Genomic DNA, 242654 nt, shown 5'->3' with positions numbered 1-242654 from the left:
TGGATAAGTATTCACAGTTGTCTTAAAATAAATAAGAATAGATGAATATATGTAATACCTACATTACAAACTTAAGGTGTTGAAAACCTTTTTAACACTGAGGATATATATTCGTCTACTTTTGATCTTAAAAAAGAGTACTAAAGGCTTAAATGAAGCATTCGCAATAAGAACACTATTTCAAGACTTGATATTTAGGTGTATCATAAGCCAAATATCAAGATCTAGACTACATGACACCCATGAAATGATTTAACAAGACTTGATTTTTAGGTCTATCATAAGCCAAAGATCAAGACTAAATGATAACCATGTACTTCTTAAATTATTGAAACACCCTTTACCCAATGCTTAAGCCCAAAACGGATATATCATTAGGTCACATGTTTACCATATAATGTCAACATGCTTACTGTAACATGTCAAAAAGTTTACTGTAACATGTACATTAGCTAAATATAGATAACTGTAACCATGGAAAATCCCACTGGGATTTTTCACTGAAAGGATAATTGAACCTGTTTAGATATCAACCAGACACATATTTATCCACTGGATAACTTTAATCCGCCGGTTAAATCTGAACAGCCAGTTAAATCTGAACCGCCAGTTAATTCTGAACTGCCAGTTTCCTCAACCGCCAGTTAATTCTGAACTGCCGGTTTACTCAACTGCTGGTTAACTCTGAACCGCCGGTTACCATATCTAATAGACTATATAAATAGGGTGCAAACATTAATCCACCATTTTGCCTCTGATGAAGGTCCTTTTTAGACCGAAACCGGTCAGGCTATGAAACATCACCTGGCGCTGTTAATTATGTGTATTGGTATGTATACTATATTTTTATGCTTTTACATTTTTCTCAACGATACACATAGTTAATACGGCTTCTACTAACCAAAGCTCCATTTGGAGTTAATGTGTTTATAGACCACTTATGTCAGTACACCTTTCCTATATTGCCTAAATAAGAATAGAACTTCTGGTCAACTGCATTAACCGCAAAATGTAACCTACAATGTTTTACTTGATGTATAAACTTGTCCTGATGTTGCTGGTGAACAAGTTGATAAAAAACTATTGCATTGCAATAAAAATCAATTGAATAATGTTGTCTTTTGTGACAACATTTTTGGATTCAATCTGCTACATAAAAAAAAACAATGAAATAGTAGGATGCTTACATTTCTACATTCATATCAATAGCAAGATTCATAAAATTGTTATCTCCCCTTAACTATAAGTTCAGTTAAATTCTAAGATCTTCTATATGGGACTAAATAAATGGCTACTCATGGTTAAATCTAAAGAAAAATAGGGTATCCAGATGATTAGCCATTTTCAGAAGTTTTTGTTCAAGATTATTTTTTCTAGATACACATAATATCTTGATTTACTTATAATAAGCTCTCTAAAATATTTTTTTATCAATAGTGAGAAATCAGTTCTGGAAAACACATCCGGAAATAGCAAGCTGTTGAATTGTTTTATTTTTGGTATTTTTAATTGTTTTAATCAAAAGATATCAGAAATGGGAAATATGTGTGCAATCAAAGGACTGGAACAGGAATATTATCCATATTGACTTAAGAAATGTTTTTAGTTCCTCATCAGTTATTTTAACACTGGAGCTAGTGGATAATCATTTCATTGTTGCATGGTTATTATCAATAAGATTTATATAAAGGATATGTTTAGAACAGTTTAAGAACACTGGTATTATGTCAAACACAGTATTGACATGGTTCAGTAAAGCTTCGTTCAGTATTTCATACATGGATGGAAATGTTTCCATGGTAACTGGTACTAATAAAATACTTCCTAGGATGTTCAGTATCATCTGTTTGGTGAGTGGACACTGAAAAGACAGAAAAATTGTAGGCACTGGCTACGGTTACATGGAAATGTAACAATAATAAAAATATTATTGTTACATTGGAGACTAAATGCCGGAATGCATGGTTGGGTAAGGACCTGTTTAATTACGAATGTAACAATAATTTTTGAGGCTACGGTTACATTGCGTTATTGTTACATGAAAAAAGCAATGTACGATGGGACTAGTAATATGTACTAAATAATAAAAGTTGAGGACATTTATTACATACATTTATTAACTGTATTTTTTTATTTACAATGACAATTTCTACAAATCCAGTAAGTTGTTTTTTAAGTCCGACACATTTTTGAAGAACGAAATTACGTCCTCCACGGATACGTGTACATACAGAATTTCTTAGTATTTAAGTTACAGTTAGCAAACTTTGCTTTTGATTATGAATTTGCGTCAAGTTATAAAGCTGTATGAAATGTATGTCTTGATATTGTTTCAGTTTCGTTTAAAACGCATCCCAAGTTTTATTTTTTTCACCATAAACAAAATTGGTCCAAAGTATAATGACAGTAATAAGAGTAGGGGTGCAGTTAAATACTTTAAAAAAGTGAAACCATTTAACTATATTTTTTCGCCTTTGACAGTCACACTCCTAATCTTGAGCAGTATCTTTAAGAACATCAAAACCATTAATACGTAGTAAAACTATTCAAGTTGTACACCATTTGTTGAATAATGATATTTTATTATTTATCAGTATTACCAGAGACATATAATATGTCTCTGGTATTAAATTACAAGTATTGTTTAGTACATATGAAAGAATGAAGCAATACAACTAAAGAAGATTTAAGTTTAATCAATCTAGCGTACGTTGCTGTTTTTCATGTAACAATAACGTAATGTAACCGTAGCCTCAGTAATTATTGTTACATTTGTAATTAATCGGTTCCTCACCCAACTTTGCATTCCGGCAATTAGTCTCCAATGTAACAATAATATTTTTATTATTGTTACATTTCCATGTAACCGTAGCCAGTGCCAAAATTGTAACATCTTCTTATGCACAACATTGCACTTTTTTATTCAAATTTAGAAGGTATCAAAAAAGAAAAAAAATACGGAACAATATGTTGAAGTTACAGTTGACCATCTAATTCAAAGAATTAATGTTTTTGACAAAATCTTTTATTTTAATATTTTACATCAAAAGAACTTCAGAAATATTTTGAAGCATTCACACCAAGAGAAAATGGTGTGAATGCTTCAGAATATTTCTGAAGTTCTTTTGATGTAAAATATTAAAATAAAATATAATATTTTCTTATTTAAATGTTGGATACTTTGAGATAGTCAATGCTATAAACTTCTTATATCTCATGGAACTTATGTATATTTTATTTTTTTTTAATTATTATATAAAGGATATACTAAACAGGTCACCATGTAAACATAAAATAAATTGATAATACTGTATGAAGATTCACTCTAACATTAAATTATATAAGATAGAATGTACTAACCATAATCATAATCTGATGTTGTAAATCACATAAAAGTTTTCCCATAGAGCTTCTTCCTTCCAAGACAGATAACTGTTGTGCAATGCTAGTTAAATATCCTGTCACCTGTAAAACAAACAAAAAGGCATCAATATAGATGTTCCAAAACTTTATTTGGACAACATTATTTTTGGTCTAATTTATTCAGGAAAGGCTTAAAAAGGTCTTTAAACTAAATGCATACAGAGTTTCAAATAAATGTAACTATGAATGTTCCAAAGAAGCTTAAACAGCTACAACCCATATAAAAAAATGGAGATGTAGTTAGGCCACAGCTGCCTCCACTTGTAAATATGCATGAGTTAACTCACACAACCAGATGCAGGTTTCACTTGGTAAAGACTGTTAACTCCCATTGACTTTAATGCTAATCTATGTCTTGAATTACATTTATAACTGAAATTAGAAGCTTACATCAATCATTCACTAAAGTAAAAATGTAGCTTTTTCTTTTTCAACAATAAAAACATAGAGACATGCAGCATTTTTGGGCATTCATGTGGCCTTGTAAACTAACACAGTAGATTCACACTTAAATCCTTTACTGACCCCCATTACTTTTAAACTCTGTAGTAAAAATAATAAGTACATTCTGACAGCATAAATCATAAGCTCAAACACATCAAAAGAATGTTTAAAAATTGTCATATTCCTGTCTTATTACAGGCATTTTCTGATATAGAAAATGATAGATTAAACCTGGTTTTAAACACAGCTAAACCTCTAGCTGGTATGACAGTTGCATTCAATCCTGTTATATTAACAATGCCAAAAATAGGGGTACAGCGGTCAACATAGTGTTATAATATTAATCATTTAAAAAAAAATATATATGTATTAAAGAAGCACATTAGCAAACGTTAAAGAAAGGGACATAACTCATGAACAGTGAAAGTGATGCTACCCACTTTCTTACATGATCTATGTTTAATGGTAATGAGCACCATGTATAGGTTTTATTACGTTTGGTTGAAGCAAACTAAAGTTAGAGAATTACAACAAACTATTCAGCAACTTTAGTTTATTAAAGGGAAAAACTCATGAACGATAACAGCGACACCACCCAATTTCAAACTAAATCTGTGTTTTATGTTAATAACTTTTTTGTAGAAATTTTATAACATTTGGTTGAGGCAAACTAAAGTTAAATTTTTGGAAAGTACATGATGATGTATGGGTCAGAGAAGGATGGACAAGGGTAACACACAACACACTTAGCTACGATGAGGGCATGAAATAACACTGTTATTGTATTCACTTGGCTACTGTTGTCGTTAACATTTTCAACAATTACAAAGCCACAGGGCCAATTTAAACCAAGCTTACATTTAATGATTCCCGAGGTATCTTTTATAAAGCTTTTGTTTTTTTGTTCCTGATAATCAACCAACATGGCTGCAATGTCCTATGAACAGGGCACCAAGAGTGCCTGTTATGTCCTTATTGTGCATATGGAAATTTTTGTTTCTTTAAAAATTTAGAGATTTAGATCAGAAATTAAAACAAGCAGTGATCTGTCAAATTGATGTAACAAACTGAGTTCAGGGGCAGATTTAGGCGTGGCGGGCGTGCGCCCCCTCCCTCCTCCTAAGATTTGCAAAGCATGGGTTGTCTTCAACTTATTTAAGTATCAGAAGAGACTATTCCATCTTTTTTTAACATTCAAAGTATATAAAACAGTCAGTTTAACAGAATCAACATGATTACTAATCAGCTGACCTATGATTCTTTCTTAATAACCTTCATGAAAGATAGAAATACTGTTTCAAGCGAAAGGTTAGTTTATAATTTGTATCTCTGTGTCTATATATATTGATTACTTGCAACCTAAGAATTAATGTACCGTATTACATGCATGGGATCCCCAGAAAATAAACATAATTAACTTCCTAAAAGCATCTTATTCTGATTTTAGTGGTTTGTGGCGAACACAGTATATATAAAGTCTGGCACGACCTCCGAAAATAAACAAAATTAAAAACAGATATTATGAAAGGACAATTAATAATCACGGGGAAAAGCAGAAATTTTTGTTAGCAAAATCTTATAGTAGTATGCTTCCTTCAGAAGAATATTTCAATAATTTTCCCTAAAAAAAATTCCCCTGGCTACACTTGGTAAATAGAGAATTTGCGCCTCCCCTTAATCTAAAATCCTGGATCCGCCCCTGGAGTTTAATGTATTTTGAAAGGTTCTTTCATGATTGTTTGACCAGCCATATTACTAGAGTATGCCTAGGGGCAAATAAAAAGAATATAGTTAATATCAATTTTGACCACCATTTTTTCATCAGGTCCTGATCAGGAACAGCAATTTAAATTTCAAAAGCATTGGTTGAACTGTTCATATTTAAGTAATTGCACTGAAACGACAAGGTTTCTTCCGTGTTTTATTTTATAATTCTATCATGTAGTTTACATTCTTATCACATAATGATGTTTTTTCCAGCATAATTATCCATATAAAATGTGTTATTTTGTAGCCACCTGTAGCTAAGAAAATCATTTTTATTATACATGTATTTTTGAACATATCTCAATATATACTACATTTTGGCAAAGTATGAACACATTTCATCATTTTTAATTGATATTTCTATACCACCCTAAAAGAAAGAAAAACAATAATCAAGACAGATATTTTCAACCAAAATATTCATGTAACAAAAATTTAAAATATATTCCTCTGAACAAAAGATTTAAATCCTTTAAAAGGCCATGCTATTATCAGTACTTTTCCATTATATAGGTCAAGTTTAATCAATGTCATTTAAATATTTCTGACAACCTGAATCAAGTATAAACACGTCATAAATCACTTCCTGGTAAGAGGATATTTTAGGAAACTGCAAAGAAAAATGGTTAAATGGATCTAAATGCTGTACAAACAGATGATTTGAAATTTTTCTAAAAGGTAATTTACAATTTCCTTCAACTTGACAGAGATTATGTCACCTACTTTTTTAATTTTTATTCAACAACAAATTGCACTATCTGCTGTAAACAATAATAACACCTTCTATACCTGTATTTATTTTTATCTATCTTGATTATTTCATTTTTAAAGCGGCATTAGCTATGAGATATAGAAAAAATCTAAAATATGAATTTGTTTTTGTTCAATCATTAATGAAAGTGAAAATGTGAAATAAAAAGAATGTGTTCATAGTACACGGATGCCCCACTTGCACAATCATTTTCCATGTTCAGTGGACCATGAAATTGGGGTCAAAATTTTAATTTGGCATTTAAATTAGAAAGATCATATCATGGGGAACATGTGTACTATGTTTAAACTAAAAATATTTTTTTCCCGATTTTCAACCTCTAAAGAGTGTTTTGGTCAGTTTTACACCCCCAAAACGACCCTCAAACCCAACAGAAGTCAAATTAAAAAAATTTGACCAAATCGTTTAAACTAAAAATATTTTTTTCCCGATTTTCAACCTCTAAAGACTGTTTTGGTCAGTTTTACACCCCCAAAACGACCCTCAAACCCAACAGAAGTCAAATTAAAAAAATTTGACCAAATCGTTTAAACTAAAAATATTTTTTTCCCGATTTTCAACCTCTAAAGAGTGTTTTGGTCAGTTTTACATCCCCAAAACGACCCTCAAACCCAACAGAAGTCAAATTAAAAATATTTGACCAAATAGTTTAAACTAAAAATATTTTTTTTCCCGATTTTCAACCTCTAAAGAGTGTTTTGGTCAGTTTTACACCCCCAAAACGACCCTCAAAACCAACAGAAGTCAAATTAAAAAAATTTGACCAAATCGTTTAAACTAAAAATATTTTTTTCCCGATTTTCAACCTCTAAAGAGTGTTTTGGTCAGTTTTACACCCCCAAAACGACCCTCAAACCCAACAGAAGTCAAATTAAAAAAATTTGACCAAATCGTTTAAACTAAAAAAAAAAATTTCCCGATTTTCAACCTCTAAAGAGTGTATTGGTCAGTTTTACACCCCAAAACGACCCTCAAACCTAACAGAAGTCAAATTAAAAAAATTTGACCAAATCGTTTCACCCATTAACCCCCAATGACGCCTATATGCGTCATGGCGACAACCATTCTTTGATGGCCCGTATGACCCTCCATACCTTTTTTGAACTGCCCCACCTGAACTGTCATGATAGCAGGGACTTTAACCAAGCAGTTCATGGTCCATAAACTCTTCTCAGACGTCTGTTTATGAAAATATGGCACGTTGAAAGCCGTTTAAGAGTTCAATCGGAAAAACGTGAAAAGTAGCCAAAATCAGGTGGGGGTGGGCATCTTTTGATGGCCACTTCTTAACTGGTAGTCATTGTAGGTATAAACTATTATCGCAAATGCATGCATAGGTGGTATAGGAACACAAAGAGGTATAATATGGCCAATAGGAATCTAGTCTGTAAAATCTAGGTCACCGTTTTGTCAAAAATCCGTAAAAACGGACATTTAGGCAGACCTGGCTTGACGATAATAATTCGCCAGCAAGACACTTAAGTCCCATATACTCCCAGTTAGCATGCATAGACTGCCGTAACTATAGGGTAATACTTGAATGACAAAGAAACACAGTCTGGTTAATGTTCACCTCTCAAGGTCATTTTAAAATCGGAAAATAGACGGGAAATGACCATTTTTCAGTGGGGGTGGGTTCAAACCCACGAGAAAATCTTCCACCTGCCACCCCACCCCCCACCCATGCCATCCGCCCCCAAATTGCAATACATAGTTTAATAGATGAGCAGTAGTTACAGCATCAAGAGTCTGCTAATTTGCATATAATTTGCATATGATTGCAAATTTTCGGAAATGCCTGATTTTCCAGAAATCTCTTAGGGGCGAATGAGTTAAAGTTGATTGTACTTCAACTTCATCAAAAACTACCTTGACCCAAAACTTTAACCTGAATCTGGACGAACGGACGATCAAACAGACAGACAAACAGACATACAGACCAGAAAACATAATGCCCCTCTATTATTGTAGGTGGGGCATAAAAATTGGCTTTTAGCAGTAAGTACAGTTCAGTTTTGTGAAAATAAGCAATGAAACATCACTAATAAATTATTCACTTGCAAGTTAATTTCATTAAATCTATAGTTAAAACATATTTATTTAAAGGGGCACTAGCTACGAGATGTATAAAAAATCTAATATCTATTTTTATTTGCTCAATCAACAAAGAAATGCAAATAGTGAAATGATAATTAGCTTTTAGAAGCAAGTATGGTTCAATTTTGTCAAAATAAGCTAAAAAACATTGATTTTGAATTATTCACTTGCAAGTGAATAACTCGACCTCAATGAATCCGTATGCATGTGAACTACAATTTAACCCCTTAGCCTGAAATGAATAACACGTGAATTGTATGTATTAAGTTATTTAAAGGAACAGAATGTCAATATTGAAAGTGAAACAAAGGTAAATCATTTAATTGACTGATTCGATCCACAAAATATATAGGTGAAAACGATGATAAATATTTATTTTTCATCTTTAATATGATATTAAATAGACCTATAAAAATCCAACAGCACCAGTTTGCTTGATCTATTTGTATCTTTATTTATGTTTACATCGATTATATAATTATATGGTCATCGGATGATTTTCGAGGTCAACTCGATAAATAATTAGATGGCGTATTGACTAAATTACACACGAAACGAAGCTTCATCTTTTCATTCCCGTGCCCTGTTAGTTGTTTATTTTATAATTTTAATAGTTTGGATAAATGTTTTACAATGTAATAAATAAAATATGAGAATTTGATGAAAATCGGTGAACATGAATTTGACAGCTAGTGCCCCTTTAAAGTGGATAGGATAAGTTATAACAACTTACATTGATCCCTCTCCACTTAGTGTGTATATCTGTATTCATGTGAACTCCAATTGAACCTCTTCAATTGAGAAGGTTTACCCATCAACTACACATGTTCAGCTAAGAAAAGATAAGTATGTCAACATTGAAAGTGAAACAAGGGTAAGCCATCATTTACGTCACCTATTTTTATTTATGCATATTGTTAATATTGTTTGTAATAAATATTCCATTTGAATAATCTGATGAGTCGTAAGATTCGGTGTTGAGGTGGTACCTAACACTACAGGGAGATAACTGTGTAAAATCTTCGGTGTTAATAAAGACTTTTAATTTGATTGACTGATTCAATCTACAAAAACTAATTCTAATACAGGTAGAAACAATTATTTTCATATTGTTTTAACCTATAATATGAAAGCAACTAGACCTAGAAAAAATCTAATTGCATGAGTTTGCTATTTATATGAATCTTTATTAATGTTAATATTGGGTTATATAACTGTCAACAGTCTTCAGAAGGTCTCCTTGGTGGTTATTTAGAAGGCGTCTTGACTAAAATACACACGAAATATTGATACATAATTTGGAGTTTATGTGCATCACAAATTATTAATTTTTAGAACTTTTTTTTATTTGAATATAAGTTTTACTATGTTATACGATTTGGCTATACTTTTTGGACCTTTTGGATTATAGCTCTTCATCTTTTATATAAGCTTTGGATTTCAAATATTTTGGCCACGAGCATCACTGAAGAGACATGTATTGTCGAAATGCGCATCTGGTGCAAGAAAATTAGTACCGTCAATTTTATTATAAGCTGAAAATGAGAATTTGAGTCAAATCAGTGAGCACGAATTTGACAACTAGTGCCCTTTAAGTTTGATTTATGTCTGTAATGTTTTCCTTTTATTGTAGCATACACCATTTTTTTGTTAATTTTGTCCAAATCTATAATTTCTTCCAATTATAGAAAAGATTTGTGACATCATGTCAAAATCATCAAAATAGAACAATAGTTTATGGTAAACGACAATTTGCTCAAATTAAAACAGATTTAACACATACTTTAATTTTCACACAGAATTGAAACAAAAATCAGATTTTGACCTTTGTTTGTAAAAGCTGAAACTAACAAATTCAAATATGACAGGACAGGGGTAAAAATTTTGGGTTATTGAGATGAAAATATGGTTCATTTAACATGCAGCAATCCTATGACAAATTGGAGTTATTTCCCCTGAAATGTTTGAATCGAAGATTTATTTATTATAACTTCAAACTGAAACATGATAAAACAAAAGCCTTATTTTTTTGTTTCTAATGTGGAATGTTAGGAAGTACTAAAACCTTGAGAAATGTCAATTGGAAGTGACTTTAAGCAAACCATAAGTAGTTTTTTTTTCTCACTTATTTTAAAATATCATAATGGTATAACAATCATAACTATCAAACACTTACTTATTCATGCTTATAAAAAAGAAAATGTGGTATGATTGCCAATGAGACAACTATCCACAAAAGACCAAAATGACACAACATTAACAACTATAGGTCACCATACGGCCTTCAACAATGAGCAAAGCCCATACCGCATAGTCAGCTATAAAAGGCCCTGATTAGTCCATATCTGTATAGTAAACCTATACCATACGGACCTAAGGCTGACTAACTAAATTTTTATATATTGTCAGGTCATGGCGTCCAAACTATCTATACAGTGTCAATCTTGTCAATTAGTCTAACTAAATTACATTTTATTTATATATGTGTAGGTCATGGCAAGCAGTAAGCCTATACCATGTGGACCTTGTCAAGAAGGAAAAGTAAAGACTAAAGCTGACATCTGGTGTTACAATTGTGATGAAGGATTATGTTCAACATGTTCTGATCATCATAAAAGAATAAAATCATCTCGTGATCATAAAACTATTGATATCAAAAGCTATAAACCCTCCATCCAAGCTATCAAAACAGAATGTGACAAACATGGTCAACAACTCAACTTGTACTGTCCTAGTCATTTAATGCCTTGCTGTGATGAATGTATTTCTACCAACCATTCAAAATGTATAGGAATAAAAAGTTTGGCAGGTGTTGTGGAGAAAACTAAGATACAAAAATCCAAAGAATCTGTGGAGAAAGATTTCAACTCCATCTTACATCTCTTGGATAAAGTGGTAAATAATAAATCAACAAACATCAAAACTGGAGAACAACAATGTGAAGGCATAAAGAAATCATTCCACAAAATTAGGGAGAAAATAAATAAACATTTAGATCACCTTGAGAAAAAGTTATGTCAAGAAACAAACGACCTCTGGGATCAGGAAAAATCAACAGCAAGAGATTTCATTTCTGAATGTAAAGAGGAAAAGACAAAACTAAAAAAAATACAAGAACATTTACATAGAATAGAAACACATACTTCAAAACTTCATTCATTTCTAGGCATACACCAGCTTGAACAACAAGTACACCAATATCAACATTATGTGGAAAATCTGGAAAAAGATAACAGGACAAAAGCTTTTGACATCAAAATGAAGCAAAATGATGAAATAGAAACCATACTAAAGAAATTAAGATCATTAGAATCCCTAGGAGATGTAATGGTTGTTAAAACAGAAACAGACTTGAATAGAGAAACCAGTGTGAGGAGGAAAGCACAAGTAGAATCACGAGTACAATCCAACATAAACAACATGACAATGAATATAGAGACAAAGATAGAGATCAACATAAAAAAGGATACTAGTGACATAATTTGTCTGATGGATGGTAGATTTATAGTAGTGGAAGCTGGGGGTGAAGTTAACCTACTTACTTCTGATGGCAAACTACAGAAACAGTTACCTATACCTGGTGAAGCCTGGGGTGTTACACAGATCAATCAGAACACTATAGCCATAACTTATCCTCAGGAGACAGCCATTAAGATCTTTAATATGGAGAATGACACAGTTACCAAAGTTATCACATTAGACAAAGATTGCTGGGGATTATCATTCTACAATAATTCTCTGGCTGTAGGTTTGAGTAGTAATGAAATCCGTATTATAGACTTGGAAGGAAATACACAGAAGTCAATACAAGTTGAGAGTAAATCAGACCTGGAGTACATTGTTTATTGTAATGACAGAGTAATCTATAGTGATGATGATGGTGAAGCAGTATACTGTTATGATGAATCAGGTAAACAGATCTGGCAATATACACAGGATTTATTAGGACCATGGGGACTTTGTACAGATACATATGGTAACATTATTGTAGTAGAATGTGAATCTAATAGAATAATAGTTATATCAAAAGATGGACATGATAGTAAAGTACTGATCAGTAAAGAGGATGAACTGGAGTATCCTTGTTGTATTTGTTTTAAACATAATGAGTCTTCGGGATTTATTTGTAATTTCAATGGCACATACTTGGCAAAATTCAATTTATCTTCTGGATGAAAAATATACAATAAGCATGATAAGGAGTGGATTTTACAGAATTATAACATTGAAGGAAAAAAAAACGAAAATACTGTTATTTGTAGGGATGCAGGCAATGAGAACTGCAGTACTCAAGTACTTGCTCAAAAGGCTGAGTACTAGAGTACAATTTTAGTACTCGAATACTCGTTTGCCTTTTAATCAATCTTCAGTATATCTTCTTACATTTGCCTTCACTTTAATTCCATTTGGAATATCTTTCACAATACTAATGAAAATAATACTAATTCAAAACATAAATATGTTTTAACCTGAGAGTTCTATGTGTTATAAGTTAGTCTTATGTTTATCTATAATTGCAAAACGTGTTTTAGCAGTACCAGCATAGTCCAATCCTGCCGAGAGGACTTTTCATATACAGGACTTGTAACAAAACTTTGAAACAGTTATACACAAGCTGTAAACTTACTTTTGTTTGTTAATCAAGACTTCCTTGTAAACATGATTGGTATGAGATCTACATTGTATGTAACTGATGTTTAATTGAAACTTTATTATGATATAATTTATAATTAAAAATAGAATAAGAAATTTGAAATCCAATATTTTGCTGACATATTATGAGATACAGAATGTAGTTATAGGTCTTTACATTTAAACATATTAAATACTCAACAGGAACAGATTGTCTATCAAGTCAAACTTTATGAACATATTGATGGTGTTATTGGTATGTTTCTGAATTGGTCAATGTTTTTTTTTAACTTTAAAAAATAAAGTTTTGATAAGTCAAGATGACGGATTGGGAAATTCTCAGTATATTTGTTTTAAACATATTAATGAGTTATCAGGTTTTATTTTAGATAACTTTGGCATATACTTGGCTAAATTCAATTTATTGTCATGATAAAATATACACTCAGGAGTCCAATGATATTACCTTACTTTTCATACATTACATGTACTACACATCTACTTTTGCATTAGTACTATTTCTGTACCACAAATCTATAGTACTGGAAATCTACTTTTAATATTCAATACTATTTTGTTACTTTAACATTATTGTAACATTAAGGTACCTTTTACAGTACTTGATTTGTACTTGAAATTTTAGTTCTTCAGATTTTTAGTTACAACGGTATATTTTCAGCATTTTGAAAGTTTGTCTATTTCAAATCTCTTAAAGTTATGATTTTAAACATGAAATATTGTGATCACTGATGGTTTTATTTCTGTACCAATTTCTTTTAGTACAAATCAAGTACTGTAAAATACAGGTACTTAAATATTAGAATAATTTTAGAGAAAAGAAATAACACTAAACGTTAAAAATAAATTTCCAGTTCTACAGATTTTTAGTGAACTTTCCGGTGACAAGGGGAGTTAGTACTAAAATAACATGCCTTTATTAAATACCCCCGCATCAAAACAGCCATTACTATGAAGGCCAATTGGTGGAATTGAGATTAACCTGTAAACCCCACAGGTAAATTATAAAGTTGTTTCTCATATACAACTGTTGAATGTACTATGTTGCAAAATTAAATTAAAACAAATGACCGTCTGGAGTATGGCTGAAACATACTTCAAATGTATGGTATTTGCATAATTTCTTGTGCTTGAAATTTTCAATAATTGGCTGTTTCCGACATAGTCAACAATCTATCATTTAGTAAGAGGACATCATCTATATAATGGAACATATATGCATCCCAGAGGCCAAACAACCAGACCCATCTTTCTCCCTTTATTAAGCATAGGTACTACCAGACAGGTGGAATTCAGGTGTCTATACTTCTATACTGCTGTCAACCATTGGTTTATAACAGAATGAAGGAGAAAACCTTCAACTAATAAAACAAAGCATTACCAGATGCTCCGCAGGGCGCACCTTTATACGACCACAGAGTTCGAACCCTAAACAGTTGGGGCAAGTATGGACACAACATTCAAGCTTGATACAGCTCTGAATTTGGATTGTGACTAAATAGTTGACACAACATAGGTTTCTGACACAGAATGAATGTGGTCTAAGAACTTCAACTTAAAAACTTAAAAATTTTAAAATGGACATTTACCTATTATGGTCCAGTATTCAAAATCTAAATACATGGTTAGATTCAGCATATCAAAGAACCCCAAGAATTCAATTTTTGATTAAATCAAATAAAGTTCAATTTTGAACCCTTTAAGACCTGTGGACCAATTTGATAACCAGGCCCAAATATCAAAAATCTAAATACATGGTTAGATTCAACATACATGTATATCAAAGAACCCCATATATTCAATTTTTGTTGAAATCAAACAAAGTTTAATTTTGGACCCCGATTTTGACCAACTTGAAAACTGGCTCCATAAGCAAAAATTTAAATACATGTTTAGATTCAGCATATCAAAGAACCCCAAGAATTCAATTTTTGATGAAATCAAATAAAGTTCAATTTTGAACCCTTTAGACCTGGGGACCAATTTGATAACCAAGCCCAAATATCAAAAATCTAAGTACATGTTTAGATTCAGCATATCAAAGAACCCCAAGAATTCAATTTTTGTGAAAATCAAACAAAGTTGAATTTTGGACCCCGATTTGGACCAACTTGAAAACTGGGCCCATAATCAAAACTCTTAATACATGTTAAGATTCAGCATATCAAAGAACCCCAAGAATTAAATTTTAGTTAAAATCAAACTAAGTTTAATTTGGACCCTTTGGACCATAATATAGACCAATTTGAGAACGGGACCAAAAATTAAGAATCTACATACACAGTTAGATTCGGCATATCAAAGAATCCCAATTATTCAATTTTTGATGAAATCAAAATAAGTTTAATTTGGGACCCTTTGGGCCCCTTATTCCTAAACTGTAGGGACCAAAACTCCCAAAATCAATCCCAAGCTTCCTTTCGTGGTCATAAACCTTGTGTTTAAATTTCATAGATTTCTATTTACTTATACTTAAGTTATGGTGCGAAAACCAAGAAAAATGCTCATTTGGGCCCCTTTTTGGCCCCTAATTCCTAAACTGTTGGGACCAAAACTCCCAAAATCAATCCCAACCTTCCTTTTGTGTTCATAAACTTTGTGTTTAAATTTCATAGATTTCTATTTACTTATACTTAAGTTATTGTGCGAAAACCAAGAAAAATGCTTATTTGGGCCCCTTTTTGGCCCCTTATTCTAAACTGTAGGGACCAAAACTCCCAAAATCAATCCCAATCCTTGCTTTTGTGGTCATAAACCTTGTGTTGTGAATTTCATAGATTTCTATAAACTTAAACTAAAGTTATAGTGTGAAAAACCAATGTGTCTTCGGGCGACGACAATGCCAACCTTATACCAATATACGACCGCAAAATGTTTGCTGTAGTATAACTAGAGGCTCTCAAGAGCCTGTGTCGCTAACCTTGGTCTATGTGCATATTAAACAATGGACACAGATAAATTCATGACATAATTGTGTTTTGGTGATGGTGATGTGTTTGTAGATCTTACTTTACTGAACATTCTTGCTGCTACAATTATCTCTATCTATAATGAACTTGGCCAAGTAATTACAGTGGAAAATATTTTCTAAAAATTTACAAAAATTTATGAAAAATGCTAAAAATTAACTATAAAGGGCAAGAACTCCTTAAGGGGTCAATTGACAATTTTGGTCATTTGACTTATTTGTAGATCTTACTTTGCTGAACATTATTGATGTTTACAGTTTATCTCTATCTATTATAATATTCAAGATAATAACCAACTAGAGGCTCTAAAGAGCCTGTGTCGCTCACCTTGGTCTATGTGCATATCAAACAAAAGACACAAATGGATTCATGACAAAATTGTATTTTGGTGATGGTGATGTGTTTGAAGTTCTTACTTTACTGAACGATTTTGCTTCTTACAATTATATCTATAATGAACTTTGCCCATTAGTAACAGAGAACTATATTTGGTAAAAATTTACATAAATTTACCAAATTAATGAAAATTGTTAAAAATTGACTATAAAGGGCAATAACTCCTTAAGGGGTCAATTGACCATTTAGGTCATGTTGACTTATTTGTAGATCTTACTTTGCTGAACATTATTGCTGTTTACAGTTTATCGCTATCTATAATAGTATTCAAGATAACCAAAAACGGCAAAATTTCTTTAAAAATTACCAATTGGAGGGCAGCAACCCAACAACCAGTTGTCCAATTTATCTGAAAAATTCAGGGCAGATAAATATTGACTTGATTAACAATTTAACTTCATGTCAGATTTGCTCTAAATGCTTTGGTTTCATAGTTATAAGCCAAAAACTGCATTTTACCCCTATGTTCTATTTTTAGCCGTGGCGGCCATCTTGGTTGAATGGCCAGGTCATCGGACACATTTTTCAAACTAGATACCCCAAAGATGATTGTGGCCTAGTAGTTTCAGTGGAGATTTTGTAAAAGATTACTTAGATTTATGAAAAATGGTTAAAAATTGACTATAAAGGGCAATAACTCCTAAAGGGGTCAACTGACCATTTCGGTCATGTTGACTTATTTGTAAATCTAACTTTGCTGAACATTATTGATGTTTACAGTTTATCTCTATCTATAATAATATTCACGATAATAACCAAAAACAGCAAAATTTCCTCAAAATTACCAATTAAGGGGCAGCAACCCAACAACAGGTTGACTGATTCAACTGAAAATTTCAGGGCAGATAGATCTTGACCTGATAAACATTTTTATCCCTGTCAGATTTCCTCAAAATGCTTTGGTTTTTGAGTTATAAGCCAAAAACTGCATTTTACCCCTATGTTCTATTTTTAGCTGTGGTGTCCATCTTAGTTGGTTGACCAGGTCACGCCACACATTTTTTAAACTAGATACCCCAAAGATAATTGTGGCCAAGTTTGGATTAATTTGGCCCAGTAGTTTCAGAGGAGAAGATTTTTGTAAAACATTACTTTAATTTACGAAAAATGGTTAAAAATTGACTATAAAGGGCAATAACTCCTAAACGGGTCAACTGACCATTTTGGTCATGTTGACTTATTTGTAGATCTTATGTTGCTGAACATTATTGCTGTTTACAGTTTATCTCTATCTATAATAATATTCAAGATAATAACCAAAAACAGCAAAATTTCCTCAAAATTACCAATTCAGGGGCAGCAACCCAACAACCGATTGACCGATTCATCTGAAAATTTCAGGGCAGATAGATCTTGACCTGATAAACATTTTTTACCCCATGTCAGATTTGCTCTAAATGCTTTGGTTTTTGAGTTATAAGCCAAAAACTGCATTTTACCCCTATGTTCTATTTTTAGCCGTGGCGGCCATCTTGGTTGGTTGACCAGGTCACGCCACAGATTTTTTAACCTAGATACCCAAATGATGATTGTGGCCAAGTTTGGTTTGATTTGGCCCAGTAGTTTCAGAGGAGAAGATTTTTGTAAAAGCTAACGCCGGACGACGACGGACGACGGACGCCGGACGCAAAGTGATGAGAAAAGCTCACTTGGCCCTTTGGGCCAGGTGAGCTAAAAACTGCAAAATTTCCTTAAAATTACTAATTCTGGGGCAGCAACCCAACAGCAGGGTGTCTGTTTTGTCTAAAAATATCAGGGCAGATAGATCTTGACCTGATAGACAATTTAACCCTGTCAGATTTTCTCTAAATGCTTTGGTTTTTGAGTTATAAGCCAAAAACTGCATTTTACCCCTATGTTCTATTTTTAGCCGTGGCAGCCATTTTGGTTAGATGGCCGGGTCACGCCACACATTTTTTAAACTAGATACCCCAATGATGATTGTGGCCAAGTTTGGTTTAATTTGGCCCAGTTGTTTCAGAGGAGAAGATTTTTGTAAAAGATTTCTAAGATTTACGAAAAATGGTTAAAAATTGACTATAAAGGGCAATAACTCCTAAGGGGTCAACTGACCATTTTGGTCAAGTTGACTTATTTGTAAATCTAACTTTGCTGAACATTATTGCTGTTTACATTATCTCTATCTATAATAATATTCAAGATAATAACCAAAAACAGCAAAAATTCCCTAAAATTACCAATTCAGGGGCAGCAACCCAACAACAGTTTGTCAGATTCATCAGAAAATTTCAGGACAGATAGATCTTCACCTGATAAACACTTTTAACCCGAGTCAGATTTGCTCTAAATGCTTTGGTTTTTGAGTTATAAGCCAAAAACTGCATTTTACCCCTATATTCTATTTTTAGCCATGGTGGCCATCTTGGTTAGTTGGCCAGGTCACACCAAACATTTTTTAAACTAGATACCCCAATGATGATTGTGGCCAAGTTTGGTTTATTTGGCCCAGTAGTTTCAGAGGAGAAGATTTTTGTAAAAGATTTCTAAGATTTACGAAAAATGGTTAAAAATTGACTATAAAGGTCAATAACTCCTAAGGGGTCAACTGACCATTTTGGTCAAGTTGACTTATTTGTAAATCTAACTTTGCTGAATATTATTGCTGTTTACATTATTTCTATCTATAATAATATTCAAGATAATAACCAACAAGAGTGCACACACTGAAATGTCTCGCCTTCTTTACTAATCATTGATATTATGTTGATACTCCTAAATATAAAGCTTTATTACGACTGTCACATAAAATTAACATGAACCATGAAAATGAGGTCATGGTCAGTTGAACCATATGCCAGGCAGACAGGTACAGCTAACAATGTTTCCATACAACAAATATAGTTGACCTTTTGCTATAATAGTTTAAGAAAATAGACCAAAACACAAAAACTTAACACTGAGCAATGAACCGTGAAAATCAGGTCAAGGTCAAATAAAACCTGCACGACTGACATGTAGATCATAAAATATTTCAATACACCAAATATAGTTGACCTATAGTATTAGATAAAAAGACCAAAACTCAAAAACTTAACTTTGACCACTGAACCATGAAAATGAGGTCAAGGTCAGATGACATCTGCCCGCTAGACATGTACACCTTACAATCATTCCATACAACAAATATAATAAACCCATTGCATAAAGTATGAGAAAAACAGACCAAAACACAAAAACTTAACTATAACCACTGAACCATGAAAATGAGGTCAAGGTCATATGACATCTGCCCGCTAGACATGTACACCTTACAATCATTCCATACAACACATATAGTAAACCTATTGCATAATGTATGAGAAAAACAGACCAAAACACAAAAACTTAACTATAACCACTGAACCATGAAAATGAGGTCAAGGTCAGATGACACCTGCCAGTTGGACATGTACACCTTACAGTCCTTCCATACATCGAATATAATAGACCTATTGCTTATAGTATCTGAGATATGGACTTGACCACCAAAACTTAACCTTGTTCACTGATCCATGAAATGAGGTCGAGGTCAAGTGAAAACTGTCTGACGGGCATGAGGACCTTGCTAGGTACGCACATACTAAATATAGTTATCCTATTACTTACAGTAAGAGAGAATTTAACATTACAAAAAATCTGAACTTTTTTTTCAAGTGGTTACTGAACCATGAAAATGAGGTCAAGGACAATGGACATGTGACTGACGGAAACTTCGTAACATGAGGCATCTATATACAAAATATGAAGCATCCAGGTCTTCCACCTTTTAAAATATATAGCTTTTAAGAAGTGAGCTAACACCGCCGCCGTAGCCGCCGTAGCCGCCGCCGGATCACTATCCCTATGTCGAGCTTTCTGCAACAAAACTTTCAGAGGAGAAGATTTTTGTAAAAGTTAACGACGACGGACGACGACGACGACGGACGACGACGACGATGGACGACGACGACGATGGACGACGGACGCCAAGTGATGGGAAAAGCTCACTTGGCCCTGCGGGCCAGGTGAGTTAAAAATGTATAAAATACTCACATTATGAATAGACTGCATAAAACATGTGCTTTGTTCCTCTGACATACTACAGGATAACAGATGGTACCATATATACATGCATACTGTAACCTGGTCTGCCTCTGTTACTGTTATATCTATGTTCTGTAATGAATAAATCATAGTATTATTGGATAACAAGTCACAGGACATATATACAAACTGTTACCTGATGTGCCTCCGTAATATATATGTACTTCTTATAACAAAAATAAAAGTTGGGCATGTAAAATAATTGAAAATTTGGATATATGAATATTTTTACAAATGCAAAATATGGCTATGAAATCTAAAGTATGAAATAATTTAAATGTGTGTTTTTAAATAATTACAAATTTTGATTCCTAAATCTTATAAATTAAATGATTAAAACCAATCATACTGTAGACATATTTTATTAAACATTTATAATACTCAATGTTTATATGGTAAATAATTATTGTACCAAAATGTGGTTTATATAAATAGCAAATCATGATGATATACAAATCATTGATTTAATAAAAGAACAATTTGTGTAATTTCACCTGTTGGAATACACATGGACAGGATTATCCCCATAAAATTAAGGTATTCCACACCCCAGAGTACACGCAACTGTCAAATATAAATTACTGATTTACCTGTAATCAGCCATACAACTTATCAGTTGACTGACCATGCCAGTACAATTTAAAAAGTTTGTTGATAGATGAAAATGAAAATCATCATTTTGATGATGAAAAATTGAAGTAAAATGAATTTTCTTCCTCAAAATTATGAAGTTAATTATTTTAACATAAAAAAAATTGAATAATTCCCAAAGATTAAAAATAAATTATTATCTACTCCAGGAATAATAAGTCTGTTCACATTTCAGGCGAAATTTATACTGTTGAGATAGTGTCAAGACATATTTAAGACTGTTAAGAATGTGTCGAGACATATTCAGACATTATTTAAAATGTCAAGAATATGTCAAGACATATTCAGACATTATTAAGAATGTCAAGAATATGTCAAGACATATCGAGACAAATTTAAGACAGTCAGGAATTGGTCGAGACTAATCCAGACTCTTATCAGATGATACAGGAAGTGTCGAGAAATTTTAAGACAATGTTCATACTGTCAAGACACTTGTCAAGAAAAATCAAGAACCTTATTAGACAAATTCATACTATGTCAAGAATTTTTAAAAAATATTCAGGCAAATTAAGAATGTCGAGTAAAAATTCATGCTAATTCAGACAAAAACTGGTCTTTTCAGACTTTTTGACTTTTGTAGTGTATCAATGTTCTGTAATTAAACGGACATGTCAGCAAGGGCCTCTCTGGTACATTTTATGTGAGGCAAATGGACAGATGCATACAAAGCAAATATTTACAGGTTGTTTATTTTCATAAATTTTGACACCAGCAATTAGTTGAAGGGTTTATGTGTTTTCTGATCCATGCACTATGATGGGTACTTCAGTGGTCACTTCCTTGTTGAACTAAAGGTAATTTTTTTACATTTTTTTTTTTTTATATGTCAATAACTTTTTTTTTTTTAAATTTAAAAAGTCGGCTATATATAATAAGAAAAGCTGATCTTTAGATTTGATTGATTGATTCTTGGCTGTTTTGTTAAAATCCTTTATAAGACATTTCTTTAAAAAAATATTTTTGCCTTTTACCATCAAAATCTATATTCACAGTTTTGAATTTGGATATCCTTGATAAATATATAAATTTTTCATAATGATTTGGAAACATGTATTATTGGCTGCTTAATGTCTAGTTGCAAATATTTCATGCATGTTTAGGACGATCTTAAGAGAGACAGATGCTATCACTTCATCTCAATTCTTTACTTCTTAAGTTTCAAAAAAAATTGTTCAAAAAAGGGAGCCTGTTGTTCCATGGTTGTCGTTTGTTAATGTGGTTCATAGGTGTTTCTTGGGTTTTTTTTTGTATAGATTAGAACATTGGTTTTCCTGTTTGAAATGTTAAACACTGCTCATTTTTCGGCCCTTTATAACTTGCTGTTTGGTGTGAGCAAAGGCTCTGTGTTAAAGGCCATACTTTGACCTTTAATTGTTTTTTATACGTCGTTACTTGGATAGATAGTTGTCTAGTAGACAACTTTCGAGTTCGTTGCAATCTGTCAATACTTTGGTTTTAGTGAACATCATTTGTGCATTTAGGTGCATTGTCACTTCTGTACCTGTGATGAGTGATTGGTGGAAAAAATGATAATGCTATATTGCACGAATTATTCGGCAAATGAAATTCTTATAATTGATATTCAGCACTGCTATAATCAGATCATTGTGATTAGGGACCTACAGAACAGATATTATTTCTAGTTAATCCTGCACTATGACGATCACTAAGACTTGATGGATGTTAATATAGCAGGGATACAGGCGATCACCTCTATCTGGTTAATGACCTCATAAAGGCGCTCATAATTCAAGAGTTTTTCTGGTGACGGACAAACTCGAAGGTGGTTTATTGGCACTTATACCACATCTTCTTGTTTATATTTACACTCATTTAGTTAGCATGATAATATTTCTTACCAGTGACTGCTCTAAATTACAGAGCAGTTCCTTAAAATTTTGTATGTCACATGAAACAATAACTGACGATACCAGGGACAATAACTCTTCACAAAGGTCATGTGTACTAATATCAAGGTCATTCTTTACTTTGTTGTGTAGATATTGCTGCAGTAAGATAAATGCTCTGTCCAACATTGTTGTCTTTACTTCAAGGGATAATACAACAGTATCTTTAAGTTTGCATGATTCCTTTAAAAATCTGACTGCAGTATTCAATTTAGGGCTGGTCTGAAAATATATTTACAATAAATAATTTAAATAACCATTTGTTACAACATTGTAGCAGTATAAACTGCTAAAAAAAATATTTGACTATAAACAAAATACACATACCATTTCTTAGCATAAAAATGGTGTGTTAAATTATATTTACTTCAGCCATAGGAAAATTACTAGATGCTATAAAGAGCCTGTGTGGCTGACTATGTGCACATTCCAACAGACAAAATAGAATTCATGACAAAAATCTCTGTGTTGCTGATCATTTATTCTTTAAAGTTCTCTCTATCTTGTTTTGGTTATTGCTCAAAACACAAAAGTAGGCGCAAGTAAAATCCTAATTTAAGAACAACCACTCTTATGAAGAGTGACCCTCACAGTCTACTAACTTTATCGGCAAAATTTGACTTGTTAGTTGATCTTGCCTTGCTGGTATTTTTGTGATTTAAAGTGTCTATTTATCTATCATAATTTCTATCAAATAGGGCAAAACACAAAAATAAAAATGGTAAAAATTATAAAAGGACAGGTGACCTAAAAAGATGAAATTTCTTTAGAAATATATAGACCAAATTTTATTTGTTTATTGACATATAATTACACTAGATGTATGTTTCATTATAATACTTTATTCTGATTGGCTAACTGCATATCACATGTTATTCCGTAAGCAATTGCATTGCTCAATAAAACTTTTCATTCATAACAAGTGGTCCCACAATAAAGTGCACAGGTGTATTAAATAAAACAATAATAAAATTCGTGTTTTCATGATCATTGCTAAAAAATGTAATTATAAGTATTGAATGCTTCTTTTTGTAACTTCATAGGGTTGTAAAAGCGTTGACCGTGCGCACATTTTTAGTATGAAGCACTTCCGCGCTTCATACAAAATGTACTTCGGCCAACACTTTTACACCCCAATGAAGTTACAAAAAGAAGCATTCAATTCTTAAATAAGGGACTTGAGCACTATTTTCTCATAAATGTAAACATGAATTCTAACTACCTGGTTGCAGCGTAACTGGTCTATGGACCACTGTACTAAAAATTCTGAATTTTTCTGCAGCTTTTTGTCTTGCTTTTCACTCTGCTGAGCAAGAGCTGAAAACATGTGGGTAACAGGTGGAATAACTGGATCCTTGTCTGATCTTTTCCTTACTGCACACAACAAATCAAAGACTGGTTCTGATAAAGCCATCACATATTTCTTACTCAGGGATAAAATATCCCCTCTGACATAGGGTCGTTGTATTACCTTAAAAAAATCAGAAAAAATAGTTAAAAAAATACAGAAAATAACTAAATGAAACATTTAGAGGTTACTGTGTTTTGTTGGAGAAAATTGAGACTCAGGAAATATTTGTGGTAAAATTTCAAAAGACTATGAACATTTCTAAATTAGTATTTTTTACCATACAATAGCCAATTTTTTATGAAGTTCTGAAAATTTTCAAACAGGATTTTTACAGTTTTAAGTTAGTTCTTATGTGCTAAGTATTCCTACACCCTTTACAATCTGACATAATTCTCTGAACCCTTAGTAAGTCGGATTAGACAGGTTGTACTGTATCAGTAAAGGCTCAGGTAACTGTAATATAGGTTTTATAAACAATAACTTGGAAAACCATACAAACTATAACAAGATTGTTATTTGAATGTGAATGTGAAGTTTAAAAGGAAGAAAAATAAGCAATAAGAATTACAGATATATATAAGTACATATTAACTCACTTACCAGCTACAGGATAATTTTAAGTAACCTGCCTATTTGAAAATTGACATCAGTCATTGTTCATTCAAACCTCTGATGAAGAAGATAAACATTTCTTCAACATCATTACAACTTGATATTTGTGTGTACCTTAATGTCAAGTTATCTTACATTCCCATAAACTGACCGTCTATACTAACCCTATTGAACTGCTGAACCAATAAACTGACCGTCAATACTTACCCTATTGAACTGCTGAACCAATAAACTGACCGTCAATACCTATTGAACTGCTGAACCAATAAACTGACCGTCAATACTTACCCTATTGAACTGCTGAACCAATAAACTGACCGTCAATACTTACCCTATTGAACTGCTGAACCAATAAACTGACCGTCAATACTTACCGTATTGAACTGCTGAACCAATAAACTGACCGTCAATACTTACCGTATTGAACTGCTGAACCAATAAACTGACCGTCAATACTTACCCTATTGAACCGCTGAACCAATAAACTGACCGTCAATACTTACCGTATTGAACCGCTGAACCAATAAACTGACCGTCAACACTTACCCTATTGAACCGCTGAACCAATAAACTGACCGTCAATACTTACCCTATTGAACCGCTGAACCAATAAACTGACCGTCAATACTTACCCTATTGAACTGCTGAACCAATAAACTGACCGTCAATACTTACCGTATTGAACCGCTGAACCAATAAACTGACCGTCAACACTTACCCTATTGAACCGCTGAACCAATAAACTGACCGTCAACACTTACCCTATTGAACTGCTGAACCAATAAACTGACCGTCAACACTTACCGTATTGAACTGCTGAACCAATAAACTGACCGTCAATACTTACCCTATTGAACCGCTGAACCAATAAACTGACCGTCAATACTTACCGTATTGAACTGCTGAACCAATAAACTGACCTTCAATACTAACCCTATTGAACTGCTGAACCAATAAACTGACCATCAATACTTACCCTATTGAACTGCTGAACCAATAAACTGACCGTCAATACTTACCCTATTGAACTGCTGAACCAATAAACTTACCGTCAATACTTACCCTATTGAACTGCTGAACCAATAAACTGACCGTCAATACTTACCATATTGAACTGCTGAACCAATAAACTGACCAGCTGTAATCTGGCTTCTTGTGACCTTTCCACTGATGGACTCTTCTTCAGTTCTTTTTCTAAGTTTGCAATATCACTTCTCATCTACAACATGGTTTAGTTATTTATATTTAGTTATGTAGCACTATAGTTTTTGACTTGCAGTGTCTATTTAAGGAATGACTGTAATATTTTTTCTGTCTATGAAGAAATAACATAAAAAATGTGGTGCACACTGAATAACGTGCGTAGCGGTTTATTTGACAGTGTGCATTTTTTATGTTATTTCGAATAGACAGAAAAAATATTACAGATATTTCTTATGATTTAATTCTAAATTCCACTTTAAACGGTAGAAAACCTTGAAAAAACGTTGATGACGTCATGGTCACATGACTAAATTATGTCTATGGTCTGATAACAAAATAATGTCAGCCAATCAGAAGACGTGTTACATCCAAAATTAAATTATTTAAGGAATGACTGTAATATTTTTTCTGTCTATGAAGAAATAACATAAAAAATTTGATGCACACTGAATAACGTAGCGGGTTATTTAAGGAATGACTGTAATATTTTTTCTGTCTATGAAGAAATAACATAAAAAATGTGGTGCACACTGAATAACGTGCGTAGCGGTTTATTTGACAGTGTGCACCACATTTTTTATGTTATTTCGAATAGACAGAAAAAATATTACAGTTATTTCTTATAATTTAATTCTAAATTCCATTTCAAACCGTAGAAAACCTTGAAAAAACGTTGATGACGTCACGGTCACATGACTAAATTATGTCTATGGTCTGATAACAAAATAATGTCAACCAATCAGAAGACACGTTACATCCAAAATTAAATTATTTATATTTAGTTACGTAACACTATAGTTTTGGACTTACAGCATCTATTTCAAAATAAACTAATTCATTTATTTCTTTTAATCTCATAATTTTTAGATTGATTGATTGCTAAATGTTTTGTGTACAGTGTCTAATATGGTTTTTGGTGGGGTTCCTGTTGCTCAGTCTTAAGTTTTCTATGTTGTGTTTTGTATAAAGTTGTTTGTCTTTAGTTGGGTTTTTTTTTTGCCATGACATTGCAGATTTGTCATCAACTTATGAGATTGATTTTCCCTTGGGTACCTAAAGACTCTCTTCTACATGCATACTCTTGATATTAATGTGATGATTTTTTTTTAGTGGGTGGCTTTCTCAATTAACTTCACATTTTTTTATAAAAAAAAAACTTATGGCTCAAAAAAATATCTTTTAATGTAATATAAACTATTTCAAGTTAGAAAATAATTGACCTTCTTCTAAAGGTTGATATTGCTAATGAACCCCATTGTTATCAAATAGTTTTAAAACATAATTGGCTGATAAAAGAAATTCCCCTTATTCAAATTTCTGAATCATGCCTCCATTTTGATATTTTTTTCAAATTTATTATTTCTCCCAATCTAATATTTTCCTTTTAATTCTTATCCCTAAATTATTTCCTCAATCCACCCTTTTTCCTTAATCTACCCTTTATTCACAGAATCATCCCTAAATTATTTCCTCAATCTAACCTTTATTCACAGAATCATACCTAAATTATTTTCTAAATCTATCCTTTATTCACAGAATCATCCCTAAATTATTTCCTCAATCTAACCTTTATTCACAGAATCATACCTAAATTATTTCCTCAATCTACTCTTTATTCACAGAATCATCCCTAAATTATTTCCTCAATCTACCCTTTATTCACAGAATCATACCTACATTATTTCCTCAATCTAACCTTTATTCACAGAATCATCCCTAAATTATTTCCTCAATCTAACCTTTATTCACAGAATCATACCTAAATTATTTCCTCAATCTACTCTTTATTCACAGAATCATCCCTAAATTATTCCCTCAATCTACTCTTTATTCACAGAATCATACCTACATTATTTCCTCAATCTAACCTTTATTCACAGAATCATCCCTAAATTATTTCCTCAATCTACCCTTTATTCACAGAATCATACCTAAATTATTTCCTAAATCTACCCTTTATTCACAGAATCATACCTAAATTATTTCCACAATCTACACTTTATTCACAGAAGCCACAACAAACCTGTATAACAAAGTCCTCAAGTCTCTCTAATAGAATCCCTTCTTTACAAACGGACTTGAAAAATGTTGTTATGAAGAATTCAATATTCTCTGCTAGACTTTGACAGTTCTGTAAAAAAATCAGTATTTCTCAATAAAGTCCTTTACAATAATCATTAATTTTTTTTAATTCAAATATTTTTGTCATAAACATGTACAACAAAGTGATAAAATATCTATTACAAATATGAAATAAAGACAGTAATAAATGATGATGTTGATGAACCTGTTTTCCCTTCGAATGATTCTTTGTTACATATTTGTTTGCTTTTATAGTGATTAAGATTATAACACAATGTTGACTGATGTACCCCTATTTTGACATTTTTACCTATTACGTCTGTTTATTTTGTTAACGCCTTGTTGTCAATATAATGGAATTCTATGTGACTGTCATACAAGTGAGAGGTTTAGCTAGCTATAAAACCCATTTTACAACCTATCCATTCGTTTGATGTGTTTGAGCTTTTGATTTTGCCTTTTGATTAAAGACCTTTCTGTTTTGAATTTTCCTCAAAAGTTCAGTATTTTTGTGAGTTTACATTTTTCTTATTAATTTTAATTACAAACAGCAAATGAACTACTTGTAATGTTCAATTTACCTGATGAACATATAAACCAAGTACCGCACTGAGTAAGATGTTTAATTCTACTATCTTTAATATACTGGATGAAGATTCTACAAGGCATGTAAGTAGTGGTAAGCACTTCTTTTTCAGTTCATTGTTTCCATGGTAACATACAACCATCAATCCGACAAACAACCTGGCTTGATCTAGTGGTTCTAGGAAAGGGAGGGGTAAAGAAGACAATATCTGAAACATAAATTTATTAATAAATAGAAAGTGGTATGAACTTAAAAATACCAAATCAAGTTTATTTTCACTATATCTATGAATTTATTATCAATATGTAAAAAATAAACTACTGTTATTATTCACACATTACTGTTAAAACAAGTTAAACACAAAATTTACTTTTTAAAGTGAATTCCAACTTACTGGACATGCAGATTTTCAAATCTTTCATTACCATATATGAACAATTTTGAAAAATATGCTGAAGTTTTCTCCACAATTAGAAAACAATTATATTTTTTATAAAAAATGTCTGAGTTCGGTATAATATGTGGGGCAGGAATTTAATAATATAAAGTCTCCTAGTTATACATACATGAAGATGTCCTGAAAATGTCTCTATGAAATCCAAGTTAAGGACGGTACCAGTCAATGTTTTCTTGACCACAACATTCAAATCTATCTTCTCTATAAAACTGGAATGAATAATATATACATCACAGGAATCACAAAAAATATCTCTTGTACAATATACTCCGGTTTTGTTCATTTAGTTGACAATAAAAAGTGTGTTTTCCTGTAGTATTAAAATATAAAATGGTTACTGCATAATCAATCTAAATATTTACTAACTTTGTAAGGGTATAAAATGAGGTGGTGTTATAGTATTTTTATGAGCACACAAATCATTGCCTATTTATATCACATGTAGACAAACTCAAACATTCATTGGATGCATTTTATTAATACACAAAACAAACAACCGTAGATTATTTCTGATAAAGGGCATGCTTCTTGTGGGCCACAATAACAGGTAAACTTTTTGTTCTTCTTTGTAAATAAGATATTAAAACCATGTGCTTGCATTATTATTAATATTTGCATTACGTATGGCATAATATTTGTATCAATGTTTTGAAAGCAACTGGAATACATTGGTTTAATTGAATTGTTCTTTCTAAAGAATCTCAAGAAACTGGGTACTCAATGCTGTCACAATTACAGTAAAAAACTTAACAACATAATCATAAAGAGTCTATTTCAATATTGTCAATATATACCAAATATACAATAACCTCCCTGTCAACATACCTATTGTTTTTCTGAAGCCATGCCTTGTCTCCAAGTACTGAGAAGAGCTCTTTTAATGATTCAGCTGAAGATGTCTTCTTTTTACTACAAAATATTATATGACTTGTTTTTTTTTCAAGGATTGTTACTACTGCAGTAACAAATAATTTTATAACATTTAACCCATTTTGAAAAACCAAATGTTGAACTGAAGTCACAGGAATTTTGAGAGTTTATATGGGTCTAAAATTTATAAAAAATAAAGAGGAACAAAAGTTATAATATTCTTCAGTTCATAGCATGTAAAAAAGGGAGATGTGGAGTGTATGTCAATGAGACAGAAACCAAACAACAAAGTTATCATAAAGACATCTATGTTTTCTTTTGCTAAACTTACGTTCATGTTTTGTTTGTAGTAGAAACTTTCCCAGAAGTCAATTTTCTTTTCATGTTCTTGAAGAGCAGCGTATCACAATCTGGTACATTGTAATACACCTTATCGCTATTTGTCTACCATTACTGGATATCATACAGGTTCCCGTAACATTTTGACGTCGTAATACAAAATATCTGACGCCACAATGGAAAAGCTATTGTTGTATGATGTCAATAGTTCAAGCAGAACAGATTCTTGAGTCAGCCGGGAATAGCGATAAGGTGTATTTCAGTGACACATTAGGTTTATATTTGAATATAAAATGATATACATTAAAGCAAACATTAGCTCTTTACTAGCTATCTTAATATTTTTCATCAAAGTGTTTTTTGATACATGTAATAACCAATTAAATTTTTTTTATAAATGTAATAAAGAGTAACATAATAATGTAGCTTCTAAAAGTCTACAATAAACCCTACAAACTATGAATCAAATCAGCTGATAAACAAACACTTTAAGCTTGATATAATGGTCCATCTTGCTCCAGACATCAGAAATCAAAGCTGTTATAAGACCTCTGTGCTCCTTTATAGCATTGCATCCAAGAAAATGTTTTGTTATGCTGATGAATGTTAGGTGTCTGAAAAATTATATAATATATATATGTACAATTATAGAACAGAAATAAATCAAACTGTGTGAATTAAAAAAGAGAAAAATAAACAAAGAGTTTCCTGAAATAATTTAGTTTCTTTTTATTTATCTCTTGTAATCCATGGGATAAACCTTAACATAATTAATCAGATAATTGTCAATTACCTCTGAATTTTCCTACAATAATATTACAGAAATTACTTATTTCAACAAATAACAAGAGTGCACACGCTGAAATGTCTCGCCTTCTATACTAATCATTGATATTATGTTGATAGTCCTAAGTATAAAGCTAAGCTTTATTACAACTGTCACATAAACTTAACATTAACCAAGATAACTAAACAAAGACCAATGAACCTTGAAAAAGAGGTCCAGGTCAGATGAACCATGCCAGGCAGACAGGTACAGCTAACAATGCTTCTATACAACATATATAGCTGACACATTACTTATAGTTTAAGAAAAATAGACCAAAACACAAAAACTTAACACTGTGCAATGAACCGTGAAAATGAGGTCACGGTTAAATAAAACCTGCTCGACTGACATAAAGATCATAAAATATTTCCATACACCAAATATAGTTGACCTATGGCATATAGCATTAGATAAAAAGACCAAAACTCAAAAACTTAACTTTGACCACTGAACCATGAAAATGAGGTCAAGGTCACATGACATCTGCCCGCTGGACATGTACACTTAACAATCATTCCATACAACAAATATAGTAGACCTATTGCATATGGTATGAGAAAAACAGACCAAAACACAAAAATTTAACTATAACCCCTGAACCATGAAAATGAAGTCAAGGTCAGATGACACCTGCCAGTTGGACATGTACACCTTACAGTCCTTCCATACACTGAATATACTAGCCCTATTGCTTATAGTATCTGAGATATGGACTTGACCACCAAAACTTAACCTTGTTCACTGATCCATGAAATGAGGTCGAGGTCAAGTGAAAACTGTCTGACAGACACGAGGACCTTGCAAGGTACGCACATATCAAATATAGTTATCCTATTACTTATAATAAGAGAGAATTCAACATTACAAAAAATTTGAACTTTTTTTTCAAGTGGTCACTGAACCATGAAAATGAGGTCAAGGACATTGGACATGTGACTGACGGAAACTTCGTAACATGAAGCATCTATATACAAAGTATGAAGCATCCAGGTCTTCCACCTTCTAAAATATAAAGCTTTTAAGAAGTGAGCTAACGCCGCCGCCGTAGCCGCCAGATCACTATTCCTATGTCGAGCTTTCTGCAACAAAAGTTGCAGGCTCGACAAAAACTGAGACTTTTTGACCAGTTTTCTTGCCAGTGAACAACTTGAGTGTATCTTTCATATTCAAAAAGCTATTTAAAGTAGATTTGGTGCTTTTTTCTAAGCATCCCAGCTGCTGAGCATGTTGCAAAAATTCTGCTTTGGTTTAAAATTATTTTATTAAGTTTCTTCAATATACAACAGATATATCTAGAACTTAAATTAAATGTTGTTTTAAAGTTCATTTGTAATGAAGGGCTGATAATTTTATCAAATTATATAGGACAATTTGCGAAACTTAAATTTAATGTGTTAAATGCATTCAATTAGAAAAGACAATTTGAGAAACTTTAATTTAATGTTGTTTAATGCATTCAAAAAAAAGGGCAGATAATTAAATTGAATTTGATAGGACAATTTGTATATTTCTATTTATCAAGATAATAAGACCTGTGACCCCTGTTTTTATTTGATATTTTTGATATATCATAAATATTGTGAAAAGCATTTCTATCATTTGATTTTAACCGATACTCCCTTTAATGTTCTCTCAACAATATCAAACAGAGAGAGATGGTCATGGACAGACAGACAGACAGACAGACAGACAGACAGACAGACAGACAGACAGACAGACAGACAGACAGACAGACAGACAGACAGACAGACAGACAGACAGACAGACAGACAGACAGACAGACAGACAGACAGACAGACAGACAGACAGACAGACAGACAGACAGACAGACAGACAGACAGACAGACAGACAGACAGACAGACAGACAGACAGACAGACAGACAGACAGACAGACAGACAGACAGACAGACAGACAGACAGACAGACAGACAGACAGACAGACAGACAGACAGACAGACAGACAGACAGACAGACAGACAGACAGACAGACAGACAGACAGACAGACAGACAGACAGACAGACAGACAGACAGACAGACAGACAGACAGACAGACAGACAGACAGACAGACAGACAGACAGACAGACAGACAGACAGACAGACAGACAGACAGACAGACAGACAGACAGACAGACAGACAGACAGACAGACAGACAGACAGACAGACAGACAGACAGACAGACAAGGTGATCGCAATATAAGCCCCACTCTAGGAATGAAGATAAAATAATACTATGTAACAACATTCTGTCACAAGACAAACAACTTACTCATCTGAGTCAATCTTGTCACACACAGTGTCAATGATAAAACTATCTACTAAGACAATGTACTTACTCATCCGAGTCAATCTTGTCACACACAGTGTCAATGATAAAACTATTTACTAAGACAAAGGACTTACTCATCTGAGTCAATCTTGTCACACACAGTGTCGATGATAAAACTATCTACTAAGACAAAGGACTTACTCATCTGAGTCAATCTTGTCACACACAGTGTCGATGATAAAACTATTTACTAAGACAAAGGACTTACTCATCCGAGTCAATCTTGTCACACACAGTGTCGATGATAAAACTATCTACTAAGACAATGTACTTACTCATTCGAGTCAATCTTGTCACACACAGTGTCGATAATAAAACTATCTACTAAGACAATGTACTTACTCATCCGAGTCAATCTTGTCACACACAGTGTCCATGATAAAACTATCTACTAAGACAATGTACTTACTCATTCGAGTCAATCTTGTCACACACAGTGTCGATAATAAAACTATCTACTAAGACAATGTACTTACTCATCCGAGTCAATCTTGTCACACACAGTGTCGATGATAAAACTATCTACTAAGACAATGTACTTACTCATCTGAGTCAATCTTGTCACACACAGTGTCGATGATAAAACTATCTACTAAGACAAAGGACTTACTCATCTGAGTCAATCTTGTCACACACAGTGTCGATGATAAAACTATCTACTAAGACAATGTACTTACTCATCCGAGTCAATCTTGTCACACACAGTGTCGATGATAAAACTATCTACTAAGACAAAGGACTTACTCATCCGAGTCAATCTTGTCACACACAGTGTCGATGATAAAACTATCTACTAAGACAAAGGACTTACTCATCCGAGTCAATCTTGTCACACACAGTGTCGATGATAAAACTATCTACTAAGACAATGTACTTACTCATCCGAGTCAATCTTGTCACACACAGTGTCGATGATAAAACTATCTACTAAGACAAAGGACTTACTCATCCGAGTCAATCTTGTCACACACAGTGTCGATGATAAAACTATCTACTAAGACAAAGGACTTACTCATCCGAGTCAATCTTGTCACACACAGTGTCGAAGATAAAACTATCTACTAAGACAAAGGACTTACTCATCCGAGTCAATCTTGTCACACACAGTGTCGAAGATAAAACTATCTACTAAGACAAAGGACTTACTCATCCGAGTCAATCTTGTCACACACAGTGTCGAAGATAAAACTATCTACTAAGACAAAGGACTTACTCATCCGAGTCAATCTTGCCACACACAGTGTCGAAGATAAAACTATCTACTAAGACAAACGACTTACTCATCTGAGTCAATCTTGTCACACACAGTGTCGATGATAAAACTAGCACAGGTCTCCAGCTGCATGTTAGATAGATCAGTAGCATAGAGGGCAAAATTATCTGTAAAAACTTTCCACTTGGCAACTGTGTAATTTCTATCATTGATATCTGCTACCTAGAATTAATAATGTATTTCATTTCAGAATCGATAACTAAATGTCACATTCATTCACTGGCATAATAATTTATTATTTTATAAGTTGTGGTAGTACTCCCTCCCTTCAGGTAAGTGGGTTTGTGGATTCTTTTTCCAATCAGGTCAAACAAGAGACTTGAAAATTAGTACTTGATACTTTGCCCCAAGCACACAATATTTAGGAGTAAGAGCAGTAATTGGACAACTCTGAATCAGAATAAACTTGTCCCTGACCTGTCCCATATCATTCTCAGGTCTGTTACCTAGTGAACCTGGATGTAAAAAATCTTTTTCAGCGTGTAGGTCTAGTCAAAACCAGGTTCATTTACATATCACATTCAAATGCTCTTCTCCTGACAATGCATGTAATTTACAAGAAGATATTATACTCACCCTTATTATCAACAATTTAAGTTTTTAAGATTATTTATACCTGTTGATTCCATGAACACTGACTATTATCAGGCACTGATACATTCCACATTTCTACAACAGGACTCCTCTTTCTATTGGTAATCCACAGGGCTTTTAGAGTCTGTACTTGGAATAAATCCTAAAAATACATTAGAAAGGTTGTATATAATCAAGCATTCTAATAACTGTTATAGCATTATGGCTGGTACAAAAAAACTTCAGGGCTTTCATTGTATAGTTTTACATGTGATGAATTGATATCAAAAAAGACTTGAAGCCTAAAATTTGTACTCTTTATAATGGCTCACTAATTTCACCATCACCCCTTTTTCCCTCTTTGTGCATAAATGTGTTAACTCTATTTTACAGTTTATTGTGAATCATTCAACATAAAAACCTTTGCAATTAGTGCATTGAATTAGAATAGGCAAAACATTTCATTTAACACCACGACTTTTTAAAAATAGATTTTTTTTTACAACAATGATGTTGAACATATGTTACACAGTAAAGCATACCCAGGGAAAATGTGTCAGAAATGTGTCAAATTCAGACAGACTCACCAACAGATGCTTTTGTATGACAAGTATCTAATGACAATATCAATGCTTTAAAATGTACATGTTTATTAAATGAAATAATATTAAATTCTTTTGAAAAAAAGTCTTACCCATAAATACTGAAGTTGATTAGATGATGACGCCATCTTCCACAATTTGTCTGCCATGTCAGGGGTAAGGAAGTGGTAAACAGCTGATATTGTACACGGAAAATCTAATGATTCCTCACTACTAATATGTGTGTGTAGTGTGTACTGACACATCAACAGGTGTGTATCTCCCCAGGTGCTCATTAACAACATCACAGGACAAAGATAATCTTTGACCTACAATATATCAAGTCATCATCAGAAAAAAATAAAATTTTTAAAAGAAATTGTTTCCAATAAAATTTATCATTTACAAGAAATGTTGGAAGATATACATTCTAGGTACTGCGAGTCTATATATAGAAAGGATTAATTGATAATTAAGTAAAATTGATTGTATTAGCTTGTAACTAAAGACTATGCAAGTTTTACTCGCTAAACACATTTGAAGATGAAGCTCATTTTTTTTACATGCCTTCTAAAATAAGTACATCCATTATATACACTAAAAGACCTTTAAATTGTGTATCCCAAATCAACTTGTATACATATTTTCTTTTTACTGATAATTGTATACTACATTAAGTTTAGTAATATAATACATAAGTATTTTTTCAGAACAAGACTTAAAACAAAGAAAGCTAAAACAACTATACCTTAGATTTTGAAGTAAGGCATACATGAACTGCCTTTTCTAACTGTTTTTCCATGGTAACCATTAAGTCCTTAACCTTCCTTTTGTTGATATCAGTTACAGTGTAATCTACTAGCTTGGTATTAGACATGTACAAGGTCATGAGGTGAACAAAAGTTTCAAACTGCTCTGTCAACTGAAAGTCTGAAAGTTTATATTTTAATATGTTAACATTTATAATTATTATGATACTAAAATATTTAAGTGGAAAACATAAATCTCAAGAAATAAGATGAAACATATGAAGGTTAATTCAATAAAATAACTGTTCTTTAAAACCAGTAAACATATTTGCTAAATATATCAAATAAGTCCTCCTTTTATTATTTGTGAGAAATTTCTTACATTATCAAATAATTCTGAAAAGAATTCCCCATATAATTAAAGTCTATGCACACAAATAAAAGCTGTTCACTACCTTTGCATGTTATTTTGTTTGTTATTTTTTGTCTTGATATTAATCCTGTATCTAAATGTAAAAGGCAAACAAAAATAAACAGAAATTTTAGAAAGGTTCCATATCAAATAACATCTGTTATCTGAGGATATCTTAATTATATTTAGTTTTCAAAGAGAAGTAAGAAATTAAACATACTTGAATCTTTTGATAAATGAGACAAGAAGTGATCTTCTAAGTTTTGTACTAATATTTGCCATATCTCCACTGCTGTTCCTTGTGGTAACATTTCCACTTCCAAACCTAACCTGGATAAAATACAAATTCAGATAATTCTGGAACATAATGATGGGAAACATCTCTAGATGTCATGTAAAATACCAATGCTGGTAATGTTCAACTTTTCTTACATTCAAACTTTTATTGTAAATGATATTAGAAACTATGACACTGCTACAAAATCTTTATTCATGGATCACACTTTAAAGTCCATGTTGGACCTAACTGGACAAGTGGTCTTAGTAGTCAACATCTTCACTTTTACTGAATAATTGATGAATCACACTTTAAAGTCCATGTTGGACCACACTGGACAAGTACTAGTGGTCTAAGTAGTTAACTATATAATCAAAAGCCTGTCACAACTGAGTGGTAATCTCAAATTTAAAGGAAGCAGGTAAGCTCAACCCCTTATTTGACTAAGATTGTCAGTTTTCCTGAGGTCAGTGTTTCTCTCCTGTCACTCTGGCTTCCTCCTAAAGTAAAAAACTAACCACCCAAAAATGGCACAATAGTGTTGAAAGTGGTGTTAAACACTAATAAATCAAATCAAATTTAAATGTATATGTCTTACCTATGACAGAATCCTTTAGTAAGTAAACCTCGTGTATTTACACTTCCTGAGGTTATAACGTTCACTAATTTAGTAATAAATTTCTCCATCTGTCTCAGTTTGGCATACAACTGAACCAATTCTACCATTAACTCATCGAGTCTCTCAATATCCTGTTAATAATAAAGATATAAATATTTCATCCATGATATATGATCAAAATAGACTTCAGTCCAAGTTCAAAAGGCCTTCAGTTTTAAGGAAAGAATCTGTTGTTAATTATATCTAATAGACTTGGATTTCTGTTCATTATATCTATTAAAAGCATTCTGGATTTCCAATGACCTTTTTTCATCAACCTTGTGAATTTTTGTTTTCCCTGAGGTAAAAAGTTAAGAACTAGACAATAACTCCTACCTCAGCAATTATAGTAACTTTTATCATTACATACAGACAAATGAAGGCTTCATCTTACCTTCATACAGTTTTAATTTTGTCTATCATTCTTTTCTGAACTGGACCTTTTAACTCCCTTATGTACAGGGATGGCATCCTTATCACTATATATACTAAAGTTTTAAACAGTGTTCTCCCCAGGATTTTTGGATAGCGCTGTGGTAAGCGCGTGATTTTCGACAATTCTCAGTAACTTTGTCGCGGCGCGCGGTTGGTTTGTAATTGATTTGTTATGTGTTTTTCTTATATAATGCTATTGATGTTTTCTCTTGTAATGATGTCCTCATTATGCTCATGGAAGTTACCCCTTTGTTTGCTAATGTTATTGTCTGGATATAGACATGATAGAAGAAAAGTCTTTTTGTCTCCATTGTAAATACATATAATCCTCATATTATCTGTCTATAAAACCCAAGGAGAAGTCTTTTCCATGGTGGGTCTATACCAGACTGCCTAGATGTGAAGATTTCTTATCACTAACAGGTGATGTTGCAGAACAAGTAGGACCAACAATAAAGTCATTGTCAGCTTCTGTGAGAAAGTTTTCAATGACAAGATTGGTATTTTCAAGGATTTGTATAGTAAGACTTACTATACAAATCCTTGGTATTTTTTACATTTACTTTTATTAACATTTCTAGCAAAGTACAACATTTCAATAAAAATGAGTATAGTATTTCAAAGGAAGAAATGAAATTGCCCTTTTAATAATATTCAAATCTTATCAAAGACTTGCTTAAAAAAAAAGGCTAAAATATTCCAATTATGAATATGAAAGAAATCCTTTAAAAATATTTTAAAGAGATTTTTTTATTTCAAAGGTGAATTACCAATCAAATACATTATGTATGCCAATTGAAACAACTACCACCTTTAAAGGTTTTGTTTGATAATTTTATAAACATTTGAATACATGCCACCAGATAAGTTTGTCAAGATTTGACAATACTTCTTTTAGGTCTTTCCCTCCCAAATTATCTCCCTTACTGGCTGACATAACTTCCTGTTTACACCTGTGTCTTTTTTTAGCATTAAATAACTATTCCTTATCCAAGCCATCCTCTGTTTACATTAAATTTAAAGCAATATTTAATTAAGATATATTGATGATTGGTTGACAAATATCGATATTTTATATATATTTACACAAAATTTTCGTTTTGTTTTATTCCCTTATCCATTTGAAAAAGAGCCATGTATGGTCAAGTAATCGTAAAATACGGGCTTATAATGAATCCCTTGATAACAGGGATGCTTCTTTCAAGCAATACAGGTTCGACAGTTCGGTTGTAAACGCAAAAAAAGTAATGATATAATCGTAGATGGTTCAAAAAATGGTCGAGACAACGTTGTCAGAGAAGGGGGTAAAACTTCCCTTATATAATTTAGAAATGAACTTTTCAGCACCCGAGACATGTATTATATGTCTCTGTTAGCACTGTCCATTCCTTTCATACGTTTCGGCATCTTTATAAAGCGAAAAAATGTAGCAGTGTTCTGTTAACCTTACGACGTTTAACTTGGCTTCACCCAAGCTGGACATCGAGAAAATGAATTTCTCAAGTCTAGTATCAGCTTGGGGTTTGTTTTTCTAATCATATCCTCTCAATTGTTTTCAAAGGGTAAAATTCATTACTGTAGAATTGCTGATTAAACACGTATTAGTTCGATAGGGTGATAATTAATACTTCAATTCAAAGACTAGCTCATTGAAGCCAATTTGATCGTTCTTAAAATCAGTGTTTGTTCAAAGTTCGTTAAACAAGTTTGTGAATGTCGTTGGGAAATGCGGTCAATTTATTTCTTCTCATTTCATTCATATATGCCTCTATATATTCATTAAATAGATGTCAATGTTGAAATCTTTGTTTATTTTGATCTCTCAAAGACGCCATTTTGTAAAATTTATTAGACTGGTCCCGCGGAGTTACTTTAATACAACGGAAATAATTCTTTCAAAAATCGTTAACCAGTCAATCACGTGATCCGAAAAGAAAAATAAGCGGGAAATTTTAAAAAATACGAAAAAAAATATAGCGACGCGGTTGAACGGGATAGCGACGCGGTCAGTGCAATAGGACAGCGGGAAATTGAAATAGCGCTGAAAATCGCGGCGCTAAAACGGCCTGGGGAGAACACTGTTAAACTGGGACTATTTTTCATACTGAACTAAAACTAATTCAGATCGAAAGTTCTTTTAAAGGAAATTATCCTTTCCATCCTCAGTAGATCTACAAGATACTGTAAATTCAAGGTTTTTTTTTAGGTTTTTGTCAATGTCAATTATAATGTGACTCCCTACACTTCACAATAACAAGAACTCTCATCTATACATCTGATAAATAAATTATTTTGAAACTTTTCATAAAATTGCAATAATTAAACTTGAATTTTTGTACATTCTTAAAACTGTAAGAAATAATAGCACCCTCAATTACTGCATTTACAATATACCAAGGGTATCAACATACTCGCCAAAATTATTTTGGTAAATTTCATACTATACCTGAATATCCCCATAATAATTATTTAATAGTATTTTTTCCAGTTGAGCTTCAACTATAAGGTGATTAAGTTTCATAAGACTGATCAGACATGTGAAATATCCTTTTGACCTGAAAGTAAAGACATACACGTAATTAACATACTGCTAACATACATTGATACAGATGAGATTTGGTCTTAGTAATAAAAACATAGTTGAAATAATCATAAATAATTTTTGTTTTTTAATCAAGTCTTTTTAAATTGCTCATATTTTTCATGTATTGGCCTTTTATAGCTGACTATACAGTATGTAATTTTCTCATTGTCGAAGGCAGCAAGGTTGCCTAAATTGCTTACATCCACTTTATTTGAACTTTGGTGGATAGTTGAAATGAGTTGTATCATTGGAAATCATACAATAAGCATTACAAAATAATAGATTAAAATAAATGTTATTTATCCAAAATACCATTTACCTGTCACATGTAAGCAGAATCTGTATTAACTGTCTGTATACTGGGTCATGTGATCTATCATACAAATCTAAATCATGTGATGCTTTTAATAAGCTCCCAATGACCTCAAATACATCATGTTGACCTCTATATTCCATGCTGTTTTGCTCTATGCTTTTTGATGCTTGTAAGTCTACATCCAATAATTTACATATATAGACAAAGACATCTTTTGCTGTGCTACCATCTGTAATTCTAAATTAAAAAAAACAACATATTATATAAATTGTTTTATAACAACATTTTATATCAAGAGGATGTTTAAGGAATGGTATGCTTAATAGTAACTTACTGCTTAAATATCAGCTATCGTTTTTTTATTAATAACAAATTTCATCTTTAAAATCAAACATTTCATTTTAATACAACAACAGAAGAAAATTTATCGAAAGTATAATTTGTATAAATACTCGTAACAAAATGTACATAACTGTAACATAAATTACTATGCGAGAGAGTAACACAAAAATAATAACATATAAAAATATAATCTGAATCTGTGGGTAGTACTTACTTGTTACTATGTATAAAGCCTGTGTAATACACTGGGATATAACTAAGTACAGCCGTTCTAAGTCTCTCTAGAGGAACACCAGTCTGTGAAGTCTGTTAAACAATGTAGAATAATGTTTATGGTTTATTCTTTTCTCAACTGATAGAAAAAATATTCAATAGTTTTACTGCTTTCTCATAATAGATTTAAATGAATACTTTCATTTTTTAATGAAGCACTAAAATCAAACTCTGATGCCCTATGCCTATCTGCCCAACGTGCATCCCCAAATCATTTTTTTTTCTTCTTTAGAAATCGACTTAATAAAAGTGTAATATATTATGTATGGTATACTGCTAATTTCTATTTTCAGTGAATAAGCATTACTTTTAATTCATTATTTATAAATAAATAGAGCAAATGTCAATAAGGCAGAAACCTAACATGCCTAATGACAAACAACAACCAAAACTCTAATGACTCACCTTGTTACTTAGTCCACTAGATAAAGCAGTAAAGAAATTCTCTATATATTTAGGAGGCTGTGTAGTGTCTGCACTGTCAGACTTTATACTAATGACTCACCTTGTTACTTAGTCCACTAGATAAAGCAGTGAAGAAATTCTCTATATATTTAGGAGGCTGTGTAGTGTCTGAACTGTCAGACTTTATACTTTGTAAGAATACAGAATAACTACTGACATGGTCCCTGGAAAAACATTGTTATTGGTAATAGCAAGGATGCTGCCAGTGTAATAGTGATGAATATATTCATAAATGGTAATATAAAAAATACATTATAGTAAATATATACAGAGTTGTTGTAGATATCAAATGTTATTATTCCACTGCATGTTGATGGTGATAGCAGAATCAACATTTAATTGGTTTAATCTCTACCATGTGACATAGAACAAAACTTCATATTACCTTCTTAACGTCAGGGTTGCCTTATGCAACATTACCTGTGGTAAATGTTTTAAAACTTTTTTATCCTTTTTTTAAAGAAAGTACAATAATTAAGTTTTTTTAAAATTATTTCTAATTTGTAAAACAGAAATAAATGAATAATGATCAAACCTTCATATGAAATTAATGTAAAAGAGGGACGAAAGATACCAAAGGGACAGTCAAACTCATAAATCTAAAACAAACTGACAACGCCATGGCTAAAAATGAAAAAGACAAACAGAAAAACAATAGTACACATGACACAACATAGAAAACTAAAGAATAAACAACACGAAATGTAAAATATCTCAAGCTCAAGTAGGATTTCAGTCCTCTTAAAACCATCCATTATTCCATTCAATGGTGGTTGATTTTGCTATGAATATTTGTGGCTATTTTATGACCCTTCTCTAGTTAATTTATTTAAAATGATAGCATTCTTTTTAACTCTATTATTTCAAATTTTGGTTTCAATTAAAAGATTCTAAGATTAGTTACAGATCAGCATTAATCCTCTGAGAAACATGTTACCCTCTAAATATTCTTCCAAAAATTCATAACCTCCCTAATCTGAATTCTGATCACCAGGGTTGTAAAATTTTCTGATAGGAATGTGCAAATTTCCAAATTTCAAACGGCTGTGTAATTTTTTGATATTATTGAAGTGCTGAAAAATTGGTTTTCAGTTTCATAAAGGGCATACATAAACTTTTAAAAAACGGTGAAATTAGGTGGCATACTTGTTAAAAATAGCAGTTTTGATAACTTTCAATGCTTCATCCCCAATGTCCTCATGAGAAGATTTTCTTGTCTGATTCCACAACAGTAAGGTCTGGATTAATAATTTATCAGTTGTATTCTGAAAAACCTACAAAGAAAAATAGTTTTAAACATGCTTAGCAATGCTTTCAACAAATCTTAGATTGCAAACTAACACTGCACTTCATCTTTAATGAAAATGTAGACTTAATAATAAAATTACTTATAAACCTTAATTCATTAAATACTAAAATACACCCAATGAAATGTCTGACATACTCTTTATGACTGAATTTGTATTTAAAGTCTTCATACAAATATTTTACTACATGTACAACAAGTATCACATAAATTTAAAATTTTAATGATCAATATACAAATGAGGTTGGCATGTACACTTTACAATCATACCCTACACCAAATATAGTTGACCTATAGCTTAAAGTATCAGATAAACTGAAAAAAAACCATGAAAAACACTGACCAATGAACTATGAAAATAGGGTCAAGGTCGGGTGAAACCTGTCAGACAGGCATGTACAAATAAAAGTCATTCCATTATTAATATAGTGCCTCTATGGCTAAAAGTATCTGAGAAATTGACCAAACTTGAAAAACTCAACATTGTCCAATGAACAATGAAAAAAAGGTCAAGGTCAAATGAATAAAATTGAGAATGGAAATGGGGAATGTATCAAAGAGACAACAACCCGACCAAATAAAAAACAACAGCAGAGGGTCACCAACAGGTCTTCAATGTAGCAAGAAATTACCGCACCCGGAGGCGTCCTTCAGCTGGCCCCTAAACAAATATATACTAGTCCAGTGATAATGAACGCCATACTAATTTCCAAATTGTACACAAGAAACTAAAATTAAAATAATACAAGACTAACGAAGGCCAGAGGCTCCTGACTTGGGACAGGCGCAAAAATGCGGCGGGGTTAAATATGTTTGTGAGATCTCAACCCTCCCCCTATACCTCTAACCAATGTAGAAAAGTAAACGCATAACAATACGCACATTAAAATTCAGTTCAAGAGAAGTCCGAGTCTGATGTCAGAAGATGTAACCAAAGAAAATAAACAAAATGACAATAATATATAAATAACAACAGACTACTAGCAGTTAACTGACATGCCAGCTCCAGACTTCAATTAAACGGACTAAAAGATTATGATTTCATCATATGAACATCAGGCACAATCCTTCCCGTTAGGGGTTTAGTATCATACCATCATAACATATATGAGAAGAACATAACCCGTGTCATGCCAACAACTGTTTTTAGAGTCAAATGAAACCTAAAATGGGTAGACAATCATGTACACATAGAAAACATTCCAAATATATTGTTTACAATGCCATTACTGGATAAAAATCATGGTCTAAAATTATGCAGTAGGTGAGATAATAAAACAACATCATACTCACCAATTTCTGATTAGGATGTGACCTTTCAACTTGCAGATATTTTGGTAGAACAATCTTCAGCAGTTTCCATTGAGATTCATCAATATCATCAAGACTATCAGATCTCACTGCAAGTTTTAATATATTGCACAGTAAAGTACTCTGAAACAAAAAAACATGTACAATTTAATGAAACACTTTTTATCTAGATACTAAATCAATACATATGATTTTAAGATGTTATATTATTGTTTAATTACTAAATCAACTGTTGAATGAATATAAGTTGACTTAGTGTTATGAGGGAAGTCTTTTTCTTAACTCATGTTATCACAAGAGACAAATAATTGTACATGTAATGTTTTCTTATGATCTTTTCTTTGTATTACTATATATGCCATGTGAATGGTTAATGTCAGAAAATCAACAGACGCCAACTGAAGACAATGGCTAACCTGGTGGTGATATAAAAATGGTAAGGTCAATGGGTTGCTTTCAGAAACTTTTGACCTTTGCATCCCATAAAGTTTATCGTGTTTATAATTCAATGAAATCACTTTACTAACCAGCTGTTCATATTTGTTGTAAACATGAGATAAAGATGGTGACTGAAGAAGGTTTAGACAACACTCTACAACATAATGATGGTAGTCACACGGCTGGTGGATGTTGTCATTTATAACCTGTAAATATAAATCACAGAATAATCAGTTAACCTGTTAATGGCACTTACATTGATTTTGATTGTGATAAATTAAAATAAAAATAAATATAAATTGCTTTTTATGTTCTTTTAGGATTACTTGTGATCCTAGATCCTATTTTAACTATTCACTTATACTTTGGCATTGCACAAAGTCAAGGGATACTTACATTTACAACATCCTTGCAGTAAATCTGTTGGATGTGTACTACTTGATACTTTAGTCTTGGAAAACATGATACATTGTTTAACATGTTTAAGTTCTGATTGGCTTTGAACTAGTTTTCAGTAACTGCCAGTACTCGTATATTTTGGTGATTTGTGTTTATTGTTTGTATGTTAGTTGGTTTATTGTGACTCGCAATGATTTATTGAGATTAGCCATTTGTAATTGATTTTTACAGTATGTTCTTATGTTGTGTTCAAACACCATTGTCCCAGGTTAGGAGAAGGTTGGGCACTCCAAAATATTTTAACAACATCACTTTTTTTTTTAATATGCCTGTATGCAAGTCAGGAACCGGTAATCATGCTTGTTCTTTTTTAATAAATTGCATTGTATAAATTTTTTTCTCATTTCAATTGTTTCTCCATTTTATATTGGGGCCTTTAATAGCTTACTACATGTCATTTTCATGTATATTACATGGAATTTTCTAATTGCTGATGGCTGCACAATGACCTTTAATTGTCTTTGCCATTTGAATTCTTGCGAATATTTGTCTCATTGGCAATCATACCACATATCCTTATTTTAAGATAAATAACACTCAACAACATAATAGTGGTAGTCACACTGTTAGTGTAAATGAAATAACACTGGAAAACATAGTGTTTATAAAATAACAAGAAGGCAACATATTAGTGGTAGTCACACTGCTAGTGTAAATGAAATAACACTGGAAAACATAGTGTTTATAAAATAACAAGAAGGCAACATAGTAGTGGTAGTCACACTGCTAGTGTAAGTATAATAACAGGACGACTTACCTGACAAATTGATGGTTTGATGATAATAATTTTTGAAGATTTTCCAGATTGAGTTGACTGAAATAATTGACACAAAGTTCTCCAAATGTTACATGCATCTTCCTCTGATACTTTGAACCTGTAATTGTATTAATTTATTTATAGATTTCACGTTGAACCTGTAATTACTATTAATATATTTATAGATTTTACGTTGAACCTGTAATTACTATTAATATATTTATAGATTTCACGTTAAACCTGTAATTTTATCAATTTATTTATAGATTTCACTTTGAACCTGTAATTGTATTAATTTATTTATAGATTTCACTTTGAACCTGTAATTGTATTAATTTATTTATAGATTTCACTTTGAACCTGTAATTGTATTAATTTATTTATAGATTTCACTTTGAACCTGTAATTGTATTAATTTATTTATAGATTTCAATGTTAAGATGTAAATGCATCAGAAATTTTTACAGAAAAAAACAATTCTCAAATATGGCTGCATTCTAGTTCTTTTTTATGATAACAAAAGTCATGTGGTTATATCACACGTCTGTACAGTGCTGGGATAATTCTTCAGCATAAAACATCAACTATTACCTTATGGTAGGATTTCACAATGTCAAGCTAAATTGTGATGTTTAATTTGATTCCTAAGTGGAAACCTATTTAATCATTAGATGTACATACTAGACAGATGCTTAGAAACAAGTGTTAGGTACATGTAAACATGAGTGATGAATCTGAAAACCCATCACACAGTATAACTGGGACAATATCCCTAATGCGCCTTGAAATGAGGAACTCAAAAGTCACGTGTAAACAAAAAATCTCTGTGTAGTGATATTTGACACATTTCTATGATAAACAAATGACTAAGCTGAACCATTTGTGTTAATTTAGAAAGTAAGGGAACACAGAATAAATGTGTAAAAACTATGAAGCCATTAAATGTGTTCAAAGTATTAAATTTTTAAAGAACTTATTGTGTCAAAAATGGGATTTTTTACCATGAGGAGCCACATCGCAAAAGGATACTCGGGGTTTGCTAATTTACGGGAAAATGAATCACACTTTGTACCCCGAAAATTTAACCACATATGTAAAAATGTCTCAGCTTCGAAACAAGCCATCATACATATACAAGTTTATGAAATGGGCTGAGCAACAGAAGAAAACGTTACCATTACCGCCTATGTAGAAACAATTGCGCATATTGCCCCAAATGACTTATACATGTATAAACCCTGAAACCAAATTTCAGATATCCTTGTATTAAAGTTCCTGAGAAAAATGTGTTCAAAAATATTCAACTTGGTTATCATATGTAAAATGAAACAAGTGTTAGGTAATTATAAACAGGAAGTTGTTGAGTGATAAATCTGAAAAATCACCATACAGTATATCTGACTTATATAAACTCTGAAACAAAATTACAGAAATCCTTGTATTATAGTTCCTGAGATAATTATGACCAAAAATATTCATGGGATGGATGGACAGTATACCCCCCCCCCCCCCCCCCATTTTTAAGCACGGGTTTAATTATCTTTCATTGTGTTCACAAAACTTTAGGAAATGAATTATTTAACCATATCAACCTTGATGCTAAAATTACCTTTTCTTATTGAAAATCAAACCAGTTAGGAAGTCTATGAGAACTTGCTCTTTATTCTGTAGAAATATCCTGTGTGATTTCCACACTAGTTTTGTCAATTTCAGCTTATCCCCTATTGACCTTGTCCTGTCCTTTAAATGTCTGTAAATTCCTTTAAATAGAAAATACATGTATATCTTTATTTTAAGAAAACAAATGGATGATATTCATAACAATTAGAAATAAAATATCATGGTTAAACATGTGGAAAAATAAACAATTCTTTCCTTTACTATGAATGCATTATTTTTACTACTGTATTATAATTCTCAATCAAAATGAATCGAATCATTTTCTTCCAGTACTAATACATGTAGAGTCAGAAGGTAAAAAAAAATCTGGGCTTGGTATCAATAACAACGATAATAAAATTAAAAAACTTCAAGTCACATTTCTTTGGGAGAGAGAGAAAATGTTTAACAAGACAAAAAAAATTATTAATCTTGTAAAACTCATGACAAGACAAAGCCATGACATCAGAATTCAATCAAAGCATCAACTAAGTTTTTATCTAGTTGGACACTTTTCTCATCTTATTATTTATTTAGCATTACCCACTTGTCTCTTGAATGATATTTCAAGACAACCATCAAAATTTGGAATAAATGATTTTTGCCCACTCTGTGTTTGCAATTTGAACTTTGAAAGGTGATACACATACCTGCCATCTTTTCAAAATGCCCTTATGCAAGATGACTCTTATAATCCTAAAAAAAAATCCTTCGAGGGGGCCTTCAAATATATTCATATTTTGTTTTTTGGCTTCTTCATACTTTAACAAGCCTATAGCTATTGTAAAATTAATTATTTTGTTTATAATTGTGAACAAAATTGCTTTTGTAAAATTTCCATTTGGTAGTCTCCATGGGTGAAATTCCCCTCAAATAGGGACAATTGACAAACCTTAATTTATAAAATAATTAAACACAAAGAATTGAAAATAACGTAGAACACGTCACAGAAAAAAATAATTCAAAAAGTCACGTTGGCACCTTCAAACATGTGCATGTCCCTAGTCAGGTGCCTGTAGCTCAGTGGTTTACATTAGTTCATGTCTGTCATATTTGTTTTTCATAATTGGTTTAGTTGCAAATATTAAAGACTGTTAGTTTTCTCAAATGAATAATTCGTTTCATGTTAAACATGTTGGAGTCATGTTTAGCGGACTGTAAGGTGTTTTTTTCTCACTGTTGAATGCTGTATGGTTGGCTATAACTGCTTACATCAACTTAATTTGAACTTTGGTGGCTAGTTGTCTAATTGGCAATCATACCACATCTCCTTATTTTCATATGGATGGTACTTTTGTAAAGAAAATATTTTTCATCTTCTTATTTTAGTTTTTTTTTTACAATTCTATTTGTAGAAACGACGGGATAAAGTAAATTTTTCAATCGTAACATCGACAACACATATATGACATCACATAAATATAAACTTGTCAATAGTGTTTAACTTTAAAAAAAAAATAATACACGTGCACCTGTTGTGATTGTTGCCATTTTCAAAGTTTCGGGAGTTATCCTATTCGTTCGGAACACCAGTTGAAAATTCTAAAAGGGAGAAGTAAAGAAGGAAAGGACTTTATAAATCCGGAATATAAAGTTTAAAAAGTATGTTATTCGAAACTGATTCCTTTTAATGTGAACTTCGATTCTTTGATAATGATTGAATATGTTCATGTAGACAAAATCAATTGCCACTTGATGGCACTTTCACTTTCCGGTAAAATTTTATTGAAATACAGGAGGGCACTTACTGTATAATTGCAGTTTTTCTTCAATCTGTTATGAAAAAGTAAAATCACAAAACTACTGAACTACGAGAAAAGTCATAACGGAAAGTCCCTAATCAAATGACAAAATCAAAAGCTCAAACATATAAAACGAATGGATGACAACTGTCATATTCCTGACTTGGTACAGGCATTTTCTAATGTAGATACAGTTTTGATCCCGAATTTACATTTTGATATTAAATTTCATATAGACTATTTTTTACCTGATTTAATCAAATATGTAATAAAAAATATACCTTTACGTACTATTTTTTGAGTTAAATGAGGTCGAAATTTTGTATATTTGCTCAAAATTCTGATTTTTGGCCGTATTTTCCCTTTCGAAAGAACGACATAATATTTTTGTTCAAGTTAAAAGATAAACACAAATTGTTTTTTGTTAAACAATTTGTAATTTCTGTGTTTTATAAGTATCCTAAAAATTTATACATTTTTATTCAGAAATAACTCATATTTATCAAATGTTCATGAATGTAGAAAAAAACATCAATTTCAGTGGCGGATCCAGAGGGGGGGGGGTTCCGGGGGTTGGAACCCCCCCCCTTTTTTTTTTGGCCGATCAATGCATTTGAATGGGAGCATATAGTTGGAACCCCCCCCCCTTTTTAAAATGGCTGGATCCGCGCCTGAATTTTTGCTGAATATTTATCAAATTAAAAAAAAAAATGCACTATTTACATGAAAATTGGCACACTTAATCTTCTCGCGTAATCAAACCAAATGGCATTTTAATAAAGAGGTGTCCATGAACTCGTTTTCAAGTTAAATAAGTTTGAATGATAAAAATCAGTCGAAAACTGAATGTTTTCTCGATAAGTCGTAGTTTGACGTCGCGAAAATAACAATTTACGTTAGCAACGTCATTACCTTCTCTGTAACTGTATCGTATGTCCTTAAACCTGGTTTTATAGCTAATTAAACCTCCCACTTTGGCAGTCGCAAAAAAATATAAAGATATAATGGGTTTTCGCACTGCAAAATGATGTACCAGTAAAAGAAGATTTCCCGAAATTTTCTTAAATGAATAGCCTAATTTTCCATGGAACATTTTTATTTATATATTTGCCTTCCATAGGATCGACATGGAATTCCAAATTTCTTTCTGAACCATATCCAACATTTTCCATATATTTTTTTTCCTAACCACATATATACTTTCTATTAGGGGGGTATGGATTATTTCTGGAATATCTCAATATGTTCTACTACTGAAAATGGGTTTAAAATAATCCTGCTGAACAAAGACCTTCTAACAAGCCGTATGAATAAAAAGTGTTTTCTTTTCAAAGTTTATACTGTTTTAGCTGTACCATACTCGTATCGGTTGGCCGATCCCACTAACATGTTAAACCTCGCCACATTCGGTTTATAGTTGCCTGTCCCAAGTCAGGTGCCTGGAATTCAGTGGTTGTCGTTTGTTGCTGTGTTACATATTTATTTGCGTTTTTTATTTAGTATATAAATTAGGCAGTTATAGTTTTCTCGTTTGAATTGTTTTACATTTGTCATTGCATGTGGTCGCTATCTTTTATAGTTATGTTTATATCGGGGTTATATTACTATTGGCATTCTTCAGGGTCATCTCAATGAATACTTAATGACATATAGACTGTGACAAAAATAGACACAACATGCCGATGCATATTATCGAGCCATCCATTGCTAATTGTTTGTTTTATATACATTTTGTAAGTCGAATATATGTGTCAGTATACTGACTACTAGTATACTATAAATCAAATATGAAAAGTTTGAGTCAAATCTGTGAATAAGAATTTGACAGCTAATGCCCCTTGAATAACCATGCTGCATGTACATACATTAGAGTATTCTTTATTTTTTTTGTAATGGCGCTTTATAAATTTTCATTATCATATTATTATGAATAAACCACGAAAGTTGGTCACATTTCCGACAAGAGTAAATTATTGTTTATGCTTGAACTAAACGATTAATATGTTCAATTGATACAGTAATCAGTTATTTTATAAGAAATGGAGATTTTTTTTTCTGGTCACTCCAGCTTCCTCAAAAAAAAACCCAACCACTACGACATTACCAAAACTGCTAAAAGTGGCGTTAACATCAACTAACAAATTAATCAATCCTATCATGTATACTTTTTAGTTGCGATCCTTTTCTCAATTTAATCTTGAGCAACACTGGTAAAGTTCGTTCAATTAAATTTATATATATTTTAATTGTCTTCCGGAAACTTGTAATAACATTGATGTTAAAAAATATATTTATATCAAAATATAAACATGACAGCGTATGGTCGAGGTTCCTTTGGCGGAGTAGGATTTACCCCCAACCAAACTGTTATCAAGGAAGGTAAGGTATACAATAATATCAACATGACAGCGTACGGTCGAGGTTCCTTTAGTGGAGTAGGATTTACCCCCGACCAGACTGTTATTAAGGAAGGTAAGGTATACAATAATATCAACATGACAGCGTACGGTCGAGGTTCCTTTAGTGGAGTAGGATTTACCCCCGACCAATCTGTTATCAAGGAAGGTAAGGTATACAATAATATCAACATGACAGCGTACGGTCGAGGTTCCTTTAGTGGAGTAGGATTTACCCCCGACCAGACTGTTATTAAGGAAGGTAAGGTATAAAATATATCAACATGACAGCGTATGGTCGAGGTTCCTTTTGTGGAGTAGGATTTACCCCCGACCAAACTGTTATTAAGGATGGTAAGGTATAAAAAAATGAAAGATTGTCCTTTTTAATGTTCTGTTTGTGAAAATAAATTTGTCTTAACATTTTATAACACCTGAAGTATTCCTCTCATGAGTTCTTTGTTTACCGTAATATTATAATGCAGAGAGCTAGTATGTCTGTGCACCCATGGATATGAACATGTTTTTTTAGAGAGAATGCTACGCTCCATCGTATGTTATAAACAAGAATGTGTCCATAGTACACGGATGCCCCATCCGCACTATCATTATCATGTTCAGTGGACCGTGAAAATGGGGTAAAATCTCTAATTTGGCCTAAAAATTAGAAAGATCATATCATACGGAACATGTGTATTAAGTTTCAATGTGATGGGACTTCAACTTCATCTAAACTACCTCGACATAAAAATTTAACCTGAAAAGCGGGACAGACGGACAGACGAACAGACGAACGAACGAACAAATGGACGGACGCACAGACCAGAAAACATAATGCCCATAAATGGGGCATAAAAATCTTTCGCAGATTCGAAAAAAAAACGCTATAGAAGGTTAACATTGCCCTTACCACTAGTCACTCCTTATTTCCCGTTGTATTTAAAGTTTATGTATGCCCATTATTAATTTTAAAAACAAAAAGAAATCTTCTTACAAACAAACAAAATGACTTCTACACAGGCATGAAAAGCACTCGAGCATCAAACCATCTCACATCAGCGTGACTATCGCGGTTTAGAGTCCTACACATGAATCGCTTTAACATTCGAAACAAGTGTTATAAAATGTTATTGCTCTCTGGTCAGAATTCATTTCTTTATAAAAAAAAAGAATATGAATAAGACTGTTGTTAATTTTAAAAATCAAAAGGAGTATTACTAAAGAAAAAAAATATAAATGACAAAAGATAGACAGAAAACAATACTATCACGTAGCATTGAAAAAAAATGTTAATATTTATTACAATACTATTTTTGACATCAAACTATATAGAAATATGTAAGCTTAAAGCTTTCGTCCTTAATTTTTCGAAAATAATGCAATTTAGAATGATTAAGTAAAGGAAGATGACATATGCATGTGTGAGTTTATTACTGTCACTTTAGAGAACACTTTAAATTCATTTAAATCCTTTTCTCTTTCTTTTTTTACAAGTTTAACTGTACTTGAGATAATGGTTTGAAGCCTTCTATCACCGAAAAGAAAGTATCTAAATCTAAAGTTGTCTTTGACGAAAGAAGTTTTGGTACAAAACATCGGCAAAATTTTGCATTGTCTGAAGTTGCAAATTTATACCTAGCCTGCACTACAAGCGTTATCAAATTGATACATTGTCATTAACTTAATACTGATTTATTGGCCCCTAACCATACAATTGCCTTATTAAAAAAAAACCGTATTAACACTGAAAACTTTACATGATGGATTTTTATATTCTATACAACCTTTCAAACGTTTTGGTTAAATTTGATGGTATGTATTTCCGCTCTACACATCTGTTATTTCCACTCTACACATCTGTTATTTCCACTCTACACATCTGTTATCGTATGTATTTCCACTCTACACATCTGTTATCGTATGTATTTCCACCCTACACATCTGTTATTTCCCCTCTACACATCTGTTATGGTCCGTATTTCCACTCTACACATCTGTTATGGTCCGTATTTCCACTCTACACATCTGTTATCCACTCTACACATCTGTTATTTCCACTCTACACATCTGTTATGGTACGTATTTCCACTCTACACATCTGTTATGGTACGTATTTCCACTCTACACATCTGTTATTTCCACCCTACACATCTGTTATCAAGCTTTTCTTGTAGAGATTATTAAAAAAAAAACACTTGGAAAAAGTCAAAAGATACCAAGGAGTTAAAATGCCTCATTTTCTGTTATTTCATAGGTACCGATGAAGAATCTGAGTTTGACACATTATCAAAAACGATTGCACATAGTATACAGAAAATTACACACAATGGTAAGTACAGGTAACATTGTTAATAAGATTATTATATAAATAGGAATAGAGACAGAGTTCAAGTTATTCGAAATAAATCATAAAAACAAGGTAAAGAGTGGTAACCAAAAACAAAAAAAACACTTTTTTGTATGGAAAACTTGTACATGCGGATAACAATAAAAACGAGAACCTAAGGGTAATGCAATGCATCTAATTTCAAAATAACAAAACATAACTCTAATTATTCCATATTGGTATTATTTTAGTAGGTTTCTCTATATGAATTAGATTTTGAATAAAAAAGCATATTCACCTGAGAAAGTGTTATTCACTGCGCTAAACGTCACGCGCTTTTACATGCTACATTATGGTAAAATGTTTCATGTAAAATTTGTTTTGGTATTATGTTTGTCATCAAATACATTGTATCTCCTCGGAATATGGAATAAAACAATTACTGTCTTTTGTTTCGGTAAATATGTGGTTTAATTGACTTTTGAAAAAACTGATATTCACTTCGGCCGTCGGCCTCAGTGAATATCATTTTTTCAAAAGTCAATAAAACCGCATATTTACCTCATCAAAAGACAGTAATTGTATATTATTCCATATTGGTATTATTTTAGTAGGTTTTTCTATATCGATATATGAATTGGATTTTGAATAAAAAAGCATATTCACCTGAGAAAGTGTTATTCACCGCGCTAAACGTCACGCGCTTTTACATGCAACGTTATGGTAAAATGTTTCAGGTAAAAAAAAAATTGGTATATGTTTGTCATTTGATACATTTTCTTCTCTCGGACTATGGAATAAAACAATTACTGTCTTTTGTTTCGGTAAATATGGGGTTTTATTGACTTTTGAAAAACTAATATTCACTTCGGCCGTCGGCCTCAGTGAATATCATTTTTTCAAAAGTCAATAAAACCCCATATTTACCTCATCAAAAGACAGTAATTGTATAATATTGCAACTTAAAACAAATCAAAAGGACATCACTATCATTTGGAAAAGCCATGTGTTTAAACGGGTTTCATGAGTCTTAAACTATTCACCTAATTGTACGACAAGTTCCTGAACTCATTAGATAAAACTAATTCATACAAACTTCAAAACAAGAATAATAGCTCGACTCTGCTCGTAAACTTCAACACACAGCGAAAAAGAACAAACATCAAATAAGAATAAAGATATTTATTATTCCTGTTAATGATGGACATTACAACATATGACTGCATGTAGGATAATAGCAAAACATAAAGCATATAGTCTTTGAAGTAAGACACTCAGAAAATATAATCCACAAAAAGTATTCTTCCTTGATGAGTTGAACGAATGAGATAATTCTGTACATACTACCTAGCAAGAGTATCATAATTCTAGTAAAATTGTATAAGGCTTTTATATACATATAATAAATATTCAAGTTGTAAATATATTTAGTATCTCAGATCCAGAAGTTAATCAGTCGTATTGGAACCAAGAAGGATTCACAGGAGACCAGAGATAAGGTGTAAGTATTTATAAAAAGTAAAATCACAAAAATACTGAACTCCGAGGAAAATTCAAAAACGGGAAGTCCATAATCAAATGGCAAAATCAAATGATAAAACACATCAAACGAATGGACAACAACTGTCATATTCCTGACTTGGTAGAGGCATTCTGAAATGTAGAAAATGGTGTATTGAACCTGGTTTTATAGTTAAATCTCATGTTATTTCAAGTTTGTTTTATATCAATACAGACAGGAAAAGGAAGTATATAAAACATGTTATAAACATCCAGAATGGTTTATGCAGGAAATAAATGTTATTGAAAGGAAGGGGACCAGTGGGTTTAATTAATTATCGACAAGAACATAATGAAGTTAAAAGAGAATTACAGCGAGAACTAAATAACAACTAATAGTTTAAGATATTTAATAATTAAAGAACAATAACGGGTTTTTCAATTTAAAAAAATATATAAAAATAAAAATATAAATAGGCAACTCAGTTGAGAATACAACTTGTAATAAAAGAAAACAACAAATGTACAGCCTATGTAGGATATGTCACTTCCTACAACAATATGAATACAGCGATATTTTACATACTATATTTACCTTTAAGAAAAGGAAAGTGGCCCGGGGTTTTATCTGTACTTTTCCTGTTTATAAATCACATTGACATTTATACACTCATTTATACGTCTCTATTTTTTTGTATTTTTTTTTACGTTTATAAATGTGACTTACGCTTTTAGGCATCAGTTAACTCACTATACCAATCAGCTGGCAAAAGAAACTACTGCAAATCTGAAAACATTTTCTCGGTTAAAGGTACCCCCATCAGACGAGGTAAATATAAAGACAAGTTTTTAACAAACATATTACCCCTTTAAACAGTATTGTGCAGATCTACCATAAAACAGATGATAACAGTTACACATCAGTACGGGAAACGACAGTTTTACGGTAGAATATAATATTCTGACAGTTCCACTCTTACTAGAACATTAATGAACAGTTTATACCCTAGAACAATTTACGATGGTTGATCTGTCCAAAGTTTGGTTCATCAAGATGAAAAACATCTTTTTAATTTGCGGAATAATGAGAATCGTAGATACAATTTTCTTGTTTTGGGTTATCATAATATCATCTTCAGTGTATTTTCTGGTAGATTCAGTATGGTTCTTCACAAAACAAGAATTATGATAACCCAAAACAAGAAAATTGTATCGGGAATAGAAGTGAAAACTTAAGAAAAATCAAAGGTCTAAATGATGCTGCAAAATTGTAGAGATTGATATCTAAGCTATAGCAGTTGATTTTTTGAATTTTTAAAAATCCTTTTGTGAAGAACCATACTGAATCTACCAGAAAATACACTGAAGATGATATTATCAACATTCTAAACCTTTTTTTATCAATAATATATTTGTTGAGTTCGGAGGGTTGATATTTCAACAGACAGTCGGTATTTCAATGAACAGAATTCTGTCAAAACCTTCTAAAAGACAAAAAGAAAAAGCACCTTGCAATTGTTTTTTAATTTCTGTTAGATATATTAATAATGTCCTTTCACTGAATTACCCATATTTCAGTCAGTACTTCTAGCTCATATATCTCAGTGAACTTGGAAATTAAGGATACTACTGAAGCTAGAAAAACTGCTTCATACCTTGTTATATTCCTCAACATTGAGACAGAGGGAATTAACACTAAAATATTTGACAGAGGTGATGATTTCAACTTCCTAATTACCAATTTCCCATTTCCCGGCAGTAACATACTCTATCGTATGGTGTTCTCAATTGATACGTTATGATCATGCATGTTCACACTATACGGACAACATATACATGATTGTGCACCATACGCAGAAACTGCCCCAACAGAGTTATGCGAAGAAAATATTGAAAATGACCCTCCGTAAATTTAATGGACACTATCACGAATTGGTTGATCTACAATATGTACCAGAATTGAAATTTTGTGTTTGCGCTAGACGAGCGTTTCGTCTATAAAAAAAACCTCATCAGTGACACTTGAATAAAAATAAAGTTTAAAATGGCTAAATAAAGTACGAAGTTGAAGAGCATTGAACTTAGTAATACTAACAAAATTTGTATCACTTCTTAGATTAAGGTTAAACATATACATCGTCTGGTCTTCTAAGTGACAAACGTGACATATTACCGAACATGACTGTATTAGCAATTGTGAATTCGTATTGCTATCCGAAGTGTCTCAGAATTTATGCATTCAACATTCATGTATTTAGTTGTGATGTTTCTTTGTAAGTCCGTTTAGATATCGTGTTGTCTGTTTGGTCTTGCATGATCTTGCCTTATATTACAGTTATTTTTTATTATCTATATGTATGTGAAAGTTAAGATAAATAATCAGCAATTTCATTTATATCATTTTAAGTTTAAAGCAACTAAATGCCTATGACTTTTTTGTTTATACACAGTTTTGATTTGGAAGAAACAACAACATATGTAGAAAATACAAATAATAACACCATTTACAACTCAATCTTAATTTAATAATCTTGTGCGTGTCAACAAAATTATTCTAGAAACTTACATGTGATAATATAAACGTCAGAAAAACTACGTCACTATTTGTGGCGTTAATACATTTATGTGACGCGCATTTGTGACCTCAACATTGTCAATAACACTTCCCTACGAAATGTGTTATCGAAAGGTCCGAAATATCGTGAGCCTAAACCCATCAAATGGAAATACAACTTCCAAATTTTGATGGATTCAGTCGAGGATTATGCCTGGAAATGGGTTAAGCACGAGAAGAAACACTCTTTCTGAATGGATGAAGGCAGTGAGATCGTTGATACAAACCAGAATTAAGAAACTGAATGGGTCTATCAATGCACATGCTACGTCAATCTTTAAAGACCCAAATGTTGCAAAACACTTATTCTACCTTTATGACAAATATATTGTTGTCCCCGCAGATAAAGCCGTAAACAACGTTTTTGTGTGTAAAACTCATTACATTAACTGCTTGATAAACGAATTAGGTATTGACAATTCACTTGGAAACTCAACATATACCCTAACGACACTTACAAAAGAGGAAATCCTGGACAATCATAGGTCTGTTCTATGTTCTTTTGGAATTTCAACCAAAGATGAAGAACTGGATCTTTCATCACTGTATTGGATACCTAAACTACATAAGTGTCCTTACAAACAACGGTATATAGATAGGTTTTCCAAGTGCTCCACGAAACCTCTTTCTAAATTATCAACATCTATTTTATCAGCAATCAAAGCAGGGTTTCAAAGTTATTGTGAAACTGCCTATTCTAGAGGTGGCGTGAATCAGATGTGGATACTTAAAAATTCCAAAGATCTTTTAGAGTACATACAATCTAACTCTCTTTCATCTTGCAATAGTATTAAAACATTCGACTTTTCTACACTTTACACACGTATTCTACAGTCGAAACTAAAAGACAAATTGAAAGAGTTGCTTTGTTTCATAAAAGAAAAGAATGGCCAACGTAGATACAAGTATCTTGTCTTAGGGAGGGATAAATCCTACTTTGTAAAGGATCACTCTGATTAAAACAAAAAATAGCTGAATCTGACATTATGAAGATGCTTGATTTCTTGATTGACAACATATTTGTTACGTTTGGGGGACGTGTTTTTAAACAGACTTTCGGCGTTCCAATGGGAACCAATTGTGCCCCTCTTCTTGCTGACTTGTTTTTTTTTTTTGTTATTATTATTATGAGGCTGACTTCATACAGGAACTTCTTAGGAAGAAAGATAAGAAGTTAATAATATCCTTTAACTCTCCTTTCCGCTATATATATATATATATATGATATTATCTCACTAAAAAAATCGAAATTTAGTGACTATGTTGAATGAATCTATCAAATCGAACGAGAGATAAAGGATACAACAGATACAGTTAAGGCGGCCTCATATCTTGACTTACATTTATAAATTCACAATGAGGGTCGGTTAAAAACTAAACTTAACGACAAAAGAGATGATTTCAGCTTTCCAATTGAGAACTTTCCATTTCTAAGAAGCAACATTCAAGCAGGACCTGCATACAGGGTATATGTCTCCAAATTGATACGATATTCCCGTGCTTGTATTTCCTATCATGATTTTCTTGATAGAAGGTTGCTGCTCACAAGGAAGCTTTTAAACCAAGAGTTCCAAATGGTGAAGTTGAAATCATCCCTTCGTAAATTTTACGGACGCCATCACGAGTTGGTTGACCATTATGGAATAACCGTTTCACAGATGATATCGGATATGTTCCTTACCTCGTTATTACAATCCCCTTCCTTTTCATGAATATGACTTACCGAATTAGACTATTTACCGGATTTGTTATAACATGAGCAACACGGCGGGTGCCACATGTGGGGCAAGATCTGCTTACCCTTCCGGTGCACCCGAGATCACCCCAGGTTTTGGTGGGGTTCGTGTTGCTTATTTTTTAGTTTTCTAAGTTGTGTCATGTGTACTTTTGTTTGTCTGTTTTTACTTTTTATTTTTAGCCATGGATTTGTCAGTTTATTATTGATTTATGAGTTTGACTGTCACTCTGGTATCTTTCGTCCCTCTTTTATACTTTGTTTGTTGTGTCTTGGTGTGCTGTCGTAAATTCATGGGATGTGTCCATTGTTATTCTGGGGTTAACATGTTTAATCTACGTTTATATTATTTAATATTGTAATTCACGTAGTGTTGTCATTTTAGTGATATTTTAAACATTGCCATATAATCGGAAGGTCTAGCTAGCCACACATCCTGATTCAACCCATCGTTTTGTCTTAAAATGTCCTGTACCAAAACAAAAATATGGCTATTGTTTTAGAATATCCGTTTCTATGTATGATTGAGTTTATTTTTGTTACAGTTCAGTGTTCCTGTTGTTATTTTGTTTCCCTCTTTTAGTTGATGTGTTTCTCTCGGATTTATTTTCGCTCAAATGACTATGACAATTGCACAGCGGTATTGTACTGTTGCTTTTATTTATAATAGTTTTTTGACATAATTTTCAGGAATGTTTTTAAGAGAGTTTAGAACTAATATCGAATGAAAGGTAGTTACATTCATATGGAAAGCCTTCGTCTCTGTCACATTCTTAATAAAACTTGAAATAATACAAAAATTGTTGAAAAAGTTCACAGTTCAAAAATTAAAAACAAAACAATGATATTTACATGAATATATAACACGCGCGCATTTGCATTCATAACACAACAGGACAATAGATTTTTTTAAATACGATGAGCTCTGTTATTGTGCTGCTGTAACTCTTTCATTTTTGAGTCTAACACAGATTGCGTTGCAAATACGAATTAACCATCCCTTTTTGCAGTTAAAACTGAAGATTCAGAGTGATAGGTACGCAGAAAAATTCAGTAATGCAGTTAAAAGTTTCCAAGCTTCACAGAGAACTGCTGCACGAAAGGAACGAGCGAGTATAGCAAGAGCAAGAGCACATTCGCCATCATTTAAGGTCTTAATACAGGTCAGTAATCGTTTACTCGTTTGAATTATTTTTCGTTGCCGATTATTTATTACCGTATCATAAATGAAATACTGTGCATCTGATTTATCTCTTTATTGGAAATAGAAATTTAACGATTACTTTGTTTTACATCGACCGGGGATCTAAATATTTCAAATTGAGAAAAAAATACACAACCGGTGCATATACAAAAATAACTACAACATGTTCAACTTATGATAAATACATGGGCATGTTGTGAGGTTATATTAGTAAATAAACTCATCATAGATACCAGGACTAAATTTTATATATACGCCAGACGCGCGTTTCGTCTACAAAAGACTCATCAGTGACGCTCGAATCCAAAAAAGTTTTAAAAAAGCCAAATGAAGTACGAAGATGAAGAGCATTGAGATCCAAAATTCCTAAAAGTGTTGCCAAATACAAGGGTACTCATTGTTCCTATTGTGTTCAGTGTTTAATAATTAAAGTTAATAATTAAAGTACAGTCCAATAAACCTTAATTCGCAGCTTTCTACGGTAGTTGCACGTTATTGTTAAATACTCTATTTCTTGTTTTGAATTTTCTGATCACATTTTTCTTTTGTTCCAGTCTCCTTTTGAAGAAGTACCTAAAGATAAAGTTCCTTCTATTAAACGTCAAAGGTAAGTCATTTCACTATTTGTTTGCTCATGTTAAAGGTAGTATGTCGCTGTTAACAAAACTGTTTTCATGTAACTAAGTAAACTATTTTTCAAAAATGCGCTGCTGTAAAGATGTTGTTGAATATATGTAGCAGAAAGTTACAAATATGCTTAACATTTTCTACTCAGGTTATCGAAGATGGAAAAAAATGTTGATTTGGAAACTATTCTGGAAAGAGAGAATGCAATAAAAGAATTAGAGGTTAGTTCTTATCTTATGAATGAGATATATCCTTACTATTTGATATTATAAATAACACATAAAACAATATTCTCATAAAATAGTTATAGTGATACATGCCCTTTAGTTCGACTTGAAGGTGGAACCTGTGATTCCTATGCATTTCGCTAAAGCAATTTCAGTTTAGGTTTCAGAAAAAGTTGACCTAATACGGAGTTGAGAATTCTTATGCGACCTTTATGGTCTTATATGTCCCCAAGTATTGAGTTATTCATGCATTTCCGGCTTTCAATTCTTTGGTTTGAACAGTCCTGAAGAAAGTCAAACAGTCAAACTTTCGATGAGAACTTTTAGAGTTCATGGCGTTGTCAGTTTATTTCCTATATATGAGTTTGAATGTCCCTCTAGTATCTTTCGCCCCTCTTTTAGATAAAGTTAAAAGTTGAACCACAAAAAAAACATATTTCTTAGAAAAGTTAATATCATTGAAGTTCCTAATTTTCCAAAAACAAATGAATGATTCTAACGTTACAACTCAGTATTTTACAAGTACATTTATCACTTTACTAATTCCAGCATGACATCACAGAAATAAATGAGATCTTCAAGGAGCTTGGTGCGCTGGTACATGAACAAGGGGAAGTTATAAGTAAGTTTTAGATTTATATTCAATTATACATATCTGATGTGAAACTATTGTTTATCAACTGTTCAGTCAATTACACAATTGTTTTCTGTAATGCTGTTTATTAACGGTTCAGTTAAATCTTTTTTAAATATTTCTTAAGAAAGGTTTTTTAAGATGTTATTTTTATATTTAAATTATCTCCCCGACAGATACAATCGATGACAATGTAGACACAGCAGTAATACATATACAAGAAGCAAAACAAGACCTAGCACGAGCTGTGTCCATTCAGGTAATTTTATGCGGGTGTGCTATGAATTCATTCAGTGATACAAATACTTAGTAATAGGTTTTATAATCAATTCCTATTTAATTCACTTCGGTACAATAAACCTAATTGAAATGACCATCTATTTAAAAATAAAATACTAAAAAGATTTAAAACAAATGTAAGATTTATTTCCTCCAGCACATCATACCATGCTTTGAGTTTAAGTTATTTTGTATTTTAAAAATGCTCTGTATATGATTGACAAAGTTTAAGTTCAAATTCTTTGTTATAAACTCTCAGACACATATAGTTTTACAAGAGGACAACACAACGAGATATCATTTAAATTTTACGGACGCCATCACGAGTTGGTTGACCGTTATGGAATAACCGTTTCACAAATGATATCGGATATGTTCCTTACGTCGTAACTACAATCCCCTTCCCTTTCATGAATGTGACCTACCGAATTAGACTATTTACCGGATTTGTAATCACATAAGCAACACGACGGGTGCCACATGTGGAGCAGGATCTGCTTACCCTTCCGGAGCACATGAGATCACCCCTAGTTTTTGGTGGGGTTCGTGTTGTTTATTCTTTAGTTTTCTATGTTGTGTCATGTGTACTATTATTTTTCTGTTTGTCTTTTTCATTTTTAGCCATGGCGTTGTCAGTTTGTTTTAGATTTATGAGTTTGACTGTTCCTTTGGTATCTTTCGTCCCTCTTTTAGCAAGATTGTCTTATCACTATTATTAACTACACTCAGCAGTTAACATAGGCATTATAGTCCCTTTGCAACTGCCGTCACATTAGAATATAATGGTATATCCTTATTTCCCAATACAAAAATGATTTCAAACTCGTTTAACCAAAGTTGACTATTAATCTCAAATTTTCAAAATGAGCACAAGTATCACTAAAGAAAGTTTCGTATAAATGTAAGGATACCGGATTTAGCTGAATTACTTAATAAACAATAGTACATATACCAAACATCTTTCATTCGTTGTATACATTTTCCACCTCATTTTCTTTGATTTCCCACAATTTCAGGTTCATACTAATAGATTTTGAGTAACGCCACACACAAAACAAACCTACAAGCTCGTTTAGTCTAGTTAGTTTTCTTTCGAACTAAGACTGATTTCGTTTTTTTTTTTTTTTCAGGAATGTTTATAATGTATGTCACGTTCTTAGTTGTTTTCCTTCCTAAGAATTTTTTTTGCTCATTTAATAAATTCTTTTATCTATTTCAGAAAAAAGTGAGAAGTAAAAAATGTGTATGTCTGGTTGTTCTGATTGTTGGAGTAGTGATTATAATTGCAATACTATTACCGGTCCTTCTATCTATAAACAATTGATAAGGTAGGCTTGCAACATCTTCCACTTACTATCAAATATTGAGAAACAGATTTTTATTACCATATTAATAGACCAATGATTTAAAAAGACAGGATGCATTATTCATATCGTTTATAATTAATTTTTCAATCTCACAATGCATTACACCAGGGTTTCCTCCCCTTTGGACCGTAAAACTCAGACTTTATCACTTATGACAACAATAGGTTAAAAGGAAGTAAATATAGATCGCTGGCGCCACCTAGATTTTACATCCAAGATAATAGGTAGAAGTAAATTTATTTTCTGCTGCCTTGGTAATTAGAAATTAAAATTGAAGTAGTGAGAAATGAGTGTTGGCCATTGGTGTAGAAATAGCGAGAAATTTAGAGAAAACTCTCTAAGACTAGCAAGATTTTCTGTGCCAAATTAAGCAAGGGGTGTTCTTCATTCATACTATTTCGAAAATTCCGGAACCGTTGAGTACCCTTAAAAAATGCCATTTTTCTATCAAAAAAGCTGCGGCACCATATGTGTTTGACCATTGCAATTACACCCAAAGGTGTTGATAATTCAGAATTCGAAATTTTTTTTAATGGATCTTTGATAGTGAAAAGGCAGGACCAAATAAGGCTACCATTGTCGCCTATGTAAATAATTACTTCCTTGTAACCAATATGTACACGTCAAGCCTAACATTAAAATGATAGGTTAATCAAAGATGCTTATTTAAAAGAGGGCCTCCAAATTCAAATAACACAAATCAAAAGGAAAGAGACAAACAGAAGACAGAGATGTATACGGTTGGTGGTTTTCTCAGGAAACACATCAATGCCCTGTCTCATATTTAATTGCCCTGTCTCATATTTAATACAAACTACATAATAGGACACATTGAGATTATAACATAAATTGTCTCCAAAATTTCTTTGTATTAACTTTTTGGTTATAAAACGGCGAGTTATGGGGGCTGGAGATTATGTAAACATACTTTATTTTTGTTTGATACAATGGTAATGTATTATTCGAAATATTACGGATTTTCTTATCCCAGGCATAGATTACCATAGCCGTATTGGGCACAATTGGAGTTTTTGGTTTTCGTTTTTTTTTAAACTCTAATTGATTCTTTATTGCACATATTGCTGTTTAACAATTAAACTTGGTGTACAGCATTTCATCAAGTTTCCCTGTTAAATGACCACTGAATACCTGAGTTTTTGGTTCTCAATGCTCTGCAACTTTATACTTGTTTGACTTTCAAGCTATTTTGATTTGAGCGTCACTGATGAGTCTTCTGTAGACGAAACGCGCGTCTGAAGTATTAATTCATGACGAAGCGCGCGCCTGACGTATTAATTTATGACGAAACGCGCGTCTGACTTATTAATTTATGACGAAACGCGCGTCTGACGTATTAATTTGTAAGTCTGGTACCTTTGATAACTATTGAACTGCCTAAACTATTTGTAACGATTAAATACTGGATTTTTTTTTGTAGAGGGAAATTAAAGAAATTACAGAGTCATGTGGTATAGCAACACTTCTCCATTGGTCACAATAAGATGGAATTTCTGAAGAAAACTCTATGACTACGTCCTAATAAATACCAATACAGAAACAACTGAATAGACATTATGATTAACTAAACATTTAACTTCATAAAACGTGTCTCTCTTTTATACCAATTATATATAGCTGTTTGAAACAATGATGAAGCTTCTCTTTTGTTTCACATATAATAAATTACAGCATGTATAGCATTTTATGGGTGTTTGTTTAGAATATTGTACAACCATCAAAATATTCAAATTTATCATCTAACTGAAGAACATCTGTGTATGTTAATCTTCTGCTATAAAATTATGGTATCTCATCAAATTGAAAAACGGAATAAACGGTACAAAATGTTTGTTCCAAACATATATACAAATAACTAAATGTAAATAAATAAATAAACAACAACATGAATCTAACACACCTAAATAAAGCAACATAACAAATTTAAAAGTCCAAGTGACGGTCAATAATAACTTCAAAGTTTGGTAACATGCTCTATATGGTAATATCCAGAATTGTCTGACTCCATAGAGCATAACTGTAAGCATGTTATCTGCTGTGTTCCAAAAAGCTGGGTCCTGTTATTGCTGTATGTACTGGGGTGTATTTCTCTGATCTCAATCGTTTCTACAAAGACAAAACATGTAGCCTAAATAAAACAAAAATGTAGCATTTTCGCTCCCAGATAGTTGTATAGTCAATCTGAAGTCCGATTTTGATTGCTGATTAAGTTTATTGAGATGAATTTTTTGAAAAGAGATTTTATGAAGCAGTTGGTGGACAATAAGTTTTAAAAGAACATACAACATATTTATGACTGTTCTGAGTTCCTTTTTAGTAAATGTTGTAGAAACTAAAGAGTCTTATGTGAATTGATTTGTCAGCACTTTATCAAGCAGTTCTACTCACAAAAATGTTTCGCCTGATGATTTTTCCGTGGAGGCAACAGCATATTTGTGATTGAGGATGGGTAAATGCTAAGCATACGGTAAATGTAGAACCATAAAATCGATTTTATCAGTACTTGTTTTCAACAAAACTACAACATTAACCAAGTCGGTCGAAAAACAAATAACTTATGAACTGATATCGTATAACTAATTTCATGGTTATTGTAGTAAATGCACATCTTTTATGTGGGTATCTTATAATTATTTACTTACTATTTTGAAATTAAAGTATAGAACTGTTAGATGCTCCTAACATTATATGGATATATTTTTTACACTAAATGTAAATCCAAGGTTAAAAGTAGACTACTTTTTTTATTGCCTTCTATTTCCCCATGATAGATGGTTTCATTTTGTAAAAAGGAACCCTTAGCCTGATCCTGGACGACTAAGGTAATTATACACAGGAAATGTTTAGGAATAAAACGTTTATATGTCTTTAAAAGAAAACCAAAAAAACATGACTCTGATAACAACTTAGCGTAATTTTTAACTGAAATTTAAACATTCAATGTAAGATTTCTATTAATGTTTGTGTAAAACAACACTTGATGTATTAAGTATTTGTAAAGGGATTTGGTCTCTTTAAGCAATAACTTCAAAATGAGTTTTCCAATAATATGAATTGTATTGGAACCTTTATAGGTCAGGATTGGTTATCATTTTTTTGTTGATTCATTTTTTTCAAAAAGTTCTTTTAAAACGTTACTTTCAGAAAATCAACAGACGCCTATAGGCCTGGTGAGCTAAAAATGGTAAGGTCAATGGGCTGCTCTCAGATACTTTTAACCTTTGCATCCAATAATGTTTATACTTCAACGAAATCACTTTACTAACCAGCTGTTCATATTTGTTGTAAACATGAGATAAAGATGGTGACTGAAGAAGGTTTAGACAACACTCAACGACATAATGATGGTAGTCACACGGCTGGTGGATGTTGTTATTTATAACCTGTAAAATATAAAACACAGAATAAATTGACAACCTGCCTTGACAGAAATTGTATCCTAATATTTATAACAAAAGAGACAATTTTTGTTCCCTATTATTAATTTTCCCGTTTTGAACTGTTACCCTTTTAATGGCACTTACATTGATTTTTGATTTGTTGAAACTGTTTACTTATATTTTGGCATTGCACAAAGTCATGAGTTACTCAGAGAGTTTTCAACATCCTTACAGTAAATCTGTTGGATGTGTACTGATTGATACTTTAGTCTGGGAAAACATGATTTATTGATTAAGTTTTAATTGGCTTTGAACTAGTTTTCAGTAACTGCCAGAACTCGTATATATTGGTGATTTGTGTTTATTGTTTGTATGTTTGTTAGTTTATTTGTGTGTCGCAATGATTTATTGAGATTAGCCATTTGTAATTGATTTTTACAGTATGTTCTTATGTTGTGTTCAAAAACCATTGTCCCAGGTTAGGGGGAAGGTTGGGCACTTCCAAACATGTTAAGACCGTCACATTTTTTTACATATGCCTGACCTCAAGTCAGGAACATGTTTTTTTTTTTTTTTATTAAATTGCATTGTATGATTTTTTTTCTCATTTCTATATTGGGGCCTTTTATAGCTTACTACATATTATATGGGTTTTTCTAATTGTTGAAGGCTGTACAATGACCTTTAATTGTTTTTGTCTTTGCCATTTCAGATTTGAACTCTAGCATTAGTTGTCTCATTGGCAATCATACCACATCTCCATATTTTAAGATAAATAACATTCTACAACATAATAGTGTTAGTCACACTGCTAGTGTTATTGAAATAACACTGGACAACATAGTGTTAATAAAATAAAAGGAAGGCAACATAATAGTGGTAGTCACACTGCTAGTGTAATTATAATAACAGGACGACTTACCTGACAAATTGATGGTTTGATGATAATAATTTTTGACGATTTTCCAGATTGAGTTGACTGAAATAATTGACACAAAGTTCTCCAAATGTTACATGCATCTTCCTCTGATACTTTGAACCTGTAATTGTATTAATCTATTTATAGATTTCAATGTTAAGATGAAAATGTATCAGAATGTTTAACAGATAAATAGAGTTCTCAAATATACATTTTAGTTCTTTTTTTATGATTTAACAAAAGTCATGACTTTGTGGTTACATCACACGTCTGTTCAGTGTTCAGTGCGTGAGTCATCAACCTATGATTAATATTACCCTATGGTAGGTTTTTAAAATGTCAAGCTACAAAAGTAATGTTGAATTTATTTTAATTTAAGGGGAAATCTATTTAAATCATTAGATGTATAAAGTACTAAACAGATGCTTAGAAATATCTCATGTGATACGACTAATTAACCTAGTATTTTGTACCGTCAAACCTTAATGTTTATAAATGTACCTTTTCTTATTGAAAATCAAACCAGTTAGGAAGTCTATGAGAACTTGCTCTTTATTCTGAAGAAATATCCTGTGTGATTTCCACCCCAGTTTAGTCAATTTTAGCTTATCCCCTATTGACTTTGTTCTGTCCTTTAAATGTCTGTACATTCCTTTAAATAGAAAATATATCTATATTTTAAGAAAATAAATGGATGATATTCATAATTAATTAGGAATAAAATATCAAGGTTAAACATGTGGAAAAATATATAATTCTTTCCTTTACTATGAATGCATTATTTTTACAATTATAATTTTCAATCAAAATGAATCAAATCATTGTCTTCCAGTACAAATACATGTAATGTCAGAAGGTTAAAAAAATATTGGCTTGGTATCAGTAACAACAATATGAAACTTCAAGTCACATTTCTTTGAGAGGGAGAGAAAATGTTTTACAAGTAAAAAAAAAATATATATATTTATGTTGTAAAAATCATGAAAAGACACAGCCATGACATCAGAATTAAATTAAAGCATCATTGGTGCTGTGATCCAACCAAGTTTTTATCTAGTTGGACATTTTTCTCATCTCATTTTGAATATTTATTTAGCATTACCCACTTGTCTCGTGTATGATATTTCAAGACAACCATCAAAATGCCCATGGGGGTTTTATGTGCAAGATGACTCTTATAGTCCTAAAAATAAAACTTCAAGGGGGCCTTCATATATATTAATATGTTGTTTTCTGGCTTTTTCATACTTTTACAAGCCTATAGCTATTGTAAAATTAATTATTTTGTTTAAAATTGTGGACAAAATTGCTTTTGCAAAATTTCCATTTGGGAGCCTCCTTGGGTGAAATTCCTCTCAAATAGTGACGATTGGCAAACCTTAATTTATAAAATAATTGAACACAAGATTTGAAAATGACGTAGAACACATCACAGCAAAAAAACAGTAAAAGCTTTCCAAAAAGTCATGTTGGCAACATCAAACATACATGTTTAACCTGCCACATTCTCAATGTGCATGTCCCTTGTCGCGTGACTGTAGCTCAGTGGTTTTCATTTGTTCATGTCATATTTGTTTTTCATAAATGATTTAATTGCAAATATTAGACTGTTAGTTTTCTCAAATGAATAATTTGTTTCATGTTTTACATGTTGGAGTCATGTTTAGCCAACTGTAAGGTGTTTTTATTCTCATTGTTAAATGGTGTATGATAGGCTATAACTGCTAACATCAACTTAATTTGAACTTTGGTGCAAGTTGTCTAATTAGCAAGCATACCACATCTCCTTGTTTTCATATGGGTGGTACTTTGTAAAGAAAATACTTTTCGTCTTTTTTAGTTTTTTTACAATTCTAATTGTAGAAACGACTAGATACAGTAGATCTTTCAATCGTTCATCAACAACACATATGCCATCACATAAATATAGACTTGTTTATAATGTTTAACTTAAAATAAAATAATTAGTGTTGTCAAATCATACACTTTTTCCTAACCGGTTACTTGGATAATCGTTCGACCGATTAACCGGTTACCCGGTAATTTAAGTTGGTGCTTGAAAGCCTTATCAATAGTACCCTACACATAGATAAGATGTGGTATGAGTGTCAATATGACAACCTTTCATCCAAGTCATAAATCTACGCTTATAAAATTGAAGTTTGTCCTTTGACATTATAAGGCTTGTCTGTGATGATTCCTGGCGAAGTTAACCTTTTTAATTTTCGAATACACCGTATCAACTATAGCTTCAGATTGAAAAATTAAAAAAAAATATTGATCTCGTAGAATTGAATATGTCTGAAACCGATTATTCTTTCTTTTTCTCTTGTTGTCTCCGAAAATAGTGTGGAGTGTTTCAACTTGAAATGATTAATTATTAAAAAGAAGATGTGGTATGATTGCCAATGAGATAAGACAAGAAACCAAAATGACACAGAAATGAACAACTATAGGTCACCGTACAACATGTTTCTTTACTTTGTTTGCTTGTTTCTTTAAGAAAGTTACTCGTACTATCACGTATACATTGAGTACATTCACACTGGTTTACATTTCACAATTTTTGAGTTAGTATTTTGTTTAAGTTGAGCTCTAATTGAGTTTTTGTTTTTAGGATTAACAATAGCAATCAATATACTGAACATTTGATCTGTCAAATTAATTACCAAGACGACATTTTTTAAATAAAACATAACTATTTGTTGATTTCAATACAAATTTATATCAAATCTATCAAAATTGAAAAAAAAGTCCGGTTAACCGGTTAGCGTTTTTGGTATTCGGTATTCGGTTGTTCGACCGGTTAACCTTTGACAACACTAAAAATAATACACGTGCACCTGTTGTGATTGTTGCCATTTTCAAAGTTTCGGGAGTTATCCTATGCGTTCGGAACACCGGTTGAAAAACAAAAAAGGGAAAAACAAAAAAGGAAAGGACTTAATATATCCGGAATAGAGAGTTAAACTGATTTATTTTATGCATGACCATACTCATAATCAAAGAATTGATTCTTTGATTATGAGTATGGTCATGCAGACCAAATCAATTGCCACGTACACGTTCAGGCAAAATGTTATTGAAATTTCGGAGGGTACTTACTGCGCACCTGTATAATTGTAGTTTTTCTTCCTTCTGTTACGAAAAAAGTAAAATCACAAAACTACTGCACTCCGAGGAAAAGTTATAACGGAAAGTCCCTAATCAAATAGCAAAATCAAAAGCTCAAACATATTAAACGAATGGATAACAACTGTCATAATCCTGACTTAGTACAAGCATTTTTTTTTGTAGAAAATCGTGGGTTAAACCTGGTTTATGGCCAATTAAACCTCTTCCTTTTATGGCAGTCGCGAAAAAGATAAAGATATAATGGGCTTTCGCACTGCAACATGATGCACCGGTATACATACAAGCTCAAATCTTAGATTTACTGAATGCGACTATATATATATTTTCCATGATTTTTTAAACTTTTATATTTGCCTTCAATTAATTGGATGGCTCCGGATTTCCCGAAATTTTCTTAAATCAACAACATAATTTTCCATGATATATTTTTATTAATCTATTTGCCTTCCATAGGACCGACATGGAATTCCAGGTTTTTTTCTGAACCATATCCAAAATTTTCCAAAGATTTTTTCCCAACCCCATGTACCTTAGGGGGTATAGATTATTTCTGGAGTAGCCCCATTCTGTTCTACTACTCAAAATGGATTTACAATTATCCTGCTGAAGAAAGACCTTCCAACAAGCCGTATGAATATATAAGTGGTTTTTATTTCAAAGTTTATACTGTTTCAGCTGTACCATACTCGGTTGGCCGACCCCACAAACATGTTTAACCCCGTCACATTCGTTTTGTAGTTGCCTGTCCCAAGTCAGGAGCCTGGAATCCAGTGGTTGTTGTCTGTGTTACATATTTGTTTGTGTTTCTTTATTTAGTATATAAATTAGGTCGTTAGTTTTCTCGTTAGAATGTTTTACCATTTGTCAGTTCGGGACCTTTTATAGCTGAATATGCGGTATGATCTTGGATAATTGTTGAAGGCCGAACGGTTCCCTATAGTTGTTTATTTCTGTGTCATTTTGTTTCTTCAGTTGTGAAGAGTTTTCTCAATGACGATCATACCACATCTTCTGTTCTTTCATATTTTTAACCTGCAGTATGAAATCAAACAGACTTAGAATAATCAATTTGCATGTGGTCGTTATCTTTTATAACTATGTTTAAATCGGGGTTATATTACCATTTGCATTCTTCGGGGTCATCTAAATGATTACTTAATGACATCTAGACTGTGACAAAAAAAGACAAAACATGCCGATACATATTATCGAGCCATCCATTGTTAATTGTTTTTTTATATATACTTTTTGTAATTCGAATACATTTTGTTTTGTTACGGCGCTTTATAAATTTTCACTATTTCATTATTATGATAAGAAGAATAAACCACTGAAGTTGGTCACATTTCTGAAAAGAAAAAAAATAAATATCAACTAGATTCATTTGTATGCTTGAACTGAACGATTAATATGTTGATACAGTAATCAGTTATTTTGTTTGAAGTGGGGATTTTTTTCCGGTAACTCCAGCTTCCTTTACCAATAAACACCAACCACTAAGACAAAACCAATAGTACTAAAAGTGGCGTTTTCTCAATTTAATATCGGTACAGAGCATAACACTGGTATAAAGTTTGTTCAATTAAATATATGTATTTAAATTGTCTTCCGGAAACTTGTTATAACATTTTGTTAACATATAAAAAATATAAACATGACAGCGTATGGTCGAGGTTCCTTTGGTGCAGTAGGATTTACCCCCAACCAATCTGTTATTAAGAAAGGTAAGATATCAAAAAAATGAACATGACAGCGTATGGTCGAGGTTCCTTTGGTGAAGTCGGATTTACCCCCAGCCCATCTGTTAATAAGAAAGGTAAGGTATACAAATATATCAACATGACAGCGTATGGTCGAGGCTCCTTTGGTGGAGTAGGATTTACCCCCCGACCAAACTGGTATTAAGGAAGGTAAGGTATAAAAATATCAACACGACAGCGTATGGTCGAGGTGCCTTTGGTGGAGTAGGATTTACCCCCGAGCAAACTGTTATTAGTAAGGAAGGTAAGGCATAAAAATAGTAGATCTTTTTTTGTAAATTCATTTCTACTATTTGTGATAAAATAATAAAAAAAAATGACATTAATTATCATATGCAAACATTCTGTAATATTACTGTAAATGTATGAATCAATATTGAATCTGTAATGAATGTGAGATGCAATCGTTTGGAGGTATAGTAATTGATTTATTATTATTTCAGAAAACTTGAAACTATTATATCTATCTGTTGAACATTTGAAACAAACACTCTAAATTCATTTGATTTTATTTTTCTATTTTTACCAATACTTTAGATAATACTTTTCAACAAACAAAAAAGAAAGTATTACTAAAGCCTTTCCTTTTTCGCAAATGTGACAATAGTACTTTACACTTCATGAAGGAATTTGGCATGATATATAGCCCTTTCAAAGGTTTTGGAATAATTTTATGGTATGTATTTCGCCTTCTAAGCATCTGTCATCAAACTTTTCTTGTGACAGTGTGTAAGATGTTTTTGTTGAGAAGGAGTTTAAATGCGCTTATATATTAACCAGTTTATATGATATGATTCATTCACCAAAGCAATGCTGTTAGATTATTGCCCGTCCATATTTCAGAATAGTTGTTTAAACATATCTGTCGAATTATTTCAACCAGTGCATTATTTTGAAAAAAACCTTTGATCGTTATTTGTACAAACATGTTGCCTCCTTTCTTTGTAGTATTTATCAATGCCGTTATCGTACACAGTAATGCATAATATTTTGCGCGCGCAAATAAAGGATAAAGATTATCAGTAATATGTACGAGGTTGTGTTCATCTTTTTAACTCTATACCATAATTGTCTACTACTTTTCTGTTATTTCATAGTTACCGAAGGAGAATCTGATTTTGACACATTATCAAAAACGATTGCACATAGTATACAGAACATTACACACAATGGTAAGTAAAGGCAACATATACTAGATATTAATTAGGTTTATTGGAATAAAAAAAACATCAAAACAAGTCAATGAGTAGTAAGTAATTTTAAAAAACACAATATATGCAGTACACGATATGGAAAACTAGTAGACTTAGATTTCAATAGAAAATCAGAACCATAAGGTATTGCATTACAATTCAACAATAGTCAGGTACATGAAATCAATTGTACAACAGGTTACTGAAACTCAGTACCTGAAATTAAGTCATACAACCTTTAAGATCAAAGAGAATATCATGGATTTGTTCCTAAAGCTTAAATACACAGTCAAAAAGAACCAAACTTAAATAAGAATAAGGATAAGGATATGCATTGTTGAAATAAACGGCCCTTAATGGACATGTATAATAAATGATTCAGTGTAGGATAATAGCCAAACATATAGTATTTGAAGTAAGACACTTAATCCCCCAAAAGTATTCTCCCTTTCTGAGTTGAATGAATACGATGATTAAACTACATTTGTTTTGTACATACAACATAGCATGGTTATCATAATTCATGAAAACAATACAAGGCTTTTAACTATATATAGTTAGATATGGTATGAGTGCCAATCAGACAACTCTCTTTATCTTACCTCCTATACATTTCTAGGAATATGATTGGTTAAAAGCGTCCTCGTCGAAACCGTGTATATTTAATATTAGGTTAGTTTGGAGGCGGGGCTTATTTCATACACGGTTAGTAGTGGAGTTACGTCCCTTTATATTTCATATAAGGTAATAAGGAGGCGGGGCTTATTTCAAACACGGTTAGTATTGGTGTTACGTCCCTTTAGAAAAACAAAACAGTACTGAGAAAAAATCTTAAAGGTTTCAACAGACGAAGAAAGTGATGATAAAGTGAAATAAATTTATAAAACACATTTAAATCTAACAAGTTGTCATTGTTGGCATATGTTTTTGTAGGATCGAAGGAAGTAGTTTCTTAATCATGTTAATGCTAACTGTATTGAAGACTTTCTCATTTTGATAGGTCACTAGTCTAAATTTTACACGTGAAGATAGTCGGTAAGATAAATTCGTTACATAGTGTGCTAGTGACGTAATACGGTATATATGGAGTCAGTAAAGTCCATATATACCGTATTAGGTCATATGATAACTAATAATCCAAGTTATAATTTATAAAAGTAAACCATTATAAGTCAAAAAACGGTCTTCAACACGGAGCCTTGGTTCACACTGACAAACAAGCTACAAAGGGCCATCGAAATTACTAGTGTAAAATCATTCAAATACATTCAGTTTATTCATTTAATGAATTGTATAAATACAAGTAATATATATTCAAGTTGTTTATATCTAGTATCTCAGATCCAGAAGTTAATCACTCGTATTGGAACCAAGAAGGATTCACAGGAGACCAGAGATAAAGTGTAAGTATTTATAAAAAGTAAAATAACAAAAAAAACGAACTCCGAGGAAAATTCAAAACGGAAAATCAAATGGCAAATTCAAATGATAAAAAACATCAAACGAATGAAAAACAACTGTCATATTTCTGACTTGGTACAAGCATTCTCATATGTTGAAAATGGTATATTGAACCTGGTTTTATGGTTTTATAGTTAAATTGCATGTTATTTCCAGTTTATTTTATATCAATGCATACAGGAAAAGGAAGTATATGAAAACATGTTATAAACATCCAGAACGGTTTATGCAGGAAATAAAAGTTAAAGAGAACCAGTGGGCGTAATTCATTGACAAGAACATAACGCGGTTGAAAAAGAATAACTGTTACAACGAAATAAAAAATGAAATAATAGTATATAGATAACACATAGCTGAAAGGGTGATAGAGCAGATTGTTACCCCGAGTAAACATTGTCAACCGCGGCGAACCCAAGGTTGATAATGCTTTTCGAGGGGTACCAATATCACCCTCTCAACTATGTGTTATTTAATTTATTATACTGAATGTCCTATCATTATTGCCTTTTACAGATTAATTTCATTATAGCCATGTGATAAGAGTAAATTAACACCTTCGTATAATCCAATCAAAATATGGCATTTTAATGTGAAGTATAATAATATAAGATATTTAATAATTAAAGAACAATAACGATAAATAGGCAACTCAGTTGAGAATGCAACTTGAAATTAAAGAAAAGTACAAATTTATAAATTAGATAAGATATGTCAATTCCTACAAAAATATGAATAAAGCGATAGTTTACATACTATATACGTTTAAGAAAAGGAAAGTGACCCGGGTTTTATGTGTACATTTCCTGTTTATAAATCACATTGACATTTACACATGCATTATTCCGCCTCTCATTTTTTTTGTGTGTATTTTTCTTAAGTTTATAAATGTGACTTACGCTTTTAGGCATCGGTTAACTCACTATACCAATCAGTTGGCAAAAGAAACTACTGCAAATCTGAAAAGATTTTCTCGGTTAAAGGTACCCCCTTCAGACGAGGTAAATATAAAGACAAGTTTTTAACAAACATATTACCCCTTTAAACAGTATTGTGCAGTTCTACCCTTAAACAGATTATAACAGTTACACATCAGTACGGGAAGGACATTTTAGGATAGAACATGATATTCTGAAAGTTCCACTCTAGAACATTAGTGAACAGTTTATTCCCTAGAACAATTTACGATGGTTCACCTGTCCAAGGATCAAATAGTGTAGATCATCAAGATGTTCGAATAAACATATTTCTATACTGCTAAATATTCTTCATTCTACAGTAAAATGTAATCTTCAAAAATATTTTGTGTTGAGATATATTCAACCAGTGTTATCAATCAGATGTGGATTCTTCAAAAGTCTACTGCTAAATCTTTAACCTTAATCTCTGCAGCGTCATTACGTGTAAGACCTTTCAATTTTTTACGCTTAACACTACTATTCCTGGTGTTTAATTGAAAGATCGACTTCACCATATAATTAAACAGAACTTATTCTATGAAAATGGGAACCGTAGATACAATTTTCTTTTTTTGAGTTATAATATTTTGTGAAGAACCAAACTGATTCTATCAGAAAGTATACCGAAGTTAATTTTATCAAAATGCTGAACTTTTTTATGGACAATATATTTTTTGGGGTTTGTAGGATTGATATTTCAACAGATAATCGGTATTTCAATGGGTATTAATTGTGCACCGCTATTTGCCGATTTGTTTTTGTAAAATGAAGCAGAATTCTTTCAGAACCTTCTAAAAGACAAAAGGAAAAAGCGCCTTGCAAAATTCTTACTTTTTTCTCATATATATTTATATTGTCCTCACACTCAATGACCCATATTTTAGTCAGTACTTGCATTTAATATATCCCAGTGAACTTGAGATTAAGGATATTACTGAATATAGTTATCAAAGGTACCAGGATTATAATTTAGTACGCCAGACGCGCGTTTCGTCTACATAAGACTGCTTTATACATTGATGTTTTCCTCATTATTGACATAGATGGACGTCTTCATATCTATGACAAACGGGATGATTTCCTAACAGTAACATACATTCTGACCCGTCGTATGGTGTTTACATATGATTGATACGTTATGCTCGTGCATGTTCACACTATAAGGATTTCATATACAGGAGTTTGCTCTTTACGCGGAGCTGCCCCAACAGCGTTATGATTACACATGACACCCCGTACTTTTTTTGGACACTATCACGAATTGGTTGATCTATACGATGTGTCTATGTTAATACTAATAGGTATCAAAGGTACCAGGATTATAATTTAATAATTATCAACGACATTTGTTCTGGTAAGTTCCGAACGTGAAATACTCCCGCGCATGTCTCTCTGGCGAGTGTGAATTATTCCCATTGATATACGATGTGTCTCAACATTCATGTATTTAATTATTTTTTTTCAACATGATTAAATATTTTTTTCAAATATTGGCTTGTTACAATATCCTTCAGGAGTCCAAGCTCCTCCTGATGTTCCCTGTTACAATCCACTAATCACTCAGGGTAGTGAATAGTTGTAAAATACATATTACATTTGTATAGCAAATATATATTAAATGATATCACTTAGTATGACTATTCATATGTTTTCTAATAGTTGCTAAAAAATTACTTTTAATTTTCAAACATACTCTTCTATTAAACTCATTGAGAAAAATTGAGAAAACATTGACATTTTTCGTCTTTTGATCAGATATGTAATAGGCTTTGTAAATTGAAAAACCAACAATTGTTAGAAAATAGTTAAAGTCAAAATATTCTTCGTTAGAAGTTTTATATCCAAATACCAAGTGTCTTAGTTTTATCTTAACCGTTATTTTACTGTTCTTTAAAACTTCATCTATTTTATTCCAAAAAAGTTTTAAATATGGACACAATATAAAGAAGTGATCATAATCCTCTTCTTGTGAACAAAAATTACAAGAACTATTGGTTACAATTTTCCACCTGCGTAAAAGTTTCTTTGTAGGTAGAATATGTTGTAGTAATTTCCATCTAAAAATTTTAAGTTTATTTTCTTTTAAATATCTGAATAAAAAATTATTTAAATTGTTTTGATATAACACATCATCTATATTAAATATACGTAGCCATTTTTGGGGTCCAATAGCTGGTTCAAATTTTTTATTTATCAGAGACTTGTATAAAAGTTTATATGATAGTGATTTTAATTTTATAGGTAAACCTTCTAATATAAATTGGTTTCTTTTTATATTAACAATACTTTTTACAGAGTTTTCTTATCTTAAAATTGCTGCCCAATCTTTTGGTATTGATCTCTTTACTAAATTAATTTCAGCTATCCAGTTTGATTTATTTTTAAGTTTATTTAAAATGATGTCTTGAGAAATACAGCCTTTTTCATCTATGATATCATTTATATAAATGAGATCGCTTTTAATCCCATTTTTTAAAAATATAGCTTTATTTTCAAATTTAATAAATTTATTGTTCCATAATATTTGCTTTCTTATATCTGCAAATGTATCTGGTTTTTTTGTTAGACCTCCACCAGTTAATTTCCAACATTTTATGATATTTTTATAAAAATCTGGGATGTGTTCAATGCTTTCGTCTGGCTTATCCCCACTGTTTGTCTGAAACACTAACCAATTTGACCCAAAATTATAAAAGTAGTGCTGAGGTATAATTTTCCAACCTCCTTCACAATCGTTTACTAATCTTTTTACCCAAATAGCCTTTAAAGCAGTGAAATAACTCCTTATATCTATCATATCCAATCCCCCCTTTTCATATGGACCAATAATTGAATTTCTTTTTACTTTATCTGGTTTATTATCCCAAACAAATTTAAAACAACTTTTTTCTATTTCTTTTAAATATTTCTCTGGAACTATGCAGGCAGATCCCACAAAAGTAAAAATGGGCACAATTAGTGTTTTGATTATCAAAATTTTCCCCAAAATAGTAAGATTTCTTTTTTGCCAAGAACAAAATAATTTATTCACCTTTTCAATTTTATTTTCCTAATTTAATTTTTCACATTCCTCCCTACAATGCCCAAAGTATATGCCAATTTACCATGTATTTAATTATGATTTTTCTTTTCTAAGTCCGTTCAGACACTGATACAGTTTGTGGTTTAAATTCTTTATTTTCGATAGATATGCTAAGGCTTTTCTACCTCAGGAATAGATTACCTTAATTAGCTGTATTTGGCAAACCCTTTAGGAATATTTGGTTCCCAATGCTGTCCAACTTTGCGTAAATATGAAATTTCAATCCTGGTATCTATGATGAGTTTATTTTCAACCACTGGTTCCATGTCACTGCTGGTGGAGTTTTAATTCCCCAACTGTATCACCAGCCCAAAAGTCCGCTCTTCTGTGTTGACTTGAGTTATCATTGATATGGTCATCATTATGCGAAATCGCGTCTGGCGTAAATATAAAGTGCAAACCTGGTATCTATGATGAGTTTATTTTCACATATGTCAGTTTAGTCGAGTAACTCATGGTTCGTCTACAGTGTTTTTGTATTAATAGTTCTCAGGTGTATTTACTGTTTGATCTTACATGATCTCGCCTTATATTACACTTATTCTGTTTTTATTTTCTAAATGTATGTGAATGTTATGATAAAAAGACCAGCTAATTCATTTATATCATTTTAAGTTTAAAGCAAATATAGACGTTTTTGTTTATACGCAGTTTTGATTTAGAATAAACCAACATGGTTAGAAAATAAAAATGATATTACACCATTACAAACATAATTCCATTTTAATATTCTTGTACATGTCAATAAATCAATTCCTTTTTATTTATTAGTTTACCTGTGATAATTTTAACTTCACAAAAACTGCGTCACTTTTTGTAGCGTTGAAACATTCATGTGACTCACAGTTCATACTTCGTTTTTTGTGCTGTCATAATTTCATGGGAGGTGTCCATTGTTATTCTGTGGTTTACATGTTGTAATGTTCTATAACATTACTTATTTATGTATAACTATGTCCTGAGTAATCTTCAAGTTATTACTTATTGTTTATCTTATTATTTATACTGTATTCCTGTAACGTAGTGTTGTCATTTTTGTTATATTTTAACATTCCTTTATAAGCGGGAGGCTTGGCTAGCCATTAATCCAGGTTCATACCATCATTTTGTCTTAAAATGTCCTGTACTAAGTCAAGAATAGGGCAGTTGTTATCATAAAGTCCGCTTCTGTCCATGTTTGCGTTTGTTTTTGTTGCAGTTTAGTGTTTCTGTTGATCCGATTTTTCCTTTTAATAGTTGCTGTGTTTCCCTCCGGTTTTAGTTTGTAACTCGGATTCGCTTAATCGACTTATGACAGTTGAAGAGTGGTATACTACTGTTGCTTTTATTGAGAAAACTATGAAGAGAGATTAGAACTGATATCAAGTGAAAGGCAGTTAAATGCATTTGTCTCTGTTTTTTATTTGTTTCATTCTTCATAACAATAAAAAAAAAAGGTTTAGATGGTTACAGTTCAAAAGATCAATAACATAGCAAACATATCAACATGAATATATAACGCGAGCGCATATGCATTCATAACACAACAGGACCATAGATTGTTTGTTTAAATACGATGTGCTCTGTTGGCATGCTGCTATAAGTCTTTCATTTAAAGTACCGGTATATCATATATTTTTTTTTTTACAAATTAACCTTCTTTTTTTCAGCTAAAACTTAAAATTCAGAGTGATAGGTATGCAGAAAAATTCAGTAATGCAGTTAAAAGTTTCCAAGCTTCACAGAGAACTGCTGCACGAAAGGAAAGAGCCAGTATAGCAAGAGCAAGAGCACATTCATCATCATTTAAGGTCTTAATACAGGTCAGTAATCGTTTACTCGTTTAAATTGTTTTACATTGTGGCAGGTTGATTTTTTCATAACTTACTATATCGTATGAACTTTGATCATTGTTTGAAGCAATACGGTGACTTCTAGCTACATACAATAACGTCATTTTGGTCTCTGATGGACGGTTGCCTCATTGGCAATGATAATACAAATATGTAGCGTACTGTATGCTTTTTTTCTTATATCAGGCAAGTTCATAATTAGGAAAACCTTTACTTAGAATTGTGTGATTAACATCCGATAATGTCAGGTATTAACAAACAGGAATTTTTCTAAATCCTTTGTTGTAGTGCTGTTTTAAATCGTTGTCAATAATCTATCAATCGTTGTCGATAATCTATCAACTCCTTATAAATTAAATACAGTGCATCATCTCTTTACCGGAACTAGACATTTCACAAAAAAAAATTATTGTTTGACGACGGCTTTATGTGAGAATGTGAATAATTTGAATTCAGAAAAAAAGTTTCTTATCTCTTTAATTCCAGTCTCCCTTTGAAGATGTACCTAAAGATAAAGTCCCGTCTATTAAACGACAGAAGTAAGTCGTTTAATCGTGTTTTTTTAACTCGTGTTAACAGTAAACAAAATGATCATGCAAATAAAAGAGTGACGAGATACCAGAGGGACAATCAACCTCATAAATAAAAAAAAATGACAACGCCATGGCTGAAAATGAAAAACGACAAACACACAAACAATAGTATAAATGACACAACATAGAAAACTAAAGAATAAGCAACACGAACCCCACCAAAAACTAGTAAGTATACCATATTTTTAAATGAGCGCTATAGTGAAGATTTTGTTGAAATCAAACAGAAATGGTCACGTTGTATTTAAAAACAATGCATATACTAGTATATCATATGTAGATCATTTTTCGAAGCAGAAAGTTACAGATATGCTTTTGATTTTCCACTCAGGCTATCAAAGATGGAAAAAAATGTTGATTTGGAAACTATTCTGGAAAGAGAGAATGCAATAAAAGAATTAGAGGTTAGTTTAACTTGATATGAGATAAATCCTTACTATTTGATATCATTACTAACTATTACCTTACGCACGATATTGCGTCCCAATTGGTAACGTCAATATTTAACGTTTTACGTCGGTAATCGAGTATACTTTGTTCGTTTTGTTTGTAATCATTTTTGATCGATATGGATACTTCAAAGTCTTGAATATGTATAAAATGTTTCCTACTGGTAGTTACGCACGCAAAAATAAACAATACAAAATAGGTATTTGGTTGAGAATATAATGCCTATAGTATATTATATAATGCGTTGGTCACCCGTTTTAATTTAAGAAGAGAGGGAAGGGAGGAAGTAATTCATGCTGCTTAAATAACATAGTTTTTGTTATTTGTGCTTGTATCTTTTATCTTTTTTTAAATGTTGTTGGGTTCATTTTTGGGGGGGGGGAGTGATGATAAGTGAAAGGATTTTAATGAAAAAGACTTCTATTGTTTACAACGGAGTAATTAAATCAAGAAAGAGAATGATTGCGTGAAAAAAATAATTATATTCATCTGATATGTTTACAAGCTTTGTATAATATCGACGTGTAACTCCTCAGGTACAACAACAATTTTACTGTCTCCTTCAATTTCAGCTTAAATGAACCGTATTGCAGATGAATAGCAAATCGCAGTTCTACGCTTCACAAGTTTGAAAATAAGCGGTTGATCTTTTATCCTCTCGTTATATAGTCCTTTCACAACTTTAGAATCTGGGTTAAATGAACAACCCCAGTCATCTGAAATAAAAAAAAAATTATAATGTGTGTTATTTTTGACACTTTTAAGAGATACTACTCATAATCGACATCGTCGGCCAAAACCGCAATTATCATGTCCTTTTCAACAATGGCTTCAATTGTATTATCATTTGTTTTGCATTGGACTTCATTTATTTCGGAATTGGAGTTATCATTTTGGATCATTTTCACTCTTTTCGAATCTCCTATCAATTGCGTTTTATCACACTCGTTGATGGCTCCTTTTAAACAATTATCACAGCAATAGCACGATAAATGTCGGACAAGAAGATCTGTCTAATGATTTGTTGCTATGATTTGGTGTATCTTGCGATTTTGATCCACGAGTTTAAAGTTTATATTTTGGGAACGAGGAATCTCAGCAGTGTATTTAAATAGGCGTTTTTTTTTTTATATTCCACTCTGTGAAATCTGGAGATTTTTCTGTGCAAAATCATAAAGGTCACGCGCCGTCTGAATTTTTGTTTTACCCCGGTGCACGGCGTAGTCCGCTTGATTCTTTAGAAAACCACCGGCAGCATCGTGTGGACCTTTGCCATGCGAGGTTTCAAAATAGTTTCTTATCAAAACATCGTATCCTAGATCGGACCTATGTGTACACACATCGCCCATACAGTTTCGGCTCTTGTACTGGGCACTGCAACCGTCGGTAAATTCATGCATTATTTTAATTTCAGCAGAAATGGATTTCAAATATTTTGAAATGAGGGTTTGAACATATCTAGTATAGTGACGGTCATGATCTGAGTTTGGATTAATGACAAAAAATTGTTTACTTACAATTACTGGTGAATCTAGTGTACTGTCGATTCCGTCTACCTCAAAAATAGCATGTCTGTTTAAAATTGTTACGTGGATGCATACCTCTGCTCTCTGAAAGTAAGCTGACTGGATTTCAGTACGTTCGGAACAGCGGTAGTTCTCAGAGTAATCGTGTATGCAAATTGCGTGATTATTTGGGAGGTTTTGGACAATGTTTCTATATTGTTCACTTTGCCAGTTAGCTCTATTTTGATGAGCCGGAAAATTTTCAAGTAGCGATTTAAAATGGTTAAACATTTCGCCAGGTTTTGTTTTTTTACTAACTAACATAAGTTTTGTTCTTGTTTTTCTGCCTTTTATGTTTATTTCAGTGTATTCAAATTTTCCCACTTAATGTCAGGAGCATTTTTAGAAGTATCTATTTCATTGTCGTAGACAGTTTTTCGACTCCACATTCCTTGCAAGACCGATTTAAACACTTTGCGTCCGGTGCAGTCTTATTGCATAAAGTATCAGCACATATGTCATTTAAATGTTCAAAAACTGGTTAATTATCTTGGGTCAAGTCTATAATTACTTGCATTCAAATTTTTCCAAAATTCCATACATTTCTTGAAAAGAATTTGTACCTCTATATGCTGCCAACAACAACATGTATTGCGATGTTTTTCTTTGACTGGCATCACGAAAAACGGCTTAAAACTTTCAAACAAACGTTAAACTCTAAAAATACTTCAGTTTGGGTTTTTTCGAGCAGGTGAATTTGATGTGAAACATATTCACGTGGCCCTATCCGTGAGCGTTTCACGTCTGTTTTGTTGGGACTAGTGCGCGAAACCATAGGAGATATCCAGAAATCATAAGCCTTTTTCTTTGTTATATCGGGAGTAATGTCAGATCTAGTGTTTTCTCTTTGTGATTTCGTAACAAGATTTTTCTGATCTTAAAACAGAAGTGCGAATTCTTTTACCGCCAGAAAGTCGACGCGGATGCAATCCCAACTTACGCGCTGCTTTGCTTTTTCTCCTTTTGAATGTTTTTCCCCGCTGACCGAAGCCGGTATTACATGCATAGCATTGCGTGCATCATAATTTCTTTTCTATTTTGTTTCATGTATAAATCCCTTCATGTTTTCTAAGACCTTTTCAGAGAGAGATGTCGTTTTAAAGATTGTTTTACTGTTGGTGACACACACATATAGTGTTTGAGTATAGCTTGCTTTTTACTTGGAGATGCTGGTAGAGCATCCTTAAGCCTTTTAAGTGCCCTGCATTTGGCCATCTTATCTTTAAATATTGCATTTGGAATATCTTCATTTTGATTATTTTGTTGTCTTACATTTTGTGTTTTGTCTCGTGACCGACGTTTGTATTGATTCTGTTTTTCTTTCTGTTCTTTCATTTTCTGTCTTTGATTTCTTTCATATAAGCGCTTTTGGAAACCTCACTTTTCGGACTTCTGATTCGGCTTTTGTTATATTTTTCTTTATATTTATTGTTACTTTTATTTTTCTGCTCTTTTCTTTTTAGTTTCTTCATCTCTTTGCAATATTTAATTCTCTATGTCTCGGACATGAAATTCTTCTTTTCTGCAATTAATATTTTACCTATTTATTGACAAATTACCATATGTTTTTTTTTCATTTTAGCTAATTATTCATTTTCTATTTGATTATAACTACTATTATATATTGCAGTTCTTATTGTGGTTTCTATGATTCTATCTATTTTCGAAATTTGTAATTTGGTTATTTTGTTTTGTCCTCTGATCCAAAAACATGAAATCGAACCGTACTTGTTATTTAAAAACAATGAAATATCATTGATATATCATATGATAATACGAACTGCTTTCAATTTCGATGGACTAGGAGGGTGATTGGCCTAATGAGTTCATATAAAGTGATAAAAAGCCTGGCGATTTTAAGATACGCTCGTGGCGAGATTTGTTCGACTCCGATCCTTATCGACAGTTATTGCAAATATTTTTAACTTAAGGTCGCCTGATGTCCGGCTTCTCCTACCTATGATGACAGGTCAATAAAATACAACAAATGTCGCTTATACATGTAGTGGTGTTTAACACCAAAACAAAGAACCAACTTTCAGAAATAATTTGAAAACACATATATGTATAGCGTCGCGAATCGAAAACGTTCAAAACGTAAGAAAATTGTTCAGTGGACAAACTTGTAAGACATTTGATTTGTTAAAAAACGAAGTCATTTCGACTTAACAGCTTATCAAAAAGTATGTTATCGTATTGTGGGGTGAAAGCACAATTACGCAAAAGCACTATTTTGTATGCTACAAATTGAATAATTAATATAATGACGTTGAAACAGACAGTGATTTGGTAAAAAGCGGCGAAATTCGACATTGGACAATCTTGCAAGACATTTTCCCGAAGCCAATGCGTTTTTATTTGTGGCGCGAGTGCTGTTAAATTCCGGATTTGAAATGGTCTATCCAAGCACTTTTGTAGGAATAATTTATGAAAACAAAATTTTATATCATTTGATATTTTAAAAAGCGATAACTTTTGATAAAAGAGGGACGAAAGATACCAAAGGGACAGTCAAACTCATAAATCTAAAACAAACTGACAACGCCATGGCTAAAAATAAAAAAGACAAACAGAAAAACAATAGTACACACGACACAACATAGAAAACTAAAGAATAAACAACACGAACCCCACCAAAAACTAGGGGTGATCTCAGGTGCTCCGGAAGGGTAAGCAGATCCTGCTCCACATGTGGCACCCGTCGTGTTGCTTAAGTGATTACAAATCCGGTAAATAGTCTAATTCGGTAGGTCATATTCATGAAAGGGAAGGGGATTGTAGTCACGACGTAAGGAACATATCCGATATCATTTGTGAAACGGTTATTCCATAACGGTCAACCAACTCGTGATGGCGTCCGTAAAATTTACGAAGGGATGATTTCAAGTTCACCATTTGGAACTCTTGGTTTAATAGTTTCCTTGTGAGCAGCAAACCTCTATCAAGAAAATCATGATAGGAAATGCAAGCACGGGAATATCGTATCAATTGGGAGATATATACCCCGTATGCAGGTGCTGCTGGAATGTTGCTACTTAGAAATGGAAAGTTCACAATTGGAAAGCTGAAATCATCTCTTTTGTCGTAAAGTTTTGTTTTCAACCGACCCTCATTGTCAATTTCTAGATGTAAGTCAAGATATGAAGCCGACTTAACTGTATCTGTAGTATCCTTTATCTCTAGTTCGATTGGATAGATGCGTTCCACATAGTCACCAAATTTTGAATTGTTTAGTGAAAGAACATCATCTATATAGCGGAAAGTAGAGTTAAAGGATATTGCTAATTTCTTATCTTTCTTCCTAAGAAGTTCCTGCATGAAGTCAGCCTCATAATAATAAAGAAACAAGTCGGCGAGTAGAGGGGCACAGTTTGTTCCCATTGGAATGCCGACAGTCTGTTGAAAAACACGTCCTCCGAACGTAACAAATATGTTGTCAATCAAGAAATCAAGCATCTTGATAATATCAGTTTCAGAGAATTTTTTGTTCGAATCAGAGTGATTCTTTACAAAGTAGGATTTATCCCTCCCTAAGACAAGATACTTGTATCTACGTTGGCCATTCTTTTTTATGAAGCAAAGTAATATCAACTCTTTCAATTTGTCTTTTAGTTTGGAATGTGGAATACTTGTGTACAGGGTAGAAAAGTCAAATGTTTTAATACTGTTACAAGATGAAAGAGAGTTACATTGTATGTACTCTAAAAGATCTTTTGAATTTTTAAGTATCCACATCTGATTCACGCCACCTCTAGAATAGGCAGTTTCACAATAACTTTGAAGCCCGTCTTTGATTGCTGATAAAATAGATGTTAATAATTTAGAAAGAGGTTTCGTGGAGCACTTGGAAGACCCAGCAATATACCGTTGTTTGTAAGGACACTTATGTAGTTTAGGTATCCAATACAGTGATGGAAGATCCAGTTCTTCATCTTTGGTTGAAATTCCAAAGGAACATAGAACAGACCTATGATTATCCAGGATTTCCTCTTTGGTAAGTGTCGTGAGGGTATATGTTGAGTTTCGAAGTGAATTGTCAATACCTAATTCGTTTATCAAGCAGTTGATGTAGTGACTTTTACACACAAAAACGATGTTATTTGGGGCTTTATCTGCGGGGACAACAACATATTTGTCAACTAAGATAACTTACCATTTTCCGAAACCTGACCATGGCGAGGATTATTCATTAAAAAAAACCAGCTTTGACCGTTCCATCAACACAAAAAACGGCATGACGTCATAAATTATATATGACGTTTATCATTCTTGCGAATTTTCGCGGATTTTAAACTCTTTCTTAGACCACAAAAATTCCCGCGAATAATTTGTTACGTCTGACACGCATATTTTTGACGTTTTTGCAATATTTGTATCGTTATTTGAAACTATTATGAAAAGTTAAAGAATATTTTTTTTTAATTTTTGGAAACAGTTATACCTGCCTAATCTATGGATATGAATTTCATAAAGCTGAACTATTTAGATTCATAGAAGAGCATTTTATCAAATTGCTCTCTCGAATTTCACGGCATTGACGCAATAACGTGCTTAACGTCTATAAAACAATGTTCTCATTAAACAGCCATAGTGATACATGCCCTTTAATTTGACTTGAAGGGGGAACATGTGATTTCTATGCTGTTCGTTAAAGCAATATCAGTCTAGGTTTAAGAAAAAAATTGACCTGATACGGATTTATATATCCCCAAGTATGGAGTATCCCGGCTTTCAAATGTTTTGGTTTGAGCGTTCCTAAAGATGGTCAATCTAGAAAAGAGCTTCAGACACACTTTCAAAATGCTGCCACCTACTCGAGTCAGGGATATGACAGTTGTTATTATTCGTTTGATGTGTTTGAGCTTTTGATTTTTGCCATTTGATTAGGGACTTTCCGTCTTGAATTTTTATAGGGGTTCAGGATTTTTTTGTGAATTTTATTTTTTTGATGAGAACTCTTAAATGAAATTAAAAGATGAACCACAAAAAAAAACAAATATTATTGAGATAGTTAAGATAATTGAAGTTCCTAATTTTCTGGAAAACACATGAATGATTCTAAAGCCTCGGTCACACCTTACCGGAAAGCTCGAACGGACGCCTAACGGATAACTTTTTTCAATTCGTTCATGTCCGTTAGACGTCCGTTCTTATCCGTTAGACGTCCGTCCATATCCGTTGAATGTCCGTTAAGCCACGTTTCATCCGTCGGCGTCCGTTCAGTCCGGTGGAAAATTTTGAGCATGTTCAAAACTTTGAACGGACGTCCAACGGATAAAATGTCCGTTGAACGTCCGTTTCGTTTCCGTTTTGTACGGTACTCGTCCGTTTCGTTTCCGTTTTGTATCCGTTACGTGTCCGTTATACATCCGTTGGAAGTCTGGAAGATAAATTCACCAACGGACTTCTACCGGACGTTTAACGGATAAAACGGATGTTGAACGGATGAGAAACGGACTTCTACCGGACGTATAACGGATAAAACGGATGATGAACGGATCTGAAACGGATAAATGCAAATTGAAAATTTCGCGTCATTGGTATGTCAGATTTCTTAAGGTTCATGAATTCTTGTTATTCATAATCGATCTTAGAGTATAGGCACGTCTTCACAATCAAGCAGTTCTTATTCAGGCCAGACACTGCCCTTTGGCGGAATTTTGAAGAATAAACCAAAACCAGTTACACAGAAACATTTTGAATATATATGCGATTTACATGTATTATTATTGTCGCCTTTGATTTTTCCGTATATCTTGTTCATCCGTTTTATCCGGTACGCTTCCGTTAGGTGTCCGTTTTATGCGGTATTCGTCCGTTGGATGCACGTTCGACATCCGTTCTGTCCGGTACGTGTCCGTTTCTCGTACGTTGCATATCCGGTGTGTGTCCGTTATGCATCCGTTACACGTCCGTTTTATTCGGTCAGTACATCAACGGACTCCCAACGGATAACAATTTTGTCAATGGACAACTTTTATTTTCATCCGCTATGCGTCCGTTCGTACTATCCGGTAAGGTGTGACCGAGGCTTTACATTTCTTCTCAGTATTGTACAAATACATTTATCACCTTACTAATTCCAGCATGACATCACAGAAATAAAGGAGATCTTCAAGGAGCTTGGTGCGATGGTACATGAACAAGGGGAAGTTATAAGTAAGTTTTAGATTTGCATTCAATAATACACATCTGATGGAAAACTATTGTTTATCAACTGTTCAGTCAATTACTTAATTGTTTTCTGTAATGCTGTTTATCAACGGTTCAGTGTTGTGTCACACAAAGAACCGTAACCAAACGTTTGTATTTTAAAGCATTTTAAGATAAATCTTTTTTTTAGATGTTATTTTTTATATTTAAATAATCCTTACGGTGACCTATATTTGTTAATGTCTGTGTCATTTTGGTCTTTTGTGGATAGTTGTCTCATTGGCAATCATACCACATCTTCTTTTTTATATTAACTACAGATACGATAGATGACAATGTATTCACAGCAGTTATACCTATACAAGAGGCAAACCAAGACCTAGCACGAGCTGTGTCCATTCAGGTAATGTCTTGTACCAAGTCAGGAATATGGCCATTGTTATATTATAGTTCATTTCTGTGTGTTTTAACGTTGTGTTTCCATTGTGTCGTTTGTCTTCTCTTAATTTTTAGTGTGAATTCACATTACTATAAGACGTGTCACGGTACTTAATTATCCCAAATTCATGTATTTGGTTTTGATGTTATATTTGTTATTCTCATAGGATTTTGTCTAATGCTTAGTCCGTTTCTGTGTGTGTTACATTTTAATGTTGTGTCGATGTTCTCCTCTTATATTTAATGCGTTTCCCTCAGTTTTAGTTTGTTACCCCGATTTTGTTTTTTGTCCATGGATTTATGAGTTTTGAACAGCGGTATACTACTGTTGCCTTTATTTATACGGGTGTGCTATGAATTAATTCAGTGATACAAATACTTAGCAATAGGTTTTATAATCAATTCCTATTTAATTCACTTCGGTACAATAAACCTAATTGAAATAACCATATATTTAAAAATAAAATACTAAAAAGATTTAAATCAAATGTAAGATTTATTTCCTCCAGCACATCATAACATGCTTTGAGTTTAAGTTATTTTGTATTTTAAATATGCTCTGAATATGATTGACAAAGTGTAAGTTCAAATCCTTTGTTAAACTCTTAGATATCATTCAGCAAGATTGTCTTATCACTATTAACTACACTCAGCCGTGAACATAGGCATTATAGTCCCTTTGCAACTGTCGTCACATTAGAATATAATGCAATATCCTTATTTCCCAATAAAAATATGATTTCAAACCCTTTCAAGCAAAGTTGACTATTAATCTCAAATTTTCAAAATGAGCACACGAATCAATAAAGAAAGTTTCGTATAAATGTAAGGATACCGGATTTGGCTGAATTACTTAATAAACAATGGTACACATACCAAACATCTTTCATTCGTTGTATACATTTTCAAACCAATTTATTACTTGATTTCCCACAATTCCAGGTTCATACTAATAGATTTTGAGTAACGCCACACATAAAACAAACCTACAATCTCGTTTAGTCTAGTTAGTTTTCTTTCGAAATAATTCTGTTTTCGTTTGATTGTTTAGGAATGTTTATACTGTATGTCACGTTCTTAGTCGTTTTCCTTCCTAAGAATTATTTTTTGCTCATTTAATAAATTCTTTTATCTATTTCAGAAAAAAGTGAGAAGTAAGAAATGCCTATGTCTGGTTGTTCTGATTGTTGGAGTAGTGATTATTATTGCAATACTATTACCGGTACTTCAATCTAGAAACAATTGATAAGGTAGGCTTGCGACACTATTACCAGTACTTATTTCTTTAAACAATTGATAAGGTAGGCTTGCGACACTATTGCCGGTACTTCTTTCTAGACACAATTGATAAGGTAGGCTTGCGACACTATTACCGGTACTTCTATCTATAAACAATTGATAAGGTAGGCTTTCGACACTATTACCAGTACTTCTATCTATAAACAATTGATATGGTAAGCTTGTAACACTATTACCGGTACTTCTTTCTATAAACAATTGATAAGGTAGGCTTGCGACACTATTACCGGTACTTCTTTCTATAAACAATTGATAAGGTAGGCTTGTAACACTATTACCGGTACTTCTTTCTATAAACAATTGATAAGGTAGGCTTGCGACACTATTACCGGTACTTCTTTCTATAAACAATTGATAAGGTAGGATTGAAACACTATTACCGGTACTTCTATCTATAAACAATTGATAAGGTAGGCTTGCGACACTATTACCGGTACTTCTATCTATAAACAATTGATAAGGTAGGCTTGCGACACTATTGCCAGTACTTCTATCTATAAACAATTGATAAGGTAGGCTTGCGACACTATTACCGGTACTTCTATCTATAAACAATTGATAAGGTAGGCTTGCGACACTATTACCGGTACTTCTATCTATAAACAATTGATAAGTTAGGCTTGCGACACTATTACCAGTACTTCTATCTATAAACAAATGATAAGGTAGGCTTGCGACACTATTACCAGTACTTCTATCTATAAACAATTGATAAGTTAGGCTTGCGACACTATTACCAGTACTTCTATCTATAAACAAATGATAAGGTAGGCTTGCGACACTATTACCAGTACTTCTATCTATAAACAATTGATAAGGTAGGCTTGCGACACTATTACCGGTACTTCTATCTATAAACAATTGATAAGGTAGGCTTGCATTACTATTACCAGTACTTATATCTATAAACAATTGATAAGGTAGGCTTGCGACACTATTACCAGTACTTCTATCTATAAACAATTGATGAGGTAGGCTTGCGACACTATTACCGGTACTTCTATCTATAAACAATTGATAAGGTAGGCTTGCGACACTATTACCAGTACTTCTATCTATAAACAATTGATAAGGTAGGCTTGCAACACTATTGCCGGTACTTCTATCTATAAACAATTGATAAGGTAGGCTTGCGACACTATTACCGGTACTTCTATTTATAAACAATTGATAAGGTAGGCTTGCGACACTATTACCAGTACTTCTATATATAAACAATTGATAAGGTAGGCTTGCGACATTATTACCGGTACTTATATCTATAAACAATTGATAAGGTAGGCTTGTAAAACCTTCTTCAATACTTTTACCAATACTTCTTTCTATAAACAATTGATAAGGTAGGCTTGCGACACTATTACCGGTATTTCTATCTATAAACAATTGATAAGGTAGGTTTGCAATACTATTACCAGTATTTCTTTCTATAAACAATTGATAAGGTAGGCTTGCGACACTATTACCGGTCCTTCTTTCTATAAACATTTGATAAGGTAGGCTTGCGACACTATTATCAGTACTTTTATCTATAAACAATTGATAAGGTAGGCTTGCGACACTATTATCGGTACTTCTATCTATAAACAATTGATAAGGTAGGCTTGCGACACTATTGCCAGTACTTCTATCTATAAACAATTGATAAGGTAGGCTTGCGACACTATTACCGGTACTTCTATCTATAAACAATTGATAAGTTAGCCTTGCGACACTATTACCAGTACTTCTATCTATAAACAATTGATAAGGTAGGCTTGCGACACTATAGCCAATACTTCTATCTATAAACAATTGATAAGGTAGGCTTGCGACACTATTACCAGTACTTCTATCTATAAACAATTGATAAGGTAGGCTTGCGACATTATTACCGGTACTTCTATCTATAAACAATTGATAAGGTAGGCTTGTAACACCTTCTTCAATACTAATACCAATACTTCTTTCTATAAACAATTGATAAGGTAGGCTTGCAATACTATTACCAGTACTTCTATCTATAAAAAATTGATAAGGTAGGCTTGTGACACTATTACCGGTACTTCTATCTATAAACAATTGATAAGGTAGGCTTGTAACACCTTCTTCAATACTTATACCAATACTTCTTTCTATAAACAATTGATAAGGTAGGCTTGCAATACTATTACCAGTACTTCTATCTATAAACAATTGATAAGGTAGGCTTGTAACACCTTCTACGATACTATTACCAGTACTTCTTTCTATAAACAATTGATAAAGTAGGCTTGCAATACTATTACCAGTACTTCTATTTATAAACAATTGATAAGGTAGGCTTGCGACACCTTCTACAATACTATTACCGGTACTTCTATCTATAAACAATTGATAAGGTAGGCTTGTGACACTATTACCGGTACCTCTATCTATAAACAATTGATAAGGTAGGCTTGTGATACTATTACCGGTACATCTTTCTATAAACAATTGATAAGGTAGGCTTGCGACACTATTACCGGTATTTCTATCTATAAACAATTGATAAGGTAGGCTTGCAATACTATTACCAGTATTTCTTTCTATAAACAATTGATAAGGTAGGCTTGCGACACTATTACCGGTCCTTCTTTCTATAAACATTTGATAAGGTAGGCTTGCGACACTATTACCAGTACTTCTTTCTATAAACAATTGATAAGGTAGGCTTGCAACACCTTCCACTTACGTACTTCTTTCTATAAACAATTGATAAGGTAGGCTTGCGACACCTTCCACTTACTATAAAATATTGAGAAAACATGTTTTTATTACCAGTAGTAAATCAAGGATTTAAATAGGCAGGATGCTTTATTCATATCGTTTATAATTGATTTTTTCAATCCCACAATGCATTACACCAGGGTTTCCTCCCCTTTGGAATACACGTCAAACTCACACTTTATCACTTATGACAACAATATGTACACGTCGAGGCTTACATTAAAATGATAGGTTAATCAAAGATGCTTATTTAAAAGATGGACTCCAACTTCAAATAACACAAATCAAAAGAAGAGAGACAAACAGAAGACAGAGACGTATACGAATGGTGGTTTTCTCAGAAAACACATCAATGCCCTGCTTCATATTGAATACAAACTACATAATAAGACACATTGAGATTATAACATACACTGTCTCCAAAATTTCTTTGTATTAACTTTTTGGTTATAAAACGGCGAGTTATGGTGTCTGGAGATTATGTAAACAAACTTGGTGACCTTCTTCTCTGGTCGGATTGTTGTCTCTTTGGCCCCATTTCCATTCTCAATTTTATTCATTTTTGTTTGATACAATGGTAATGTATAATTCGAAATATTAATGATTTTCTTATCCCAGGCATAGATTACCTTAGCCGTATTGGGCACAACTTGAATTTGTGGTTCTCAATGCTCTTCAACTTTATACTTGTTTGACTTTCAGACTATTTTGATTTGAGCGTTACTGATGAGTCTTCTGTAGTAAAAACGCACGTCTGACGTATTAATTTATAAGTCTGGTACCTTTGATAACTACTGAACTGACCAAACTATTTGTAACGATTAAATACTGTATTTTTTTTGTAGAGGTAAATTACAGAGTCATGTGGTACTTCTCCATTGGTCACAATAAGCTGGACTTTCTGAAGAAAACCCTGGCAGACTATGTCCTTTATATACACCAGTACAGACAGAACTGAATAGACATTATGATTAACTAAGCATTCAACTTCATAAAACGTGTCTCTCTTTCATACCAATGATATATACAGCTGTTTGAAATAATGATGAAGCTTCTTTTTTGTTTCAAATATAAAAAAGTACATTATATATGGCATTTTTATGACTGTTTGTTTTAGAATATTGTAACAACATCAAAATATCAAATTTATCATCTAACTTAAGAACATCTGTGTAAGTTAAATAGAGATGATGGTCTCTCATTAATAGTTGAAAACGGAATTAACGGTACGGAATATTTGTTCCAAACATATATACAAATGATTAAATGCAAGTAATTAAATAAACAACAACATGAAACTAACACAATTATATAAAGCAACATAACAAATTTAAAAGTCCAAGTGACGGCCAATAATAACTTCAAAGTTTGGTAACATGCTCTATATGGTAATATCCAGAATTGTCTGACTCCATAGAGCATAACTGTAAGCTTGTTATCGGCTGTGTTCCAAACAGCTGGTTCCTGTAATTGCTGTATGAACTGCGGTCTATTTCTCTGATATCAATTTCATCTACAAAGACAAAACATGTATACAACAATATAATATATAATTTTTGTAAAGCCACGTTTTGTAACTTAGTTATCCAATAAAGGGAAGGAAGATCTTGTTCTTCATCTAAGGTTACATTTCCAACTGGACGTATACCAGACCTATTATTTTCACGATTTCCTCTTTTGTAAGCGTTCTTGAAGTTATGTCAAGTTTCCAAGTGAATTGTCAGTACTTATTTCCGTTATCAAGCAGTTTATGTAACGCTCACAGAGACGATGTGTTGTTCAAGACTTTGTCTGCGGACCCATATTTATAATAAAGGTAGGGCGAGTTATTGGCAACATTAGGTTCCTTGAGAACAGATGCAGCATAAGTGTTCATAGACTAGTTGATATTTTTTTTAATTCTAATTTGTATCAACGACTTAACATTTTTTGCCCATGCGGAAAGAGTATCCATGTCCTTTTATACGTGTATATACTTTGCTTTATATACTAATGTGCTGATTTCATTAGTATTTCAGTTTTTATTTTGCAATTTATAGACTAAGCTTAATTATATTGGGGTCCTTTGGTTAACATATTTCACATGGAAGTGTTGTTATCAATGCTGAGGTCACCTGAAAAAACGAGCCTAACATCTGGATTATATATGAATGGAAACTAGCAATTATACAGTTTGAGACTGGAAGATGTAACTATTTAGATCCTGAAACATTCTTCTCGAAGTTGTTGAACCAAGTGATTTAAAATTGAGAGGTTTTTCCGAATTTTATAAATTATTGTTTTGACGTTACATCTAAGTCTGTGACTGGCTATATCTGTAATGATTAGCTGTATGATTGTATTTTTTTGATTGATGAAACTGTTTCAACACATAAGTTGTATAGAGATATTTATTTATTACAGTGCTACTTCAGACACTTGTCAAAAACAAGAGGATAAAAGAAACCAGATTATTTAATTTCACTTTCAGATATATTGATGATGTTCTTTTTATAAACAATCCGAACTTTTCTGATTGAGTTTCATTAATATATCCCCCTAGAACTAGAGATTAAAGAAACAACAGACACGGCTTCCTCCGCCTCATTTTTAGACTTATATCTCGAATTTATTTGACTTACACAGTCATCTCAGTACCAGAATCTTATGACAAACGAGACGATTTTAATTTTGAAATTATAAATTCCCACCACCTTAGTAGCAATATACCAACTTCACCTGCATATGGGATATATATTTCCCAACTTATTCGATATTCAGGAGCTTGCAGCTCTTACTTCGACTTTGTAAAACGTCATCAGTGTCTGAGTAGAAAGTTGATGAACCAGGGATATGTCCAAGAACGTCTCGTCCTTTTTCTAAAAAAGTTCATTGGAAGGTACCAAGACCTTGATAAATATTCCGTATCAACTTCATAAATAATACACGATGGTCTTGATGTATAGATTCTACGTACTGATGTTGTTCATCCTCTTAACAACTTGTTTTATAATTCTTTCATTTGTCTTTGTTCTATTATTAATATTACTTTTACTGTTGAATGGTTTTACTCTGTACTTTAAAAGATCCCGTCAGTATGATATTGTTCTATTTTATTTCATTATGATATATTTCTATTATGAATTACAAAATATGTTGAACCACAAACGTCAAAATCATTCAATCGCGTAGTGAAATTAACTATTTGTGGATTCAAATATAAATTCTATATATATAACTTTTGGACTATTTTCAATCTCGGTCTATTTCTGAAATTTATTCTTACATACTTTTGATTTTTTAACCCTATATGCTAACATTGCCTATGTAAATTTTAAAATTGTTTGTATGCACATTGAACGACAAATCTAATTGACGTAAAAATTTTCTGACGTCAGACACACAAATCAATGAATGTGTTTGTAGATAGATGTTTTTGTGTTCTGTTAAATTGTTCCTTTTAAAATTGTTATACGATGAAGACTGATGTACCCATATTTTGACTATTTCATTGATTGTGTCTGTTTAGTTAATGCATCAATGTAAATATAACGGAATTTGATGAGACTGTCATCAAAGTGAGAGGGTTAGCGTTATAAAACCAGGTTTATCCATTTTCTACACTTGAAAATGCCTGTACCAAGTCAGAAATATGACAGTTCTTGTCCATTCGTTTTTGATGCGTTTTGTTATTTGATTTTGCCATGTGATTATGGACTTTCCGAATTGATTTTCCTTTGATTTCAGTATTTTTGTGATTTTACTTTTTTCTATTCGAAAATGTTAGTGTTGAAGTTCAGTCTTTGTGTTATTCCGTTGTTTTCCTCTTATAGATGATGTGTTTCTCTCCGTATTAGTTTGCTACCGGATGTGTTATTGATTAATTGGGCTATGACTATTGAACAGCACTACAATACTATTGCATTTATCTAGCTAATACATCTTCATGCGAATGTGATAAATACCAAACAGCTTCTGTATAAATGGTGGACGGTGTCTGATAAAAAAAAATGTGGCTGTGACTAAACCATGCCTTAAATATTCATTCTATTTACTGTTCCCAGATGTCTAATCCAATTGTCTTCCTTTTGTCAACAGAGAGGTTAGTGTTGCAGGATTAGTAGTGCTAATCCTAAGATTAAATTTTTCAAGAGTCGATTCGATGACCAGTCTGATAAAAATGTCATAGACAATGTTATTTTGTGTTCATGACTGATCTGTGTCTGTATTTGCCTTTGTTGAGCCTAACCTTTGTTTCACTGACATATAGGTTATTCCATAATCCGTAAACCAAATTTGTTTATTTATAATTCAAATCACTGTTACAGATCTTACTCATATTTGGAATATTTCAACATCTGATTCGTAACGCTCCAAGACCAAATAATTTCACAGAAATCGGAAGTCTGAATTTGAATGCTGATTAAATTGATTGAAATAATTTATTTGGAACGAGATTTCCTGAAACATTTGTGGACCAAGCAATAAATTTTAAAAGAACATACAACATATTTACAATTGTTCAGTGTTTCTCCTTTAGTTAATGTTATAGAAATTAGACTTAAGTGTATTGTCAGAACTTAATTCTTTTGGCAAACCGTTTTAAACAAAACAACTGTTTTGCATGAGGACTTGTCCGCGAGGACAAAAACACCTTTGTCATTCAGGTAGGGCAAGTGCCTAGCATCATCAATGTAGAGTGACTTATATAGTCCAAAAAATGGATTTTTGTTTATATTGAATTGTATTCAACAACCTTACAACCTTTACCAAGTCGCTCGGAAAAATAACATTTCAACTGATATCGTATAACTAATTTCTCATTTAATATCCGCATAACTGTTGGCATCAACTCGAAAGTATGTAGACATGTTTATTCTGCTTCTTCTATACATAATATAAAAGCTTGCCACCGCCTGGAACAAAATCCTTTTAAAAATGATTTGGATAGATTTAGGAGGATGTAACAAACCAATCGGTCTCGAACATATTTGTTTTGCTTCTAAGTTATGAATATCTGGTTTGGTGTATCTAAAATTTTATAACCAATACCATCTGGTGTATGATTAACGTTTACATGATATTTACCTTGCTGATATTGTTGTTTATATCTCCAAACAACCCATATGTAGTGCAATAAATATGCCGCTGATCCCAAACAGAGCTCATTCACTGATGATGGTTCTAAAAACGTCTACAATTATAAAATAACAAAAATATTCAAACAAAAACAAATTTCGTTATTGGTAAAAATTTTCATAATTTTCAGGTTTTAATGCTGTTCAACTTCCCATTTGATTTATTTAGCCATCCAACTGTTTTGGTTTGGCCCCAACTAACAAGTATTTTGTAGACGAAATACGCGTCTGGCGTTCCACAAGATAATACGTGTGATTCCTTTGATTAGTTTTAGCCACAAAACAGCTAATGATATATACTAGAATTTAAGAAAATGAAAAAGCAAAACTTTTCTGTATCTTTTGTTGATTCATTCCTCTTCTATAAATTTAGAACTCTTCAACCAATGGTTCTGGTAGTAAAGAAATATAAGTCCGTTTGAAGGATATCATAACACATTGATTGATCGTAATAGAACATCTGTTTCACAGATAATCTCTTGTACATTTCAAAATGTCGTAGCTATAATCTGTCCGTTTTCCCTCTTTGTACCATCACCGCATTTACCCATCACTGATTTTCACATGTTAAAAGGTAATGTATACACGATGTGTACCAATAGTGAGCAAGAATCTGCTGAGGAACACTCAAAACCACCCAGGTTTCGAGGGGTTTTGTGTTGCTAAATCTTTTAAGTTTTCTATGCATTTTTAGTGAGCTATTTTGTCTTCTTGTCGTCTTTAGTTTATAATTAACCATAGCATTGTTAGTTATCCGGTTTTACTAAGGATTTCTAATGTCCCTTATTTTTTTAAAGATATTATCTCAATTATTCTTCCTTGCGGAACTCATGTGCAGCAAATAGTGGTTATTGAATATGAAAATAACCTTTTTTCAAGGAGTAGATAGAATTAGGCAGTATTTGTTTTCCTCTCAAATCGAAAATACAAATATCTTAAATTTACAAACCCAAGGCCAAGACATCGTTTTGGTAGAAACCAATATCAATATTTTGTGTTTTGCATATATTTACCTCATAGCTTTTTAATGCGTTACCTGGATTTATTGTAAGCAGTAAAGCAACATAAACATCTAAAGCCAAGGACGTATACACACAACAATACTTTGAGAACTTAATGACTATAACCCGTCAAATTATTTATGTATGTGCCTGTCCCAAGTCAGGAGCCTGTAATTCAGTGGTTGTCGTTTGTTTATGTGTTACATATTTGGTTTTCGTTCATTTTTTTACATAAATAAGGCCGTTAGTTTTCTCCTTTGAATTGTTTTACATTGTCTTATCGGGGCCTTTTAAACCTGACTATGCGGTATGGGCTTTGTTCATTGTTGAAAGCCGTACGGTGACCTATAGTTGTTAATGTCTGTGTCATTTTGGTCTTTTGTGGATAGTTGTCCCATTTGCAATCATACCACTTCTTCTTTTTTATATATAAGAACATTCAAAAATATAGTATACTTTGCTATAAAAGTGGTATTATATGGTCATGTTTGTATAAATTAACTATTTACAAAAGTATGAATTATTCGAAATACTAAGGATTTTCTGATCACAGACATAAATTACCGTAACCGTATTTGGCACACCTTTTTTGAATTTGAGTTCTCAATGCTCTTCAACTTTAAACTTTAACCGCTTTCAACTTTTTTGATGTGAGCGTCAGTGATCAGTCTTTTGTAAGAGAAACGCGCGTCTGGCATATCAAATTATAAGCCTGGTACCTTTGATAACATTTAAAGGTTACAGACCTGCGATTTGTACAATAATCTTTTTACACGTGTGGTAATAAATCATCTTAACTATACGTTTTAATATATTACATTTATCCTTGGCCACCATTCATTTCGTTTTGCTTTTTTTGGTTGCTGACAATCTGCAAAATGAGCCTTTAATTTTTCACCGGTCGCAAATCTCCGACCACAGGATAAACACTGTAGTCCAATGAAAAGCCTCTGTATATTAGGATCATTACGTCTGTAACAAAAAAAAGATGAATACATAATAGACCAATATAAGTGCTATTATATAGTACATAACACAAGGATAACCTACAACTGTAATTGTGTAGCTTAAATAGCATATTGAGCTTTTTACATACTATTTTACAGTTAATGAGTTGGAATATCTAAGTGTATCTTCCGTCTAATTTTACTACTCATGATATCAAATGACATTGACAACGAAAATAGTTTTATAAATTTAAAAGATTAGAATGTTTTCAGTTTATTTTCGATCTATGAGTTTGACTGTACCTCTGGTATCTTTTGCCACTCCCTTTCCACACACACATACACTAAAAAACCATACACACACATATAAATGTAACATTGTCTACTGATGGAAGAGAGGGACGAAAGATACCAAAGGGACATCAAACTCATAAATCTAAAACAAACTGACAACGCCATGGCTAAAAATGAAAAAGACAAACAGAAAAACAATAGTACACATGACACAACATAGAAAACTAAAGAATAAACAACACGAACCCCACCAAAAACTAGGGGTGATCTCAGGTGCTCCGGAAGGGTAAGCAGATCCTGCTCCACATGTGGCACCCGTCGTGTTGCTTATGTGATTACAAATCCGGTAAATAGTCTAATTCGGTAGGTCACATTCATGAAAGGGAAGGGGATTGTAGTTACGACGTAAGGAACATATCCGATATCATTTGTGAAACGGTTATTCCATAACGGTCAACCAACTCGTGATGGCGTCCGTAAAATTTACGAAGGGATGATTTCAACTTCACCATTTTGAACTCTTGGTTTAATAGCTTCCTTGTGAGCAGTAACCCTCTATCAAGAAAATCATGATAGGAAATGCAAGCACGGGAATATCGTATCAATTGGGAGATATATACCCCGTATGCAGGTGCTGCTGGAATGTTGCTACTTAGAAATGGAACGTTCACAATTGGAAAGCTGAAATCATCTCTTTTGTCGTAAAGTTTTGTTTTCAACCGACCCTCATTGTCAATTTCTAGATGTAAGTCAAGATATGAAGCCGACTTAACTGTATCTGTAGTATCCTTTATCTACTGTTTCAGTCGCAATTTTTTCTGTTTTAAAAGACTTACGATAAATGATAATAAAACTGATTTTTCCTTAAAATACTTACCGATTCAAATTACCGGGGCTAAAATCTGGAACCATGTCATAAATGATACACGAGGAAGTACCCTAAGGCAAAAAATAAAAAGGTTTAAATATCATCTCATGTACATCTTGTCATCTGTCTTTGACTTTTGGGTTTTGACTTCCGAATCTTTGATACGTTACTTTTTATTTATAAAACCTGCATCGTTTGTTTAGCTACAAAAATATAGCACACAGGCTGAACTGCGGTATACCACTGTTGCCTTTATATATCTTTTACCCCAACATCTACTATATGATATTATCACTTACTAGCACCCATATCGCCCCTTAAATATAGATCGTATTCTCAATTTACGATGATATCCTACCAAGTAAAGCATCCCTGCTTATGCTCCCACAGTGCTGATTCCGCGAGTCTGATATGTAACATTTCAGTTCTTCGGACGACTGCGTTGCCATTAAGAGTGGCATATAAACTCTTCAGTTTAAACCATTCAATTGAACCTGTACCATTGAGTGGTAATGGAACGTAAAACTTTACCAGAACCAAAGTACTAAGTGACCTTAACTATTTAATTAAAATAGAAGAATGTAAAACGTGTCCACCACAACCGTAAAAATTAACTTTGTCTATTTTATAAATGTGGAATTAAAGCAACCAAACCGTACTAAATTAACACAAGCAGTCAATGAAAGTGTACTGCGAAATGAGATCGGACGAGTCGACAACGTGTCTCCTGCTTTGCATTCATCACAGCAATATATAACCATATTCAATAAAAATGTCACAACCTCAAAAAGGAAATATTTGGCAAGCTAACACACAACTATACTTAACTATTAACTATCGTTAATTATCCATTTTTAGATGGTGACGTTCCTATGATGTTTATATATCTCAACTTGTACGATTCGCTCGTGTATGTAACAACGTATTAGATTTTAGCGAGAGAAATTTATGTATTAATTTACTGAAAAATTATTACACCAGGGTTTTCGATATCACAAACTAGTCAAACCATTTACTAAATTTTATCTTCGGTATAAGGAAATAATTCGTAAATATAACTCAACATGCAGACATCTTATTATTTTCTTTGGTAACATCTTCTGACATCAGACTCGGGTTTCTCTTGAATTGAATTTTAAATGTACGTATTGTTATGCGTTTACTTTTCTACATTGGCTAGAGGTATAGGGGGAAGGTTGACATCTCATAAACATGTTTAACCCCGCCGCATTTTTGCGCCTGTCCCAAGTCAGGAGCCTTTGACCTTGAAGGCATAAAACTTTGCTCAGTGCTCGGAGCACAAAAAACGTGCTCGAAACATGAAATCCAGCAATTTGATTGGTTGATTTTCGAGTTTGAGTACAAAAATCATGCTCGAAAGTTTTATGACCGTGAGGCCTGGTCTTTGTTAGTATTGTATGATTTCAATTTTAGTTTCTTGTGTACAATTTGGAAATCAGTATGGCGTTCATTATCACTAAACTAGTATATATTTGTTTAGGGGCCAGCTGAAGGACGCCTCCGGGTGCGGGAATTTCTCGTTACATTGAAGACCTGTTGGTGACCTTCTGCTATTGTTTTTTTCTATGGTCGGGTTGTTGTCTCTTTGATACATTCCCCATTTCCATTCTCAATTTTATCTTATACGTTCAGATATTTCACATCCAATATTTTATGGTAATATTCTTTACAAAGCACAACAATGTCAGTATTCACCTCAAAAGCTTACAAAACATTTAAACAGACTTATTAAGAAGGGATATAGTTACGATACTGTTGTCAGGTCACTAAAGATTGCATATTTTGGCTTTAATATTGATTACCTTATAGGGTCTTTGCATCGGAACTAAACACATTTATTTAAAAAAAACAGTTGTTGGCATGACACGGGTTATGTTCCTCTCATATATTTTATGATAGTACGATACTAAACCCCTAACGGGAAGGATTGTGCCTGATTTTCATATGATGAAGACATAATCTTTCAATCAGCTTAATTGAGGTCTGGAGCTAGCATGTCAGTTAACTTCTAGTAGTTTATTGTTATTTATGTATTATTGTCATTTTATTTATTTTCTTTTGTTACATCTTCTGACATCGGACTCGGACTTCTCTTGAACTGATCTTTAATGTGTGTATTGTTATGCGTTTACTTTTCTACATTGGCTAAAGGTATAGGGGGGGTTGAGATCTCATAAACACGTTTAACCCCGCCGCAATTTTGCGCCTGTCCCAAGTCAGGAGCCTCTGGCCTTTGTTAGTCTTGTATGATTTTTAATTTTAGTTTCTTGTGTATAATTCGGAGTTAAGTATGACGTCCATTATCACTGTGCTAGTATACATATTTTTTAAGAGGCCAGCTGAAGGACGCCTACGGGTGCGGGAGTTTCTCGCTACATTGAAGACCCATTGGTGGCTTCGACTGTTGTCTGCTCTATGGTCGGGTTGTTTTCGCTTTGACACATTTCCCATTTCCTTTCTCAATTTTTTTTTTCTTTTTTTTCTAAAGTTATAAGATCGCGAAAATGTGCTCTAATGAGTTGAGAAATCGACATATCGTATCTGTCAAACAATAAGGGTAGGTGCCCGTTACAGTCATGTGGTGTCGATTTCAATAGTTTTTCCTCATTACTGTGTGGGGAAATCTGTTAATGAAGATTTTATAACCCGTTTTGGGTGTGACTTTTTACCCCAATATACCCCAACATACCCCAATATACCTCAAAAAACAGTTTTAACCTAATATCATTGAATAATTATATCTTTTCATGCATTTCCATGTTATTTTAACACCAATACTACATTATTTTATAAATATATTTAATTTTAAATCACTTTTTCCTCGTAACTTGTCCAATTCATGTCAGCCGCTTACGATCGCAAAATGACTTTTGACCCCAATATACCCAAATATACTCCAATAAAACGTTTTAATGCAATATTCATGTTGTGGAATGATATTTTACCCATATTTATTTTAAAAAAACAACCCTATGCACATTTGTGTGTATTTACAATTGTCGAAAATTGAAGAAGTTCCGTATTTAAACAATAATTTAACAAGTGTTCCGGTTATTTTATCTGACAGCAAAGGTCGATGTTTACAAAATCAACTTAATTTCCGAAATTCAATTAAATGCTGTTATAAATCAGGAGCTACTACAAAAGAACAGTTTAATTTTTTGAAGCAAAATTTAGCAGAACTTATAAATCAGTATACTAACTTTATATTGTTTGTGTGGTTAGGGACGAACGATTTAACTGAGAGAACGGGATGGCAGTATTTCTTTGAAAAGTAGTAGGAATGACAGTGTAAATCATATTTATTCGATCTACAAAGAAATTTACTTTTTCGTTCGTAATTTCGAAAATGTCAAACTTATTTATATAGAAGTTCCGGTATATTCTATTTATTGGTGGAACGTTTTCCATAATCATTGAAATCCAGAACAATTTCGTGAAGATGATCTGTGTCTACATACTCAAATAGAGCAGTAAATATTTATATTCGTGACATCAACCGTATTTTACATGTACATTCCCCAAGTTTGTCACAAACACAAACAGTAAATATCATCATGTGAAATGTAATAAAAGGCTATATATTCAGCCAAATTCTGAAATATTTGTTCGGGCAAATGTGCCGAAACATTTATCTGTTGGTCTTCAAGGTATTTATCTACAAACAATGTGTTTTCTTTAGGAAAAGGACTGCTTCTTGCAAAAGCGTTAGTCACTGTGTCAATTGATAAAACTATTCCTTTGAAGATAATGAACCCTACAAATACAACAATTTCAGTCTCTAAAGGGTCAACCTTGGCGAACTTTCAGATATTGAATGCTGACTTTAGTGTTATAACTGAATACATTAAATGTCCCCCTGTAGTTCAAAATGTACGGATTGGATCCACTCATCCGATTATTTCAACGAGTAAAAACAATGAATTTAGGGATGAAACTAAAACAGTGTTTTTGTCGAATTTTAGTATTCCTGAACCATTAAATCCGGAACAAACAACGCAATTAACTGACTGTTTATATGAAAACAAAGACATTTTCGTCACAAAAGAAAATCCTGATCTAGGGTTCTCAACTTATAGTGTGAACATGCACGAGAGAAACGTATAAATTGAGTCAAACGCCTTCCGAGGAAGCAGAGAGTTACGTTACTGCTAAGCATTAGAAGTTGGAATCGTCATATATTCACATCCGAAGACGTGTATCTGTCTCGATATCTAGGAAACGATCAAGATAAGATAATCTTCTATTTTCGATAGTATTCTTAGTACTTAATTTATTAGAAATTAGTTCTATCAAAACTTTTGATTTTTCAAACCTGTATACCACCATTCCCCATGTGAAATTGAAAAATCGCCTAAAAGAAATAATCCACAATGCCTTTCAACATAAAAATGGTAGCATACGCTATAAATGTATTACTTTAGGATTTCATAAGGAATATTTCGTTAATAGTGACAAACAAAAAGGTAAAACGTGCTACACAAAAGAACAAGTGGTCAGTATGCTGGAGTTTCTTATCGACAACATATTTGTTGAGTTTGGAGGTAGACTTTTTCAACAAACTGTCGGCATTCCTATGGGAACGAACTGCGCGCCTCTCCTTGCTGACCTCTTCTTGTTTTCATATGAATCGGAGTTCCTTCAGACACTTGTCAAAAACAAGAAGATCAAAGAAGCCAGGTTATTTAATTTCACTTTCAGATATATTGATGATGTTCTTTCCATTAACAATCCAAACTTTTCTGATTGGGTTCCATTAATATATCCACCAGAACTAGAAATTAAAGAGACAACAGACACGGCTTCATCCGCCTCATTTTTAGACTTATACCTCGAAGTTGACATACACAGTCATCTAAGTACCAGAATCTATGACAAACGAGACGATTTTGATTTTGAAGTTATCAATTTCCTCCACCTTAGTAGCAACATACCAACTTCACCTGCATATGGAATATACATTTCCCAACTTATTCGGTATTCAAGAGCTTGCAGCTCCTACTCAGACTTTGTAAAACGTCACCAGTGTCTGAGCAGAAAGTTGATGAACCAGGGGTATGTCAAAGAACGTCTCGTCCTTTTTCTAAAAAAGTTCATCGGAAGGTACCCAGAACTTGTTGATAAATATTCCGTATCAACTTCACAAATAATACACGATGGTCTTGAAGTATAGATTTTGCGTACTGACGTTGTTTATCATCTTAATTACGTGTTATATTATTCTTTTATTTGTCTTTATTAATATTACTTTTACTGTTGTCTGTTTTTAGAGATATCCTTTTGACGTAACTCTGTGCTTATGTATCCCATCATACTTTGAACGACAAAATTATTTTATGATGTGACTCTGTACCTATGTATCTTGTCATACTTTGAATGACAAAATTATTTTATGATGTGACTCTGTACCTATGTATCTTGTCATACTTTGAATGACAAAATTATTTTATTCATTAATATTACTTTTACTGTTTACCAACTTTTTTTGTGATATACATTTTACGTGACTCTGTACTTATGTATCACGTCATACTTTGAACCACACTATTATTTTATTTATTATTATTACTTTAACTGCTAAGTCAGTGTTTGTTATATCTATTTTGCGTGACTGTATTTATGCATCCCGTCATACTTTGAACGACAAAATTAGTTCATGTCTACCTGTGCGAATTTCAAACGCGCAATTTTACACCAGTACCCATACCCTCCTTCCTTGACGGGTGCATTTTACATAGACAAATATAATCGTATAATATAATCAAAATGAGGATGTTAATTTGATGTATGCCTTTTTGTGCTTCTTCGTTACATTTGTTGTTTTTATAGTGATTAAGATGATAACACAATGTTGACTGCTGTACCCCTATTTTTGACATTTTTACCTATTATGTCTGTTTGTTTTGTTCACGCATCGGTGACTATATAATGGAATTTGATGCGACTGTCATACAAGTGAGAGGTTTAGCTAGCTATAAAACCAGGTTCAATCCACCATTTTCTACATTTGAAAATGCCTGTACCAAGTCAGGAATATGACAGTTCTTGTCCATTCGTTTTTGATGCGTTTTGTTATTTGATTTTGCCATGTGATTATGGACTTTCCGAATTGATTTTCCTCTGAGTTCAGTATTTTTGTGATTTTACTTTTTGAAGCTCACATGGATATATGAGATGTCAGCACTCCTTTAAAACTGGTTACTGAGTGACAGGACATTCGATTTGATTTTCTAATACTAAAAACCTTCTGAATAAAAGATAATTTAAGCAAAATCCATGCTTTTAATTTTTATTAAATGTCAACAAATATATTATTTTTCACTACCTAACCAACTGAATAAATAGCCACTGTGATTTATCAATATTCCTATTTACGGTTTGCAAACTTAATTAATAAATTAATGAATATGGCTGGGATTAAAAATCAAGTATCTTTAATGACCTCTATCTTAAGGTTAAAATAAACAAAAATGCCTATGAAAGACTACGCTTGGAAACAAATTACCTCTTTAGAATCATCATTGGCATCATGTATGTCTCGAGACTGTGCATATGAATTGGATTCTCGACTCATTCCGGATTCACTTTCTCCTCGACGCATCTCCTGTTTATCAGCATTAATGAACATTTGAATATCCGATTTTCTAGACTCGCTGTGCATATTTGATGAATTGGGAAGTTGATATTGACCATAAGAACAGGATGCTTGTAATGATGTATCGAATCCTTGAACAATGTTAGATTTACTCTGCTCCCGGAATGTTTCAGATGTAATTGATACTTGATGTATATCAGCTGTATTTGATTTTGGAGATATCTCCAACATACTTGAGCCTCGACACAATTCAAATCTTATAGATTCTTCCTCATCCATGTCATCCTCGTCTTGAAAAAAAGCAAAAATAAAATATCACAAACTGAGCCATCAAAATAAAGATATCATGTAGTATACACGACTGCTGTTTCAAGTAAAAATAAATTTCATTGTATTAACTACAAGATTTGGATTATGCGTGAATAGTAAGGGGTTGGTAACATCAAAACGATCAGAGTTCATGTAAAAGACTTCATCTTAAACAAAATCCCACAAGGTGTCGTACATCAAGTATAGGTAATACAGTTTATGCATGCAGTTCCGAGTTTTGTGTTGTTTTTATCGAGTAGTGTAAGGTTTTGTAATAAAAGGTTAAACATATAAAATATTAACACAACAAAAAGTTTGTACATAAAGTACCTTCAATAAGTTCAAGCCAGTCTTCCAGTTGAGTTATCTTGGCAATGGTAAGATGGGGATTAAACCGTCCTTCGTTTTTAAATGGAGCGCCATTAGCTTTACAGCAATCTTCAAACATCACTAATATATAAATTTGATAAAGTGTAAAAATAACAAAGACTAACAATTTAAAGCAAAAGAATGTAAATATTAAATTGCATACACATTTTTGATCGAATAACCTATTGTGCAGGTAAGGAATATTCTGGGATTTATACAATCATATGATGAAATGCTATAATATATACTAGCAAATTATTTGTGCCATTGACATTTCGTACTATGCAAACACGTTTTTTTTTCTATAAAAAGATAATTTTTAGTTGCTTTATACATTATCATCTTAGAATGTCTGCAGTTCTGACAAGAAAGCATGCTTAAAAATAGAAGATTTGGATATGAAATACTTACCACCTAATCTTTGTAAACGAAAATAATTCTTATCTCGTTGAAGTTTTGCAAATACTACTCTGTTACTGAAGTTACCAATGCCTCTAAAAGTTAAATTGAAAATATCCATGTTTTCTTTCTTAAACTGTTCAACACAGTCATCCAAGGTTTTCTTCATTCTACAATTAATCACATAAATAAAAAAGCAGTTCAGATTTTAAGTAAAATTAAAACTGATGCCGGTGTAGGGCAAAACTTCGAAAAACGGCAGACATACAATTACTCTACAAAACCTTACATTGAAGACTTGAGACCGAGCATCATGAACGCCACCAAAGTCGGAGGTGATCTCTTTGGGCTCCAAAATTTAAACAGACCCTACTCTACATGTTTTATCCGTCTTGGTGCTTGTGTAAGCACACATTCTTCCATAATGTCACTTTTGAAAAAAAACGGATGGGATTGTGGGTACGACCATTTGGACAACAGTAGTATCGACTAAGTGCTTCAGTCAATCGAAATAAGTTTTACAGCTCTTCTATAAAAGCATGCAATGCAAACCTTTGATCAACCTGCTTGCTATGTATGTTTGGATGTTTGTAAATAACATGTAGAATAGTCCCAACTGAAAAAAACTACCTACATGTACAAGAGTCCCAGGTTTCAGTCTGTTTCAGTCTGTTTACTATATACTGGAATTTGATTGGACTATAAACATTAACTTCATATGTTCAATCAAACCCCAATATATATAAAACAGTCTGAAACTCCGCCTACCTATTGTTTGGCTTTTGCAAACATCCAAGCAAATATAACAAGCAAGTTTTGTTTTGCATGTTTTTATAGAAGAGCTGTAATATAAATTTTGTCCGTCCGAAGCATTTTTCTCGGTTTATCTAAGAGTGCATTTCTTTTAAACCAAAATTTGGTAAACGTTGTGTTGCGTTTGTTATCGTATGATGTTCAATGCTAAACGCTACAAAAGTAGAAACAATACATCGTTAAATCAGTGTTTACTGACCTTGTTTGAACTTATTAAATGTAGTTCCATCAATCAACATACGTAACAAATACATATGGCCCGAGAACACAGTTAATTCGCAGTGCATTTCTTTTCAAACTATCTCAAACAGAATTTACAGTGTAGTGTACTACTATCGGGACAAACAATATCAAAACTATAGAAAAGTCTACCAGCTCTAACTCAAAATATTGACAATTCTGTGTTAAGGGGGGTCTAAAATTCAGTTTGACAGTTTCAGACATACTATTTTTTTACCTTTTTTAACTAAACAAATCAGCATTCAATTTTTTTAAACATGTTATTTCATCCCCTTCCTTAATATTTCATGCACGAAGTACGAAGTATCAAGAAATAAATAGGGAAAGTGTATGAAAAAAAATTGCAAGATATACACTGTTTACACTATGGACTATATTCGTAAAGGACGATAACTATGTCCTCTGACCATGGACCCCTTCCAAAAATCTCGCATCCATTGCCTTGATTTAGCAAGGTATTCTTTCATACTTTTGTTACGTTTATATGCTGTGATAGGCACTTGTGTAAAAGTTTCACTGCATTGTTTGTCTTTTTGCAGATTGTTCCAATGTTTGTTTTAAACGAGAAAAAAAACCACGTACAGATAATTGATTCAAAGTTGAAGTTAGAAACACATGTAGCGTTTGTACTAACAAACAACAAACGACTAACTGTAGATGCATCTTTAGCGAGTGCAAAGTTTGCCAAAGTTTATGTAAACTTTGCAAACGTATGTTAGAAACGAATGATCAAAACATATGCGCGCTTAGCCGTTTGGAATGTTTGTGTAAGAAAGAAATGCACTCTTAATCTGGAACGCTCAAACCAAAACATTTAAAACCAGAGTCGTTTTCAATTCGTTAGGAGCTAAGTGAAATAAACTTAATAGAAAACAAAATCCAGCTGAGGTCAACCTTGTCTGAAGGAGTTGTCACGGGAGTTATTAGAAATTTCTGAGTTTATCAGTACCGAAGCGCTGTAGTAATTTTTCAATATATCAGTACCGAAGCGCTGAGCTCATGACCCCGTCCGGGATTATCAGTCTACAATAAATAGTATCAAACCAGCTCTAGTAAATAGAAATAATACTCCTTAAAAAAGTGCGTTTCTGGATTTACCTTTATTAGAAACGATCAAATCAAAATAAAAGGATAGTACTTCATATAAACAAGTAAATGCATGAAGATAAATGTCTCGTATTCACTTAAACTAGAATATCATTTTTACAATTAAATATTCCTGTGTTTCGCTTTCACAGAGTTAATGCTTTTCACATTCTTTAAATCATTTCACAAAAAAAATTTGATTTCGATATATGTTTAGGCATGCAATACTTTTCACAACCTATTCATATAAGCCAATATATATTAACACCCACCTGTTTAAATCGTCTTCTGTTTCCAAACATGCAACTCGTAGTGTAATGTGAGCACAGGAAAGTTGGACATGAGCCAGTTCCAAAATTTCATTTCTCTTCTTCATTTCTCTTTGAACTTCAGCAATCTTTGTTATAATCTAATAATTTTTAATATCTAAATTTTATTTAATCAAAAATATCGAAGCTGCATTTTGATAAAAAAAAAAAAACATAACATTGTCAAAGATAATCATTGTGTTTGATAAATTAAGCAAAAAAAGTTATTTTATTAATAGGGTCATTTCATTCACTTCCGGATTAAAAAATAAACTGTCTACCATTAACTCGAATACATATATACCGTATACATTTTAGAATCACCTTCCAATATGTATGTTTGTCATTTTGCTAAGTTTCTCCTTTTACCTTATCTAACACCGGACTCAAACTCCCTTTAAACTGAGTTTTAATGTGCGTATTGTTGTGTGATGTTTTTTTTATTCCACATTGGCTAAAAGATTAGGGGAGGATTTAGATCTCACAAAACATAATATTTCCGACGCATTTTTGCGCTTGTCAAAGTCAAAAATCTTTAGTCTGTGCTAGTCCTGTTTGCTTTTTTAAATTTTGGTTTATTATTCTATGTTTCGGAGTTAAAGTGTGGCGTCCTTTCTCGATAAACTAGTATATATTTGTTTAAGGAGCCAGTTGGAGTCCGGGATTTTCTCGCTGTGTTGAAGACCCATTCGTGGCATTTGGCTGTTTTCGGCTCTTTAATATATTACACAGTGGGAATATACAAATATCAACAAATAAATGAGATAAAAAGTATTAAATATATATACACACTAAAAAGAATATAAACTAATAACTACAAAAGAATTATATTTTATCTTCAAATTGATCAAAATCCTGGAATTAATGAGTGAAGAACAAAAACCCCACCTTATAACCATGCAACTACATTAAACAAGTCTATACAACCTACCTCTGGATTAGTTATTTGTAGTGAAATAAAATGGGTAGGCCTTTTCCTTCTGCTCCTGTCAACTTGTCTTGTATCTTTCTGTGCTAATTTCTCATTAACTGAAAGCATAACAGAAATAATAAAATTGAGAATGGAAATGGGGAATGTGCCAAAGAGACAACAACCCGACCATAGAAAAAAACAACAGCAGAAGGTCACCAACAGGTCTTCAATGTAGCGAGAAATTCCCGCACCCGGAGGCGTCCTTCAACTGCCCCCTAAACAAATATATACTAGTTCAGTGATAATGAACGCCATACTGATTTCCAAATTGTACACAAGAAACTAAAATTAAAATAATACAAGACTAACAAAGGCCAGAGGCTCCTGACTTGGGACAGGCGCAAAAATGCGGCGGGGTTAAACATGTTTGTGAGATCTCAATCCTCCCCCTATACCTCTAGCCAATGTAGAAAAGTAAATAAGCATTAGAAACTAAGCATTATTAAGCACCATTGCTGTCATGACAGCTTTGCACATTGACGTACTATCGATACCACAATTTCGACAATTCACGTTATTCTGTTTTTCTCTATTATACATCTTCACCCTTAATACATTTAAATACATGATTTTTTATTAGATGATATTTATCAGCTCTGAAATAGCTTTCAGTAACTTATAAGAACTATCAGATATGTGCCTTGTTCTTTTTTTTTTTTTTTTTTAAGTGGTTTGTGTCGATATTGTATAGTGTGTTCTTATGATGTGCTGTTACACCACTGTGTGTAGAAGGGGAATGCCCACAAACATCTGGAATCCAGCAAAATTCTGTACATTCCTATACCAAAGTAGGAGCCTGTAGTTGTCGTTTGTTATTGCATTTCGTGTTTGTTTTTCGTATTGTTTTTTTTTCTTATAAATGGCCGTTAATCTGATCTTTCGAACCGCTTTTCATTTAAAAATTTCGGAGTCTTTTACAACACGTTTTTTGTGGATTGTGTTTAGCCACTTTCTGATGGCCATACGGCGTATACAGTTGCTATCTTTTTTTTATCATTTGAAGTCTAAGGGAAAGTTGTCTCAATGCTATTCATACACTGTCTACTTATTTGTAAACATTATTACTGCAACAAGCCTAACTCCTGAATACAAATACAATCGCAAAGTGATATTTAGTGTAATTTTGATATTGGGCTCGTTAAGGGAAGTAAGACAGATATAAATGTATTCCTTACTTTTCAATAACAATAATTGTAGCAATTTCAACTTTTAATGAATATTAATTATGATAAAAATGTGTGTAATGATAAGAAAGAGTATACTACTTTTAAAGATTGTAACACATGTACTAAGATGTTAAACAGTTCTATTACAACTGAGGAGGTGGTTATTGCAGCAAAATTTTTGAAGAATAATAAAGCAAGTGGTTCAGATTGTATTACAAATGAAATGTTACAAATATCTTGTTATATGAATATTGATGTTTATGTAAAATTGTTTAATCTTATTCTTAATACTGGTATCTACCCAACTTTATGGAGAAAAATTTTTATTAAGCCCATTTTAATGTGTTTTAATGATCCATCTCATTATCGAGGTATAGCCCTTTCAAGTTGTTTGGGAATTTTTTTTCTAAAAGTTTTATATAACAGATTAGAAAAGTATCTTGAAGGAAATGAACTTATTTGTCGTGAGCAAATTGGATTCAGAAAGGGAAGTCGAACAAGTGATCATGTTTTAAAACTAAAAACTATAATTGATAAAGCATTTAAATCATCAAAACAGATATATGCCTGTTTCATTGATTTCAGGAAGGCATTTGATACTATTAATAGAGATGCCCTCTTTTACAAATTGTCTTATTACAACATAGATGGTCCCTTGTTTAGTATAATGAAAGATATGTATAAAGAGGTTTTGTACTCGGTAAAGATCTCGGAAGGTATCACTGATTTTTTTAATTCCTCAGTTGGGGTAAAACAAGGGTGTATTTTAAGCCCTACATTATTTTCTTTATATATTAATGATTTACCATCTATTTTTGACTCAACATGTGAACCACCCAAGTTAAATGATAATGATATATCATGTCTGTTATACGCTGATGATTTAGTCCTTATTTCTGAATCGGCTAATGGCTTACAAAAATGCCTTGACAAGCTTAGTTTATATTGCACTAGTTGGGATTTAACAGTAAATATTGACAAAACCAAAGTTATGATTTTTAACAAATCAGGTAAAAAACTTACAAAAGACAAGTTTGTTTTTAGTGATAATATTTTGGAACACTGTACAGAATATAAATATTTGGGTATACTGTTTAAACCATCTGGTAGTTTTACAGAAGCAGTGAGACTTCTTTGTAAAAAAAGCCTCAAAAGCTATATTTTGTATTAGAAAACTGTTATTTTCTGAAGATATCAATGTATTACCTCACTTAAAGCTTTTTGATGCTTGTGTTAAACCTATACTTCTTTATTGTAGCGAAGTTTGGTCTCTGTATATGATAAAAGATATTACAAATCTAGAGTCAAAATATTGGTCATTGGCTACCATCAAAGTCCAAATTAAATTTGCAAAAACTTTAATTGGAGTAAATAAATCAGCTGTCAATTTAGCAGTACCAGATGAACTTGGTATGTATCCAGTTTTTATAGAAGCTTTAAAACTGTCAATTGGCTTCTGGTTGCATGTGATAAAATCTGATAACAATTGTTTACTAAAAGATGTATATTTGTTCCAACCTGCAATTAACCAATGGAGTTGCTAAAAAGATTGAACAGTTACTTGCTACATTAAATTTTTCACATGTTTGGAAAAATCATGATACTATTTCAAAAAGGCGTTAATTATATGCAATTCATACCAAACTTAATGATAGGTATCTTAATTATTGGAAAGAACATATATTTTGTGATAATAAATCAGTACATGGTAATAAGCTGAGAACATATAGACAGCTTAAAGAAAATTATAAATTGGAAACCTATTTATTGTTAAATATAGACAGAAAAGTAATAGGGCATTTTGCTAAAATTCGTCTTAGTAATAGTGTTCTTAGAATTGAACAAGGGCGTCACACTAAAACCCCTGTAGAAGAAAGAATTTGTCCTTTGTGTCTCTTAGAAGTAGAAGATGAATTTCATTTCACTTTAAAATGTACAAAACTAAATATAATTAGAGACCAACTGTTTTCCAAAATTAGTGAAATAGTTCCCTCTTTTTTTCAGTATGACTAATAAAGCAAGATTTTAATTTTTGTATACGTGTGTTGAGACTGATATAATTAGAATTATTGTTAAATTTAAGCGACATGTACATTTCTAGAAATGCTTTATTAAGCACTAAATAACTTTGTGGTACCACCTCCTCATATAATGTTTATAAATTTGGTCTGATATATATATGTTTGTATGTTTGTGTATAACAAATTTGTATTGTCTTGGTATCAATCCTGTAATTTTTTATTTTAAACCAATAAAAATTACTTACTTACTTACTTACTTACTTACTTACTTTTAAAGTTTAAGACAAACGTCTGAAAAAATATCAATTTTGTTAAATTGGCGGGTAAACTGGCATTTCCCAAGTATTAAAGAGGAGCGAAAGATACCAGAGGGTCAGTCACGCTCATAGATTAAAAAAACCTGACAACGCCATGGCTTAACAATAAAAAGATATACAGACAAATAAAAGTAAACAGGACACAACATAAAAGACTAAAGAATAAGCAACACGAAAAATCTGGGGTTGAACTTAAGTGTTCCGGAAAGGGTAAGCAGATCCTCCACCACAAGTGGCACCCGTCGAGTTGCCCATTTGTGAAACCTTCCATACAAAAGTTAATATATTTCTGACATTGAATATATGCCCATGTATGAAAATTACATGACGTACGTTTCTTAAGAATCCGTACCTTTGAATATCTAAAAACATGTAATTTATTAGGTTGTAAGAGCGTTGATTGTGCGCACACATAAAGTATGTCGCGCTTTCGAGCATTAAACAAAATGATTTCCAACATGTGCTTCAGGTCAACGCTATACATATGATCGCCAATAAATTAACAAAAAGAAGCATAACTATGACTATTACAGAATATTGACTTTTTCATTAAGTAATTCAAATTGAAATATATGCCACAAAATATTCAAGTTTTAAAAGCATAGTTGTGTCACCCTAAACATGCATGACTTATTTTGCCACTAAACGTTTAACAACTAAAAATCAACCAAATTTTACATTTGTGCTGGTGTGTAATTCAAAACTATTTCAAAAAAATGTAATAACACATGCAATGGCATAATAAGCGTGTAAATTATTAACGTAGTGACATGTTTATTTTTATACTTATGCATTTGTCGTGTTATTTGTTTACAGGATATACAAAACATGTGATATCGTACATCTACACACTCTTTAAAAAAAGATTAAAATATCCAGAGTACATAAATAAATCAGTGCGAGAATGAAACTGCTATCACTTATTATTGGGTAAAACGGAACAGTATTGTATGTATAGGGCTTTCACGGTTAACAAAATTAACGAATATGTCCTATTAGAATCGAAATAATTCATGGCAACCGTAGATTTTGTTTTCAACGCTCAGTGTAAAATAATCGAATATAAATGCCCAACCCATGGTTAAATGAAAACAAATTTATCTACGGCTGCCATGAATTATTTCTCAATTTTTCGAAGTCGGGGAGAGAATGAATTTTATTTCGGAGATCAGGGGCGTCGAGAGACTCCCCTACCTCACATAAATTAAAAATCGTATAGCCGGGTAGTAATTATTTATGATTTTAAAATTCTTTAGAATATTCTTTTTGTGATTGACTTCTTACCTTCTTTTGGTTGGTTTGGTATCTGACGAAATCTCTCTTTTTGCTGTAATTCTCGTTTTCTAATCAGGTCTTCTACAGCTGATACAGTTTTCTGGAAGTTTGACATTTTACGTTACTGCTGTGTATTAAATGCAAATCACAGTTATTATATGTAAAAACTATGCAAGTAACATAAGTTAACGAACTCAATGATGGTGTAGTCATTAAGGGTCAAAATTTGGCACACACACTATTTTGACGTCACTCTCTTGTCTCTTGAGGGTTTCAATGAAGAAAGTACATTTAGGTTACAAGGAAGTAATTATTTACATAGGCGACAATGGTAGCCTTATTTGGTCCTGCCTTTTCACTATCAAAGATCCATTAAAAAAAAATTCGAATTCTGAATTATCAACACCTTTGGGTGTAATTGCAATGGTCAAACACATATGGTGCCGCAGCTTTTTTGATAGAAAAATGGCATTTTTTAAGGGTACTCAACGGTTCCGGAATTTTCAAAATAGTATGAATGAAGAACACCCCTTGCTTAATTTGGCACAGAAAATGTTGCTTGTCTTAGAGAGTTTTCTCTAAATTTCTCGCTATTTCTACACCAATGGCCAACACCCATTTCTCACCATTTCAATTTTAATTTTTAATTACCAAGGCAGCAGAAAATAAATTTACTTCTACCTATTATCTTGTATGTAAAATCTAGATGGCGCCAGTCATCTTTATTTACTTCCTTTTAACCTATAGCACCAAATGTGTTATCAACTTGGAAACTTGAAAAATAATCAACATAAAGTGTTTGTGGTAACATGTCTGTTTCTCAATAACCATCACAGGTTTAGTAAATTTTATTGAATTTTTGGAATAATTGTTCACGTCAAAATGCTAGATTTCTGTTGGTAATAGGAGGGTGATCATTTTCTTCATCACATGTCAAATACTCTATTACCCTTCACACCAATAGATGTTATTCAACCACTAACCAATCAATGCCCTTCACTGAAATGATTGATCATTTGTGTGTTTTATTTATTTATCTTTAATATGGATGGTTGTCATATACAAGACGTCATTGTTAATTACCTTCAAGTTAAATTCAAATGTAATAGAAGACAGAATAATAAGTAAAAAAAAACATCGCTTAAAGTAGATCATTACCTCTTGAAAAGACGTCGAGAACTTTAACTTTGCCTGGTTTGACAATGTTTCTAACACCCTCTCTCAGACTGCTATGTTCTATTTATATAGTAAGTAAGTAAGTAATGACTTTATTTAAAGGGGGTGACTCAATTAGCTTTCGCCAATCTACCTTGAGGCCCAACAAAGAACAAACAGTACAAATATTACAAAGCTTACAGTTTCTAACATATTATGTAAATGCACTACTCATGCTAACTATAGATTGTCTGTAGCACAAGAGAAAAATGAATTCATATATATATAGCGGGACGGCTGCAGTGCAGGCGATTTGGTGTCACGATATCACAGTAGCATGGGTTCGAATCCCGGCGAGGGAAGAACCAAAAATTTGCGAAAGCAAATTTACAGATCTAACATTGTTGGGTTGATGTTTAGACAAGTTGTATATACATTATGTACACAGCCATGTATCACCATCATTGATGGCAATCCGATGGATACATCTGTTGTAGAGTTGTCACTGACTCAGACGTACTTATAAATATAATTATTTTCTGTGACTGTATATTACATTAATTTGTAGGTTCCTTTACTATAGATAATTTAGCTGATCTGTAACAATAACATCTTCATGCCTTATATATCATGTACTGTAGTACGCCGCTAGATTAGAACTGACGAGGAAAGGTAACACACGGCCAGCGAAAGCTCTATTATTGTAGAGCCCAGGTGGTCGTGTGGTGCAGCGGGACGGCTGCAGTGCAGGCGATTTGGTGTCACGATATCACAGTAGCATGGGTTCGAATCCCGGCGAGGGAAGAACCAAAAATTTGCGAAAGCAAATTTACAGATCTAACATTGTTGGGTTGATGTTTAGACGAGTTGTATATATATATATAAATTAACAACTTTGACACCAAATGGGATAAATGAAAAGATGTAGTTCGACACCATGCAGTGCTTCACATCTGGGTTATATTACTTATTATTACAGTCTCCGTTTCTATTTCTTTACCTTACTCATCTCTAAAATAAATCTGTTGAATATAACAATTTAAATTGCTTAATTTTTTGAGGGCTGTATAAGTACCAAGCCACGTCCAACTATTTTACTTTAGTCAAAATTTGTTATTATATTTTAACGGCCGTTTGTTTTAAACATCGCAGACTCTAATGTAACTACACTACAGTTGTCAAATCTGAAATATTTAGAAATTTAGACCGTTCAGTGCTGTTTATTTGGAATTCTTATTGACGCAATCTTTCTTGTAACATCATAATATCGACACCGTTAAAGCTTTAAAATTGTGCTAGTTCACATCGCACATTATTATTTTTATTTAAAGCATATATTTGAACTCTCTGATGTAATTAGTCATATAACCTATGTCATATTCAACAAATTTTTAGAATGGTGCAAGCGTCTTAACTGATGTTCGGTTTGCCTTTTTTATTGTATAAATTTCAAGATTTAGTAAAAGTTTAATCTAAGAAGACTTAAATATGATTCATTTAACATCAGAATCTGACTGACGAAGGATATCTGTTATCCGAAATATTTATAAATAATTACATTTATAGTTCCTTTTTATATCATTGGTGTTGTTATGTACACTTTTTAGGCGTTTATATAATTTATTTTATTGTGTACATGTATCGTTATATATATAACTCGTCTAAACATCAACCCAACAATGTTAGATCTGTAAATTTGCTTTCGCAAATTTTTGGTTCTTCCCTCGCCGGAATTCGAACCCATGCTACTGTGATATCGTGACACCAAATCGCCTGCACTGCAGCCGTCCCGCTACACCACACGACCACCTGGGCTCTCAAAAGAAGAGCTTTCGCTGGCCGTGTGTTACCTTTCCTCGTCAGTTTTAATCTAGCGGCGTACTACAGTACATGATATATAAGGCATGAAGATGTTATTGTTACAGATCAGCTAAATTATCTATAGTAAAGGATCCTACAAATTAATGTAATATACAGTCACAGAAAATAATTATATTTATAAGTACGTCTGAGTCAGTGACAACTCTACAACAGATGTATCCATCGGATCGCCATCAATGATGGTGATACATGGCTGTGTACACATATATATATACATAAAATACAAATTATTAGAATATTTGAGTAAGTTGTTATAAATCATTTATAGTCAAGAAATCAACACATTTTTGTTTTAAAGTGTCCAGGTTTTCACATTTTATTTCATTTGGTTGTTTATTCCAAAGTTAAGATGAGCTATATGCAAAAGATTTCTTCATTGAATTTTTGTTCGGTCGTACAACAGCTAAATTTTTATTTGCAGATGACCTTAGATTTCTACTATATAGGTTAACAGTTGGACAACAGAGTTCCTTTAAGTAATCAGGTGCTTTATCGTTTAGAATTTTATAAACAAGAATTAGTTTATGATATGAAATTCTAGATTTGAAATTCAACCATTTTAGCTCTTAAAATGAATTTATACTAGGTGTTAGTATTGGTGCATCAAGTATAATCATTGCAGCTCTTATCTTCATTTTAAGAATTTTTTTACTTGCAGATTTTGATCAGGAAATATGAAGATGTCGAAGAGATGGTGAGTCATATTTGTGAAAAGGGAAGGTGGTTGTAGTTGACAACATAACATGACAGGACTACAATACAACTAAATGGGAGAACATGTAGGACAGAGAAACACACGAATAATAGCTAACAAAAGGTACCAGGTTTAAAATATAATAGGCCAGACGCGCGTTTCGTCCATTAAAAACTAGTTAAACTACACAGGGACGCTCAGATGAAAAAAATTCGAAAGCCCGTAAAATGTACGATCGGGATGATTTCAACTTCACCATTTGGAACTCTTGGTTTAATAGCTTCCTTGTGAGCAGCAACCCTCTATCCCGGACGTCAACTTTAAGGATTATTTGTTTAAATAAAAGAGGGACGAAAGATACCAGAGGGACAGTCAAACTCATGGATTGAAAATAAACTGACAACGCCATGGCTAAAAATAAAAAGACAAACAAACAAATGAATAATTGATTCCAATACAGGATGTTTTTACTGTAAATTAAGGAAAATCTTATTTTATAAACCCTATTCTGCAAGCAATACGGTATGTAATCTCGACAGGAACAATCAATAATTCAATCATTGCTATGTCAAAAGACTCTGGTCTATTGTTGGTATACGTTTTGTGCTTTCCTTTGGGACAGCTGTCACCTTTATTAGTAGAAAATTAGATTCATTTGTGACGTAAATTCCAACTTACTTGTTGGTAAATATATTGGGCCTTTCATTTTCAGTGCAGCTGCCATTATAGCATCAGCGTAACTGTTCTTGACTCTCTCAGCTGCAAGACAGCTTACTCATAAACTCTTTAGTGCGACAGGGCCGGAGTTTCAACTCGTTACCTCCCTAATTCTAGTCGATAACACTTTCATGCAATCATCGCTGCTATGAAACAGCATAATGGCATTTTACAAATACACTAAAAAACGTAGAAAATGTCGATCTATTTTCTTTCTTTATTTTATTATGATTAAGACAATAACAATCAAAACCAAGGAGTAAACAAAGACTCTCAAAACCAAAGGACATTAACATCAACAGTTATAAATAGTAATAAAGAAACAACACGAACTACAGAATTGTCTGTATGAAATATTCGGCATTGTTCTTTAAGCGAGCAATAATTAATTTAGGTTTATAATGTTCAATCTTGCTGAAGACTTTTTCGTTCATATCATACTTATTGATAGTCGACCTTAAATATTTTAATTATTATATTTGAATGACATTTTATTTTTCAGATTGAAAAAGTATGCATGTTATTTAGAGGCTATAACATATTTATAACTTTAGTCAATAATCATAAGAAAAAGGATATTAATGCAGCTTTCTTAATTAAAAAGAGAAGAATAAAATGCTCCCAAAGCTCAGTATTAAAGGCAACAGAAGTATACCGCTGTTCGAAAGTCGTAAATCGATGGAGAGAAAACAAATCCGCGTTACAAACTAAAACCGAAGGAAACAAAAAATTCTATAACTCGTGATAAGTGAGTACTTCACATAACAATAAAAACCTTCATCCTACAATCAGCAAACTATTATACAAGTCAACTAACATGTGTGACGGGTATAACTTGTAGGGTAATAACAATATACATACATTGGTGGATAATATAAAAAAAAATTAAAAATTAAATATTAATGCTTTGAAATGCTTAAATTTATTGAGGGTCTTGGCCAATCTAGTTTTTCTCAATAACAATACCAAATATTAATTATTATATAATTGAAGAATAATTTGAACGTGTTTGTAGAATCAGATCTTTCACGATCCTTTTCACGATCTTCAAAAAACGGAATGTGATCTTTCACGATCCGAAAAATCAATTTTATGTAAATATTTCTTTTTTTACCGAGTTTCAGATTATGTTCATACAAAATAACTATGAGAACCATTTGATTCATTCAAATAGAATGCCCTTATTGGGATAAAAATAGTTTATTCGACTTTGTGAACAAATCATGTTTGTTTACATTTTTTATGTCATCGAAATATTGTTGTTTTGTAAAAACTGTGTACTTTTAAAACTGGATTTTCTCACATTCTGATCATAATGTTAAACTATTTTGACAGACAGTTTTATTTTGTTGTAAAATTGTCTGTGTAATTAATTAAATTAGATCGTTTACTGACTTTTCACGTCTTCTCGATCAAATATATTTCACGATCCGTCACCAGAGCTATCACGATCGTCTCGCAATACTTGACCACCGTTATATATTCTTTCACGATCATTTCACTCGTTAAACCGAATGACACCCGTGTAGAGGTAAAGGGGAAGGTTAAAAACATGTTAAACATTTTCACGTCTGTCCCAAGTCAGGAGCCTCTGGTCTTTGTTAGTCTTGCATGTTTTTTAATTCTATGTTTTTGTGTATATTTCGGAGTTTAGTATGACGTCCATTTTCACTAAACTAGTGTCTCTTAATAGAAACTGGACGATATACCAAAATACCACAAAATGAAAGAAAATGTAAAATATGTAATATCTTAGACGATGAATTTCATTTTTTCTTTAACTGTAAAATAAATGAAAATAAAAGAGAAATCTTTCTAAAATATTATATACAAAAATATGTGAATTTTAATACACTTAATTTTACTGATAAACTCGTGATTATACTAAATCCACCAACACCAAATGATGTAAAAGCAGTTGTTTCTTTTATTAAAGAGTCATTAGAACTGAGGAAAGGAGAACAATAACTGTTTTTATCATATATCTATTATAATATTGTCGAGTTTTCATTATGTTTGATCATGTTTGTTTTGTATTTGCCATAACCTAAATTGGTTTTGGTCTGTTTTGCAAATAAAGAATCATTATTATAGTATACATTTTGTTTAAGAGCCATCTGAAGCAAGCCTCCGTGTGCGGGAGTTTCTCGTTGCATTAAAGACCCATTGGTGGCGTTCGGCTGCTGTCTGGTCTTTGATCGGTTTGTTGGCTCTTTGACACATTCCCCTTTTCAATTCTCAATTTTTAAAACTGCTATGATTGATTGATCGTTACTAACTTAAAGTCAAGTGACTAATATTTCATTCATATTCAGATCGAGAAAATCTTTCCACGGGGTTACATAATAAATCAAGGACTAATTGCAATGAAACTGATACGATTTCTACTATTGACGAGGAATTATTTTAAGACAAACGAGCTTCAAATGATTTTTTTTTCTCATTTGAATTATTATACATTGTGTACTCTAATTTTTAATTTTATCTAGATAAAACAAGAAAAATATGTAATGCAGTGTGATGCCAATGAGACAACTCTCCACCAGTGACCAAATGACACAGAAATTACCAAGTATATGTCACCGTACGGCCTTCAACAATAAGCAAAGCCAACACCGCACAGTCGGCTATAAAAAGCCCAGAAATCACAAATGTAAACCAATTCAAACAAAAAAAAAAACGGCATAATTTATGTACATTTTTTTTTTAATGAGAAACATATTGAACACTACAACAACCGACAACCACTGACTCACTGGTTCTGACTTGGGACAGGTACAGAATACATACAGAATAAAGTGCACGTTTTTGGCGAATTTAAACTTGTCGAGTCTGTGTTATTTTTTTTCATCTATTCCGACAACTGCTTTGTATCAAACATTTGAAAAAAATGTATATTGTAATATGTTAAATGTATGGATGTTCTGGTCAAATTGGCTGCTCCATGCAAGCTCAAAATAGAGACCATGACTTGTCTTTTTTTTTATTTGTCAAGTCATAAACTAACGAAGAATTCAACATATCACTAATCATAAACACTCATCAAAGATACCAGGTTTGTTTAAAAATGTAGTCACTCAACCATAAAATCAAAGGCAAACTAGCCTTTTGACACTCATTTTAGAAAGTTCAAACCTTTATGTATTTGCTTAAAGGAGAGGTGTTAATATCATAACATCTTCACATTAGACTGTATTCAGCAACAAAAAAACAAAAACAAAACCGCACACACACACACAAACACGATTACACGCATGCTGCAGGTCTATATTTCGCAACTCAGAATTAACAAACTGAAATTTCAAAATAAAACAAAAAACATTAAACTAATTGTAAAACAGTTGTTTTGCATTAACTGAATCGTGTTTCAGAAAATTGCATTTGTATTTTTACTTTCGGTATCATATTGACGTCAGTAAAACGGGTATTTATAAACCTTTATAAGTGTATTTCTTATATCTTCCTACTTTAACAGTAAAACCGCCACGGGTAATGGTGTTTAAGGGGACGTTAATAAACTTACTGTTATATAGAAGACACGATACGGTTACAACTGATCGACATTTTAAAGTAAACGTATTTTTTTCTCGCGATGAAGCCTTAAAGATGTATTACCGTTTGGATTTAACCAAAGACAACTTTAATAATGGATCTACAATTCATGGAACGTCCAGTGCTTCTGTCGGGAAGTTGTCTATTTTTTGTTACTTTCGGTATTAAAAGGTAATTCCATTTAGAAATACAAAACATATTTATAGACGTCAATAAAACGTGTATTCAAAATCCCCAGAAGACAATTTATAGAAACAGCTAATATGCGAATCCCTATATAGGATATAATACCACTTAACGAAAAGTTTAACTATAAAGGAAACGTTTCTCAATATGAAACCTTCGAATATCTTTTACAGCCAGGACTCGATCAAAGACAAGTTTGATAATGGATATACAATTTATGGAACATTAAGTGCTTGTAAGAAACATTCGTTTGTTATTCAGAAAATACCTACAATTCGCGTTGTTCAGATAGGTGGAAAGTTTCACACGCTCGACAACCGCAGACTTTGGGTTTTCAAGAAGCTAGAAGAAAGTGGCACTATCACAGATATACATGTGCAAACCGTCAGTCGTTCTATGCTAGAAGACAGGAAATTTACCACAACAAATGGAGGGACTGATGTAACTGTCAGAAGTACTAATGATGACTATGATTTGTTCTAGAACTTTTGTGTGCAGAACGTATTTTTACAATTTTGTTTTTAATTTTCAGAGTGGTTTGAAAGTGTAATTATATATTCAACCTCCTGTAACGTTTTCGTTACACAAAGAACCAAGAAATTTTCAGACTTAATATCAAATCGATTAATTTTCTTTTAAAAACAATTATGGATTGTCTGCATACTTCAAGTTAACTTACACTCAACACGAAAATAGTATGAAGAAATCAGAAAAACGTACTTGTAGAGGATTATTGTTCACAGGGTAATGTGGAGCTTTCATGTTACTTTGAAAACATATAAGCAAATATTCATTAGATTCCAAAAACAGAGAAGTTTGAAATCACAATCAGCTTTAACTTGCATTAATAGACTACTTTGTGTAACCAAAGACAATTATGACCACAAACAAGTGTTCCATATACAAGATTCTTTCAATCGCTGCTATTATTGGAATTATATACCTGAATTTTAATGTTGAATAATCTATAACATAATATATAATCAAACTGTGAAAAATTTAATCGTAGTTGCTATTTTCAGGATTTTTTTTAAATTTTAAATTTTACTTTTGGTATCAATAAATTATTAAAAATATATATGTTTACTAGTTTTACTTTCAGTTTCAGAAAAAGTTTAATACTATTCAACAATGATTTGACAAACGTTTGTAATTGGTATTGCAAATATAATGATAACTATTGTCTTTCATTTACTTTTACTAGCTTTTGTTATTGTTTTATTTATTTTAGCCTTTATCTTATGTTTTAAAAAATACAGAAAAAAAGAATAATAAAGTTTTCATTATGAAAGTTGACTTTTAAATGTGTATAAAAAGAAGATGTGGTATGATTGCCAATGAGACAACTGTCCACAAGAGATCAAAATGACGCAGACATCTGTAATATTAGATTTCGAACCAAGCAAACAGATTGCGCTATACTGAGACTGTTTAGATAACTTATTTCTTGTTCTCAGCAGAAACATGCTTAATTTCTATCCTTTCATATTCTCTTTATATATTTAAGTTGATAAGTTTCGCGTTTGGATGCTTATTACATACATATATCAATATCGCCAAAATTATAACAGCCATCAATAATTTTTTAGTATGTGTCTCAACTTACTACCAAAATGTTGTCCCGGACTTCCATCTTTATTACATCCCAGCTCCTTTGTTCTAACAGGGGTGATCTGAGCCGGAGCACCCCAACCAGATCACCCCAGTTTTAGTTTCTTTGTTTTGCATGCTTTCCTTTGTTCTGTAACATTTTGACGGGAAAGTCAAATCCACTATAAAACTTATAATTATTTATATCTATCTATATTAACTATTAAAGTCTATCTATCAAAATTCACGCAGAAAAAAATCCAGTGTGTATACTGGGGTTCGAACTCAAGACCTTCAGCATATCAAGCCACGACACATAACACTACACCAGGACAACTGGATACGAACTACAGTAATTTAACATACTTAAAGGAAGCAAGATCTTTTTATAAGTGAGGCGAGTTGGCAGACCTTTATTCAGTGGGGTTTAAACCTTTTTCGTTAATAAGTGAGTTGTCAGACTGATTGTTCAATTTGATTTTACACTTTTCCAAAAGTAGGGCAAGTCGGCGATTTTTTTATAAAGTGGCGATACAGTGTGGGCCGATTTGTAAGTGGGGCGAGTTGACATTGTTTGATATCTACTCATCGTGTTTGGGGGTCATAAAGGGTATACATCATATAGTAATATATAAAGTATATTATAATGGTTGTGTAGCGTTCTAAACTAGATTTTATGAATTGTAAATGGTTTTTCGTCTAATCTAAAACAGCTTGGATGTAAAATAGTTATCCCACTCGGACTTTTGTTTGAACAGCGGTATACTACTGTTGCCTTTATTTGGTGTAACTATTAATGAAACCAGAATAGTCATCTGATCTGTAAATTTGTACATTTTTAAAGTAAAATGAGATTTTATGTCAATAAATACCATCATAAATTCTGAGTACATCCATCTGCGAAAGTCTGACAGGCGGAAAACCCCAAATAAAAATATAATCCAATGAGAAGAGGGATGACCAAGCAGTGCCTTTATATCATCCATTTAATTTCCTAACGTAAGCAAGAAGCCATGGGAAAAAACCAGGGGATGAAGGGGAGGTTGGGAGGGTCCTTTAATTTATGATGGTAAGTATTTATTTAATAAAATCTCATTTTACTTTAAAAATGTACAATTTTATGTCAATAAATACGTTACCATCATAAATTCTGAGTAAAATATAGAATCTAACCCAAAGCTGAATCCCCTGAACTAGAAGATGCAGGAGGAAAAACAACTCTTTGTGCGGAAACTAAAGGTCCTAAGGAGTACAAACTCTGAGCTTGAGTAGCTAAAGACTGCAGATAGTGAGAAATGAAAGAATTTTCAGTTCTCCAGAAACCTGCAGATAAGACTTCCTCTAACGAAGCATTATTACACAGGGCCCAGGAGGTATAAATAGCTCTAACATCACGGGTTTTAACATGCATACTATTCAGAAGTTCTTCATTAGAAAAACTGTAAGCTAATTGAATAGTTTTACAGATCCAAGTTGAAATGGTTTTAGCAGACAAATCTTGTTTTTTTTTTTTTTTTGTTAATAGGATTAAATAACCTGGAATTTGAGGAGGTGCGGAGACTGCGAGTTCTCTGAAGATATAAAAGTAAGACTCGGATAGGACAGAGTACTTTAGAACTTGAATCATCAGGAAGGGCTGGAATCACTATCGGTTCTGATCCTCTACCCGGAATTTGATTTTTGGCTAAAAATGCTTGATCCGTTAATAGGGTAACAGATGACTTATCCCTATTAAAACGAAGGCAGTATTCAGCAGTGGAAAAAGCATGAATTTCACTTCTTCTTTTACCAGAGGCCAAGGCAAGAAGGAAACAACACTTATACGATAAAACCTGATTTCAATCTTTTCAGCAGGTTCAAAAGGATGGGTTTTTAAAGCTGATAAAACAACACTCAAATTCCAAGACGGGATTAAAACTCTCTGTCTAGGGCGTTCAAGAGTGAAATTCTTAACTAAAAGAGAAATGAATTCATTTTTACCAAAATCTGGACCTCCAGACAGTTGAATCGTCCTAGAAATAGCTGATCTACAGCCTTTAATAGTAGAGGGAGATAATCCTTTCTCTCCAAAAAGGTGGATCAGAAAGTCTGCTAGTTGTTGTACAGAAATTTGGAAAGGATCAATTTCCTTCTCACTACACCAACTACTGAAGATAGTCCACTTGGCATCATAGACGATGTTAGTGGAATCTCTAACTGCTCTGGAGAGATGTCTGGCTGCGCATTCAGAAAAACCTCTCTCCTTGAAGCTATCCCTGAGAGAAGCCACGCGAACAGATGTAGCTTCTCTGGATTGGGATGAAGTATCTTGCCCTTGAACTGGGACAGAAGATTGTGTCGTACTGGTAGAACCAGTGGACAAGCACAAGACAGATGAAGAAGATCTGGAAACCAGGCTTGTTTGGGCCAAGCTGGAGCAATAAGAATGATCAATCCTTGCTCTGCTGAGATCATTCCGAAGAACTTGTGACAGAAATCTGAATGGTGGGAAGGCGTAAGCGAACATCCCGTCTCAAGGAACACTCATGCAGTCTACTGCGTAAGCTTTCGGATCTGGTACAGGAGACATGAACACTTGAACTTTGTAATTGAGGCTTGTTGCAAACAGATCTACATGAGGAGACCCCCACTGAAGTGTTATTGCCTGAAATACTGATTGGAGAAGTTCCCACTCTGTATTGACTGGGGTAAGTGTTCTGGACAGAGCATCTGCTAACACATTGAGTTTCCCTGGGACATGACGAATTACAATCTGTAGATGAAGGTGATTGCAAAGAAGGAGGATTTCTCTTGCTAAAAGATACAGCTCGTAACAATGAGTTCCCCCTTGGTTTCGCAAATAAGCCATCACAGTGATGTTGTCCGTTGCTAGAACCATAGATTTGTTCTGCAGTAGGGGCTGAAAATGAGACAGTGCAAGAAAAACTGCCTTCTTTTCTAGTATGTTGATTTGTTCCTTCAAAAGATCTGGAGTCCACACTTCTGACACTGAAAGACCTTCCAGATAAGCTCCCTAACCGAGGTTGGAGGCATCTGTAAACAGAGTCTGATTTGGAACTGGAGAGGACAGAAGTTGGCCTCTCAAAACGTTTGCTTGAGAAGTCCACCAAACCAAATGAGGAAACAATTCCTAATGAATGATTGGATCTGAAAATTCCCAATCCTGTGTAGCTGGGAGCCAATGTTGATGTAGATAAAATTGAAGAGGTCGAATGTGAAGGCGACCAAGTGGAACAACATCCGCTAGTGAATTCAAGAGACCTAGCAGTTGTGAAAACTGGCGAGCAATAACTGTTTTTTGAGATAGAAACAGATGAATTTTTTAACAAAGATTCTGAAACTTTTCATGAGGAGGTCGAACTATGCACTGATGAGTAAGGTAATGTTCGCCTAGGAAAATAAAGTCCTGAGACGGAATGAGGTCCGACTTTTTCCAAGAAATGTGAAACCCCAGAGAGAGCAGTAATCTGATGACTACATCGGTATTTTTTCGGGAGAAAGTTCCTTGATCAGTGAGTCGTCCAGGTCAGAATAAATCTGAATAGCCTGTGAATGAAGGTGAGCAATTGCTACCTGCATGAGTTTGGTAAAGGCTAGTGGTACAGTTGACAGACCAAAAGGGAGAGCCCTGAATTGTTAAACCCTTTTGTTCCAAACAAACCGAAGGAATTTGCGGTATGAATGGCAAACTGGAACATGAAAATAAGCGTCCGTCAGATCCAGGGATTTTGTCCACATACCTGGAAGAATATAAGCTCTTATTGAACGATTGGTCTCCATTTTGAAATTGGAAATAATCATGTAAGAATTGAGGATAGACAAATCGATGACCGTTCTCATTCCTCCGGTCTTCTTCGATAAGAGGAAGAGACGAGAATAGAAACCTGGATCTATTGAAGATACAGGGACTTCCTCCACTGCCCTCTTTGTCAAAAGAGTCTCTACTTCTGTTGACAGAAGAAGAAACTTCTGTGGATCTTGAGTATTGGACAGTGGGATAGAAACAGGAGAAAGATGTGGTTGTTCTTTGAATTGAAGAGCCAATCCCCCTCGAATTACTGACAGAACCCAACAATCTGAGGTAATACTTATCCATTTTTTTTAAAAATGAGTTAACCTCCCCCCTACTGGCAATTGAGAAAGAGGATTTTTGTAGTACATCTCTGGATTGGGTTCTGACAGTAACGTACGAGGGGGCAACTTCCTAGGAAGAGGGATTGGCCCTCTTGCCACCTCTCTTAAAACTGTTAGGTTTAGACCTAGAGATTGAAGATTTCTTAGGTTTATTACCTCCATTGTTAGTGATTTTCCTCCTCTTCTCTTGAGAATTATAAGATGAGCCTCCAGCGGAAGAATAACTACCTCGTTTAGAATTATTTTCAGAAAGAGATACATTTACCTTCACTGGGGCTGGAGTTTGATTGAGATGCTTCTGTACCTCATCAAGTGGTAACCCGAAAATCTTCTCATTCAATGGAGATTTGATTAAAGCATCCATAAGATTATCTGACACCTTTGCCTTATCCAAAATTTCAGATCTTTTGGATAAGGTGCAGTTGGCGATGGAACCCATAATCAACAATTGGGAGGCATCCAAAGCCTTGTCTACCTGTAATAGAAAAGGTTTGACCTCTGGTGGAAGAGAAGAGTCTTTAAGAACTGGAGCAACTGCTGATAAAAAGTGTTCAGTAGTGCCTTAAACATGAGATGCGTTTCTAAGAAGGTTCTCCGTTTTGGACCAAACAGACTGAGTAAGACGCAGTCCATCGGCGGGTTTAGAACCAATAGTAGATTAAAAAACCTTGTCACATTTGGGTACCAGTTTACCCAAGAGTCAAAAATGGTAGAGTCAAAAATGTCATAGTCTTTAGAGTGGAGTTGCTCAGTAAATGAGGCAAGCCCAAAACCACTAACTTTAGAAAATTGGGACTCATTAGCCGCAATCCCATCATTGATGATCTGCAGAGAGTTAGACATATGGTTAGATTGTGGAAAACTAGTATGAGATTTAGTATCGTCTACGGACAGACAACATGAAGCCTCTAAAGTAGAGGTTAGTTTCTTGGGTCTGGGCGGAGACTGAAATGGCACCTTGTTGACATCTCTCATGATTGTATAAACAGAATCTCTGAGATCCTTCAAAGTGGAAGGAGCATCTTCAGCCTCTGGTTCTTTACTGGAATAGGTAGAAGTCGGACCAATTACAGATGAAGAGATAGACACAGGAACAGAAGGTTGCGAAACATTCTGAGAGACCTGAACTGAATTATCATCTTCATCAGAAGTAAAACCTTCTTCTTGACTGCCTGGGGCAACTGAAAAGCGTTCTTCCTCATCACTGTCCTCCAGGTCACTTCCAATATCATGATCTGGACGGAGTGAAATCACTGGAGAATTTGACTTATTGGCAATGTTCCCTAGCGTACCCAGGCGGTTGGAGAAAGAAGTCAATTCAGAAGAAATAGACTGACGAAAATCGTCCAAAATACTCTTGAACCCATCTAAGGAGGGGCCAGAGTCAGCTACCTGATTAAACGGATGCCTAACAGAAGAGGTAGGCAGAGCAGCAGGTACAGATACACTACTACAACTACTAGACACTGCTAAAGGAGGAGCAGGAACTGACAGATTAGGTGTAGTACTCTGAGGAACAATAACTGGTGTTGGTCCACAATAACCTGAAACCTGGAAAGGGCTGACTAGGAACCTGACTAGGAAAAACCTGATTAGGAAAACCTTGACCAGGAAACCCTTGACCATGAAACCCCTGACCAGGAAAGCCTGAATATGGATAACCCTGAGACCAAGGAGGTCTAGACCACGACATGGCATTACTAGCCGAAGCGGGTAAAATGAAGCCACAATAGGACGCTGGTGCTCTAGACCCAGGTAAGTTTAAACCCATAGAGGTACCAGGGTAAGATGAAATGGTCCCTGTGGTGTCAACTGGCCTAGAAAAAGTGTGCGTAACAGTGGTAATGGTAGGGACACCTCCATGATAACCGACAAAACCTGCATTCAGGGTCTGTTGACCGGTCTTAGAAGTCATCGAAGTAAAAACGTCGATTAGTTGACTACTATTAGGAGGGGTACACTGCCCTACCGTTGTTGCGGTCACAGGAGAGGGTAACGAACCGTCTAAAAAAACTTCACTACCTGTTATGGCCTCGTAAGGACTGGGAGCATTAAACTCCGTAATTAAAGAAGTATGAAGTTAAACACCAATAAACAACAATATTATAACAAAAAAAATGTCAAATAACCAATGGTATGGGGATACCTACAAAATTCACTATTGAAAAAACAAAAAACTTAGTCTTCTCTGTAAGTTGTAACACGTGTGTCTCGATTCGCAGGCGGAAATAAAATGGATAATATAAAGGCATGGTTATACGGGCACTACTTGGTCATCCCTCTTCTCATTGGATAATATTTTTATTTGGGGTTTTCCGCCTGTCAGACTTGCGGAGATTGACGTACTCAGAATTTATGATGGTAACGTATTTATTGACATAAAATTACAGAGTGTGTCTTATTTTGACTTAGTGTGTACTCACATTGGGAGATATATACATAACACAACGGATATGCTCTAACTGTTGTAAATACAATCCCGCCCGCCGTCCCCTGATTGTGACCTATTTAATTAGTCTTATTATCGGATTTGATAAACATAAGCAACACGAAGGGTGACAAATGTGGAAAATGATATGTTTACCCTTCCGGAGCACCTGCCATCACTCTACTATTTGTTTGTGGGGTTCGTGTTTTTTAAGTTTTTATTTTTTGTTTTTAAATATTTGGCAATTGAATTAGAATTTACTGTAATGAACTCAACAAGAGATTGTATAACAAGAATACTTAAAGGTAAATTCAAGAGAGGAACGCCCATAAAAACTGAAAAAATCAAACTATATTTACCAACGAATCGTGTGAAAACAATGTGGTAGACATTGGAATATTTAAACTGTACAGTTATTTCTTAATTCACAAGTACAAGAAAATACCTTAAATTGTACAATTTTCATGCCACATTCAGTGCAACATTTGTAATTATTATACTTTATTTTGGGAAACAAATATATATTCTTGAATAAAATACATTGGTAGACACATTATTTATATATAAAACATACCATTTACTAACTAATTATATCACATAATATGAAAATAACAATTAAGTTATGCAAAGAACAACAACAAGTATAAAGTATGACAAACATCTTATTGTTACAGTGGTAAATGCAGTAAAACAATCACAATTACAATTTCATAAATCATCTTACAACAATATATTTGGATTCGTTCCACATTAGGTGTATTGTGGTATCACGACGTTTTCTATGTAATCATTGTACGTTTTAATGGAATAAAATCGTAGCTTTTTCAGACATCAAAAAGAAAACTTTTATATATACAAATAATTAAATAACCATTGCAACAGTATATGATGTCCGAACTGATTTTAAAAAAAAAGCATTCATAAATTTCACGTATATCAGTGAAAATAATAAAGGCATCTGTATTAGAGACACCCTGTATGCTAACATTGCCTATGTGGAATTCTAAAATTGTTTGTATATACATTGAACGACAAATATATGTGACGTATAAAATATTCTGACGTCAGACACGCGAATCAATGAATTTGTTTGTAGATAGATGTTTTTGTGTTCTGTTAAATTGTTCCTTTTAAAATTGTTACACGATGATGACTGCTGTACCCATATTTTGACTATTTTATTTATTATGTCTGTTTAGTTCACGCATCATTGTAAATATAACGGAATTTGATGAGACTGTCATCAAAGTTAGAGGGTTAGCGCTATAAAACCAGGTTAATCCACCATTTTCTACATTTGAAAATGCCTGTACCAAGTCAGGAATATGTCAGTTCTTGTCTATTCGTTTTTGATGTCTTTTCTTATTTGATTTTGCCATGTGATTATGGACTTTCCGATTAGATTTTCCTCTAAGTTCAGTATTTTTGTGATTTTACTTTTTATTGTACATTTATTTCAATAAGAAGCTATGGTAAGACTCATTAGTCATTTGTAAACGCATGTTTATTACTGCAAGTTATTATTTTTTCTTGTCGAAGTGTTGCCGTCTAATTTACGGTTTTAGCTTATAATCAGGATTTGTTTTCACTTAATCTATTTATGACTATTAAACAGCGGTACACTACTGTTGCCTCGAAAAATAAGAAAAATGGGTTTTGAAAATCTAGTAATTTTAACTTTTGAATTCAAAGGGCCAAAATGAGAGCCTCGTCATGCCTGCTTTTTAAAAATGAAAACACTATTAGATTGCATACATCAACTTCATTAGAACTCTATGTCTCTTCGCAATCTCCTTATTTTTATGGAAGCACTTAAAATCATTTTAATCATTCATTAAAATGTACATAATAATTAAAGACAATTGTATATTATACTTTCAGGAGTAGAGAGTTCAGAAGACGTTCTCCAAAAGTAATAGTCTCCAACGACATTCCTATGTTGATGATGAACATTCTTTATTTTATTTTTCTCAATACAGGTGAGATAGTATCAGATGAAAATAAGCTAATGAAACGAACTGGTATATCAAGACGATTAACGACTATATATGATAGAACAAGTCTCTTTTTCTGCCGAATGAGGAGGATTGGAAGACTAGTTTCTGAAAGACAATGAAATTTGTAAGATATTACAGGTTTCATATGATGTTGTTACCTGGTGAAAATCATTTGTTTCTTTGGTTTCTTTTGTGAAATCTATTTTGTAAGTTTAAAAATGTATGTTGATATTAAGAGTTAATGAAGGATGGTTAACATGTATGACAACTGTTTTAAGTACTCTGTCAGTAGAAAATCAATGTAATCAATCTAATGTTTTACCTTATTGTACAGGTCGTTTATTGATAATACACAAACCTTCTCATTGGTGAAACTTTTTTTTTTAATTTCGGTCAATGAATAAATAATTTTTCAAACAGTTTGATTACATATTATTCAAAAGATGCGAAGTTGTGGATGTAGTGTTGTAGGTTAAGCGTAGACAATTCGCTTTGATATTTTAAAGAATATGAGTTGGAACTGAGACACAGTATTATCCACCCCTTTCCTATGTTGCTTGGTTTTGGGTATTGAACATGAAAACACGAGAGTTGTGACACATGTGATATCATTTGCTATCCTTTGGTATACACAGATCAACTTATGATTAGTTATCAACATTGGTAAACTAGCTAATATGTGTGACATAGTAATATCCAGTTATATCCTTTGATTGGTACATGTAAAATTAAACTAGCGTAACATTTAAGGTAGATGTGTAACATGGTAATAGCATGTGCAATCTTGTGTTCATTAACAAGAATAAACGTGTGTAACACCGAGAGAAATGTAAACCATGTGTAATATAAATTTAGACAACACTAGTTAACCGCAGTTTAAATCTCATAGATAAATTAAGAGGAAAAGGCAAGGTAACATTAAACAAATTGATGAAACCAAAAGGAGCGAGACCTGGTGCGACAAAAAATAGCGTCTATTGCTATGCATTCATCACACACCATGCTAATCCAATCTTAGTCAAAATGTCACAATCGGGATTAGGACAGCATCGACAGATCAGGCGACCCTTATAGTATCATATGCGAATCACGTCGATAGTCAGATGAAACACATACATATTGTATCGATCAATCGATTTGTAATGTGATGATCATCGCAAAAACATATAATTTATTTCATCAGCCGTTCTTCCACCAAATTATGCTGCAGCATTTTTTTTAATTGATCACACGCCTGTTAATAAAGCACATTACACCTAGCATACCAACTGTTTGTTTGGAGTATCAATCTACAAAACATTTGTTATTGATAAAATAAAAAAAAAAGTCCAGTATTTTTACGAGTGCCTCCTCGGTGAATTTGCTTTTGGAATCGGTGCAGTTTTTCACAACGAAAGATTTTTTCACGATCTTTGTCAATAAATTTGTATCTACGATTCCCTTTTTTTTTTTATGGAAAAACCCTATATAATCTATCATTCATATCAGTATGGGGAAAGGTATTTTAAATTCTGATTGCAGATTTAGCAGCAGATCTTTAGATTTTTTTTTAAAATCATGTTATTGACACCACTGCTTAAAAAAATTGCATTACTATATTTCTAGACATTTTACAGAAGAAAAATGGTGGTATAAACTTAACACAGTTGTTTAGTCGCAAATCTTCACTAGGAGACCTGGCCATAACTCGTTTGTTATTTGTATATTGATTTTTGTGAAGTTTAGATAGTCAATATAAACGTTTTCATCGTCCTTTTTTATGATAATACAAAAAAAGGGAAAATAATTATATCTGTCAGATTTATAAAATCTCCTTTTCGTAAAAATGTAGGATTCCAAGTTTTCCATTAGACGTACTTCAAATAGAAACGGAAAGTGAGGTATAATCATAACTTGCCTTATCTATTGATTTGTAAATGGGACTTACATTTGAGTACGATGTGAGACATGGTAATATCCGTCCACATCCATTTCTTCTTTCATGGAACATAACTGCAAACATGTAACTAGTTGTGTTCCAAACTGAGTATTCATATAGTGAATGTATGAAGATGGCTCAATAGTCTTTACTTTTAGGAACATAAAAAGGTACATTTATATGTAAAATATCGTATGTTCTTTATATTGCATAAAAACAATTAAACAATTAAACAATTTCATTTAAAAATTTGTAAGGGTTCCGTTCCGCGGAACCCAGTGCCTCGCCTTCCTTTGCTTTGCAGTTGTCTATGTTTTCAGTCTAATAGGGGAATGCACATAATGAATTAAAAAATGTTCCTCTTGATATTATCTTTTGATTGTAAGAAGCTTCTGTTCAATTTTGGTAAAACTCCAAGATAGTGTCTATGTTTTCAGTCTAATAGGGGAATGCACATAATGAATTAAAAAATGTTCCTCTTGATATTATCTTTTGATTGTAAGAAGCTTCTGTTCAATTTTGGTAAAACTCCAAGATAGTGTCTATGTTTTCAGTCTAATAGGGGAATGCACATAATAAATTAAAAAATGTTCCTCTTGATATTATCTTTTGATTGTAAGAAGCTTCTGTTCAATTTTGGTAAAACTCCAAGATAGTTTATGAATCTAATAAATGTTTTAAAAACTTTAATTGCAAACTGTATATAATGTTAACTGGAAGAAAACCAAAATATAGGAAATTATTTTTTACGGAATTTTATTCTAGATACTAGCTTTCGATCATAAACAAGCTTCTGTCCAACTTTGGTACAAATCCAGTAAAGTTTAAGAAATACATGAACACTTTTAAAACTTTAACCATAGAGTGAATGTTAAGTTAACTGCAAGAATAAAAGTCCATTTATAAGTAAAATACGTATACACGTTTGGTAGAAATCCTGGATATCTAACCACAGAGTAAAGGCAATAACAATCAAAATCAAGGAGTAAACAAAGACTCACAAAACCAAGGGACATATACATCAACAGTTATATATAAGAAACAACACGAACTCCTCTAAAAACCGGGAGTGAAATCAGGTGCTCTGGAAGTGTAAGCATTTCCTTCACCATATACGGCACCCGTCGTGTTATTTCTGTGTTCAATTCTGTAATGATGGAAGGTTATTATGACTGAGGAAGAATATCAGATATGATTTCTGACACACTTTTGTCATAATGGCCAATCAGCTCATGATGGCGACCGTAAAATGTCTTGAGTGATGACCTTAAATTGATTGATGCATAGACCTGTCTTAGCAACTTTTGAGAAAGCAGTATTCCTCGTTCAACAAAATCAACGTACTTAGAGCTATCTCTAGAGTAACGTATCATTTGAGACACATATACTCCATAAGCTGGTGCCGCTGGGATGTTGCTACACAGAAATGGAAAGTTGACTATAGGAAAATTAAAATCATCGCGTTTGTCATAAACTGTGTCGGTAGTATCTTTAATTTCAAGTTCACTTGGATATATTAAATGTAAGCGATCACTGAATCTATTATTGTTAAGAGACAGTACATCATCAATATACCGAAAGGTGAAATTAAAAGACTGGGCTAATTTCTTTTCTCCTTTCTGTACAAGCCCTTGAATAAATTCTTCTTCATAGGAATACAAAAATAAATCTGCAAGTAGAGGAGCGCAGTTGGTACCCATTGGGATTCCAATAGTCTGTTGGAATACCAAACCTCCAAATTCAACAAATATGTTGTCAATTAAAAAGTCCAGCATGGCAGTGATATCATCCTTCGTGTATTTTTTCCTTAACTCTGTATGAATTTTCACAAAGTAAGCTGAATTCCTGCCTAAAACTAGATATTTAAAACGTCTAGAGCCCTTTTTGTTAAAGAAACATAAGCTGACCAGTTCCTTCAGTCGAGCTTGTAAATGTAATGTTAACTGGCAGAAAAAAAACAGTTATAAGTAAATAAAAATAAACATGATTATTTTCACAGAACACACTTCTAAATACTATCTTATGATCATAAACAAGCTTCTGTCCAAGTTTGGTAGAAACCCAGGATAGTTTGAGAAAGTTATTAAAATTTAGAAAACTTTGACCCAAGAATGATTATTAGTGGCCGCCGCCGCCGACGACGACGGAATGTAGGTTCGCTGTCTCGACAAAAATGCGGAAACCGCTAGCAATTTATTAGACGATTCGGTGCTTTGGGGCAATATTTTGCAAGTCAACCAAGAAGATCTTAGGAGATTTGTTGTTTATCAAATAATTCGTATTCCTAACGCTTATATATAAATAACCGATCGATCAGTACATTTTACGAATTATATTACTTTTGTAGTAGAAATTTAACTCAGTAAAACATATTCCTTTTCCGCTTGTTTGGAAAAAAGCTTTAAGTACATCAAATTTCGTAAATATATAGCTTGATATAGCTTCATGTATGCTCTGTTATTGTTAAAGTTTCTCTCACAAATAAACGAATTTAACAGCATTATTGTTTGATAACTGTTTCCCAAAAAAATATAGAAAATAGAAATACATATATGTCAAACATACCAATTTTCCTCTGTTTAGATTTCAATCTTGAAAGTCTTGCTATAGATATGTGTGGATTAAAGGGACTCACATCAAATTGAGGTACATCGTAGGTTTGACAACATGTTTCAAGGATATCTGAAACATGAAATTAAATATATCAGCCCAAACACAAAAAGAATTATTTTTCTCAGCACAGTTGATAGACATTCGGATACTGTTGTTACTATGTGTATTTTCAAATTTTACTATTATTCGCTTTGTTTCCTTTTAATTGACATATTCAGATGTAAAGTAAACAAAAAAGTGATATAAAAAAAATACAAAGGAAAATTCAAAACGGAAATTCATGTATTCTAAAAAATTTTCAAAATCGAAAGCACTAAGACATCAGACGAATAGAAAGCATCTGTTATATTTCTTACTTTGTACAGACAATTCCGTTTTGTAGAAAATGGTAAATCAAACCAGAATCTTTAGCCAGTTAAAACGTTTACTTATATATGCCAGTCGCCTAGAATTGTATTTCATTGACGACACTGTGTGAGCAAAACAAATACTCATGCCAGGTAAAAATGTCAAAAATTGAGATACAGCAGTCAACATAAACAGAAAGTTAATAGTTTGTTATCGAGAGAAAAAATATACTGACAGAACAAACCAACCCATTTATATTTGAATTACAGCATTATTTTTTTGTACGAAAAAAATGTATTTGGATAAACGTTAGAATTTCTTATTAAGTTCAATACAAGAATTTGTATTCTTTTTGTTAATTTAATTTTTATTAAAGTGTTGCATTTTATGCTGAGTTTTTCTACAAGTTAGTTTTAATGATTTGGACTGCACAATAAAACGAACTTCATAACAATATTTATTCAGTACATTTGAAAATCAAAGGAAAATAAACTCATCGTAGATACCAGGACTAACATTTGTATATACGCCAGACGCGCGTTTCGTCTACAAAAGACTTATAGAGATTTAAACAAATTGTGATTGTATAGTTTCAAATGACTAATGAAAAGCATATAAACGCCATACAATTGGTAGCGCTGGTTGTAGATAGACAGAACAAGTTTAACTGTGAGCTACTGCTCACTGATGATACCCCGCCGCAAGTGGACAATGTTAATAGTGTAAAAATATGTAAGTGTTCGGTAAACAGAAAGTTGTCGAGTGATGAATTTGAAAACGCATCACACGGTATAGCTGACTTATATAAACCCTGAATCCAAATTTCAGAAATCCTGGCATTGTAGTTCCTGAGAAAAATGCGACAAAAATATTCATGGGACGGACGGACGGACGGACGGACAGAGGTAAAACAGTATACCCCCCGCCCTTTTTCAAAGCGGGGGTATAATTAGAACACCATGTTAGATACCAAAATAAATACAATATACTAGATTACGTCTTACCAGAAAGTCTGGCCACTCTTGATAGACTTTCATCTTCCTGCACTTTGGCATACACTACTTTATTATCAAAATTCCCAATATCTTTAACATCCAAGATGAGATCTGCTCCGTTGTCTTTGCTGACATCTGTGGCAGCCTGGTCTAATGCTTGCATCATTCTACATGTATAGAGTTAACACAAAATTGCATGATAATTGCGAAGCGCAGTATATATATTCAAAAGATAAAAATACCTAACAGACAAATACCAGTTCACTATAAAACACTACAGGCAACTATGGATTTCAAAACAAAAATCGGTGTTTTTTCCATGAGAAAGCTCAATCTATGGTATCAACACAATGCAAGTATGGGGTAATACACAATTTTAGTATCAGTTTATACTTTAACAATTTCAGGGCATATAAATGTTGAAAATATGCCACACAGCCCTATGTTTTGACATTTGAATAAAACAGTTGTGCATATCAACTTTCTATTCTAGGATTAAAAATTTCATAAAATGGCATAGTACAATTAAAGTGTCACAGTTTTAGCCCCAAAGGAATTTCCTACGGGAAATTGCATCGTCTATATTTACAGAAATGCAACTTATATGTGAGAAAATGAAATTGAAATATACGAGTACCTTGGAATGTCGTCATTTTCGAGACAGGCAAGTCTTAGTGTGAGATGAAGTGTTTCAATTGGAACCATAGCATTCCTGAGGTTACCATAGGCTTGACACATATAGTTCTGAACCTCTTGAACACCACTCTTGATCTAAAAGAATAAAACCTAACAGACCACAGCAACTCAAATAACTTGTTGTTCTTTAATTATATTCTATGACAATCGGTTTAATACAGCGTATTTTTTCAGGTGTTATTCAGTGTTACATCTTATTTGAATGGCATGTGATGCATGGATGGCAAGATACGCTGAACTTTTATCAAATCCGGTCTCGCTACTTTTAAGGTTCATGCGATTCCATTAATTTTTGTTTATTAGCTTGATTTGTCTATTGTTAATATCGATTTACCAGATTTCAAAAAATTGGTTATCCCAAGTAACACCAAAAATTATTTGTAGATTTGTTATAAATTTGTTATAGTTTTGTTCATCATCTGTACTTATAAAGTCATAATAGCATACCTCCGGATCGGTAATTTGTATTGCAACAAAATGCGTTGGGTTTCCGCTGCTTGCCATATTTTTTCTAGCTTTTAAACACCTAAAAGGTTGAAAGGAAATTACCATAATAATCAAAATAACACTTTGTATATAAGTGAGCCAGAAGCGCTATTCTAGATTTACCTTCACCAGGAAAGATCTAACCAAAACATCAAAAGTCAAGAATGTACAGATATTTCATTTGAACTCGGTGGACAGTTGTCTCATTGACAATAATACATTATCTCCTTAATTCATTAGATTCTCACCATTATTGATACCAGTAAGTTTTTGGATGGTTAATACAAATGCCGTATCGATATGTCGCGAAATTGAAACGACATGTAAGGAACAAAATTGGAGATTAAAAAAGTAACTTCAGAACAATATCAAAATGAATTTCAATGGCTAAGTATAATTTTGAAAATACAAAAAGGTTATTTATACCATACCTTCTAATAGCCTGGTGTGTAATTATATCTGACGAACGTTGTCGTTTGGCTGGAACTCTTACTTTCTTTTCCTATCCGATAAAATTGAATGGTTTTTTGAAAGTTTTACAACGACATTTCCCGTTTCTATTTGCATGGTACTTCAGTTTTTCAAAACCACAGCGGTATGTGGACCAATATTTTTGTTTGTAATTTATGGCAAATAAATAATGGGTTTCAAATATGTCCCACTCGAATTTTAAGTAAATATTACATAATGCCAACAGCATTGTAACACCCTTGATTTTTCAGAAAACTTTAAACGTACAGTTATGTCTCGCCTTTATTTAAGGTTGATATTAAAGTCATAAGAAACCTCAAATTAAAATAAAATATGCATATGTTTTCAATATACAACTTATGTACATATACTTTTTTCTGAGGAAAATTCTTTAATTTGTCCACATTTACAAAAAGTCAACTTATTTATAATTGCTTCCTTCCAGGAAGCAATTCGCCGACATATTTTCCGTATGCATAGTGACCTGAGCGTAACCCTCCTCGTACAAATCCGGTGATTGCAATACGTATGGATCTGTCATTAAAATAAACAGGTATCTGAAGGAACATGTTAAACACGTGCTAAATACCCATGTTTTTTGTTATTTGTTTAATATAAGGTGACAATCGGTAAACTTCGGCTTCAAAACACGGCATTTAATGAGCAGCCATATTTTTTAAATCATAACAGACAGAGAGAAAAAAAATTGACGATTATACGATATATTTGCGTAAAAAATGAGAAAATCGTGCACAGAGGACCAAGTTTATGATATATACATGCATTGGTTCAAGAATTGGATAAACATTTTTTTCCACCACTCACTCGTTTCATATGACTTTAAAATGCATATGTTGTAAGCAAATAGCAATACTTAAACCATGACTGGGGTTGGACCAAATAAACTGCTTTGAGATGTGCCAAAGCTAACACAACTGCAGACCAAATATCTTTGACTTACCACTAATTGTTCCCAATAAACGGACCTAATCACAATTAATGTGTTATTGACGCCGACCTCGGCGGTACTTGTTTTATATATTTTTTAGTTCTGTCTAATATTAAAAAAAAAACTTCGTGTGATATTCCTTCGTCAAACGACGAAGATTCTATTTTATTACATAATCGATTTGGAGGATGGAAACAAATATGTTTCTTGATCAGTTCCGACGCTTTTGTCTTTTGGATTGAGTTACATACAAAAACTATGTCCAACCCACCATTTTTGCGTAAAATGTTCTGAACCAAGTCAGGAGTATGGCAGTTGTTATCTAATAGTGCGGTTCTGTCGTTTGTTTTTATTGCACTTCATTGTTCTGTTGTTTCGTTGTTTTCCTCTCATAGTTGTTGCGTTTCCCTCTAGATTCTAACCCGGATTTGTTTTCTCTCAATCGATTTATCACTTGTGTACAGCGATATACTACAGTTGTCTTCATGGGCACCTTAGAACACTCTAGTCGTTAGTTGTCTATTTTTTGTTTTTAATAGTGTTGTTTGTCTTTTTCGTAGTTTCTTTTGGTTTTTTTTCTGTAATGACATTGCCAGTTTCCTTTCGAACAACATTATGTACACTTACATAATTTTAAGAAAAACATAATTTGATTAGTTAATAAAAGAGAAAAGAAACCAGAGGGACATTCAAATATATTGATCGAAAATAAACTGACAACATAATGGCTAAAAAACAAAAAGACAAATAAAAGTACACAAGACACAACATAAATAACAAAAGACTACGCAACACGAACCCCTCTAAAACTGGGAGTGATCTCATGTGTTCCGGAAGGGTAAGCAGATACCCGTCGTGTTGCTTATGTTATTACAAATGCGGTAAATAGTCTAATTCTGTAGGTCACATTTGTGAAAAGGAAACGGGATTCTAGTAACGACATAAGGAACATTTCCGATATCATCTGTAAAACGGGTATTCCAAAACGGTCAGCCAGCTAGTGATGGCGTCCGTAAAATTTACGAAGGTATGATTTAAACTTCATTTTTTATCTCCTGGTTTAATAGCTTCCTTGTGAATAGCAATTCTCTATAAAGGAAATCATTATAGGAAATACAAGCCGAGGAATATAATATCAATTGGGAGATATATACTACGTATGCAGGCCCTGTTGGAATGTTGCTACATAAGGAAAATTCAAAATTGGGAAGCCGCTCTACCGTCGTACAGTGTTGTTTTGAATCGATTATCATGGTCAATTTCTAGATGTAAGTCAAAATAAGGCAGACTTAACTGTATCTGTTGTATCCGTTATCTCTAATTTGATGGGATATACGCGTTTAACATGGTCACCAAATTTTGAATAATTTAGTGAGAGAATATATAGCGGGAAGTAAAGTTGAAGAATATTACTTAATTCTTTTCGTCCGTCATAGGAAGATCATGTATGAAGACAGTCTCATACAGATAAAGGAACAATTCGGCAAGAAGAGGGGTGTTATTGGTTCCTATGGGAATGTCGATAGTATGTTGAAAAACACATCCTCCAAACATTACAATAAAATTGAGAAAGGAAATGGTGAATATGTCAAAGCGACAACCACCCGACCATAGAGCAAACAACAGCCGAAGGCAACCAATGGGTCTTCAATGTAGCGAGAATTCCCGCACCCGTAGGTGTCCTTCAGCTGGCCCCTAAAATATGCATAATAGTACAGTGATAATGGACGTCATACTAAACTCCGAATTATACACAAGAAACTAAAATTTAAAATCATACAAGACTAACAAAGGCCAGAGGCTCCTGACTTGGGACAGGCGCAAAATTGCGGCGGGGTTAAACATGTTTATGAGATCTCAACCCTCCCCCTATACCTCTAGCCAATATGTTTTCAATCAAGAAATCCAGCATCTTGACAATGTCAGTTTAAGAGAACTTTTTTTTAATCAGAGTGTTGTTTTACAAAGTAGGATTCATCCCTCCCTAAGACAATATACTTGTATCTACGTTGACCATTCTTTTTTATGAAACAAGGCAATATCAACTCTTTCAATTTGTCATTTAGTTTGGAATGGGAAATTCTTCGGTAAAGTGTAGAAAAGTCAAATGTTTTAATTTTATTGCAATATGAAAGAGTCTTAGATTGTATGTACTCTAAAAGATCTTTGGAATGTTTCAGAATCCACATCTGATTCATGCCACTTCTATAATAGGCAGTTTCACAATAACTTTGAAGCCCGGCTGTGATTGCTGATAACAAAGATGCTTTAATTTAGAATAGGTTTCATGAAGCACTTGGAAGATCTAGCAAAATACCGTTGTTTGTAAGAACACGTATGTAGTTTATGTATCCAATACAGTGATTGAAGCTACAATTCTTTCGTCTTTGGTTGAAATTCCAAAGGAACTTAGCACTAAATGAATCATAGGTGTTATGATTATCCAGGATTTCCTCTTTGGTAAGTGTCGTGGATGTCTATGTTGAGTTTCCAAATTAATTGGCAATAACTAATTCATTTATCAAGCAGTTTATGTGATGAGATTTTCACACGAAAACGATGTAATTTGGGACTTTATCAACAGTGACAACAACATATTTGTCATGGAGGTAGGACAAGTGTTTTTCAACATTCGGGTTCTTAAAGATTGACATAGCATGGATATTGATACACCCATCCAGTTTCTTAATTCTGATTTGTATCAACGACCTCACATTCAGTAAGAGTATATACGTCTTCTTTCTCGTGTTTAGCCTTTGGAATAACATAATCATCGACTATATCCATCAGTTTTTCCAATTGATGCATTTAGTCCGATATTTTTGGATCACACCTTTTGCAGGGAAGTGTTATTGGCAATGTTGAGGCCAACGGTAATTACGTGTCCATGCGGATTAATTGTGAATTGGGTACTAGCATATGTCAATCAGGAGGTTTAGACATAATAATACATTATATTGTATTGTATTGATATATGTACCAGTCTACAGTGATATTGACGTGGAAAGAAACATAATGCTCTGGAATAATGTATTTTGAAATAATTTAGATTTGGATGAAACACGTCTTCTAATTACTGAAAGATTTTGTCTTTCTGCTCATCAACATAATTTGGCTGTCATCGACGTTTATTTCATGATTTAATCCATAAAAATGGATTTCAAAATTAGATTATAAGAAATAGCTGTAACGTTTTTTCTGTCTTTTCGAAATCACATTGCGTACCAGGTTATTCAGTGTGCACCACATATTTTACTGTTATTTCTTTATAGTCAAATTAATATATTACTTTGAAACGTTAAACAAACAATAAGTCAAACATAAAAAAAGGCAATTCGTTCACAATGAGTTATCTCATTGACATCAAATATATGAGTACCTATTATGACCTGATCCAACAATTCAGCTTATATTCTTACTAGAATTATCTGACATATCTTCATATTTAGGTATAAAACAAATATTCCTTATTCCGACTAAACTTGTCCTTATTTTCTTTAGTTAGCTGTCCAATCCATTCTGACTTGATACCACCTTCTGTAGTGTGTCTTTACTTGATTTTACGTCAATTTTATGGTATTTGAATGTTATATCATTATTTGTTTTATTGTGACTTAATTTAACATTGGCGGTTTTGCATAGACAAGATTCATCCCTTAATAAATCGCATGACATATATTGAATTGATTCCACCTTGCAGGTTTATCGTCCATTTGAATCATTATGTCAAGTCGTGTTTCCATCTAATGTCCCATTGCAAGTTCTTTTTAGACGAAGAATTGTTTCTGATATAACTGTTGTGACCAGAATGTGAGCAGCATCAGAAATGGTATAGGTATCCCTGGAAAAGGTACTGTATTGTCTGTACTCTGTAAAAGATTGCATGTTTATAATAGCAATAAATCGGTATACAAATATACACTGTAGAATATTTACAGTTACTTTCTTCTATTGGGTAATAATCATGTTTTATATTTATAAATTGATTTACGAGACTCATATTTATGTAAACTAATATTCCCTTTATAATTTAAACAAAGATTGCATAACTCATTTGGCCATTTCTTCATGAATTTAAAACTTCACATAGCTTCTTTTTTCATGTAGACAAAACGTAAAAGCCAGTGTCGAAATGAATTTAATCTAAATTCACAGGTCATTATAAATCAGTGCCATCGAATATAATATAAATTAAAATATGTTCGCTCGGGTTGTAGACTCTTTGACACATTACCCATTTCCATTCTCAATGGTATTCAAACAAATAATAAATTATCAAAAACTTTTAGATCTTACAAAATAATTTGAACATATTGCTAGTTTCAAAGATTAAATTTAAATTTAGGATAAACAGTTCATTAGATTTAAGATATGCAACATTGGTGTGAATGTGAATCATGGCAATATCGTACTTTATTAATATTCCGCCCTATCTATTGGGTTTGAGCATGTTACATTACGTTGGATTGAGTTTGAAAACAGTGTAACATCCTTCCCGATCATTTGGTGTGTACATGTTAGTTGAATCTTTCATAGTATTTGATTGAGATGTGACACATGGTTATACTGTATAACATTTCTGCCTCAAGAGTAGAGTTCCTTAGCGTATTTGGCAAAACGTTTAGGAGTTTTTGGTCCTTTGATGTCAACTTTGTATATTATTTGGCTTTTGTTTTAGTCCAGCATTGCTGGTGGGTCTTTTGTGGACGAGGTACGTGTCTGGGTCAAATACAAATTTATTTTAATCCTGGTATTTATGATGAGTTTATTCATTAGTTTGAAAACAAAACATAAACTTTACATAACATTGGGGTGAGATGCGAAATATTGTAATAGCCTGCCCAGTCCTTTGATGTGTTGATGAAGTATGGAAAATTCAACTTTTGTAGCAATGAAGAGTGTTTCAATATATGGTAATATAGGGAACAAAACAATTACATAACATTTGAGAGCGACTTAATAATATCATGTTGTTTGCATATACCATAAAACTTACTTAACATTTGAGTAAGATGCGAGACATGGTAATATCCTGCCCTATCTTTTGGTTTATGCATAGCACATAACTGTAAGCATGTAACTAGTTGTTTACCAAACTGATCATTCTTGTAGCTTCTGTATGTAGATGGGTCAATTTTCTTTACTTTTATGTAAATATAAACGTACATGATTAGAAGTCATTATTTACCTGTAATAATACAGGTATAGCAACTATCTATTTTTCACAATACTGTATATTTGAGGCATTCTCTTCAGAATTCGCATTTTTAACGCTTACATGTATATAACACTGCAAAACATTTTAAGGATGAGCAACAATAAGTAAATAATTTGTTTCTGCTATAATTTTGTTTTCCACTTCATGTTTTGATTGATTGTTTGATTGGTGTTTGGTGTTTTAACGCCATTTTTAAGCACCGCATTTAGGCTATTTCGTGGCGGACAGTTTTTATTGGTGGAGGAAGCCGGATTGCCAGGAGAAAACCACCGACCGTCGATAGAAAAACTAACAATCATAGTCAATTAAGATTGGAGACGAGTGCACCCGCACGAGCGGGGTTCTAACTCACAACCTCAGTGTTGACGTGCTAGTGTTGACTTGCTAGTGATTACAGTAGTAACTACTTAGACCACTCGGGGCCCCATGTTTTGATCGAGATTAAAACTATGCAAAACTCTATTTCAAAGAAAGATTGTTCTTTGAAATCTTCTACAGATTCGTTATTGTAAAGTTATAATATTGATCAGCTACAACTGTTGAAACCCATACATTCAGCCTTAGATTGGATATATCACTGTAGTTTACTTTGAAATCGGATGATAGTTGTCAACTTGGAGTAGTTACACATATCATCATTTTTGAATTGTACAAAAATCGAGAACAATTTTCTCTATTCTAAAATTAAATACATATACAGTATAAAGTGTTTTCCAGATCGCAGGTTAAAAGCTCACATTGCTGTTTCGGTCAGGTGAGTTTTGGAGTAGATATCACGGTCATATTCATCCATCACAGTCAGATCTTTTTATTTCACTGGTCATATTCATCCATCACAGTCAGATCTTTTTATTTAACTATAAAAACGTTATTTACATTGTTTGCTTTGTTGATACAAATATTTGCAATACGTATTACATACCATTTTTCTTCAACTTAAATGGCAATTTTGTCAGTTTGGCTATAGTGATGTGTGGTGTAAAGCCTTTCCCATCAGATGAAGGTACATAATTGGTTTGACAACATTCCTCCAGGATATCTGTAATATGACGTAAACATATTTCAGTGCGAAACAGAAAGCTTATGTCCACATCATCATACGATAAATGTATATGCAATTCTAGGGAATTACATGTAAATCAAATATATTCTACTCTTTGCTTTCCTTTAATTAATTACTTAGTCCTTGCTATGCCATATGGAAGTTTCCTTTAGTTGACCTCATACAAAGATATTGTTAACAATGAGACGTTGATAAAAACAAATATGTTGGTTATTTGCTATCGTAAACAGATCCAAGAAATTTGCTGACAGTATGGTCAACTCCATTTATATAAATATATATTTACATTAAAGTGTGTTAATGGACAATTGTAGTCGAAGATTATAACAAAACTAACTGGAAGGGGTAGAGGAAGAATGAAACATACATCTTTACTTCTTACCAGAGAGCTTGATTACTTGTGTTAGACACTCATCTTTCTGTACATTGGCAAACACTACCTCATTCCTAAAACTTTCAATATCTTTTACATCTAAGGTAATCATTTCTTTGCTGTCTTTATTGAAAGTTTCAACACACTGGTCTAATGCTTTGATCATTCTAGAGTAAACACAAAATAAAATTGAATTAAAGTAATTACGGTAGTTGAAGGTTATCACAGTCTTTTGCGTACTTTATTTGTCCTCATTTTTTATTCGAGCGTCACCGATGAGTCTTTTGTTAACAAAACGCGCTCTGCCCAAATGTTAAATACAAATCCTGGCATCTATGATGGATTTATTTTCAAAAGTGATAAAACATCAATGAAAATATGTAAGACGATATAAAAAGGGCAATCAAAGATCAATTTGAACACAAACAGACTATCCTTATCCACAAACAGAACACAGTCAACAGACGACCCCCAGAGAAGTTTTTATAAGACATTATTTTCTTTTTTTCCTTGCATATTCAAGATAACATATAATTGTTATGACGCCATCGGTAATTCACTCAACTGAAACAGAAATTAATATCAAGCATATGCGAATAAACTTCTGCAGTTGAGTTGAGTGAATCTCTTGGCATGATATAGAATTATGCATGAAAATAAATGTCCATTACACGATGTTTCAAATGACTGGACACAGAAAACACATTATTCATTTAATATTAAGCAATACATTACTAAAGGTTTAACATTCAAGTACCCGTGGTTGCCGAGAATTAACTTTAATGAAATTAATGCATGTGTGTACCTTGAAATTTCTTCGTCATTTTCTAAACAGGCAACTCTTAGTGTAAGATGAAGAGTTGGAATTGGAATCATAGCCTTCTTCAGAAACTCATTGGATTTACACATGCCTGTCTGAACATCTCCAATTCCTCTGATGATCTAAAACGTATTCATATTTCTACATTTGAATTTTTGAATAGAAATCAAAATCAGAAATTATTTCGTTTTTCAACTCACAAAATAATGTTTGTAAATAGTTTTTAATTTTCCTTGGAGTTTTTTTTTTTTTTGTTTTACTTCCATCGCTACAATATGAAGACGTATCTGCTGAAATATTTTTTAAAGGTTTTATGTAGGTCAACATAATCATAATGGAGTCTGCAAAACTCTTATGTTCAACATTCATCCTGTTCAAGGGAGAAAGGATACCAAACGAACATTTGAAATAAAAAAGACAACATAATTGCTAAACGAAATACGCTAGAATAATATATATGTTCCAGACCGTATGAGTATTTGGACCGTACGCGTACGGTCTGGACCATATGCGTACTTTTTCAAAATACTCATATATATGGTCGGACCGTATGCGTACTGTCTGGCTGATATTAGGAAGTTGGTCAAGTTTATTTGATACAAATCCATATAACAGATCAACATAACTTAACTCTCAAATTAATATAAAAAAGTTAAATGGTAATTGAAATAAAAAAACTTTATATTTTAACTATTTCAAAAATTCAAGGTAATTAATTCTGTTAATTTCTTGTGTTTAGCATCGAAGATATCGTAAGTAAATATAATGTGGAAGGACAATTGTTTAAGAATATTTAGCAACTTTACAAAAAAAAATGAACATGCAAAGGAACATGCATGAACTGCAAACATGTAAATGTAAAAAAAATATTACGTTACATGTGGTAGCAAGTGTCACCTTGGGCGAGAGTACCAAAATAGGATTCAGATATACAATTAAACAAACATTTAATTTCAATTGGTCGCTTGTTCATTTTATCCATCTACTAGTAATTGTAATAATAACAATGTGTAAAATTAAAAATAAAGATTGTAATAAATGTTTGTTCAAATTTAACCCATATGATTCAATAACATGTATGGTCAGCTTGTACTGGACCATACGCGTATACTCATACGGTCCGACCGTACGCATATGGTCGGACCGTACGAGTATACGTATACGGTCCAAATACTCATATGGTCTGGAACAAATATTTAAGATAAGATGCGAGGTAAACAAATGTAAATCTCCTTTAAAACATCACTTAAGAAACATAAGTTTTCGAAATGCTGTTGTTGCATTAAAAGTACCGTTTATGTGATTAGAAAGAAACAGAGAGTCCTGTAATTTTGAATTGAATTACAATATGAAACATTAGTTATACTGACGCAAGAATACAAGTAATGAGAAATAACTAACAACATGCCTCTGGGTTTGTTATCTGAATGGCCACAAAATAGTTTGGAGGCTTTTTTCGTTCTTTTCTGTCGTCGTGGTAGTTACTTGTTGCTTTCTTCTTTGCTTGTCTATTTTCTCTTTTCTTCCATTTCTCATATTTGATATCCAAAATACCTATTTTATATATAGTTAAAACTATTTTAGTAACGTAAGTCGCATAAATACATGTATATTACAAATTAGTTTTTAGAGTGCGTAAATTCCTCTATAATAGTGTGTCTTGTATGTGTATACAAATAGGTTTAAGACTGAAGTGTTCTAATAATTGAATCGAAAAACGTTTAATAAAACAAAATGAGAATGGAAATAGGGAATGTGTCAGAGACAACACCACGACCAAAGAGCAAAAATAGCACAAGGCTACCAATTGGTCTTCAAACCAGCACCCGGAGACTAGTACTGTTAAATACATTCCGTAAAATTCTGCACTTTTAATACCGAACGATACGTGAAAATTAAAGGAACAGACCAAAACTATTAATTTTTCAGTAACATTAAAATTAACACTGAATTATAACAGTTCTGTATTTTATACCAGATCATTGTTAGAACATGGCGAATTAACTTTCCAATGAATTACTGTTTGAAATGATACAGAGGCTTTCATGAAACAAATCACGTTTAATTTAATACAAAAAGGTAAGGACGCTTACCTGTGAAGAGATCTTCTAAGTTATAAGGTTCACAATCCTCATTACAGATATCACTTTGTAAAACATCAGTTGATATCAATGGCAAGAAATCGTCTGCAATTTCATCTGTAGTGCGACTTTTTGATGATTCTGCTGATTTAATACTGTTTCCCTGTTTTCTTTTCTTGTCCCCCTTTTCCCGGTCTTTATCAGGCTCGGATTTCGTTATAAAAACCTTATTAAGGATGTTTCCTTGGTTCAGTTTACTTTCCTTGACCTGTATGTTAATTTTGCTTGTAGGTTTACCATCTTTCTTTTTCTTATTCTCTGTAGAATTGATTTCCGATTTACTTTCTCCATTTACATCTTTCCTTCTCGGGTTTCTTGTGTTTACATTTACCACAGTATGTGCTTCCTTATCCTTGTCTGTTTTAATTTGCATACCTCGCGCGGATGATTTGTATGGTGCAGCCAAACTTTTGACTGTCATTGATTGACTGTTTTGTTCCACAGAATTACCGTGTTGACTTGACTTCTGATTGTTTTCATTTTTTATTGTATTTTCTTTTTTAAAGGATTTCTTGTCAGTCTGTTGACCTTTCACAGTATCCCTCTGATTGTTTACCTCAGATCTTTTAAATTTCGATTTAGAATTAGTGTTTGCTTGCTCATCTTCTACATCTGTCATTTTCAAAGTTATCTTATTTGACGGTATTGTCTTAGTTTGATTATCAATAACTTGTTTAACAAAACTGTTCTTACCAGTTTTACTCACAACATTTGAGCTAGTCAGTTTAACAGTTTCTGCGTGTGTGTCCACGACCTGATTAAAACTTATACTTTCGTTAGTTTTATACACCATTTGTATTATAGATGTGACCTTTTCCAATAGGTTTGTCGATAAAATGTATTTCTTTTTAGTTATAGGTTTCCATTTCGACAGTAACGAACTCGGTTCATGTGACATTTTAGTCACAAATTCTGCCTCTACTCTATTGAATGTTGACTTGTCAGATTTTGAATTGCTTGCTTCGAAGTTGACGACGCCATCCAAAGACAATTGAGATGAACTACTTTGTAAAACATCAATCTTCTCCGTACTGAACACTGCTTTAGATGGCAGTGATCGCACTTCAATCTTCTCCGACCTGAACACTGCTTTAGATGGCGGTGATCGCACGTTCATAGTCGAAAACCTCGATATGTATATTGAACAATAACGACAACGTTTACTCATGAATGATTGACTATGTGATAATGGCCATCACTGAACTTCTGACAGGAAAGTTTCTCAATTAACTGACAGGAGGATCGGAAATATAAATAATCATATGTGTGTTAATTAAGTGTAGATTTTGAGTCCATTTTGCTGTTCGGAGAAAGTACAACAGGCCTACTTATAGAGATATTGAAACAATTACTGATATTTAAAATATTTAGGTTAACCTTCCTTAAAGCAGGAGAATACCATTAAAACAGTAAATAACAAAACAGGAATTTAATTCATTTGTAAAGCTATGTTTAAAACAATGTAACAAAAACTAATAAGGCCGGTAATTGTTCTAATCTTTTGGTTGGTTTTTTTTATAGAGAAACGATAATTCGTTTTATTTTTTCATTACTCTATTTACCATCACGTTTTTTTTTTCTTTCTTAGAAACATAATATGAACAATTGTCTCGGGAAAAACTTCCATTTGGACCCTTGGACTATTCAATATACACAGTTAAGAAAGTTAGTTTAAACTATATTTCATTTTCAAAAGGGCACAAATTACAATTATACAATAGAAAAAATAGGGATTCGGAAACTTGTTACTTATATAAATCCGTCTCCCAAGAGAGTTCATTACAAATGGAAATCTTGCTTAGCACAATTGTGAGGAACGTGTCAATCATCTGAAGAGTTCCATTTTCAGGGTTGACAATTTTCCTCACTTTTTCACATTTTCTTCAATATTTTTCGAACCCGATTCTTCGAGCTGCATTGGACCATGAGCGTTAAATCAAAAGGAATATAAGGGGTAAATTTCCTCTGCATATAAGCTCTGCATCACTAGCATCCATTGTCGAATTGGAATTCACAGATAATGCTTAGTTAGTGTTTACTTGTAAGTCTATTGCTGATTCAGGTATGTCTTAATTCTTAGTCTGGCTATTGTTTACTTGTAAGTCTATTGCTGATTCAGGTATGTCTTAATTCTTAGTCTGGCTATTGTTTACTTGTAAGTCTATTGCTGATTCAGGTATGTCTTAATTCTTAGTCTGGCTATTGTTTACTTGTAAGTCTATTGCTGATTCAGGTATGTCTTAATTCTTAGTCTGGCTATTGTTTACTTGTAAGTCTATTGCTGATTCGGGTATGTCTTAATTCTTAGTCTGGCTATTGTTTGAATTTTTAAAAAAATATTTCCATAAACTAAACAAATGCTAAATTGAATACCAAAATATTTGTACAATATTTTTTATCAACAGAGTTGGAAAGATTTCTGTAAACAAAATGTATAAATATAATTATTATAATAAAGAATAGAAATAAATGTTACAATATTTAAAAAATAGAAACAATATTTAAAATATAGAAACAATAGAAAAATAGAAACAATATGTGATATATAAGCTTGTTCAACTAGTTCATTGTCATTGTTCAGAGATTGCATAGTCGGAATGTTTTGAAGCTCAGCTACGAATTTACCATGTTTGGTTATTAGCAAACAGACTAAAAAATGTGTTGGAGTGAGAGCAAAAGTATCAAATATAAAGATGTTTAGTACGCGTTGTGGATTTAATTTGGTTACATGATTGTTGATTTATAGAAGTTAATAAAAATCTTTAGTCAATGACTAAATGGGGTTGTCAACTATGTCCGAGGTAGCAATCACACGGATACAAGTTAAAAAAAAGTAAAGCATATAAAACTTACTTTATGTGGTTACAAAACTACACAGAAAATTTTACCGATCATATAACCAGCCACACATCTCTATATTGCAAATATTTCAGATTTATTTTGTGTTACTGCAATGTTTACATTTTTGGATTGTCTAAGTAGAAATCAAATCGGTAGCGACTAAGAATAAAAAAGCGGAAATGTTTATATATAAATAGGTTAAATCTGGGTCATTCCTACTAGGTTAAATGTAAAAGACATTTTAATACAAAGAAACTGATACTTTTAAATAAAGTGGATCTAATAATGTTCATCATCTTATTTCCTCACATTTTTCTAATTGTAAACATTAAATAGATTGGAATAAGTGTTACATCTCCAAGTTAGGGCTCCATGGGGAACTATAAACATACACAATACTAGCTTCATGTATCGTTTTTTTTTTTTAAATGCATCTTTAAATACAATAGATGAGTCGGTTCGAAGCTCATTATAGCTTATGTTGTGTCATTGTTTGTATACTATGATGACTAAATAAAGCTTATTTATTATTAATTGTTATACATGTAATGTAATCTAGACAATAGACATGTGATTAAAAAAAAACAAGGTGACCTTCTGCTCTTGTTTTTTTTTTCTATGGTCGGGTTGTTGTCTCTTTGGCACATTTCCCATTTCCATTCTCAATTTTAAAATAACAAAAATATATTATAAGTCAATTATTGTTATATTGAAATGGAATAAAGCGCACCAGTTAAGTGTATGCAATAAGCAAAAAAGTGAATTCTTTTTAAAAAAAAAAGAGAAATTCCAACTTGTATTTGATCAAGCAGATGATGAGATCAGTCAAACTCGAAAAAATAAAAATCTGTTTAAAATAATGAAATTTATGTCAAGGCAGCAATGATCTTCAAAAGACGATGCCACGGAATACTCTTTTTCCCGGTCGTTATTTAAATTCTTGACAATACCTTGTTAATATTTGTATATTCCGGAGGCATACTGAATGTTTTACGGAGGGGACCAACCTAGCTCAGTGCCAGTTTAACAGAGTATTCTAACTCGTATTCAAGAATCAAATGGGGATGACAATAAATCTCTTGAATCGTGACTTTCGACCATTTTGTGATGGGTAAATCTAGGACACTGGCTAATATTTGCAATATTTTCTGGTCCTTATGAATTAAATAAAGTTAATAATACAGATTTTGATTTTTCTCCGTTGAATTTAAGCTATGCCCAGTCTTACATGTTTTATTAGAATGAGCTTAGACAAAATCGAACCGGCTAATATATTTCTTTATCATTTTTCCGTATCAATGCTCAAACATTTTAAAGATATCAACACATTTACAATTGAATCGCATGCTAAAAATACGTCATATTGTTTTCAGAGATGAAAAATGCTTTAGCTGTTTTAATGGCCCGTTATAAAATAAATTCAAACTCTTTATAGTTAACATGAAAATACTATGGTCTGAAAAAAATGTGTACCATATAAAATTCCGGAGATGTGATATGATAAGTGAGACAACTATCCACCGAAATTCAAATGGGTCGAATTTAGCAATTAAAGGCAACCGTGCGGCTTCGACAATCAGAAAGCCGATACCGTTGTTGGCAACAAAAGGCTCCGACATAATAAAAAAAAAAAAAAAAAAAAAAAAAAAAAAACAACAACAACATGAAAAAAGTGCCGCATTTCTTTCTAACCAAAATTTTGTAAACGTTGTGTCGCGTTTGTTGTTGTTTTCTAAACGCTACAAAAGTAGAAACAAACACATCGTTTAATAAGTCTTGAATGACCCTGTTTGAACTTTCAATAATGCATGCACATGTTGTTGGTAAACAGACTTTTACAAACGTAGAAAAAAATACTGCGTTTAATCAGGTTGCGGTAAGAAACAAATGTTGCCTTTGTACTAACAAACGACAAACGACAAACTGCAGACGCATTTTTATCGTTTGCATAGTTTGTCAAAGTTTATGCAAACTTTGCTAACGTATGTTTGAAAGAAATGATCAAAACATGTGCGCGCTTAGCCGTTTGCATCATTTGTGTTAGAAAGAAATGCACTCAAGACTGTTTGTTTGTCTGTCGCTTTCTTTCTATGGTTAGGGGGCTTTTTATCATTCGTTGAATTATGATCTTTTGGTATTTCTTATTTTTATTTTTGTCCCGAATTAAAACACGAGAATAGTAACACATGCTAATATTTACTAAATCAAAATCATGAATTTTGTTAATCAGTGTGTATCATTACATGCTATAATGTATTCTCAATGACGTTAAGACTACATCTCAATTTATATGCAGTACTTCGATAAAACAATGTTTGATCACTAAAGTCAAGATTGACAATATGTAAGCTGTTTAATATGGTTTTGTTCATGTGCCCGTCCCTGGAATGAAACCATGCAAATGGTTAATTTTCAAATATCCGTTAATGCTTTTTTCGGACTTTTTTCTAGTCATTTTGAGAATTTGGTGTTGATGTCACATCTTTGATAGCCTCTGTTAAATTCATTCATATTTTTAGCTTCATTTTTAATGTCATAGCCACCTGTCATTTATTGACCCCTACATTTTTTTAATTTATTTTTATATCGGTAGATTAACGTTTTTGTTTTATTGACATGTACGTTAAATCTCTTTTTTGTCCTAACAACTTTTCTTATAATTCATATTTGTAAAAATCTAAAGTATTCGCATGACAACTGGGTCAACAAATTGACTGTTGTCGGAAATAGCTGTATTTGAGATGCAAAGCTATGATTAAAGGCAAATAAAAACTCAAAAATTGAAAGAAGTAAGCTCATTTTTAAGGAAAAATTGTTTTCTAAAGACAGATGTTATTCTATCAAATCCTATAAAGATATCACGCCACTAACTGAAATCATATCGACAACAAACCAATCAGACTTTGTATTTCGGATTTGGTTTGATTTTAGATATTGTCTTTGATATGTACACAACCTAATGTTACCTTATCTCTAACCTAAAGCATGACTATCCACGTGTATTTCAGAAAGGCGTTTATAACAATGTGGTCCTTACGTAACTCGGACTATATATAATGGAATGAATTCTGTTTTATAAGTTCTTCTATGATCTGACCCCACCACATAACCATGTTTGCTTTACTCCTTACATTGACCGTTGTGTCTGCTGCTCCTGTAGAGGAAGGCAAGTATACTTATTGGTATAAGAATAGGGAGATGTGGTATGATTGTCAATGAGACAACTATTCACCTCAGTTTGAATTAAGCGGATGTAAGCAATTATTGGCAATCGTATGTAGCCTTCAATAATGAAGAAACACATACAAGTACCTTATAGTATTATATGATATAAAAGGCCCAAAAAAGAAAAATATGAAACAATTCAATTAAAAAAATTAACGTCCTTGTTTATAACAAATTAATTTACGAAAAAAATCAATACATCAGACACGAGCCAACGAAAACCACTGAAATACAGGCTACGGACTTGAGACAGGCACGTAAAGTTTAAGAATATGGCGAGGCTAAACACGTTTGTGAGCACCCAACACTCCCCTAACCTGAGGCAGTGGTGTTACAGCACAACATAAGAACACTATTAAAATCAGTTAAAAAGGGTATTACTCATCATATCGGTACAAAGTAGATAAACAAAAATAGTCCGGACGTGGCAGGTTATTTATACATCCCTAACAAAAAACAGAACTTACAGATGTGAGAGTACTCGCAGTTAGTTCGTAACCAATAAGAACTCATAAGAAATCATGCATCTAAGACTTACATGTACGTACAATTATATGAAGGTGACTAAAATAATTATCAATATCAACGGTGACAGAGTAGTCTGAGCAGTTCATATATAGTACCACTATATATACGATCAACACTGCGTTTGAAACTCGTAAGTGGTTCGAAAACGATCTTTATCAGCTTATATTTCGATTTTTCTTGACGAAGGCCGTTGGTTCTCCAGGTCACACTATATAGCCAAAGAGTGCTGAACGTGAAGTTAAATACAAACAATCAATCAATTAATCAATAAATCAATAAAAAAAAATCTGAAAAAACAGGTCAGATCATTTCACGTAGAATTTGTTTTTTTTATTAAACAGAAGAAACTTTAACAAAATATTTATTTCAGGATGTTTATTCGATGGTACAATGTACGCCACCGGAGATAAAATCATCATCAGTCACTGCCTTGGTGCAATGACATGTATGGGCAACAATATATACTCAAGCCTGGAACAATATGGGTACTATAACCTGTTGTTTTTTTAAATACATATGTTTTTGAAATTAACAAACTATTCGTCGCTTTCTAAATATAGATAATCGTAACACTTTTTTCATCTTCTATCTTTTAACTTTAATTTTAAGATCAATTTACGGCAACGAAGATAAACGATTTTCTCTAATTCTTACATGATTTATTCTGTTCGTAACCTGTTGATTATTTTCATTTCATCAACGTGTGATTCGTTTGGTCTCAGTTCTTTATTGGTCAAGAATCGTTTAGGCATCAAATGTTTTTGCTAAACCTCTCAGTATCCTATTGTGATGTCATGAATAAGGAACAATATAGAAAGAACTATCTTTTTGCATTCGAAAAGAAGGATTGAGTTTGTCTGCTATCGTTTAAAAATTACTAGAGAAACAGATTCCACAACCAATATTGTGCAATACGATATATATCCACTCTCGACAGTTAAATTTTACATCTCGGCGAGCCTCAAATTGAACTACCTCGAGTGGATAGATATCGTATCACACTCGATACAGTGATGGAATCTAAATGTTACCAGCAGATGTCAGTTGTGATAACTAGTCTTGTCTTGCTTGTATCCATTAACTATTTGTATTTTCAGAGGCATATGTCCTTCAACAAAACGATCAACTGGACAAAGTAAGTAATAACTAAATTTCTACGAAGCTACACAAAACCCCTTACAAATATAGATTTATTTCGTCTTCAAGCCATTATTCAACTACTAAATTGTCTATTATTCTTACCAGCACACTTGGTACAATTAAAAACCTGATAATAAATTGTTCAAATAAGGCCTTCGAAAATAGTGGAATAAATTACTTTTGGAGTGTCAAGAACTCGTTGGAAGTACTTGATAAATTGCATGCTTATGTTGGCGATTTTGAATCTGTTCAAAGTTTTGATTTTTCTACCCTGTATACCACATTGCCTCACATTCTCATTAAGAAAAAATTCACACACCTAATTAAATGGGCATTCAAAAAATCAGAATGTGAATATATATGTTCAAACTCTTTTAGGTCATTTTTTAGTAGCAATAAACAAAAAAACTATGTTAATTGGACATGCTTTGATACTATATATGCCCTTGAATTTTTACTAGATAACATTTTTGTTCGCTTTGGGGATTCCGTATATCGTCAGATTATCGGAATTCCAATGGGGACTAACTGTGCACCACTTATTGCGGACCTGTTTTTGTATTGTTATGAGTTACAATTTATGACAAAAATAAGCAAAGACCAATCGAAACAACATCTGATAAACAAATTTAATAATACTTTTAGATATTTGGATGATATTTTGGCTCTTAATAATGACGACTTCAGTATGTATATTAATGAAATTTATCCTGTTGAACTTACTTTAAATAAAGCTAATACTAACAATGACCACTGCCCTTTTCTCGATCTTGATATCTATATCACTAATGGAAAGCTGAATACTAAAATTTATGATAAAAGGGATGATTTTTCATTTCCTATCGTTAATTATCCGTTTTTAGATGGTGACGTTCCCTTGTCACCATCTTACGGTGTTTATATATCTCAACTTGTACGATTAGCTCGTGTATGTAACAATGTTTTAGATTTTAACGAGAGATATTTATGTATTACTGAAAAATTATTACACCAGGGTTTTCGATATCACAAACTAGTCAAAACATTTACTAAATTTTATCATCGGTATAAAGACATCATTCGTAAATATAGCTCAACATGCAGACTTCTAATACGTTCAGGTATTTCACATCCAATTTTTTATGGAAATATTCTTTATAAAGCACAAAGGTGTCAGTATTCACCTCAGAAACTTACAACAAAACCTTTGAATAGACTTATTAAGAAGGGATATAATTACGATACTGTTGTCAAGTCATTAAAGATTGCATATTTTGGCGTTAATATTGAGTCACTGATAAGGTCTTTGCATCGGAACTAAACACATTTATTCTAAAAACAGTTGTTGGCATGACACGGGTTATGTTCTTCTCATATATGTTATGATGGTATGATACTAAACCCCTAACGGGAAGGATTGTGCCTGATGTTCATATGATGAAATCATAATCTTTCAGTTAGTTTAATTGAAGTCTGGAGCTGGCATGTCAGTTAACTGCTAGTAGTCTGTTGTTATTTATGTAATATTGTCATTTTGTTTATTTTCTTTGGTTACATCTTCTGACATCAGACTCGGACTTCTCTTGAACTGAATTTTAATGTGTGTATTGTTATGCGTTTACTTTTCTACATTGGTTAGAGGAATAGGGGGAGGGTTGAGATCTCACAAACATGTTTAACCCCGCCGCATTTTTGCGCCTGTCCCAAGTCAGGAGCCTCTGGCTTTTGTTAATCTTGTATTATTTTAATTTTAGTTTATTGTGTACAATTTGGAAATTAGTATGGCGTTCATTGTCACTGGACTAGTATATATTTGTTTAGGGGCCAGCTGAAGGACGCCTCCGGGTGCGGGAATTTCTCGCTACATTGAAGACCTGTTGGTGACCCTCTGCTGTTGTTTTTTATTTGGTCGGGTTGTTGTCTCTTTGACACATTCCCCATTTTCATTCTCAATTTTATTCATAAAGGTGATATTGCAATATTTGTGGTTGCGTTTATAAGTTTTTTTTCTCGATTTGGAAGTTTTAAACGTACCCTTGCTAACTTCCGACTTTTTGTGTTTTATCGAAGAGATTACATTGATATATTTCTGACTTGATGTTTTACTCTTTTTATAGATAAAAAGGATAATGCTTGGTTGAGATTTACTTTAACAAATGTATTTTATCTTCACAAACTTTTCAAGTGACTCCATCAAATGAAAAAAAAAATGTGCATAACAAATTGTAAACAAAAAGTATGCAAGTTTTGCATTTTCTGTTTTAAATTTCAGCTGGATGTTTGTTTGACGGTAAAATTTACAATAAGAACGACGTTATCACAATCAGTCATTGTTTGGCTCAAATGGAATGTCTGGGATTCAATTCCTATGGAGAGATTAAAAGTCTTGGGTCAGTAAAAAAAGGCTTTTATATGAGATATACTGTATGCATTTTGCTCAGTGTACTTGATTCTGTAAGATTGTTGAATAATACAACAAAAAAAACATCAAAAGAAAGAGTTGATATCCATTGTTTAGTATATATATTTAATTTCAAGGATCTTGTATAGAAAACAAAATGTAGAAATTCTTTGATCTAGAGAGGCGAAAAATTACAGATTAAAAGATTGAAGGTGTAACATTAAATGATATTTGAGTTTATTTTAAATTTAAAGAGAGTTATAAATAATTAAAAAGCATCATTGATATCAAAACAAAACTAAAATCCGAAAAGATACAAGGTTGGACAAGACAAATAAACAACGAATACTGTCCACAATTTTTCAAGACCGTCCAAAACTCCGATTGAGCTAGATATATAACCTGGTTTAATCCATCATTTCTTACATATTAAGAATTAAGACATTATCAGGAATATGACAGTTGTCATGCATTCGTTTGATGTGTTTGGGCTTTTGATTTTTCCATTTTATAACGAACTTTCACGTTTGGATTGACCTCGGAGTTCGGTATTATTGTTATTTTATTTTTTAATGATTTAATTGTTTTTTTTTACAGTGGAATATGTCCAGTAAAAGACAGACGGGATGTAAATGGACAGAGTAAGTTTTCTTTGTGAATATTTGCTTCAGTACTTCTTCTAATACTATTTATAAAACACCAAAAATCATACCATTGCTTCGTGCTGAAAGTCTCACTCTGACTTTTAGATGAAGAACAACAATAACAGCGCTGTACATTTGATTTGTATGTTTTTTGTTTTTGTGCATATATTGATGTGTTTTAAAGACAAATACCCCATATCCCCTATTTTTATGCCCCATTTATGAGCATTATGTTTTTTAGTCTGTGCCTCCGTCCGTTCGTCCGTTCGTCCGTCAGGTTAAAGTTTTCAGGTTAAAGTTTTTGGTCGAGGTAGTTTTTGATGGATTTGAAGTCCAACTTGAAACTTTGTACACACGTTTCCTATGATATGATCTTTCTATGCCAAAAGTAGAGATTTTCTCCCATTTTCACGGTCTACTAAACATAGAAAATGATAGTGCGGATGGGGCATCCGTGTACTAAGGACACATTCTTGTTTTCTCGACATTTTGTTTAATTCCATTTATGTATATCATAATGAAATGTTCGGAGGGTTCTCCCCTTTATTCTCTTACACACACACTCACACACATTATGTTTTAATGAATTTCAGCTGGATGTTTGTTTGATGGCAGGGTATATGCAGCTAATGAGGAAATTATTATACCGTCCTGCTTGGGTAAAATGACATGTTTGGGAAACAATAATCTTGGACCTATTACATCACTGTAGTAAGTATAGAGTGGGGTGCTCATTTTCACCATATCTTTCCATGTTTTCTACAGTTTATGTTCAGGTCTATATGTTTTTGAAGTATACTGATATTTCTGTATGAAGATAACTTCAAATGCAAAATATTCTTACGCTTGAAAACGTGTTTGTTTGAAAATAATCATCTGAAAAGTTAGATTTAAGGATGTTTGCAATTGCCTGATGTTTTATCAATGGGGGACACATATTCGCCGTTTTTATATATCTATTTAAACCCAAATAACTGCAGCTTTAAACAATATTTTTCAAATCAACTTCATTATAGATGGCAATAGCAGACATTTTGAAGGTGTTCAGAACTGAAATTTAGGGCAATCAGTAAAAAAATTACTAAGAAATGCATCTTTGAAATTGTGTTTTTCATTCAGGAAATTGGCCGAAAATCGTTGTCCGTTTTTCAGTTCTTTGGGGTAAGTGCCGCAATTTTGTCGTAGTTTAAAAAATAACCATATTTGTTATGAAAATCTAAGTCACCAGCATATTTCTTCCATTTCAGCCATCTTTTGAAGTATTTACACCTCAAAATAGTAAAACGGCGAAATTGTGTCCCCGGCGAATATGCGCACCCCACTCTACATTTTATGTACATATGCCTTTTTTATTAACATAGTGAAAACTTTTTTGCAAACAAACCGATGTCTAGACACCTCTCATTGTGGTGAGAGAGAAAAAAAACTGTTGTCTTAGACAATACTCATTTGTTGGCAATTGTTTTTTTCCTCGGTCATTGTTTAAATACGTTATCGATTCGTTTAACGTTGGGAATGCATAGAATGAGGATGTGCTTTTCATATTTGAAATAAGTTTCTACAGGTGCAACCGAACTTTAAAACCAAATCTTTATATCTATGAAAAAAATTAGTAAAAGTTTTAAGTAATATGTGGTACCGGTAACGAAATCCCTGACTTAATAAATTACCAGTAATACATAGATTGCGTTCGTAAAAAGATAAAAGATTAGTTTAACATATAGCAATTGGGAATTTTTATTACTTGCTTCCTGTTTGATTGATGCTACGAGCCAACGTATATGGTTAAGGTGAATATACTTTTCAAATAACCTTGTATTACAAAGTTGGGAGTCACCCTCAAAACAAATCTCCATTTCCGTTGAAAAGAAAATTATCAGTGCTATATAATCCAGAGGAAGCGAATTGTGGATTTAAAGTTAATCTTCATTATTATGTTTTTAAGTGGTATATGTCCGCAGACTAAACGCTCAGTAGATGGACAAAGTGAGTATATGTAACTATTTGTTGCTGCATGTGTCTGTCTATAACACGATGAGTTCTGATAATAGTTGTTTATCAAATGGTATCACTTTATAATTTTAAAAACGCATATGGTAGCTCCCTCATGCAAAGCTCTGATTCCTTTCACGGATTTGGCTATACTTTTTGGACCTTTTGGATTATAGCCCTTCATCTTTTATATAAGCTTTGGATTTCAAATATTTTGGCCACGAGCATCACTGAAGAGACAGGTATTGTCGAAATGCGCATCTGGTGCAAGAAAATTGGTACCGTTAATTTTATTATGACAGACTTGAGGCAAAATAGGGCTTCTTAAATTGACCTATGGTTTCATGGTTCTAATATTGGAGAAAATGAATGCAGTTTTCAATTTTCTACAAATTTAACTTCATATTAAAACAATAATTCTGTACGAAATAAGAAAAAGTCTTACTTTCTTCACCTAGCTTATGAATAATTTGATCTTTTTATATCCCTTACATATATTATAATTCATAAACCAATACATTGGAAGATTTTAAGTATTAGCTTGATCAAAACAATTTGAAAGTGACTAGCTTTATCAAAACAATTTAAAAATGAGACTTTTTACAAGTAATTATTTATTGTAGGTGGATGTCTATTTGATGGCACAGTATATGCCAAAGGAGATGTGATACCTATAAAAGGAACTAATGCTCGTGTGGTGTGCCAAGGAAACAATATCTATACCGAACAATTATAAAGTAGAGGTAAGAGGTTAGTTAATATAAATCTATAAATCCAGATTCAATTCACAATTTTATACACAAGGAAATGCCTGTACCAAGTAAGAAATAGGACAATTATATTCCAGTCGTTTAATGTGTTTGAGCTTTTAATTTTGCTATTTGATAAGGGACGTTCCGTGTTGAATTTACCTATATATTTGTGTAATTTTACTTTGTATTTATACATTTCAAAAAGGCATTTTCAATAATGTATTCATCTATCTTTTAAAAGAATATTTGTATTCAAAGATGGGACATCCTTAGAAAAAATACAAAGTTTAAAGAATTGATAGGCAATATTGAACTTTGAATATGTAATTTATGTGTTTGTTTTCATTTTTCAGAATCTTTCCCTCTAAAGCCTACATCACAACCGGTGGTCAGTTGCCAGATTCATTGTATAGAAAAGTCATTTGCATAAAACTTTGTTTTTATTTATAAATGCAACAATAGACAATAGCTGCAAAAACAACATAACAGTAAATTGTTTTTATATTACTATTTTATTTATGTCCCAGCTCAATGATAATGTTTTTAAGGGTTCCAAACGGTAAAGTTAAAGTTCTCCCTCAGACAGAAGTGTTACAGACGTTATCATAATTGGGTTAACACTTTTTGAATACTTGTGCTACATATGACAATAGATGCATTCAGACAATTCCGTCTTTGATTGTGATATGATCGAATGAGATGTATCACTGTGTTCCCACTCATGTGAATCACAACAGGTGCCAATTGTAAAGAAGGTTCTGCTAACCCTTCAGGAGCACTTGTGTTCAAATCATCTGTTTTCCCTCTTCGGTATTTTGATAGGTTTTGTGCTGATCAATTCGCAGATTTTTGTGTAATGTTTTTAGATTGATTTTGGTATTTTCGTTATGTTTTTATCTACGGCTTTGTCTGTAAAAAGTAAAATCACAAAAATACTGTCATTACTGAACTCCAAGGAAAATTCAAAACGGAAAGTCATTAATCAAATGGCAAAATCAAAAGCTCAAACACATCAAACGAATGGATAACAACTGTCATATTCCTGAATTGGTCCAAGCATTTTCTTATGTAGAAAATGGTGGCTTGAACCTGATTATATAGCTAGCTAACCCTCGAACTTATGTCAAATTCGCATCATCTTTCAATATATTTACAACAATGCGTGAATGAAACAAACACACATAATAGGTAAAAATGTAAAACATACACCAGTTAACATTGTTTTATAATCTTACTAGTAATCACTTAAAAAAGACGAAAACAAAACAAATATGTAACAAAGAAGCACACAATGGCATTATTTAGACCAAGCATATTAGCAACCATTAAAAACAATGATGTTTTTCTGATTTATTGTCCCTTTCGTACTGTTGCCTCTTTTTTACTTAACATATCTGAACTGTATTATGTAGTAAATAAATTCATGTTACTTTTGCAAACAACTTTATTGGGGTTTAAATATAAGAGGCCAAACAGTTATGTAATCTAACCTCCTCAAATAAATTTTATACCTCGTATTCTAAACATCGAATAAACAACCGTTGTTCGTCAGCTGATATCTTTTTGAAGTGTCTGCGTTGAAGATTGGTCCATTTGATGAGTACTATATCATATCGATTTTGGTTAAAAAATAAAATTTGAACGAACGTTATTTCATAACAATTTGGTTAACTGTTGATGATATACAATTAATTAGCTAAAATGACAGGCTATACTTTAATAAAAGTCATATCAATTAATGAAACCTCATTAAATCTTTTGATGAGATGATTTCAACTTATTTGTACCAATTAAGATCCTGTGCTCATACATTCCTTAGAGTATATATATAATACTTGCTATACATGTGTTGGCGGACCATTGTGTCATTTAAAGGCATAATGATGCTGCAAAATCGAAGTATTTTCATTTTGTCGTAAAGTAAACAGATGAAAACTAATAAAATTGAGAATGGAATGGGGAATGTGTCAAAGCGACAACAACCCGACCATAGAGCAGACAACAGCCAAAGGCCACCAATGGGTCTTCAATGTAGCGAGAAACTCCAGCCCGCCTAGAGGCTCCTGACTTGGGACAGGCGAAAATTGCAGCGTTTTTTTTTTTAGATCTCAACCCTCCCCCTATACCTCTAGCCAATGTAGAGAAAACAAACGCACAACAATATGCACAGTAAAACTCAGTTTAAGAGAAATCCGAGTCAGAATATGAAACAAAACAAAATAAACAAAAAGACAATAATACATAAAAAACAACAGACGTCTAGTAGTTACTGACATTCCAACTCCAGAAAGCTAGTTGTTTCTGTTGTATTTTATATTTTGATTGTATTAACAAACTTATGCAATCAATAAAATCTATATAATATAAAATTTTGATAAATCGTGTTATTTGATTCTGTTTACATTGATGGATTGCAGAAGTAGAAAGTAGACAACAGATCAGTGGTGTCTAATACTAAGAAAGCCGAAACAATAGCATATGATACTGTTGTAACATTATCGGCTCTGGTGAATGAAATAGATTCAAATATTTTATACAGGTATACACTTGTTCAAAAGTTTGTGAATATACCCACCATAGATACCAGGATTAAAATTTTGTATTTGCGCCAGTTGCGCGTTTCGTCCACAAAAGTTTCACCAGTAACGCTCGAAAAATAAGCATTAACAATGTCAAATAATGTAAGAAGTTGGAGAGCATTGAGGACCAAAAATGCTGAAAGATGTTTACCATTTGCCAAATACCACTTAGGTTATCTATTCCTGAGAAAGAAAAGCCTTGTTATTTCAAAAAAAGAAAGTTTTGTCAACAGTGAATTTATAATTATAAGACCATATTATTGACATTGCTTTGGTTGGTTGATTGATTGGATGTGAACTTGATCTTGATCTTGATCTGATATGATATTGTTGTTTGATTAATGCACAGTAAAATATATTTCATGCATGTTTCAGACGAGAACAAATTACTCACTAGATTGAGTCGACCAGGTTGATATATGATTTCGGTATTACTTGTGGGCTGTTCTTATATATCGGTGACAAGCATAAGTATATAATTTGGGTATTACTTGTGTGCTGTTCTTATATATCGGTGACAAGCATAAGTATATAATTTGGGTATTACTTGTGTGCTGTTCTTATATCTCGGTGACAAGCATATTAAGTATATGATTTCGGTATTACTTGTGTGCTGTTCTAATATCTCGGTGACAAGCACAAGTATATATAATCTTGATATTTTATACCAAATTTTTAACATATATTCCCAGCAGTAATTTCAGTGTATGCAACAAAACTGAGATGCTAACTACGTGCAGGAATAAAAAAAAATCAGCAGGTGAAAGTCTTAAATAGCGATGAGCGTGGCAGTTTTCTTCTATGCGTTGAAGCAAATTTTAATATTCCTATTTCGCACAGCAAAATGAACACGACTTGTGGACGATTCGAAAACACTTTAGATGGACGAACCTTAGTCCAGCTTTATATCAGGGATATTTTTTGGGCACTTTGGATTTTGGAAAAATTGAGTTCATTTTAAAGACAACTAAACAAATTTTAGATACGTTTTGGTTGTGTGTTGGGGAGCTTTGTTGTCTTACTTGGCTTAATTGGCGTAAACCCTATATCATTCAGCTTGCTTGCATTCATTGTAACATTCTATTAGTCTTAGATTTTGTTTAATTGTTATTGTCTTTGAACTAGCTGTCAGTAAATCCGAGTTCTCTCAGTTCTGTACTTAGTGTATTTTTGTTGTTGGGATGTACAAGTATTCGGCCACGTCCACTTTATGTTTTTGTTATATAAAATTGAGAATGGAAATGGGGAATGTGCCAAAGAGACAACAACCTGACCATAGAAAAAAAAAACAACAGCAGAAGGTCACCAACAGGTCTTCAATGTAGCGAGAAATTCCAACACCCGGAGGCGTCCTTCAGCTGGCCCCTAAACAAATATATACTAGTTCAGTGATAATGAACGCCATACTAATTTCCAAATTGTACACAAAAAACTAAAATTAAAATAATACAAGACTAACAAAGGCCAGAGGCTCCTGACTTGGAACAGGCGCAAAAATGCGGCGGGGTTAAACATGTTTGTGAGATCTCAACCCTCCCCTATCCCTCTAGCCAATGTAGAAAAGTAAACGCATAACAATACGCACATTAAAATCCAGTTCAAGAGAAGTCCGAGTCTGATGTCAGAAGATGTAACCAAAGAAAATAAACAAAATGACAATAATACATAAATAACAACAGACTACTAGCAGTTAACTGACATGCCAGCTCCAGACTTCAATTAAACTGACGGAAAGATTATGATTTCATCATATGAACATCAGGCACAATCCTTCCCGTTAGGGGTTAAGTATCATACCATCATAACATATATGAGAAGAACATAACCCGTGTCATGCCAACAACTGGTTTTTGAATAAATGTGTTTAGTTCCGATGCAAAGACCCTATAAGTGAATCAATATTAACGCCAAAATATGCAATCTTTAATGACCTGACAACAGTATCGTAACTATATCCCTTCTTAATAAGTCTATTCAAAGGTTTTGTAAGTTTTTGAGGTGAATACTGACACCTTTGTGCTTTATAAAGAATATTTCCATAAAAAATTGGATGTGAAATACCTGAACGTATAAGAAGTCTGCATGTTGAGCTATATTTACGAATGATGTCCTTATACCGATGATAAAATTTAGTAAATGTTTTGACTAGTTTGTGATATCGAAAACCCTGGTGTAATAATTTTTCAGTAATACATAAATTTCTCTCGTTAAAATCTAAAACATTGTTACATACACGAGCGAATCGTACAAGTTGAGATATATAGACACCGTAAGATGGTGACAAGGGAACGTCACCATCTAAAAATAAATAATTAACGATAGGAAATAAAAAATCATCTCTTTTATCATAAGTTTTAGTATTCAGCTTTCCATTAGTGATATAGATATCAAGATCGAGGATAGGGGCAGTGGTCATTGTTAGTATTAGCTTTATTTAAAGTAAGTTCAACAGGATAAATTTTTTTAATATACATACTGAAGTCGTCATTATTGAGAGCCAAAATATCATCCAAATATCTAAAAGTATTATTAAATTTGTTTATCAGATGTTGTTTCGATGGGTCTTTGCTTATTTTTGTCATAAATTGTAACTCATATATGTATTTTTATTTGTCCATCTGATGAGTTAGGCCTTTTTCAACTGATTTTTTATAGTTCGTACTTACGTTGTTCTATAACATCGCTGTCCCAGATTAGGAGTATTGGGTTCCTGCTAACATGTTTAACCCCGCCACATTCTGTATACAGTATGTGTCTGTCTCAATTCAGGAGCCGGTAATTCGGTGGCTGTCGTTTGTTGCTCGGTTACATATTTGTTTTTCGTTAATTTTTTGTACATTAATTAGGCCGTTAATTTTCTCGTCTGAATTGTTTTGACATGGTGATTTCAAAGCCTGACTATGCGGTATGGGCTTTTCTCATTGTTGAAGGCCGTATGGTCACCTAAACCTGTGAATTTCTGTGTTATTTGGTCTCTTAAGAGGCATTCTCTGTAAGCATCAACATTTCTGATATAGGGTGGGAAAGTGAGGACCTCAAATTTCAATGAAACTTGGTAGTTAATACTCATGTGTCACCCTTGTTTGAAATTTGGTATAATATTGATACACAGAGTTGTGGTTGCCATGGTTACCATATATCACCAAATAAGGCTTCTACAAGAGTCTTTCAATCAGTGAAATTACCATTTTTTTGCATATATTATATGTTTGTCATCACGAAGACAATGATCTAAGCATATAATAACAATATATAACATAATAAAAAAAAATTCCTATCATAGTTTTTTGAAGCTGCCAAAAACCTTGATTTTGACTTTTTTTGGATTTCTGGAAAATTGTATTTTCTACCAATTTTAATAATAGACTGTGAAAAAATGCACCAACAGATGTTCTTAAAATAATGCATATATAATGCATAAAGCATAAAGTCCAAAATATCAAAAAATTGGAATAGTGTTATTTCTCTAAAAAAAACAAATGCGTTGCCATGGCAGTGAATGAAAATATCTAAAAAAAAAAAGTTTGAAATTTTAAGTTAAAAATGAAGAAAATTTAGTTCAATTGGATCTAAATATTAATTGAACTCTATTTGAAGAGATAAATGTCAATTTAAAATTGTGGCTATTACTCGATTTATTTCACTTGACTGGGCGAAGTTTAACCTGTTCGCTCATAATAAACCAGTCCATCTATAGATAGGTGTTTTATGATAAACTCATCAATGAAGTGTCCAGTCATTGTTTTGTTAATTCCTTTGATGACACTGATAGGTGATTAGAAATCAGTAATAATTATAACGGCAATTATCCTTGTCACACACATCTTCAAATAGACTGTCCCTATGCAAATTAAACCGTAAGCTCCGCCTGATCAGTTGAAAAAACATTGGTAATACCATAGTAACCATTTATATGACCCTTAGCAAAAAAAAACTCAAAAATATGTATTTTATAGCTTCTGCATACACAGATTTAATCCAGTATCCTTTCAAAAAGCATATCTTAAACAAAAGGGTGTTGTGAAGGTTACCATGTCAGTAAAGATTAAGACATTGTCAATTCTCAAGAGGTTGTAAATAACAGTTTTGTGGTAAAATTATGCAAGTCTTAAGTGTAAATTTAGTCAGAACCTTTGAAATGATATACTACAGCCTTGTACTGGTGTTAAAACACAATGCAAACAAAACACAAGTCTTTATCTGTCTTTGGTTGGAAATATCATGGGAAATCCAAATCTCACTATTAACTTAAGCAAGAACAAGATTGTGTCAACCGTCCACAGATGCCCCCTGCACACTATCATTTTCTATGTTTAGTTAACAGTAAAAGGAGAGTTGTCTCATTGGTAATCATACCACATCTTCTGTTTAATATTTGACAATGTATTGTTTCTGGTTTAGTTTGTATTTTTTAAGTACTTTTTGATAATGGTATTATATCTTATCGGTGTGTTTAATTTGGTTTTTTTCTGTAATTGGAAGAGTTTGGTGTTGATGCCACAGCTTTGCTAGTGTCTGTATTACGTTTTTCGGAAGCTTTCATTTTAATATTCATATTTTATAGTCATCTATAATCTATTGTTTGTTGACCTCTAGATTCATTGTTTGTATACTTGGTTTGTTGTTTCATTTACGTTTATCCCGTATATCTATTTATTCATAATAAACTTTCTAACATTCAAAAAATAAATGATTGACAAAAATAAATGGTGTGTTTTATCATTTGATTTTGACATTTGATAAGGGACTTTCCGTTTTGAATTTTCTTCGAAGTTAAGTATTTTTGTGATTTTCCTTTTTTTTTGTATGACAGTCGCTTTAAATACCATTATATTGACAACGATGCGTGAACAAAACAAACAGATATAAAAGGTGATAATCATATCAATAACTGACAGTCTTTGCTTCTTATTTTTTTTAGTACTTTTTTGTCTTATTGTTTTCCTCAAATTCCTTATTCTAATTTTGAGGCGTCTAGTTGCAAGTATGTGTTCGGAATATTTTTATATTTTATATTCAGACGCAATTTTTGAGTGATTTATCATCATTTTTAGTGATTTTACAGTGAGGTTGTGCTGTCATTCAACATTAAGAACCTCACATTGATATTTATGATAAAGGAATTCAGATTTCAGATTTGGTTTGACTCTGGATAAAGGTCATGTGTACAACCTATTATAACTTATCTCTAACATACAACATGACCTTTCACTTGTGTTTCCCAATGGAATTGATAACAATGTGAACTCGGACCATATATAAAGGAATTAACTATGTTTCATTAGTTTTATGATCTAACCCAGCACACAACCATGTTTGCTTTACTCCTTACTTTTACCATAGTTGCTGCTGCTCCTATAGATGAAGGCAAGTATAATAAAGATTACATGTGTAGCATGTACGAAAATTATATTATATAACGGTTAAAAGAATAATTATCAACATCACAAAAAACTGATAAAAACAATTCCTTCATTTCGATCAGTAGTTACTTAAATTGATTTGATATGTGTGAAGCAAAAGGAACTTTAACCAAATATTTATTTCAGGATGTTTATTCGATGGTACAATGTACGCCACTGGAGATAAAATAATTATCAGTAACTGTCTGGGTGCAATGACATGTATGGGCAACAACGTATACTCAAGCCTGGAACAATATGGGTATTATAACCTGTTCTTCAAATACTTTTTTTTAGAGCTAACGATATAATCATCATTTAGGTATTTTAGGAACATATGGTCGAATTCCAAATATAAATAATCAAAACACTTAATAATATGTTTTTATCTTTTGTCTATTAGTATTTATTTTTTAGACTATTTATGAAGCCTTTATTTCAATTCACGACAACGAATATGAATCGATTGACACCACTTATTAAACTTTATTTGTAAAATAAAATATTCCTCTATTTATTTTTTTAGAGGCGTATGTCCTTCAACGAAACGATCGACTGAAAAAAGTAAGTTTTTTTTGTTTTTTTTAGTTTTGCAAATTTGAAAAAATGAGATCAAAATTGCATTTCTTCATTTAAAACAAATGTTGACATCGTAATTCGTAATTTGGGTTTCCAATACCAATTCATCTTTGAATATGATTTGTAGTACAACTAACGGTCTGAAATGAAACTACAACTTACCATTTAACTAGTGACTTTGGAACCTCTAAATTATAATTTATACATTGTTTCAGGAGCCTCGTTGGGCGAGTGGTCTAAATAGTTACTACTGTAAAGACTGATGTTGTGAGTTCGAACCCCGCTGGTACAGGTGCACTCGACTCCAATCTTAATTGACTAGGATTGTCAGTTTTCCTATCATAGGTCGGTGGTTTTTTCCGGGCACTCCGGCTTCCTCCACCAATAAAAACTGGCCGCCACGAAATAGCTTAAATGCGGTGCTTAAAAGTCACCAAAAATCAAATCAATTACATTTTTTCAGAATCTTGTGCATCAATTCTATTTGGTATGCATTAGAAAAGCAAAAGAGGTTCTATTATTCCATTTCAATTTGAACCAAATCGACTTAGTGTTTGCACATAATACATGTGGAATTAAGGGAAGGTACATTAGATCAGTCCATTAATATGTACATTACTGAGTATACCATAAGTATAAACATATCGATTCGTTTACAAAACGAAAGAAGAAAGTCAAATTTGAATGCATGGATGTATCTAACAATATACTATGCATACTACAATACTCAGGCATTTTTTAACGTCGTATATTTAACAGAATGTTTTAATTTTACTAAAATAGATAAAAAGAGAAATATACTAATATAAATATAACAAAATGTTAACAGAAAAATTATCTGATTTGCAATTTTTGCATTTTCTTTCTCAATTTTCAGCTGTATGTGTGTACAATGATAAAATTTACAACAAGAATGAATTTGTCACGATTGGCAATTGTTTGGCTCAAATGGAATGTTTAGGATTCAATGCCTTTGGACCGTATGAAATGCTTGGGTCAGTATTTTTTTATCATTTTTATATAATCATCTGTATTCAATAATGTAAAAATGTGTTGAAAAAAAAATAATAAGAGAGTCTCAATCTATAGTATAATATATATATATATATATATATATATATATATATATATATATATATATATATATATATATATATATATATATATATATATATATATATATATATATAAACGTGAAATGATATGGTATAAAAACAAAACAAATAAAATAAAATGATATGATTGAGAGCTACTATAGCTGGGTATTTTTATATGCAAAACACAATGACTAATAGTATAAACGATTGAGTGTTGTTGGTTGCGTACTGTTCAATGGAAAATATTTCATATAGTTTAAAAGAATACATACCACAAGGGTTAAACAAACCCTAAGCATTAACAAATATCTCTGAGTATAATCCCTCAATAAATGATTGATGTTTTCGAAGAAACGTATTCGAGAAAAGTTACTAAAACATTAAATCAAGTCATTAACTGCCAGTTAAGAGCACGTTTACAAAATAGCAGTTTCCTTATATTTTTATATTAAATCTTACAACGACGAAAAAGATAAAAAAATCACTTCATCTCACATATTGAAAATGATTTAATATTTTAATGCAGTTCAAGTTTGTAAAGATGCATTCAGAACAACACTCAATCTTAATATTGAGAAAAAGGATTTAATGTTTGCATCTTTTTTTTTTTCTTTAATGAGTATATTGAAAATAAATAGATCAAAAGAACCATTGATACAAAACCCAGCAAAATTGGGAAAACAACAAGATTTCATGAGACAAAGCAACAAAGAATACTGACCAAGAGATATCAACACCGTCTTAATGATTTAAATGTTATTTTACAGTGGAAAATGTCCAGGAAAAGACAAAAGAGAAGTGAATGGACAAAGTAGGTTTTCTTTGTCTCAGTTGCTTCAGTACTTCTACTTAATACTATTAATATAACACAAGAACTATGTGTCAAAAAATGTGCTACTTGTTACTACAAACATAGTAATAAAACTAAAGTCTAACTTATGTCACCAAAAATGGGTGTTTGTTTTTCCGTTGATCGTAATATTGATACGCGTTGAATACCTCACTGTATCTTTGAGTGACAAAACATCAATAAAAGCGCTGTACCTTTGCTTTTTGTGGGGTTTTTTTCTGTGCATGTACTGATTTTGTGTCATAGAGGAATATTCCATATCATTTGTTTTTCTATTTGACATTTTAAAATGCACATAATAATGAAATGTTTGCAGATTCCCTTTTTCCCTCTAAAACGCACACACACACACATTATGTTTTTATAATAATTTCAGCTGGGTGTTTGTTTGATGGCAGAGTTTATGCAGCTAATGAGGAAATTATTATACCATCCTGTTTGGGTAAAATGACATGTTTAGGAAACAATAATCTTGGACCTATTACATCACTGTAGTAAGTATACATTTTCTGTAAAAGCTGCCTTTTATATTAAACATATTGAAAACTTGTTGACAAACAAACCGATGTCTAAACACCTCTCATTGTGTTGCACAAATATTGTTATACTAGAAAAAAAATCATTCTGTTCACATTGTTTTGTCTTTTAAGTTATATTTGCCAAGTAAACAGTCATAGTTTAAATATTTTTTATTTTCTATTCGGTTTACTTTAACAATGTATTTTCATTGTAATAGTTGAATTTTCATGTGTACAACGATTTTGGTTAATGTGGAATATCTAAGTATTAAATTGAGATAGGAGCTATAAGTTTGATTGAGGCTACGATCCTACGTCTACTGTTTTTGTGCGTACTTTTTCTAATAACCTTTTATAATGAAGATAGAAGCCATCTTAATTTATTTTCTTTCTTAATTATATATTTTAGTGTGTTTATTTTATTTTGTATCAATCAATTTTATTTAAGTGGCATATGCCCGCAGACTAAACGGTCAGTAGATGGTCAAAGTGAGTATGTGTAATCATACGCTTAATCACATTTAAAAAAAACCGAATTGACCTGTTCCAGCGTAATTAAACTTGTCGGATCATTCTTTTGTCTTCTGATTCAATTATAAGAAGTGTCTAGTGCACCTGTATAAGAAGTGTCTAGTGCACTTGTATAGGAAGTATCTAGTGCACCTGTATAAGATTGGTCTAGTGCACCTGTATACGTATCATGGATATTTATGTTAGTTAACCGTTTTGCCTTTTTAAAAGGTATAAGATAATTGTATGTATCGATCATTTTCTTTTTCATCACTTTCAATCAGTCTCCATAAATAAAGGAAACAATAGAATACCGCTGTTCAAAAGTCATAATAGATTGAGAAAAAACAAATCCGGGTTACAAACTAAAACCGAGGGAAACGAATCAACTATAAGAGGAAAACATCGACATAACAGAACACATGAGTGCAACAAAAAACAATGCCTGATAGAGACACATCGTTTGATAACAACTATCATATTCCACTTAGTACAGGACATTTAAGAAAAAATAAGGAGAAAGTCTGTTTTGACATTGCGATGAGTTTTCGTCATAGATGTTTTATCCATTGACTCTTTCTTAGAAACTGAATTTCCAGGAGAGCTCTAGCATGAATGTGCATATGTTATGTACGAACTGAGGTAAAAATAAATAATACTGAAATTGACACTTGGTCTACGATTCTTACAAAGGAGAAATCCAGTGCGCTTTTTGGTAGTATTATTGTGTATGACGTAATATTGCAAAGAGTTCAACAGTTTATGGTACCTTGCCGATGTGCTCTATTTGTCTATGATTCACCTTTTTTTTATTTAAAATATTCTGTCTGGAGTAAGACAAAGTGATATTTTCCCATATTAGTCAAATTAATCATTTTATACTCCTAATTTACCAAAACCCTGTCAATATATTCTAATTACTTTAAGATTTGAAGTCTTACTTGGTCAAAACAAAATGAAAATGATACTATATACATACATTATTGGTTGTAGCTGGCTGTCTGTTTGATGGTACGGTATATGCCAAAGGAGATTTGATACCAATAAAAGGAACTTATACTCGTCTGGTCTGCCAAGGGCACAATATATATACAGCACAATTATAAACCACAAGTAAGAATTCCACTAAATTAACTTATATTTCTAAACTTTCAAATTATAGAGTCAAACAGTTATTTCCATCAATGTATCTAAATAATACATGCACCACTGTTTTGGTTAAAAATGATACATTATTCTTTCGAAAGTTAACAAAAAGAAATTAATAGATACTTTTGAAGTCTTAGTGTGTCATTTGAATGTTTTTTTGTATTTCAGAATATTGCCATCTAAAGTACTTCTCGCAACCGGTGGTCAGTGTTCAGATGCATTGTATAATAAAGTCAAGTACCTAAACTATGTTTTCTTTGATAAATGTAAAAATAAGCCATGGGTTACATGAGACTAAAGCTACAACAAAAACTGTAAATTACGTTTAAGTAATTGTTTCATTTATGTATTCGCTCAATTCTAAATTAGTTGAAGGTTCTAAATGGCAAAGTTGAAGTCATGGAATATTTGTGCCACATATGAGCATTGATATATCTAAATTTTGGTACCTTCAATCCCGCCTGTGATTGTGACATTATCATTTGAGACCAGATTTCCTCGGCCTTTTTAGTAGGATTCGTGTTGCTCAATTCTTAGATTTGCGAAAAGTGTTTTCCAGGCTTGTTTTTGTTTGTTATTTTTTTTTATTCATGGTGTTGTGTTTTTCCCCGACTTATGCTGATTGAGTGTACCTTAAGAATATTCTGCCTCTTTTGCTGCTTGTTACTTTTGATTGCACTGTTGTTCTTCTTATGTAATTGTTAATTTGACAAATAACCTTAATATTGCTAAATATGAAGTAAAAATACCGAACTCCAGGGTAAAAAGTAAAATCACAAAAATACTGAACTCCGAGGATAATTCAAAACGGAAAGTCCCAAATCAAATGGCAAAATCAAATGATAAAACATATCCAACGAATGGACAACAACTGTCATATTCCGGACTGGGTACAGTTATTCTTAAATGTAGAAATGGTGGATTGAACCTGGTTTTGTAGCGTTATAGCACGTGTATGACAGTCGCATCACATTTCATTATATTTATAACAATGCGTGAACAAAACAAACATTAATAGGTAAAAAAAATACAAGATTGAATGTTAAGCAAGGATAAAAGGAAGTCACATGTCTTAGAACAAATGCATTGGTTGTTCTATGTCTATGTTCATTATGTAATTGTTTTATGATAATTTATAAATTTTGTCTTTCGTTTTTGTTAATGTGCTTTGTCTCTGTGCCTTTTTGTGTTTAATCACAAAAATATGGAACTCGTAGAAAAAATCAAAACGGAAAATCCTTAATCAAATGGCAAAATCCAAAGCTCAAACACATCAAATAGATAATTTAACCTCTTGCTTGTATGACAGTCACATCAAATTCCATTATATTGACAACTATGTGTGTACAAAACAAACAGACATTATAAGTTATCATTTTAGGGCCCTTTAATGTTTGCTGTTCGATAAGGGCAAGGGCTCCGTGTTGAAGACCGTATTTTGATCTATAATGGTTTACTTTTACAAATAACAAATTTTGACTTGGATGGACATGTGTTTCATTAGCTCTCATACCACATCCTCTTATATCTACAAAATATGTAAAAATGTGAAGTTGTTAATAAAAATATGAAGCCAATATATTTGTGATGCTGTTTCCTGAATCTCCGGAAATCAAGGTCAGTAAGTTGTAGCCATAGAACAAAAAAATGGACGAGAGGCAGTTGATTTGGCTCTAAATGATAGATTGGAACCCTGCTAATAATTTGTAATCACAGCAACGTTAGTGTAGAAAGTTGAAAATCTATGTTTTGACCATTTATACTCACCAATATTCAACAATTGCCTTGGTTTTGGTTTCACAAGTTTAAATTTATTCTCGAAATAAATGGTTTCTCGAAAAATCTTTCTATGTAACTGGGTAATTGTCAATCAAAGTACATCTTGCGAAATATAAAGTTAATCTTTTGGAGCATCAACGATTTGTTCAAATGCTTTTAAGATATTTTTAGCGCGAAAAGATACAAAAATTAACAAGGGTGATGATAAAGAAAAGAAAGTACAAAATCCTGAAGGGGTCAACTGATCGTTTTGGTCATTTGACTTATTTGTAGATCTTACTTTGCTGAACATTATTGCTGTTTACAGTTTATCTCTATCTATAATAATATTCAAGATAATAACCATAAGACGGCAAAATTTCATTAAAATTACAAATTAAGGGGTAGCAACCCCCAACAACAGGTTGTCCGATTCATCATTTTAGGGCAGATAGATCTTGACCTGATAAACAATGTATGATTTCAGATTTGCTCTAAATGCTTTGGTTTCAGAGATATAAGCCAAAATCTACATTTTACCCCTATGTTCTATTTTTAGCCATGGCGGCCATCTTTGTTGGTTCAGCGGGTCACCGGACACATTTTTCAAACAAAATACCCCAATGATAATTGAGGCCAAGTTCGGTTTAATTTGGTCCTGTAGTTTCAGAGGAGAAGATTTTTGTAAAAGTTAACGACGACGAACGACGACGACAGACGACGACGGACGAAAAGTGATGAGAAAAGTTCACATGGCCCTTCGAGTCAGGTGAGCTGAAAAGGGAAATATAAAATTTAACAACCACATTCACTCCGGGAAGTTTATAAAAACTGACAAAATCAAACATTATTAGTCAACTAAGGTAGCAATAAACAGTTAGGAAAAAATATTAAAATTTACCCTTATAAATTTTACCATCCCCTTTTCATTGCTTTCTTGCAATATTAGGCTTACTGTTTGTGTCATATATGTGCTTATGTATGTAATCAGAATCTTCCATAGATTTTAAATCCAATATATAAAATGGTGAAATATAATTTCTTTTAGGTGTATCCATGGCAACGATCTGCATTTATTTATTATAAAATATTGCAAAAAGGGGGGGAAAGATGTCACATATTTCTCCAAAATTTGGCTAAAAGTAGAATTTCAATCGCTTGGAGAAATACCTTTTCTAAAACTGTTTACATATATCTTTCACTAAATCCAATGAAAATCATATGTCTTTCATCTCTTTTTTTTCCGTAAAATTGCGTCAAAAACTTCGTATAAAAAAAGCTGCTTGTAAACATTACATTAATTTCTGAACCGATGACCGGTCTAGCTATAAAAATACGGAGAGTCAAACAGAAAGTAGCCCATAAAATATGTAAAAAATAATCTTGGTGTCATTATCAACCATCTTTGAAGGCTAATTTAGTACTCAGTTGTCTAAAAATGAATTTTATTATATGTATACACAATAACTTTCATATTTGACAAATCCACCGGGGCCATTATAAGAAACTAAACTAACTGTGAATTGATACCTAAACGCGAGAGAAAAACAACGGGCATATTACCCAGACTTGATACAGACATTTTCCAATGAAAAATGGCGGGTTAAGCCTGGTTTTGATGCAAGCTTAACCTCCCACTGGTTTTTTACAGGTCCGTTTTATCAATATAACGCTGAGTTGTTTTACTAACAGGAAATAAATCAAATCAAATTATTTATTGGTGTAAAATCAAAATATTGAATTGTTACCAAGACAAACATAACAATATTTTCAAATATACAAGATTTAATGTTTAGCAAGGATAAAAGGAAGTCACATGTCTTAGAACAAATGCATTGGTTGTTCTATGTCTATGTTTATTATGTTATTGTTCTATGATAATTTATAAATTTGTCTTTCGTTTTTGTTAATGTGCTTTGTCACTGTGCCTTTTTGTGTTTAATCACAAAAATATGGAATTCGTAGAAAAAATCAAAACAGAAAATCCTTAATCAAATGGCAAAATCCAAAGCTCAAACACATCAAATAGATAGCTTAACCTCTCACTTGTATGACAGTCACATCAAATTCCATTATATTGACAACTATGTGTGTACAAAACAAACAGACATTATAAGTTATCATTTTAGGGCCCTTTAAAGTTTGCTGTTCGATAAGGGCAAGGGCTCCGTGTTGAAGACCGTATTTTGATCTATAATGGTTTACTTTTACACATAACAAATTGCGAATTAGATGGACATGTGTGTCATTAGCTCTCATACCACATCCTCTTATATCTACAAAATATGTAAAAATGTAAAAGTTGTTAATAAAAACATCAACGATTTGTTCAAATGCTTTTAAGATATTTTTAGCGCGAACAGATACAAATACACAAGGGCGATGATAAAGAAAAGAATGTACAAAATCTTGAATGTAAAAGGTCGAAATTATTCAGATTTTGACAAGCTAAAGAAGTAATAAGCACAAAGTACAATCACAAAAATACTAACTCAGGGGAAAATCAAATCGGAAAGTCCCTAATCACATGGCAAAATCAAATGACAAAACACATCTAAAACGAATGGACAACAACTGTCATATTCCTGACTTATTCTTCATAAACCGATCACAATGATATCTTTTTTTTTGCAATACAATACATTACATGAAGCTCAATTCGCTACATAGCATCACACAAAGCACAAATCAATATATAGGACCACACCGATATCCAAATCACTACATTACAACACACAAAGCATAATTTAATAAACACCAACACATCAATATGCATTTCACTACATAACACATAATATCACACAAAGCACTATCCAATACAATACTTTTCACAACATAGCATTAAATAGAGCAAAATTCACTCATAACACCGCTCAAAGAACAGTGTACTACACAGAATCACATTTAGCACAGTTTGCTCCACACAATCACACAGAACATAATTCAATACATACAAACACTAAAATACAATTCACTACATAAATATGTGTTAAAGGCGACCGTATTGTCTTCCATATTGGTACAATTCCATATCGTATAGTGTACCAACTATCCATGAAATCAGCCCTCTACTTATCTTGGTTTCTTTGGGACCTTGTTGCACTGTATGAGAATTGTTTTTTTTATCAAAAATATACCCTTTGATAAGGAAATGGAAAATTGAACTGAAGGAGGATTAGTAGAACAAATTGTGCCCCTTTGCTTCCTGCAAAGTGTTATGTGTTTTCTCTTTCATTTTGCTTACTTTTTTTTAAATATGCACTAATATTCAAAATACAACTTATTAATGAATGGTACTAGATTATGACTCCTATAACATAATGTCCTTTTGCTTAAACCAATGTCAATAAATATGCTAACATAAAACGGGATCCAGATAGGAGCTAACAATACTGTATTTGTTTAATTTTTATGCCCGTGTTTCTCTTTCTTCATTTGTTGCTTATTATTAAACATTGTTTGTTTGTTGTTTAGTTTGCTCTTTTATAAGTGTATAGATATTTTCTGGTAGTTGAAATACATTGAATTATGTGTTCTTCATATGAAACCCTTTTAGAATCAAAGATAGGAAATTTCTCTTTATTATAAATCATCTCCTTCAAAATTTAGAATATGGTTTTCTGACGATTCATAGGAAGTTAAGGAACAAAAGTACCCGAGGGATTATAATTTTCTAATAAGACTTTTACTAAATATACTCAAACTTAAATCTGAATGTTTCCTATTGTAAAGAGAATTGATAAAATGATATAGTCCAAACTTACTTGTAAAGATTGAACTTAATTTAATGATTCTCTATGATTCTTATTGAATACATATATAAATACTAGGTAGCAGTACATGTATCAACCTCAGACTATATCATTTGACTTGTAAGTGTATATACTATTCAGGAGATAAACCAAATTTTGCCAAGTATTTTCCATAACCATCACATAAAAACACTAACGATTCATTGTGTTTAAAACAAATACAACGAGGTTTCTCTACTCCATCTTCTGGATTGTTCAGTACTTTGCTATCTTTTCCATCTTTTGATATAAGTATTATTCTATTAGAGTAATAGTCTGCTACAATAATGTTACCACAAGTATCTGTAGAAAGTCCTTTTGGCCCTGATAAATCCTGTGTATATTGCCAGATCTGTTTACCTGATCCATCCATACAGTGTACTGCATTACCTTTATAGTCACTATAGATTACTCTGTTATTACAGTAAACAAGGTGCCACAGTGGTGAGGTGCTCTGCACCTTTAATGACTTCTGTGTATTTTCTTCAAAGTCTATTATACGGATTTCATTATCATTCACCCCTTCAACCAAGGAATTATTGGATGTCCCTCTTGTACTTTTCGTCCCTCTTTTGTACAGTGACAAACCTACAGCTAGAGAATTGTTGTAGAATGATAGACATAGCATTTTTTGTCTAATGGGATATATTTGATAACTGTTTCATTCTCCATATTGAAGATCTTTATGGCTTTCTCAAGAGGATACGTTATGGCAATGACTTTATGATTGATCTGTATAACACTGTATGCTCCACCAGATATTGGTAACTTTTTTTGACGTATACCGCCAGAAGTAAAAAGGTTAACGTTACCATATAGTTCTGCTACTAATACTCTTCCATCCATCAGACAAATCATATCACTGATATTCATCTTCATGTTCATCTCCGTGGATGTCTCAATATTCATCGTTATGTTGTTTATGTTGGGTTGTTCCCGTGATTATACTTGTGGATTCCTTCTCACATTTGTTTCCCTATTCAACGGTGTTTCTGTTTTAACAACTGCTACTTCTCCAAGGGATTCTAAGGATTCTAACTGGCTTAGTATGTTTTCTATAACATCATTTTGTTTCATTTTGATGTCAAACCTGTCATCATTTTCAATATCTTCCGCATATCGTTGATATGTATGTAATTGTTGTTGAATCTGATGTACTCCTAGAAATGATTGGAGTGTCGATGTGTGGGTTGTGACACTTTGTAAATGGTCTTGCATTGTCTGTAAGTTAGTGTTTTTCTCTTCAATTTCAGTAACGAAAGATGTGGCTGTTGATTTTTCTTAATCCAATAGTCCGTCTGCTTCTTGCTTTAATTTTTTCTCAAGACGGTCTAAATGTTTATTTATGTTCTCCCTAACTTTAAAGATTGACTCTTTTATGCTTTCACATTGTTGTTCCCCTGTTTTGATGTTGCTTAACTTTTTACTTAGAATTTTTTCAAATAGACGTGAGATGAATTTGATATCTCTCTCTACAGATTCTTTAGATTTTTCTACATTCGTTTTCTCCACTTCACTAGTTAAACTTTTTATTCCTGTACATTTTGAATGACTCCTTGAAATACATTCATCGCAGCAAGGTATTAAATGGCTGGGACAGTACAGGTGAAGTTGATTGTCGTGTTTGTCATATTCTGTTTTGATGGCTTGGAAGAATGGTTTATAATTGATATCAATAGTTATTTGATCACGTGTTCCTTTGGATTTTTTGTGGTGACTTAAACATGTTGAACATAAGCCTTCATCACAGTTGTAACACCAGATGTCAGCTTTAGTATAAACTTTTCCTTCTTCACAAGGTCCACATGGTATAGGTTTACTTGATGCCATTACCTATGTAAATAAAAATACAAAGTCTTTAGCTTGTAGGTCTACCGTAAATTATTTCGTCTTATCATAGCCAAAACTTAATATTAATCTCGAAGTGAGTTAATTGATATATATCTCAGTTTCGGATTGATCAATCTTATTGCTAAATTAAATAGTTTCTTGGAGTTGTCTCAATTTGATGATCCAATCATGTTGATCATATAATCATCTGCAGTTACAGTTACAAAAAGTCTCGGATCATTCAGTCATGGTTCCAGTCATACCTCTCTAGTTAACCACAAAAAGTGTGATCAGGTAATACATCTTTAGATTCTGATTTTTATTAATTAGGAGGTTCCACAAAGATCGTTTTAGGTCCCCTACAGTTCGTTTTATTTATAAATAATATGACTTTGGAGGCATCAAAGTCAGTCATTAAAATGTATGCTGGTGATGAAATACTTCATACCCATGGTATAAATACGGACGAGAACGAGAAAACATTAAACTGTGATGTCAACACTATAAATACATAGTGTTTAAACAACTAAATGGAATAATTCCTTTTCAAACAACTTCTATGCTGGTTAAAACCTCCTAAATACTAGCTTAATTAGTTACATCATATTTCGTTGGCTTGAACGTGTAAAACGAATCAGACACAAGATAATAAAACTTACAAAGAGATATAGGTCATACACAAAATATATCAATACAAGATAGGCCAATAACATCTGTTGAAATACAAAAGCTTCTAGGTAAATTTCCAATTGATTAAGGGCCTCAAAGAATGATTGATTATGTCACCCTCTTTGCATAAAATCATTATTAGGACTTTCCACTTTTCGTGGAAAGACCTTTTGCTTTGTTCAGATTTTGTGATCTTTTGCATTTGTTGCGATTGTTATCTTTTACCATTCTTCTGTGGAAAGGTATATTGTGTTATTATTAAGTCTTTCAACTTTTCTGTGGAAAGACCTTTTGGCTTTGTTCTGATTAATATACGTTTTTTTCCATTTTTACGAAAAGCCATAATGTATTTGTTCTGATTATTTGGTCTTTTTGCTTTTCGTGGAAAGATAGTTATCAAACGAACAAGAATTATAATTTAGTACGCCAGACGCGCGTTTCGTCTACATAAGACTCATCAGTGACGCTCATATCAAAATATTTATAAAGCTAAACAAGTACAAAGTTGAAGAGCATTGAGGATTCAAAATTCCAAAAAGTTGTGCCAAATACGGCTAAGGTCATCTATACCTTGGATAAGAAAATCCTTAGTTTTTCGAAAAATTCAAAGTTTTGTAAACAGGAAATTTATAAAAATGACCAAATTATTGATATCCATATCAAAACCGAAGTGTTGACTACTGGGCTGGTGATACCCTCGGGGACATCGACCCAGTGGTGTAAATATTTATCAAAGGTACCAAGATTATAATTTAGTACGCCAGACGCGCGTTTCGTCTACATAAGACTCATCAGTGACGCTCATAGACCTTTTTTCCTTTGTCAGATTAATTTTGGGTCTTTCCACTTTTCCGTGCCAATTTTCAGTGGAAAGAGCTATTGTATTTGTTCTGAATATTAAACCTTTCCACTAATTTCGTGGAAAGGCCTTTTGCTTTTATTATGATGACTTTTTTTTTATTCTGTAATCTTAAATCTTTGGGTTTTTTTGTTTTTGTTTCACAATATATTGAAAGGATTTTTGGTCACTTGTGTCCTACATGAATGGGTATTTTTCCCGAATCACCCTGTGTAACCAAACACTAATTCTTATAGAAGTTATTTCCCTGTGTTCCCTTTTTTCTAGTCATCACTATTTCTGAAACCTATAAAGATGTCAGCAAACATTTGTCTCCATATGGTCGTCTACTCTTAAGAATGTTTTATTATGTTTATTGCCTGGTTTGTCTATATGTTTGGTTTTTGTGCTTCTTTTTTTACATATTTATCTGGTTTTATAGGGATTAAGATGATCACACAATGTTGACTGCTGTACCTCTATTTTGACATACACATCTATTATGTCTGTTTGTTTTGTTCACATATCGTTGTCAGTATGATATGTACAAAGTCATTTATATGACAGTTGTTATCCATTCCTTTAAATGTGTTTGAGCTTTAGATTTTGACATTTGAGTAGGGAATTTCCTTTTTGAATTTTTCTCAGAGTTAAGTATTTTTGGTGATTTACCTTTTAAATATTAGTGCATAAGAAGAATTCTTACAGCTCTGTTTTCAGTGTTGCATCATATTTATTCTTTGATTTTCACGCATTACAATTTCCCCATATTGAACAACAAAAATCAAATTTGGTCAGAATATAAGCATCATAAAAATATTTTTACTAGAAATATCTAGATGTTTCTTAATTCTGGATAACAGTGTAATATGAGAACGTATGCTTTTACATACATCATCAATTGGAAATTTACCTAAAGGCTTTTGTGCTTCAACAGATGTTATAAGACTGTTTTGATAAATTTAGTGTATGACCCGTATCTCTTTATAAGTTTATTGAATTATGTCTGGGGAAGTCTTAAAGTGAAGTAAGAGGATAGAATAGAATTTAAGTATAAGTTTAAAGTCTTAGAAGTTCTGGGCATATAAATATTGAAAATATGCCGCACAGCCCTATATGTTGACCTTTGAAAAAATAGTAATGCATATCAGCTCTCATTTCTAGGATATGATACAATCAGAAACTTCATAGTAGAGTAAAAGTGGTACAGTTTTAGGCGAAAAGGGAGTTCCTATGGGTATTTGTATTGTCTATATTTAAATAACAAACATCAGCATATCACCTATGTTAAATTTTGGAATGGATATAACTCCCGTAAGATGTCATTAGATCACTTTGGTTAAACTTAACAAAACATGCTTTTATTAGAGAAGATGACCATTTGAGACAAATCTTTGCTGATATCTTTTTAAGGTTTCAGAGAAATTAAGATAACTAGAAAAAGGGGACAGAGGGAGATAACTCTATATGAATAATTGTTCTGTTACATAGGGGGGTCTGCAAATACCCATCACTGTACGACATCATTGGATAAACATTATTTAGATATGTCTTGAAACAAAACACAAAAACAAAAAAAACAAAATTTAAGACGACAATATTTAATAAAATAGATATCAAAATAAAAGCAAAAGGCCTTTAAAGGCCTAATATTTAAAACAAACACAATAGGTCGTTCCACAGAAAAATGTCTCAGAAAAATAGAATGATCTAATATTACTCTGGGGAAAAAAACAAAAGATCTCTTTCCATATAAAAGTTTAAAAGGTGGAAAGACCTATTGATTTTCCTTTGATTATTATCATTATTATAGGAGGAATGAAGCATTTCAATATTCCAAAACAGCAAACAAGAAAAACAGAGGCCCAAAAATGAAGATTTCAGACAAACGACAGGCAAGATAGTTTAGCCGTGATAGCTAGTGTAAAAGTAAATTCAAGGATGATGGTTGAAGAATGATTGAGGGAACCGTCATAACTTAGAAAATACCGAACTCCGAGGACAATTCAAAATGGAAAATTCCATATCAAATGACAAAATTAAAAGCTCAAACACATCAAACGAATAGAAAAAGCTGTCATGTTCTTGACAGACATTTTCCTATGCAGAAAATGGTGTATTGAACCTGGTTGTATAGATTGGTAAACCTCTCACTTGTACGACAGTCGCCTAAAATTTCTTTATATTGACAACAATATGTGATAATGTGACAAAATAAATAAAATTCTGCTAAAGAATAGATACTTTCTGTGAACTGGCAGGAGAGCCATGCTAACAACATTTAGTTTGCATTGTCTCAAAAAGAAGACTTCCAGGGGAAAAAGTTGAATCACAAAAATACCGAACTCAGACGAAAATTCAAAACGGAAAGTTCCTAATCAAATGGCGAAACCAAAAGCTCAAACACATCAAACAAATGAATAACAACTGTATTATTCCTGACTTGGTACAGGCATTTTCTTATGTAGAAATGGAGTAATTGAACCTCTAAGAGAAATACATCTGTAAAACGTCAATTGGTGATGAAATTAAGAAGTAAAAGGATAAGAACCTAATTGAAACGTCCGTAAGCCCCCAGTCTTAGGCTTAGTATTAGTGCAAAATGCAGATATTTCGTGTAACCAGTGCCTTAATTTAGGGAAATTGAACAATTTTAAACAAAGACGAACTAAATAACTGTGTGACCCGATCTTTTAGCAGTAGTTTACTTCATTAAATATTTAAGACGTATACAGTTTTTGGCGTTGTCAGTTGGTTATTTTCGACTTATAAGTTTGAATGTTCCTTTGGTATATTTCGACTCTCTTTCACTTGGAACAAATTCAGGGACCCAAGTGGTCAAATAATGATATGGACACAACAACTTACAGCAGTTATGACTTAAAGATTGTTCACAGACCTAGTCCCAAGCATGGACATGATGATACACTTTCTAAAACTGTCAAAGGTAATGATAAATCCTGCAAACAGGTCAATTTATCAAGTGACTATGTGTATAATGATTCTAAAGATATAAGCAGCTCGATATAAGTGATTGGATTACAAACAGTAGTGACTCAAGGGATAACAGAATACTATTGATCAACTTTGCAAATATAAACATATATAAAAAAAATGTCTATTGACGAAAACGATAATGAGGACATAAATTCAGAGGATTTTCTTAATCGAAAAGGACGGATGCGTTATATGCGCTGGTGTGAAAATGAAATTATCGAGATTGTTTCATGTCGTTGGGTAATAGTTAAAACCTTTCTGGCGTTTTTTTTTCTATTTTGTTTATGTATTTATTTATATTTGGTATGCATGTTTTTAACTTCTCTGTAACCTTTGTATTCCATGGTTTTATTAGAAAATAAACTATCTATCCATCTTTAATATAAATCAAACATTTGTCTAGACTTTATGCTACGACAGAAATAATTTAAATTGAACGATGTGACTCATCACTTATGTAGATTTTATTACATTTCATTTGGGTTTATAGTCGTTTATGATTACATTTTTTATGGAATGCGATTTCCAGAGTTCTGTATAGAGCAAATTTTGGCGTATTTTGTTTTTGATACATTTCATCAAGTCGGAGCCCAAGTGATCCGACGAAGGTTCTGTCAACGGATCTGACCAGTACACATATAAACCTATATAAATTACTAGTAAACATTAACCGTTCAATTTGTGGAAATCTTAATGTACCCAGATATGAACAGCTTTGTCAGTTCTGTGGTTAAAACCAAGTGGAGGACGAGGCACATTTTTTACTTTAATGTCCTAAATATAACCAATGGGGGAAAACGTTACTATCTCAGGTTGATAAATTACCAAATTAAAATGCCTAATGATAAATGAAGACAACACATTTTTATCTTTTCATTGTGTGAATTTTATTTAAAAGCTGCACTTTGCAGAAAGAAAACAGTATAATTGTACTCTACCTGGTAAAAAGAACATGTTTACTACAGCATTTAGAGTTATCTCTCTGTATTCACAAACTGTACTTGTATGATTTATACTTAGATGATGTCTCTTTTGTATGTTCTAATGTTCTGTATATAATTAACATAACCAGAGCGAGCAGAACTAGAATGGTTGGTGTATATATATATATATATATATATATATATATATATATATATATATATATATATATATATGCAAGTGTGAATAATCTTGTTACATTCTGTTATGCCCGAAAGGAGGAAATAGAGAATTTGAAAATTGAAATTTAAAAGGGATAATAGAACCTACAAGTAACGAAAACATTCCGTTTGCAAGCAGTTACACTTTTAATTCTAGTTAAGGCAGCACAATACAAAGATTTTATACGTCTGATTCCCTAGTTTTAAAATGCTGTAACTTTCTTTGAAACGGTTGAAAATTTATAAAAGTGGTATTTATGGATAGCTAACAGATTTCTCTTTCAAATTAATGCAATGATAGTATTATTCAACAATTATGTAATTAACTATAATGTTAACTGTGTCTACAAAATTTTACAAGAATTTTCTAATTTCAATTAAAATTAGCTGCTTCGTGGATACCCGGAGAGGGTTGATTTTATTATATGTTGTTCCTAGAGCCATTATCTACAAAAGGGTGTCTCAGATTTCAGATAGAATGTATAGATCAAATTTTGACATAATCATACGTTATCTACTTTTATGTGGTAAGGATGTTTACACTAATTACAGATTTATGAGAGAATGGAATACGATAGCAATAATTTGAAAAAAAGTAAAAACACAGAAATACTGAACTCCGAGGAAAATTCAAAGAGGAAAGTCCCAAATCAAATGGCAAATTCAAAAGTTCAAACGAATGGATAACAACTGTCATATTCCTAACTTGGTACAGGCATTTTCTTATGCAGAAAATGGTGGATTGAACCTGGTTTTAAAGCTAGCTAAACCTCTCACTTCTATGACAGTCGCATCAAATTCCATTATATTGACAACGGTGTGTGAACAAAACAAACAAAAACAATAAACATTTTAATGTATTCATGATGTTGAGACATTTAGACCCCACTGCCAACTAGGTAAAAATGTCACAAATAGGGGTAAATAGTCTAATTCGGTAGGTCATATTTGTGAAAAGGGAACGGGATTGTAGTTACGACATAAGGAACATATCCGATATCATCTGTGAAACGAATATTCCATAACGGTCAACCAACTGATGGCGTCCGTAAAATTTACAAAGTGATGATTTCAACTTCACCATTTGGAACTCTTGGTTTAAAAATGAAAATTCACACAATTTGGAACCTGAAATCATCTCTTTTGTCGTAAAGTTTTGTTTTCAACCGACCCTCATAGTCAATTTCTAGATATAAGTCATGATCAAATTGCAAAATCAAAAGCTCAAACACATCAAACGAATGGATAACAACTGTCATATTCCTGACTTGGTACAGGCATTTTCTTATGTAGAAAATGGTGGATTGAACCTGGTTTTATAGCTAGCTAAACCTCTCACTCTTTTGTAGCTCCTCCTGTGTTGATTAAGTATTCGTGAAAAATTTCCTGTATAGTTATAGAGATGATAGAGCTAAATTCATTCAAGTGAACTGACCAAGATTTTGCCATTAGTTTCATAATAATCGATTACATAATGATTGCATAACAAAAATGTTGCATTCATTTGAAACACTATTTTTTTATCTATCTATATGTACCTCTTTTATTAATTTATATGCAATCTTAAGAAAGTAACAGTATTTTAAAGGTTGCAGATTGGATGTAAAAAAAAGTATTGTATGTGCTACCTTAAATTATATATTTGATAGATAAGTGGAATTTTATAGATTTAGTTGACATGACTGATACATTATTCCAGTCTGGAATACGTGTTTTTTTACATTAAAACCATTTGATGTAAATTGATTAAATTTGGTTTCCTTTTTAGCAATTTGATTTGTTTGTTGGTATTCTGCCTTGCCCACTTAAGATTCACGTTACGAAATAATGATTGGAAGAAACCAATTTATAAAAAAAAACATTTATATAATTCTTTTAAGGAGTTGAAATGATTATTGTCCTACTTATGAGCGAATACAAAGTTGAAGATTAGCCATTGTTTTCATTCGACATTGATTCAAGTAAGCACTGCAAACTACCGTCATTAGTTAATATTTGACTTTATAACACTTTACGAAAGAAAAAAACACTGTCGCCTTATATCACAAGTACAAACTATATATCTACTAGCTTACCTCTAAGTAGAATGTCACCACATCTCTAGGTATGAGTGGAAATTATTTTCTCTTGCAGTTTTCATTTTCTCTTCTAGTTTTCTGAAATCTTGTTCTAACCTGATTCTTGTTATCAGTAAACTTTTAAATGACATTGATTATGCATTACCCATGCATTACCCATGCAACGACAAAGTATAAAATTAAAATCTTTTGATCGGAATGACATATTTTATTATTTGTTTTATGTATACATGCATATTTCGGTTGATAACCTTTTAACATTTGAAATATGTATTATGTCTGTTATATTTTCTTTATAAGAATTGTTTTTATATGTTTCATTATCAGTTGGTTTGTTTGTGTTAAAAATAATTTATGTACATCTACTTAGCTTCTAATGTTTAGCCTTAGAAAAGTGTAAGTCTCTCTGCTTCATTTTTTTTAAAGAAATGAATGGTGTTGATGTATTCGAAAGCAGGAGGCAGTAAAAACATCCTCTATACAGACAAATAACTCAAATGTGATTGTATATAGCATATATTATGATAGATGTCGTGACCATAGTTTTTTTTCTTAGAATGTCCACTCTACATAAACTTTAGAAACCAGCTCTTTAAAAACATTCAACATTTAGCTGATATCTCCATAGAACATATTTTATTTGGAACAGACGAAATTACTGTTGAACAAAACACAATCCTTTTCAGAAATGTACATAGTTATATACGCCATACAAAAAGATTCTTTGATTAATATTGCTATATCTTAAAATGTACTCGTATCCAACTGTTATACTGTTTAAACATACTATATCTATTGTATATTTTTCAAATTGTACTGAAATATATAATTGCTGTCATCTTGAAATTTTGTATATTGTACTTATATGGAGAGGATTATCTTAAGTTGTTATAACTTGTATCCAATCCTATTGTATATTTAGACAATAAAATATGTTTAAACTAAACTAAAACCATAGTACACGGATGCCCAACTCGCACTATCATTTTCTATGTTCAGTGGACCGTGAAATTATGATAAAAATCCTTATTTGGCATTAAAATTAGAAAGATAATATCATAGGGCACACAAATACTAAGTTTGAAGTTGTTCGGACTTCAACTTCATAAAAAAGTACCTTGACCAAAAACCTTGAACCTAAAGCGAGACAAATGGACAAATAAACGAACAGACGAACGAACGGACGCGCAGACCAGAAAACATAATGCCCCTCTACTATCGTAGGTGGGGCATAACAATTATTGTTGTCTAATAGCTGATTAGTTTTCATCCATAGTTATCCTTTGCTTATAAAATGTAATGAGATTACAAAATCTAACCGGAGGAAAGAACAATACAATTGAAGAGTTTTAATATCTTCAATTTTGAGGTAACGAATCAACACTTTCTTATAGAACTGCGTTATTGCATTTTTCACATTTCGGTAAAAATTGAAGTTTTTCAGGTTTTTATACGCCCGTTTACTGGACGTATTATGGTATACCGTTGTCCGTCTGTCCGCCCGTCCGTTCAATTATATTTTTCGTGAGCTGTTTAACCGTTTTTATATTATAGATTAACTGAAAAAGATTTTCATTTTGTGGATCAAATCAGTCAACAAATTATGTACCTTTGTTTCACATGTGAATAACTTTACACGGACAATGCATGCGTTATCCATCTCTAGCTAAGGGGTGAAACTGGAGTTCAATGAGGTCGAATTATTCACTTGCAAGTGAATAATTCATCATCAATGCGGTTTCTTAGCTTATTTTGACAATATAATAGAACCCTAATACTGGGGGGGGGGGGGGGGGCTGCTAAAAGCGAATAATTATTTCACTTTTTCACTTTCAATGATTGCACAAAAAAATCATACTTTTGATTTTATATATCTCGTAGCTAGTGCCCTTTAAGGATCTTTAAAAAGATCTATCTATGCTAAAATCTGACGGTTTTTTTAGAAAGCTAATACTTGTTTTTTTATATGCTTGGCCTAGTTGAATTTCGCGCTAGAGTTATCCCTCTTATATGACGTCACCATTATGGAGGTTCACTACTGAGAGGTGTGTACGGAAGCATAAAATTATGCTTCTTCTAAAAATATGTTGGTCATATCATTATGAGTAATGTCTAAAATTTTAAACCATATCATAATCATTCTATCTCTTATTTACCTTAACGTTTAGCTGTAAAATTAGAAAGATTACGTCACATGCAGATAGTAGGTGATTTAGCTTTAGGTCCGTTTCTGTTTTTGTTTTGATCAGATTGTAACTTTGCCTTAACCACGGTGCATAACCATAACGGCCACTTCTGGCGGAAACGGATACTGGCTGCTAGTAGCAACGGACACTTCACACTTTATTGGTAAGTCAACTTCACGCTCCTCAGAAAAAAGTATATTTATCACGTTTTAGAACAATGTTAGGTATTTATGAATTATAACACGGAACAAAATGATAACTGACAAGATCAAAATCGAAGGATTAGGCTTGTTATTCAGTTGGGGTTCAACAAATTAAAGAATATGAACTCGCATGTTATGCGTTCGAGTGCATAAAGTGATATTTTTTTTGTTTATTTCTAAGCTATTCAGGTTCCATATCCAGTAAGTAAACTTACAGGTTATGGTTTGACATTAAATGTTGTCAAGAGAAAAGAAATTAATCCTTAGGAAACCTTTAAAGCGGAGAAAAACGTAATTTATTGTCGATATGGTTGGAACCGGACCCTTCAGGACGTTTAAGAAACCTGGCACCGGACCCTTTGTGATGCTGATAATATATATTTAGCCATTATCTTAGATACTATACGTACTTTTTATTGAAATTTCAGGCAAATTGTTATCGCCATTGAATATAAATAAATGTATACAACTGTGAAATGTTCTGTTAGATTTAAGTCTATTTTGCAATTGATATTTTACCGAAATATATAAGTGCAATATCGGTAACTGTAAAAGTGCAATAAGATCTGGGTTTTTTTTAACATGGGATTTGTAGTAGTTTTAATTATATTTTTAAAATTAAGCCTGTTTGATATGGTTCTTTCTAACTATTAAATGCCATGCAAATCCGTATAATTTTCATACCAAGTTGATAATGCTAAATGCTAGATATTGATTGTTTGTACATGTATATGTTGTAAAATATAATAATATGTTACCCAAATATATATATACTAAATGTATTATTTAGGTAATGGCGTATACAGGTCTTCTCATGAGTGAATTCAATGAATCCTTAGGACTAGGATGTGAAGTTTTGTTAGATGATAACTGCACAGCCGATTTGAATAATAACAAAAGTGTTGATCAGGTATATTATTTTTGTTTCAATTATATCTTAATCTACATACAATCAACAAATGAAAAGAAATGACGAAAAGCTGAACGAGAAACTTATTGGAAAATATAAACATGTAGCCTTCCCTTTTTCATTGCTTTCATTGGTAAACGAAGTTGTGGTTTTGCAATATGTGATTGATGTTGTTTTATGTTTTAGGAGGAAAGTATTGAAATATCCGACTACGTACCAGTAATATCTACAAATGAGTATATGGATAGCGAGCCTGCTATATCTACAAATGACCAATCCAACATACATGTGGATGTACTCATATCTACTGTTGAACATTCCAACATCGAACCATCACCTTCGACTGAAGCCAAGGAAGTACACTGTGATGTTTGTAATAAAAAATTCTCAACCAAGGCCAACCTTAAAAGACACATTCGGAGACACAATGGTTCCATGTTGGAATGTTCAGAGTGCAGTAAGCAGTTTGATACAAAATATCATTTAGAGAACCACAGAAAACTATCACATACTGCTTTTAATTATAAATGTTACAAGTGTCCTAAAACTTTTAAATCCAGAGTTGGACTTAAGAACCATGAAAACCAGCATATTAACCGCTTTAAATATTTATGTCCCCAATGTGGTAAAGGATTCAACTATACGGCGGATATTGAAGGACACAAATCCATGCATGACGGAACAAAACCACACAGTTGTGATAAGTGTGGGGCAAAGTTTACCAATATTAGAAACAAAAGAAGGCATGTATTCAGCTGCGGTGTAAAAGTTAAGGGATCAAACTGTGATATTTGTAACAAATCATTCAAATGCCCAAGATATTTGGCAGAGCATGCCAAAGGACACGAAAATCCAGAAAGATTCCAATGCTCTACTTGTGGAACATTCTATAAATTTAGAGCCTCTCTGTACAAACATTCCAAGAAAACTGGGCATAATTAATTACGTTTGTGTTTTTGCACAAAGGAATTGTGCACGTCTTTAACGATTTGTTGTTATATTTTTAAAGACTTTTGTTTTATATGAACATACTGTTTGTATCGCCGCCAAATGTTTGTGCTCCTGAATAATCGCTGGTGCATTATATTAAAGTTGTGTTTTTGCATTAAGCTATTTTGTTTTATATGAAAATATTGTTTTTATTGATATATTTTTTTGTGTTATTGCATAAAGGGGTTGTGCACGACTTTACATTTTAAAATTGTGTTTCTTTGATTCAGGGTTTAGCAATTATTCCGACATCTTTTGTTGCTGTTCAACATTGTTGAAATACATGTTATGTTTTTGTTGAGAATAAAATATTTGAAAATACAATATATATGTTTTCATTGCCTAATGACATAGCTGCTTTGTCCTTAGTTGAATATTTGGCGTTTCACTCTCGTGTATTTTTTGTTTTGGGTATCACATTTTTCGACTTTTTGCTTTTTATCCTTGATAAGATATAGATGTATATTAAGTGCATTCAAATTGGTATTCTAGAATAAATCTACCAGATAAAAAGAGAAGTAATTGTTGAGTGATACATGTATTTTAATTATCATTATTTCCCGTCTAGATCTTTCATGTCAATTCCAAGTCGGGTGGTTGGAAGGATTTTACTCTCATCGGTCTTGTGATGTTGTCTGATTGGTAGGCATCCTCTTGCAACCTCGCCTGGTTTGGATACATCTGAACGTTTGGTCGTCCTTTGCTTCCTTCGTCTGCGTATAGGTTTATCAAACAAATGATCTCTGGAAAATGAATAGTGAAACAAGTTAACACACATTGATTAAACAATTAGTGTACAAGGTTTGTGAAAATTGGTATTTAATATTTCGATGCCATTTAGTACTTTGTAATATAAAGCGTATAAGGATTATACTCATTATTGAAGGTCATCCTGCGATCCAAGATAATGGTGTTTTGCTAGTTTTATCTTATTGACACACAACCGAATCCTTTCTATTTCGTAAGTATGGTCTAAATTGAATTGATGAATGTTTTATGATTATACAAAAATATTTTTTTTTCACAATGATTTAAAAAAAATGCATCTGAAAAAAATAAATAAATGATGAAACCAGATGAATTATTAATACAATTTATCCTGGTTTGGCGACAATTCTATTATTGATTAAAAAAACAAACTATTACATATAGAGATATACCGTAATGTTATTGATCTCAAGTATAGATCAGAAGAAACATCCTGCATGTTGACATCAACCGGCTGAACAAAATTATCCACTAGTTGTACCTCTGGGTAGACAGCTTTCCTTGTTGTATTTATTCGAAATGACCTACAAAATCAACACAATGTCTAAACTTTCATGTTGTAAGAAATTGTATAGTATATATGTACTTTAAATTAGCCAAAGCCATTCACTACTGAAAATGAACGACAGTTATATTGCTGTTCTTCATATTGGAAGTTCCAACCATATTTCACTTGCTAATGACTATATTATAACATAAGATTGATTTAACATATACGTAGTTTGAAGAGACAGAGACCACTTAAACAAGTGAGCGCAACGACAAAGATCAATAAAAAATACGGAAAATTTAAAAAAAAATGGAAACCAAAGGCCCCTAGAATCCTGATCACCTACCTGAACAAAATGTAAACCTATAACCAGAATTGTCTTGTGATGAAAGCCATCTTATATTTGGGACCAAGTAAAAAGAAACCGATCTGAAAGTTTACCACCTGCAAACTACTGCTGTCAATTAGTTTCAGAAAAGAAGAAGAAATTTTAGCCATGTTCTCATAGTATCTTATGTTGAACTAAGTTCAGCAATGGTAGCCATCTTTAATTACAGACAGGGTCATCGGAACAATTCTAAAAGAGGACCTTGTAAGGACCATTTCTGAAAGTTTGGTTCATACGGACTTTGCGGTGTCACACAATATAAATAAGTGTGGTTTTGGCATTGGGTTATATTTAAAACTATTTTCAGATATGGTGGCCATCTTGGAACTCGCAACACATCTGCAATTGTTCTTCATCTTAACATGTTTATTTGCTTCTCAAAAAAAGGATATGCATGGATAAACTTTGCAACAATACATCAAGAAATGACCCTATACACCAGTTTTCTGTTTTGAAAATACGAGAATGACCTTTATTGTTTTTTATTTTAGTTTTAACAGTCATATAGGTATCTTTGGATTTCTATTTTGTTATGCTTGTTATGGTATTTTATATTGGTATTACGTGGATTCTCTATTAGTCAAGTATAAAACAATTATAATGTTACCTTTCTGATGGGTCACATCGGTAGTGAAAGATTTCGGTTACTGTTGACATCAGTCGAGGAATTGATATAGCCTTTGGACACCCAAGACGAGTTGGTTCCATGTCGCTTAATTCACCAAAGAAGGTTTCATTGACAAGACTAGAAATAGCTCTATGGTTATATGTACCGGACTTGACAATGGAGTACAGTTGTATTGTTGTATCTATACGCTGTAGAAACCCCTCAAACATAACTTTCGGAAATCCTTTAACATACATTCCAAACATAGGGAACTGACCAAAGTCCACACCCTCTAAAAGAAATTCTTTGAGTCTCAATTTTCGACGAATTCTCTCCTTAGATGAAAAGCCAGGGGTATCCTCTGCCTCATACCATTCTCTTACAATTTGACAGAAATCGGCCTCTTTATCAAATGCTAAATTCCTCATTTCAATTTCAACATCGCGTGAAAATGTTCTTTTTGCGAAAGCATTATTTTGTTTATCAATTATATCAACAACAAGACTTTTACTGATAATGTCTCGGTTCTTGTTTGCAACAGCTACCCATGCTTGTTTTCGTATATTCTGTAAGCCATCCTTACAAACTTTTGACCGCAAATTGACCAAAAGGTGGTGTGCATCAATACAGGCGGGTTCAAGTTTTTGCCTGATATCATTAAATTCTGGATAAGAAAACCATTCAGTGCTCCCTATGTCTTCAACATTTTTGTCAAAAGGGCATTTAGCGATCCAATCAATGTACGCAGCTTGGTATGAAATCGTGGAATAAACAAGATTTAAGATGTCTTTTGGTACTCTCTTAGTGTTTTGTGCACTAGAACCCTTTATGCGTCGTGCAGCGAACTCTCTAAGCGTCAGCATACTTCGTACTTTTCTCTCTGATTCAATTTGTTTTCCATCGCCGACTAACTTACTTATTCCATTTACTTTTTCTAAAATTCTCCATGATTTCCTAATCATCAACCCTGCTTTCTTTTGAAGCTGTTCTGTACTCCCGATAATAACATTCAATTCATCGTGCGATAGCTTCTTTAAGATTTGAGTATCTGCTATTGACTTTTTAAGAATCTGTACATCTTTATCCTTCCATTTAGCTTGAACCGAACTCTTCTGATGACTGATCAAAGATTGTAATATGTATTGGTAGTCCGAATCACTTAAAGACGCATTTGACGTTGTTTGGTCAATTTGACGCACTGCTGAAATATTTGCAGAGGAACTTGTATCTAATTCCGACTCTTCAGTCTGGTTGCCAGTACTGTCTAGGGCAGCTATAAAATCTGTTTCCGTTTCATTTTCTATCAGTGCTTCTAGTGCTACTTCAGGTAAGTATGATGTTATATCTGATGTTAGAACGTCTTCGTCTGTTTCTACGGGTTGTCGTTGTTTTATCTGCTTGTAACTTATAATACATCTCATGATTTTCGAATAGAGAGAACAGGAAACATAATACCCTCCGTTGTCTTTCTTATCTATTGTCAAATCTTCAAGAGTCTGAGCAATTGGGGTTCGTGTCAACTCGTTAAGAATTACGTCTCTACTGGTTTTTCTTGACTTTTCACTCACGTCTCTCTGTAATTGTAATAATGTAAGCGGCTTGTCACTTGCGTCGCGGCTTGCCAGTTTAATCCACTGGCCATCAAAACAGCTACAGGCTATATGAATGTCTTTGTCATAACATGCCTGCAACATTGCGTTGTGCATGTTCCGCATTGGCGACGTGGGCAAGCTATACCCTTTCATAGCATAACCAATGGGCAGTGAATGGGGGATTTCCTCATTCCAATTACGGTCTGTATCGCTTAACAACCAGACTAGAACTTCACTAGCTTTCTTCCTACATATCTCGAAGGCTTCGCGTAAAGACGATATTATTTCTGTAAATAATATATCCATGTTATTTAAAGGGATTGAGATTGTCTCGATGTGTATGGGAAACAAATAAGGCGACTCCGGAATAGTTTGTGCAATTTCTGTGCACGTTCCTTTCAACGACGGAACCTCACACAAGAATTCTGTAAAGTTTTCGTTGTAGCTTTTCATTCTTAATTTTATATTCTTGACGTTTTCAGAAATGCGGGTAGGTTTTTTCGGTATTGGAATGCCATACAAGTTTTTTATTTCTGATTCCATTAGGTTCCAGAGATCCTCATCAAATTTGGCTTTAATTACAGTAGTACTTTCCTCTGTCCAGCTCAAATAAAGAAGATCGGGTGTATTCAATGCAGCCATTTCTCCTAGTATTTGTGAAATGTACCTGAAAACCATAAGTGATTCAGTGAAAATTATATAGCATAAAATTGAGAATGGAAATGGGGAATGTGCCAAAGAGACAACAACCCGACCATAGAAAAAAACAACAGCAGAAGGTCACCAACAGGTCTTCAATGTAGCGAGAAATTCCCGCACCCGGAGGCGTCCTTCAGCTGGCACCTTAACAAATATATACTAGTACACAAGAAACTAAAATTAAAATAATACAAGACCAACAAAGGCCAGAGGCTCCTGACTTGGGACATGCGCAAAAATGCGGCGGGGTTAAACATGTTTGTGAGATCTCAACCCTCCCCCTATACCTCTAGCCGATGTAGAAAAGCAGTACGAATACGGCATTACATTTGTTTGGTTTCACGTTTCGATAGAAAATGCACTTCTGTAATTAATATTACAAAACTATTTTTTACAAATCACGCAGATTTACAATCACACAAGGGAATTAATTTGGTAAATCATTACAAAATACGACACTAAACAATCGATGCCGTACCCATTTGTAAACCTTATTTTAAATGATACAAACCGAATGGATAAGCACAAAACAAATTTTAAAAAGTGAATTCATAGATGTATCAAAAATTTGGCTATACAGTTTAAGAGAATAAATATATAAAAGTGACGATATATTAAGTGCTCACATATAATGATGAGCATGACTGTTGTGTTCCTCCCTAAATTGTGACATACTTATTATTAGTCATCAAAACGGGTGTCGTTAATGATGCTGGAACATTTTTACCTTTTCGGGCATCCAGATTAATTCCTGGTGTTGCTGTCCACTTTTTAGGAAAAAGGGGGGTTCTTGCATTGTTAAACTGTCGTTATGGGTTTATGTTCTGGAAAAGTGATGGTAAAGGTGACATGATAGTTTGGTAAGGCGAGCTAAAAATCTATAATGATTGGTCAAGTATTAATACATACCTTTGTGGAATTTCATAATGAACTGGTGTTTTATAATCTGTAGGACATGGACACTTGAATTCACAGGCAAGTTTTGTCACTTCTGATTTAGTAGAATTAATTTCTATTTGAGAGAGACTTCCGTCTGGCGATACAAGTACTAATGGTTTGTTGTCAGTGTATAAAACATGCGCCCCTTCTTCTACAAACTTTAAATTTGGGTAATAAAATGGCAAAATTTTGCCGACCAAAGTAGCTACTGCATGGATTTCACACTTGGTTCCATGTTCCATTCTTTGTTTAGCTTCGTCTGAGAATTCTTCCTCTATGTTAATTTTCTTTATTACTTTATCAAAATGTTTATTCAAAGCCTTTAAACTATCCAGTCCTATTCCTTCAAATATTTTGCTTCCAGTTACTTTGAACTCTTTTCTTGCCTCGAACCATTGGTCAGACCTTTGCTTTGTGAATCGGATATCCCCTTTATATTGATCAGGTAAGTCATCGGGCTCTTTTAATGATATCCAATTTTTTTGTGTGAAGGAGTCGATGCTATTTCTCTCTACAAACATGTTTTGAGATGACTGTAAACATGCTCCTGTTTTCAATAAGGAATTATTGACGTCCAGCAAACGTTTCACAATAACCTGAATTTGGAATATCATTGCCTGCACACTACTGATGGCATACACATATCTCGAGGTTCTCCAGTTATCTCCTGCTTCCTTTTGGAACTTCCTCAATGCAAGAGTTTGTTTTTTGAATAAGATCCTCAAATCCTTTATGCGACAAGATACCAATGCTAATATATTGGTAATGTTTGTAATTTGTTTATCGATTGGTAAGTGTTCCCATGACAACCTTATATTTTCTACTAGACCAATTTCATTTTCGATTCGAAACTTCTGATCTTCAAGAGACTCGCACTCTTCATATCCAAATAAGTCTTGGTCTCCGTGTTTCTGATTTAAGCCCGGTGCCAGTTTTTTGCCATCCACACTTAGGACATAGCTATTACATGTTTGCTTTAAATCTATCGCTTGTTGTATAATTCCCGCTGGCAGTTCACTTGGTAAATCAATGTCAACAGGGTTAAAACTACTAACCCGTTGTGCACTTGGGACTGCAAAATTAATGGATGTTTCCTGCGAATCAAAAATACCACTGACGGACGAACCGCTTAATAATTTTCCGGTAGATTTTGTTCCCGACATAAATCTAAGGGCTTTTCCGTGAAATAAGCGGAACAGTACCTTCCAAAATTTCATTGTCTCTAAAGAATAAAACATCTGAGAAGTATTTGGCAGTGAATACCATCTTGCTACTTCCAACAGCAGAAGAAATGCTATATTTTGTAAGGGAAATTTATTCTGATTTATCAGATTTAAGAGTATAACAAAGTCTCCCAGAAGATTCACTTCTTCAATCTACAAACTACTGCAGGAATAATTTCAATGAGCTGGTTAACAATTTGTTCTGTGGAATTTGGTCCAAATAATTTCTTCTTCCCTTTCTGTCTTATATTTTTAGTTGGCTTTCGTTTGAAGGGCGCATAACTTAATTTATTTTCATTTGGATCAAATATATTTTTAGGAGTTTCCACCTTTGATTTGCTGATTATTTTTTTAATACTGCCACTATACTTTTTTGGTTTATGTAACCATAATGCAGATTTCCTTTTCCTTTTCCTGAAAGCAAAAACAAAACATCATTAAGGGTCCGGTGCCTGCAATAAAGCTGACATGGGTCCGGTTCCAGTAATTTGATCTAGGTGAAAGGGTCCGTTTCTAATAATTTTGAAAAGGAAGGAGTTTGACTTTAAATCTTGAATTATGCACAAAATGTTATTAACAAAAGAAATTTTACGTCGAAACCATGTAAGTATGGCTAATACTGTTGTAATTAAAGCGGGAATAATTATCATTTTGGTGGGAAAAGAGTTGCACAAAACATAGTCACTAGTTTAAAATGCTAATTAAATATAAAAGGAATACATCTTCGTTGGGATAAGTGGTTTCTAGATGACAAAAAAACATCCGAGGATTCCGTGAACACAGCAATTGTATCACTTACCTAACAGATTTGACTAAATTATCATTATTCGGATCGTCGTCTGAGTCCATCGTAGGAAAATCGCCGAAAGTCGCCGTTGGTTTTTGTGGCAGTATCCGTTTCCGCCAGAAGTGGCCGTTATGGTTATGCACCGTGTTAACTGAATTTCGTGCTGTTTTTGTAAAGGCAAACTATTGTGAAAAAAGAAACATTCGTTATAAAGTCAAGGGTCCTCGACACATTTCTATTATATGATATTATCCTGTCAGATTCTAAATTTCACAAAGGATGAAATGTCAAACCACAGTCAGTGTTCTCCCCAGAAATTTTGGATAGCATCACATTTTGCGTAAAAAAAATAACTGTATTTTTTTTAATGTTGTTTGTCGCGTCGCGTTGAAACTCTATTTCCTTTATATGTTTTAGTTTAGATTGTTCAATTCATAACAATAGACAATAGACAATATTTTATTCGCACAAACACATTTACATTAAATGGTTATGGCATACAAAATTAAGACAATAAACTGACAATAGTTAATTAATTATAATTATATTAGAGTGACAGTGGTATTCACAGCGAAGAAGAAAAAGGCTATAAATATCAACAGTTGACACATTATTAATGTTCATGAACAATTAAAAAAAGAACACAAACAAAAATTCGGTTGCATATTAAAAAAAATTATACAGATGCATATTAAAAAAAGTTATACAGATGTTCTTAATAAAAGACAATCATTAATATACTTTATGGTGATTTTTATAATGACTGGTAGACTGCTATTTAAAAGTACAGTCAAATGATTTAGTGTTATAGTGGACTGCAATTTGATAAAATTGAAATTAAGATTTTTATTAATATTTTGTATATAGGTATCCCTTAATGATTTATAGCATGGACAGATTGAGAAGAAATGGTATTCATCCTCAATTTCTTGTCTGTTACAGGATAAGCAAATGCGTTTACTTCTTTCAATGTTGGGTTAACGCCCTCTTTCAATTGCTAGGGAATGCGCACTTAGTTTAAATTTACTGAAAACTGATCGGTCGGTTTTTAATTTACATATATCAATATATGGGGGCCTTTTTCTAATTATTTTAGTATGACAAAAGAAATTTAATTTTTCACATTTATTGATAGAACAATTCATAATTTGATAGGCCTGGTCATAGATTCTTTGTTGGATACTATTTATGTGATATTTTTAATTAAAAGTATTAAAAGTGAGATGACCAAAACCTAATTTATTTAACCAGTCTTTTACAATGTTAACCCATTTACTTGTTTTCTCTACATTTTTATATATTTTATGGACTAAAGTGTTAGGCGAGTTTACAATGTGGTTTAGAAATTTTATAGCTGAAAGGTGAATTTTAAAGTACAAAGGGATTCTGTTTGTCTCAGTTAAACAGGCTACATTTGTTGTTTTGCACTGTACTCCTAAAATTTCTTTAATAAATTTAATATGTAAATGTTCAAATGGATCTGAATCTTTGAACACTTGGCTTACACCCCAAACTTCACTTCCATAAAGAGTTATTGGAACAACTAAAGTATCAAATAATTTTTCAAGCATAACTGAGAATACAATTAAACTATAACCACAAAAACAGTTGTTTCAGTTTATGTTTTCTTTATTCATTTATAGTTACAGAATTATTTTTTTCCTCTTGTGCCAAATAAAAATATGTGGTTTCAGTTACCCAACAATAAGTCAAATGAATGAATGGTTCATTATAGATCAACCTGTTTATATACAAAACTAAATATCTAGTACACAAAATTAACTATTTTTTATATTATATCAAGTAAAGATAAAGTAGCAAAAGTAGCCAAAAAAAAATCAATTTAAAAACTTTTTTTATCATGTTTATGAAATTCATTGTTTCATGGCACTCAATGAATTAGTCCCAGTTGTTTCTTATCTTTACATCAAAATGATATGTATTTTTAACAAAGTTATCTAACAAATACTAAGTCTGTTAATGCGTAGTTTTCTCTCTTGGTATATTTTTTCTGTCTACTGTCCATCTGTTGTCATTATCGTGAAAATGCGGATTTTTGTCATATCTGGTCCGGTTCCGATCCGCAGTTTACACAAAAATGTGCAATGGCGGCCGTAGAAAAATTTACGAAAATGAGTCCGAGAATAAACATTGTTTGACAAAAGATTGTGCATGAATTAGACGCTTTTAATGCATTAAATGGATTAAACATAAACTTAAGCCAATTATGATAACTTTTTAAAGAAGTATTAAACTTAGTTTAGCTCTTAACCAAAATTCTCGCTCTCGTATTACCGGAAGAGAAAGAAAGTAAGTTTTGGAGAGATGCACAAATAAACGACCTTTTAAAAAAAAAAAAAAATCGTTTCAATCTTTAAAATTTCGTAATACAAAACGTAGATTTCGAATTGTTTTGTGATTGCATTTTTCCATGTCCAAATTGGTGATTGCAGACACGTGGTATTAGTCATGTCACAAGTGTCAGCTGGGGATATTCGCATCAAAACAGTTATGACCCTGAGGGCAATTAACACCTAGCTATTTAATCTCTTAATTGCTTTTAGTGTCCGACTTAAAGGGATTACAATTAAAGGTGATATAATTTTTATGATCATAATCGATAATAGATGAAAGTTCAAAATTGAGGACAAGTAAAATAGCATCTTCAAAATAATTATAGCGTCGCGGGAATTATTATAGCATCACGGTGAAAAAATATAGCGTCGCGGTACCGCGACGCTAAAACGGCCTGGGGAGAACACTTGACAGTCGCTTGAATTTTAGTGATAAATGTATACAATATCACCTACTATATACTTTTGACTGTTTGAATTTTAGTGATGTATGCAACAGTATTTTTTTTCATACATATCACTAAAATTCAAGCGACTGTGGTCAAACAGTCAAAGGTATATGTACAATACACCTTATCGCTATTTGTCCGCCATTACTGGATATCACACAGGTTCCCGTAAAATTTTGACGTCGTAGAACAAAATATCTGACGCCACAATGAAAAAGTGATTGTTGTATGCGTCAAAATTTCAAGCGACCGGGTCAGCCGGGATTAGCGATAAGGTGTATAATATTGTAAGCTGATTTTACATAATAAACTAAAATGTTTGAAAACGTATTAACATTTGTATGAAAATTTGTGAGCCATTACGTAAAATCACACAGGTATTCGTAAACTTTGACACCACATTTTAACATTGACACATAATTTAAAAATTATTATTGTGTGACGTCAGAAGGTAATTAGGAGCAGATCTAAGGTCATTTGGAGACAAAATTGAGCTAAATACCAAAAATATATTTATATCTGCATCAAACATTTTCTATCATCAAACTAAGAAGTCCCAATAACAAGCGAAAAGGTATTGGCCTTACCTCTAGTCTGGGAGGTCATGGGTTCAACCAGGACGACGTCACATTAAAGATTAGAAAATTGTTATTCAAAATTGCTGCTTCTTTGCTAAACCCTGAGGTTGAATTTTTACATAAGAGAGAGCCCTGACAGACATGACAAATACATGTATCACAAATGGAGCAGAATCTGTCAACTTGTCAAGAGCACCTGCAGCATGAGTTCACCCCTGAATGAACCTGATTAATACAATTTTTGAAATACTTCTGCATTTAATTTTATCTGAATCTAGAAGCCTTAGTGATTTATTTGCCTTTTTTTATTTTAATTTAGTACAAGATCAAAATAATTCAACTTTAAGATGGCTGCATATGGTAGAGGAGAATTTGATGGATTTTCTTCATATCAAGCCGGTTCAAGTAGAGGTACAAATGTATACTATGATTACAGTACTTATTTTAAACAAGGACGTATATACATGTACGTCCTTGTTTTAAAGAATAAAAATGTGTTTATATTTTAAGGTAAACAAATCTGGGAATGAAGCCAGAAGTCTGGTTAGTTGAATTGATTGAACATATGTAATGTAAAGTCTATCATGCTTGTAAAATATTAAGGAAAATAAGGCATTTTATGGTACATTGTGAATACTAATTCTTGATAAATTTTCATACAATATAAAAAAGAAGATGTGATACAATGTATGATTGCCAATGAGACAACTCATCCACATGAGACCAAAATGACACAGAAATTAACAACTATAGGTCACCGTAGGGCCTTCAACAATGAGCAAAGCCCATACCCCTAACTGTAAAAATATAAGAGCATATACTACAGGCATGGGAACACATTCTACTGACTCCACACAGAATGAGTAACAAACTCTGCAGTATAAAATATTAAAAAGAAGAAAATATAAGGAAATAAAATTGAAAGGTGTATGAACCAAATGTAAAACACTGTTCGCATTAAGGACTATATTCATAGAAATAACTATAAAAATATAGGGGCATACATGACAGAATTCAATATCATTTTCTCATACATGTTGTACATGTATATATTGATTGGATATGCCAGCATTGTGTGGTCATTAAAGAAAAAATAATTGTTCTTACACTTTTATAATCAACATGTTCTGATTACAAATGGGTAATTCACAGTAATGAAACAGAGTAGGGAATTGAATTAGGGATGGTACTTAGTCATGTTAGTATTGACCTTTAATTCATTCAATTTGTAAATGTGAAAATGAAAATGTGTATATGTCATTTACTGTGTTCGTCTCTTGTGTACATGTCATTTACTGTGTTCGTCTCTTGTGTACATGTCATTTACTGTGTTCGTCTCTTGTGTACATGTCATTTACTGTGTTCGTCTCTTGTGTACATGTCATTTACTGTGTTCGTCTCTTGTGTTATATTATGATGTTACAGTTGACATTTACTGTGTTCGTCTCTTGTGTTATATTATGATGTTACAGTTGACATTTACTGTGTTCGTCTCTTGTGTACATGTCATTTACTGTGTTCGTCTCTTGTGTACATGTCATTTACTGTGTTCGTCTCTTGTGTACATGTCATTTACTGTGTTCGTCTCTTGTGTACATGTCATTTACTGTGTTCGTCTCTTGTGTACATGTCATTTACTGTGTTCGTCTCTTGTGTACATGTCATTTACTGTGTTCGTCTCTTGTGTTATATTATGATGTTACAGTTGACATTTACTGTGTTCGTCTCTTGTGTTATATTATGATGTTACAGTTGACATTTACTGTGTTCGTCTCTTGTGTTACAGTATGATGTTACAGTTGACATTTACTGTGTTCGTCTCTTGTGTTATATTATGATGTTACAGTTGACATTTACTGTGTTCGTCTCTTGTGTTATAGTATGATGTTACAGTTGACATTTACTGTGTTCGTCTCTTGTGTTATATTATGATGTTACAGTTGTCATTTACTGTGTTCGTCTCTTGTGTTATATTATGATGTTACAGTTGACATTTACTGTGTTCGTCTCTTGTGTTATATTATGATGTTACAGTTGACATTTACTGTGTTCGTCTCTTGTGTTATATTATGATGTTACAGTTGACATTTACTGTGTTCGTCTCTTGTGTTATATTATGATGTTACAGTTGACATTTACTGTGTTCCTCTCTTGTGTTACATTATGATGTTACAGTTGACATTTACTGTGTTCGTCTCTTGTGTTATATTATGATGTTACAGTTGACATTTACTGTGTTCGTCTCTTGTGTTATATTATGATGTTACAGTTGACATTTACTGTGTTCGTCTCTTGTGTTATATTATGATGTTACAGTTGACATTTACTGTGTTCCTCTCTTGTGTTACATTATGATGTTACAGTTGACATTTACTGTGTTCGTCTCTTGTGTTATATTATGATGTTACAGTTGACATTTACTGTGTTCGTCTCTTGTGTTATATTATGATGTTACAGTTGACATTTACTGTGTTCGTCTCTTGTGTTATATTATGATGTTACAGTTGACATTTACTGTGTTCCTCTCTTGTGTTACATTATGATGTTACAGTTGACATTTACTGTGTTCGTCTCTTGTGTTATATTATGATGTTACAGTTGACATTTACTGTGTTCGTCTCTTGTGTTATATTATGATGTTACAGTTGACATTTACTGTGTTCGTCTCTTGTGTTATATTATGATGTTACAGTTGACATTTACTGTGTTCGTCTCTTGTGTACATGTCATTTACTGTGTTCGTCTCTTGTGTTACATTATGATGTTACAGTTGACATTTACTGTGTTCGTCTCTTGTGTTATATTATGATGTTACAGTTGACATTTACTGTGTTCGTCTCTTGTGTACATGTCATTTACTGTGTTCGTCTCTTGTGTTATATTATGATGTTACAGTTGACATTTACTGTGTTCGTCTCTTGTGTTATATTATGATGTTACAGTTGACATTTACTGTGTTCGTCTCTTGTGTACATGACATTTACTGTGTTCGTCTCTTGTGTTATATTATGATGTTACAGTTGTCATTTACTGTGTTCGTCTCTTGTGTTATATTATGATGTTACAGTTGACATTTACTGTGTTCGTCTCTTGTGTTATATTATGATGTTACAGTTGACATTTACTGTGTTCGTCTCTTGTGTTATATTATGATGTTACAGTTGACATTTACTGTGTTCGTCTCTTGTGTTATATTATGATGTTACAGTTGACATTTACTGTGTTCGTCTCTTGTGTTATATTATGATGTTACAGTTGACATTTACTGTGTTCCTCTCTTGTGTTATATTATGATGTTACAGTTGTCATTTACTGTGTTCGTCTCTTGTGTTACATTATGATGTTACAGTTGACATTTACTGTGTTCGTCTCTTGTGTTACATTATGATGTTACAGTTGACATTTACATAAATAACAGCAAGAAACTATAAAAGTACTCTTTTTGTTAATGTAATTGTGTAGTGATTCTTTGTTATGAATACAAACACCTTTTTCATTCCACATGTAAATTTTCAAGGTGTTTAGTAAAAATTCATTCCTAAAAACATTATGATTTTACAGGTCCTGAAGGAGGAAGTGAATTTAACCGATTGTCAAATACTGTTGGAAGTAATATACAGAAAATAACACAGAATGGTGAGTAAACATCAGCAGATTGTCTAGTACTATTACAAGTACACATATGTTGTTTTTTTCTATGGTCGGGTTGTTGTCTCTTTGGCACATTCCCCATTTCCATTCTCAATTTTATATATATTATACAGCAAACAAATAGATATCCAGTAGAATCTGTAGGATGAGCCATGAATCATTCACCCATCAAATCACCATATATATTATACAGCAAACAAATAGATATATCCAGTAGAATCTGTAGGATGAGCCATGAATCATTCACCCATCAAATCACCATATATATTACACAGCAAACAAATAGGTATCCAGTAGAATCTGTAGGATGAGCCATGAATCATTCACCCATCAAATCACCATATATATTACACAGCAAACAAATAGGTATCCAGTAGAATCTGTAGGATGAGCCATGAATCATTCACCCATCAAATCACCATATATATTACACAGCAAACAAATAGATATCCAGTAGAATCTGTAGGATGAGCCATGAATCATTCACCCATCAAATCACCATATATATTACACAGCAAACAAATAGGTATCCAGTAGAATCTGTAGGATGAGCCATGAATCATTCACCCATCAAATCACCATACAGTACGCCCAGAGAGTATGTAATCGCGAACTCTAATCACCGATTTCCGAGTGTAGCGGTGTGACACCGTGAATCACGGATTATACTCCCAATTTCCTCCAAAGATTCTCTCCCAACACCGCGTGGCTGTTTATTGGTTTATTGCCCATCGGATGTACTGAAAATTAATGACGCGTGACAACATCATCGGATTAGCCAGATTTATTACCTTTGTACATTTAATCGATTTTGATTGCACCTGTGTGCTTTAAAATACGTTATTTAAATGTCCTTTCATTGTCAGATAAAAGTGTGACATTTTTATTTAAAACAACGCCCATCAGGAACTGAACGACATGCATCCTGTTTTCATCTACCATTAATATATAGTGTTGACTATGGACGTATAAATAATGTCCAGTTTTATGTCCTCTGTTGACTGAGAAACGTAAAAATAAAAGGCTGATGTTGGTTAATTCAGAAAAGGAATGCAATTTAGAATCCGGTTAATCAATTGTAAAAGTACCTTCTAGAGCCTCAATCTTAACGCACACAAATTTATGTCAATCATTACAAAGCAAGTTTAAACCTTGAATGAATTTTCCCACGGTTATCCAGAAAGGTCACCTGAGTTTACTGTTACATGATACTATTTCCCGCCAAATAAAAATCTCGTGGACAAAATTGATGTCACTATTTTTAGCATTCAATATTGTGAGCGAAGTCAAGTTCAAGTTCAACTACGCACTGTTCATCACTGAGATGCGTATCGTCTTCCCACGGCAATTAATTGCTTTGAAAATATTTAAAGAACACTGTTCTAAATGCAACACAAAAGTTTACATTCATTGTGCGTAAATGAATATTATGCAACGACGAGTTGCTGCAGCTATAGAAGTATTCCTGTTGTAGCCGAAATGTATTATTTATCCTAAAGTAATGCTAACTTATCGTGAAGAGAAAAAGCCGTAGACTTATTAAGCATAAGGAATGGTGAAAAGTATTTTCTTTTTTTCTTGCATATACAAGTTTTAAGACACGTAATTTTCTTTCTTTCTCACATTTTATACCTTCAGCGTTAATTTCCGTTTATTTTCATGCTAGTATGTCTCTTCGTAAGTTATATAAATTACCGATAAAAAAAAACCCGAGGTCATAATCAAGTATAGATTTTTTTTTTATATAAAACTTTAATGCAATTGAAAGCATTAACAACAACCTTTTACTTTTTAAAACTTTTATTTTGTAATTGTAAAATGGAAATGGCGTAGACTTATTAACATATAACAGGTAGTGAATAATATTTTCTTTTTTACTTGTATAAAAAAACTTTAAGACGTGTAACTTTTCTTTAAACTACCCTAATTTATTCAGCGTTAGTCTCCGTTTATTGTTACACAATTATATCTCTTTTAGTAAATTAACTATTTATTTACTGATAAAAACGATAGTCAAAATCAAATATAGTTGTTTTTAAAAATTGATTTAAATGTACAGAGTAATTAAAAGAATTATCAACAACGTTTTGATTTTTATTTTAATCTTTCATTTGTTTCAAGCAATCAGATATAAACTGATAATCAAGAGACAGGAAATACAATTGTTTAATTACATTAGAAATCTCGCATACCTTGACTGTCGCGTGCCGGCATAGATCAGAAGGATTAGGGCAATTAATTACCTGGTGTGACACCGCGTCACTCCAGACTGGGAGAGAAGTCGCTAATACAATAAACAAAAGGTAACAGATTTACGCGAAAGTCGGAGGGAATACTCCCAAATTTCTCCGAGAATTTAGGGAGTGATGTCGGAGTTTCCTGGTGTCACACCAGGAAAAAAGTCGGTGTATGGAGTTTGGGATGGCTTTCGCGAAAATTGTACTGTATATATTATACAGCAAACAAATAGATATATCCAGTAGAATCTGTAGGATGAGCCATGAATCATTCACCCATCAAATCACCATATATATTACACAGCAAGCAAATAGATATCCAGTAGAATCTGTAGGATGAGCCATGAATCATTCACCCATCAAATCACCAATTAAAAGGATAAACATATTAAACATGTAAAAACGCTACAATAAGTAAATTTATACTGGTAATTTGTTTGTATAAATTTTCTTAAATCTATACAGATTATATTAGTTTCATCCATATATCAACCTGATTCTTCAGGGATAAATTAACAAATGGTCCTAGAAATTGATCTCACATTAGTGTATAAATAAAGGCAACAGTAGTATACCGCTGTTCGAAATTCACAAATCAATAAAGAAAAACCAAATCCGGGTTACAAACAAAAACTGAGGGAAACATATCAAATATAAGAGGAGAACTACAACACAACAGAAACACATCATTGAAATGTAACACACACAGAAATGAACTATAATATAATAATGGCCATTTTCCTGACTTGGTACAGGGCATTTTAAGAAAAAAATGGTGGGTTGAACCTGGTTCTGTGGCATGCCAAACCTACACCTTTTATAAGGCATGACTTAAGGATGTCAAGTTGGTCTCTAAATTTTGGTCACAGATAATCTATTCTAAGAAAACTGACCTTAGAGATTGAGATAAGCTATATATTTCTGTCAATAACTGGGTCAAAAGAAAATAGGAAAGCTCATTAAAAACCCTGCTGAATCTAAGGCAAAGTTCTTGGTTTCAACATGTTGAGTTGAGACTCCCTATAATTCAGGGTTTCCCCTGGGTCAATTATTTTTTTCGCCACCTCTTTCGCCAAAACAATATATTTTTCGCCACTTTATTATTTTTTTCGCCAAGTAACATAAATATATTTTTCCTGTTGTGCCCTTTTGTACTAAGTAGTAATTTTTACAACAAAACAAAAGCTTTTATCACATGAAATTGATCCCTCATTTCATGTGTAGTCATTACATTGAAGGGTTACTCTCATTCGAGGGGTTGTTCCCAGCCTTTTGGATAGATTTTTTCATAACGACAGTTTTCTTTTCTTGACCAATGAAATTCAAAAGTTGAGACGTACAACTATGCTTGAAACACGTGCATGTGTCACTCAAACGACTTTATTAAAGTCAAAGGATAAAAGAATTAAAGTTTTAAATCAGAGATTTTTCTTGCTTTTGAACAATTTTCGTCACAACAACAGCTTTCTTTTCAAAACTATCTTTAAAGGGATTTGCTTCAAACTTGGCGTCGCAAAGATGTAAATAAATTCTGTATGTGACATTTATAGCGGAAGCCATTTGACTATATCATTTTGTGAAACAATTCAATCAACACCTTTATTAATTAGTCCTTTGTTGTCGATAGCTATAAAATGCAATCAGCTGATTATTGATTTTCTGTCTAAATCTTAATGAGGTCATGGTGAATTCCGAGTATTGTCTGATCGGGTAAAGTCCGAGAAACTCCAAAAAAAGTAAATAAACAAGATGGAGGAAAATAAATCGGTTTATATATTTCTTTCGCCAAATTCTTTCGCAAATGACGAATTTTTATCGCCAGCGGAAACCCTGCTATAATTAATATAAATGTTATTTTGACAGTATCACAGATCCAGAGACTTGTTGGTGTTATTGGAACTTCACAAGACTCTCAAGACTCCCTATATTTAATATAAATGTTATTTTGACAGTATCACAGATCCAGAGACTTGTTGGTGTTATTGGAACTTCACAAGACTCTCTAGACTCCCTATATTTAATATAAATGTTATTTTGACAGTATCACAGATCCAGAGACTTGTTGGTGTTATTGGAACTTCACAAGACTCTCTAGACTTCCTATATTTAATATAAATGTTATTTTGACAGTATCACAGATCCAGAGACTTGTTGGTGTTATTGGAACTTCACAAGACTCTCTAGACTTCCTATATTTAATATAAATGTTATTTTGACAGTATCACAGATCCAGAGACTTGTTGGTGTTATTGGAACTTCACAAGACTCTCAAGACTCCCTATATTTAATATAAATGTTATTTTGACAGTATCACAGATCCAGAGACTTGTTGGTGTTATTGGAACTTCACAAGACTCTCTAGACTCCCTATATTTAATATAAATGTTATTTTGACAGTATCACAGATCCAGAGACTTGTTGGTGTTATTGGAACTTCACAAGACTCTCTAGACTTCCTATATTTAATATAAATGTTATTTTGACAGTATCACAGATCCAGAGACTTGTTGGTGTTATTGGAACTTCACAAGACTCTCTAGACTTCCTATATTTAATATAAATGTTATTTTGACAGTATCACAGATCCAGAGACTTGTTGGTGTTATTGGAACTTCACAAGACTCTCTAGACTTCCTATATTTAATATAAATGTTATTTTGACAGTATCACAGATCCAGAGACTTGTTGGTGTTATTGGAACTTCACAAGACTCTCTAGACTTCCTATATTTAATATAAATGTTATTTTGACAGTATCACAGATCCAGAGACTTGTTGGTGTTATTGGAACTTCACAAGACTCTCTAGACTTCCTATATTTAATATAAATGTTATTTTGACAGTATCACAGATCCAGAGACTTGTTGGTGTTATTGGAACTTCACAAGACTCTCTAGACTTCCTATATTTAATATAAATGTTATTTTGACAGTATCACAGATCCAGAGACTTGTTGGTGTTATTGGAACTTCACAAGACTCTCTAGACTTCCTATATTTAATATAAATGTTATTTTGACAGTATCACAGATCCAGAGACTTGTTGGTGTTATTGGAACTTCACAAGACTCTCTAGACTCCCTATATTTAATATAAATGTTATTTTGACAGTATCACAGATCCAGAGACTTGTTGGTGTTATTGGAACTTCACAAGACTCTCTAGACTTCCTATATTTAATATAAATGTTATTTTGACAGTATCACAGATCCAGAGACTTGTTGGTGTTATTGGAACTTCACAAGACTCTCTAGACTTCCTATATTTAATATAAATGTTATTTTGACAGTATCACAGATCCAGAGACTTGTTGGTGTTATTGGAACTTCACAAGACTCTCTAGACTTCCTATATTTAATATAAATGTTATTTTGACAGTATCACAGATCCAGAGACTTGTTGGTGTTATTGGAACTTCACAAGACTCTCTAGACTTCCTATATTTAATATAAATGTTATTTTGACAGTATCACAGATCCAGAGACTTGTTGGTGTTATTGGAACTTCACAAGACTCTCTAGACTTCCTATATTTAATATAAATGTTATTTTGACAGTATCACAGATCCAGAGACTTGTTGGTGTTATTGGAACTTCACAAGACTCTCTAGACTCCCTATATTTAATATAAATGTTATTTTGACAGTATCACAGATCCAGAGACTTGTTGGTGTTATTGGAACTTCACAAGACTCTCTAGACTTCCTATATTTAATATAAATGTTATTTTGACAGTATCACAGATCCAGAGACTTGTTGGTGTTATTGGAACTTCACAAGACTCTCTAGACTTCCTATATTTAATATAAATGTTATTTTGACAGTATCACAGATCCAGAGACTTGTTGGTGTTATTGGAACTTCACAAGACTCTCTAGACTTCCTATATTTAATATAAATGTTATTTTGACAGTATCACAGATCCAGAGACTTGTTGGTGTTATTGGAACTTCACAAGACTCTCTAGACTTCCTATATTTAATATAAATGTTATTTTGACAGTATCACAGATCCAGAGACTTGTTGGTGTTATTGGAACTTCACAAGACTCTCTAGACTTCCTATATTTAATATAAATGTTATTTTGACAGTATCACAGATCCAGAGACTTGTTGGTGTTATTGGAACTTCACAAGACTCTCTAGACTTCCTATATTTAATATAAATGTTATTTTGACAGTATCACAGATCCAGAGACTTGTTGGTGTTATTGGAACTTCACAAGACTCTCTAGACTTCCTATATTTAATATAAATGTTATTTTGACAGTATCACAGATCCAGAGACTTGTTGGTGTTATTGGAACTTCACAAGACTCTCTAGACTTCCTATATTTAATATAAATGTTATTTTGACAGTATCACAGATCCAGAGACTTGTTGGTGTTATTGGAACTTCACAAGACTCTCTAGACTTCCTATAATTAATATAAATGTTATTTTGACAGTATCACAGATCCAGAGACTTGTTGGTGTTATTGGAACTTCACAAGACTCTCTAGACTTCCTATATTTAATATAAATGTTATTTTGACAGTATCACAGATCCAGAGACTTGTTGGTGTTATTGGAACTTCACAAGACTCTCTAGACTTCCTATATTTAATATAAATGTTATTTTGACAGTATCACAGATCCAGAGACTTGTTGGTGTTATTGGAACTTCACAAGACTCTCTAGACTTCCTATATTTAATATAAATGTTATTTTGACAGTATCACAGATCCAGAGACTTGTTGGTGTTATTGGAACTTCACAAGACTCTCTAGACTTCCTATATTTAATATAAATGTTATTTTGACAGTATCACAGATCCAGAGACTTGTTGGTGTTATTGGAACTTCACAAGACTCTCTAGACTTCCTATATTTAATATAAATGTTATTTTGACAGTATCACAGATCCAGAGACTTGTTGGTGTTATTGGAACTTCACAAGACTCTCTAGACTTCCTATATTTAATATAAATGTTATTTTGACAGTATCACAGATCCAGAGACTTGTTGGTGTTATTGGAACTTCACAAGACTCTCTAGACTTCCTATAATTAATATAAATGTTATTTTGACAGTATCACAGATCCAGAGACTTGTTGGTGTTATTGGAACTTCACAAGACTCTCTAGACTTCCTATAATTAATATAAATGTTATTTTGACAGTATCACAGATCCAGAGACTTGTTGGTGTTATTGGAACTTCACAAGACTCTCTAGACTTCCTATATTTAATATAAATGTTATTTTGACAGTATCACAGATCCAGAGACTTGTTGGTGTTATTGGAACTTCACAAGACTCTCTAGACTTCCTATATTTAATATAAATGTTATTTTGACAGTATCACAGATCCAGAGACTTGTTGGTGTTATTGGAACTTCACAAGACTCTCTAGACTTCCTATAATTAATATAAATGTTATTTTGACAGTATCACAGATCCAGAGACTTGTTGGTGTTATTGGAACTTCACAAGACTCTCTAGACTTCCTATAATTAATATAAATGTTATTTTGACAGTATCACAGATCCAGAGACTTGTTGGTGTTATTGGAACTTCACAAGACTCTCTAGACTTCCTATATTTAATATAAATGTTATTTTGACAGTATCACAGATCCAGAGACTTGTTGGTGTTATTGGAACTTCACAAGACTCTCTAGACTTCCTATAATTAATATAAATGTTATTTTGACAGTATCACAGATCCAGAGACTTGTTGGTGTTATTGGAACTTCACAAGACTCTCTAGACTTCCTATAATTAATATAAATGTTATTTTGACAGTATCACAGATCCAGAGACTTGTTGGTGTTATTGGAACTTCACAAGACTCTCTAGACTTCCTATATTTAATATAAATGTTATTTTGACAGTATCACAGATCCAGAGACTTGTTGGTGTTATTGGAACTTCACAAGACTCTCTAGACTTCCTATATTTAATATAAATGTTATTTTGACAGTATCACAGATCCAGAGACTTGTTGGTGTTATTGGAACTTCACAAGACTCTCTAGACTTCCTATAATTAATATAAATGTTATTTTGACAGTATCACAGATCCAGAGACTTGTTGGTGTTATTGGAACTTCACAAGACTCTCTAGACTTCCTATAATTAATATAAATGTTATTTTGACAGTATCACAGATCCAGAGACTTGTTGGTGTTATTGGAACTTCACAAGACTCCCAAGACTCCCGAGATAGAGTGTAAGATACTTCAGTAGTTATAGTCGTAGGATACTTCAAATAAAAGAACAAAATTGAAAATACTTACCAGCAGCTAATTCCAAAGTATAATATGGGGTGTGCCAAATTTTGGATTTGATAATCCACAATTTTTAGTGCTAACCATCAATGAATTACAAATTTTAAATGGCTATCTTAATTGCTGAAATCAGAACATCATAGTTTTGACAAAACACAAAAAATGACATACTTAGGACAATGTCTATAAAAATACCACATACAGTTATGAAGTGATGGGAGTTTTATCAATATTAAAACTGATATATTGTTTGGTTTTAATTATTTTATAGGCATCAGCTGACTCATTACACCAACCAACTAGCCAAGGAAACAAATGTAGATCTGAAGTCATTTGCAAGATTACATGTATCACCGTCAGATCAGGTAATTAGTTGTTATACTTCTTACGTATTGTTATTACAATGTTAAATTACTGATCCCTTCAACCAGGCAGAGTTGGGAATATGGAAATGTGTCTGACTGTCCACAATCAGTAATAATAAATTGGTTATTTTTAGGGAATGGCCTTTTGGAATTGTAAGCAAGGTGTAATATAAAAAAATAACGATTAATATTGTTTGGTGAATATTTTGTTCCTTCAGCTTTATAATCTGTTCACTAAATTGAAATAACTTATTTTTATGAAGTCAAAATGGAAGATGCAGAAAGACAGATATACAGAAGAATTTAGTAATGCATTAACCAACTTCCAGACGACACAAAGGACTGCTGCAGAAAAGGAGAAAGCAAGTGTAGCCAGAGCAAGGGCTCATTCATCAACAACAAAGGTACCATTTATTGTTTAAATCATAATTTATTTTGATTTTACCGCATATTTTACCACAATTGGTAGGGATATGAATTTAACACAATTTGTATCCTGATTTTATTAGACTTTTTGTTAAATCTAAAAATGAAAAATTGACATACACTGTGTACAAGTAGTTTACTAGATAACAAAACATTATGCATATAGATATAAGAAGATGTGGTATAAGTGCCAATGAGACAACTCTCCAACCAAGTCATAATTTGTAAAAGTAAACCCTAATAGGTCAAAGAACGGTCTTCAATATGAAGCTTTGGCTCACACCAAACAGCAAGCGTATAAAGGGCCCCAAAAATGACTAGTGTAAAACTCTTCAAACAGAAAAACCAATGGTCTAAACTATATAAAAAACAAGAAACGAGAAACATTGATGAACCCATCATATAACGACATCCACTGAATATCAGGTTCCTGAGTTACGACAGGTGCAAACAAATACAATGGGTTTAAAGGTTTTAATAGGTACCATTCTTACCCTTACCTGGAACAATAGAGCTATATATAAACTTTAGTTATGAACTATTGAAAATGTTGTTTATATTTTAGGTAATGGAAAAATGGAATACTGATAAATGTATTTTGATAATTTGTTAGCATTTGTAACTTTTGTTTTTTTACTTACAATTCTTTATAATTTGTATCGTTCTATATATAAATATATGCATAACTAAATAAATATTAATTTGCTTTCAGTATCCATTTGAAGATGAACCACAGGAAGATTTTACTTCACCTGGGTAAGTTTAAAGAATGTATTTATATCGTTTTGTTGGTCGCTCTTTATGTTTGTAGAATTTTTAGGATTATAATTTATTTTTCTATAGGCCAAAACATGTAATGTTGTTATGTTACTAATTTTCTCATCACATAAAGAAAGATAATTTGCAATTAGTCAAGACATTATTAATTGTATTTGACTCTGGGTTCATAAATATTTGGATGAAATTCAGAACACATGGGTTTAAAGATAAATTATCAATTGTAAATTTGAAATAAGATTGTCACATTTTCATAAAGTTTCAAGTATAGATACAAAGATGAACTCTTACAGGAGCATACAGAGTCACAAGCACATTTAAAGAGCTAATTAAATCTTGTATTCAAAATTCCAATAGCAAATTAATTCTCAATGTCAGCTGATTTATTATTATAACCTCTACTTTAACTCTAACCTGATTTACTGATTACCATGGTTGTTTTACTGTTTCAGTTATGTATTTTTTTTGTATATATTATTTTCAGATTTTCGCAAACAAAACAAGTGTTAGTAATGGAGGAAGATGTTGATTTAGAAATGATTCAGGAAAGAGAAAATGCAATTAAACAGTTAGAGGTTAGTAAATAAATCTTTCTCATAAATAAATATATCATACTGATTACTGCAAGGAAGTCAAATCTATTTAAAAAACATATGTATTCCCTGTTGCATACCTCCAAAAAAGTAGTGTCGGTTGGTCAGATCTTTATTTTTTTTCAGAGATCTCATCATGAAATTCCTTGATCAGATGTTTTTAAAAAATGTTTAAAATTGGTAAACAGACATGGACATTTGGTTATCCTGTTTATGGTCAGATTTCATCAGCCAAACCAAGCACACTAATTAGAAAAAGCTTTTTGTTTCTGATCATAGTGAAATTTAAAGTTTTTTGGAGTTACAGCTAAAGCCTATAGATTAGGGTCAGTCGGGCAACTGGAAAGACACTTTTTTTTAAGCACTATTGATTAATGAGACTAGTGCTATCAGGTTATGTCTATAAGTCTGTTCATTTAATTGTGTTTGGAATTGAAACAAAGATTTTCCAACAATCATAGATACAATTCTGATATATCAATTTATTGTATCTCTTTCAGCGTGATATAACAGATGTCAACCACATCTTTAAAGATCTTGGCATGCTGGTCCATGAACAAGGTGATATGTTAGGTGAGTATTGATAGAGTTACTTCCCCTGATTCTTATTTATGTTTTATCAATGAACATTTGTTACATGCTATTTCAATCTAATCTTTAAAAAATTTCATATCATGGTCCAAGCTATATATTCAGTAAGAATAAATAAAGAAAAAGAGTTATGTCCATTTACCATAGTCTTGGTACAAAATAGTACATACTGTGAAAGTACTTTAACTTTTGAGTATCAATTTTCGTGGATTGAGCAATATTTACATGTTCATGGGTTTTTAAATTTGTGGATTTTAGTTTTCTAAATTAAAGCCTTTATAAACACGAAGGTTACAAATAGTCTGGATTGAAGGAAATTGCAAAGTAAACATTGACCTGTGTAAATCGTAGTGATAACACTAATTAACCCATGATAAAGTGATCAACAGATTAAAGACCAATCAAAGGTGTTAATTAGGCAATAAACATGTCACCTAGATTAAACTGCTACTAAAGTATTCTCAGATTTGGCGTTATTCAATATATTCTCTAGATCATATCAGTAGTCAAATCTACAGATGGCGATCTTTCCATGTCTTGATTTGGATAATGGTTGTTTTATTTCATTGGACACTTAAATTTGTGGATAAAGTCATCCACGAAAACTACAAAAATTGGTACCACACGAATAAAAGTACTTTCACAGTATGAGAAGATGTGGTATGAGACCCAATGAGACATCTCTCTATCCAAGTCACAATTTGTAAAATTAAACCATAATAGGTCAAAGTACAGACTTCAATATATTACATATATATGCTTTATATGACAGAATGATCTAAATCATAACTTAAGGGCATACGATACAGTATTGAACCTGTATTTACAAGTTGATGAAAATTTGCATATAGGCTATTTTTACCTCATTAAATCAAATATGTAATAAAAAATATACCTTAATGTGCTACTTTTTGAGTAAAATGAGTTCGAAATTTTGTATATTTGCTCAAAATTCAGATTTGTGGTCGTATTTTCTTTTTCGAAAGATAGACATAACTTTTTTGTTTTAAAAGATAAACACAAAATGGTTTTTGTTAAATAATCATTAATTTCTGTTTTTATAAGTATCATTAAAAATTATGCAATTTTTATTCCGAAATAACTCTATATTTATCAAATGTTCATGAATAGAGGAAAAAACATCATTTTTTGCTGCATGTTTATCAAAATTAAAAAAATTGCGCTATTTACAGTTTTATAAAATTTGGGTCACATAATCTCCTTGCAAAATGAAACAAATTGCTGTTTTGAAAAATAGGGGTCAATGCACTCGTTTTCAAATTAAATCAGTTTGAATGATAAAAATCAGTTGAAAAATGCATCTTTTCCCGATATGTCAGAGTTTGACGTCGCGAAAATAACATTTTACGTTAGCAACGTCATTACATTCCCTGTAACTGTATCATATGCCCTTAAATCACTGGTCTATAAGGTGATAGGCAAGCATAAAGCAAGTATTGAAAATGGATAGGGTTGTCTCCCCCTAAATATGAAAATTATATTATTGCTGACTTCAAAAGAGATGTTTATATAACAGATAACGTGTTTCTCAATTATATTCCATTACTGTATTCAACAAATAAAAGAGAGAAACATATGTAATTGTTCCTCGTTTATATTACAGATAGTATAGAAGCTAATGTAGAGACAGCACAAATACAAGTCCATGAAGGCAATAAACAACTAGCTAGTGCTTCAACATATCAGGTATGATATATACATGCTTTACTTTTGTTGTCAGGTTTCCACTTATTAGAATTTATTATTCTTTCTTTACTTTTTCCGACAATACAATTATGTTTTATCCAAATGCTCATAAGATTTTGGTTGCTCTAGTTTCCTGTTCAATTTTTATTTGTTTAATGAATTTTTTATTTAATATTATGTAAGAGCTTCAAAAAGGGTTATTTTTCAATCATCATGATCATATAATTTTGAAAATATTACATTATGGGTTTTTATCAGGGAAAACCAAACCAAAAGCAACATATATGAGTAAGATGATGAAGGTCTGTTGTCCTACAACACAGAATGAATTGCTTCTCTCTGTGGAGTTATATATAAAAAAAATTAAAAAAGATGAAACAAAATTATGTTAACACTAATTATTTTAAATCAAAATGAAGTTGAGATCAAATTTAAGTCATTTATGCAGTACCCTAAGGTACAGACCAAAGACACCAAAGAACAAGTGTCTGTACTACAGAAAAAAACATCAGGACAAGATATTTCTGTAGTTGGTAAGAGCAGCAATCCAGATCAGGGGTATATATCTGAAGTCGTTCAGAATAGTACTCAAGATCAGGGGGAGAAAGGTTCCCGAAGGGTAAGGGGTTTTCACTCCTTCATTAATACATATATGCAACTATTTTCTTGTCATATTTATAAACTGTTTAGAGAAGGATCTCTTGTAAAACTTTGCTCTTGGAAATGAACTGACACTTTTTGCATGACACCTAGTCTAGCATACTGAAAATTTTAGAACTGTCTACAACTACAATGTCCTGGACAGTTGGTCCTCTATTAACCCTTTATTATATTGGTGTATATTTGGGATGATAGACAAGATTGACAATCCATATGTTTTATATAGACTCCTCGTCAACTAATGTTTCTGTTGGACCTTACTGTTGTCCTTGAATTCTATTATTCAATGTTTCTGTTGGACCTTACTGTTGTCCTTGAATTCTATTATTCAATGTTTCTGTTGGACCTTACTGTTGTCCTTGAATTCTATTATTCAATCATCAAGCACACAAAATGTGGAAAGATCTTTTTGTTAAATAAACCCTCTGTAACTAGGAGTAATGGTCCAATTATATTTAATATTGTGTAGAATCTTTGTACATGTCTATTTGTTAGGGTTTAGCTGACTATTACAGATAGGTTCATACGTGGCGTTTGAAGGTGTGATAGTTGTGCTGACCTGTCATTTGCATGATGTACATCCAGTATTTCTGGATAATATTTTCCTATGATGGAGATTGGGTTATGGGTCAATGACACAGAAACCCAGCTACACAGATAAAACAAAAGATATATAGAATTTCTAGATACAATCTGTCAAGCTTGTAATCTTCCAGAGTGTAAAATGATTTGTGAATGAATTATACAGAAACTATATAAAATTGCAATCCATCAAACCATTTTCTGCCATTTTAAGAACAAACACTTCTGCTTGATTTATGGTAATATACCAGTGCACAGTAAGACAATATGGTTTTCAACATGACGAACATTTGGCTTATATTTTTGTATGTAAGAATATTATCATTGTTCATATGGTTGTCTTACATTCATTTGAATTATACTTATTTTGTTTGTTTTTATTTCTGTATTTTTAGTTTGATCTATTTATTTATTTCTTTGGTTTTTAAAGCAATTGCTTTTATGCCGTCGCGTATGGCCATCTTTGTGACCCAGATCAGAGACTCCGCCCAGATCAAGCCATAGTATTTTGTTAAACAGGCTCCTGGTCAGTCATTCTTTAACACCTATGTATGTTTTCTAATGCAATACATAGCTTGAAACTTAAAAAAAAAGTTAGTGGATTTAAGAAGTTTCAGAATATGTTCTTGTAGATGTATTTTTGTATTTAAAGGGTCAACCGTTTGACTATCAAATAACATAGAAGTCCGAGTGAAAAAAAGTACATTTTTATAAATGCGATTCCGTTTTCCGCCGTTCGTACGATGTTTCAACAAAATATGGATTCATTTCAGTTGTTGATTTAGTATTGAAAATTTAACTGAATTATCTCCTAATAAATACGGTTTTTTATGTTTAATTTGTGTTTCTTTAAGAGGTCAGGTGCTCTTGTTCATTCATAAAATTATCGTTCATTCATACATTTATCGTAAAATCAAAATCACTACACAGGTTAATGCGTAGTGTCAAATTATTACCTGTAATCTAAAAATAGACAAACTTTATTTGCGCAAATAATTTAGCGGAACGAATCCCTTGTTGAAAACACATAACAATAAGTTCGTTTTCCTTTTCCGTCAAAACTCCGTAATATTTATCGATCACCTTACTAATGAAATGGACCCGTCCAAACGTAGTAGGTGCCAAGTCGGTCCAGATGAAGAGATATTTACAATTTGGAATTTTCTTGTTAATTAATACATAGATTGAAAAAAAGTACGTCTTTTTAAATATCATGATCAAAACTGGGTTTGCATAACAAATGTCAGATGAAACCATTATCCTCGTCTTTTCAGTGAACAAGTCTACTACGTTTGTTGACACTCGACGGTCCACCGTGTTAGCAATTTTATTTCACATGTTTTCGAAATATTGAAGATCATTTTTCGCAATGTTTCCTGAAAATTGATAAATATCAAAGCAACGTAGAGCTGTTTGTTCTTGTTCGTATAATAAAATTGAGAATGGAAATGGGGAATTTGTCAAAGAGACAACAACCCGACCATAGAAAAACATACAACAGCAGAATTAAGGTCACCAACAGGTCTTCAATGCAGCGAAAAATTCCCGCACCCGGAGGTGTCCTTCAGCTGGCCTCTATACAATATATATACTAGTTCAGTGATAACGATTTAATGTCATGTTTGTCTGTGATGACCCCCCTTTTCGGGATTGCATGAGAATTGTAGTTATCTCGTACCCACATGCACTTGTTTCTATCCATAGGAAGGTCGACTATCCATATAAAACTATTTATATGGATAATCGACCTTCCTATGGATAGAAACAAGTGCCTGTGCTCGTACCGCATCAGAAGGACACACATCAACTGAGCAATAATGTTTGGAACTTAGTTTTAAAAATGATGACAAAGTAATATTATGAAAAAAATTTTTATTAAGCTGAAATATACATTTATTCTTTACATGTTTATGTCTTGTAAGATATTTTATTTCTTTCCCGTTTTTTAACATTTGCGTCTGGAAAGTTGAAATGTTTTAACTTAATCATTTGTGTTAATGGTTAAATATAAATTAACAATGAAAATTGTTAAAATTAAATCAATAAAGGAAATTATTGCCAAGGAAGTTACAAACACTACCAGGGGATAATCCATGATGATTTCTTTTTGAGTTATATGTTTCAGCACATGTATATTTGACCCCAACTTTAGCCTGGTAAACGTGTTGTCTCCTTGTGAAATATAAAACATATTATTAATTAAAAATGACTTTCTGCTAAAGTCTTTTATTTATATAAAGTTAAAACCTTCTTACTTTTAACTAGACAACACTCTTGACAGGTTTAATTCTTGTATATATGTGGATGAAAAATAAAAGTCCCCAAACATTAACATGGCAGCAATTGCTTTTACAGCCTTTAAGGCTTTGATTATTTGAACCTATTTATTTATTTCCTTGTTTGATAAAACTGTTTACTTATTTCTGTCTGTTTATTTTTGCATGTCAGTTGAAGCACTTGTTTATTTCAGAGTAAGGCACGAAGAAAAAAATGTGTTTGCCTGGTTATAGTGTTTGTTATAATAGCAGTTGTAGCAATTATATTAATTGTAACATTAAAGAAGTAATCAGGTAGGGATATATAAATCTGGTACAGTGTAAAAAAAACAGGATTATTGGCTGATTAAAAAGAAAAAAAATGTTTTGCTTTATTTGAACACATTTTGTTTTGTTTACTTATACAGTTGCTTGATAGCACACATCTCTGGGAACTGGGGATTCATATCAATTGTCATGGATTGAGGAAAACTTGCATTTTGTGGAATCTCTGCATACAAAGCCAATAGAAAATAGTAATTTGTTGAACATTTGATTATGTGGTTCACAAGTTCCCATGAAACCTCTATTAATTGATATCTAATGAAGAATTATGAATCCAAAGTATAATGATTTTGTTGGTATTGGAAGACAAAACATGTTTCAAGAAAATAGTGGCCTACCATTTTATATTTGACACATAATAAGCTTTATATATATATAAAAAAGTTAAACAACATTTTTGTGATTCGTTTCTTAAATCACACAATTATTTTGGATTAGAAAAAGACAAAACTAGTACTGGTATTTAAGAATAATGAAACTTAATTCTTTTCTGTTTGTAGAAGAAAAGCAGAAGGAAGAAGTGTATAATTATTGTAATTCTCTTGGTTGTTCTAATATTCCTCATTCTTATCATCTGGGCTGCTACAAAAACAGACTAACTTTACCAAGGGAAGTAACTACAAACAGTCTGCACACAACGATACCCATGTCAAACAGTGAGGATACAGCTTTGTCAAGAATTACGTTAATATTTTGTCAAAAAGAAATTCCAATATATTACCAAGAAGTATCAAACTATCTGCAGGTTTAAATAAAAACAATGTTTGTTAAGCTTTTAATTTTCAAATGTACTGATTTAGTGTAATAGAAAAGGTTTCATGTGTCATTTATAATTTATTAAATAGGATTTACATATAACACTGGATGTTCTGTTAAAGCACAAAGTTGGCAAACTTTTATATAAAATTGTAAGAAAAATGTTGTGGTATATCGGCCATTGACATTTATTTAACAAATGTTGATCTTGTTCACTTTGTTTAAATGAAGTGTTTTAAGTTCATTTGTCGCCAAAAATTACCTTGTACCTTTGTCTATAGAATAGGAGTTCCAAAACTAATGGTATTTTTGGGCTATCAGAAGATTATTATCTTTACAATGTTAGTTACCCACCTTAGTTTGTGGTTTTTACATTGCATTTATTCAAATTATAACTCAGTTATCGAAATAAGACATGAATTGAAATTTTGTCTTTGCAATACTATATTTTGTTTAATCAGTGCATCTGTGGTCAAGTGGTCTAAATAATTTATCTACAGCAATAACTAGTCTGTCAATAAGAAGTTGTCAGCTCTAACCCAGCTCATAGTAATTGTGTAGACTCATATCTTGATTGACTAGGATTGTGAGTTCTAACCCAGCTCATAGTAATTGTGTAGACCTACAGCAATAACTAGTCTGTCAATAAGAAGTTGTGAGTTCTAACCCAGCTCAAGAAGTTGTGAGTTCTAACCCAGCTCATAGTAATTGTGTAGACTCCTATCTTGATTGACTAGGATTGTGAGTTCTAACCCAGCTCATAGTTATTGTGTAGACCTACAGCAATAACTAGTCTGTCAATAAGAAGTTGTGAGTTCTAACCCAGCTCATAGTAATTGTGTAGACTCCTATCTTGATTGACTAGGATTGTGAGTTCTAACCCAGCTCATAGTTATTGTGTAGACCTACAGCAATAACTAGTCTGTCAATAAGAAGTTGTGAGTTCTAACCCAGCTCATAGTAATTGTGTAGACTCCTATCTTGATTGACTAGGATTGACAGTTTTCTGACCAAAGGTCAGTGATTCTCTCTAGGTTATTCTGCTTCATCCACCAAGTAGTGCCCGCCATGAGGAACCGATCCATGCTGAGATAGGTGCTAAACACAATCCATCAGTCAATTGTTAAATTCAGTTTTTAAATTGTTGTAAAAGAACACCTTGACCATTCTCTATAATGATGGTAGCCTGCGTGAACAATGCCACAGAGCATGATAGATTATTTTGTTTATTTATAGAACACATTGTTACCATTATTATATATTGTTTTAAGACTGATATCATATAGAATGTCAATAAACTTATTTTTGTGTGTGAATGTCATATGAAGTTTTGTATCTAGCATATAAACTGTTCTCTACCTATTTAATTTTGTGTGTGATGTGATAGTATCATATTTCATCTTTTTCTTAGAACTGTACGACAATTTTATGATTTTTTGTGTTGACCTACAAATTGTAGTAACGATTAGTAGTAAACAGAACAGTATGAATATTCAGCTTGAAAGGAAAATTCAGAAAATGGAATTATTGTGAAAATACAATCTCTGTTGGGTTTTGATGCATTTAAAGTTTAGATTAGTTAAGTGTAAGTCTTTGACAAACTAGATTTGAAAACAAATTAAAGTTGTAATCAAAATTCATAGCTAAATAACCTCATTTAAATCACATCCCTTATCGTATCATTGCAAACTAGTCTATGACAGCTTTTATGGGCTTTGAGACTTAAGTAATTTCAGTTTTTATTACCAAAGTCTGTAGCTTATAAAAGACAAAAACACAAAATTATACTGAAAGTATTCTATTTACGTGCCAGTCTTTAAATGGTGAATAAAAGGAGATGTTTGGAATATGTACTAGCTTTAGTAACCATTTTAACCAAACTGAATCAGTATGTCAGATTGATGATGATCGTCATTATAGTTTCCAATGTAGTGATTTTTATAATTAAATTTCATGCTAGAATTTAACTATTAGCCTGAGTACAATAAGAAACTAAGTCAAGACTTATACCAGATACAAGTTTTAAAATAACCCTATAATTTATATCCTTAACAGGTACTTTTTGTAACTTGAGATATATGATTTCCCCAACAGGAACTTTTTGTAACTTGAGATATATGATTTCCCCAACAGGTACTTTTTGTAACTTGAAATATATTATTTCCCCAACAGGTACTTTTTGTAACTTGAAATATATTATTTCCCTAACAGGTACTTTTTGTAACTTGAGATATATGATTTCCCTAACAGGTACTTTTTGTAACTTGAGATATATGATTTCCCTAACAGGTACTTTTTGTAACTTGAAATATATTATTTCCCTAACAGGTACTTTTTGTAACTTGAGATATATGATTTCCCTAACAGGTACTTTTTGTAACTTGAGATATATGATTTCCCTAACAGGTACTTTTAGTAACTCGAGATATATGATTTCCCTAACAGGTACTATTTGTAACTTGAGATATATGATTTCCCCAATAGGTACTTTTTGTAACTTGAGATATATGATTTCCCTAACAGGTACTTTTTGTAACTTGAGATATATGATTGACATTCCTAGTTATGAATGAGTATGATTGGTGCAATATGTGTGTATATTAAATGTTAGGTAATTATATCAATACACATTTGGTTGTTATTATGTTCTGTTATAGACTGTATAAAATAAATGTGATATACTGTATAGTTACTTTCTTATCAGGCCATCTACTTGTCATATTGTCATCATCTGTCCTGGGTGTGATTACCCTTTTTTATGCCCCACCTACAAAAGTAGAGTGGCATTATGTTTTCTGGTTTGTGCGTTCGTTCGTCCGTGCGTCCGTGCGTCCGGCTTCATGTTAAAAAAGTTTTTTGTCAAGGTAGTTTTTGATGAAGTTGAAGTCCAATCAACTTGAAACTTAATACACATGTTCCCCATGATATGATCTTTCTAATTTTAAACCAAATTAAAGTTTTGACCCCAATTACATGGTCCACTGAACATAGAAAATGATAGTGCATAGTTCAGGTTAAAGTTTTCTGGTCTGTGTTGTCGTCCCTTCGTCTGTCCGTGCCTCCCGCTTTCAAGTTGAAAATTAGTACACATGTTCCCTATGATATGATCTTTCTAATTTGAATGCTAAATTAAAGTTTGACCCCAATATCACAGTCCACTGAACATGGAAAATGATAGTGCGAGTGGTACATCCGTGTACTATGGACACATTCTTGTTAGTCATGTATAGTATGCAGTTGTGTGTAGTACTCACCCCTTTTCTCTGTGCATCCGTCCATCTGTTTGCTTGTTCGTTCATCCGTCTGTCCTGCTTCAGGTTAAAGTTTTTGGTCATGGTAGTTTTTGATGAAGTTGAAGTCCAATCAACTTGAAACTTAGTACACATGTTCCTTAAATTTTTGACCCCAATATCATGGTCCACTGAACATAGAAAATGATAGTGCAAGTTTCAGGTTAAAGTTTTTGGTCAAGGTAGTTTTTGATGAAGTTGAAGTCCAATCAACTTGAAATTTGAGATACAAATGTTTCCTATGATATGAACTTTCTAATTTTAATGCCAAATAAGATATTTTATACCAAATTCACGGTCCATTGAACATGGAAAATGATAGTGCAACTGGGGCATCCGTGTACTATGGACACATTCTTGTTATAACTTTAATTTGTTGCAATCAAAAGGAAAAAAATAGTCAGTAGGGTCAATTTTGAATTGTGATTGGTCCTTTGTCTCAAAGAAGTGCTAAAATAACTAGTCATATTTATTTAGAAGATTCATTGTTGGGTACACTTTGTTGGTGATGGCAAGTAGCCTTTTATAGCTGACTATGCGGTATGGGCTTTGCTCATTGTTGAAGGCCGTACGGTGCCCTATAGTTGTTAATGTCTGTGTCATTTTGGTCTATTGTGGATAGTTGTCTCATTGGCAATCATACCACATCTTCTTTTTAATATGACTATTGATTAAGACTCTACATAACTGAGATGTTCAAGTGGAAATGTAGATTGTTATACCAGTAACATTTCTTGTTGATGTTTGTATCATCTGATTACCATGAGAAGGAAGTCTAGGGTGTGTCTCTTTTACCATCATAGAAAACTAAGTCAGTGTCAATTGCTTTTCCTAGTTTATCTAAATGTGTGGGAGCATGCTTTTAACTAAAAATAAATCTAGAGCTTTTAAAGGATAACATTTTAGCTGACTTTATTTCTGTTTCTCAAATTTTCTAGGCCTAAAGCTTGACATATTGTAAACTCATTTAACATATTGTAAAAAAACACTAGTCATCTTTGAGAGACACTTGACATATTGTAAAGACACTAGGCATATATGTAGAGAAACGACATATTGTATACACTTGATGTATTGTAAAGACACTTGACATACTGCAGACACTAGGCATATAAAATTGAGAAAGGAAATGGGGAATGTGTCATAGCGACAACAACCCGACCATAGAGCAGACAACAGCCGAAGGCCACCAATGAGTCTTCAATGTAGCGAGAAACACCCGCACCCGGAGTAGTCCGTCAGCTGGCCCCTTGAAAAATATGTATACTCTAGTTCAGTGAAAATGGACGTCATACTAAACTCATAATTATACACAAGAAACTAAAATTAAAAATCACAAGACTAACAAAGGCCAGATGCTCCTGACTTGGGACAGGCGCAAAATTGCGGCGGGGTTAAACATGTTTATGAGACCTCAACCCTCCCATATACCTTTAGCCAATGTAGAAAAGTAAACGTGTAACAATACGCACATTAAAATACAGTTCAAGAGAAGTTTGAGTCCGATGTCAGAAGATGTAACAAAAGAAAATAAACAAAATGACAATAATACATAAATAACAACAGACAACTAGCAGTTAACTTTTTAATTATTATAAATAAAGGAATGTATCTCCCTCATGCAAAGCTCTGATTCCTTTCATGGATTTGGCTATACTTTTTGGACCTTTTGGATTATAGCTCTTCATCTTTTATATAAGCTTTGGATTTCAAATATTTTGGCCACGAGCATCACTGAAGAGACATGTATTGTCGAAATGCGCATCTGGTGCAAGAAAATTGGTACCGTTAATTTTATTAACTGAAATGCCAGCTCCAGACCTCAATTAAACTGATTGAAAGATTATGTCTTCATCATATGAATATCAGGCCCAATCCCTCCCGTTATAGTAGAGATATATCATTGTATTGACGCTATGTATGTTGCAGAGACACTTGAAATATTGTAGAGACATTTGAAATATTGCAAAGACAAGGCATTTTGTAGAGACACTTGACATCTTGTACATACCCTAGGCATATTGTAAAGACGTTTGACATTTTGTAGACGCATTAGGCATATTTTAGACATATTGTAGAGACGCTTGACATATTGTAGAAGCATAAGGCATATTGTAGACACACTAGACATGTATTAGATACACGACGGGTGCCACATGTGGAGCAGGATCTGCTTACCCTTCCGGAGCAACTGAGATCACCCTAAGTTTTTGGTGGGGTTCATGGTGCTTAGTCTTTAGTTTTCTATGTTGTGTCTTCTGTACTATTGTTTGTCTTTTTATTTTTGGCCATGGCGTTGTCTGTTTTTAATCTATGAGTTTGACTGTCCCTCTTGTGTCTTTCGTCCCTCTTTGACATATTGTAGACGCATTAGGCATACTGTAGACACTAAGCCTATTGTAAACACACTAGGCATATTGTAAAGACACTTGCCTTATTGTAGTCGCTTGGCATATTGTAGAGACTACACATAACCAGTATTGTGTGTAGACACTTCAGATATTGTAGGCACCAGGCATATAGTGGAGATACTAGCCATATTGTAGAGACATTTGACAGCCCTGACATATCACTACATATTGTAACGACACTAGGAATATTCTTAAGACAATTGACATTTTAGACATATTGTAGAGACACTTGACATATTGTAGACGCATTAGGCATACTGTAGACACACTAAGCATATTGTAAACACACTAGGCATATTGTAAAAACACTTTTATTGTAGAGACTAGGCATATTGTGTAGACACTTGCCTTATTGTACTCACTTGGCATATTGTAGAGACTACACATACCAGTATTGGGTGTAGACACTTCACATACTGTAGGCACCAGGCATATAGTGGAGATACTAGATATATTGTAGAGACATTTGACAGACCTGACATATCATAAAGACAATAGACATATTGTAAGAGAAACTTGACATACTGTAGATACACTTGACATATTTTAGAAACACTTGTCATATTGTAAAGTCACTAGGAATATTGTAAAAAAACTTGACGTATTGAACACACTAGGCCTATTGTAGAGACACTTGTCATAGTGTAGAGACTAGACATATTGTAAAAAACTTGACATATTGAAGACACTAGACCTATTTTAGAGACATTTGTCATATTGTAGAGATAATCCATATTATAGAGACATTTGACACATTGTAGACACTAGGCATATTGTAAGAGAAACGTTACATACTGTAGAGACACTTTCCATATTGTAAAGATAAGAGGCATTTTGTAGACCCATTTGACATATTGTATAATTACTTACTAGTACATATTGTAAAGACACTTATATTGTAGACACTTTGCATATTTTAAAACACTAAACATATTGTAGACACGCTAGGCATATTGTAGAGACACTTGGCATATTGTAGAGACAATTGGTATATTGTATAGAAACTTGACATATTGAAAAGACACTTGACATATTGTAGAGACACCTGACATATTTTAAAACCCTTAACATATTGTAGACACGCTAGGCATATTAAAGAGACACTTGACATATTTTAGAGACACTTGACATATTGTAGAGACATTGGACACATTGAAAAGTCACTTAACATATTGTAGAAACGCTAGGCATATTGTAGAGACACTGGACATAGCTAAGACATTTGGCATATTACTGAGACACTTGACATATTAAAAAGACACTTGACATATTGTAAAGAGAATATTGTTATGTAAAGACACTATGCATATTGTGAGGACACATGCCATATCATAAAGACACTAGGCATATTCAAGAAACACTTGACATATTGTAACGACACTAGGAATATTCTTAAGACAATTGACATATTGTAAAGACACTAGGCATATTGTAAGAAAATTTGATATATTGAAAAGACACAAGACATATTCTTAAGACAATTAACATATTGAAAAGACACTAGGAATGTTCTTAAGACAATTGACAAATTGTAAAGACACTAGGCATATGCATATTGTCAGATAAACTTGACATGTTGTAAACTAAAGACACTTGACATATTATAAAGACTTCGCATTTTGAAGTGACACGACATATTGTAAAGACATTAGGCATATTGTAGAGACAATAGACATATTGTAAAGACACTTGGCATATTGTAAAGACACTTGGCATATTGTATAGACACTTGGTATATTGTATAGACACTTGACATATTGTAAAGACACTTGGCATATTGTATATACACTTGACATATTGTAAAGACACTTGGCATATTGTATAGACACTTGACAAATTGTAAAGACACTTGGCATATTGTAAAGACACTTGACATATTGCATTGGCTTCTTGGCATATCATAGAGACATATTGCATATCATATAGACACTTGACATATTGTAAAGACACTTGGCATATTCTAAACTTTGGCATAATGTATAGACACTTGACGTATTTTAAAAACACTTGGCATATTGTATAGACACTTAGCATATGGTATAGACACTTGGTATATTGTATAGACACTTAGCATATTGTGTAGACACTTGGTATATTGTATAGACTTCGCATTTTGAAGTGACACGACATATTGTAAAGACATTAGGCATATTGTAGAGAAAATAGACATATTGTAAAGACACTTGGCATATTGTAAAGACACTTGGCATATTGTATAGACACTTAGCATATTGTAAAGACACTTAGTATATTGTATGGACACGTGACATATTGTATAGACACTTGGCATATTGTAAAAATACTTGGAATATTGTAAAGACACTTGGCATATAGTATAGACATTTGGCATATTGTAAAAACACTTGTCATGTTGTTTAGACACTTGACATATTGTAAAGCCACTTGGCATATTGTAGAGACACTTGACATATTGTATAGACACTTGGTATA

The 242654-nt window shown here is 32.6% G+C and overlaps 12 protein-coding genes and 2 long non-coding RNA genes across 18 annotated transcripts; 6 read left to right on the top strand and 8 right to left on the bottom strand.

Moving 5' to 3' along the window:
• Positions 1–1630: 1630 nt before the first annotated feature.
• LOC143058809 (uncharacterized) lies at positions 1631–29680 on the bottom strand. Its single transcript, XM_076232272.1, has 9 exons — positions 29563–29680; positions 28992–29204; positions 28352–28459; positions 26231–26344; positions 24385–24633; positions 23115–23384; positions 20551–20673; positions 3361–3465; positions 1631–1861 (listed from the first exon to the last, which is right to left on the bottom strand). The coding sequence occupies exons 2-9, from the start codon at positions 29136–29138 to the stop codon at positions 1646–1648; spliced, it is 1332 nt and encodes a 443-aa protein (XP_076088387.1). The 5' UTR covers positions 29139–29204; positions 29563–29680; the 3' UTR covers positions 1631–1645.
• On the top strand, positions 6186–13259 carry LOC143058806 (uncharacterized). The gene is made up of 2 exons (XM_076232262.1): positions 6186–6312; positions 10994–13259. Exon 2 carries the CDS (start codon positions 10997–10999, stop codon positions 12677–12679), a length of 1683 nt encoding a protein of 560 aa, XP_076088377.1. The 5' UTR covers positions 6186–6312; positions 10994–10996; the 3' UTR covers positions 12680–13259.
• On the bottom strand, positions 29600–50226 carry LOC143066680 (unhealthy ribosome biogenesis protein 2 homolog). The gene is made up of 19 exons (XM_076239534.1): positions 50162–50226; positions 48640–48790; positions 47031–47148; positions 45904–46020; positions 45359–45499; positions 43906–44033; positions 42800–42923; positions 42236–42327; positions 41683–41916; positions 41226–41334; positions 38285–38436; positions 37630–37739; positions 36997–37178; positions 36362–36577; positions 35711–35830; positions 35102–35256; positions 31148–31276; positions 30248–30362; positions 29600–29662 (listed from the first exon to the last, which is right to left on the bottom strand). The coding sequence occupies exons 1-19, from the start codon at positions 50178–50180 to the stop codon at positions 29600–29602; spliced, it is 2475 nt and encodes an 824-aa protein (XP_076095649.1). The 5' UTR covers positions 50181–50226.
• A 2445-nt stretch (positions 50227–52671) lies between these two features.
• On the top strand, positions 52672–67045 carry LOC143058786 (syntaxin-7-like). 2 transcript variants are annotated; one of them, XM_076232239.1, is made up of 11 exons: positions 52672–52810; positions 55082–55156; positions 56585–56654; positions 57389–57482; positions 62013–62165; positions 62761–62813; positions 62982–63054; positions 63610–63682; positions 63871–63953; positions 65193–65301; positions 66779–67045. In XM_076232239.1, exons 1-10 carry the CDS (start codon positions 52741–52743, stop codon positions 65295–65297), a joined length of 849 nt encoding a protein of 282 aa, XP_076088354.1. In that variant the 5' UTR covers positions 52672–52740; the 3' UTR covers positions 65298–65301; positions 66779–67045. The 2 variants fall into 2 exon arrangements, with proteins under 2 accessions (XP_076088354.1, XP_076088357.1); XM_076232242.1 differs by lacking the exon at positions 52672–52810 and adding an exon at positions 53009–53089.
• A 1579-nt stretch (positions 67046–68624) lies between these two features.
• Positions 68625–70278, bottom strand: LOC143058805 (uncharacterized). Its single transcript, XR_012973237.1, has 3 exons — positions 70159–70278; positions 69661–69778; positions 68625–68741 (listed from the first exon to the last, which is right to left on the bottom strand). It is a non-coding gene; the product is annotated as an uncharacterized LOC143058805 (long non-coding RNA).
• Positions 70279–74391: 4113 nt separating this feature from the next.
• Positions 74392–97386, top strand: LOC143058781 (syntaxin-7-like). Its single transcript, XM_076232226.1, has 11 exons — positions 74392–74516; positions 75650–75724; positions 77079–77148; positions 78111–78204; positions 82894–83046; positions 83563–83615; positions 84001–84073; positions 91771–91843; positions 92158–92240; positions 93417–93525; positions 97144–97386. Exons 1-10 carry the CDS (start codon positions 74447–74449, stop codon positions 93519–93521), a joined length of 849 nt encoding a protein of 282 aa, XP_076088341.1. The 5' UTR covers positions 74392–74446; the 3' UTR covers positions 93522–93525; positions 97144–97386.
• A 46-nt stretch (positions 97387–97432) lies between these two features.
• On the bottom strand, positions 97433–120638 carry LOC143058763 (uncharacterized). Of its 2 annotated transcripts, none has more exons than XM_076232211.1 (10): positions 120427–120638; positions 115597–115694; positions 114630–114766; positions 112231–112388; positions 111781–111900; positions 111052–111431; positions 104535–104596; positions 103235–103388; positions 101366–101471; positions 97433–97811 (listed from the first exon to the last, which is right to left on the bottom strand). In XM_076232211.1, exons 1-10 carry the CDS (start codon positions 120530–120532, stop codon positions 97660–97662), a joined length of 1473 nt encoding a protein of 490 aa, XP_076088326.1. In that variant the 5' UTR covers positions 120533–120638; the 3' UTR covers positions 97433–97659. The 2 variants fall into 2 exon arrangements, with proteins under 2 accessions (XP_076088326.1, XP_076088332.1); XM_076232217.1 differs by lacking the exon at positions 120427–120638 and adding an exon at positions 119985–120068.
• A 16600-nt stretch (positions 120639–137238) lies between these two features.
• LOC143057088 (A-kinase anchor protein 7-like) lies at positions 137239–146321 on the bottom strand. Its single transcript, XM_076230354.1, has 7 exons — positions 146239–146321; positions 145769–145847; positions 145263–145396; positions 144635–144792; positions 143235–143351; positions 140679–140820; positions 137239–138856 (listed from the first exon to the last, which is right to left on the bottom strand). The coding sequence occupies exons 2-7, from the start codon at positions 145823–145825 to the stop codon at positions 138850–138852; spliced, it is 615 nt and encodes a 204-aa protein (XP_076086469.1). The 5' UTR covers positions 145826–145847; positions 146239–146321; the 3' UTR covers positions 137239–138849.
• Positions 146322–150823: 4502 nt separating this feature from the next.
• Positions 150824–158090, bottom strand: LOC143058744 (uncharacterized). The gene is made up of 7 exons (XM_076232197.1): positions 156795–158090; positions 156110–156255; positions 154687–154823; positions 153891–154048; positions 153368–153484; positions 152224–152370; positions 150824–151096 (listed from the first exon to the last, which is right to left on the bottom strand). Exons 1-7 carry the CDS (start codon positions 158008–158010, stop codon positions 150954–150956), a joined length of 2064 nt encoding a protein of 687 aa, XP_076088312.1. The 5' UTR covers positions 158011–158090; the 3' UTR covers positions 150824–150953.
• A 4604-nt stretch (positions 158091–162694) lies between these two features.
• On the top strand, positions 162695–170849 carry LOC143058734 (uncharacterized). The gene is made up of 9 exons (XM_076232186.1): positions 162695–162849; positions 163807–163921; positions 164534–164571; positions 166828–166945; positions 167554–167597; positions 168194–168311; positions 169546–169586; positions 170216–170335; positions 170698–170849. Exons 1-8 carry the CDS (start codon positions 162795–162797, stop codon positions 170326–170328), a joined length of 642 nt encoding a protein of 213 aa, XP_076088301.1. The 5' UTR covers positions 162695–162794; the 3' UTR covers positions 170329–170335; positions 170698–170849.
• Positions 170850–178147: 7298 nt separating this feature from the next.
• LOC143058724 (uncharacterized) lies at positions 178148–183274 on the top strand. The gene is made up of 9 exons (XM_076232176.1): positions 178148–178290; positions 178473–178587; positions 178852–178889; positions 179782–179899; positions 180769–180812; positions 181228–181345; positions 181818–181858; positions 182873–182992; positions 183197–183274. The coding sequence occupies exons 1-8, from the start codon at positions 178236–178238 to the stop codon at positions 182983–182985; spliced, it is 642 nt and encodes a 213-aa protein (XP_076088291.1). The 5' UTR covers positions 178148–178235; the 3' UTR covers positions 182986–182992; positions 183197–183274.
• Positions 183275–189766: 6492 nt separating this feature from the next.
• On the bottom strand, positions 189767–198284 carry LOC143058716 (uncharacterized). The gene is made up of 2 exons (XR_012973209.1): positions 198129–198284; positions 189767–190410 (listed from the first exon to the last, which is right to left on the bottom strand). It is a non-coding gene; the product is annotated as an uncharacterized LOC143058716 (long non-coding RNA).
• A 1841-nt stretch (positions 198285–200125) lies between these two features.
• LOC143058695 (syntaxin-7-like) lies at positions 200126–237186 on the top strand. Of its 3 annotated transcripts, none has more exons than XR_012973196.1 (12): positions 200126–200176; positions 213614–213705; positions 216856–216930; positions 225318–225387; positions 225717–225810; positions 226074–226214; positions 226949–226992; positions 227498–227588; positions 228107–228179; positions 229822–229904; positions 234247–236908; positions 236948–237186. XR_012973196.1 is itself a non-coding variant. In XM_076232165.1 (12 exons), exons 2-11 carry the CDS (start codon positions 213642–213644, stop codon positions 233710–233712), a joined length of 831 nt encoding a protein of 276 aa, XP_076088280.1. In that variant the 5' UTR covers positions 200126–200176; positions 213614–213641; the 3' UTR covers positions 233713–233716; positions 234247–237186. The 3 variants fall into 3 exon arrangements, 2 of the variants coding, with proteins under 2 accessions (XP_076088280.1, XP_076088273.1); XM_076232165.1 differs by adding an exon at positions 233617–233716 and having other exon boundaries at positions 234247–237186; XM_076232158.1 differs by having other exon boundaries at positions 234247–237186.
• On the bottom strand, positions 202943–207127 carry LOC143058683 (uncharacterized). The gene is made up of 3 exons (XM_076232149.1): positions 204674–207127; positions 203581–203712; positions 202943–203163 (listed from the first exon to the last, which is right to left on the bottom strand). Exons 1-3 carry the CDS (start codon positions 206941–206943, stop codon positions 202974–202976), a joined length of 2592 nt encoding a protein of 863 aa, XP_076088264.1. The 5' UTR covers positions 206944–207127; the 3' UTR covers positions 202943–202973.
• Positions 237187–242654: the final 5468 nt, after the last annotated feature.

The sequence above is a fragment of the Mytilus galloprovincialis genome, chromosome 1 (assembly GCF_965363235.1).
Source record: "Mytilus galloprovincialis chromosome 1, xbMytGall1.hap1.1, whole genome shotgun sequence".
NCBI classification, from domain to species: domain Eukaryota; kingdom Metazoa; phylum Mollusca; class Bivalvia; order Mytilida; family Mytilidae; genus Mytilus; species Mytilus galloprovincialis.
The sequence above is the reverse complement of the archived record's forward strand: the minus strand, read 5'-3'. Positions and strand labels throughout refer to the sequence as shown.

Coding starts and splice junctions, on each gene's coding strand:
- LOC143058806 (XM_076232262.1), top strand. CDS start 10,997: ATGGCAAGCAGTAAGCCTATACCATGTGGACCTTGTCAAGAAGGAAAA.
- LOC143058809 (XM_076232272.1), bottom strand. CDS start 29,138: ATGGTTGTATGTTACCATGGAAACAATGAACTGAAAAAGAAGTGCTTA. Junction 24,634..26,230: donor TGGTTCAGCAGTTCAATATG/GTAAGTATTGAC, acceptor GATTTTTTTAAG/GTAATACAACGACCCTATGT. Junction 23,385..24,384: donor ACCAGTTACGCTGCAACCAG/GTAGTTAGAATT, acceptor ATATATTTTCAG/ACCAGCCCTAAATTGAATAC.
- LOC143066680 (XM_076239534.1), bottom strand. Junction 45,500..45,903: donor ACAACAAATATGAACAGCTG/GTTAGTAAAGTG, acceptor TTTTTGTTTCAG/AGTACTTTACTGTGCAATAT. Junction 30,363..31,147: donor CATTATATCAAGCTTAAAGT/GTTTGTTTATCA, acceptor AATATTTTGTAG/TAAAAAGAAGACATCTTCAG.
- LOC143058786 (XM_076232239.1), top strand. CDS start 52,741: ATGACAGCGTATGGTCGAGGTTCCTTTGGCGGAGTAGGATTTACCCCC. Junction 62,814..62,981: donor CCTTCTATTAAACGTCAAAG/GTAAGTCATTTC, acceptor TTTTCTACTCAG/GTTATCGAAGATGGAAAAAA. Junction 63,683..63,870: donor TGAACAAGGGGAAGTTATAA/GTAAGTTTTAGA, acceptor TCTCCCCGACAG/ATACAATCGATGACAATGTA.
- LOC143058781 (XM_076232226.1), top strand. CDS start 74,447: ATGACAGCGTATGGTCGAGGTTCCTTTGGTGCAGTAGGATTTACCCCC. Junction 75,725..77,078: donor ACAGAACATTACACACAATG/GTAAGTAAAGGC, acceptor GTTTATATCTAG/TATCTCAGATCCAGAAGTTA. Junction 77,149..78,110: donor CAGGAGACCAGAGATAAAGT/GTAAGTATTTAT, acceptor TTACGCTTTTAG/GCATCGGTTAACTCACTATA.
- LOC143058763 (XM_076232211.1), bottom strand. CDS start 120,532: ATGTCAAACTTCCAGAAAACTGTATCAGCTGTAGAAGACCTGATTAGA. Junction 115,695..120,426: donor ACCAAACCAACCAAAAGAAG/GTAAGAAGTCAA, acceptor TTATGCTTTCAG/TTAATGAGAAATTAGCACAG. Junction 111,901..112,230: donor TCGTTTACAAAGATTAGGTG/GTAAGTATTTCA, acceptor TTTATATATTAG/TGATGTTTGAAGATTGCTGT.
- LOC143057088 (XM_076230354.1), bottom strand. CDS start 145,825: ATGGCAAGCAGCGGAAACCCAACGCATTTTGTTGCAATACAAATTACC. Junction 144,793..145,262: donor GAAAATGACGACATTCCAAG/GTACTCGTATAT, acceptor CTATACATGTAG/AATGATGCAAGCATTAGACC. Junction 140,821..143,234: donor ATCTAAACAGAGGAAAATTG/GTATGTTTGACA, acceptor TGTTCCTAAAAG/TAAAGACTATTGAGCCATCT.
- LOC143058744 (XM_076232197.1), bottom strand. CDS start 158,010: ATGAGTAAACGTTGTCGTTATTGTTCAATATACATATCGAGGTTTTCG. Junction 154,824..156,109: donor TTCAGATAACAAACCCAGAG/GCATGTTGTTAG, acceptor AATACGTTTTAG/ATCATCAGAGGAATTGGAGA. Junction 151,097..152,223: donor GCATCTTACTCAAATGTTAA/GTAAGTTTTATG, acceptor AATCTTTTACAG/AGTACAGACAATACAGTACC.
- LOC143058734 (XM_076232186.1), top strand. CDS start 162,795: ATGTTTGCTTTACTCCTTACATTGACCGTTGTGTCTGCTGCTCCTGTA. Junction 163,922..164,533: donor TCAAGCCTGGAACAATATGG/GTACTATAACCT, acceptor TTGTATTTTCAG/AGGCATATGTCCTTCAACAA. Junction 169,587..170,215: donor ACGCTCAGTAGATGGACAAA/GTGAGTATATGT, acceptor TATTTATTGTAG/GTGGATGTCTATTTGATGGC.
- LOC143058724 (XM_076232176.1), top strand. CDS start 178,236: ATGTTTGCTTTACTCCTTACTTTTACCATAGTTGCTGCTGCTCCTATA. Junction 179,900..180,768: donor GGACCGTATGAAATGCTTGG/GTCAGTATTTTT, acceptor GTTATTTTACAG/TGGAAAATGTCCAGGAAAAG. Junction 181,859..182,872: donor ACGGTCAGTAGATGGTCAAA/GTGAGTATGTGT, acceptor TATTGGTTGTAG/CTGGCTGTCTGTTTGATGGT.
- LOC143058683 (XM_076232149.1), bottom strand. CDS start 206,943: ATGGTTTTCAGGTACATTTCACAAATACTAGGAGAAATGGCTGCATTG. Junction 203,713..204,673: donor CGATGTGACCCATCAGAAAG/GTAACATTATAA, acceptor TTGATTTTGTAG/GTCATTTCGAATAAATACAA. Junction 203,164..203,580: donor TTGAGATCAATAACATTACG/GTATATCTCTAT, acceptor TTCATTTTCCAG/AGATCATTTGTTTGATAAAC.
- LOC143058695 (XM_076232158.1), top strand. CDS start 213,642: ATGGCTGCATATGGTAGAGGAGAATTTGATGGATTTTCTTCATATCAA. Junction 226,215..226,948: donor CTCATTCATCAACAACAAAG/GTACCATTTATT, acceptor ATTTGCTTTCAG/TATCCATTTGAAGATGAACC. Junction 229,905..234,246: donor CTAGTGCTTCAACATATCAG/GTATGATATATA, acceptor TTCTGTTTGTAG/AAGAAAAGCAGAAGGAAGAA.